Genomic DNA, 288358 nt, shown 5'->3' with positions numbered 1-288358 from the left:
CTTATCTGTTTAGGTTATTCATTGACTTAGAACTGATTTGAAAATGAGACAGGTGTTCATAGAAAGCAGGCATACAGTTATATAAAAAAGGAAAGTTCACAGAAAGCAGATGGTGTTAATAAAGGTGAAGAAACTGAATAGGACCCCATCCACCTTCTTTGCCTTCTCATGCAGAATGAGAGCAAAAATAAAGCCTAATATATTGCTACGGAGAAACTATGGTTACTGCTACAGGATCTCTAATCAGGAGCCAGACTATAAGGGGGGCAAGTGGTTTAAACCCTGCATAAAGGACCCTTTGTCTTTCTCTGAAATAGAAAAATGGGGAGAGGGAGGAAAACCAAGTAGATGATAACTTTGTTAGGGGTGCAGGACCTCCATGAAATATTGCTATTTATATAGGAAATGGTTCCTCCTTAGGAACCTCTGGGTCAGTGGTTCTCAACCTGTGGGTCCCCAGGTGTTTTGGCCTACAATGCCCAGAAATCTCAGCCCAGTTTACCAGCTGTTAGGCTTTCTGGGAGTTGAAGGTCAAAACATCTGGGGACCCACAGGTTAAGAAGCACTACTCTAGGTCCTTCAGCACGACTTTATGGTCATCTTCCACCAGAAGTTGGCCATAGAAGTGCACTGGATGACCAAGGTTGCATCTACACTGTAGAATTAATGCAGTTTGATACCATCTTAACTGCCATGGCTTAATGCTATGAAACCATGGAAGATCGAGGTTATTGTAGCATCAGTTCTCTTTGGCAGAAAAGACTAAAGATCCTGTAAAACTACAATTGTCATGATTCCATAGCATCAAGCCAAGGCAGTTAAAGTGGTGTCAAGCTGCATTAATACTGTAGTGTAGGTGCATCCCTCAAAATTCCTAAAGAGAACATCTTAATCAAATCCACGACTAACCAAATTTACAAAAATCAAACCTGCATGTTTGGAGATTCAACTGTAACATGTAGTGAATTCGACATCAGCTTGAACAGGTTTAAAATTGCATTATACAAATACATAGAAGGCTTTTAGTGGCTACTAGTCTTACTGACTGTCTATTGTCTCCTTTACATGTTTAATAAGGGACTATGAATAGTAAGGTGATGTTGTGCTCTCATTTTGTTTGTGGGTTTCCTGTAGGCATCTAATTGCCTTCTTTGGGAGCAAAATGCAGGCCTGGACGGGCTCTATACTCCTAGAGTGTAACCTCACTAATTTGACCATGTAAAATGTAAGAAATTAAAAAGCCAAAAAGAGGAGACTGAAATGTGCCTGGTCTTGCAATAGTGATATGACTAGGACACTAGCCAGCAGTGCATTACCCTTACAAAAGGTAATGTCTGGACAGGTTAATGTCTGCACTCTATGTGGGGCTGCCTTTGAAGACTGTTCAGAAGCTTCAATTAGTCCAACGGGAGGCAGCCAGGTTGTTAACCGGAGCGGTGTACAGGGAGCACACTACTCCTCTGTTACGTCAGCTCCACTGGCTGCCGATTAGCTACCGAGCATGATTCAAAGTGCTGGCTTTAGCCTATAAAGCTCTAAACGGTTCCGGCCCAGCTTACTTGTACGAACATGTCTCCCGCTATGACCTACCATGTAATTTAAGATCTTCAGGGGAGGCCCTGCTGTCGTTCCTGCCAGCCTCACTAGTGCGGCTGGCAGGAACGAGAGACAGGGCCTTCTCAGTGATGGCTCCTCAGCTGTGGAACTCCCTCCCTAGTGGCATCTGACAGGCTTCATCCCTTTTGAATTTTAGAAAGAAAGTGAAGACCTGGCTATGTGAGCAAGCATTCAAAGAATAAGTTTTGTTGGCTTCGACTCGGTCTGGACTAAGTTTTATGTACAAGGTTTTTGTGGATGAATGGCTCAAGTATTTTGTATTGTTTTAAATCTGTATTTTAATTGCTTATGTTTTTATTCTTTTGTATTGGCATCAATTTCTGTCCGTTTTGTAAGCCGCCCTGAGTCCCTTCGGGTGAGAAGGGCGGGATAGAAATGATAGAAATAATAAATAAATAGATACATTTTCTCCTTAAAGGTTCCACAAAATGCACTCCAACATTTCACGGATGGAAACCAGAATACTTGTGCCCAAACAACAACAGAGAGCGGTCAAGGTGACCAGAGTAATCAGCAAGGAAAACCTCTCAAGTTAGTAGAGACTGCAGCTGTTTGTTTCTGTCTGAGCCAATTGCAAAGGCCATGATTCTGCCCATTTCCCATGGCTGATTTAGGGCCCTTCAACACAGGACCGAATCCCAGGAGGAACTGGGATATTTAACCCAGTTCCTCCTGGAATTCAGGCCCCATACCTCCCCCAAACCCTGGGCTTTTAACAGGGGTGGGGTGGCTACATCCAGCCAGCCCCCAGCTCCCCATTTAAAGGGCCTGGGAGTCAATCACCAAAGAGCCCACACCTGGAAAGATCTGGACCTTACACATTTACAAATCGAAACAGCAGCCTCTTAAACTTTAGGAGAGATTAATAAAGATTTGCTGGTTTAGAGCATTTTTTTTTCAATGTAAAACATACTCCATCATCTGTAATTGTCTGGGGTGGGAGGGGGCAGGGGCTGATGTGATAGACAAGGGCAACTGCATGCTGGTTGTTTCCCTTATCAGTCAATCAGAAGAAGAAAGGCAATAATGTGGCCTTCTGCAAAGCTCATGTGGCTTTCTGCAAAGCTGGTCTCTGTAGTTATGTTACAGAAAAGCAATGAAACCTTATTGGTAAATAGGAAATATCTTCATCTCAACACCAGCATGAGTGCTCCAATGCACACTGGGCACTTTTTATGTGCATTAGGCACTTGCGATGTGCACTGGTGTTCCCGTTGTGCTCTGGCACTTCCTAGCCAGTCTCTGGGTGGGACTAGAGAGCATCCTAATGAACATATAAAGCCCATTGCACATTGATTCATGATGCATCAGCCATTCTATTCAATTGTGCAACAGACACCTATCTATTCTAACATCATGACAGCTCCTGGGTGAATACAGCCATTGCAAAGCTACTCAGTTCAATTTTGCATACAAGGCCAGCCCACATTTTTAATTTTAGAAACATAATATTCCACTGAGAACAGTAAACAGGCGTTGGAGGTATCCAAACCTGTTGGACAGTTCCACTTATAAATATGTGGGTGCTTCTGCTTGTTCAGTGTTGTTATTCCTATTTTATTGTTTGCTTTATGAGGCCCAAAAATTGCTGAAGATTACTGCAGGTAATGTAGCTATCCTGTATCAGATAACCAGACAACGAACATTTCTAGACATGTTTAAATATCAGCTGAGTTGGCTGTAGTGCACTTACTGTAAAAGGGTTCCTCACGGTTCTGTGTTCCTCCTTCACCCCCTCCCCACACACACACACACACACTACTCCTCCCACCCACCAGTTAGTTTTAATCTGGCCTTGAAAAGTAGGTATTATATACGACAGGAATTAAATTGGAATCTATTTCTCTATTTCCCAACAACATTAAATTAGCCTTTGAAAATTCAGGTTTTATTATCCAAATTAATTTTTCAAATATTCTCAGGTGAGAAGCCGATGGACTTAGAAGGAGGAGATGTTATTAGCAGTATTTAAGTACTGGGTTGGATTAAAGTTTGCTATATTGAAGCAAACTTTGAAATCAGTTTAATTTGCATTAATCCCTCTAAGGCTCACTGATTTTAATGAATCTGCTCTAGGTATGATGGCAGGTAGATCTAGTTCATCACCTTTAAACTCACAAACAAGATTTAAGAGTGAGGTTTGAAAGCATGATGTCCATGTCGTATATAAATTCTTATTCATATTACTTTTTTGGTCAATTTTTTCAGCTTTATGGTGTTATAGTTGTAATTTAAAGACTCTTTGCTGTTTCCTCTCTTAGTGGGCATTTCTTAGCCTGGATGTCTGTTTCCGCATTTCTGTTTCTTATGTAGATTTGACTACAGATAGCACACATAATTACAGATCCCTTCATTCTCATCAGAATCTCTACTGGTTTGGGAAAAACAGATAATTATTAGCTTTCACAGGTACTGAAGTTAGTTCTATATATGGATGGGGCAATCTTGGGTCTCCTAACATTCTTTGCATGTTGCTTTTCCTTTGCTATTCTCCCTCTAAGCATCACAATGACCCTGACAACTCAACGTTATATTCTTCCTTGATATGGCACTAAACTGCAGTAGCAGGGCAGGGCACATTTCGAATGAGACATACCATCTGTCTTCTTTTCTCACAGTATTTTGAATGTCTACATGAAGTCACTGGGGCTGCCTTTCACACAAACCAGCATTCTGTCAGCAGGAGTGCGGAGAAAGGTCACTCTCTGAAGACTGCTGATCTCAAAGTCCTTACGTGGGATGCAGCACATGGCAAAGCCCCACAATTAGGGAGAGAAAAATCATGAACATCAGACATTTGAAATGTTTCATGAGTCATTTGTTTGGGATTAATCCAGTGCTATAGTGGTAAATTTTGTGTTATAGGCATTCACCGTGATAATACTCAGTGCCGCACCTGACTTCCAGGAGAATCAAGATCCAAGAACTTGTGCTGATCTCTGTCAACAAAACCAGTTCTGCTGCACTGGCAGGTCTTTTGTCAATCTAATGATATTTAATAGCCAATACAAAAACAAGTCACTGCTACCATACATTACAAAGGAGAGCTAACTATAGCATTCCCTTACTGGGAAAATATATAATCTCCTCCTAAACTTCTAACTAATTCACAACTAAATCCAGCTGCTTCTTGTCACCGGCTCCTGCACATTGACAAATATGTACTATGTAATTCAAGGGAACAATCTGATCATTCTACTAGCAATACACACAGATAAAATTATTCTGCCATCACTTGCATTTCTTTTTCAAAGGTTTCTGCTTTTGTATGTAATAACATGAAAGTTTAAAGCCAATGGGAGATGATAACTATATACATCAGGACATAATTCTTGGTAAAGGCAAATTCTTGATTTTTCAACCTGGCTCCACTGGAATAGTGGACTATATAGAATCATAGAATAGTAGAGTTGGAAGAGACCTCATGGGCCATCCAGTCCAACCCCCTGCCAAGAAGCAGGAAAATCGCATTCAAAGCACCCCCGACAGGTAGCCATCCAGCCTCTGCTTAAAAGCCTCCAAAGAAGGGCACTCCAGGGCAGAGAGTTCCACTGCTGAATAGCTCTCACAATGTTCAGGTGGAATCTCCTTTCCTGTAGTTTGAAGCCATTGTTCTGTGTCCTAATCTCCAGGGCAACAAAAAACAGGCTTGCTCTCTCTTCCCTGTGACTTCCCCTCACATATTTATACATGTCTATCATGTCTCCTCTCATATTATTCTTTGGCCTGAGGGAGGCTGCGTTCTCAGTATCTATTACTGCACAGCAGGAGAAACTTGAATCTTATTTTCATCAGGTGTTGATATCAGCAATCTGTACCTGCCTGGCCTGTGAACAAGATAAGTTTGGTGGGCTGAAAAAGGCCTATGAGAAACTACCCTGGCAGATGAAAGTTATTTTGAAAGATCATAGGATCTCATTACATTACGCAAAAAGTTCCATCCTAGGATGCAGCAGAGACACAGTCAGGATGGAACCCATCACATGACGCAGGGCTACTTCCAGTGGGGCTCCTTCCTGGATGCATCTCGGTAGCATGTTGAGATGCCACCCTGAGAATATGAGGAGTCATCCGTTTTCTCATTGCCTAAACTGGAGATAGCGCAGGACCAAGCCAGGGACAGACAGGAAACTGCGTGTGATAGTGGGGTGCTGACTGGTGGTTTGCCCCACTGCCCCACGGATTTGCCTCACTGCCCAGCCGATCCTCGTTATCCCCCGGCTTAAGGACTTCAATGTGATGAAGTCCTTACAGAGGAAGGCAGAATCCTTGAACAAGAAATCCATGTGACTACATAATAACTAGTATATGTGCATAAAATACGATCAGGCATTAGATTGCTCCTTTGAATCAGACAGTATTTGCCAATGTGTATTTCTAATACCGTAGGACTCAAAGGAGCTGGTGACAACAAGCAGTTGAGCCAGGTAGACAAAATTGCTTCAGAAGGAAAGGTAATGACTAAGTCCAATGATCTCATTCCCTACCTCCACCTCTCTGCAACAAAGCTTTTATAAGATAGATACTTTGTTTCCTGTCAGGTGGCATAAGAGCAGAAGAGAACATAAATTGCTTTCTGTCCACCCACTCATTCATTTTTAAAAATGTGTTTTTAATCGTTTTAAAATATATCTTTAATGCTGTTTTAATCTTTGGACTTTTTTCATGTTCCAATTTTATGGGAGTTTCTCTCCCTCACCCCAATATTAATGTAAGATGCAAGCGCTTTCATTTCTTCTGAAAGATGAGTTAAAAATCTAACAAACTTTTTGATATACATTGTGATTAGATGCAAAAAATGCTCCATATTCACTATGTACACCAGGACACAATGACAGAAAGTCTATTTTAAAATTAGTTATAAGAGCCAGTGTGGTATAGTGGTTTGTGTACTGGACTATTACTCTGGAGACCAGGGTTCAAGTCCTTGCTTGGCCATGGAAACCCACTGGGTGACCTTGGACAAGTTGCAGTCTCTCAGTCCCAGACGAGGGCAAAGGCAAACCCCTTCTCAACAAATCTTGTCATGGAAACAGTGATTGGGCTGCCATAAACTGAAGGAAGGCACACAGAAAACATTTTTCTCATTATGGTAATTTCAAGGCTAAAGACATTTAGGAGTGGTTTTTATTGCCTTTTTTGCACAGTACTTACAAGAGTTAGGTAAAGTACCATTGCTGTTATCTCTGCAACATTCACTGCCAACCCCACGCACTCGCCCAGCTACTACTGTTTCTGCCCAGTAGCGATTTGGCACATTTAGTCTGATTTCTCAGCAAAAACCTATCTGACTTGGGAAATCCTACCAGTAGCAATGCTATCATTTGCATAGTTTCCTCTTTATCTGGGCATGCAACCCCACTTCCATGGAAAGTTAGTGCCAAATATTTCCACCACCTCCTTTGTCCTCAGTGTACTTCAGTTATTGCAAACCAAGTTCACACAGTGCAAAAGTAGTGTATGATTTCTTGCAGAGGGGAGTAGAGGGACAGAATTTTGCCCTTCCCAAAATCTTCAGGCAAAAACAAACTGCTGCACCCCCTTGTGGCTTGTATGATTTTTGCCATCTTGACTGTTCTCTGATGTTGCTTGCCCATGCATGTCTGTGTAATATTGGTGTGTGGAAGCCCAGTGACTAATTGCTATCTATTACATTTATCAGAGAAGTAGACATGGACATACGTTTAAATGCTATCTTCTAACACTCTAATAAACCAGAACTAATGAGTTTGAGTACTTGCATATGAATGGTGCTTATGAAGCTCTGTGAAAGAGGAGATTATTTGCCTGCAGAAGGCCCCCAGATTCAACCACCAGTGTGCCATGTCCAAGTATGGTTTAGAAAGGCTTTTTTGTGAAACCTTGAAGAGTCGCTGCATCAGATGGAGAAGACATGTGGCTTTCTCAGTGTTTTGGCCTATTGTTTTCCCTAGTTCCACCTAGTTCAGTTAGTCTAAGGGTAACAAACAGAGGACTGTCATCAGCAAAGGGGCAAATGATCGCAGTCCCTTGGAATAAATAGGCAAGCTCAGTTCCGTCTAATGCTACACAGAAATACACTTGCCCTACATTTTTGTGAGTAAATGTCCCTTTCAGGCTGGCTCTAATGCACCTTTCAATCACCTATGTGATAGTTACTGTCTGAGAAGGTGATGCCTCATGCCTTTGTTGCCACGCACATTCCAGAAATGGAAGGCAAAGCTGTCATTTCACAACATGTAACACAGTCTCATTACCTGCCCACCCTCACAAAGGAAAGCTCAGCTCTCATCCCACACACCTACATCTCCTTTATTCACTTCCCAGTTTAATTTAAAGAAACACACCTTGGAGCCAAGCACACCTAATTATACTTGTGTGCTACCCATCCTCTGAGACAAGCTAATTATGATTATAAATATATGGTAGGCGGGGAAACAGGAGAGAATGAAACCTGACACATTAAATCAGGACTAAGTGTTACAGCTAACCAAAAATACCTGCAATTGAGATAGAAATGATTAAATAAAATGTCATGGGTCATATAATCAAGGGAAATATTTTCAAGGAGATTAAGATAGAAACACTTCCTTCTGCCCTCGAAGTATCCATCCACACCACCCACATAAGACATTCACTCTGTGTTGCAGTTCTGTTGTATCTTTTCTTTTTAAATCTACAATGACTATTTGTTGTTATACATAACAAATAAATATACATAATAAAAAACTCTGCAGTTCTTTTGTTTTGTTTCTGAAAATCTGCAAAGGCTATGCAAATTCACAATGAGCCCTTGGGAAGTGAGGGTTAATCTTCCCAGAGACCAGAATGAAGTAAACCTCTGATCGTGGAAACAGTGGCCCCTCAAGGCACTTGTCTATTTCCTATGCTATTCCACAGTTCAAACTACAGTTTCTTCTACGGGACAGCACTGAGAGAGATTGTCTGGAGATTAGTGATGATTAGTGTAACTAGTATGGTTATGACACCCAACTCTATGCAGTTTGACTTGATTAACAGCCATGGCTCAATGCTATGGAATCCTGGGATTTGTAGTTTGGGGAGGTACTAGCAGGCTTTGGCTGAGAAGCCTAAAGATTTTATAAAACCCCAACCCCCATGATTCCAGAACATTGAACCATGGCAGTTAAATATGTGTCAAATTGCATTAATTCTACAATGTAGATGCACACAGTCTTTTCCTTCCATCTAAGAGCCCTTCCACACAGCCATATAGCCTGAATATCTAGGCAGAAAATCCCGTAATATTTGCTTTGAACTGGATTATCTGAGTCCACACTGCCATGTATTCCAGTTCAAAGTGGGATTTTATTCAACTGTGTGGAAGGGGCCTTGGAATGATGTTTAGGATCTAAACTGAAGTCTAGCAGCAGCAAAGGACTAGCTGAGATCAAACATCAGAAACATCAGAAACATCCAAATGCAAGATACTCCACTTAGGCAGAAAAAATGAAATGCAAAGATACAGAATGGGGGATGCCTGGCTCAACAGCAGTGCATGTGAAAAACATCTTAGAGTTCTCATGGACAACAAGGTAAACATGAGCCAGCAATGTGATGCAGCTGCAAAAAAGAAGACAAAAAAAGCCAATGGGATTTTGGCCTGCATCAACAGAAGTCTAATGTCTAGATCCAGGGAATATATGTTCCCCCTCTAGTCCACCTTGGTCAGATCACACCTGGAATACTGTGTCCACTTCTGGGCACTGCAACTGAAGGGAGATGTTGACAAGCTGGAATGTGTCCAGAGGAGGGCAACTGAAATGATCAAGGGTCTGGAGAACGAGCCCTATGAGGAGCGGCTTAAAGAGCTGGGCATGTTTAGCCTGCAGAAGAGAAGGCTGACAGGAGACATGATAAGGGCCATATATAAATATGTGAGGGGAAGTCATAGGGAGGAGGGAGCAAGTTTGTTTTCTGGTGCCCTGGAGACTAGGATGTAGAACAATGGCTTCAAAGGACAGGAAAGGAGATTCCACCTGAACATTAGGAAGAACTTCTTCACTGTGAGAGCTGTTTGGCAGTGGGACTCTCTCTCTGCCCCTGGAGTATGGAGGAGGCTCCTTCTTTGGAGGCTTTTAAGCAGAGGCTGAATGGCCATCTGTTGGGGGTGCTTTGAATGCAATTTCCTGCTTCTTGGCAGGGGGTTGGATTAGATGGCCTATGAGGTCTCTTCCAACTCTATGATTCTATGATTCTGCGGTACAAAAAGCTGCAGCCAAAATGTAAAGTGGGCCTGGTTACAAACATCATACAATCCTCCTAGTCCAACAACTCTACCAGATTTTTTTTCTAGTCACAATTCATAGTGCTGGTTATGGTCTATAAATCTCTCAATAGCTTTGGTGTGATAGATCCCACATTTAATATGAAAGTCAACTGAAAGTCTACACTGAAGAATTTCTATGTAGTTTTGTGAACATTTATTGAGTTTGGAATTCTCTCACGTCAAGTGTTGGGATGCACACTTCTCATGATCAATTATGATGCTACCAAATTTCTTATCCCTTGCCCAGAGATGTAATTACCAATGCTTCAGAATGCTCACCTCAAATACAGTGAATGCAGCCCCAAAAGTTCTTCTTTTTTTCGGCTTCTTTAGAGGAAGAAGCCCATGGTCCACCCTTCCCTATCACTCATTGACTTCTTTGTTTCACAGATTTATAGGGTACTAGCTGTGCCCGGCCACGCATTGCTGTGGCATTGTCTGGTGGTGTTGGTGAGAAATTGTTGAGGTAGTGGTGGTATTGAATGTCTGTTGTATGGTTGTCTTTATGTTTAGTATGCACACTGAAGTGGATTATATGGCAGTGTGGAGTCAAGATAATCCAGTTCAAAGCAGATAATCTAAGATTATAAATGGGTTATATAGCTGTGTAGAAGGGCCTTGAGTCTACACTGCCATATAATCCAGTTAAAATCTGATAATCTGTGGAAGAGGCCTAAGTGAGGCTTAACTGTGCCTGTCCCCTGGGCTGAGGAGGTTGCTAGGAGACCAAGTGGGCAGAGCTTAGCCTTCAAACTGGCAGCAATTGGATAAAAACTATTATTCCTCTCCCTGTAATTAGGACTTTATTTTTTCTTTTCTTTTTGTTGTATCAACCTAGAGCCGTGAATGATGGGTTGTGTTGTCAAATTTTGAGGTTGGGGGGCCTGTAGTTTTGTTGTTTTGTCCGCTGCTGTGATGCCATCACTCTTTTATATATATAGATGAAGCAACTAGGGTGGAGCAATGCTAGACCAAAAAAAAACCCCACACAGTCATTATTGCTGATATGGATCATAACATTTCACAATTGAGGGAAAGCTAAAAATGAGGCCAAGAATGACCAAGCAGTCATGGCTTCATCATATGGAATGATTGCCTGAAGCAATTTAAATGGAATGGATTCAGGACACTGATTTGGAATCAATAATCTCCAGTCTTTGAAATAAATCTTCAACGTGTAACCTTTCTTCCTGCTATGGAAGTGGCTGAAGCAGTGCGAGGGACAATGTTTTTTCCTGACTTCAATACAGATATACGGAACGTAGGGGACATATAGTTTCCCCAGTTTCACTGATATATGTCAGACAGTGTCAGGAACAGAAAAGGTTGTAAGCTGGCTCAGAATTGCATTCAGATCATATCCAGTTTTTTTTTTTACAAACTAGTGAGCAGGCAGGTCAGTATTGCAAAATGGATGGTCACTCTCTGACTTGGACTTTTGGTCCCTGTCACTGCAGCAGACAGCCATGAAGCTTTGGAGGACTCCTGGTCATTTTTGAATGCCTTTGCTGACATCAGCAAAAAGTGAATCCCCCATTCCTTTCCATGGTCATATGGGCAGAAAGGTCTCTGGCAATGGACAGGAATTTTCCAGATCTCCATGGATGGCTTCTGTGGTGACAGGAATGATGTGGGCATGATCCGTCCACTTTTCCCTGCACCTCTGAGTCAGGGAAAAGTGGATAGAAGCGCCTGGCTGTGTGGACAGCAGACCAGTTTGAATCAGAACTGGTCCAGTTGTCCACACTATTCCAGAATACTATTTTGCTGAAACACCAGAACACCCTCAAGCTTCTCCTAACATGAGGTTAAACTGGGTCAACTGGTTTTGCCTCATGTTACTGACTGGATGTCCTGGGATGTCATCTTGATGTCCAGTATCGACTTCTGTTAAAATTAGGGTTTCCATTATAGACAAGCGTTTTATCTTCTCTTGGGAGTTTTGGTTTGTTGAAGAACCAGCCCTCTTTCTCAGAGGTCCTATCTACACTGCTATATAATCTGGAGGCTCATATAATGCAGAATGAATCACACTGAACTGCATTATATGTGTCTACACTGCCACTTAATCCAGTTCAATGCATTTAATCTGCATTCTGAAACTGGTTTATATGACAATGTAGATGGGGTAAAGATGGCTAAAGAACTTGTAAAACTACAACTCCCATGATTCCATAAGCATTGAGACATGGCAGTTAAAACAGTGTCGAAATGCCCTTAATTCTGCAGTGTGTGCAGAACAGAACACATTCTGCACTTACAGAGCTAAAGGCTACTTTGTGATTAGTACACTATTCTTTAAATATGAAGAGTTTGATGAGAATCAGCCTTCACTGACATGTTTTTATAGTAAACTGCTTGGAGATTTTATGATATAGGGAGGTAATGATAAACATCAATTATGCATACACACACAGGCATACATGGTATCATTCAGTTCTTGTGAGCTGAAACTGACATCACTTTCCATGATGCATGCATCTAGTAGGAGTTGTAGTCCAGCATATCTTGATGGCCTAACATTATGAGATGTTACACATATGTGCAGTCACACACAAACCGTAAGAGAGACAGGGAGAGAGAGATTGAGACAGAAAGATGTTTTTCTTTTCCTTGGGAACTTTTTTGAGACATTTCTGCCATCCTTTAGAAGCTATTTGTTTTCATCTGAGTTGTATAATATCCTGACAGCCTAGTGCAGACATACCTTTCATTTCCTTCTCTAAACAGCATAGCCTTTTAAATTTACAATGGGAAATGAAATACTCTTTTATCTGCTTTAAAGAGGAATGCATCATGGAGAGATAATGTCTATAACCTTGCAAATGATATGGATGGGATTTATAGGACAAGGCATTCTACTCAACCACACCCCAATGTTGGCAGTATCTATTCCATCTGATAATTGGAAATGTCTTTCTGCTCAGCTACTCCTACAAATGCATCTTCTTTGGCAGTGAGTTGCGCTCTCACATCTGCTCCCCGGTGTTACCCATAGGTCAGAAACATTCAGTGCTTCTAGGAAAGAGCATGAATCCAGATGGATTCTGAGCAAAACATTTGGGAGAACAGTAAAATTTTCATTCTAGCAGCTGATGTTATTAATCATAGTTTCAATTTTGTCTTTCATTTTGAAAGACATTATAAACTTTTACAATAAGGCTAAATATAAACAGTTAAAAGTCTCTGGTAACTAGCAGTTAAAAGTTCTTGTTTACGAGAATAATAGACAATCCGATCTACCTTTTCTATAAGTCTTTGGGAGAATTCACATTGATTTTACTTGAACCAGACCCATTTGAGTAGCAAGATGCTTCAGATTTATATTCCATCTTAAGCATTTTGGGAGAGGCAATGGACAAAATTTGCTCCATGTGTAGTACTACTAGAGTGGCAAGACAGTCTTGCTTCATCTATATATATATAAATGTAGGGGGACACGGAAAGAGCCTCCCCGAAGATTGAATGAATTCAGTCGGGCGTCCCCTGGGCAACGTTTCTTGTAAGTGGCCGATCTTTCCAAACCCAAAAGCATTGGATGAATGGATGAATACCAAAGGTCTTTATCAAGACCATTGCTAAAGATTATGTCTATTAATATAGAAGGTTTGTCACTTGCTAAGGAAGAACTATTAGCCAAAATGTCTGAGGACATTTCGTGTGACATCCTATGTATACAGGAAACACACAGAGACATCACAATGAGAAGACCAAAAATTCTTGGAATGCAACTGGCAGTGGTACGACCTCACAGACAATATGGCAGTGCCATTTTTGTACGATCTGGTGTAGCAATCTCTGCAACTTCCCTCACAGAAGTGAACAACATTGAAATCTTATCTGTGGAACTTGATAGTTGCACCGTATCATCACTCTATAAACCACCTGGGGCTTATTTCTATTTTACACCCCCAACCAGCTGCCACAATCATGAAGCCCATTTTGTTGTGGGAGATTTCAATAGCCATAGCTGTGTCTGGGGCTATGACGAAGTTGATAGAAATGGCGAAGCAGTTCTAACGTGGGCCGACAACAGTAGAATGAGCCTCCTTCATGACAGTAAATTACCACCATCATTTCATAGCGGCTGATGGAAGCGTGGTTATAACCCTGATCTGATTTTTGTAAAGGAAAGCATAAGCCACCAATGCACCAAAAGGGTATTAAACCCAATACCTAACACACAACACAGACCAATATGCTGCGTAGCATATGCAGCTGTAAGACCGAAAAGTGTCCCATTCCGCAGAAGATATAACTTCAATAAAGCTAACTGGACAAAGTTTACAGAGACCTTGGAAGCTGCTATTTCTGATATAGAACCTTCTATAGAAAATTAAGACCTATTTAGCCTTATTGACCTGTTCATAGAAGCTGTGAAAAGATCCTCAAGGCTCTCAATCCCTAGAGGCTGTCGCACAAGCTACCTACCAGGCCTAAACGAAGAATCACTAAATCAGCTACAAGAATATCTCAGATTATTTCAAGAGAACCCATACAGTGATGGGACTATAGCAGCAGGCCAAAAACTATCTACAGCCTTAGCTAATGCTAAGAAAGGCCGTTGGATAGAGCTGCTTGAGAACCTGGACATGTCCAAGAGTAGCCAAAAAGCCTGGCAATTGCTGAGACGCCTGGATAGTGACCCTCTGGTCAACCCTGGACACGCGAACGTGACACCAGATCAGATAGCTCACCAGCTAATTCAGAATGGGAAAACCAACCGCAGCAGAATAAAGATGAAAATCAACAGGGTGCCAGAACTTGAAACCCACCAGTTGTCTTCTCCTCTAAACCTGAAAGAACTCAGAGAAGCCATCAAGCGATGTAAGACTGGTAAAGCACCTGGCCTAGATGACCTGATAATGGAGCAAATCAAACACTTGGGCCCCAAAGCTGAAAACTGGCTTTTGAAATTCTACAATCAATGCCTGGCACACAAACAGATTCCCAGAGCATGGAGGAAAACTAAGATAATTGCCATCATAAAACCTGGTAAAGATGCCTCCAATGCCAGGAACTATCGACCAATCTCCCTCTTATGTCATCTATATAAAGTCTATGAGAGGATGCTATTAAATCGACTAGGACCTGTTATCGAACCCAAGCTTATTGCACAACAAGCAGGTTTCAGACCAGGGGAAAACTGTACAGGTCAAATTCTTCATCTGACTGAACATATCGAGGAAGGCTATGAGAAAGGCTGCATTACGGGAACAGTTTTTGTGGACCTTACAGCAGCCTATGACACGGTGCAACATAGAAAAATGCTGCATAAAGTCTACAAAGAGAACCACCTGAAGCCTAACCCTGCCAAGACACAAGTGTGTGCTTTCCACCTACGTAACCGCGAAGCCAACAGGAAACTGAAAGTTACTTGGGAAGGCCAAGAGCTCGAACACTGTTTCCATCCTAAATACCTTGGTGTCACCTTAGATCGAACACTAACATATAGGAAACACTGCATGAACACCAAACACAAAGTAGCTGCACGCAATAACATCCTGCGGAAACTGACTGGCAGCGCATGGGGTGCAGACCCACAAGTAGTAAGAACATCAGCCCTGGCCTTGTCTTTCTCAACTGCTGAGTACGCCTGTCCTGTTTGGCACAAGTCTGCCCATGCAAAGCAGGTGGACATAGCACAACGAAACATGCAGAATCATCACAGGATGCCTTAAACCTACACCCGTTGATAAACTCCACAAGTTAGCTGGCATTGCCCCTCCTGACGTGCGATGGGAAGTTGCTGCTAATGGTGAGAGAAAAAAGGTCGAACATTGTGAAAGCCACCCACTGCATGGCTATCACCCTCCTCCCACCAGACTCAAATCAAGGAAGGGCTTCATGAGAACCACCACTCCTCTTGATGTTCCTCCAGCAGCAGCAAGGGTGTCTCTCTGGGCAGCTAAACCTGGCAATTCTAACTGGATGGCCCCCCATGAGGGTCTTCCTCCAGGGGCAAACCAAGAATGGGCAACTTGGAAGTCCCTGAACAGACTCAGAAGTGGAGTGGGCAGATCAAAAGACAACTTGGCAAGGTGGCACTACCTGGAGGAATCCTCCACCTTGTGTGACTGTGGAGCTGAACAAACAACTCCGCATATGTATGCTTGCCCACAATGCCCTGCCTCATGTACGGAGGAGGAGTTACGGACAATGCGGTTGTTGTTGCCCGCTTTTGGTCCAAAACTATTTAGTTGCTTGTGATTTCTTTTTTTTCTTTTTCTTTTTTTAATTTTTTTTAAATTTTATTTTTATTTCCATTATTTGAAATGTACAATGCTTTTGACACGAAATAAATAAATATAAATGTAATGTTCGTTTTACTATGGAGTAAACAACAAAACCACTGAACCAAATCACACCAAATTTGGCCACAAAAGACATAGTCATCCAAAATATGTCTTTCAAACAAAAAAACCTAGAAAAATAGTCTAAATTACAGAGGACAAGGAAGAGCCTTTCTCCCACTAACTGCCAGTTAGAAAGGTAGTCTCTGCTGCCTCCCCCCCCCCCGCTGCCTTTAGATCCCGCCCCCTTCATATCCTAGCAACTCCCTCAGCCAAAATAGCGCCCAGGGCACAGATTATCTGATTTGAACTGGATTATATGGCAGTGTAGAACTCAAGGTCCTTCCACACAGCTATATTACCCATTTATAATCTTACATTATCTGCTTTGAACTGGATTATCTTGAGTCTACACTGCCATATAATCCACTTCAGTGTGGATTTTATACAGCTGTGTAGAAGGGGCCTCAGATAATCAACTTCTAAGCAGATAATATAAGATTATAAATATAATATGAAATAATTACTGTGGTATAATAATACAGAACAATATAATATCTAAAACCAGGACAGTAAATAAAAAGTAGCACTCTGAAAGCAGGGAAATTGGGAATTCCAGAAAGGAAACAATCAGGGCCAGCTAACACTTCCCAACAAAGTATTCCCCCAGGCATGAAGCAACCAGGCTTTGAAGCTGCAAGGCCATTAAATGCTAATCAAGGTGCCTAATTGCAGCATTCATACCTGCCACACCGAGACTATTAATTGCTATTCAAACTGGCCAACCAAGGATTCTGCAGGGTAGAAAGTGGTCAGGCTTGCAAGCTGCAAGGCTATTCAGTGCTTTTAAACATGTCCAAGCAAGATTTCCCGTACATGAAAAATCCCCAGGCTTTGAAGCCACGAGGCTACTCCGTCCCATTCAGCCTGGCCTAGCAAGGATGCCATATGTAGAAAGCAGCCAGGATTTTAAACTGCAAGACTATTCAGTGCAATTCAATCTTGCCGAACAATGATTCCCCTACAAAGGAAGTAGCCAGGTTTCAAAGTGGCTCTTTGATTGAGGGTGCTACTCCAGCTACTCCAGAAAACGGCCAAGCTTTGAGGCCACAAGGCTATTCACTGCTATTCCACCTGGCCAACAAATGATAAGTCACATAAGTCACAGCAACGCATGGCCGGGCAAAGCTAGTCATAAATAAAGGGAGTGGGATATTTTAGATGACTACTGAGATGTAATATCTGCATACTTTTCTAATGGTACAAATTCCTCCTCTTCTCCTGTTCTGTTTCCTCCTCCTGTATCTTGTTTTCATTACAGATCTAGTTTACTACAATTAAAAAGACATTATTAAAAATCCCCCAGTGGCACAATGGGTTAAACCCTTGTGCCATCAGGACTGCTGACTTGAAGGTTGGATTGCTGATCTAAAGATTGCTGGTTCTCCTGCACTTCTACAAAACTTAAATTATTTGGATTCATTATTCATTTACATACTTTTGCAGCAGGTGCCTTTTTTTGAATAAAACATACACGTTCCAATTTATGGAAGCAAATATTTGATTAATTGTCTAGTTTCTGTTTGTGTTCGGCTGAATACTTTACATGCACGTTTTGAGATGGTAAATACAATTCTTAAGCCTAACTTGAAGAATGACTATGCTATCACCTGCACTTTATTTTTCAGTCTCTTGCAGTTTGTAGTAACATGTTTTCTTCTCAATTTAGAAAGGGCCAAGACTGACCTGTAATCAGTATTCTGAATTCCAAGACTTTTTCCCTTGTTAAAGTTTACTTTCATTTCAAGCATTTCATTTTCTTAAAGTCCTGGAAACAAAGAACATTCTAACCAAAACAGTAGCAAAGCAATGTTCTATGATGCTCTGTATCTATTATTACCAATTTGTGAAGTTTATGTCACTGTTAGGTTGTTCTTATTTTAAAGTACTACTAATTCATTGGAGAAATCACCCTATTCACTGGCATTGCATAGTGTTTTAGGGATTAATATATTAATATCTAAATTTTAGATTATTTCTTTAATTAGGATTCTTTTGGCCAAATCCATGTTTCTATCAAAATAAATGGTTACAATCAGTTTATATACCATGATTGATACCCTGTTTCCCTGAAAATAAGACATTCCCTGAAAATAAGACCTAGTAGAGGTTTTGCTGAATTGCTAAATTAAGACCTCTGCCAAAAGTAAGACCTAGCAAAGTTTTTGTTTGCAAGCATGCCCGCCGAACAGAACACCAGAGCGTCCAGGATTGGTAAACATACGTACCATAGATTGTTGTACATGGAAATAATGGTAGTAACAAGAAATTCTTGATAGGATTCACGGTTTGTCTGGTCATGCTGGTTTGTGATGACAACTACTGACAGTATATAATAATTGTTCATTTTTTAAAATTCAACAATAAATGTGAATTCTTCTTCATGGAAAAATAAGACATCCCCTGAAAATAAGACCTAGCGCATCTTTGGGAGCAAAAATTAATATAAGACACTGTCTTATTTTTGGGGAAACACGGTATGTCAAGTTGAGACCATCAAATTGAGCCATGGCCCAGTTTGTTATAGGCTTACCTGCCCCATTGCTAATTACATAATGTGTCCATTCAAGAATTAGTTTGTAAACATGCAACACAATGGCATGTGGATGAATGGGTTATGGCCAAATCCCTCCACCTTCTAATGGTATGCCAGCCTTTCCCCTTCCCATTCATTTACACTAAACCCATCTCAGGGCAACGGCTTCCACAGCAGATTATCTTATTTATAGACTAGTTTTCTCAATACTTCTAAGACTGGGGTATGATGGGGTTCAAGCAGATCATGTTGCTTTCCCCCTTACAGTGAATTAACCTTTTCAGCTGTTGCTATGTGGAGCGAATCTGAAGCCAGAAAAGGTGTATTGAGGAGGCCTAAGTCCATGTCATGAAAAGGTTTTTCCGATCTTGTCCAGTTTTCAGGGCAAGGGGAACAAATCTCAGGTCCAGAGCACTGCCTAGAATATTTTACACATACCATACATTGTTTACTGTATGTTTTTGACTCCCTTTTGCTACAGGTTTCTTTAGAAAAGCTGCTGTTGGCTATTTGCTGTTCTAAGCAGAGCTTGGAAAACTTTTCATTTGGTTGGACTGCAACATCTCTGTATAAAGAATACAAGGAAAGTAGAGTTAGAAAATTTTGAGCTTTCTCCCCATTCAGCTCAGAACTTAGAAACCTTAATTTCCTACCAGATAACTATTTTTTCATTAAATAGATTTGGTGTTTAAATTTTTGAATAACAATTCCTAAGCAGCTCCAATGTGGCTAGAGCTAAATGAAGTATGCTTGTAATGATATCATCTGGGGCTGTTTCTAGCTCTTAGATTTTGACCCTGAAATCTCAAGGCCTGGGATGTTCCCAACTTAGCAACCCTAAGGTATCATACTTAAAATTTAAATGGAATGAAATGTGAGTGTAAATGCATCATTGCATATTAACTGCATTGTTAAACATTCCACCAGGAAATAAAAATGAGCATAATCAAGGTCCTGAGAAAACACAGTATCTGTTACTCTGCTATGATTTGAGAGGTGATAGGGTCTTTCTTCCATGGCTATAGGTTTGACATGGGGACTGGAAATCATGGGTGGCCATTGTCTTGATTTCATGCAGGCTTTGGCCTAAATTCAAAGCTGCCTCCCCCCTCCCCCAAGTGATATGTTCCTTTTTTAGCATCTGATTTTCTGGGGAGGATGGAGAGGGGTGGGAAGAAAGAAGCAAAAAGCCATGCCCCCTTATTTTGGGGGGTTGTTTGGTTTTGGCCCTGTCTATCACCAGCTACAACTTTATTGACTGCCATCAGATATCCTTGAGTCTACTGCCAACCACCCAACAGATACCACCGAGATAATGTCATTCCTTTCACCTTTGTATGAGCCTAATGAGGAGGGCAAAATTCACTCTCTCTTGGTTGTTGTGAGTTTCCCGGGCTGTATGGCCATGTTACAGAAGCTTCTGGAACATGACCATACAGCCCGGAAAACTCACAACAACCCAGTGATTCCGGCCATGAAAGCCTTTGACATCACTCTCTTTTCTCCTCTCTTTTTGAGTTAACTGAGGCTGGATTTACATTGCCATGTAATCCTGTTTCAGAATGCAGATTAACTGCATTGGACTGGATTATATGGCAGTGAAGATGCAGCCTGAATGAAAACTACTTTTATCCTTTGGACTTGGTTTGTATTAAGTGAGCTAACCTTGGGATAAAGGAGGAAATTAGGAGAAGGAGAGAAAGGTTGGGACATTTTAAAAGCATCTGAAACAGTGGGATGAGAGAGGATTCATTGGGACTATCTTTGCCAAATTGGGACAGTCAAGGGATGTTGAATTGAACTCCCATCTGCACCTAGGCCTCAAAAGGCTGGCAGATAAATTGGGCAGAACCCCTAGTTCTGTGGTAGAGGACTTATTTTAGAAGCAGATGATTAAAATCCAAATTCATGGTATCTCCATGAGAAAGGTTTGATTGATGATAGCATTGTCTGTCTGAAATGCAGAAAACATGACCATACTATTGGGAGATTATCTCTTATGAAATGCCCTAACATTGTGCCCAAGCAATGTTTCATTTGTACACAAAACACTTTTGGGCAAGCCAGGCTCACTGCATTATCTGCAAGTACGGTATATAGGCTTGCCAAATCGAGAGAATCCCAGGTCTAGGGATTTCACATCCAAATCCTGTAATCTAGGAATAGGGCCTGGTGATGTGATAAGGGTTCATAATGTCATTGAGCATGATACATTAAACGTCAATAATAGTTACTCAGAACAGATCATTCAAATAAAGAACACAAATCTATGAAATGACACAAAAGAGTGGAAAAGCAAGGTCAGAAGAATCTACAGCAGCTAAACAAGCAGGCTATAGAAATGGGAGAAATGTAACCACATACTGTGTATACATTTTTTTTAAAAAAACAACAACAAGATAGTGCCCTTGCCCTGAAATTCTTTTTCTTTTCAGAGAAATGAGACCCAGGACCTTAGATCTGACAATCCTATCAGTATATGCAGAAATGCAAGGAATTGCAAATGGTCACCTGAAATAGCAACACTGATGAGAGATAATTGTTGTTGACTTCAAAGGAGATGTTATGGTGCAACAGGAATTCAATGGATAACATCTTGGGTAACAATCCAGCAAAGGTGTAAGCGAGGCTTACAGCAAAGGTGTAAGCCTCATTGGGAATATCTGTCTGTTCTCCTGCTAAAGGTCCAAGTTGTCTTTTAAGAAAAGAGGACAGTTATCTTGGGATTTAAACCACAGTTAGGGCTAGGGAAACAGGAAGACTTATAAACTATAATATGCAGGTAAGTATTTTCTTCTCACTTGTGATGAAGATGTCAAGGATATGAATAGGTTATGGAGTAGGTGTTAGATGGAATCTGTCTTGGGTAATAGCATATACTGGAGTAAGTCTTGTGAGTCACTGTAATATGATGTCTTCAGGAAAGTTCAGTCATATTTTTTCTTTTAGTGCTTAACAGGGATAGGAATCCTCAGCCTTCCAGATTATAGTTGGTCTATACTCCCCTTCTTCTTAATCAGTGCCAGCAATAAAGCTAATATTAGTACTAGCCAATGTTTTAATAGCTTCCAGGGCTGAAACTGCAAGAGGAACAAACTCCAGACAAAAAACAGGAACACGTTGTTGGCCTAGCCTTAGTATGACATTTTCTTACATTATTTTAATCTCTTAAGGAAAGCACGGAACACATTTTCAAATAATTCCACATATGATGGGAGTTGAAGTTTAATTGCACGAGAAGAGAAGTTCAACTCCAAGAAGTAAAATTGAAACAAACAAATATGATACATTTTATTTTGAAAAATAGGCAAGAGAGGAGTTATAGATTGCAAATGGCTGTATGTGTCTTTTCCATTAACGGTAGCATTAAGGGCATGATGCAGTTTGTCACGTTAGCCAGACTGGAGGCTTGGAGGATCAGGCTCAAAGGCCTGAATTTCACTCCTACCAGCCGAGAAATTTGAATTGCTTAGTTATGGATAGAGCAGAAGGGACTGTGCAGGTACTGACAGGCCCCATCACATTATAGCCACTGGTTTCAGTTTTAATACTGAGTTAAGCAACTTTCTTAAACACCCAGAAGTCGAGGACTTTATCACACCAACTTGCTATCCAACTAGATACATACCATGTTGATCACCTTTGTTATTCCACTTCTCTTCATTACTGCAGTGGCCCTGATTCACCATTCTGTGGCCCCACAATTGTATATCCAACACCCTCACATCCCTGTCTTCCTACACTTCTGCAGTTTATGTTGTTGTTGTTGTTGTTGTTGTTGTAATTGCACAATTCTAGCATTTGAAAACCCTGAGTGTATGAATTGTTTTTAAAAACTTTCTGAGAGAGTGTCTTGTAAAAATAAAACTTTAAAAGGTGATTTAAATTATAAGAGGTAGCACTGAGGAACTTCAAAAACCTTATTTTGAAGACCCACAATTTAATTGAAATTGTAATAAACTTTAAATAAATATAAGCATAGGTCTGGGAACTTTAAAGATTTTTTAAATCTTTTGGAGAGATAAGCTAAGGATCATGGTGGCCAGCAGCATGGGAAAGGGGAAGTAATTCCTTCCATGAACTTCGAATGAACTTTAACAATGAATGAGCAAATCAGTGAATCAAGGGCTGAGAAGTGCTGCTGAGTGAAATAGTGGCACTTTGTGGTCAAGAGGAATAATTGCACAGAAAAATATTTAACTGAAGATTATCAATTTGACCGCTGCTAAAATAGCAAGTAGAGGCAAATCCCCCCCCCCCCAAACAAATCCACAGGGGCAGAAGAATCCCTGTTAACTAACCCTTTAAGGAAATTGATTCAAATCAAATGATTATAGAATAGTTTAGTCGGATAAAAGCTGAGACGAGGCTGGAAATATGCCCAATAGGGCCCGATTTGTAGGAGAAATTAAGAAGCAAAATTCAGTAAGTTTTAAAATATGAGTTTAGGGATATTAAGTAGAAGTCAAACAAAATAACCATAGAGGTGAAATGCATTAATGCAAAAATAATGGCTTTGAAAGAGAAAACTCAGAAGTTAGAACAGTCCACAGAAAAGCTAACTATGAATCGTGAACAAGAGCTGGATGCTATTGTATTGTTAGATTTTAAGAAGAGGGAAAAGAATGTCTTAGATTACAATTGCTACAAGAAAATGCAAGATGAAAACCCACATATTGTTTCATGGAGCTATTACAAAATACTGTGATATTCAAAGATGAATCAGACTGGATTGCCCTTCGTCTCCTCTCCCTTTTATATTAACTTTAGAGGTCCTGAATAGGTCTATAAGAAATGAGGGGAAAATAAAGGCAATAAAGATGGAAGGACAAGTATACAAATGACGGGCATGTGCTGATTTTTTAAATGGAAAACCCAGTAGATAGTCCATACTCCAGGAAATAATGCCTGACTGCTAACTGGAGGAAAGGATATTAGAGGCAAAGATAAAGTACTTTGGCCACATCATGAGAAGACAGGAAAGCTTGGAAAAGATCATAATAATAATAATAATAATAATTTTATTTTTGTACCCCGCCACCATCTCCCCAGAGGGACAGGGGGCGGCTTACAGATATAAAACCAACATACAATAATATCAAATACAAAAACACACAAATAAATTTAAAAGGCATTAAAAATCACAATCATTATAAAACACTTCAGAAACACAGCAATAAAAACATAAAATGAGCTGGGTAAAGTGCACTGAGTGGAACTTGTAAACAAGAAGGAAGTTAAGGTGCTACAAGGTCATGAGAAGAGCCTTAGACTGGGGTGAACTCTGAGGCTATGTCAAGGAGTTAACCAAGAGGTACAACTGGTCAGAAGAACCCGCTAGTACCAGGGTTTAGTACACAGTGGGCGGTACTTCTTCAAAGGCCTGTTTGAAGAGCCAGGTTTTCAGGCTCTTCCTGAACACTTCCAAGGTGGCAGCTTGCCTAATTTCCCTGGGGAGCGCGTTCCAGAGCCGGGGGGCCGCCACGGAGAAGGCCCTCTCCCTCGTCCCCACCAACCGCACTTGTGACGGAGGTGGAAGCGAGAGGAGGGCCTCCCCCAATGAACGAAGAGATCGTGCAGGTTCGTAGGGGGAGATGCGGTCAGAAAGGTAAGTGGGTCCCAAATCGTTCAGGGCTTTGTAGGTCAGCACCTGCACCTTGAATTTGGTCCGGAAGGTGAACGGCAGCCAGTGGAGCTCCTTGAACAGGGGAGTAGACCGCTCCCTGTAATTCGCTCCTGTTAGGAACCTGGCTGCCGCCTGCTGAACTAGTTGGAGTTTCCAGGCCGTCTTCAAAGGCAGCCCCACGTAGAGTGCGTTGCAATAATCCAATCTAGAGGTAACTAAGGCATGGACCACCGTAGCCAGATCAGACTTCACGAGGTATGGTCGCAGCTGGCGCACGAGTTTTAGTTGTGCAAAGGCCCTCCTGGCCACCGCCGACACCTGAGCCTCAAGTGTCAGTGATGAGTCCAGGAGGACCCCCAAGCTGCGGACCTGCGCCTTCAGGTGGAGTGCAACCCCGTCAAGCACAGGTTGCCACCCAATACCCCGATCAGACATGCGACTGACCTGGAGGACCTCTGTCTTATCAGGATTAAGTTTCAGCTTGTTCGCCCTCTTCCAGCCCATCACAGCTGCCAAGCACTGGTCCAGAATCCGAGATCATGATGCTGGGCAGAACATTGGATAACTGAATATGTTGAATAATAAGAAGGGATTCAGGAAAAGCCGATTAAACATCCCATTCTCTCACGACCCTATCTGCTGCCAAACTGCCATCTATGTCTATGCCAGGCATCCTCAGAGATTATGAGATCTGTTTGAAAACAGACAAGTGGGATGTTTATTTTTATCTCACCAATGATATCCAGGATGGGACAACTCTTATCTGTCTCAGGCGACTGTGAATGTTCCACTTGGCCACCTTGATTGCCATTGAATGCCCTTGCACCTTCAAGGCCTGCCTACTTCCTGCTTCGGAGAGGAATCCTTTGTTGGGAGATGTTAGCTGGCCCTCAGTACATCATGTCTGGAATTCCCTGATTGCTCAGTGCTGTTCTTTAGTTAACTGTCCTGATTTCACAGATTTTTTTTAATACTGGGAGCCACATTTTGTTCATTCCAGGCAGGCAGAAACCATCCAGGCTTTGAAGCTACAAGGCTATTCAGTGCCAATTCCAACATTCACACTTGCCTAAAGCAGACACCCTGGTCATTCCACAGATATGTAAACCCCACTTCCTTTTGTTACAACACATTTCACAACCTCTGAGGATGCCTGCCATACATGCAGGCAAAACATCAGGAGAGAATACATTTGGAACATGACCAGGCCGACCACAGAACTCAGAGCAACTCAATACAAAGAGAAACAAAAATAATAAAATAAATACAAAAAAACAAAATAATATAATACAATTTAAAAAACATAAATAAAAATAATATAATCAAATCATAAAATATAATACATACAAATAAAATAAAATAATAAAAACACAAATAATAATGAAAGAATTAAAATAAAATAAATACAAATAATACAATAAAAATAATAAAAACACTAAAAATAATTAAAAACACTAAAAATTAATACAATAAAATACTATAATCACAGAAAATAACTAAAAATAATACAAGAAAATAATAAAATATAATAAATAAAAAAGATAAGTTACAATAAATTAATTAAAAAATACAAATAACATCAAATAAAAATTCCACAACAATTTTTAACCAATACCACCACCACTTTGCCACAGCAACGCGTGGCTGGGCACAGCTAGTAGATGTATAAAATAGTTGCTGAAAATAGAATTGGAGGGAGAGCAGTAAATGACTGTATAGGGAAGCTATAATATACAACTTTAGCAGTGGGAGAGGATGTGGTTTAAAAGTTTGAACTTTTGAAGAAGAGTAGAAGATTTAAAGAAGTAGCATTATGTAATCTGTAGAAGTTAAAGGAAGTAGGAGAACAGAACACTTAACTGTATATGCTCATGTATAGAAATTTGAGTCCGAAAATCAACCATCAAAACCTGAGCAGAAAGTCCAGCAGGCCATCTCCCTCCTGCCCCCTGAGGAAAGTGCTTATGTTGTGGGGGGGGGGGGGGGTGTCTGGAGTTCAACCTGGGTGCAATCGTGTTTAAGAAACCTGATTGCGCTTGAGCTAAAGTGCTGTCTGGAACCGCCCTAAAAGAAGCACTGACTCTGTACTTCCCAGCCCTTGACTTATCCATGAGTCATATCAAAATTCACAATGTTGGACCTATTTCCATACCTACCTTTGACTCATACCTTCCATACCTACCTTTGACTCATACTTTGCTTTTTATTATTTTTATTTAGTTTAGCTCTGTTTTATGTTTTCATAGTCTGGTTTGTTTGTATGTGTGTTAGTATAATCTTTCTATGTAATTAAAAATTTGGATAACAACCCCCCCCCCCCCATAAAGATAATTTAGTGGGGGAAAGGGACAGTGCATTTCTCCAATAAGCATCAATCTGTTTAAAGAGGAGCTTTAGTTCTTACAATAACTGCAAAAGAAGGTTGACCCTTTGTCCAATATTTTCAGCTGTTTATGGCTAGGAGGTTCAGTTGTAATCAAGGATATTGTATTTTGTATTCTCCTTCTATGTAGCTTGAGCCCTAGTCAATATTTTATCTTTCTCTCTTTTTCTTAGACATGCAGATGTTGTGCCATATCTTTATCTAGTTAGATATCCATCTATCTATCCCTTATAAAACAGGCAGTAATACTTTAATAACAATTAACCTCTGAGCCATAGATATTAATGCTGTAGTAGCTTCCATGGCTGAAAATACAAGGACAACAAATTCTAGACACACCTTTCATTATCTGCTAGGTAATCCTTTTTCTTATCAGTATTCTAGTCTGGTAAAGGACATCTGTACCATACTTTGCAATCTGTACCTTACACAGCTTCAGGTGTGTAACTACAGGGCACAAAATAAGGGCATTGTTCCCTCCAGATAGGAAATCTGTCCCCCCTCCGTACCAAATATGTTCATTCAATCCCCACATTTCTATCATTACAGTTCTTAAAACCTCAGCTTGGCATCTAAAAATACAGTTTAGTGATACAAAGAAAAGTGCCAGTCAAAATTACCAAGGGAACACAAACACAGAAAATGCAAGTGTTCAGTGTCAATGTTCAGTGTCTCTCTATAATGTTAGAGATTTGGGGCCTGAAGAAAAATTTCATTGAGAGAGAAAATTCTTCTTTGGGTGGGGCAATGCCTTCATTTTGCTTTCTCCCTGGCAAGCCGATTATGCTTTCTCCCCTTTTTTTCTGATGTACTTTTCAAAATTGCTTTTAATTCATTGGTGGTTTTAATATGCTCTTCATGTTTGGATTGAAATCTTATAACTTAACTTTGCTTTTAGCTGTATTTGATTTTTATTCATGCTCTGAGCTACCTTGAGTCTCCGTCCTGGGAGGAAGGTGTGATATTAAATATTAAATGAACGAATGAGTGCTGAATTCTTCACGCCTTGATTGCTTCTTGCAGAACTGTATTTTGAAAGTCACACAAATGAAAGTCTTTTACGCTATGTTGTCTGATCTCCCAGTTTTACTCTGAAACACCTAGGAGAGAATGAAAAACCCATGAGATGAGCCACAACAAAGGCATAAACCTAAATTGGTGCTTCTGGTAAGGCAGGGAGCTTGCCAGGTGCCTTTTGCCCTACCTGTGCCCTTTACATAGCACTCCCCTATTCCTAGAGGGGTAGACGTGGGGTGGGGAAGTGGCACAATGAAAAATAATCTTTCTCCATCTTCAGTTACTTCAGACCCAGGTTTTAATACTGGAATTCCTTGTTGGCTGACTTTCTATGCAGCCTTCACAAGTCGTGTTCTCAACTGGTTTACAGACTGAAATTCAGTTGGTCTGGTCTTCTTGCTACCTTTAACAAAACAGTATCTGAGGTTGTGCTATTGAAGGCTTTCATGGCCGGAATTACTGGGTTGTTGTGCATTTTCCAGGCTGTATGGCCATGTTTCAGAAGCATTCTCTCCTGACGTTTCGCCCACATTTCGGCCAGTGTGAATGTTATAATTAATCACCTTGATTAGCATTAATGACCTTGCCAGCTTCATGGCCTGGCTTCTTCCTGCCTGGGGGAATCTTTTGTTCAGGTAGTTTTCCTTTTAAAGTTGTGATGAGATAGAAGGGTGAAAAAACATTTTGAAAGACAAATTGCAAAATGATTTTGAGGTTTTTCTTTTTAAAAAAAATCAATCCATGTTCTCTGGGGGTGCATCAACAATGAAGAGTTAATGTAGTTTGACATCACTTTAACTGCCTTTGCTCTGTGCTATGGAATCATGAGTGCAGATGCCTCACTGAACTACAACTTCCATGATTCCATAGCATTGGTTCATGAAAACAAAAATGGTGTCAAACTGCATTAATTTTTCGGTGGAGATGCACCCTAAATAATGTAATTGCCACAGGTATGGCCATTGATTTGCAGAGAAGGTTAAAGGTTTTGCAAAACCACAACTCCCATGATTTCATAGCATTGAACTATGGCATTTAAAGTGGTTTCAAACTGCATTATATCTACTATGTAGATTTACCTTCAGGGTTTTTTTTGTAAAACTGAAGGGAAGCAGAAAAACAGGATCTCATGGAAATATGTGGTTTAAAACCACTCAGTCTCCTTTAAGGTAAGGGGCTTTTGGCAGGGCTGGGGATCTCTTGGCTTTCAGATATTGTTGTTCCTCCTGATTAAGAACAAAAAGTAATACTGACCTTGTGATGAATATAAGATGAATGTATTGCCAGCTCTTAAGTTTCCACATGTGAGTGTGAGTGTGAGGTTGATGGGGAGGAAGAAAGTGGGACTGCTGAAGATAGAAGAGGGGTGATTCTCTACTCTTAAAGAGACGGTCACCTGTGATTTATTTTTCGTGTCAGAAGCGAACCAAGGGTACAAGTTGTAATGTTTTTGCAAATACAAAGTTTAAAAAGCTTGGCATTATACTAAATGTTCTTTGACCAGTACTTGGAGTGCCTCTGGTGTTGCTGGAAGAAGGTCCTCCATTGTGCATGTGGCAGGGCTCAGACTGCATTGTAATAGGTAATCTGTGGTTTACTCTTTTCCACACTCCACTTTGTAGCCCCATTTCTTAAGGTTGGCACTGCATCTTGTAGTGCCAGAGCGCAGTCTGTTCAGTGCCTTCCAAGTTGCCCAGTCTTTAGTGTGCCCAGGAGGGAGTCTCTCATCCAGCGTCAGCCACTGATTGAGATTCCAAGTTTTAGCCTGCCACTTTTGGACTCTCACTTACTGAAGTGTTCCTGCGAGAATCTCTGTAGATCTTAGAAAACTATTTCTTGATTTAACTTGTTGGCGTGCTGGCTAATTCCTAAACAGGGAGTGGGCCAGAGATGTCAATGCCTTGGTCCTTTCATTGCTGGCTGCTACTTCCCGGTGGATGTCATGTGGTGCAATGCCGGCTAAACAGTGCAATTTCTCTAGTGGTGTGGGGCGTAGACATCCTGTAATAATGCGGCATGTCTCATTAAGAGCCACATCCACTGTTTTAACATGGTGAGATGTATTCCCACTGTGTCTGATTGTGATCCCCAGGTTGTACCAGTCAGCTTTCGTATGATGTTATTTCTGGCTCCCACTTTTTGCTTGATAGTACAGCAGTGCGCGGTCCAGGGTAACTTACAAGTATTTTGGTGTGCTGCAGTGCTCCAGTGGGATTCCTTCCCAGGTAATTCTCAGAGCTCAAGATTCTTGTCTGTTGTTAAGGTGAAAAGCACATGTCTGCATTTTAGATGGATTAGAGATCAACTGGTTTTCCCTGTAATAGGCAGTAAGAGCACTTAAAGCTTCAGAGAACTTCTGTTCAACCATTTCAAAGCTCCCTGCTTGGGCGGTGATGGCATGATCGTCAGCATAGATGAAACTCTCTGTCCCTTCTGGCAATGGCTGGTCATTTGTGTAAATGTTAAACATTGATGGAGCAAGCACGCTCCCCTAAGGCAGGCTGTTCTTCTGTTTTTGCCATCTGCTTCTCTAGCCCTGGAATTCAACAAAATAGCTCCTGTTTCCTAGCAGATTTCCTATGAAGCGAGTGAGTGGTAGTCCTTTGTGACATTATACATTTTTCTCAGGAGAAACAGTGTCATAAGCTTCTGACAGGTCTATGAAGACAGCTCCTGTCTGGTGCCTTTCAAACCCATCTTCTATGTGCTGAGTCAGGTTCAACTCTTGTGATGTGCAGGTTTTGCCTTTCCTGAAGCCAGCTTGCTGTGGAATCATACATGAGTCTATTTTTTCCATAAAAAGATAAAGGTAAAGGTTTCCCCTGACGTTAAGTCCAGTCGTGTCCGGCTCTCGGGGTTGGTGCTCATCTCCATTTCTAAGTCGAAGAGCCGGCGTTGTCCGTAGACACCACCAAGGTCATGTGGCCAGCATGACTGCATGGAGCGCCGTTACCTTCCCGCCAGAGCGGTACCTATTGATCTACTCACATTTGCATGTTTTCGAACTGCTAGGTTGGCAGAAGCTGGGGCTAACAGTGGGCACTCATTCCACTCCCGGATTCAAATCTGTGACCTTTTGGTCCGCAGGTTCAGCAGCTCAGCACTTTAACACACTGTGCCACCGGAGGCCCCATTTTTTTCCCATAATTCTATGCGAAATAAGCATTTCCAGAACTTGTAAAGCTGGCACAACAGGGAGGTTGGTCTATAGTTTTTTGGTCATTACGGTATTTGCCTGGTTTCAAGATGGCTATGACTCTTGTTTTCCTCCAGATTTTGGGAATCTGGCAGGATGCAATGCTTTTGGGCCAAAGTTCTTAATTTGTTCAATCCGTAAATCATCCAGGCCAGCTGCTTTGCCATTTTTACATTTATTGAGGGCCATGTTCAATTCAGTAGATGTAAAAAGTTCATGAAGGTTGTTGTTCTCATTATCTGGTTGTCTGACTATTGGTTTCTTTTCTACTTTGGTGAAGAGGTTGGGTTTTCAATTAATCAGAAGTTGATGCGCTATCTGATCTGCCTTTATGTTGGCACGGGCATTCGTTTGTGAGGGATAATTGCTCAACCATCTTAACAGCCTCCATGCCTTCTGACTGCTCCTGCCCATGTCAACTTCTGTTATCAGCTTTATCTGCTGTTCTTCCTTGGCTTCAGAGATGAGGACAGAATGCTCTGTGCTGTCTGGAGAGTTTGCTCACTAAATGGGTCTTCATCGTGGAGCCTATAATAGTCTTCCAGCAAGGCAGCTGTATCAGGAGTAATGCCCTGGAGGTGGTGTGTTCTGCAGCCTCTTGGTATAGAAGCCTATGAGCAGGTTTTTACTATTTTGTTAAAGCGTTCGTATTCCTCAGGGATTGGGGCAACCGATATGATCTTGTCATCTAACATGCCTGAGAATTTAGACCAATCTGCCTTTCTGAAGCTGAATCTTCATTTAAATCAAACTTCCTGAGGCCTTATAGTTGGGAACGATTGGCATATTATTGGCCGGTGCTGTGTGTTTGATATTAGTGGTCTCGTTGATTTAGTGCATTGCTGCACAATGCTGTCACTCACTAATAGGAGGTCTGGGTTATATCCTCGGTGCCATCTCCCACCATTGTAGGATCGTGGGAGCTTGCTATCATGAATAGGTGATAGTTTCTGCAATTCAGCCCAGAAAAGGACATCCCCTCCATGTTTATCCTCCTGAGCATAGCCCCATACATGTCTATGGCTGTTAAAGTCTCCAGTTATTACAGTCCTTTGGTGCCTATCAGAATTCTCAGGAGAGAGAAAAATGAAACTCTTCATTTGGGGGCTTGTACACAGAGGTAATTGTGATGTTATTAAGCCCTGCTGTTATAACCTCTATATTGTCTTCTTCAGTGTTATGGGCACTGCTGACTTGGAGGTCTAGTTTTACAAAGACAGAGCTTCCATACTGCGCATGTGTTCTTTCCACCACTAAGATCATTCCTAGAACTTCTGGTCGTTTCTGTTTGTTGGGTTATCTAAGCAATCATGCATGCATTTTCAATGTGGGATGGTTTATGTAGTTAGTTATGTCTGTTGCTTAGTAACCTGAACAGAGCTGCATTCCAGAGTTGATGACACCATTAAGGGGGTTTTGCATATGAAATGGGAAATGGGTGTATCCTTTCTGGGGACACACAGGAAGTGATGTACAGATGCCTCTTCCTGTCTCTTCCTCTTTGCTCCTGACCATGCCATGCTGATGTTCCTGTCTGTTAAGAGATATGTAGTTTCCTGATCTGTTTTTCTTTGGAACTAAGATGTTTTTGCCTGTATGACCATCATCATACAAGATTGTGAGTAAACATATTTTTGCTATTTTATTTGATGTCTCTGATGCTTATTTTATGCGCATGACTTTTTAAAGGGAAAGGGAGGCTGGATATTTTGTCTTATTGTTTAATTTCTTTTTACCTCTGCTCACATAAACCCCTAGTCTTCTGCGTTTTTACTGCTCTGCACGAATGTTTAACCATATTGGAATCATAATCTTAACAGGTTATGAAAATATATTCCTATTACTGTTGTTTATCCCTGTGTGTTTCTTGGATGCACAGCTCGTCACATTTTTTATCTCAGCATAGTTCATAAAGCAGCTGTTCTTTGGCAGCTGACATGCCTTCGATGTTGATTGAGAATATAGTTGGTCCTAAAAAGGTCCATTGGTTTGCTTGGTTGGTTGGTTGCATGTTGCAAGTAGCTTCTGGTTGTGAGAGTCAGCCATCTACAAAGATGTTGCCCAGGGGACGCCCGGATGTGTCACGATCCTGCGGGGAGGCTTTTCTCATGTCCCCTTCTCAATGTGATGAGGTAGTAAGATTAATAGATAGGATCAGTGGGAATCTTGATGCCTCATTTATGCCTATTTTGTAGCAGTAACTTTATTGAGTGAGGTGGCTCAAGACCTTTTGCTGCTAAAGGCAAAGAAGAAGATGGACTCTCTAACCATTCCATGCACACAGAGCCGGCCCTAGGTATTTTTCAAGTGTAGGCGAACAGAATTTTGGCGCCCCCCCCAAACCAATTACTAAAGAATAAAAGCGTTGGATAAGCGAAAATGTTGGATAATAAGGAGGGATTAAGGTAAAGCCTATTAAACATCAAATTACATTATGATTTTACAAATTAAGCACCAAAACATCATGTTTTACAACAAATCAATAGAAAAAGCAGTTCAATACATGGTAATGTTATGTAGGAATGACTATATTTGCGAATTTAGCACTAAACATTGAACAGGGATATAGAGCAGTGTGGACTTAGATAACCCAGATAGCCCTCAGTATTTAAAAAAATCTCTAAAATCAGGACAATAAATAAACAACAACACTCTGAAAACAGAAGAAATCCAGACAGTAAACAATCAGGGACAGCTAACACCTCCCAAAAAAAGATTCTTCCAGGCAAGAAGAAGCCAGGCCTTGAAGCCACAGGGCCATTAAATGCTAATCAAGGTGATTAATTACAACATTCACACCTGCTTCAAAGAAGACTTCTTTCTCCCACCCTGGACTTTCTACAGATATATAAACCCCACATACCTAGCTTCCAAGTTCCCACAGACCTCACAATCTCTGAAGGTCCCAAAGGTGGGCTCACGTGGTGTGAAGGCGGGCCCGCGCTGGCCGGAAGGCCCAGCACGGGCAGTGGGAGGCCCAGCACGGCCGCCAGGAGACCTGAAGGAGAAGGAGGCGGAGAGTGGCGCCCTCCTCCCAGGACGATGGTGCCCCCGGGTCGATGGCGCCACAGGCAAATGCCTAGTTCGCCTTATGGTTGGACCGCCTCTGCATGCACAGAACCTGGTTGAACTGACAAGTGCATCTTCAGTGTTGGCAAAAGGACTGGGTCCTTCATAATGCTGCAGCACATTTGTATAGGAGATGAGGAACAGCTATGTGGCACATCCAGCTCTGTTCTCTAAGCTAATTGGAGAAACTTCATCACTGCCCTCAGCATTTGGCACCTGAATCAGTTGTTTTATTTGACCTAATGATGCTGGCCCTTTGGAAGTATCAAGGTTATATTTCGCATTTCACAATGATGACACTTTGAATAAATGTTGTAGATCCATTCTATGAGATGCTGAGATCTGCAGTTTATTTAATATCCCAAGTCATTGTATTTCCAGTTTTTAGGAATTGTTATGAAAGCTCAGCAATGAGAAAGCTTTTTTATCATGTCAGAAGCGAATTGAGAATATACTGTAAGTTGCTTCTGGTGTGAGAGGATCAGCCTGGATGCCTGGATATGTTACCATCCTGTGGGAGGCTTCTCTCATGTCCCCTCATGGGAAGCTATAGCTGACAGGCGGGAGCTCACCCCATCTCGCAGATTCGAACCACCGACCTTCAGATCAGCAGTTCAGCTGGCACAAGGGTGTTGGAGAAAGGGTCTATAGGTATGGTGGACTGCTAAAGAAATAAATGAATCCTAAAGCAAATTATGCCTGAAATCTTCCTAGAAGCGACAAAGTCTAAACTGGGAGGAGATGGCTCACTAAAAAAGATAGTAATACTTTGTACAGGAGAAGGCAGTACGAAAAGAGGATAAATGCATTCCTCAGTCTGCAAGACCCAAACAGTGCAGTTGATGATAGGGGACTTGGAAGATCTCTGATTTATGGGATAACTATAAGTTGAAGTTGACTAGATGACAGTTAACAATAATTTATAATTCTTTGAAGAGATCCAGCATGATGTAATTGTTTAAGTGCTGGGCTAGGATTCTGGGAGATCAGAGTCCAAATCTCCACTCATTCATGGAAATCCACTAATCTTAGGCAAATATTTTCAAGCGGATCATTTGAAGGCACATAGAAACAAAAGTTTACAATTCTCAGCCAGATCACTTGAGTGCTTCACCAAACTGCAAACCCCAGAATTCCAAAGGATGGAACTATGGACCTTATCACATTAAGGTCGGGAGTCACAACGCATCATGGCAAATCCATGGGGTCCTGGAAAGGGGCACGGGGAACCTGCCATCCCAAACCCCACACCATCTGATTTACAGCTGGCCCCATCCCATGGAGAGAAAACCTCCGCTGCCCAGCTTCCCCCCATTGTTGCAAAGGCAACATGAGAAGCATCCTGTGTTGCCACCATGGCAGCGTACGCTGCTTGCTCTTCCCTCCTGCCATGGAGCCCAGCTGGAAGTAGATGCACGTCATGTAATGGGATCCATGGCAAAAGGGGAGAGCAAGCAGCGTACGGTGGGCAAATTGGCCCATATGATGAGGTTGTATGGCAGTTAAAATGAACTGAAAGTGCTAGAACAGTGTGGTGTAAAAGAAACCGCAACACTGGTAACTTTGCCCTCCAGCTTTCCACTAACTGTATGTAGTTGCACCTGTGAGAGTGTGAGTTGATTGTTCTGTAGCCCACAACAACTGTGACTGGGGTGTCAGGGGTGTCAGGTGGCTAGGATTCTGAGGCAGCTTGAGATCTATTATACAGGGAGAAAATAAAATAAAAAGGAAGTGGTTTTCAGAATTAATGTTTATAGTTCTTTAAAAATAAGAGCCAACCAGGGCAGAGCTCAGTGCTTTAAGTGTGTATAAAACTCTGTAAATCCTACCAGAAGAAGTGAAAAAGATATGTTTACGACTAGAGGCAGAAGCCTGCAGCTTGAACCATCAGCAAACACACAGGGTATTAATCATTGTTGTGTTTTTGTACCGGTGCATATGGCTAAATTATTTTGCTCATCCACATAATGGATGGGCAAAATAACGTAGCCAAAGCACTTTAGTGAGGTCCACAGCTCCAAATGAAGTCCATGCTATTACTCTTAGTGAAAGGCCCAGTGAAGAAAATAAATGTGTGGAAATAAATACACTTTCCTCCTGATCCCTAATCTTCTTAATCTGATTGCCTATTGACTAGTGTACTTCTTGTACCAGCTAATATAGCAATTCCAGTTCATTAAATTTCAACTAACTGCCCATTTGTCCTTCAGGAAAAGCTTATTACAGTACCGTTTTTCCTACAGAAAAATAGGTTTGGCAGTGGATCAGTGAGGTTTGTTTACAAAAAAAATTACCAAATATTAAGAAATAGTCAAGTTTTGAAGTCTAAACGATTCCATTTTTAGTTTTGCCATGGATTTATAGAATTACCTTAAACACAAACTCTTCCAGTGCCTGCTTTCCTAGCAAAAAAGATAATATCCTACTTTTAATTACTTGTGACTTTAACAGATGGAACATGGGCTGTGGGCAGACCGTTATTGTTGAGAAATTGTAGAAGTAGTTTTCCATTGTGAGGTTTCCAGCATCAATCCTATTTATGTGAAAGAAAATGGAGAATTGCTTCAGGATGGAGAATCAAGTCATCTTGAAGCTCAGAACTATAGAAGTTTTTTAAATAAAAAATCTCAATTTATTTTGTACCTTTATGGGTAAAAGCCTTTGTAATACAGTAGAGTCTCACTTATCCAACATTTGCTTATCCAACGTTCTGGATTATCCAATGCAGTCTGCCTCCTGCTCAGATCCACAGCTGTTTCTGTAGGCAGCAAGGACTGAAATTTTTACAGATTTAATTTCCGACAATGTTGTTACTGTAAATTCATTTAATGCAATTCTATCTTTATTTGTAGTCAATTTGTTAGTAGCCAATGTTTTTGTAGCCAGTGTGGTGCTAAATGCGTAAATACTACATAACGTTACCCTGCATTGAACGGCTTTTTCTCTCGATTTGTTGTAAAAACATAATATTTTGGTTCTTAATTTGTAAAATCATAATGTAATTTGATGTTTAATAGGCTTTTCCTTAATCCCTCCTTATTATCCAACATTTTCACTTATCCAAAGTTCTGCCAGCCCGTTTATGTTGGTAAGAGAGATTACTGTACTCTCTTTCCCACAGAAACACAAGACACATAAAAAGTGCTTTCCTGAGGCTGAACCTCAGATAGGAAAAACACACACATATACACACAATACCTATTTCAAGATATATTTTACACATTTTAAAACATAATGTTACTAACTTTGGAACATATTCCTGACCTTGCAGGATTTTCAATTGTCGTGGGCCCCTCTGCTTGACCAGGACAGGTAGAAAGCTGCTCTTTGGAGAACCACTGGGGTGCAGTGATGTTGAGTGATTTCAGCTATCACAACAACTGCAGGTTTGAAGCCCAATGTGTCCAGCTCCCAAAGGATCAAATGAGACACAGACTGGATGAAGGCAAAGATCAGAGGTTTAATCTCCTTTGGCCAAAGAGAGGATGCCTGTAGAACAGTGGTTCTCAACCTGCAGTCCCCAGATGTTTTGGCCTTCAACTCCCAGAAATCCTAACAGCTGGTGAACTGGCTGGGATTTCTGGAAGCCGTAGGCAAAAAACATTTGGGGACTCCAGGTTGAGAACCACTGCTGTAGAGTCTGTGCTCAAAAAACTGACATACTGCAACTGTGAACATACAGGTTTATTTATAGCACTTTGACAAGTATTCAAAATATTAAAGCTTTTCTGCGCTGGTCACTGATTGGTCCAGGTTGGTTAGGATCTGCTCCCTGATAGGTGGATGACAGCTGTCCATCGTTGGGTCTGAGAATGGTGGGAAATTCAATAAACTCTCATAAGCTCATTTGAAGTCTAGCGGCCATTCCTGGTTTAATCAGAGAAGAGGTGAATGTGGAAAGAAATGTGACTGTGTTGGAGATAATGGGATGTGATGGCTGTGTTCCTGCCTGACTGGAATGGGGCAATGGCTTTTGGCTGACTCTACAATGGGTGTGAAGGCTGTTGGCATAGCCTTGATGGTTATCCCAGGGAGGTGGTCTGACTTAGTAACTGGGATGGGAAAACGTTCCCAGAAATAATCGTGAGATAAAATCTGGAAAAGCCCTGTGGCTTTTCCTAAGCCCATTAGGTGTCTGGCAAAGCATTGTGAAGGAATTCGGTTTTCCCTTAGACTGAATATCCTTGAGGTGTGGGGTGGGGAGATGTATGTGGTGTTTGGGCAACTTTATGGTGAGTTTAATGGAAAGTCAACTGAAATTAGGGGAAAGGTTATTGCAGACTTCTTTGCTGGATCCGCAGGTTTCGGAGTACATTCTCAGGGCCCTGGTTTTCAACAACAGGGATTTGAACATTGGATTATAACTCTGAAGACCAGGGTTCAAACCCCCACTAAGCCATGGAAACCCACTGGGTGGCCTTACGCAAGTCACACTCTTTCAATTTATGAAGAAGGCAAAGATCTTGCCAATACCATAATAGTGTCATTGTTAAGTCAGAAATAAATGGATGGCACACAACAGCAAATGGAAACTGGACCATTCCAAAATCAAAGCAGGGCAGAGAGAGATCAGTTTTAAATAATCTGGCTCTAGTCTGAGGTGCTTGGCTATGCCAGCCTTAAAACAAGCACAACAAATCCCTCCCATTGTTGCCAGGAGAGTGGATTAATTAAAAAAAAAACAAAGTCCATCTAGAGTGATTGGAAAAACCAGTTTCTGGTTTTTCCCCCTGTCTTTTGTGATTGGGGGCGGGGTGTGTGGGGAAAATCAAACTGCACTTCCCAGGGCAGTTTAAATTAATTTAGTATTTCCCAAAATGAAATACACCATACATGTTTTATCTGTTTTAACTCAGCCAGCACTAAAAGACATTACTCTTCCCAGACAGCAGATTCAACAGAAATTAAGTGAGGAAAAGGGGAATGCTAGCAATAAAAGAAAATTATTCTAGTGTTTAGCAAGTTTAATATTCCTAAACATTGCTAAATGACTATAACTTCTGGCCTGCAAAATTGAAGGCCATAATCACTTTTGTAAATACACACACACACACACACACACACGCTAGTTTTATAGGAATTTAACATTCTAAAGCCAAAAATGAGCCCAGATTTGCCTCATTAGGTAAAGTTTTCCCACAACTTGCTTTGATGTTTTAATAATGTAAAATGTGAGTGAATGAAATTAGTAATGACATTCATGAAATAACCGTACGTGGTACAACATTTTTATTGTGTTTTTTTTCCAAATTCAGCACTCAAAGATACATTAAAACAGCTACAATACTGGAAATAATTCATCGAAGGCCTGTGATTAGAAAGGACTGAACGGAAAACAGTTTCTGAAATGTGACTTGAGTTTAACTGTGATATACAACCACGAGAGAGGAAGAACACAGGGAAGCAGGAACCGTGGGAAATCCAGGGTTTTCACAAAACACTTTGGCTGCAAAGCCATGAATATGCAGGTAAACTCAAAACAGAAAGAGCGAGAAGAGCCAGGGATTAAATGGTAGTCGGTTGGACTGGTCATTTCCAACCTTTTCTCAGACTCATATCCCTGCTCCCGCCAGTTCTCTGCATTCTTACATAACAATGCATCCCATTGAACACAGTGGGATTTTCTTCCAAATAGGTGGATATCATGCTAGTCTGAATGTTATTTCTCATCATGCACAGTATGATCCCCTATATTCATATAGGAGACCTTCCTGAACCTACTGTGGAAACAGGAAGCCATTAATAATAGTGAACCCCATTGAAATTAATTACTTTTGCTGGAAATTTCCACAGAGTCATCGTGGAGATCCGAGAAAATTCCTGTTTTTCATGAATTTGCCAGCATGGCCCTATGGTCACATTAGGTGAAAACATACCACAGAATTGCCCAGAGGACCTTGATAATTCTTGTAAAGACTTATTTTGACAAATGTAGGTAGATACTGATCCCATGATACCTATCCGGCACCTTTAAAAAGCTTACAAGACCGGAATAACTTCAAAATGGAGAGATAGGCTGTTTGTCTCACACAGTCATGGGCACCAGTAGTATCATACTGATAGTCTCATAAACATTCAATATTCATTCAGTCAGTCAATGATTCATTATTAAAATACTTATAAATCACCTTTCAGCTATAAAGGCCAAAACAATTTCAATAAAAGCTGAGCATAAAAGCAGTGCCTGGCATATTCTTTTGTTCAACATATGCACATTGTTGTTCATGGATTGTATATGCACAAAATAATCTATCAATAAAACAAGGCCAGAAATGCATTGCCTAGAGCAATCCAGTATTAAAAGGAAATGTCAAGCCGGGTAGTATTTTAGGAAGGTATTTATTTCAATACTTACGTTTTCCTATCAGGAATCATGTTTGTATGTTCTTCAGTTCTGAACAGATAAGATTCTCGAGCTCTGATGATTACCTGGGAAGGAATTCCACTGAAGCATTGCAGCACGCCAAAATACTTGGGATTTACCCTGGACCGTGCTCTGACCTACAAGAAGCGCTGCTTGACTATCAAGCAAAAAGCGGGTGCTAGAAACAATATCATACAAAAGCTGGCATAACCTGGGAATCACAACCAGAAACAGTGAAGACATCTGCCCTTGCGCATTGCTACTCTGCTGCTGAGTAAGCATGCCCAGTGTGGAACACATCTCACCATGTTAAAACAGTGGATGTGGCTCTTAATGAGACATGCTGCATTTGCACAAGATGTCTACGCCTCACACCACTGGAGAAATTATACTGTTTAGCCAGTATTGCACCTCCTGACATCTGCCAGGAAGTGGCAGTCCAAAATGAAAGGACCAAGGCAGTGACATCTCCGGCCCATCCTGTTTGGATATCAGCCAGCATGCCAACACCTTAAATCAAGAAATAGCTTTCTAAGATCTACAGAGATACTTGCAGGAACACCTAAGGGAGCTAAAGTTCAAAAGTGGCAGGCTAAAACCCGGACCCTCAATCCATGGCTGATACCAGATGAGAGACTCCACCCTGGGCACATAGAAGACTGGGTGACATGGAAGGCACTGAGCAGACTGGGCTCTTGTACCACGAGATGCAGAGCCAGTCTTCAGAAATGGGGTTACAAAGTGGAGTCTGTGACATGTGAATATGGAGAAGAGCAAACCACAGACCACTTATTTCAATGTGGTCTGAGCCCTGCCACATGCTCAGTGGAGGACCTTTTTGCAGTGACACTAGAGGCACTCCAAGTGGCCAGATTCTGATCAAAGGACATTTAGTATAATGCCAAGTTTTTAGCTTTGGGTTTCTAAATACACTACAATTGTACCCTTGTTTCCACTTCTGATACAATTAATAAAATAAATATCATGTTTGTATTTCTTCAAGGAGTGAAGCAGTGTGTATCTTGGCATCAGCTTCCTAAATGGATGAGCAGAACACATATTACATTTGTTAAGGATCTATATTTTGAAGCCACTACATGCTGGATGGATCAGTAAAAATACCCTGATTTATGAAAGAATGAAACCATTCTTGGGTAAAAACATTACATTGTTGCAGAAGTGATCTTATTGTTGTTAAATTATCGGGCTCAATTCTTAACTTCTGAAATTGTAGGTCTTTGCCCAATTAAACATTATATCAGATATTATAAATAACCTCCTTGTCAATCTGTTATCTACAGAATGAACTGGAAGAGGCTAAAGTCAAGACATTTAGGTACTAATGCCTGGTCACAATGTGCTATGAACGCACCATGATTCCACTTTAATTGTAATGGCAACATCCTATGGAATCCTGTGCTTGGGAATTTAGGGAGGCACATTGGAAATTATCAGTCAGATAACATCTCCAATGCTTTCCTAACCACAAAGTCCAGGATTCCGCAGGATGTTGCTACGACAATTAACCTGGAATCATAGTGTTGTCATTGTACTGTGTGAACAGGTCCTTAGTAACATCTTTATTGCTATTAGAAAACATAGCTATGGAGCTTCAAGTGATAGGTGTCCTGCAGGACTGAAGATCTATCCATGGAATTTGGGGGCCACGCCACCACTGCTACTTTGAGAACCTGTATTGAGAATAACAGGTGGCATTTAATTACTGTAACATATTATGTGTGAGAGACATAAATATTAGATTTTATTTTTTGCTTTGCTATAAAGATGATGGTGCGACAGACAATTTATTCCACTTCCGTTCAGGCTAATATAGTTAATGACCTGTCGAGATGGCAGTAATAAACCCCTAGCTCAGAAGGGTAACAATAATTCACTCTCACATGCTTATTTGTTTCTCTCAAACCCTGATGCCTGCATTTTGCTGTCTGCAATGACTGTGTTGTTCATGTCAAAATTCACAGAATTTCCAACTGGCGAAAAGGGGCTGAAGCAAGGTTTTCTTTCTCTTTAATTTTTAATTAGTCTTTTATTACTTATGCAGAAACCTCTGTGTATTCTTAATCTCCTTATCTAAAAAAGAATGAGGCAGTGCTTGGAAGGAATTTGGGTTTACAGCTTGTTATTGTTTCTGTGAACTACCTCCCTTGTGATTTTTCCTATGTAATGAACTTGTGTAGTGATAGTACAAATAACTACTTTGGTCAATAATTAATGAAGAGTGTGTGATTAATTCTGAAGTCTGGCTCCTCTTGCTGCAGAGCTGGACAGGTATGATCCCATTTCCCCCATGCTCCAGCCTCATTAGGCTCCGGGCGAAAAATCACAGCACATGCTAAGAATACATAAGCTCCTAACTAAATTGCATGTAAAACATAACTCTGGAATAATCCCTCACTGATCCCTAGCCATATATTCCTCCCAAAGAAATCCACCTTACTTTGTTTATAAGCTTGAGTTTACACTTTCCTCAGAAGCTTGAGAAAGTTAATCATTTGGACTACAAATCTCATGATCATAACCAGAAAACCCAGAGGCCATAACGTCTGAGACTGGATCTGCATGGCCCTATAATCTAGTTTCAGAATGTGGATTAACTGCTGCAATTTGGATTATAGGGCTAATTTATTTATCATATCAGAAGCGAACCACAGGTACAGTTGTAATTTATTTAAAACACAAAGTTAAAAACTTGGTATTATACTAAATGTCCTTTGACCAGTATCTAGCCACCTGGAGTGCCTCTGGTGTTGCTATTAGAAGATCCTCCATTGTACATGTGGCAGGGCTCAGGCTGCATTGTAATAGGTGGTCTGTCGTTTGCTGTTCTCCACACTCGCATGTCATGAACTCCACTTTGTGGCCCCATTTCTTAAGGTTGGCTCTGCATCTTGTAGTGCCAGAACTCAGTGCCTTCCAAATCACCCAGTCTTCTGTGTGCCTAGGAGGCAGACTTATAGGGCTGTGTAGACTGATATAATCCGTTAATCCACATTCTGAAACTGGATTATAGAATCGTGTAGATTCCCTTGGGAACCCAATGCAGCAATAAAGAACAACCTAATAGAGAGGAGATGAAGTTCCAGGATCAAAACCAAGATGATAGCTTTTACCAATACTTGCTTGCTCCATAGCCACACCCAAAAGGAGAATCAAAAATTTATGCATCTATTCTGGAAGTTTTCATGTGATCCAGAAGATATTTTTAAGTGAATGGATCCGAGCTTTTAAGACCAAGCTATTGCCAATCATAGAACTTGTTGCACCCCAAGGCAGCGCGAGCACTCGAAAACCAGACCGGAGCCAATATAACACACAAGCCGTTTATTGAAGCAATATATATATATATATCTTTGTGCATTTAAGGTGGAAAGTCAGAGTAAGAAATAGTCCATAATATATAGTCTATTGCAATTCAGAAAGAGTTTATCAATGTCCAATTTGTAATCCACAAGTGAAGCTCGATAGCTTCCTTTAAAAATCAAAGTTTGTCCATGAAGCAACAGCAGAAACAAAGCACTGCAAATCCGCTTGAAAGGTCCCGTAGCAAAGTCAAGGAAGCAAGGTAAACAAAGCAGAGTCAATCTCTATTCAGGAACAAGGAAGTGGCAGTAACAAGGCAAGGTCTACTCAGGAGTCTCTCAGCGTGACTCTCCTGAAACTGGAAACTTGGCACGGATTTAGAAGACAAGGCAAGGAGCTGGAAACTGGAACCTCTTCCGAGGAAAGGCAAAGTTGACACCGCAATCAGAATAGAGTGAGGAGTACTTTTAACAGAATCCCAAGTCTGCAAGAATTAGGGAGTGCAGGACCCACAAAGTTCTCATGGGAAATTTAATCATTATCCAATTTGAGAGCGAGTCTTTGATGACTTCTCACCCCTTGTTTCTTGCTTCTATCTTTTGTAACAAAATCTCTCAGATTAAAAGTTCCATTTTCCCCCACGTCTGTACCATCTGGTACGGGTGACACTGGAGAGACTTTGGAATGTTCATCAATTAGCGGATCCTGTAATATCACAGTATCTAGCACCTCCAAGGCCATGGGGCCTGGAACTGAAGCAGGAATGCCCTCGAAATCCATCGCCTCATTTGTTTCTAACTCTAACTCTCAATGAAACCTGGGCCATGATGGCTGAGCCACAACAGAACTACACCTGTTTAGTGTGAAAAGGCCCTTGGTGTGGTCAAGGGACTCTTGCTCAAACCAGACTATTTCTTACATTGTTATTTCAATATGGCTGACAGTGGCAATAAAGGTTGTCACTGCAACTGTTAATTTCTAGCTCCAGGGTTTTCTTGGAGTTGGGAGGCTGGAGTGAGTGAGCCCTACAATAGGACTATACTTATAAACTGAGTAGTTGGTTAATTTAATTGCCAGAGGCCTTTCTATAAGTAAGGGAAGGTTTCATGGAATGCATTGCTATGCTGCTGACATTTCCATTATCTTTTACTTTGTAACTGGTACAAAGTTACACACATCTGATGAAAGAGGGCATCTATGCCCCCCCGCCATATATTGAAAGTGTGTGTATGGGTGGGTAGATGCATAGAATAAGTGTAGTTTCTGCCATGAGTCAACATCATAGAATCATGTAGCTTTACAAGATCGTCAGCCATAGGACAGAGCCATGGCAGTTAAAAAGTAGTGTTAAAATGCATTAATTCTATGGTGTAGATGCACCCTCTGTCTCCACACAGGCGGTGGAAAATCGAAGGAACCCTGCCCATGCATGGTTAAAATTGTGTACACGATGCATTTTAAGAAGGGAAATTGTTTCAGTTAGTTGCTTTTGGAATACCTTGATTGCTTTTGCAAACTCTCGTGACAATTTTTGTGTTGGGAAGGGGTCACATTAGCAGCAAAGAGCATGGTTACTGTCCATGAGGCTAGAACACCTCCATGCATTCTTTCATTGTTGGGTGCGTGTAGAGAGGATTGTTATCTGAACCCAAATATGAACTTTCAGTTATGAATTCTCATGTCCAAAAACAATAGACAGGCCCTAAGGGACTGTGCAGTGTTTGTATTTTTCACTGCCAATTAATCTTACAGTTCTTCTTTCACAGGTGCTGGTTTTCTCTCCCTGCCTTTCTCTCCTTCCTCCTCCCCCTCCTCCTTCTTCCTCATGAATCCTTTAAAAAGGTGTAAACACACTTCCTCAGGCCCTTACAGTTTTGTATCTGATAATGGATAGCCTGTAGTTGCTTCTTTTGTATTCTTATTCCTATGTCTAATTAGAATAAAAACAATAGTGTGTTTGGCACATGACCTCTAGTGGCCAAAACAGGGCAGTGCATAAAAAGTAGTTTCACTTTCAGATGCGGATTGACATCTGAGGTTTGTTTTTATTTTTCTTGGAAGACGCCTGTGTGCATGAATTTTTTTTAATGTGTGGAGGTCGGTGCACAGCCAATCAACACAGTCTTCACAGAGTGAAGTCCCAACCAGTGGCATGGTTAACACAATGACGACGGTGGCTTCTCAATCTGTTGAAGCCTTCTCCCACCTTCACAGCCCTTGTAATATGTACCATGTAATCCTCCGCCTGATCCGTCAGTTCCCCCAAGGCTCATACTGCATTAGACCCGGGTCTTTCAGGAAGACCTGGGTATAATGCAGTATCAAATTAATTTGGGACAAAGCAGGGTTTTCCTGCTTTGTCCTGAATTAATTGGGTTTTACCTGGAGACGTCGTTTGAGGAGGTAGACTTTAGGGTTTGTCTACAGAAATTTTTTAAAAAACCTAAATTCACCTTAAAATTAGTACTGGTTGTCTACATAATTCATGGTGAGTTCTGATAAGTATTCTCTGGTTTCTACCCATTTTGCTTCACTGTAAGCTTTGGTGGGAAGATAACAGTGCTCCATGCGGTCATGCTGGCCACATGACCTTGGAAGTGTCTACAGACAACACCTGCTCTTTGGCTTAGAAATTAAGGTCAGCACCAACACCTAGAGTTGGACACGAGTAGACTTAATGTCAGGGGAAAACCTTTACCTACCTTAAACAGTGAATGAATATTCCAAAGGTTGCAGGAAAACCTAATTATCCCTTGGACTTTGAGGCCATCTGGACAGCTGGATCTGGCACCTTTCAGTCCAGTCTACTGTCCCATTTGACACTACATTATATTGGGGGAAGATAATGACTCATTGCTATGCTGTTGCCATCACTCTTTGTTAGCCTTGGAGATTCCTACAAGCACCAACATTTGCTGATGCCAGAATGGGGTGCTCGTGTAACCAGCAAGGAGGGCTTCACTCTCTTCCCTCTTGCAGGTCTTATGAGCACCCCCTTCTGACATCAACAGATGTGACAGAAAATGTCCAGGTGCTCACAGGAAGTTCTGTGGCCAAAAAAGAGTTGCAATGGTGGCACAGGGACAAGAGGATGGGACTGCCCAGGATTGGTGGACTTGTGCTACCAAGTTCTTCCTCTCAGTCTCAAAAGTGCTACAAGATCACTTTGCACACTGATATTTCAAACTAACGTGGTTATCTCTTTGATTTCAGTTTAGGTATTTGGATTCCACAAATAAAGAAGGGCTTTTATCCAACAGCTTTTGTTGATAAAAATTGTATTCAGCTTTCCTATCCATTGCAATTCAGCCACTTCTTATTTAGCTACCTATTGAGAATATTGACTCTGAATGGAAATATTTCTGTTATTTGAGACAATGATACCAAGAATTCATGTAGTGGTGCTCAATAAATGTCATCTCAGTAATCTTACAACAATCCTATAAGACAGTCACAAAGAAAAGTGGCTGTTTATATTGTAAACTACTCTTTGCTTACAATATTGTTTAATGGTGTCTTTTCAACAGGAATGTGGGTGCAACTTACAAGTAAAGCTCATATTTTTTAGCCTTGACTTCAAATACTAGCTGAACACAGTGTCCTCATAAAAACATTTTGTAATTTAAACCCTGAAGCTATCTGACTTAGCATGTCATGACTGAGTTATCCCATTCACATAGCTTGACCTGAAAACCTTGCCTGCCCCCAAATAAGATCAGTGGCAGATAACTAATGACTCATAGGATTATGCTGGATGAGATCAAAAGTTTATCCTGTCCTGTCTCAGTCCCCATCAGTCAAATGTTCCTGGAACGCTCGAAAGTAACTTGTGATAGAGATGGTTATAATCTCTTCTTTTTCATTAGTAGCTGATTCTCATAAGAATATATTTGATCACAAACATTCAATTTTAGCTGTAATAACAAATTGCTGCTGATATACAAAACTTTGTTTGAAACAGTGCTTACCAAATAAGTCCTGGCCAAAATAGCCAATGCTGAGAGATTCTGGGAATTGTAGTTGAACAAAATCTGGGAACCTACAGGCTGGCAAATATTGGTCTAAAGCACTGGTCTGTTGACAACCATCACAACATCTTATGACAGTTCATTGGTTGCATGTTGCATAAAGAGCAATCAATGGGCGATTTCAACCAACTGCCGTTAACTTGATAGACTTTTTATTGTCAGTTGCTTGAAATATATTAAATCATAGGAAATACTGTCCACGTGTATCGCCGTAATTTTCTAAATATAATAATAATATACTTTATTTATATTCCGCTCTATCACCTCGAGGGGAACCAGAGAGGATTACAGGTACATATATGGCAAAAATTCAATGCTGTTACACAATTGACAAAAACAGAATAGTACATAAACAGAAGCAGACCTCCCTCTTTTTATCATCTCTGGCATCTAGAAGCTGTGCTTGACTCAACCATGGGGAGATGCTGTTCTTTCATTCTTCCACAGCGAATAGCTTTGTTGTTCATAGATGCCTTCCTGATCGAACTGCCAGCATATTTTTCAAGGTTGCCTTTTACCTCTTCACTAAAGCGGTACCTATTTATCTACTAACATTGTTGTTTTCAAACTGCTAAGTAGGCAGAAGCTAGGCTGACTGCAGGAGCTCACCCCGCCTGCGGACTTCTGGTCGGCAAGATCTTCTGAAGCTGGCGGTTAAGCCGCTGAGCTAGTTGCAGCCCTTTTATTTATCACAGGAAAGTCATGCATTCATTTTCAAACATTTATGAATATACTAGGCATATTAGTCACAAAGTCATAGAATTGGAAGGGGCCTCACAGACTCTCTCGTCCAATTCCATGCTTCATGCATTGCGGATGATTTTAGCAGATAATGCTTTAACCTGCTCATTTAACATCTATATCCCCAGATTTTATAAATGTCATATATGAAGCCGAATAGGATGGTTCGATGTCCTGGACTTTCTGCTTTTAATGTTTTGAATTTTTGGTTTTAATGTTAATGTTATTTTATTTATTTCATTTATTTATTTATTTTTTAAAAACCCTCTTATTTTAATGTTTTAATGTTTTACACTTCTGGTCTGTGACTGTAATCATAAAATTTATTCATTTATGCGACATGCAGGCTTTCCAGTTAAAACATCCCCACTAGGTAGGTATCCAGCTTTTTTTTCCAAAACATCCAAAGAGACCCCGCCACCTCTCTATGAAATTGATTCCATTGCTTTTATTGTCAGAAAGTTCATTTTAATGTTCATTCAAAATCTACTGTCCTTTAATTTCAAATCCTTAGACCTGATCCTGCCCTTTGAGGCAACAGAGAGCAAGACTACCTCCTCTTCTCTGTGGCAGACCTTGAGGTATTTAAAGAGTGTGATCATGTCACTGCTCAGTCTTCTCTTGACCAGGCTGAACATGTCCGGTGTCTCTCACCTTTCCTCATAAGTTTTGTTCACTATACTTATAATCCTCATTGCTATTTTCTGAAACGGCTCCAGCATGTCTACATCCTTCTTAAAATAAGTACAGTAGAGTACAGTTCTGGTGAAGCAAGATGGTAAAATGGAGGCCTCCCTTTCCTGGTTCTAAACTGTCTTATAGGTAAAACTGGGTATATTACTATGCCTTGAAATCCATATTACTCTCGAGAAAATAATGTTAATTTGATTGCTGAGCAGAACTGAAAGATAATTGCAAATGAGAAGCTTTATGTGTTCCAACTCTTTATAATTATAACCCAATTCATCCAGGTGGGCCTGCTGCTTCTGAGAAGAATTAAACATAATTAACTAAACCTGCAGTACAAATTTCATAGACTGGAATTTGCTATTCTTCTTTAGAGATCCCTTCCAGGTGTTTCCTCAAACAGCAGGGATGCATTTCGCATTGATAGGAATAAAGCTCTTTTTCAGTTGTTCTTTCAACAATTGTAGCAGTAGTAGCTGTATTATTAATGGTATTCATTTATATCCCCCAAATATTGGATCTCAAGGCAGCTTAGAGCTACATGTTTGGGACTGATTCATATTTACAGCCCTTACATATTCCCCATAAAATATACATCTTAAAATATATTTCTATTTAATATACATGTTAAATACACAGAACAGAGATTAAACACAGGACACGAATTTAAAATTCATGCTTAAAACTGGCTGGGGAGGCCTGCCAGAAGAGATGGGTTTTTAGATGTTTTTTAAATTTTGACAACTCGTTTAGCTGCGGGAGCTCTTCTGGCAGGTCATCCCACAGTCGTGGGGACACACTCCTCTTGTCAGTGTTGAGTCGGAGACCATCTATTAAGGTAACCATTGCAGTCTCTGTATCCTGCTCTGAAGCCAGTTTGAAATGGGTTAAGGAAGTGTGTGTCATCCAAGACTGTCTGGAGTTGGAGGGCAATTGCCTCCTCAACTGTCAAAGGGAAATCCAGCCACTATATGTGTGAAACATGGACCATCTGCAAATGTCACTCTCAACTTCTGGAAAGATTCCATCAGAGTTGCCTTCAAAAAATCCTGCAATTTATTGGGAAAACAGGTGAGCAAACATCAGTATTTTGGAAGAAGAAAAGACTGCCAGCATGATGATTCTTCACCAGGGACATTTTCACCTGTTCACGAAGAGAGAGGGAACTATCCTACTCCTTCTAAAGAGAGAACTCTAGAGTCTAGGATCAGTCACTCTCTTGTGTCCCAACCAAATGGGCTTTGCCTCATTGAACTTGAACAAGCTTATCTCAAGCCTTTTTCGTTGCTCTGTCCAAACTATAGACTTCTTCGCCCCAAATATGTGTGCCTATTGCCTGTCGTCAAACAAAAGTCTACCATGTTAATCTATTCTTTTTATTATCTATCTATCAATTCATATCCCACCATCCCCTTAAAGCTGGTGCTGTTCTTGTGGATGTGGTGGGGTGCGTGGAGCTTTGAAGACTGGGTTCTAACCCCAAACATGATTGAATCAAAAGCCGATTAAAACAAATGATAACATCCTGATCACACTTCAAACCTATTTATAAGGTACTGGAAACAGGATAGCAATGATATAACCAGCTCTCTCCTGGGGCCCATCTATATGAATTCTGCAGAGTTGTTCATATACTCTGCTCCCAAACCATGGAAGCGGTTGAAGTGGAGTTCTGTCTGTCCAGTTGAGCTGAACCCAGTTTGGCTCCATAGTATGATCACCTTTACCTTTTCCATGTTTTGTCACTGCAGCCATGGAGCTCTGGAGATATCCTGGTCATCAGTGGGGAGCTTTGTAAATAAGGCAGCAGTCCATCCCAAAAGGTACAAATATCCTTCAAAAGGAAAACTGCTTCCATTGTCCAGATGTGAGGTCTAGACATCCCCCTTTCCCCAGATCACACATACAGTATCTGTACAAATATGTGTGATCTGGGGAGGGGGGGGATGACATTCTGATTACTACACTATGCTGGCTTACTCCTGCACTCAAACCATGCTGTCTTAAAAAGGTAAAGTTTTCCCCTTGACATTAAGTCTAGTTGTGTCTGATTCTGGGGGGTGGTGCTCATATCATCATCATCATCATCATCATCATCATCATTTAATTACTTATTAATCGCCCTCCATCCACGATGTAGATGCCTCCAAGGTCATGTGGCTGGCATGACTGCATGGAGTGCTGTTACTTTCCTTTCAGAGCAGTACCTATTGATCTACCCACATTTGCATGTTTTCAAACTGCTAGGTTGGCAGAAGCTGGGGCTAACACCAGCAGCTCACCCTACTCCCTGGATTCAAACCTCTGACCTTTCAGTCAGCAAGTTCAACAGCTCAGCGGTTTAATCCACTGCACCACCGGGGGCTCCCAATGCTGTCTTACATACTGAATAAATAAAAAGAGAAGTAATTCTGACTGCAATGTTTTCCTCAGTTTTCCTGTAAAGTAGTAGCAGTTACATACATGAGTAGATTGATTTTGGCAGCAATGTTGAATTTTCAAACATACCTAGGGACAGACAAGAATATATAAAGGTGGAACATCCCTTATCCAGAATTCCAAAATCCAAAATACTCCAGTAGCATCCTCATGGGTACCACCTTGGCCTTCAGATGGTTCCGTGGACAAAACTTTGTTTTGTGCACATTAATATATATATTGTGTATAAATTATCTTTAGGCAATATGTATAAGGTGTATATGAAGCATAACTGCATTTCATGTTTGGACTTGAGGCCCCTTTTCAAGATATCTTATTATGTGCATATGTGCAAATGTAGGCTTTCCCAAATCCAAAACACTTCTGGTCCCATGCATTTTGGATAAGGGATACTCAACCTGTAATGCCTCCTGCAATCATGGATTCAGCTATAACCTCAGGGCCTCAGTATAGCATCCTTTGTTCAATTTTAACAACCTTTGTTCCCCCTCATAGGCTTCTATCATTGTCAGCGTTATGATGAGTAAGGGAACCGCTGAAGAAACATGCCCACTGCTAAGCCCGAAGGGGAAAGGCCAAGGTACACATTTCTCTCTGATTCAAGCACGGCTGGAGCAAGAGAACAAGGAGATGTTGGCAGCTGTGGAAAAGGCCCACGCGTCCTGCCCTGCCCCTATGCTTGCTGCTGAATGGAGGGTCATTGGAGACGTCAAGTACAAACATGGCCAAAGTGATTTGCTCAAGGTCAGCCGGGGAGTGCATGTCACATTCATGCATCAGACTGCAATGCCCGGAGGCTCCTGTTTTACTACATCAATTCTGCTTAGTATCTTAAGAGCCAGGCCTTCTCTTTTCCCATTCGTGCTGTCAGTTATGGATTTAGTGAGCAGTTTCAGACATCCTATCACATTGAATGAAAGAAGGGAGAGGGAGAAAAAGGCAGGAGGGAGTCAGACTGACTTTATCAAAGAACTCTGCTCTCAATATAATTATTAGTATCCCTGGGCTTGGAAAAGTATATGTTTTGACTATTGTCAGGAGAAAAAAAATCATTTCCCCCGAACTTTGTTAAAACCCGTGGAGATTTGATGCAATAATGTTAGGAAATCCAACTTTTTCTCCGTATGGTCATGATTTTCATGATGGCTGCTGGTTACTATATGTAAGCATTTGTGTCATTGGTACAAATTGCCCACCCGATAAGGTGCTCATATATTTGCTTGGCAGGTTTTGAAACAGATGTCGCCAAGTGTACAGCAAAATGAAGTATGTTTGTCACTTTGAAGCCAGATGGAGGTTGCCATAGCAACAATCTTGTACTGCACTCCTGCTCTTTAGGAATCTCTATGGAATCATGAAGTCCAAGTTAGCTCAGGTGATGCCGAGAGGAAAGCTAAGAGCTCACGTCCCCACTCTTTATAAAGCCTTTGGACGAAATCAGTCTTGCTGTCGAAAATATTAGCAAGCATTTTGCACTTGCCTTTGGGACACTGACATGTCTTGCATGCAGGAAGCGACTAGCAAATTTAGTATAATCCGTTCCTTCAGGTGCATCTGATTGAGTGGCTACATCCCAAAATCTCATGCAAAAATTATTTCTTCTTTATATTTATCACATGTTATCATTGTTGTTGTTTCTTCATATTTTATTTTAGGATTGTACGAGTTGAGTTTTCTTCATCAGCAATGCTTGGGACCATATGTGTTTGGGATGTTGGGTTTTGGAATAACTGCATTTGCATATATGTACATAATGTGGTATCGTGGACCCAAGTCTAGACAGGACATTCATTCATGTTTCACACAGAGCCTGAAGGTAATTTTATAGAATAGAATAGAATCATAGAATCATAGAGTTGGAAGAGACCTCATGGGCCCTCCAGTCCAACCCCCTGCCAAGAAGCAGGAAATCGCATTCAAAGCACCCCCAACAGATGGCCATCCAGGCTCTGCTTAAATCCTCCAAAGAAGGAGCCTCCACCACAGTCCAGGGCAGAGAGTTCCACTGCCTAACAGCTCTCACAGTGAGAAAGTTCTTCCTAATATTCAGGTGAAATCTCCTTTCCTGTAGCCATTGTTCCACGTCCTAGTCTCCAGAGCAGCAGAAAACAAGCTTGCTCCCTCCTTCCTGTGACTTCCCCTCACATATTTGTACATGGCCCTCATCACGTCTCCTCTCAGCCTTCTCTTCTGCAGGCTAAACATGCCCAGCTCTTTAAGCTGCCAAACCATTTTTGTGTGATTAGAAATTTGGGAGGATACCAGTCTGACTTCTCTGGGAAGGGAGTCCCAGAACCTGGAAACAGCCACTAAGGAGGCCTGCGCCTGTATTCTCACTAGATGTATCTATGAAGTTGGTGGGATAGAGAGAAGGGCGTCCCCAGTACATATCAAAACATGGGCACCTTCATAAGGTAGAATATGATCCTTCAAGTAATCTGGACCTGAGCCATGAAAGATTTTATAGGTCAAAACCAGCATTTTGAATTGTACACAGAATTGGACCAGCAGCCAATAGGCTTGATGCAACATGGGAATAATGTATTCAGTTAGCAATCTTGCGTCAGCCTGTTGGACCCATTTAAGTTTCTGCACACTTTTCAAAAGCAGCCCTATGTAGAGTACATTACAGTACTCCAGTTGGGATGTAACAAGGTGTGTGTGACCATGACGAGATCTGACATCTCAAAGAATGATGGAAGCTGGCACACAAGCTTTAACTGTGCAAATATACTCCTCACCACTGCTGAAATCCAAGCTTCCAGACTCACAGTGGAATCCAGAAGACTTGTTCTTCAGTGAAAGTATGACCCCATTCATCACCAGCAGAATCCCAATTCCCTGATCTGCCTTTTGACTGACTAGGATAGATCACATCCATCTGAGCTGGACTAAGTTTCAATTTGTTCACTCTCATCCAGTCCATTACTGATGACAGATACTGGTTTAGGAGCAAAACAGCTTCCTTGGCTTGTGATGGAAAGGAGTAATACAGCTGGGTGTCATCCACATATTTATTGCACAGAACCGTAAAACCCTGGACAACTTCCCCCAGAGGTTTCATGCATGAGTGGAGGCAGATCCTACAAAACTTTGCGGAGACATTGCTTAGCATGAGTGGCACTAAAATACGGTGCTTTCAGGAAAATGTGAAACTCATGGGTGAAGTGTCCAACCCTGTGGTCCTGAACAATGTTCATGAACAAGTCTCTACAGAATAAAAAGCAATCAGATAGGAGTGAAGCTGGCCCAAAGCTGCATGTTATGTCTATTCAAGCCAGATCAGTTCCTGCTTGTCCTTATTACTTCCACCAGTCTTCTCCTCTGACCTCAGTTGTCCTAAAGAGATACAGAAGATGTCCTTTCATTGGCTAAAAGCCCTTGCCCTTGTCAGGTTGGGAGAAGATCATTGCAAAGTGTGCTCTAGGGTAGAAAATCAGTGCCTGATATGTTAGCAGACAGTAAAATGTAAGGGTCATGGAAAGTCACAGATCTGTCAGTTTTGGTTAAATCAGTGAAGAAATTGTGTGTATGCATGTCCAGGATATACAGAATGAAGCATGAATGTATCAGAAAGGGAGCACAAGGAGAAGAGGATTTCCTGTAATCTAAGAAACATCCTTAGAAAACTTGTAGCCTTCTGGCCTTCTAAGCGATTTCGTATTTGCAAAATTTCAGCTGCCTATGGATAAACCCTTGATTTTAAGCTGTGTGCTTGACAGGAGAAGAAAGGATGACCCCACTCAAGCCTAGCCAAGACAGCGATCCCTGTTGAGAAATTTTGCTATGGGGGGTGGAGTATGTGGTGAAGCAGGTATATGTGCAGATACAATTCCCGTTATTTTTGGAAGTGTGTTTGTGTGAATATTTGCATACCTGTATTTTCTCACTTCCATCTAACAGCAAATACCAACTGCTTCACTTTGCTTAATAGGAAGTTCAATGCCCTGTTGAGGCATATGTATAAAATGTGGACATACACATATACATGCAATGGGACTGGGGAAACGTAGAGTGCCATGCCATTTGGGTGAATCTACACTGTAGAATTAATGCAGTTCAATGCCACTTTAACTGCCACTTTAATGAAGCCCAATGCTCTGAAATCTTGGAAGTTGTCGTTTTACAAGGTCAGGCTCCCAAATATTTTTTCTTCAAGACACAAGTAGCAAGATTGGGAAATAGTACAGCAGTGGGGTGGACAGGTTGATCCCTGATCCAATTTGCTCTCTGACCCCAATGCTGTTTTAAAGAAAATAGAAAAAGAGATATGATTATGGATTTCCTACATTTCTAATATGCTTGAAAGTTCTGAATGGGATATTTCCACTTTTTGTTTTCTTTTAGACTTAGACGTTATTTGGTGAGGGTGCAAATAACATATTGTCGCTATGTCATATTCAACCATCAGTCTTACTTTGATAAATTGGCCCGAAACCTGTTAATGATATGTAAGTGTGACGTCGCGAGTGGCGCCGTCTATATGTCAAACTATAAGTTGCAAGATTTGAATTGTTGTATCATGCCTGATTTTGCCCTTACCCTGTAAATGTAGTTGGATTGGTTATTTATATCTGTCAATCAATGTTGTTTGCACCTGTTATTTGCTCCCTCAGCAAAATTGTTTGGCTCCACCTCTTCCTGGAGTAGGACTGTGTTTCCTCCTTTTCATTCCACCAGCAAGCTCTCTATCGGATGGACGTGAGAGAGAGTCTTGGCACTAAAAGCCCTTTAAAAGTTACCTCTCAGCACGAATTCTGAGGTTCTTACCCTTGGGACTCACACTTCATGTTCAGGGCCAACCTGAACAACGTTGAGGAGTCTCAAGCGCCTTCACATCAGTCCTTTGGCAACAGAGGAAGACTCTGTCTTCAGATATAGGTCATTGGACTGAGGCTGAGTTTGCTCCGGCATTCACAGCCAGAGAAAGAGGGATCTGGAAAAGCCCCACGGACTTAAACAATCAAAGACTGTAATGTATATTTTCTTTTACCCCCTTTGTGGACAATAAACCCAGTTTTTGAGTTATCTACAGTGTTTTGGTCCTTGGGAGTTCCAGTTTCCCTAAAGGAGGGCAAGAAGCAATCCCCTGGGGAAAAATGTCACGTCCATGCCTCTTTCACTAAGAGTTATAGCCCCAGGCGTGACGGCACAGTAAGTATGGGTTACATGCAAAGATGTCTCCTCTTGGACAGGTGCTATTCTGTGGTCCTTCGCACAACATCCCAAACTCACTACCCCTTGCAGATATCAAGCCGCAGAAAAGACTGCTTAATAGGGGAGAAAAGAGAAAACAGGAGGAAACTTGGAGGAAAGAGATAGGAGGACACCCTTTGCAAGTGCATGCCCATTTCTTTCCCTCATCATACCAAGTTGAGCCAATTCACCAAGTATGAATTGCCTCTGTACACTCTCCCATTCCCACATGATTTCAGTTGTAATGGGGTGTGTGTGAGTGGGGCACAAAGGGTTAAAAGACTAAATCCAAAAGGAAGACCTATGCAGGTGAGATGGCAGTAGTGGATATTAGGCATGTGTGATTGATTTAAAAGAGTTTCAAAAGTCATTACAAAATTAGGGGCCTCTGGTGTTTCATTTCTAAAGTGTTTCTAAAGTATAGTTAGTGAAAATTTTGTTACTATAATGAAAGGAACAAAATTTTGTAACATTTTCGTTACAGTAATTGCGCAGAATTACTATAATTGGGGAAACCTCCGGGTCTCCTTTCTCCCTCATTTTTTCAGCTATTGGAATGCTACAATGGTAGAACATATTTACCACTGTTCGCCCATTAAGTTTCAGAACATTTCACTTATCCATTGATTTTTGGGGAATTTTACAAAGTTTTATAAACAATATTTTTCAAAATAAAATCTACAAGAGCTATCTCCTTGAATTTTCTATACAATGACACTAGATAACAAGGGATCATTCCCCCTAGCTTTCAGAAATATTCATACATCTACTGATTTTAGGGAATAAGTTTTAACAAAAACATTTTTTTAACGATACAACAGCTATCTCATTGAATGTCTCTCATATTAACCAATAATACTTACATTTAGGGATTTCTTCCCAGCTCAGCACAGAGATTTACTTACTAGAAGTATCAGCCAGTCCTCCTCTTTGCAGATTCAACAATGTATTGGAACTCTGGCTGGCTGCTGCTATGGGGGACAAATCTTTCACCTATCCTGATTGGGGATTTCTGATGCTGAACAGAATTTTGGGAAATCTAGTTTAGGGCAGGGCCCTGTTGCATTCTCTGTATAGGGCTCCTCATCTTCCCAAACTACATTTCCCAGAATTCTATGCTTTCTAAGTCTCTTTCCCAGTAAACTCTGCTTTCTTCCTGCTGCTTCCCTCTCCTAATGGTGAGATGCCATTAATTTAAAGAGGAAAGGCAGCCTTTTTGGCTTTGCTTTGCTTCCTTGCACTGAAAATGAAATTGACTTTGGGAGGCTTCCGAGATTTACAAAATGCAATTAAAAAGTATTGGGTAAGTTTCAGTTCTTAAGTTTTTGTCACAGGTTAACCCTGCACATTGGATATTGCCTCATATGTATGAATTTAACAAATCTCAACTTGTTTAACAAATCTCAGCTAACGAGGACTAACGAAAAAAATGCACACCCCTAGTGGACATGTAGCTATGTGGGAAAAGTATTGTTCTCCACATATTTATTTTATTATCTTAGCAATCAGATTTGCTATGAGGCACTCTGCCAAAAGGTTCATGATCATTGAAACAGGATTCAAAGACTTCATCTACAGCCTTCTCTGCCATTTCTTTGCTAACTTTTCTAACACCCAAGATGGAGCAAACAGCTCTGTTTCACACTTCACATCCTTTGGTTGTTTTTCACCCCCCTTTTTGTGGGATGGATCTGTGTCAGATCTCCTCACTTTGTCCCTTGCCCTTTTCCTTTGGGCAGACATTCTTGTCTTCCTTTTAAACCCACTAAACTCACTCTTGAATATATGTTTCTAGCTTGTTTTGCATGTCTGCTGTACACTGATGTGTTTGCTGCTACATCTAAAAGGAAACTGGTTTTAGTTTTATTAACAGTTCCGTTATTTTACATTTACATTGTGTAATGTTTTGTATTTCCAACTTAAATCTATAAAACTTAGATTTAAGCCAGTGCTTCAGGTGACTGGCAATTTTCATCTAAGCAATAAAAATGGATTTATTTTAGGCACATGCCACAATACTGCTATTAGATGGGGTGCCACTGTTTGTTTGTCATCCTAGTGCCTTATTCCCTGCAATCAAAAGAGCAAAACAACTGAAAAGCAATCTGAATAACAGCAGGAAAACAGGTGAAGGGAAAACAGGTGGAACATTAGAGCTGTTCCCAAAAAGATGCTCACAACTTTACTGCCACCAGCAAAACATGCCCATGGTGAAAGTAACCATTTATGGCACAAAAAAACCCAAGGCGGGAAATGAACCACAACAGGATGTAGTACTTTTAAACTCTCAAAGCAGGATGCTGTCGGAAAGAACAGCTGTATATGCTGGGATAATAGCCTGGGTGATTTGGAAGGAGGTGTGAATTGTAGACAACAGAGAACACAGATCTGAATATAAATAACCCCTTGGATTGCAATAGTTTGTGCCTCTAAATTCACCCAGACAGGTCTGTCTTGTGCCTCTGAACGTAGTCTTTTGCCCTCAGATACAGTGAAAGCTACTCATTGTTACTGTTCAGTGGCCACTCTGGTTGGCTTCTGAACATGGGATGGGAAATGTGGTATCATTTTGTGTTTTGCCTTATGAAACAAAAATGTGTGGAGCCAACAATGTGTTTACTATTGCGTGCATGCATATAAATGAGAAAGACGGACTGACAGAGACGGACAAAACTCAAACCTACTGAAATATACAAATGGTTAGGTAGGAAGATCACTCAACAGTACATTTCCATGACAAGCAAACAGTGAAAAGAACACAGGTCATTGCAAGGCTCATTGCAAAAGAACACATTAAACATGTATTGGGTTAGTGATCTTTGATGTGAGAATTACAGGCCGTTAAAACAGTATGTCCCTTATATTCAAAATGACTTTGGGATTTCAACTATGCTCTTGTATCAGAGAGGAAATCCTGAATTGCAGCCTTCAACAAAATAACCATGTCACTAAGTTTAACCTCTGACCACAACTAATCATATTGTAAACTAAAAGTTCTTTGTTTAGAAATGGAAGAGTGACCAATAAATATTATTTCACCACTAAAGGCTAAACTGTAATTACGCAAGTTTAGCTTATTGCATATTTGTTTTCCAATAAACCTAATAAAGCATCCAGCTGTGTTTCATTTTATGAAACTATACATTCCAAAGAAGTTGAAGAGAATGAAATATTGCACTTGAACACAAGAGGGCAGGCCTGATTCTGATTTCATCATAATATTTAAATATGCTTGTTACACTATTATAATATTAATATACTGTTATACCTGAACATATCAGACAACAATGGATCTGTGGTTGGATGGATCCAATGGAACATCTGAATGCTGTGTTTAGGAGCTCTACCTAATGCTACCTCAAATACTTGGTAAAGAAGCTTTTGTCTTTATGTAATCATCTGCAAAGAAAAAAAGGAAAAATGCTATGTATTATGGCTCTAGTTGTCAATTAATGGTAATATAAGCGTAACATTGCATTTTACAGACTAAGCATCATCTGATGGTAGTAACAAAGAAGGCAAAGTTCACAGGCACCAGAGTTCATGAGAAGCTAAAAGTACCCTATAATACTCATGAATATGTCTAGAAATTTTAGTCAAAAAAGCAACCCACAAAACCTGGATCTGCTTATCCACAGGTCAATGTAATTATTGTATCTTAACTCTTACTTTAAAAAGGAACAATCGCCTTCTCTGAGTAAAGTGGCAAAAGGCAAGAACTTGACATCCTGGAAGAACAAAAAAGATGTGCCAACCATCTACACTCTCTCTGTCATGATGCCACTTCTACCTTTTTTAAAAAAAAAATTCTGGGCACAGAAATAGTGGTGGTGGCCAAGGCAGTATGGGTGCATTTCCTTCTTTGCATAATGACGCTCAACTTATCCTTGGGTCATATCAAAATCCATAATTTTGTCCCCCAAACTTGTCCTTGACTCATACATGATGTCAACTTATAAAGAAGTATGTACAAGTGCCCATTTCCTGGCAATTCACACATCCCTTTTCTTCAGTGTAGGCCAGTGGTTTTCCAACTTTCTAGCTGAAGACAACACTCTTCACATTAACTTGCCCATGATAGTAGTCATGCATGTTGCAGAGATTACTCTGGAATATATTCTGGAGCAGCCATGGGCAGTGTTCAGCCTCAAAAATTCCACTTCTGTTTTCTTACTAGACTCTGAGGTCCACCAAATTGAGTCAGGTAGAAGATGATGGTATCACTGTAAGATATGTACACTGTACATAGGAATTTGTTCACTTTTTTCAAATTATAGTCCCATCCCCACCCATCCCAATAGTCTGAGGGACCGTGAACTGGCCCTTTGCTTAAAAATCTTTCCCCATTAGTTATGATGGTTAGGAGTGGTATGAATTGGCCTAAACGTCTGGAGAGCACAATTGCACTATGAGAAAGTCTCAAGTAGTCTCATTTAGAAGTAGAGGGTTTTATGGGGGGGGGGGGGGGGTTGCTTCTGTCATTGAGTCAGTAACCCTTGCTGATCTGCAGCTTGTCACCCAGTGGTCTACTAGTAGATCTTGAATTCTTGATTTACTTTTTTACCTATCCCTGTCCTGCTGGAACACATATTCATTTCACACAGGCAGTGTCCAAACAGGTAAGAGGTCTTAACATTATTCTGTATTAATTTGACATGCATATGCACTGCAGCAGAACATTGGCAACATTCTGGATAATGTCAAGCAAAATGTGCCCCCCATCTCTTGTCCTCTGTGTGAGGAACTCCTGAACTGCTTCCAAAGACATCTGGGATTGTTTAGAATGCAGTTTGGAAGCAATTGATCTAGAGATATCATCACAAATGTTAGACACTATCAGCTCTTACTGCGCAGATGTCTCAATATGGGAGCATTCCATTTACTCATATCTTGTGTTCATCCATGAGTAAACCTGAAACAATACCAAATAGCAGTCTTTCCCATCTTGGCAGCACAAGGGTGTATTGGAGTAGAGCTTCTGTCATTTATAAACAGAGTGGCCATATCAGCTAAAAATGATAAGGCTAACACTGTTAGAAGGAACCAGGATTTAAAAGGATGTAATACAAAATATTTTGTACCTACTACATTAACTTGCATTTTACAGATTGCCTCACTGAAGTATCTACACATGTGGTAGATTATGATCCCTTGGTTTCCTGTTCTTACTGGATTACATTGTGGGCGCTTCTAGACTTCACTTAAATGCACACCAAAGTGGGTTTAATAAACCCGCTTTGGCATATGTTTAAGTACACACACCTCTCCCCAAAACCCACACTTTCCCTGAGAGGTGTCTTGATGCCCTCCTGGTACCTTCCAGAAGGATACCCAGACACCCAGAAGCCTCCAAAATATGCCCTTAGAAATTAAAACAACTTACAGTACCTGGCTGCTATTAAAGTACTGCTGGAGTCCTCCTTGCCCCCTCCCCTACTGGTGCATCATTTCTATGCAGCAGGAGGACTCCAGCACTTTAATGGTGGCCAGGTAAGTAGTTTTACAGTAGAGTCTCACTTATCCAACGTAAACAGGCCGGCAGAACATTGGATAAGTGAATATGTTGGATAATAAGAAGAGATTAAGGAAAAGCCTATTAAACATCAAATTAGGTTATGATTTTACAAATTAAACACCAAAACATTATGTTATACAACAAATTTGACAGAAAAAGTAGTTTAATTCGTAGTAATGCTACGTAGTAATTACTGTATTTATGAATTTAGCACCAAAATATCACGATGTATTGAAAACATTGACTACAAAAATAGCTTGGATTATCCAGAACATTGGATAAGTGAGACTCTACTGTAATTTCTAAGCGCTTGTTTTGGGAGGTTTGAGGAGGGGGGTGGGTGCCCTCTGGATTTTCCGGGTTCATGGAGATTAAAAAAACCTAAGACAGCTGTGTGGATTGGGCCCGAGGCTCGCATGATGCAGTGCTCAGGCCCAATCCACACTGGGCCCACACTTGGAAAGACCTGGATCTTATCAAAGATCTTGGTTTTACCAGGTATCTAATAAATTTGGGACAAAGCAGTATTTTCCTGCTGGACGCCTCTGGTAAAATCGAGACAGTCTCGGGTTAAAGACCTGTCAGGATGGGCCCTCAGTTTCAAGTAGAATAACTAACAGCTTAGAGAGCTGTATTTGCTAAGAAGTATGTCCCATACTTTCAGTAGCATTTACTTCCTCTGTACTCAAATGAATGGATAATATTAATACCCATATAAATGTGATTGGGATCTAGAAAAAAAACAACAAAAATCCACTAAAATCTCTCCAGCCATTAAAAGATGGACTAAACAGGGAGTAATTAATAGTGCTTTTGGAAAAAATTCATCTTTTACTAGGGTCTTTACATTATAAATGCATAGTTAGGAGAAGCATTTTGAGTACTGTAAGTAGTTCAAAATTAACAGTGCAGAATTTCCTATAAAATGTCATTCCTGAGTAATATCTGGCCTTCATTTACAGTACTTGGCTTGCACTTGTTTCCTTTCTTTCCAAGTTCTCAATCATGTCTTAATCCTTTGACATGTGATTTGTATTCAGTTAATCATATGGCAATCTCAATTCTAATTTGTTCTGCATACTGTTTATACAGGAATGCAAAATTATTTTCACATGCTTGCTCCCATTTCATCATTATGCTATGGAGCTGCTAACTGTAGATTAAATTATATTGAATAATGTACAACTTCTAAGATGCCCATTGCCTAGAAATCTTATCCAACCTGCCCATAGTGGATGTGTTGGACTATATCATCATTCGGCCAGCACTGGCTTAGTAGGAAGGGCACTGCAGTCCAACACATTATCTTGGACAGGGGTACTAAACAGCTTGTCATTGCTGGCCATGTTTATTTTTGTTGATTGTTATCTTAATTTTCCACTTCTATTTATTCATCCCAGATACCGTATTTGTGTGCTCCAAAAGTCAGAACATGGAAACTAATTCTTCATATATATATATATTTTCTTCTCTTCATAGCGATGCTTGCTCTCACCCAGAGGAAAGATTCTGTTGGCGCCAGTGTGGGCTTTCCTTCTAATATACCAATTTATTTTTATCTTCCAGATGCTGCAAGGCATGTGGCACATTCAGGGCCACATGGACACAGACAATGGATAGATAAAACAGGATAATGTTTCAAATTAAGATTAATGGACTGATGTATTATCTTAGGAGCCATTTTAGTTTGGGGGGGGGACACAGAGCAGAATCCTGTTGTGTCTTATGTATGTTCCTCTACTTATAGCACTTTTGTATGTCAATGTGTAGTTTCCCACATGGAGATTTATGCTAAACAATTCTGATGCAGGATCCTGACATATATGTACAGGGATATTAAAGAACCAGTGAGTCATGGGCTATCAGTCCATGCAATACTTCCTAGAAAGAAAGAAACCTTTGTAGTCAATGGGGCCAAATAAATATTGCACCAGTGCCTGAACATTTGGGGAGGGAGGTTCCACTGGTCCACTACATCAGATTGCTTGAGACATACTCTTATAGAGAAGTTAAATTGTATAGAGGAACATTGTGAAGATAAAATGGCAGGACTTGGTGTAATGGGTATGGCCACTCTATCAAGGAGATGGGAGCATAACTAGGCATACTTTGAATCAAAATGCAGACATTATAAACAATCATTCTTTTTCCTATAGTATACACAGAGTATATCAATTTGCAGAGATGTGCATCCAGCTGTAGGTTTTCACAGGCTTCCATATAATCCAGTTTCAGAATGCAGATTCACTGCACTCAACTGTATTACAGGGCAGTGTAGACTCATATAATCCATTTCAATGCACGTAATCTACATTCTGAAACTGGATTATATGGCAGTGTAGATCCAGCCAGAGAGGCTGGATTTACACTGCCGTATATCCCAGGATCTGATCCCAGATTATTTTCTTATCCCAGACTTTATGGCAGTGTAGACTCATATAATCCAAAACAGATAATCTGGGATCAGATCCTGGGATGTACAGCAGTGTAGATCCAGCTACCGAAGACTCTTCCTGGCTGGTCATTACCTTCTTAGGGCAAATCTAGACAGGGAAGAAAAAGAGGACTTACCTCAAATCCACTGCCGGCTGCTCCCACAATATTCACTGCTGAGTATCACATCTTTTGTTGCTTTACTCCAACTTTCCTCCATTTTTGGCTAAGTCGGGGGACACTCTGGAGCAGACACTGGATCGGGTCTAAATGGACATCACACCATAACCTTTTCCTGCACCAAACAGCACAGAGGAAGAGGTTGTCGTTGCCAATGTTCTCTGGCTTCATGTGAACACCTGGACATTGTGATCTGTGATGTCAGAACAGTGAGTGAAGAAGGCAACACAGAGGACAAGGTGATGGTCCAGCTGGGCCAATGTGGTCTCAACCCAGCATCTGGCTCAGGCTTTGGCAGCCAATGTAGACTCACCCATAGAGACCATTTGTTGTTATTGTTACCTGACTCTTTTCACAGCTAAAGGCGGGGTACAATGTGGTTAAAGCATAAAGATAAAATATAATACTATTAAAATGCATATATTGAAGTAAAGAGAACAAAGATTGACACCAATATTAATAAAATGTAAAGTTAAAATTCACAATTTAAAATTTACTGTGTACGGAAGGACACCTTTAAAAGCTTCAATAAAGTGTACAAATTGGCATCTTGGGAAAGCTGTTCTAACAGATGCAGTCAAGATAATTGTGAAGACTTTCTTGTTTCTTTTTTTAAATGCATCAGAATGCCACTGGTAGCATTTCCTTTCATTCATAGTGTGTGTATGTGTGTGTGTGTGTGTGGACTTGTCAGAAGGGCTTTATCTCCTCCTGCTTGCACATTCCTTGGTTGAAATCCCCAAAACATCCTGTACAGAGCCTAAAGCCTATTCCTCTGAGCAATGAAAAACAAAACCCTTGCTGCCTTTGTCTAGCAATTATAGTTTGGATTGACACTTGTTTACTTGACATTTTAGTGTTATGTATGTGACTGATGACAGTGTAACAGATTGTTTCATTACTGTAAAGGTCCTAGAACCATCATTATGATTCCAGGTTTATCTGCAGTATTAATGGAAAGAGTCCTGTAGTACATACCCTGTTTCCCCTAAAATAAGACATCCCCAGAAAATAAGACCTAGTAGAAGTTTTGCTGAATTGCTAAATATAAGGCCTCCCCCAAAAGTAAGACCTAGCAAAGTTTTTGTTTGGATGCATGCCCACCGAACACCAGAGCATGCAGGATCGGTAAATGTACGTACCATAAAGTGTTGTACATGGAAATAGTGGTAGTAACAAGAAATTCTTGATAGGATTCACAGTTTGTCTGGTTATGCTAGTTTGTAATGACAACCACTGTACAGTATATAATAAATGTTCATTTTTTTTGTTCAACAATAAATGTGAATTCTTCTTCATGGAGAAATAAGACATCCCCTGAAAATAAGACCTAGTGCATCTTTGGGAGCAAAAATTAATATAAGACACTATCTTATTTTTGGGGAAACACGGTATATCCTGGGAGTATTGCATTTCTTCAGTGTAGTAATCACCACTTTCCCATGCATATCAGAGACATATATTTATCATAATTATATCAAGGTTTTTTTACATATTATTTTTTAAAATTACATATACTTCAAAGTAACTACTAAAAAAAAGATTGTAAAAGGGGAAATATATGGTTTCCCCTAATTTTCAAACATAGTGCTGTGGACAACAGTTCAAGTAGATATTTTTAAGTGCATGCAGTCATCAGGATGGTTCTCATAGCCATTTTCTCTGCAAGGAGAATCTAAAAATGCAGACAGATCTGTTGATTCATGTCAACAAATCAGTTTTAGCAATTTTCCTATCCATCAGGAACAAGTATTTTGCAAAAACAATGGCTCTTAATTGCCCAAAATATGCCTGACACAGCAAGCAACAAGATATTCATGTGGAGATACCCCCACCCTATACCACTTTGAGAATAGCAAGCAAATTAATAGGGAAACCTTGGATGTGGGGTGACAGATAATATAATTAATACTGGTAATCCAAAAGCCCCACATTTTAACCCTGGTTTGGCTACAACACTGACTAAACAAAGATGGGTGCATTTGCAACAGCAAGAGTGTGATGTCTGCAAAATTCAGAGGTGGAGGACCAAACTCCACACTTAACAGTTCCTGAAATCATCTTAGGTCTACACTGCTGTATAATGCAGATTCAGAATACAGCTTAACTGTATTTTACTGGGAGTGTAGAGTCATATACTCCAGTTTAATGCAGTTAAACTGCATTCTGAATCTGCATTATATGGCAATATCCAAAAGGATATTGTTCCACTAACCGGACAGACTCCAAAAGAGGGCCTAGACAGAGAAGGGTTGTCAATTTTATGTGGGGAGGGGTTTTTGAAGGAGTAGAACCATTTCCTTCAGTTTTCCTGTTATTCCCCCCACCCATGTCACTGTCATTGAAGCAACCCTTGTTTATGACATGAGAAGTGGGGAGGGGAGAATAACCAGCGAAAACAGGGGAGATGGTTTTCCTCTTTAACCCCCCCTCCCTAAAATGGATTATCCTTCTCTTTTTAGGTCCCCATTTGGAGTCCGCCCGGATAATGGAACAGTACCATAAAGAATATGCTGTGTTGTTTAAATTCTGTAAATAAAGTTTTGTTTTGATACGTTTTTGGTCCCTGGAATCACTATCATTCTGAAAACTTGGTTTCAGGCAAATTCTCTGTGGTTGCAGCATTAGAGAGGAAAGCTGTTAGGGATAAAAGTGGCATAAACCTTACAAGAACTTTAGACTCCTCCCACAGTTGGCAGAAAGAAATTTTTACTGTGGGGAACCGGGGAATATCCTCACACTGAGTGTTGTAGTGAACACCATGGAAATCTTCATATTTGATGGGTTATTAGAGTAAAAGTCCCACACATTTGGCCACAGGGGTAGAATTGCCCGCAAGGAATCCCCACATTTGGAGAAGGTAGCAATTGAACATATGTTAGAAACCCACAGAAGGTATGTTGAAATGCCTTTTAGTGCCAATAGTCATACTGAATGAAGGTGTAAGCTAACATAATTTTCCAAACTCTGTCCAAGCCTACTGGGTTCATTGGAACTTAAGAAGCTGGCTGCGGTTCAGACCATGTCTTCATTCAGTCAACATGTTTTAGACAGAAGTATTTCCCAGTCCTACCTGAAGTTGTTGCGAATTGAACATGGAACAGTCTCAAAATAAATCCAGTGCTTTGTGACACTGTGTTGTGTAAACCCTTCTGGCCACAAAATGTGCTCATTGGTCGTATGTGCCATGCACTTATGTGCTTGGCTGCTTTAGCACATACCAAGCTACCTAATACGTTTGCATGACATCAATGCTTTCAGATAACAAAATAGCCAAGATAAGCACAAGTGCAATTAATGTGGGCCTGTACTTTAAAAGAGGCTATATCCTAGACAGAGTTTGCCTCATTGTCTGCTTCTCAAAGTCAAAATTCATTGAATAATTTTTCACTCAAAATTCTTGAAAATGAAATCATTTCAAGTGCATAGGAGATTGTTCCCGTCTACCCAACTTCACCCTCTTTCTCTCTTCCTTCCTTCTCCTCCCCACTTTTTTTTCTAAGTTATTTTTTCTTCCAGAGCTGTCTGAGGACAGCTGCACTGGAGCTCTTCAAAATTATGTACTAATTCAGTCTCTTTTCATCACTGACAATTCTGATGTGAATCATCTTTCAAGTAAAGAAAATGTCACTTCAGGTATTGAGTGTTGGCCTCAAAGCTTGGAAATGTTATTCTGAGGCTGTGTTGGCCACGCTGCCTGTTGGGAAATGCAATCCAAAAACAGTAGTGCTTCTGAGGTCTTGGTGGCCTGGACTTTATTGGAATGACTAAGACAAGCCCTTCTGAGAAAGTCCTAATGCTCTCCACCTCCCCAAGAAATTGCCTGGTCTGGTCTTTGTGGCTTCAGAGCGGGGAAGAAGGAGTGGTTGCACAGATCAGGAGAAGGTACCTCTTTAATGGAATTGCTAGGGTATAAATTATAGAGAATATTGGGATGTAAATTAAAGAAAATATTACCTGTGTAGAGGTGATGCATAGAATACAGGAAAGACTATTCAGGTTGATGTCAAAACATCTTCATAATTGGTTACATTCTCCAAATAAAAGTATTGTAATCTATATTGCTTCTGTGCCTTCAAGTCATTTCTGACTTATGGTGAACCCATCACTGGATTTCCCTAGCAGAATTTGTTCAGAAGGACTTGCCCAAGGTCACCCAGTGAGCTTCCACTCAAACCATTATACCACACTGGTTTTCTTAACCTGTATACAAAATATTATTTTTTTTAAAATACCTCACCCAATACTTTTAATCTCATTATAATGCATTCTTATCTGGAATTTAGAATTGGATTTTAGTTCACTGTACTGGAAACATGAAAAATTTCTGAAGGATAGTTTTCCTAATAAGGTATCACAAGAGTTTATTTAGTTCTTTCATTGAATGTTAAGCACACCAAGTCATTTTAATTGATTATTATTTCCTTTGCATATAATCCTTTCTGGGAATCACTTTTTGAAAGAATTTTCCAGGAACTTGTTTTTCAAAAAAGATAGTCTAAATCCAAGCAAAGTACTTTCCCATTTTTGAAAAGAAACATGTGTAAAAGGTAAGCAGAATCTGGAAATGTATTGTCAAAGGCTTTCATGGCTAGAATCACTGGGGTATTGTGTGGTTTCTGGGTGATATGGCTGCGTTCTAGCAGCATTTTTCTCCTGACATTTCGCCTGTATCTGTGGCTGTCATCTTCAGAGCAGATCCTCTGAAGATGCCAGCCACAGATGCAGCCAAAACATCAGGAGCAAAGAAGTGATACACAAATACTTTAAATAAATATCTTCTTTTTTATTTTTTAACCAAAAGCCACAGAGGCTGACATCTGATAACCAAAAGACCATTGGATCACCCCTAATGTTCACATAGGGTAGGTGGCGGATTACAACCATTTAGTGATGGAGAAATTGCATTCTTATAGGCTGATACACATTTTTTATGTAAATAATATATATTCTTGTCATTGTAAAAGGGCAGGATTAAGAGGAAACACATTATTAAATATGGTATAAACTGGTTCAAATCACAAGATAGTAGTTTAAGTCTCTTCAAAGCTATTTGATCATGGATAAGCATCATCCACAACAGAAGTGACTGCTGTTTGGGGGCAGTGAATCCACACTGAGTTTAAAGGACCTCTGGGTTTCTGGGATCCTTCCAGAGAGCTTTGTTTTACAGGGGCTACTCTAGGTTTTATGGGAGCTATTCAAGGTGCTGAAGCCAGGATCCAGTACCTAGGATAGCTCTCATAAAACTCAGAGTAGAAACCTTTGCAAATTTTGGGCAGAACTCTATACCAGAGTTCCTCAAACTGTGCTCCTTCAGATGTTTTGGTCTTCAGCTCCCACAATTCCTAACAGCTGGTAAACTGGCTGGGATTTCCAGGAGCTGAAGTCCAAAACACCTGGAGGATCACAGTTTGAGAAACACTGTTCTATACTATCATTTGAACTGAGTTGCAAACAACTAAAGCTGTTTGCTGTGTCCCCATTGCACACAATAAAACTTCTGTGGTCAGTATTAGTATATGAAAAATCTTGTGTACATAGGGCCAGTGTAGCAGGTTCAAGATCTCCACTCAGCCATGGAACTCTTGGCTGAACTTCCCCAAATAACTCTTGCAGATCTACTAAAGACACCCTCCCCCCGCCCACCAGAATCCTTTTGTGTTCACAAAACTGGGCATCTCAGAAGCATCTGGTTAGCTGCTGTGAAAAATGGATGCAGAACTACAAGGCTTTTATGTCGTCTGAATCAGTGGGGCTCTTCTTCTGTGTTTTTATGCTGGTTGAACATCCTTTATCCTGAAGTACACCATAATCTGAAATTATCCACATAGATGGCTGGCATAATGACACTTTTGCTTTCCAATGGTTTAGTATACATACTGTTTACACAAAATGATTAAAAATAATGTGTGTAACATTACCTTCAGGCTAAGTGACACTCTAAAGTATCTATGCAGCATAACTGAATTTTGTGTGAGATGTGTCTTTTATTTCCAAGATATCTCATTATATACACATAAGCAGATTTAAGTATTCCAAAATAAGGGTAGGAGAAAAAATTCAAAACACTTCTAGCCCTAAGTATTTCAGATAAGGGATACTTAATCAGTATTCTTTTCAGTGGAAGGTTATTTCAGATATATCACTGTATAATAGGATTATATCATCAGAACAACTGTTATCCCTTGGGTGGATTTATATTTGGAAACTCTGAAGGGGATTCTATGCTTTACATGGTTCTTCATGGCACTGTTTATTACCTTGAAGACAGTCCATCAATAGCAATTCACCACCTCTTCAGATGAATCAGTGAGCCGCAGAGAGATCAAGGCAGTTCTCAGTATCTGGTTTTGTTTTTTATTTGGTATAGATTGGGAAAGGAGAAAAGGGCAGAGGGCAAACTGTGAATACGTGAAAGTGACACCTTGAAAAAGCAGGAGCAGAAGCCGTCATTCCCAAGATTAGGCATATGTCTAAATGTAACCCTGATAAGAAACACTGCTGCGCATTGACTTAAAAAGGGCAACAACAAGCAGTAAATATAAAGATGTATTTAGTACTGACTGAAAGAAGGCCATAAGCATTCCTCCATTGACTCTTTTTTTTCTAAGTTTTTCTAAGTCCCGTGGTTACCGAGGGATGCCTGGCAAGCTTTGCTATTTGTGAATGTTTTGAGTCAGGAATCAGGAACGAGAAATCTTGCAAGGTAAAAGGCAAATGACAGAGACTTTCAATTTGTGCAGAAGAGACACTTGTAATAATAATAATAATAATAATAATAATAATAATAATAATAATAATAATAACAACAACAAAACTTTATTTATACCCCGCCACCATCTCCCCAACGGGGACTCAGGGTGGCTTACATGGGGCCATGCCCAGAACAATACAATATAACAAAATATAAAACAACACATCATAACACAATTAAACAATACAATAGATAATAATATACATAATACAGCACTTGTACAGAATGGATGCTCAAAGGGTACAAGTGTAAAATCACAATCACATTTTTATACACAAGAATTCTCATGCATTCACATTGCTTCATTTTGAAACTCCCTCCCTTCTCCTGATTGGCCAGCATGGAGAAGCTGGCCGGCATCCCCCAGGCTCCTGATTGGTCAGGAGGTGGGTCTAAGTCTATGCGCACCCTGATTGAAGGGAGTGGTGGTGACTTAGCTGGAGATGTGTGTCCGTGCATGGGGGCTGGGGGACAGGGCTGTGGAGTATGGGCTGCTGCAGGTCTTTGGAGGCTCTAGGGAGTTAGTGGGGATGGAGGCCATTTCCAGTTCATCTGGCCTTCTCTTTTTGGAAAACTATAATTCCCATGGAGGTTGAATTATATTTTTTATTAGTGGTGGGTTTGGGGGTCCTCAATAACATCAGTTTATTAATGCAATTACGCTTTTAGCTGAAAATTAAAATGTTGGATGGCTATATCCAATATTTCACAATGTTGGATATAGCTGTCCTATGTTAATCTAGTTGGAAAGAAGCCCTGATTCAGTTCATTTCCAATCTTAAGGGAGAGAGAATAATTCCAGGTGAATGGAAGCCTGGGCTCTTGAGGATCTCACTCATCAGCCGAAGTCAACTTAACAGCAAATAAAAATCATGCTATTGTCGAAGGTGTTCATGGCCAGAATCACTGGGTTGCTGTGGGTCTTTCAGGCTGTATGGCCACCTTCCAGAAGTTTTCTCTCCTGATGTTTTGCCCACATCTATGGCAGGCATCATCAGAGGTTGTGCTGTATATTGGAAACTAGGCATGGGAGATTTATATATGTATGGAAGGTCCAGGGTGGGAGAAAGAACTCTTGTCTGTTGGAGGCAAGTGTGAATGTTGCAGTTAATCACCTTGGTTAGCATCTGATGGCCTTGTAGCTTCAAGGCCTGGCTTCTTCCTGCCTGGGAAAATCCTTTGTTGGGAGGTGTTAGCTGGCCCTGATTGTTTCATGTCTGAAATTCCCCTGTTTTCTGAGTATTGTTCTTTATTTACTGTTCTGATTTTAGAGTTTTTTAAAGACTGGTAGCCAGATTTTGTTCCTTTTCATGGTTTCCTCCTTTCTGTTGAAATTGTTCCCATGCTTGTGGGAACACAAGCTTCTCCGTGTAGCTTCAATGGCTTCTCCGTGTAGTCTGACATGATGGTTGTGAGAGTGGTCCAGCATTTCTGTGTTCTCAAATAATATGCTGTGTCCAGGTTGGTTCATCAAGTACTTTGCTATGGCTAACTTCTCTGGTTGAGTTAGCCTCTGAGGATGCCGGCCATAGATGTGGGCAAAACGTCAGGAGAGAATGCTTCTGAAACATGGCCATATAGCCCGGAAAATTCACAGCAGGCAAGCCATCTTTCTTATTGTTCCCATTGTCAAGTTTCCTACCTACCCTGAATCAAAAAAATAATGTATTTTATTTCTTAGATTTTTACTTACCTTTTTTTGTGTCAGGAGCAACTTGAGAAACTGCAAGTCGCTTCTGGTGTGAGAGAATTGGCCATCTGCAAGGACATTGCCCAGGGGACGCCCGGATGTTTTTACCATCTATGTGAAAGGCTTCTCTCATGTCCCCGCATGGAGCTGGAGCTGGTAGAGGGAGCTCATTCGCGCTCTCCCCAGGTTGGATTTGAACCGGCAACTTTCAGGTCAGCAACCCAACCTTATTAACTAATAAATCAGCATGCTTGACCAAGGGAAATAAACTAAATATTGCATTTCAGCATTGGGAGTGATTTGTTAATTTCCTCACATCAACAACCGTGTAATGTCTGTGAGGCATATCTGGAAGCCTCTTACTCCCTGATAAAATGATGCAGGTGACTTCTATTTGTCTTCACACTTTCTGGACACTATGCAAGCTGAACCCCCACAATGTTATTCAAAAGCTTGGAGTTATTCACATTTCCTCCTGTGGTGGCTTGGGAGAACGATGCCAGAAAGCACCTTTACAACTGACACAACTACAATATCTACTGTTATGTTCAGTGGAGAGAGAAAGGATGGCACACATTTTAAAAAAGAAGCTTGCAGTTATTGTTATGCAATTTCAGCTTTTAATGACCATTGAATTAATGTCCACATGGGACTGCTGAGTTGCTTCCAGTTTTTGAAAAATGAAATACATTGGTCCACTGTTAGAGTTGATGCCCAATAGTAAGCAAATACGACTGACTCCTAAATATCTGGGGGACCAGGAGCCCCCACACCTGCAAAGGCCCCAATGTCCAGGGTGGAATCTGCCTCTGATCTTTCTATCTTGAGTTTTTCAGTTACTGACAACATTCTAAACAGTTTCAGAACTCAAAAGAGCGTTTCCATGGCACCCTGTTCAAAGATCACCGCTGCCGGTCTGTTGTTTAGGTGCATCTCAGACGGATCGCAAGCCAGGTTCAGCTCTTGCAGCTCAAAGAGCCCAAACCATATTCCGGTCTCTGCTTTAGAGATCACCAGCCATATTTGAGTCTTGTGTTTCAGGTCAGAAACTCATTTGAAAGAGCTGGAGAAACCATTATTTGCTGATATCTATCACCTGGTTGAATCCCATCCAGCACAGGTCCGGTCCCTATTCCCTTGCGACTGGGCAAGATCATAAATCAATTTCTTTGCCCTCATCCAGCCTGTTCCTGCCAACAGAAGAATTAATCTTGTTGTGTCTTACAGCAGGCTACCCATTTCTCTGGGTCAAGTAGGACATGGGGCCCTTTGTCATAGAAAAAAGTTTTTTTCAAACCAGGAGAAGGTTTTACCTATGTATCACAATGTTTCCGAAACAGAAGGGGGATTCCTGTGTGAGAGAACGTGCATGTGCATAACTCCATAAAAAGTAAGTGCAAGTTGCCTTGTTTCATTATCTGCAGATTTCTCAGCATGGAGAAGTAGATGGAGATTGGGCTTGGCGTCCATAGGTATTTTGCCTTAGCAGGCAAAATGAATTTTGGCGCCCCCCCCCCAATGCCACGGGAGGTGTGGCCGCACGCTGTGGGAGGTGTGGCCAGACCTGGCCCCGCCTCCCATGCCACGCACCCTGGCCCCGCCTCCCGCATTGCGCAGCCACGCCTCCTGGCTGGGCCTTCCCCTGTGGCCTGGATGGACCTTCCCGCTGCGGCCTGGCTGAGCCAGGCCGTGGCGGGAAGGCCCATCCAGGTTGGCTGGGCCAGGCTGCGCAGTGTGGGAGGCGGGGGCAGACTTGGCCCCGCCTCCCACGCTGCGCGCCCTGGCCCCGCTTCCTGTGCTGCACGGGAGGCGGGGCCAGGGTGCGTGGGCCACGGCAGGAAGGCTCAGCCAACCTAGATGGGCCTTCTCCTTCAGGCCTGGATGGCTGGGCCAGGGCGTGCAGCACGGGAGGCGAGGCCAGACATGGCCCCTCCTCCCACACCGCACGCCCTGGCCCCGCCTCCCATGCCACATGCCCTAGCCCCGCCTCCCATGCCACGCGCCCTGACCCCACCATCCCCGATGGCACCACAGGCAAATGCTTCCCTCGACTGGCGGTTGGACTGCCTCTAGCTAAAGATTAAAGACTGGCTCTGACTTTTGGCCCAATGCTACTGGCCCTTTTGGCCCAATGCTACTGGCCACACAGTGCTTACTGTTTTAAATGGGGTATAATATTGGTTTTTAAGTGTGTTTTTACGATCGTTTGTTTTACTATATTTTGTATTATATGGGGCATTAATCTTGCCATTATGTAAGACCGCTCTGGGTCCCCCTGGGGGAGAAGAGCGGTATATAAATTAAATAAATAAATAAATAAATAAATAAATTACTTTCCAGGTGCAACCCGGCTTATCAAATTGGCTTACCTCTGTTTGCGTGGCTTTGTCCTTGCAGTGATTGGCTAGGTCCTGTGCCTTTCTGCAATGGGAGTGGAGGAATGGAGTGTGTGGCATCCCATGCCTGGCTCCGGCACTGGCAAGATCAGGAAGTCTGTTTCGTGAGACTACTCCTGAAGGTGAGCCCATGAAGAGGCAGTGCCTGGAATTCCTGGTTGAAGATTGGTTCCTCCCAAAGGAAAATGCCATCGCACAGGACCTGATGTCTTTAGTTAGCATTCTGCTATCTTTAGTTTTAGTTTTCATGTATTTTGCCTTGTGGAACCTTTTCCACAAGGCAAGACCAAAAAATGCTTTGCTCATTTTTTTTCTGGGTTGCAGTTCTAAATGCACTGTCTGGTTTCATTATTCTCATCCCACCTTTTTGGAATATGCATTCTGTACTAGTAAATGAAGAGATTGAGTTCCCCATTGAGTTTTGTTTGCCTACTCTTCCCTCTGAGCAAACTCTTGGTTTTACCATCTATGTGGGGATTTTTGCCTCAGGATCCAGCTGACCAGTTCCTTTTTCATTCTCAGTGAGAAATTTCAAATTGGGCCCAATGGAGGCCATCCTATCATTATGGTCACTCCAATACATGACACAGAAACCTGTCCCTATTGTGGATCATCTATATCTCTTGATCAACTGCCATCCAAAGAACATTTTTAATGTTTAAAGGGGTGTAAATATTTTAAATTGTAGTTGTTTTTATTGTATGGTTTCAAAAAATTACATCGAGCTGTTTCTGTTTTCACTTTGTGTTTAAAATATGTTTGAATGTAGAATGAATTGTTTGTAACTCAATAAACTAAAAAATAATTGTGACTTCGTTTGTTTTTGTTTTTTTTCAAATGAGTGTAAGAGAGATAACTAAGAGTCCTAAACAATGGTCAAGCACTTATGCTTTAGACCACTCTTTGCAAGGAACTAATATTATTTATTTATTCTATTATCTTTTCTAATAAAGTTGGCTTTTGGTTCTATTGCCAATGCAAAGAGAATGAGGGAAAGGGGGCAACCTTGTTTTGTCCCACTTTTGATCTTAATTGTTTTTCATCCAAACCCATTCATAAGTATTTCTACCTGGTTGTCTTTGTATAATTCCCTAATTACTTCACAAAATTTTCTACCTAAGTTAAAGTCTTCACAAACTTGGGACAAGTAGTGGTGGTTTACCATATTGAAAGCTTTGTAAACACCCAATTTTATTATCATCGGTTTCTCTTTTTCTCTTTTTTTTAAATAATTTTTTTATTAGAATTTCAGATAAAATTAACAGCTGAGTAGTGGAAACAGAGAGGGGAGGTAAGAAGGGGTGTGTGTGCGTGGATAAATGGAAAAAGAGAAAAGAGAGAGTCCAACCAGAAGAACCCGCAGAAAACAACCGATCACAAAAAAACACACATACACAAATAGACCAAATAGTGCAAATAATAATAATAAAAAATAAAAATAATAAAAATAAAAATTGACTTCCATCTCTTACACAGATATTTTGTATCCTCTTACAATTGATCTATTTCTAATAATTGTTTATCTAAATTAGCATCATTATTTGTTTTTCTCTTAAGTACTTCTTTATCAAACCCCAATCCGTTTGCCTTTTTGGTATGCCATTATTATTTTTTAGTAAATACGTCAGCTTGTCCATATTCATAATTTCCAACACTTTGTTTAACCAACTGCTTAGCTCAGGAGTTTCTTTCTTTTTCCAATCTTTGGCATATATTATTCTGGCCGCCGTGGTGAGGTAATTAAACAAAGTTTCTTTATTTTTATCTTTTTCTATATTGAGCATACCCAATAGAAAATACTTTGGGTCCAGCTCTACCTTAATTTGCAACATCTCTTGTATTTTTTGATGGATTTCCTTCCAATATTTCTTCGCCTTTTTGCATGTCCACCAACAGTGGAAAAATGTCCCCACCTGGTCACCGCATTTCCAACATTTGTTTGAAGTTTTTTTTATAATAGTTTGATAATTTTTGAGGGGTCAAATACCAGCGATAGAACATTTTAATCCAATTTTCTTTCAATTCTATGGCATAAGTTGTTTTTAGTCTGGAGTTCCAGGCCTTTTCCCATTCTTCTAAATAAATTTTTCCCCTAAATTTTTAGCCCATTTAGTCATGTTTTCTTTTATTGCTACTTCATCCGTCTCCCATTCTATTAGTTTTGTATAAATTATGGATATTTGTTTTTTTCCCAATTTCATTACCTTATCCCAGAAACTATCTCTCTCTTCAAATCCTAGAATTTTGTCTTTATTATAATATTCTTTCAATTGCATGTATTGGAACCATCCAACATTAGGGAATTTGCGATTTATTTCTTCCTGACTTTGTAGACTATGTTTTCCATTTTCTTTCACTAAGATATCTTTGTATCTGGGCCATATTTCTCCACCTGTTTCTCTTCTCTGACATGCTTCTAATGGGGAGATCCATCTAGGTGTTTTCCAATAAAATTTCTTCCTATATTTGTCCCAGATTTTTATGAGTGAGGATCGGATAAAATGGTTGCCAATTTTTTTTCCGTTGTTTTTTTTTCATACCATAAGTATGCATGCCATCCTGCCCGTAGATCTATACCTTCCAGTGTTATGATTTTAGTGTTCTCCAATGTAGCCCAATCCTTCACCCATATAAGGCCACATGTATCATGATATATTTGGAGATCTGGTAGCCCTAGTCCTCCTCTTTTTTTTTTCATCTATCATGTAACTTCTTTTTATTCTAGGTTTCTTGCCCATCCATATGAATCTGCTAATATCTTTATTCCAATTTTTAAATTTTTGTGAGTTTCTAACAATAGGAATGTTCTGAAATAAAAATAACATCTTGGGCAGAATAGACATTTTTATTACTGAAATTCTTCCTAATAATGATAAATTTAAATACTTCAATTTTTCTAAGTCCTTTTTTATATCTCTCCATATAGGGTCATAATTATTCTCTAATAATTGAAAGTTTCTGGCCGTTAACATTATACCTAAATATTTTATTTTTTTCCTGATCTGTATCCCTGAGATTTCTGTTAGTTCTTCTTGCCTTTTTTTGTCATATTTTTTGGCAAGATCATGGTCTTATCTATATTTAAATTTAAACCCGAAACTTCTCCAAATTCTCTTATTTTAAATAGCCAATTTTGAATTGTCTTAATTGGATCTTCAATTATACAAATGAGATCATCTGCATAGGCCCTGACTTTATAATTATATTTTTTAATTTTGGCACCTTTTAATTTGGGGTCTTCTCTGATGTTATTTAATAGAATTTCCAATGAGAAGATGAAGAGCAAAGGGGACAATGGGCAACCTTGTCTGGTTCCTTTACATATTCTAAAACTTTTCGATTCTAATGAGTTTATTTTTATTTTTGCCTCTTGTTTGTCGTAAATTTGATTAATTGCGTTTGTAAATTTGTACCCCATATCTAATTCTTGTATTAATAATTTGAAGAAATCCCAATTTAAATTATCAAATGCTTTTTCCATGTCAATAGTAAGTAAAGCCAATTCCTCTTTTCTTGTAAATTCATAATATTCAATTATATTTATAATTTCTCTCACATTGTCCTTCATTTGTCTCTTTGGTAGAAAGCCCGTCTGCTCCTCTTTTATCCACTCTTTCAGAAAACCTTTCAGTCTCTCCGCTAATATATTCGTGAAGATTTTGTAGTCTGAGTTTAATAAAGATATTGGTCTATAATTTTTTACACTTTTGAGATCTTGACCTTCTTTTGGGATCGTAGTTATTAATGCGTATTTCCACGAATCTGGGATTTTTTGGTTTTCTAAAATACCATTCATATTTTTTTTGAGATACGGAGTTATTTCTTCCGCAAAGACCTTATAATAGATGCCACTTAATCCGTCCGGTCCCGGGGCCTTATTCCCATCTATCTTGTTTATTGCTGCTTTAATTTCCTTCTCTGTTATTTCTTTATTTAAAAGCTCCCTTTGTGTCTCTGATATTTTTGCCAGTTTTTGCTTACTGATAAATTGGGATATTTTTTCTTTGTCTATTTGGTCTTTCGAGTACAGCTTGCTGTAAAAATTTTTAAATTGAGTCAGTATGCTCTGTTCCGTCATATAGCTGACTCCTCCTATGGTGATTTCAGTAATAACATGTGCTTGTTTTTTCTTCCTAATTTTCCAGGCTAGCCATTTGCCTGGCTTATTGGCATTTTGAAACTGTTGCTGTTTAATAAACCTTAATTTTTTCTCTGTCTCTTCCAGTTCTATATAACTTTTTTGTTTCCTCAAAATTTCCAAATCTTGTTTAACTTTGATGTTGTTTGGCTCTGATTTTAATTTATTTTCCTTTATTTTGATTGCCTCCTCTATATTGTTGATAACTCTGTTTTTCATTTTATTTTTTTGGGCATTTTGTTGAATAAAGTGGCCTCGCATGACCGCCTTACTTGCGTCCCAAATCGTTTGGATTGATATTTCTTCCGTATTGTTCAGATCAAAATATTCCTTCAAAAATTTTTTATTCTTTTTGATATCTTCCTCTGATTTTATTAGATTTCCGTTTAATCTCCAATTTGGGTTTCTAATTGTTTTATTTATCGTAAATTCTGATGGACAATGGTCCGAGATGTACCTAGGAGTAATTTTTATTTTGGATACTTTCAAAATCAATGAAGGGGTCATCCAGGCCATGTCTATTCTAGACCATGAATTATGTCTATTCGAGAAGTATGTAAAATCCTTCTCTCCTTCGTGGTGCGCCCTCCAGGCATCCTTAAGTTCCCAGTCTTGCAGTGCCTTAATAAAATTTCTTGGGAGTTTGCCTAGTTGCGTATCCTTGTTCTTTTTGCTTAAATTCCCTTTTTTGTCCCATTCTGGATTTAACACCCCATTGAAATCACCCAAGATCATCAATTCATCGAATTCATGCTCTATTATTTTGTCTTTTAATTTTCCTAAGAAGGCTGTTTTTGACCCATTAGGCGCATAGATGTTGCAGATTAATGTTGTCTGGTTGCCCACTTTAATTTTTGCTCCTACCATCCTTCCATCATCATCTTTAAATGCTAGTTCTGGATTTAATTTTTGATTTATATATAAGACCACCCCCCCTTTTTTCCGGAGCGGATGATATAAATTCTTTTCCTAGGTTTGTCTGACTTAAATATGCGGTGTGTCTATGGCAGATATGGGTTTCCTGGAGTGCTATTAAATCAAATCTCGATTTTTTTAAATGTTTGAATAGACTATTTCTTTTATTAGATGAATTCAGACCATTAACGTTATTTGAGTGACATTTTATTTCCATAATTTAGTGCTGGGTGGTTTCTTCTTCTTCTTCTTCTTCTGCTTCTTCTTCTTGAGGCAAATTAGGTTTGATGTTTGTGGGGTCGTTGCATAGAGGGTATTGTCTGGTGAGGTGATTCTGGGTTTTTTTCTTAATCTCTCCGAGTTTGAGTCCGGTGGGGTTGGTCCATTTTCTTTCTTCATTAGACTCTTATAGAATTCCTTAGCCTTCTCTTCTGAAGTTATCCAAACTCTTTCCTGATTATACGTTGCCATCAGACCTTCTTTCCATTCCCATCTAAATCTGATATGTCGTTTTTTTAATTCTTCTGTGAGGAATAGATACTTCTTGTTTTTTTGCATTGTGCTAGGCGGGTGTTCTTTCAGTATCGTTACTTTCTGTCCTTTATAGCAGATAGTGTTTTTGTTACTGGTTCTTAGCACTTCTCTTGTTTTCCTCCTTTCAAACTGTACGACTATGTCTCTCGCCACCTTGTTTTTTCTTGAGTAATTTGTGGTTACTCTATACACTTTCTCAATACTATCCTCCATTACTTCATCCTGTATCTGTAGTAGGTCTGCTAAAATTTGGGTCGTTATTTGCTTCAGATTTTCTCTTGGCTCTTCCACGATGTTTCTTACTCTTACTTGGAATTCTAGTTCTTTCCTCTCCAGTTTTTCTTGTCTTTCCTCCAGTTTGTTATTCTTTACTTCTAATCTTTCCAATTTGGCTTGAAACTTGTCTTGTTTCTTTTCCAATTTTTGTTTATCTTCTTTTACTTCTTTCATTTCTTTTTGTAGATCTTTTATTTCTCTCTTCACTTCTATGAATTCTTCTGATAATTCTTTCCTCATATCTATCATCTGTTCTTGGAGGGTTCTTTGATTTTCCAAAATTTTTTGAAGTTCCTTCATCACGTCTTTTAGATTTACCTCCTCAGAGAGGGACCCCTTTCTTCCGGTCATTTTTTTCCGTCTGTCTTGAGTTTCTGCATTGACATCTTCTTTATTTTATTCTGGTGTGAGGATTAAATGTAGTACTTGGGCTTCTTCACCCGGTCGATTAGAGAACTCTAATTGTTTCTGAGTTTCTGAGTTCCTATTTGTCTATCTACTTGCTTAATTTAATCTTCTTATTTTATTGAGGGGGTATATTCTCCTTTTGTGATGACTCATGGGCCTTGTAGTCCTGCTCATGACATTGTGATGCCTGATGAAGAAGAAAACTTGGGTTTTTTACCTTCCCAGTCAGAACTGGAATCTTCCCAGCCAGGTTCTTCCCAGCCAGATCTGGGAACCTTGCACCTGCAAGAGAGTTGTGTTCCAGAAGTATGTCAAACAAACCCTGAGCCTACATCTCCTGTGTTTTCTCGCCATGAGTTTTGTAAACAACAGAGAGGTTTGGAAGCGGCCTCGCGCAGGAGTGCTAGAATAGCTGCTAAGAATTTAGCCAATTAAGCCTGCTTTCCGTGAGAATCTTTAAGGAGTCAAACATCTGGTCTCAGAGATTAGCTTTGTTTCTGGTTCCCAGAGAACTGCTCTCGGCGGGAAAGTTAGACTCTATATAGGTGTTTTAACCGCGAAGTAACTTCGCGGAGTCAATTCGTCAGCCTCCGGAGCGAGTTGTGTCTGGACAGCGCGCTCCGTTCCAAGCCTCGTTCCTGTTCAAGCCTTGTCCTTGTTCTCAAGCCTTCGCTCCTGCTTCCCAGCCTTGTTTACCTTCGGACCTTGCCTCGCCTTCCAGGACTAAACCTTGCCTTGTTTCACGGATTTTACCAAGTAATTCCACGGACCTTGTTCTTGTTCCTCGTTACCTTGTGTCACGATTCAAGCCTTGTTTTCAAGTATCAAGTTAATTCCTAGCCTTGCTCAAGTTCATGGACTAAAGGACCTCGTCATCTCCCCTCACCTTGCCTGGCAAGGTGAGTGTTTCGGTTACTGGATTACAACTTTGGCCCTTAATATTGCATATTGGACATTGGTTCTTGGACTAATTTTGACCTTTCCTGAAAGGTCTGCTTCTGGACTAACTTTTACATTTGTTTTTACCAACTTTATATACTCCTTCAATAAAGATAGTAGATAGATTCTGGCCTCTGTGTATGGTTATTGGTGCCTTGCAGCCTGGGTCCTGACAGTTTGACTCCGCCACCATAAGCACCAATTAACCAAGGCCAGAATGTCTACCGGAGCCGCGCCGGGTGGACAGCCACTTAGCTACACCATCAGCAAGGACGAAGTGGACCGCATCCGTGACAGACTCAACGCGCAGGATGGAGAAATAAAAGGGTTGAGAGAGCGCGGAATCCGCCTCCCGGCCATGGCGTTGCCAACCAAGTTTTCTGGAGAAGCCTCCAAGGTCCAAGTTTTCCGCCGCCAGTGCCAGGCTTACCTAGAGGCCCGTGCCGCCGAGTTTCCCCAAGAAGACATCAAGGTGGCGTGGGTTTACAGTCTTCTAGACGGGCCAGCGGCCAACTGGGCGACGGCACTGTTCGACCAAGCCTCTCCACACCTAAGATCAGCGCAACACTTCTTGGACCACCTTAAGGAGACCTGGGGAATTGAGGACAATTTGGAGGCAGCCGGTCACAAACTCCGCCGCCTCTTTCAAGGAGACAGACCCATGTCTCAGTACATAGCCGAGTTCCGAGTGCTGGCCCACAACACCGGCTGGAACGATGTAGCCCTCAGAGGACAATTTCGGGAGGGTCTCAACATTGAAATGCTGGAGGAAATCTCCAAGGTGGATCCTCCCCACACTCTTGAAGCACTCATTGATCAATGTTTACGGGCTGAAGTCATGATTGCCAACAGGAAACAGTGGGTACGAGGCCAGAGCGGTAGAGCTGGGGCAAAACCCCTCGCTCCCGCCAGCGTTCAGCCGCGTCCAGTGTGGAGACCCCCACCACCATCCCCATACCCCAGAGGGAGCGAGGAGGTGCCGATGCAGTTGGGCAATGTGCGTCCCAGATTAGATGCCGCCGAGAAGGCCCGCCGCCAACGCCTAAACCTCTGTTGGTATTGCGGGAATGGGGGCCACTTCGCCAGAGAGTGCCCAGCCAAAGGGAAGCCCGCCGCCCGTCTTGCGGCGGCGTCCTCCACGGAGACGAAGGCGTCTGAGGCGGCTGGCACACAGCCGGCGGGGGAAGCCAACGACCAGGCGTAGAGAGGCTCGCCAACCCGGTCAAAAAACCCATTCAAGAGCCGCCAACCGGGGTCCTGTTCCTTCTAGTGGTCACCTTATGGTCAGCAAAAAAGGGACCCGTCATGATCCACGCCATGATAGACTCAGGAGCCACCAACAATTTCATTGATAGAGAGTATGCCGACTCTCTGGGATTACAATATCATGACTTCAAGAATGCCCGTGTGGTGCAAGCCATCGATGGCCGCCCTCTCAAGACGGGCCCCGTAAGCCAGTGGTCGGAACCCACCAGGATGTGGATAAGGGAACATATGGAAGAGATTTCCTTCTTTGTTACTGAGGTTCCCCATTTCCCTGTGATTTTGGGGATTCCATGGCTGACACTTCACGACCCAAGCATCTCCTGGTCCAACAGAGAACTGCAGTTTGCTTCAAAGTACTGCCAAAACCATTGCCTCGTAGCCAAGGTCTGCCATGCCACAGACACCGAGCCCATTATCACCTTGCCAAAGAAGTACTCCGAGTATTGGGATGTATTCAATGAAAAAGAAGCCGAAAAATTACCCCCACATAGACCTTATGACTGTGCCATTGACTTGGTGGAGGGGGCCCCGATCCCGCGAGGGCATCTCTACTCCCTGACTGAACCGGAGCAAGAAGCTCTCAGGGAATTCATAGAGACAAACCTTCGCAAGGGATTCATCAGGCCCTCTCAATCCCCAGCCGCCTCCCCAGTGATGTTTGTGAAGAAGAAGTCAGGGGAATTACGCTTGGTGGTGGACTACAGAGCATTGAACAATATCACTAAGCGGAACAGCTATCCCCTGCCCTTAATCTCGGATCTACTAGACCGACTTCGAGGAGCCAAGGTCTACACCAAGCTGGACCTACGGGGGGCTTATAACCTAGTTCGCATCAGAGAAGGGGACGAGTGGAAGACCGCCTTCCAGACTAAATTCGGATTATTCGAGTCCCGAGTTATGAATTATGGATTATGTGGAGCTCCCGCAACGTTCCAGCATTTTGTCAATGACATCTTTCAGGATTATCTAGATCGGTTCTTGATCATCTACCTGGACGATTTTTTGGTGTTTTCTAGATCACAATCAGAACATGAGAACCACGTTAAAATGGTGTTACAACGATTGCGGGATCATGGGCTTTATGCCAAGCTGGAAAAATGCGCTTTTGATCTACAAGAGGTAGATTTCCTGGGGTACCGCATCTCGCCTCTAGGGCTCTCCATGGACCCGGCAAAAGTTTCAGCAGTATTGGAATGGCGGGCGCCAACCAACAAGAAAGAGGTGCAGCGATTCTTGGGGTTCGCGAACTATTACCGCAAGTTCATTCCAGATTTTGCCCGCTGGTCTGACCCAATCACCAGCTGCATCCGTGGGAAACAGCCCTTCCGCTGGACTGATCAAGCAGAGAAAGGGTTCCAGCAACTAAAGAAATTATTCACGTCCCAGCCAATCCTTCAGCATCCAGATCCTGAAACCCTTTTTGTTGTGCAAGCGGACGCCTCTGATGTAGCAATTGGAGCTGTACTCCTACAACCGGTGGGAGATCACCTTCATCCTTGTGCCTTTTATTCTCGTCAACTAACCGCACCAGAGAGAAACTATACCATTTGGGAAAAAGAACTATTAGCCATAAAGGCAGCTTTTGAAACTTGGAGACATTGGCTAGAAGGGGCCAAATTTCCCATTGAAGTCCATACTGATCATCGGAATCTAGAACATCTAAGAACTGCCCGCAAGCTAAATCAGAGGCAACAACGTTGGGCTTTATTCTTTGAACGTTTTAACTTCCAGATTCATTATGTAACCCCAGCCCAAACCAAGCAAGCAGACGCCCTGTCACGTAAACCGGAATACGCTGCAGGACGCAAGGAGACCTTTGAATCCCAACTACTACAACCCGAGAACTTTGCCACGCTCACAGTGGGGAACACCAAATCCACTCTCATTGATTCAACTCCCTCTACTCCAGGGCCCCTCTGTGCTCAAGAAATCAGGGCTAGTCAGCAAGCAGATGCCTGGGCGCAGGACCAACTTCGTCAAGGACTGCATTTTCCCTTTTCGCTTAAGGATGGACTGCTTTGCTATAGAAATCATGTTTATATCCCACCAGGACCGGGCAGGGAAAAAGCACTTCGTCTGTGTCATGACTGCAAGCCAGCAGGGCATTTCGGACTATTTAAAACCATGCATTTGATCCTAAGAGATTTCTGGTGGCCCAAGATCCGTAAGGATGTGGAAAAATATGTCAACACCTGCCCAGTATGCCAGCGCTCCAAGACAAGAAGGGAGAAGCCCTCAGGGCTTTTACACCCCCTTCCTACCCCATCTCGCCCATGGGAAATAATTTCTGCGGATTTTATCACTGACTTACCACCTTCCTGTGAATTTACCACGATCCTAGTGGTGGTGGACCTTTTCACCAAGTTAACCCATTTCATTCCCTGTGAAGGCCTTCCCACGGCCAAAGAGACTGCAGATCTATTCCTCCAACATGTTTTCAGATTACATGGATTGCCCAAGAGTTTGATCACAGACCGTGGATCCCAATTCACCTCTCGTTTCTGGAAGGCACTACAAAAACTATTGGGCATAGACTCTCGTTTATCTTCCGCTCATCATCCCCAAACAGATGGGCAAACGGAGCGCACTAATGCCACTTTGGAACAGTACCTTCGCTGTTATGTAAACTACCAACAGGACAATTGGGCTTCTCTGTTACCACTGTCGGAGTTTGCCTACAACAATGGAGTCCAGGCTTCTACAAAAGAAACGCCGTTCTTTGCAAACTACGGTTTCCATCCACGTTTCTTTCCCCCTGTCATTGAAACTTCAGAAGTTCCCGCAGCAGAGGATTGGCTGCAGGAACTCACAGCGGTGCAACAACTTTTGCTCCAGCAACTGGACCAAGCCAAGGAGGACTATAAACGTCACGCGGACAAACATCGCCAGCCGGGCCCCGAAATCAAGGTAGGAGATCGGGTTTTTCTGTCCACTCGCTTTCTGCCCTCCCATCGCCCTTGCCGGAAGTTAGATGCCCGTTTCATTGGCCCCTATCCAGTGGTGGCGCAATTAAACCCCGTGACTTTCAAACTCCAACTTCCGCGTTCAATGCGCATTCACCCAGTGTTTCACCGCTCCCTGCTCCTTCCGGCGGATGGTGTGCGGCCAGATGTAAACCGGCCGGCCCCCGTCCCTGTTTTGGTGGATGGGGAGGACGAGTTCGAGGTTCAGGACATTTTGGATTCTCGCTTTCACCGCCGCCGCCTGCAATATCTCATTGACTGGGTGGGTTTTGGCCCTGAGGAACGCTCTTGGGAAGACGCCTCCACAGTCCATGCTCCTGATCTAACCCGTCGCTTTCATCAGACCTATCCCGCCAAGCCACGACCTCGCGCCTCGGGGAGAGAGTCCCGGTTTGGGAGGGGGCTTGAGGAGGGGGATAGTGTGATGACTCATGGGCCTTGTAGTCCTGCTCATGACATTGTGATGCCTGATGAAGAAGAAAACTTGGGTTTTTTACCTTCCCAGTCAGAACTGGAATCTTCCCAGCCAGGTTCTTCCCAGCCAGATCTGGGAACCTTGCACCTGCAAGAGAGTTGTGTTCCAGAAGTATGTCAAACAAACCCTGAGCCTACATCTCCTGTGTTTTCTCGCCATGAGTTTTGTAAACAACAGAGAGGTTTGGAAGCGGCCTCGCGCAGGAGTGCTAGAATAGCTGCTAAGAATTTAGCCAATTAAGCCTGCTTTCCGTGAGAATCTTTAAGGAGTCAAACATCTGGTCTCAGAGATTAGCTTTGTTTCTGGTTCCCAGAGAACTGCTCTCGGCGGGAAAGTTAGACTCTATATAGGTGTTTTAACCGCGAAGTAACTTCGCGGAGTCAATTCGTCAGCCTCCGGAGCGAGTTGTGTCTGGACAGCGCGCTCCGTTCCAAGCCTCGTTCCTGTTCAAGCCTTGTCCTTGTTCTCAAGCCTTCGCTCCTGCTTCCCAGCCTTGTTTACCTTCGGACCTTGCCTCGCCTTCCAGGACTAAACCTTGCCTTGTTTCACGGATTTTACCAAGTAATTCCACGGACCTTGTTCTTGTTCCTCGTTACCTTGTGTCACGATTCAAGCCTTGTTTTCAAGTATCAAGTTAATTCCTAGCCTTGCTCAAGTTCATGGACTAAAGGACCTCGTCATCTCCCCTCACCTTGCCTGGCAAGGTGAGTGTTTCGGTTACTGGATTACAACTTTGGCCCTTAATATTGCATATTGGACATTGGTTCTTGGACTAATTTTGACCTTTCCTGAAAGGTCTGCTTCTGGACTAACTTTTACATTTGTTTTTACCAACTTTATATACTCCTTCAATAAAGATAGTAGATAGATTCTGGCCTCTGTGTATGGTTATTGGTGCCTTGCAGCCTGGGTCCTGACACCTTTTTGGATGCTTATATCTTTCCACAATCAAATAACTTTATTTCTTGATTATTGTTGAGTGTAATATGAAGTTCCTGTGTTAAATAATTAATTAGAATAAATGCTTATAAGTATATGTACATTTCCTTTCCCCCCCCTTTTTAACTTGCCCCCGCCCAGTAATGATCTATTCAGTTTCTAACAATCTCGTAATCAATTTCCCCACTAAAGTCTATAGAAGGTATATTTTAAACCACTGATTAACTACTTAATTAATTGGACATATATTCTCTTATTCCAGATCACTTAAGTGCTATTACTAATATTGCAGATCTAATATATATATATATACTAGCTGTGCCCGGCCACGCGTTGCTGTGGCAAAGTCTGGTGGTATGGGAAATAAAGTATTGAGGAATTGGTGGTAGTTAAGGTAAAGAGTAAACGTTTTCCCCTGACATTAAGTCCAGTCGTGTCCGACTTTGGGGGTTAGTGGTTATCTCTATTTGTAAGCTTGAAGAGCTGGCGTTGTCCGTAGACTCCTCCAAGGTCATGTGGTATGACTGCATGGAGTACCGTAACCTTTCCGCTGGAGTGGTACCTATTCATCTACTCTCATTTGAATGTTTTTGAACTTTAGGGTTGGGAGAAGTTGGGGCTAACAGTGGGGGCTCTGTCTGTTCCTCGAATTCAAACCTGCAACCTTTCGGTCCAGAAGTTTAGCAGCTCAGCGCTTTAACACGCTGCACCATCGGGGGTATTATTTTCGTAAGGTTGTGAATATACAATATTTTTGATTGTTTTTGTCTGTTGGAGGGAAGTATGAATGCTGCAATTAGGAAAAATGATTAGCATGTAATGACCTTGTAGCTTTAAAGCCTGGCTGTTTCCTCCCTGAGTGAATTTTTTGTTGGGAGGTGTTAGCTGGCCGTGATTGTTTCCTCTCTGGAATTTCCTTGTTTTCAGAGTGGTGTTGTGTGTGATATTTTATGTGCTTCTACTGTCTGTGACCCTCAGAAAACAGAGGATTTCCCAGACTTTGGCGATGGGAATACTTTGTTGGGAGGTGTTAGCTGGCCCTGATTGTTTCCTGTCTGGAATTCCCGTTTTCAGAGTGGTGTTGTTTATTTAGTGTTGTGATTGTAGAGATTATATTGTTGTGTATTACTGCACCACAGTAATTATTTCATCTTACAGTAGAATCTCAGTTATCCAACATTTGGTAATGCAATGTTCTGGATTATCCAATGTAGTCTGCGTTTTAGTAGTCAATTTTTGTGTATTCAGTGTTTTAAATTGTGATACTTTTTCTGTCAAATTTGTTGTATAACATGATGTTTTGGTGGTTAATTTGTATAATGATTCCCTAATTTGATGTTTAATTGGGATTTCCTGAATCCGTTCTTATTATCCAACATATTCAGTTATGCAATGTTGTGCTGGGATGTTTATGTTGGATAAGTGAGATTCTACTGTATATTTATAATTTTGCAAGGAAGGCGTTTGCGCCATCCCCCGGGCCCTGGAAAAGGGTAAATAAGAGAAGAGGAGAAGGCGCTCTGTACGTGCTCAGGGGCCAGGCGGGAGGCGTGGCGGGGTGAGGTCTGCCCTTCCCCTTTGCCCCTCAATCCCGGCCCTTCCCCTCCTACCGGAGGTGGCGCCGGTGTGGTGGTGGGTTGTAGGCCAGGCAAGAGCGGGCTCCAGTGGAGGCGCAGGCCTGGGGCGTCGCGGCTTCCTCCCCGCCTCCGCGCTTCCCGATGCCGGCCTCCATGTTCTTCCCGCGGAGGACAGGAGGAGGCCTGAGCAGCGGCGAGGAGGAGGAGGGGAACCGGGCCAGGAAGGCGGGCAACGTGGTGCTCGTCCGCCGCTGCAGGCCCGAGAGGAAGAGAAAGGGGTGGGAAAGGCTGCCCCTCCACACAGAGGGAGAGAGGCAGGACTCGCTTTCCCAGAAGTGCCTGGCGCGGCAATGACAGTGTTGGCGCCAAAAACCAGGAAGGTCCCGAGGGAGGGACCTTTTTGTTTTCCAGGCGAGAGGTGAGGGCAGGGAAGGGTCGGCTTAGGCCCTCCGGGTGTTTTGGAGTAGAACTCCCGATTCGAGGATGGGGAGCTCAGCCTCGTGAGGCGGAGATGTGCCTTCTCCTGCAGAGTCCCTGGCTTCGGCGGTGGAGGAGGTGCAAGAGAGGGAGGGAGGGGAACGGTTCTGTGTGTGTGCGCGCGCGCGGAAAGAGTTGGGAGGACTGTGTTTATGCGCGTGCGCAGATTGCCTGTTGTGTTTTTTTGGTGTTGTGATTGTGTTTTTTGTTTGATTATGTTGTATCTTACTGGAGGCGGGGATGATGGATTGCGTTGCCAATTTTAGAGTTTGGGGGAGCTGTAGATTTGTTGTTTTGTCCATCGCCGTGATGCCATCACTCTTTTATATATATATATATATATATATATATATATATATATATATATATATAAACTGCTTTCCCCCCTTATCTTGTATCAATCCAAATGAAATTTACATGCATTTGACTTGCTTAGCATTAATTCTCTTCATTGCCTTTCCCTGAATTATTTCTGAATTATCCCTTCCACACCTTCTGGTTTCTCTTTTTCTCTTGTAGTGTGATTTATTACATTAAGTATATTCCTGATTGGTCCACCTATTTTTTTCATAAAACCATATTTCTTTCAGTCTATTAGCTAACATTTTTGTGAAAATGTTATAATCTATGTTGCATAATGTGATTTGTCTCTATGTGTTGGGGTTGGTCTCCTCTTTATTGGGTTTTTTAATTGTACTTATTTCTGACCTTTTCCATATCTCTGGGATAGTTCAATTCATCAATATCTCATTAAGTAATATTCCTTAATTATTCCTCATTAAGGAATTTCAGATTGGAATATTTCATAGAAATTAGAGGTAAAGCTATCTGGACCAGGGAAATAATTTGGTTTGAGATTCCTGATAACCTCTTCATTAATTGTGATATTTTTATTCAATAATGATTGCGTCTGTGGATCTAATTTCTTGTTATTATTCCCTCTGTTCTTACAATATCCTTATTTGTATATAGTTTTTCATAGTAGCTTGCCGTTATTTTTTAAAATCTTCCTCCTTAATTTTTAATTGCCCATTTTCGTCCTCTAATTTTGATATCCTATTGCTTCCTTTATTTTTTTAAGTAATTTGCCAGTCTCTTTATGTTATTTATAAAATTAATCTGAATGTTGTTCTTGACAAACATGTATTTTTGTTACTTCAATCTTCTCTAAGTTATTAGCTTTTTATTCTTCATTTTTTTATTTAATTCTGATGGGTTTGTCATTCTGAATTCTCTTTTTAGGTTGTACTAATATGATAAGAAGTGAGGAAATATTAGATCAGTGCTTTCTCTTGAAGTTGAAAACACAGCTTGAAAGCCAGGCATTGTGTTTTCTGACCACTCAAGATAAGTAATTGTAGCAGTCTGATTATATCATAATACAATGATCCACAACCTGTGTCCCTCCAGATACTCGGGATTCCAACTCCCAGAAGCCCTAGCCAACTTGTTCAATGGCAGGAATTCTGGGAGCTGAAGTTCAAAACATGTGGAGGGCAACAGGTTGTCCACCATTATCATAATGAATTGATGCTGTCATTTGCATAGTCATTTGCAAAGGAAAAAATATCAGTGTGATGTATCTTCAAAAGACAAATTGATATCAATTTGTTTAATAGAGCTGAACATAATAAATTAAATGTCAGAAATAGTCTTAACTGGGCTTTATCTTCATTTTGGCCACTGGCCTGAAACTATTGCTGGTTTTGATTATGACTTGTGCGTCACTAAAACCACAAGATACAATATGTACAGCTCTCTCTTCCTCTTCTCTCTGCTTTCATCCACATTTGCCACTGATGTCCTGAAATTTCCTTTGTTTTAAAGCACTGAGGAGATGCTGACATATGTCCAAAAACTTCAAGTAGGGCCAATAAGTTGTAATATTTGATTATTTAGAAATAGTTTGTGACTGAAATGTCTACTCTGCAAACTGTGCAAGAAATAGCTAGGATTAGGAATTAGCCTCTTGCATAAGAAATCATTTTAGCAGGAGCCTTCAAGAGAGAAACTGATAATATCTAATTGGAACCAGCTGCCATTCTTTTCCATCTGAATTCTTGATAATAGCATTCCAGAAAGATGTTGTATGGAACAAAATAATGTTGATCTGGATATTAGCTACCCCCTGGACTGTTCTGCATTGCAATATACAGGGTCCTGAAAAATTACTGCATTAATATCTCTGCTATTTTGAGATATTTCATTATCTGATTTAGATTTACTGACTTAAAAAGTCAGACTTTGAACTGCAACAATAACAATTGGAAAAAATCAATAGACGCATCCTCCAATAACTTAAAAAATATGGACAAATTTGACTATAAATGTTCATTTTGCCAGGAGATTAGTGATGAGAAGATATTCTTTTTTACATGGCTCTTGTAAAAAGGACTTTGATTTTACAATTTCATTTATATATTATATGACAAGTAACATTTCCTACTAGAAGATGGTTACAGTGAACTTACAACATGATATATAAATGTTGCTTTTATTGAAACAGATTTTGCACCTAACTTAAAATAAATCAATAGGCTACCTGAAGGTGCATGCACACACATATACAACTGATTCTAAGTCAGTCATGTTTATAAGTAAATTTCATGTTTAAGTTGATTCACAATTGTGGGTTTTGATACAATCTGAGGAAAACTTTAGAGTTATTTCAAAGAGATGGGAAAGTACCAATGCTGCCACAGGCTTGGCAATCACTGTCATTCCATCCAATCATTCAAAAAGGTCAGAAGCAGCACCATGGTGGAGAGGACAGAGGAGGTCCATGCTTCTTGTATGTTCTCCCAGATTGGATTAAGTTCTCTTCTTTCACCACTCAGAGAAGGGGATAGTTCCTTTTTTTAATCAAAGTTAAGGGACAATACTCACATAGACCCATGAATAAGTTGACCCCTTTTTTTGGAGTTGATTTTTTGACTAAATATCTAAAATTATACATGAGTATATAGGGTAAATGTGAAAAGGAAAGGAGGGAGTGATGTTAAGCACAAGGAAGATATTCTAAGATCTCTCTGTGGTGACTGCAAATGTCTCCATAATGTTTAACATTCACAGTTTTGTGCACATAAAAAGAAGAGAAAAAGAAATGATAAATAAATTATGTACACTGTAAATTAGGTACATTGATATTAATGACATCCAGATAACTACATTGTTTTAAAAAAAAGGAGAAGGAAAACTAGGAAAATACAATTCTAAAGCAAATGTGCATTACTGTACATGTTTAACAGCACTTTGCAATAAGGCAAAAATAGTGTCATAATCCCAGGATTTGAGAGTTTTGAAGCCACTGTGCAAGCTGCCTTTCTAGTTTTACACTGAACTTTGATTCATTCGTTAATGCAATCATCTGTCCTCATATTTTCCAGATAGCCCAAATGCTATCCTCTGATTTTTTAAAAAATTAATTAAATTACCCTTTCTTTGTTCTCAGTCACATTATATTTTAGAGTTATATTTGTAATCAAGAAAGAACGGGCATTTCCTCAGTATTCCAGGTGAATTACCATAAAAGAATATAGGAAAGACATTAGAAACAGGAGGAAGACAGACTGGAATGGATTAAGACATTTTGCTACCTAATCTGACAAATCATGTCAAAGAGCCTATAAGCCAGAGTCAAGTAATTTATTTTGAAAGCAAAAATAATTTCCTTTAAAAAACAAACAGACACCTAGATTCCATCTCTTTTGCTTTCCGGCAGTAAAAAAAATACCTTAATAAGAAAGTAAGTAAAGAATGTAATGATTTATAAGCAGCTTATGACTTAAATTCTGGTGCCAGAGGCAGCTATTTGACCACCTAATGACAGAACCAACTGTAGTGATTTCAGCTAAGAGGGACAAAAAAGCTCTTTCGGAAAAGTGCCTGTTTTTGAGAGAGGTGCTCAAAAACTAAAACAGGGCCTTACAAATGAAACAAATAGGAATGGATAGTGATTCTGTATAAATAGACTAGTTCCTAGTAACTCACTGCTTATAAAATGTTCATGGAAGGGCATATATGCATATGATATGCTTGTGTGATTAACCAGATTTCAGTCAGTGTATGTAACATAGGGCAAATATGGGCAAAGACCAAAATACCCTAAAGACACTAGATCCAGAGTGATCTTTGAAGCTAAAAAAAAGTCAGCTCTGGTTAATATTGGGATGCCAGAAAATGCCAGATGCTGTAGGCTATATTTCAGAGGAAGGACATGGCAATCCACCTCTGAGTACTCCTTGCCTAAGAAAATCCTATCAAATTCACGGGGTCACCTAAGTCAACAAACAAGCTAAAGACACGCACGCACATGCACACACAGCAGGATGGGCAAAGCGCAGTCTGCCAGATGTTGTTAAACTACAATTTCCAGCAGTCCAAACCAGCTAGGCCAATAGTGAGGAATGTTAGGTGTTGCTGCACTTTTACTTGATGTGTACTTTTGCCCTAATACTACTTTTTTTAAAAGACAGTGTTTTGCACCTAATTTCAGCGATGGCTCTTTAAGTTCTCAGCAAAAACATCACTTATCTCTCAGACCTAATACCTATCCAGCTCAATGTTATAGGAAAAAGAAATACAATTTGGGTGGGAGGAAGGTGGGAAAGGTCTGTGTTGTGGGTCAGTGGGTACCCTAGTCAGCATTTCAAGCTAGTTATTTCAGTTGTTACAGAAATAATAACCAACTTTGCTGGAACATATTTGCCCCTGGGATGTTCTAATTATATTCAAAATATGTCCTTACCCATTGATACTAGACATATTTTATTTATCCTGGTGATTTCTTGATTTAATGTTCCGTAGAATTTTTTTTTATCTAACACATATTGTGTTATGACATAACCAGAAGCTGCTGCTTTTTTTAAAAAAAAAAAGGAAAAGAAAAAGAAACAGCTGCAACAGATGGCTTTAATACTGTTCTGGATTTTGAAGACCCTGGGCTAAATCCAGTGTAATATTAGCAAAGGGAAGTAGTGTGCTATAGAAGAGCCATTCTTCTGATCTGTCTGGACAAAACTGCTTCCCTGCTGCCTTATGCATCTTTTTTCTGTTCATGCTTCTGCTACCAAATGTGGTTGCTGGAAAGTAACTGTTGGATTCCTCCCTTGTGCTCAGTATATTAAAAAAAAAACCCTGAATATCTGCATTACAATATTATTGTGGCATTGATACCACCTCAACTGCTATGGCTTCAGGTTATGGAACCAAAGAGAGTCTCAATTCTGTGGTTCAAGGCAATATATTAGATAATTCTAAGCACCACTTGTAGGAAGCAAAGTGGCATTCTTGTACACTGACTTGTGTGGATCCCTCCCAAATCAAACAATTGTTGCTTACTAACATTTGTAGGTGATTATTCTAAATACTGTGTGACCTATCTGCTCAAAGAGAAAAGTCAGCGCTTGTCACTTGTGAAGACACGTGTTGCCATTATGAATAACAAATTTGGTAGAAACATTCAAGCTCTCTAGACCAACAATGCTGATGAGTACATGTCATACTGCACCCAAATATGCATGAACGAGCAGGTAATTATAAGTAGGAACATAATTCCCTACACATCTGACAAAAATACAGTTGTGGAGTGAAACAATAAGTCATTAAAGGAAATAGTGAGATATATCCTGCAGTACTTTTAAATTAACCAACCAATACTGTGGAAATCAACCACTATTGGCTGTGGTGTTACATAATCTGTAGGCTACATGACAATAGAATAAGCCCAACCCAAAACTCAATTTGTCCATGGGAGATAGCCAAGTATGGAACATATCAGAGCATTGGGATCCATGAGTTATGCTCATCTACCAAAGGAGAAAAGTTCAAAACTAGATGACAGCTCTGAAGAAAGCATTACAGTAGAGTATGAGCCCAGAGGCAAAGAATGCAGAACTCTGAATCCAAAAACAGGAAGAATTACCATGAAAAATGTTGTGTACTTTGATGAGACACAGGGAACAAATGTAAACCATACACCATCTCAATACAGAAAAGCTAACAGTATTTTTGGTCTAATTACAGAGATGAAGTCAACGGCGCTCCATGCAGTCATGCCGGCCACATGACCTTGGAGGTGTCTACAGACAACGCCGGCTCTTCGGCTTAGAAATGGAGATGAGCACCAACCCCCAGAGTCAGACATGACTGGACTTAACGTCAGGGGAAAACCTTTACATTTACCCTTACAGAAAGAAAAAGGGATGTAGAGCTATAGGAGGAGGTTCAGAGCTGGAAATCACTGCACAAACAGACTTCAGATGCTCATCCCAGCTAAATAATAATAATAATAATAATAATAATAATAATAATAATAATAATAATAATAATTTATTCTTGTACCCCGCCCCATCTCCCCGAAGGGACTCGGGGCGGCTCACATGGGGTCTTGCCCAACATCACAATATAAAATCAAAACAAAAACACAAATTTACAACAATAAATCAACAATATCGGTAAAACAATCAAAAGGACAATCTTACAAGATAAAATGTTAAAACAGGTATATCAAACACAAGTCTGGGCCGAAAGGTGAATGTGTCAAATAAAGGAATATCATCTCAATACCTGTTCTACCTCACAAAAACAGTGACACCATATGAACCTGTAGCCTGGAAATACATTTAAATATTTCCTGCAGCAGAATATGTTAAGTAAAGAAAAGATGAATAAGACGAAATACAGGTCCTTCATAAAAATCAAACCTGGACAATCACAGGGCTATCAATAGGCAAGATGACTGAACGGTCCAAATGGGTCATCAAAGTCAAATAAGATGGAGAAGGGAGATCCAGCAATCCAAAGCCAGATTTATAGCAAAGGCTGATTCACAGAAATATAGCAAGAGCTATAATCAGACCTTTGCCCTTGTAGTAAGAGATGCCACAATAAAGATAGGAAGATGGAAGGTATCTCTATCTCAAGGACAAAAGTTTAATAAGCTCTTGGAACACCCACATCTCAAAGAGGCTAACCAGTGGCCATAGCTATGAAAATAGTCTACCTCAAGAAAGATAAACATAGTGAACTATCTCATAACAATAAACAATACAGACCTACTGTAGGAAAACTACTATACCTAGCCATCACCATGAGACCAGATATTGCCTTAGCAGTTGGAATTCTTTGTAAAAAAATCAATTCTCAGAGTAAAAAGGATTGGACTGGAGTGAAAAGAGTAGGAAGAGATTTAAAGTTAAAGATACAAACCAACAGCCATCCAAGATTAAAATGGTTTTTACAGATGCAAACACTACTAGAGAGCCTTCAGCTGGCAAATCTCCTGGGGGGAATGTGTTCTTCTATAAAAGTGGAACAATAAACTGGTTCAACAAGAAAAAATGTGTAGCATTTTGCTAAAGAAGGTGTATCAGCTGTCAAAGGAATATATGTGACCATGCCAATTGCTAGAGGAACTTGGAATCACTGGATCATGCATATCTCACACAGACTGGAAAGGAGATAATTCACACACCATGAAAGCTGATATGAAGTATCACCTGCAGCGAGATCTGAAAGACAAGGAACTTATTGAGATAAAACAATGCATTACGAAAGGAGATTTTGCTGGTTGCAGTAATCTCTCTGGAATCCTTAAAAGTTTTTTTGCCTCTGATGTAAAGCGATGGATTATAAACTAGTGTTTATAAGTTGTCATGGTCTTCTACTTTGTGAAACTTGGGCTGACCACAAGCTTCTGTTGTCTCTGGGACTGATGGTATATGAATACTGCTAAATGCAGCTGCTAAGGATGCCTGTTTGGATTGCCAGGCCTAAGATTACCAGACAATAACCAGGCCTCTAATCACTGTAGCTCTAATGAAGAAAGAAAAAGGGGGCCTAGCAAGAAAGCTCTGAACAGGCAAATGGAACAGACCAACTAAGACTGGCCTCTAGGGGGTTTTATGCTCCACCCCAAAACTAATACAAATGGAGGTGTCTACACTATTGGGAAAACCTAAACAGAGGGAACTGAAGCAAAGGAGAGGAAAAGGCAGAGCCAAGACTTCACAAGTGCAAAGACCTTGTATAATTACAATTCTTATGACTCCATAGCATTAAGTCATGAAAGCTAAAATGGTTTCAAACTGTATTAATTCTACAGTGTTGAAGCACCCTGAGTAAATTTTATCCAGGCAATTGTTTTGGATTATTAGCCCCAAGCAATATGGCTAATTATGAATTATCGTGGGGACTATATTCCAAAATATGAAGAGTGCACCATGTTGGAGAAGGCTGGAATACATTTTATAAGAGAGGCATATTCATGTGGTTGCACTCCATCTACTTTAAAAAAAGAGCAGCCATTTGATAATGTTTCAAAGAAGTGCTGTCTTCCTTAATTAAATAAAAACAAATTGCCTAAAAGCAGGTAAGTACCTTTCTTTTTAATGAAATAAATGTGATTTTGATCTTTAAGTACTTGTAAGCTCATCAGGATCACATGCATAAATTAAAGTCAACAAGTTGATATAAAGTAGGAAATGTGAACAGTTCACTTAGGTGAAGTTTTTTGACATTTAAACTTTATTTTATTTTGCAACCAATGGCGTGTGCTTTCGAAAGTATAGATAATTATATCTAGGCATGTTGCTAAATGAAAATCTGTCTAGATTAATGAAAATTTAAACTGGTAGATTCAGAGACGAATATAAATATGGAGTGAAATAGTTTTAGTATGATCTCTTACAACAGCTAAACAAACATGAAAAAACCCACTAGGGTCAGGTTGGGAAAGAAGAGAGGATGAAAGCAGCTGCAAAACCAGAAGCCTTTGTAAATCTTATTGTAATCAAAAAGGGACAAAGGGAATGGCTACAGTTGGAGGATATGTGATAGCTGGTGTGTGAGTCAAAAATAATGTGTTGAATTAAAAAAATATGAGCCTATAAACCCCCACCTACCCAAGAGGAGCCTGTGTACTTTAGCCATTAATTTTCACATGAGATGTTGTGTGCTTTCAACTGAATTGCAATCAAGGTTGACAGGCAAGAGGTTTCTTGACAGAATTTCTTGAGAGAGGATTTGCCTTTGCCTTCTTCTGGGTAGAAGCAGTGTGGTTTCCTCAAGGTTGTCCAGTAGGTTTCCATAACTAAATGTGGTGTGTGGCCAAGACATTTATAATCTAATTCCCAGCTTTTGTTGCTTCATACATTGCCACACCACAGCACTCCCTCCATGGACCAATATATGCACCAACCTGGATGTAAAAAAAAAATGAAATATCTATTATGTCCTAAGTTCAGATATCTCCTAGAGAGAGGAAACAAAACACTAAAAATTTAAATGTATGGCTAAAGATTACAAGATGTCAAAGTCCAAACAGCTAAAGTAGAAGTCAAAATAATAAGCACAATTCTAACGCATCTCTAGCTACAAAATTTCCAATCAAGTATATTTCTGGAATTTCTTTGTGCTTCTTCCTCTTTGCCAGCTCTGCTCCCCCGATTCCTTGGATGATATAAAGTTCTTATCTTTTAAATCCACAAATTAGATTAAAGGTTCAGTGCCAACGAAATGCAGATTTTAATCCTTTGTGCTGCTCATGAGTGGCAGGATTCTGATGTCAGATTAATAGGCCCCTTGTATACTGCCACATAAAATCCAGATTATCTGCCTTGAACTGGATTATGTAGCAGCGTAGACTCATATAATCCAGTCCAAAGTGGATAATGTGGATTATCTGCCTTGATAATCTGGATTATATGACAGTGTAGAAAGGGCCTAAGATTATTACTCTGGAAACTCTTTTCTATGACAGAGAAAATGCTCAGTTACTGTATTTTGTTAAATATATCTGTCCAGTTAAATTTACTTATTTTAGTTTCTCCTCCTTTATGATTAAGCTTTGGGAGCACCTGCAACTTGCTTAAAGTAATATCCCAAAATTTATCTTGTTGACGCAAAGTCTCCAAATATCAATAATCTGTATGGGGAAGAGAAGTGTCCAACTTTATATAAAAGAACTTAAACTACACCTTTTGTTATAGCAACTGATGTGTTATGGAATCCTGGGACTGATAATTCGAGAAGTGGCATTTAGGAATTTCATAAGAGACTTCTAGTGTTTCAGCATGAAATAGTCCTACAATTCCATAGAACGGATACCTGGCAGCTAAACTAGGATAACAATGTTCTAATTCTCTGTGTGAAGGAGCCCCTTGTTTGAAAATCTAATCACTATACAACACTGTCCTGGTGATCTTATAGAGAAGTACAGTAGAGCTCCGGTTATCTTACTTCTGGTTATCCGATGTACCATATAGGAACACAGTGTTTGCTATCTGTGTGAGCAACCTCATAGGGAAGCTTTGTCATATTTTATTATTAGAAAAGTAAGTTAATTACAAGTGGAACTACTGGATATGCTGTCCGGGGTATTTGAGAATTGTAGTCCAAAAAAGAACTCTTCTGACATTTGGAGGATGATGAGAAAAACAACTAAAGTCTTACTCATTCTTGCTCTATGCATGTTAATTAAGGCCAAATAATAGCACACCCAAATAGAGCTTTTCTCTTACTGATTAAGGAGATCAGGGCTCCCTCTTACTGTCAGCATGCTCCCAATCTGAACGGATTGTCTTTAGCAAACTAAGGACATTATCTCAAGCACAGCAGGTAATATCACACATGCAGGCAGATGGGGCTTCCAGATATGTATAGAGACAACCAGAAAAAAAACCTACATGTTGGCTTACCATTATAATTATATAAATATATGTGGAATGGGTTTGTAAAATTCTCTCTTAACAGAGGTGATTTTGCCAAGTGCTCAGTAGCTCAGGAACTCACATTCGGGTCCACAGAACCCAGAAGGCTTCCAAAAAGTTTCCAACAGCAGCAGAAAAGAGGTTCTGTGTCCACACCAGAATGAACCGCTACATACTAAGGCAAACATGGGTTGCTGCACAACTACTTTAAAAATAAACTGAGATCTCACATTACATTGCTATATAGTCCACTTTAACTACCATGACAACATTCTTTGTAATTCTGGGCTTTATAGTTTAGTGATGTTCAAGAGCTCTCTGGCTGAAAATGTTAAATGCCATTCCCCAAATACACCAAATTCTAGGATTTCATATGATGTTGTCTTGGTTGTTGAAGGGAATAACAGCACTATAACAATATAGTGTGATAGCGCTCTAAGTGGGTGTACCATACAGCAAAACACATCCCAAGGCTCCAGGGCATGCCGCCTTTCTTCAATTCCCAGACTTTCAGAACCTGGAAAAATACATTTTCCAAGCTCTGGAACCTACATTGTGAAGAAAAGGTTTGGACAAGGCTTAGGTACCAGCTTCAAGAAGAAAATTGTCCTCACCATGTTCCTTCATTGACAAGGCTGCATCCAGATATTTGCTGCAATTTTTTTTTATCTTAAGTACAGAGGTGTGCTGGTGAGAGAAGACAATGCCATCTTTCATTTCTAATTCTCTTGTGCTTCTTCCATTTTTTTTCCCTTGACATACACACATGCACAAAGACACTAAGGAATGAAAAATTGAGTAGCAACACTAAATATGGAGGCTTTGACCTCTTTAAATAATTCTATGAAAACTCTATTCAAGCATTCCTTTATTTGACATTAATCACCATACCAGGAACATGCCTTTTGTCTGATAGTGCTCAAAAAGCATCATCTGGAAGCAGGGCCATAGCCAGAAAAAAATTTCGGGAGAGGTTTTGAAAATTTTGGGGGGGGGGGTTTAACCCCTAGCACACACCCCTCCCCGCTACAAACCTGTCAATATCTGCTTGAAATAGTGCCTGGAGGGACTCTTAATGTTTTGTGTCTCATAGACTTAGCATGGGGATTTGGTTAACCAGTTAAAATTCATGAGTAAACCAGGTTTTTTTTATAACCTGAAAAATTTCGGGGGGGGGGGGGTTGAACCCCTATCCCCCCCCCTCGCTACAGGCCTGTCTGGAAGGTACCCAAACACTCCTTCTCCTTGCTATCTTTCCTTTGTATATGTGGTTTACCAGACACAATTTTCTTTTCCTTACTCATAAGCACACTATTACTCACAAGAGGAATTATCATGACTAGGGGAAATGCCAGCTGGGCAAAGCTGCAACAGAGCAACTGCCATTAACATAATAGTGAATAACAGGCAAGCTAGAAGAGGCAACAGCAATTTGTCTTTGCCTGAGTCTGGTGGAAAGGGCAAGACTCTGGCCTCTTAACTGCAAGCAAATTTTTGAGCTTAAGGTGCTTCCAGACAGCGTCAAAATGCAATTTTAAAAACTGGGGCAAAAAAAATCCTGAGATCTGACAGCAAGTCCACACACAAATCTGTCAGTCTCTGGATATGGTCCCCCGTCATCCTCATGCCTTCCTTTGAAGCAGATCAAGATGGAGAGGGGACGAGGAACATCCAGCAGAAAACTATATATATATATATATATATATATATATATATATACACACACACACACACACACACTATATATATATATATATATATATATATATATATATATATATGAGAGATTCGTTGGACCTCATATGCACACATGCAGAGATCCCAATGTACACAAAAGCAGGTTTCTTACCTCTCTTTTCACCCAACTGTTAATTCTAGTTCTGTTTAATAAAAAAATGCTTGCAGAGAGTCCTAATTGCTTTCCAATTGTGCTTCCCTTTAGCTACCTGTGTGTCCGTGGCTCCATTTTTGACAGCCCAATCAGCTATTTTGGGCTTTTAAAACACATGAGCTGGAGCAATCCGCACAGACGATAGGAAGGAAGTAATGTGTTTTCCATGACTGCAGGGATATACAGTCATGCGAAGGTTTGCCTTTTTTGGGCAGAATTGGATTTTAAGCACATCTTTTAAACACATGCTTTTCAGCTGTTAACCCATTCTGCCTGCACTTTCTACAAACATTTTTAGCCACACCCACCTGATTTTATCCCGGTTACTTCCAGGTTTTACTGCACATGTAGAAGGTCCCTTAGTTTGCATCATTTGTAGTAGGACAAAGGGGGAAAGTGGAAGGAGAAGTCAGAAACTAGTACATTTTCAAAGCAACTGAGAAAGTGAGATGACAGAGGATTTATCAAAACTGTCCCCATCAAATCAGGAGTGTATAGATCATTGTTGGAGCTGGAGTGTATATTATTGTCTGAATGCAGGGTGATGGAAGGCAGGAGAAACAGGGTCCAATTGGTGGTCAACATTTGGAATAATTGTTTCTTTAGATTGCAGCATGCAGAATACCCCAGTTAGCATGGCTACTGGGCATTCTGGAGTTGTAGTCCCCAAACGGAATTAGTCTAAACTCCGCATATGACTCACTGGTTGTAAAAATGCCCTAGAGAGAAACATGCTTAGCCCCGTGGAAGATACTGAATGGCTGCACGAATAAAGGAAGCAAAGTTGTTCTTGCTCCCATCACAAATGCATGGCCCCATTAACAAATGATTCCTTAAAAGGCTGTCTCCTGCAGAGATGCTCTGGTTCTTATCGCTCAGGATGGCTGCTTCTTTGGAGATAACTGTATTTATAGCTCATCTGGCAAGGGAACTCTTGACAGTCTAATTGCTAAATACATAGTTTGGGTAATCCAATAAAGCAGTAAGCCTCCGTGCCGGCCTTTGTCTCGCCTCACTCCCTGACTGGAACACACAGAGACCATCCAGCAAGGTAAGCGCAAAATGAATAATGCTTTCGTGTTCAGCAGCCATTCTTTTTGTCACCCTGCGGTGCTGTTTCAGGGAGACCCCAAAGAGTCCTAAAGGAATATTGAGGAATTTCTATCTTGTGTTATATGCAAGGAACATCAGTATATACCACGGAGTTTAAAGAGAACCCACACCACACCAGGGAATCAAGAGCTGGTGTTCTCTTTCATCAGAGGTTATCTTTGCATGCTTTTATGTTGTTCAAATGTGAAGAGAGTTCAATGTCTTAGTATCCTTTGTTGCACAAGGGAAGAGAATATAAGGTGACATTGCTATTATTTGCCTTGAAGACATTTCTGACTTATGCAGACCCTAAGGCAAATCTATCATGGGCTTTTATGGGACTGTGACTTGTCCAAAGCTACCCAGTGGGTTTTCAGGGCTGAGCAGAGAGCCAAACTCTGGTTGCTAGATTCTCCTTCTTTGGTGGTCTTTAAGTAGAGGCTAGATGGCCATCAAGAGTGCTCTGATAGTGTTTTTCTGAGGTTGGACTGGTCTCTTCTAGTTTGATGAATTAATGCTCAAACCACTACTGCATGTAGAAAAGTACAATCCTATGCCAATCTACCTCACAATAAGTTCAGTCAGACAGCAGGTAGATTTGCTATTCCAATTATTTAACATGATTTGTCTTGAAATGCATCCTCTTTTTCATTTATCACAAAGAGAGAGAGACTGCCTATCATTTGGGGTTCCTTAATATAACTGTAAGATGTCCTTTGGGTGTAGATCTGGAAAAAAAAATTTTTTTATTTTCAAAAGACACCCCTCCCAATTGCTTGTTAAAAGGACTGAGAATTATCTTCTTTGAGGCTGCAATTTTGCATAATAAAGTGGAACACCTGCAAATAAGAAATGTTCCTTGTTTAAATTAACTCTGTGTTTTTCTAGGAGAGTATGTCAGAATCCTTAACTTTGGGAAATTTCAGCAATACTCCTGTGTGTGCCTGACAACTTAGGGAGTTTATCGCATTTGTCATGGTTTTTTCCCCCCTCACTCTAAGTAAATAATTACAAAGAAGTCTTTTGCTATATGTGGAGATGGAATAATATCATTTTGGGGAAATGATTTTAGGAATTTATATGTTCCTTTGGCCACTGAGTATTTGGAAACAGGGACATTAAAAGACAGCAGAACCTATATAGCCTTTTCTTGTTGTTTTTCTGAGGCCTTAGATGATCCTGGCTATATATTTAGAAGTAGTGAAGACTGTGCTAAAGGGGGGGATGATGAGCCCAGTAATCTGTGTGAGACTACATAAACATCATGTGAAGTAGCATTAACAGCTGCCAAACACCCATTATAAAGCATTCATCACACCAAATTGCCTTTTAAAGTGATCTCAAGAGAGTGCTGTGTTTTGCTTGCAAAGCGTGCATACACAAGGGAGTTAGAGTGATTGTATATGAATTTTTATAGATTGTCTAAATTAATATGGGCAATTGCTTTCTTTTACTGTTTAGTTTGTATTACAGCCCAAAGGCTTTTTTTTTTTTTAATCAGGAGCGACTTGAGAAAGTACAAGTTACTTCTGGTATGAGAGAATTGGCCATCTGCCCAGGGGACGCCCAGGGGACGCCCAGATGTTTTTTGATGTTTTTACCAACTTTGTGGGAGGCTTCTCTCATATCCCCACATGGAGCTGGAGCTGATAGAGGGAACTCATCCGCACTCTCCCCAGGTTGGATTCGAACCAGCAACCTTCAGGACAGCAACCCAACCTGAAGTCAGCAGTCCTGCCGGCACAAGGGTTTAACCAACTATGCCACTGGGGGCTCCTGCAGCCCAAAGGCTGAAGATCCGTTAATGGGAAAACATGTGTTATTTTAGTTTGAGGAGCCAACATGCAACCTGTTTCCAAACCTATGTTCAGTATAGTGGATCAAAATAGAAGTACCATATGTATTCATTCTACTTCATGTATAAGTCGAGGGAAAATTTTGGGGCCAAAATTATGAATTTTGATATGACTCATTGATAAGTCAAGAGAGGACCCCAGGACCATCTCAGGGGCCCAGTTAACCTTGCCACCATTGCCATTTTCTCACCCAGGCATTCAAAAAGATTAGAAGCTATGCTACAGCAGATAAATAAAAATTTCATTTTTATAGCCATGATGCTCAGAGGGTCATAAAAATGCTTGGAGCTTTTCTTTCATTTACCTTTTGCAGATATTTTGCTTTTTTCTTACATACTTATTATAACTTCTGCTTTTATACAGGGCAAATAATTATTAGCGGAATGGTTCTTTTTTAAAAGTCTGGCCCTATATTGAGCTGTACTATAAATCTCATCCACAGACCAATAGTATTGTTTTCCAGACAGTGATGATTAGCTGAGTGAAACCTGGCTGAGCCAGTTTCATGGTTCATAAGTTTTAGAAACTGAGTATGAATGAAGAGTATGGTTTCCCCTTTATAATACAAATATGATAACTGGGATTTATTTATAGGCTGCCTCTTCTCTTATCATACCCAGAACGGCAAGGTCCGGGCAGCTGCATATTTGGAATATCTTATGATATTCCAAAAATGTAGCACTTCATGTTACATTTTTATAAGTGTTATTGCAGAAAACATGTAAGATATGGAAGCAAAATCTGCGCACACAGAGGTTGAGAATATCTGATTGAAGCATGGCTATATTTTGACTTCCACACTTCCTGCATTTTCTGCAGAAAATACCACTGCAGGGCTAGAGCGACCAACTAAGGACAGCAGCGAAAGTAGATCAGGTTTTTACCCTGGTGAACTTAATGGTCTTATTCAGCCTCATGGATGGAGGTGGGAGAATGTTAGATGCCCAAGAATATTGCTTCTTAGGGGAAACTCAAAACTAAACATCTCTCTCCTCACCAAACTTTCCATGATGTGCAACTGATTTTACTGACTTGGTACATGAAAGACTGAGAAGTTAATATATGTTGAGTTTCTTCTCCAAAACGCTTGGCACCAGAAGTATTTTGTACTTTTTTTTAGATTTTAGAAGATCTGTACTGTATTTGAATATACATATATAATGAGATATTGGAGATGTTTGGTGTATACCTTATTCACATAGCCTAAAAGTAATTTTATACAATAGTATTAATAATTTGTACATGAAGCTAAGTTTGGATACATAGGACTATTAGAAACAAATGTGTCTCACAGCACCCATATTGGACAATTTTGAATTTTGGAGTATTTTGGATTTCAGAATTCGGAATAAGAGATAATCAGCCTGTAATAGAGTATAATTTGGGTCTGGCTTTCCAGAAGTACAGCTCTTAAAAACAAATTTCAATTCCAGAGTGAACACTGGCTCATAGCAGTAGATTTTAACTTATATTTTGACTTTATTTTTGAGCGCTTTTGAGTGAAGAGCCCACCAGCCATGTATCTTGTTTTCAAACAGTGCTGCCCTTTAATATTGCCCCCCATTTTATAGGTTTTCGTGTTTTAACACAATCAGTTCCTTGTCCTCCACCGCCCGTCTCTATTTTACTCATGGATTTTACTCCAAGTTTTGCACTAATCACCCTCTGTACATAGCAATTGATGTCTTTGTTTTAATAATTGAGATGTTATGTTGTTTTTATAACTATATTATTATACTTTGTTTTAAATGTATGGATTGTTTTTCTTATGTAAGCCACCCCGAGTCCCTTTGGGGAGATGGAGGCGGGGTACAAGAATAAAGCTATTTTTACTATTATTTCAATTTTATTTCACGTTATGATCTGTGTTACCCAGAGCAGCATATGCCATACATTAAAATATTTTAGCTGACAACAAATACATTGGAATGTTAGAGTGACACCAAGAATCCCGGGGTTTTCAGCTATATAGTAGAGTCTCACTTATCCAACATTCGCTTAGCCAACGTTCTGGATTATCCAACGCAGTTTGCCTTTTATAGTCAATGTTCTCAATACAGTGTGATGTTTTGGTGCTAAATTCGTAAATACAGTAATTACTACATAACGTTACCGTGTACTGAACTTTTTTTCCTGTCAATTTGTTGTAAAACATGTTGTCTTGTTGCTTAATTTGTAAAATTATAGCATAATTTGATGTTTAATAGGCTTTTCCTTAGTCCCTCCTTATTATCCAACATTTTCACTTATCCAACGTTCTACCGGCCCGTTTATGTTGGATAAGTAAGACTCCACTGTACTCCAACTTTCCAAAGTCAGGGGATACCTCAGAATTTCCTGATAACTCTGAGTCCTATTCACCTGATCTACTGTTTAGCAAGCCTTGCAAGTGCTGATTTACTATCAGTAAATGTTAATTTTTATACATTATATACCCATATACCCAGAATCATATAAAAATATCTCAGTCAGAAAGGGGTAGTGAGTGGGAAATGTTTAAGAACCCTTGATTTAGACCAGGACTTCTTATACTTCTCCACTTGTGACCTTTTCTGCCTGGGCAAAATTTACATGACCCCAAGTATATAGGGATATAAAATAGGTTTAAAAACCAAACATTTACTTACAATAAATCAGCATTTGCAAGACTTGCTAAATAGGCTGCTTTTTATTTTTTTGGAGAATGGCTGATGTATTTTCTGCAGAGTCCCCTGTAAACACCGCATGTTTTAGCTAACAGATTTGTGTAAATGGATGGCTTTCAAAAGCCTTTTACTGTTGTCAATTTTTGTGACCTCAATATTGAGCTAAGATGACCCCATTTGGGATTGGGATTCACAGTTTAAGAAGAAGTGATCCAGGCAATGGTCTCGGATTCAGAACATAAAGTCTGAATCCAGCCCCTTCCATACAGGTGCATAAAATCCATGTTGAACTGAATTATAGGGCAGTGTGGACTCAGATAACCCAGTTAAAAGCAGATATTGTGGATTTTCTGCCTTAGTATTTTGTGTTATATGGCTGTGTGGAAGGGCCCTCAGAGGCTGCTCTGATAAATTTAAACCAGGCTAAACTGTCCAGCATAGAGCTGCTGTCAGTCTACAAAGGTTTATGCTACAAACTCCTGTCTCTCAATCTCAAATGTGCAATGATATCCATTTGCAGCCTGCTGGTTAATGCTTCCTCAGAGTGTGTTGGGGTCTCTCTCTAAGGAATTTTTAAATCAGAGGCTGGATGGCCAACTTTTGGGCTTGTTTGATTGTGTTTTCCTTCATGGAAGATTGGAGTCAGACTGGATGGCCCTTGGAGCCCCTTCTAACTCTATTATCTTAGGGTTCTATACAATTCCAAGGAATAACTGACAATTTTTTCACTTCCTCATCCTGTCTCGCAGGTCTCCTTTCAGGACCTGCTGCTAAAATCCACACCACTGGGGAGAAAAGAGCCCAGCATTTGCTATTTTTGATGAAAGTGGGAAGTTTCAAATATTTGTGTTGTTTATAGTTTGCTCTGCATGTGGTAAAGCAGCTGGGAAAACTGTGCTTGTTTCAAGGCTATGATAAACCATTTTTCTTTCTTGTAAAGCCATTATCTCAAAGCAGTAATCACTGACTTGAAGTCTTGCAGAGTCAATTTGAATCAACAAGTCCTGAGTCTGAGTCACAAAAGAATGCATTTTGAATGCGTCCATCTAGCCAACTGTCTTCATGCTGAGAGAGGAGCATCCAAGCCAGAGAAACACATATGTGCTGAACCTTTACCCTTCCTGGCTTATCAAATAGGGCAGAGGAGGCCTGGCGAAGGGGTGGCCAAGGCCTCCTTACAGCAAGGCAGAGTTCCAACTTGCCCCAAGGAGACAGTTGGGAGGCCTTTGTGGAAAAAGCCATCCTGAAATCCTTCTGTAATGGATCATTATTGGCCAGCATCCAACCTACCATTTTTGGGCAAAGTATTGGAACATATGGTGGCCTGCCAGCTCCTGGGGCATCTAGATGAAATTAATTATCTAGATCCCTTTAGCTGTCTATGGCTATGGGACAGAGACAACTTTGATCACCTTGGTGGATGACCTACACAGAAAACAGGATAGGGTGTGCGTGCGTGTGTGTGTTTGTGTCCTTTTTGGTTCTGCTGGAATTCTCGCCGGTTTTAGATATCATTGACCACAGTATCCTTCTGGGTTGCTTTGCTGGGATGGGACTTGGGGACAGTGTTTTACAGTGCCTCTGTTCCTGGAGGGCCAAACACAAAAAGTGATGTTGGGCAACTCCCTGATTGTTGGTCTGTGAGGTCCCTCATGGTTTTGCTTTGTCCTCCATGCTGTTAAGTACATACATGAAACTACTGGAAGAGGTCACCTCGAGTGTTATGCCATCTTTCCTAGTTTGGCAGATAGAAAGTTTACAATATGGTCTTTAAACCTGACAAAGATTGAGAGATGGGGCTATTTTCCAAGTCTTCCTCATATAAAGAATAAAACTTTATTTGTAGACCACCCTATCTCCCCAAAGGCACTCAGGGCAGTTTCCAACATGTAGGGCAAACATTCAATGCCCAAAAAGAAAGACATATAGACAAATTACATCAGAACAAACCACATCGAGCAATTTCAAAACAACCTAATTAAACTTACAGTAGAGTCTCACTTATCCAACATAAACAGGCCAGCAGAATGTTGGATAAGCAAAAATGTTGGATAATAAGGAGGGAAAAGCTTATTAAACACCAAATTACGTTATGATTTTACAAATTAAGCACCAAAACATCACGTTTTACAACAAATCGACAGAAAAAGCAGTTCAAGGCACAGTAACATTATGTAGTAATTATTGTATTTACAAATTTAGCACCAAAACATCGCAATGCATTGAAAACATTTGACTATAAAAACATTGGCTACTAACAAATTGACTACAAATAAAGATAGAATTCAATAAAATGAACTTGCAATAACAACATTGTTGGAAGTTAAATCTGTAAAAAGTTCAGTCCTTGCTGTCTAGAGAAACAGCTGTGGATCTGGGCAGGAGACAGACTGCGTTGGATAATCCAGAACATTGGATAAGCGAGGGTTGGATAAGTGAGACTCTACTGTACTAGCAGACAAAATAATCAACAATGAAAAACTTAAATGACCCATACAAACATTCCTTGCACCAGTGCCTAGTTCTATGTCTTGTGTGATTTCAAGTCATTTCTGACTTATGGCAACCGTGTCTTTTCTTGCCAAGATTTGTTCACAATGGTTGCATTTGCCAGCCTCTGTGGTTGAGGGAGACTGACTTGCCCAAAGTCACTAAGTGGGTTTCCATGGATGAAATGTTATAGTCCAATGCTCAAACCACTACATCATGCTGGCTGTACATATATATTCCTGGACAAATTTTGGAGAATAAGTGAATTTGGTAAGATACAATTCAGAAAAAGTAACCTGGTGGCACTGAGTGTTGAACTTGCTGACCCAAAGGTCGGCAGTTCGAATCCGGGGAGCGGAGTGAGCTCCCGCTGTTAGCCCCAGCTTCTGCCAACTTAGCAGTTCAAAAGCATGCAAATGTGAGTAGATCAAGAGGTACCGCTCAGCAGGAAAGTAACGGTGCTCCATGCAGTCATGCCGGCCACATGACCTTGGAGGCGTCTATGGACAACGCCACTTCTTCGGCTTAGAAATGAAGATGAGCACCAACCCCCAGAGTCAGACATGACTAGACTTAATGTCAAGGGGAAACCTTTGCCTTTACCTAATTTCTCAAAGCTCTGCTCCTGAAGTTCTGTTTCTTCACTGACAATTAGAGTTATTTAAGGGTAAAGAGAGGATTGTCAATTCAGTTTCTAGATTCAGGAGGCACTCCCTATTATTTTCTATGTCATGTTTTAAAAAATTACTTAGGCCTTTACATGTAATTCCTAATATGAAATGAAGGTCAAATATACTGTAATTCCCAATCAACTCGTCTAATGCCATGTTCTATATCAAAAGTTGTATCTATACAAGTACTTTTTGTGTGTTTGTGTAATGACTGTTGACACCATATAGGTTAGAGTTGGATGAATTTAACCTTAAGATTAACTTCTACCCAATAGCTACAGAAGCATTTGAAGGGAAGGGAGTTATAAGCAAAAAAGATGAGAAAAGGTCAGGTAGCCTCTTTTCCTCTCATATCACATCTAATTTGACCTTTTACCATGTCCCAGGTAACAAGATTCCTTAGCACTTTATCACATGAACCCAATTCCTCTGCAATTACACTGATAATGGACACACACCAGACTGAGTACCACTGATATCACATCTCTCTTTCAATTGTGCAACTGCACTGATTCAACAATTCAGCACTTCTGCATATCCTTGAAACCATGCTGTTTGATATTTTTATTTTATTTAGGACAGAAGCCGCAGTGGCGCAACGGGTTAAACCCTTGTGCCGGCTGAACTACTGACCTGAAGGTTGGGTGGTTGACCTGAAGGTTGCCAGCTTGAATCTGCGAGATGAGGTGAGCTCCCGTCTGTCAGTTCTAGCTTGTGGGGACATGAGAAAAGCCTCTCAGTAGGATGGTAACGCATCCAGGTGTCCCCTGGACAACGTCTCTGTAGACAGCCAATTCTCTCACACCAGAAGTGACTTACCTCAAGTCACTTCTGACATGATTTTTTTTTTAATTTAGGGGTAATTTTGCAATTCTAGCTTTGAAAAACAAAACAAGTAAATATAACTATAAAATATAAAATAACAGAAAACTGACAGCTTAGGAATAGTAAAGAGGAGCAGGGAGATACCTGCTCTTGACATCACTTTATTGCCTACATGGTGGCACTGCAGCAGAACGGACCCTTCAGACCAAGGTAATGTGATGGGAATGTTGAAGGATTATGAACTATTGAGGACTCATACAATAATCACAGGAAGAAGGCAGATTAACATCAGGATACAGATAACTTCATTTGAGAGCAGCAATGCCAGTTTGTCTGCTTTGTGTGATAAAGTCCTTTCTTTCTTACTGATGGTCTTACTTTCAAGACATTACGTCTAAACATGTGGAAGAGTCCCTGAAGGAGCACTGTAGTTTTGGGGGTTGCAAAAAAAAAAGCCACCCTTCTAACCCAAGTAATGAAACGTATAGGCCATTGTGTCCCATCTCCCACCTGAAATTTTCCTTTTATCCCCACATTAACACTAAAAATGTCTACACCTGGAACCCTTTGAATGCTAACAATATTTCTAAATGCTCAACTAAAGCTTTTAGTTACTGCAGTTCTAGAAATTTGAGGACTGAAGGAAACTTTCATTGCAGAGTGTGTGTGTGTTTGGGGGCAATGCCATAATCCCCTCCTACCATGTATCTATATCCCTGGAATGCCCCCTGAAATCCTCAAGAGCAGGTGCCAGTCAACGGAGACAGCACTGAACTAGGCGGGTCAGTGGCTTAACTCTGAATCTTATCACCTTTGATCGCCCTTTCTTTGCACAGTAGGTCAAATTTACAGCAGCCAGGGGAGGGAGAGGAAGCAGGGAACACCATAATCCTCTTGTTTGTGACTGTAACTAGGTGAAAAGGTACAAGATGAAAGTGGGGATGGGTGCGGATGTGTGAGTAATTGCATAAGTAAATATATAAATGTGAAATGTTTTCCTTGTACAAACAGCAATTGCCCAAGATTGGATGGCATTACTTAGAAGGAATAAAGACTTCAAAACAAAGACAGAAAGAATTAAAAGACAAACATAAGCTTGAAAATAGGTTGATATACTAATTAGATAAAACCACACCCAGGGATGCAAGGAATAAACGGCGTTGTGTGAGGACTGGGGGAGAAAGGTGTATGGAGAAGCTTTCTTTCCCGTAGGATAGTGTTAGATGCCAGCTGCAGTGAGCCTCAAAGAATGAGTCTCTTGGTGCTTTGTCTCCTTATATGGTAAAATGATACACAGGGGTTTTTCACTAGGCTGTGAAGGCAGACGCCTGTTTCCACACAACAGAGACGGCTGAATAGAAATCCAAAGAGCTGTTTGCAGAGTGTGGAGGATTCCCCGGCTAGCTGTGCATCTCCTCCCTGCCTGCAGCTTATTGGGTTGCCCATTTATTCATGGATGTGACTCCCCAAACCAACTCCAGAGGGTCCCTTTAACTACCTACCTGTAAGTAAAAATCCCTTTTTATCCCCAAGACTCAACAATAAACCTTTGGAGATTTTACTGTAGCTAACAAAGGATGGGATGTTAGGATAGGATGCCAAATAGAACAATGTCTGTTTAGGATAAAGCAAATCTATCATTGAATGAGAAATACACCAAAATTGAACAATAAAAAGAAATAGTGTAGAAATAATTATTTTTGTCTTTGGAGAAAAATATTCTATTTCTGAATGGCACTGTGAGCAAGAGACACAGCATTGTGTCAATTCACACTGAGACAATTTTTGCTTCTAAATGCCATGTTGGAAAAGTCCTCGGGAAGATCATGAATAAATGAGAGCTCAGCTCTTGGCTTCTTTGTGCCTCTGTCAATACTTCCTGCTTCCTAAAAACAACAAAGGACCTTGTCATATTTTTTTACACTACAGTAGAAGAAAGACAAAAAGCAAAGATAGTGTTGCCCATTTCCTATGGTAGTTGTGAGCATGTGCACACACTCCCCTTTCAAAGAGCTAAAAGAAACATGTATCTCCAATTACATTTTTATTTGAAGATATTTACCCAAATATACCTATTGTTTGTCATGCTTCTTCTCTATAGTTAAGATAGAGAATATATACAGCTGATAAAATAATATGTCAGTCAACACCAGTTTTCATGTCTCATTACATTTACTTATTATATAGTTATTTCTCGATATGTATGACACTGCTTTCTAGCTAAAATGATATCCAAGGTGACTTTACATGCCTTACTATGCTTGCTGGTGACATTATCCTTTCCCGTTTTACAACATAATACATTTGTCTTTCATTCACAGTGTCGTTTTAATACTTCCTAGAGGTTGTTAACTCAAATGTATTAATTATTCCAGGCTGAATAGTTACCATAGCAACCATCTACTACAATTACACTAGGTCCATGCATGAAATTGGATCCATTTTAGCTATATTCTGGAGAAGTGGGAGCAGGGCCGGCCCTAGGTAATTTTCAAGTGTAAGCGAACAGAATTTTGGCACGCGCCACCCCCACCCCCACCCAAACCAATCACTGAAAAATAAAAGCGTTGGATAAGCAAAAATGTTGGATAATAAGGAGGGATTAAGGAAAAGCCTATTAAACATCAAATTACATTATGTTTTTACAAATTAAACACCAAAACATCATGTTTTACAACAAAACAACAGAAAAAGCAGTTCAATACATGGTAATGTTATGTAGAAATTACTATATTTACGAATTTAGCACCAAAACATTGCAATGTATTGAAAACATTGACTACAAAAACATTGGCTATTAACAAATTGACTGCAAATAAAGATAGAATTGCATAAAATAAACTTGCAGTAACAACATTGTCAGAAGTTAAATCCGTAAAAACTTCAGTCCTTGCCATAGACCCAACTTAAGAAAGGTCAGAGCATTCTTGGGGATCTACCACATTCGGCATATCTTTATGGCAGATGGTACAGGGTGACAAAGACAAGGACAAACAGACTGAAGCTTTTATCCTGGAGCTGTGGTTATGTTGGACTGTGGTTTCTTATTGGTGTGGCATTGGGGGCTCTGTGGTGGGGGTGTGCAGGGATGGGTGTGTTGTTTTGTGGTATGTGCAGGGGAAGGCTTGTAATTTCGTTGTGAAATAGCACAATGACAAATAAAGCTATTCTATTCCAACTCTACGATTCTATTCCTGTTTTCCTCATCACCAGACATCATGACTGGAGCTGATAGGAGTTGTGCGACAGCAGGCATGGGCAAACTTGGGCTCTCCAGGTGTATTGGGCTTCAACTCCCACCATTCCTAACAGCCTGAGGCCCTTTCCTTTTCCCCCTCAGCTGCTTAAGTGACTGAGGGGGAAAAGGAAAAGGCCTCTGGCTGTTAGGAATGGTGGGAGTTGAAGCCCAATACACCTGGAGGGCCCAGGTTTGCCCATGCCTGCACGACAGCCACATCTGGTAGGCTGTGGCCCTCAGTGGGAAACCTTGGCCTTGTCTGACGGAGAGACAAGGAAACCTGAGGGTTAAGCAAGGGGAGGGGGGAGCCACTCACCTCGAACATGAGCGAGACCAGGACACAGAGCACCAGGCAGAAGCCGATGTCGGCGTGGCTGTGGATGAGGAACTCCTGGCTGAAGCACGAGTGGCTCTTGGCCTGCCACCGGAATGCCACAGCAGGCAATGGGTTAAGCAGCAGTGGGCGGGGCTTCAGGCCACACAGCCAGCCAATCAGGTGCCTGCTGCTGTGCCTGTGCAGAGTGGCCCAGGCTTGAGGTGCAGTCTAAGCCGCTGAAGAAGTTGCCCCAGGGCGGCCGGAGAGAAGTTGGCGGCACCGAGCTGCTGTCTACCGGCTGGCCAACTTCTCCCCGGTCGCTCTGGGGCAACTTCTCCAGCGGCTCAGACCGCGCCTCAAGCCTGGGCCACTTTGTGCAGTGCGGCAGTGGGCGCCTGATTGGCCCAGGAGACAGCCCTGCAGCGCTGCATGGCAGGAGAAGGCCATGCCTGGGCAGAGGTGCCTCAACAGTTACTGAAGGTGCCATCCCCTAGGGGGGCGCCGTTGAGGCACCTCCGCCCAGGCATGCCCTTCCTATGGCTGCGGCCTGGCTATGGCCAATGCGGAGGCAGGCCAGGCCGCGGCCATGGAGGCAGGAGGTGCCCCTAGAGGATGGCACCTTAAGCAACTGCCTAATTTGCCTTGCGGTTAAACCGCCCCTGAGTGGGAGGTATAAGAAATAAGAGTCTACTACTAATCCAGCATGGTGTAGTAGTTTGAGTGTTGGGCTGTGACTCAAGAGACCAGGGTTCAATTCCCTGCTCAACCGTGGAGACCCACTGGGTGACCTTGGGTAAGTCACAAACTCCCAGCCCCAGAAAACCCTTTATAGATTCTTCCTAGGGTCAGCATCAATTGAAAACTACTTGAAGGCACCACCACCACAACAACTAGCTTTAAAAAGAAACATGTTGGAGTTTCAGTGAAGCTTATTCTTAAATCACAAAATGTGGGATTGAGACCATAGAGTCCTTTTTCATTTACACAGGAAGGTCTAATTCTATTCTCATGTATCTCAGTGAGATAAAGTCACAATTAAATTATCTTGGTGATATATTTGGTGCAGCAGTGGTCCTCCAGCCCTTCATGTATGTTAGACTATGAAGTCCATCATTCTCATACAAAATAACACAGGATGAGGAAATCCAGTGTGTAACCTTAAATTAGACACTGGTTTCTTCTGTCAATTAGCTAGTATTTATTACACTCACACACACACAATGATCAAAATATATATTTTCGGGGTGGTGTGGAAAAAACATTTGTTTTAACATTTAAGACATTTACACAAAATCTGGGGAATGTCTTGAATCTAGACTGAGGAGTTTAGAACCTATGAATAAGAAGCCCAAGTCAGGTCTTATATTCTTGATTCATTTATGTTTTTAAAGTTCACATTGAAGGTCTAATGCAGTGGTTCTCAACCTGTGGGTCCCCAGATGTTTTGGCCTTCAACTACCAGAAATCCTAACAGCTGGTAAACTGGCTGGGATTTCTGGGAGTTGTAGGCCAAAACACCTGGAGAACCACTGGTCTAAGGAGCAAAAATGTTAAGATAACCCACCATTTAAGACCACCTGCTGACACCCTACAATATAGAAATATCAATGTCTTGTTCATCTCATGAAACTATACCTTGAGCCTAGCTGCTTTGCAAGGCATATAAGTCTAAAAATTTCAATTAAAAAATTGACCCCCCCCCCCACAAAAATAGGTCAAAATGGCACCAGGTTAGTATGTGATAAAGTCCTTAGTCCCATCCTGGGATAACGTAGAGCAGTGATTGTCAACTGTGGGTCCCCAGGTGTTTTGGCCTACAACTCCCAGAAATCCCTGCCAGTTTATCAGCTGTTAGGATTCCTAGGAGTTGAAGGCCAAAACATCAGTGGCTGAGAACCACTGACCTAGGAGAAGCACTGAGAGCCTCTACACTCTCTGCCCTGGTAATGATTCTGGACTTTTTGAATGTCTTAATGGGGCAATAGTGGCTGCAGCAGTGACTTTTTGGTGCTTCCCATCAAAGGTGTATTGAGAGAATATAGGGGGCTGTTGCTTCTTTCATCTCAACTTTTGCCACTTTACTCAGAGAAGGATATTTTTTTCTTTAAAAAAAAGAGTTCATACAATGCCTTAATTGCTATCACACACAAAAGGAACCACCCTCTGTTCTAAGTAGAGAGATGAAAGGCCCATTTTAATGCCTATGTAGGAAAATGATGGTGATGGCACCATGGATTGTGCTGACACTTTTTCCGCTCTTTGTAGAATGACACTTGATTTATCCACAAGTCATATCAAAACCCATAATTTTGGCCTGAAAAATCTCCTGACTTGTACATTGTATATACATTCTGAAAATGTTGGAGGTCAAGTTGCCCAACATGCCCAGGCATGCACTCCAAGGCCAGGCAAATCTTTACTGCATGGTTATCAGACTTCTCCTCTAGTAGACAGGACACAACTAGCATTTTAAAATTCCTTTTTGTTCCTCATGTGAGCTGGATATCTTTCCTCACTCTTTGTTTAGTGAAGCAAGTTTTCAAAGAAGGAAGGAAGAGGACCTGCCCATTCTTTAGCTTATTTGGGAAGCTTCTCTGACCAATTGGGTTCTGTCTATTTCTCTAGTGTTTGCTACTCTCCCATTTCAAAAAAAGTATGCAAACTAACACTTGAAATCAACTTGACTTTATTTTAATCTGACCTTAACAAAGTGTTCATTTAAACCTATATGAGTTTATCTATTTTGCGCTTTGTCAGGGCCCTTCCACACAGCCATATAACCCAGAATATCAAGGCAGAAAAACCCGCAATATCTGCTCTGAACTAGATTATCTGAGTCCACACGGCCATATGTTCCAGTTCAAAGCAGAAAGTGTCAGATTTTATTCAACTGTGTGGAAGGGGCCCTAAGTAAAAGAATAACATTTCCAGTCAACTACCTCAGGATGCTTCCAGATAAGAACTCCTTGTGGAAAAGATTAGCAAGAATTATATTGCTCTTCCAGTTTTCCTAGAGTTTTCCCATTTGATGGGTCAACAAGTTAGAAGACATTGACCAGAACATTATTTTACAAAATGTAATGCATTACTATGTAATTGTTTTAAAGAAACAAATTATATTAGTCTACACATATGTTTTAGAAATAAGAAGTAAATGTTGTTACACTAAAAAAGTAACAATGTTACCACTTCTGTATCTGAAAAAATAATGTTACCCCCTTGTTAGTTTTGTGTTATTTTCTTTAGATTGCATCACTTCCAGCTTCAAATTACATTAAAGTACTATATATTACTTCTACCTTTACTTTAAATATTACACTACAGTATTTTCCTTCCAACTTTACTTTAGATTACTTCACATTACTTCTAATTTTGCTTTAGATTACTGTAGGTGGCCCTCACGGTATAAAAAAACTTGCTGCAGTTGAAGTGAAGTGGTGGTTCAATAAAAGCCTGGTCAGGATATATCTTTTTCTGGTCCAAAAAAGCTGAAGGAAGCAGTGTGAAACCGCAGGGAAGTTACAAATCTGACCCTGAAACAGAAGTATGCAAATCTCTCTACTCCACTCTATGTATCAACTACAAAACATTCAAATGAATATATACTCTTCCTAGTGATGGACATTTTGAAGTAATCAGGCATTGATCAAGTCTCATTTTTCATTGATGCTTGCCATGAATGTGCCTTTCACATTCACTGGGGTTAGGGACACCGGACTTCTGCAAAAGTGAAAAACCACAAATAAAAGCAAGCTATCTTTTGACCTGAGAAAACACCTCTCTAGAAATGTATAGGTCCTCCAATATAAATTTGGAAAACTTCTATCAGAAGTGTTGTGTCGGAAATTGAGCACAGAATCAGACTGAAAAACCTAGAGTTTCCCACAGAGTTCTTTGCTCTAGGAATCCTTTGATCCTTCAGCGGTCAATTTCCATAAAGTCATATTGGGGGACCTTGTGATTCCTAGGGAGAACATTAAAAGTCAAATCTGCAAATGTGGAGGGCCAACTGTACAGCTATTGGCTGTAAAATTCTAGCACAATACAGGTTGGTCACCAAATGCGGCACACTACAACAGATTGAACTTTCACTTCCTATAATTCTACCTTTCTCACTCTCGAGGGGGCCTCAGTACTCTGAGGTACCAGATCCTGTTTGATCTTGGAAGCTAAGCAGGGTCAGCCCTGGTTAGTACTTGGCTAGAATGCCTCCTATGAATCCCAGGTGCTATGGGCTATATTTCAGAGGAAGGATCTGGAAAAACTGCCACTAAGTATTTCTTGCCTAAGAAAACCCTTTGAAATGCATGGTGTTGCTCCAAATTGATAGATGATTTAAAGAAGCATGCATGCACACACACCAAGAGCAAGACAGAAAGGAAATTTTCTACCAAATCTGAGTCTTGAGATTCCCTAATAAATAAATAAACTCTAATTCAATTTGCTTATTCAGATTTTTTTCCCCCAAACCCTGGATGAAAATCCAAGTCTCCCTTTAGGTAGTTTTATTCTTTCAATAATGTCCTCTCTATTCTAAAATTTGGGAGGATGTGAAGAATTTGTCAATCAATGACCTTCACAGCTAAGAGGGGATTTGAACCTTGGCTTTCATGAGTCAAATCCAACATTCTAGGTTCTTCTACAATAGTGTTTCTCAACCTGGAGGTTGGGACCCCTTGGGGGGGGGGTCGTGAGGGGGTGTAAGGGAAGTATTTTCTGTTGATCATGAGGGTTCTGTGTGGAAGGTTTGGCCCAATTCTATAGTTGGTGGGGTTCAAGGGCCTCTTTGATTGTAGATGAACTATAAATTCCAGCAACTACAACTCCCAATTGCCACGGTCTATTTTCCCCAAACTCCACCAGTGTTCTGATTTGGGCATATTGAGTATTTGTGCCAAGTTTGGTCCACAGTGCTCTCTGGATATAGGTGAACTACCGCTTCAAAACTCCAGGTCAATGCCCACCAAACCCTTCCAGTATTTTCTGTTGGTCATAGGAGTTTTGTGTGCCGAGTTGGGTTCAGTTCTGGTGGAGTTAAAAATGCTCTTTGATTGTAGGTGAACTATAAATCCCAGCAACCACAACTCCCAAATGACAAACTCAATCCCTCCCAATCCCACCAGGATTCAAATATGAGGGTATTGAGCATTTGTGCCAAATTTGGTCCAGTGAATAAAAATACATCCTGTATATCAGATGTTTACATTACAATTCATAACAGTAGCAAAATTGCAGCTATGAAGTAGCAACGAAAATAATTTTATGGTTGGGGGTCACCACAACATGAGGAATTGTATTAAGGGGTTGTGACATTGGGAAGGTTGAGAAACACCATTCTACAGTCTAGAACTGATGCAGTTTGATGCAGTTTGATGCAGTTTGATGTAGCTGTAGTTCTATGTAGCACAACCGGTGGGAAAAGGTTAAAGACCTTTTAAACTACAACTCTCATCATTCCATAGCATTGAGCCATGGGAGTTAAATTGGTGTCAAAGTGCATTAATTCTGTGTCATTATATGGTTAATACACACATTTTGAAAGCCAGTATGTATTCTGGACTTTACTTCGTATCCCTGCCTGTTGAGGTGGCTGATGAGCGTGATGATGATTGCAAAATGCCAGAAAGTGAAGACTCTATTTCGCCTTTTCCAATTTCTATGTCCCCTTTTGACAATGATAGGGCAGATGAATTCTGCTGTCCTCTTTCTTGTTGTGCTACTATCGGATCAGAGTGCACTGGGAAATACATCTAGTGAATCTGAGCTCCCCACAACTTTTGGATCTGATTAAAAGCAGAAGCGTTATGTTCTATGTAATGCCTAAAATGAGTAGAAATTAGATACTGATATTAGTCGAGACAGATCTTAGAAGGAAAAGAGTAACTGAAAAAGACCCACAGGTCTGTGTGGTGAAGAGGCTTTTCAAAATAATAATAATAATAATAATAATAATAATAATAATAATAATAATAATAATAATAATAATTTTGTTTTTGTACCCCACTTCCATCTCCCGGGGGGACTCGGGTGGCTTACATGGGGCTAAAGCCCAGACAAATACAAAACAAACATAGAACGACATCAAATAACAAAAAACCACGCGCAAATGAAAATTAAAAATAACATAAAATAAAATCACAAACATTAGTGATTCCCATGATTCCCCCTCATGTGAGTCTTTCTAGCTGCAAGCAGGATTCTGTACCTAGAGGTGAGTCTGACTGGCAGGAAAATATATTTTATCCAATGTGTCATTTAGTTCTTATGAGATTTGTCTTGCTTAGAGTTTCCAAGCTCTGGGTGCAGATAATAGATAAAACTGTACAATGGCACTTCAACAAAGCACAACCTCCTCATCTTATTAACACTAGCATATATATCACAGTTCCATTTTATTGTTTAGGAGTGTGATTCAGTAAATGGGGGAAGAAAAGTATATGCTAACAGCCATACCTGTTCTTGAGATGTTTCAGGTAACATCATTTTAACCTGTGGCTCTCCCTTTTCTCAATGACAGGCTGGCGAAATCCTAGACATCAAAATGACAGAACGCTTTGACTGCCATTACTGCAAGGAGACTCTGTTTGGCAAGAAGTACATCCTGAGGGAGGACAACCCCTACTGCATCAAGTGCTATGAGAGCCTGTACTCCAACACCTGTGAGGAATGTAAAAAGCCAATTGGCTGTGATTGTAAGGTACCTGGGATGTGCCTTTCACTGAGCTAATTCTTCATTCAGATGTCCGACACTGCACATATGTTCCCTAAAAAGTCACCTGGGGAACAACTCAACCCTGTGTCATGTTTCAGATTCAAAAATGCAGTACAACTGCATGTCCATGGGGCATATATTCCTGAATTTACTATAGAAACAGAAAACTATGGACAACCCTACTGAACTGTAATGACTTTCATTGGAAATTATCACAAAATTCTTTCTCTTAAGAGGTTGCATTCCAGGCGGTTGTAAATACGATGAGCCTGTGGTGTTTTGAAAGTCCTTTTGGCTGCAAGAAATTGTGGGATGGTATCTGTGTATCTCACAAAATTGCCCAAGAGGTTCTAGAATATTCCTAAGGTGGTATCTTATCTAGGAATTTGCTGGATTATTTAGCTCTTCCAGCAGATTTATATCATACAATCACTTGGAGGACATAGAAAAATAAAGGAGAGGACATTTTTTTTTCAGATTTGGCTATGTAGAACCACAGGTACTGGTCCTATGAGTATAGGGGTTGTACTGCATACTTCAAACTTGTTTTACACTGAGATAATCTTGTTGGTGAAAGTATTCTTTTTTCTGCTTCCTGCTTTCTTTCTTTCTGGATTTCCCTTTTATTCTGTGTTTGTTTGTTTTTTAAAAAACCCTCTGAACATCTAGACTTTTCAGTAAGGTCTGGATATTTGCAGGTGTGGGAGGTGTGTGGACTGCCCTCAAGATCACCATCCACGATCCCAGGAGCAGTCCACACAACAATCCCATCTCTGCCGACTCAAGAAGCCCATGGAGGAGGAATGGTGGGTGCCATCCTACCCTCCCTCTCTCACCTTTTAGCCTTAAAAATATTGAAAATAGGCTCATTACCAAGCCTAGCAGGTTCCCTTTGCTCTATTGTCATTCTAAAAGATGGCACTGAGCTTTGGAGAGCGGAGGGGAACATCCCCCCTTGAAAGCTCCATGTATCATTTAGAGCAGTGGTTCTCAACCTGTGAGTCCCCAGATGTTTTGGCCTTCAATTCCCAGAAATCCTAACAGCTGGTAAACTGGCCGGGATTTCTGGGAGTTATAGGCCAAAACACCTGGGGACTCACAGGTTGAGAACCACTAGTTTAGAGGTACCACGAAGCAAAGGGAACCAGTTGACTATACCCCTACCACCAATTGTGAACCGGCACAGGTGGGAATATGGTCACCCTCTCACCAAAAGACCCCCTGTTTGGGCAGCAAATATGCAGGGAACTTGATATTTCAATTCTGGTTCACTGCACATTTTCTGCAGTGTGGAAGCACACTTAGAAGGGTTTTTTTTTTTTTGTTTCTTAACTGAACCCCAAGGTGCTTTATGTCAACTGGCCTTCAAAGCTACTACACCCACAATAACACCCCCCCCCCCCCCAAGTTTAGGAATTGGTTTGGAAGGGTAAGATGGAGCAAGAAAAATAATTCTAACGAAAGGGTGAATTCTTTCAGCTCCCAGTTCAATTTTGGTTTGACTCCTTTAAAACAAAAACAACAAAAATCTCAGGCAATCTGCAACAGATTTCTCATAAGTTATGTGGAGATGTCCAATAACTAATCCATGAAATACTGTGGTACCTTGTAGATGATTTCATTTGATTCTGGAAACAGAATAGCACTTAGCTAGGAGTCAACATATTGTTCATAAGATAAATTCCAAAGCCCATATTGTGACATTACTCTTCTTAAGGCAAATAGAAAAGCCTAATCTGTGCAAGTTTTGAAAGAAGACAGCTGTGTTTGTCAAAGCTTGCAAGATAATTTTGTGTATTACAAAAATAAGGACCTTACAATAAATACTGGCAGAAGCTTCTGCCTATCTGTACACCTCCCTGATGTTTTGCACTACACAGAAGCAAATCCAAAGAAAACTAAAATAGAACCAGAAACAAACCAGTACTGTGCAACGATTCCCGGAGCTAGCGGGTAAAAAGGAGGTAGCAATTTCTCTCCAAAGTTTACTTTTTGACACTCAAGAATCTCAGAGCTTGGCACAACTTCAACAAAATCTCAGAACAAGAAATTAATCAGATGAACTTTTCAACTCGGATGGATAGATTTGGGGAGTGTAATGTTATCTGATCTCTCTGTGTTTTTAAACAAGGCTTTCTACAAGGGCAGATGAAGTATGGGATAGCGTTTTTATATGCCAGAAATTGTTGTGAAGGATTAAGAAAATATTCCTGTACGAAGAACGGCACATGCATGCTTGCTTGCAGACTGACTCACACAGCACATACTCGAGAAAGCTGATAACAATAAGGGAAGAATATAAAGCATATATGCTCCAATATACTATTATCTTTGTAATGACACATTTATTAAAATATAGTGATGCTCATGCATTTGTCAATAAATATCCACTCTTCTGCATATGTATGTCATAAGGGGGGAAAAATTATGCCTTATGGGACTACATGTATGCCATGCACAAAGAATGGGTAATGACTCTCTGATGGATTCTGCCCATCCATTTTGCATGGGTTTTGTGGATCTTGCCTCCAAATTTAGAAGCAAAACATCTCCTGTATTTTACCTTAAAAGAAAAGTGCATGGGAATTGTGCGTCACGTTTGCAAAGAAATACATACCTCTTTAAAAGAATTTTAAAAGAGGAGTCCCGGTGGCGAAGTGCATTAAAGCACTGAGCTGGAGACCGAAAGGTCCCAGGTTCAAACCCCAGGAGCGGCGTGAGCGGCCGCTGTTAGCTCTAGCTCCTGCCAACCTAGCAGTTCGAAAACATGCCAATGTGAGTAGATCAATAGGTACCACTCCGGCGAGAAGGTAACGGCGCCCCATGCAGTCATGCCGGCTACATGACCTTGGAGGTGTCTACGGACAACTCCGGCTCTTAGGCTTAGAAATGGAGATGAGCACCAACCCCCAGAGTCAGACATGACTGGACTTAACGTCAAGGGAAAACCTTTACCTTTAACCTTAAAAGAATTTATGTTTTAAATCAAGGTATATACTTGCTACTCACAGTATTAAAAAGCAGAAGTGGAGTTGTACTTCTAGCAATGCAACACAGTAGTTTTCAATGGCATGTTGTGTATATATGTGTGTGTTCCAACCTCTAGTCAGTTGCTGTGGGTGTTAAATTGGTTCCAATGTGTTACCTGCCATAGCTGTCCACCCTGGTCTATGTGAATTTGTAGCATGGCCAACGTATTTTAGATCTATCATCACATTTTAAGATCTCTTTCCAAATCCACCAATGCTCACTGTCAATGAGATTGGATCTACACTGCCATATAATCTAGTTTCTGATTCCTGATTAGCTGCCTTAAACATGATTATATGAGTTCATACTGCCATATCCAGTTCAAAGCAGACAATCTGGATTCGGAAGCTGGGTTATATGTCATTGTTGATGGGGCCTAAGTCCCATGGAAGTCAAAGATCCTATGCAAGGACCCAAAAACAGTGCACTTTTTTCTACATTTTGTTTAGCAGCAGTTGACTAAAAGGCCAATGTACCAAAAACACAGAAATATGAAGAAATGGAGTTGGCATGGAGCACTAGTTCTTAGTTTATGTTTTTAAAACAAGGCTCTACTATTTGGATTGGGAGTTCTATAAATAACAAAAAAAATCATAGGAAGAGAAATTGAGAAGGAAGGATAATACAGAACACAGTAAATAATAAGGATTGTGGCCATTTGTGAAAACTAAGTTCTATAAAAGCAAATGTTTATCATGCCATTTAAAAGTGAACAAGATTAAACTAAGAATTTTTGTCTTTTTGTTCTTGAATGAGCCAGTATTTCTGTTGATAAATTTAGGTATACGAAGCTGTAGTAATCATTTGTTCTTCAGGAAGCAGGTTTGGACACTTTGTGGTCCTCCAATTGTTGAACTGCAGCTCCATCACCCCTCACCATTTGGCTACGGTGACCTAGGCTGATGGGATATACAGTACAATCTCGCTATCCATGTGAGAGATATTCTCAAACTTTATGTGGATACGCAAAACCGGATAAAAGAAAAACCATTTAACATGAAGAATTTCTGACGCACGAATGCCATAGGGTTGCATTGAAGCACCCAAAATGTTGTTGGATGTAGATAAATAAAACAATGTGCACTGGTCCCGTGCATACAGAGGTTGTGCAGTACAACTTTCCAATATCTGGAAGACCATAAATTCCAGAACTAGAAGACCTGCACCAACCACAAAATTTTAAGAAGGGGTTCTGACAAATAGTAGGAAAAGAAGAAGACCACTTTCCAGATGTACAGACTCAGTCAAGGAAGCCACAGGTGGCCTGAGGCCCCAGCTACACTGTCATATAACCCAGTTTCTGAATGCAGATTAATTGCAATGAACTGGATGGTATGACAGTGTAGATCTAACTTGAGTTTGCAGGACTTCAGCTGGGCTATTGATGACTGAGTGACTTGGAGGTCTCTCATCCATAAGGTCACCATAATTCAAGTCAACTTTTATTTCAGCTAACAACAAATACACCTAAATTTACATCTAAACTTGTAAATTAGCACATGCTGTTTCCTTGCATGCTGTTTTTGGAACAGTGTCAAGACGGGACTGTAATACTGTACACTGTGTATTCAAAAAAGTAAGAAGAATGATAGAATCATGGCCCTGCTCCATGCATTCACTAAGTTTTATGTTGTCTTTTTTTCTTTTGGCTTGACTTGACAAACTGGAGACTGAACTGGATTTTATTTGAATATGGCCTCTACTATCTTTTCTGTTCAGATTGCTCACTCCTTCTGCATTCTTTCATAATTCTCTTAACACTCTGGCCAATTTGCTAAGAACATTCTGTGCTTTGGGTTTTCTGCAGGATCTATCCTACAAGGACCGACATTGGCACGAAACCTGTTTCCACTGCTTTCAGTGTAAGAACTCTTTGGTGGACAAACCATTTGCTGCAAAAGAAGAGCAACTTCTCTGTACCGAATGTTACTCAAATGAATATTCCTCCAAGTGTAGCGAGTGCAAGAAGACCATCATGCCAGGTTAGAACTTGTCTGCTTTAGGAATGGGCTTTTGGTAAAACATTGAGATTTGAGGAGTTACAGTCTCCAAAAAAGTAACTTTTCCAAGCTCTGGCTTTAAATCACCTAATCTAAGATCTCCTAAAACCAGCTCTTTTGTTTTAAACTTGCATTTGATCCTGCTACTATATATGAAACATATTTGCCTATGGTTTCCCTAAACATCTCTTCACATTCTAATAGGGAACATATCCAAAGTACTACCTTGTCCCTCATGGCTCTGTTTGTAACACGCAATAGTACCAAGTAGCTAGTACTTTTAGCTTAGAGAAGAGACGACTGAGAAGTGACCTGATAACCAATTTTTAATATCTGAAATGATGTTATGTGGAAGATGAAGCTAGTTTTTTGTTTTGTTTATGTTTTTTTGCTGCTGCTTTGGACATTAGAACATGAACCAACGAATCCACATTACAAGAAAGGAGGTTCCACCTAAACACTGGAAAGGATTTAAGAGCAGCTTGGCAATGGAATGGGCTGCTTCAGAGAGTGCTGGGGTCTCCTTCTTTGGAGGTCTTTAAACAGGGCTGGATGGGCATCTTTCAGGAGTGTTTTAGCTGTGTATTCCTGCAGAGTTTGTCTAAATAGCCCTTGTGGCCTCCTCCCACTCTGTGGATTCTCTGATTCCATTGTGGGTAAATTCCTTTGTACTTCATCCTCTCTCCTATCACAATCTTCTTTCTTTTCTGATGATGCCATCACTTAACCAAAAAGCATCTATTAAATGGTGTACCAATACATAGGAATCTCGTTGATTCAAAAGTTGGAATAGACAATTGCAGGAATAGACAGAATACATTTCTCCAGATGTTTTTCACTTCAGTTACCCTTATGACTTGTTAGCATAAATGTTGGTGATGAATGGAGTTGCCAGAGTGAAAACTAGAGAGAGTTCCTATACCTTTAACAGCTATGTTGAAGAGGTATTTAGCAGGTGTTGCTTCTCATACAACTAGAAACACCTGCTGAAATTTCTTCAATTTATACAACCATTCTATACATTACGCATCTCCAATTTTCAATGTGACAACTCTATTGCTAAGGAATTCTGCAAGGTTGTAGCAACTCCTGGAAGACCACAATTCGCCTATATGTTGACAGATGGATTTTGACCATGCTCTTACTCGCATATGGTACAGATTCAACCAAATGTATCCAGCCTATTCCAGTCCTTTATTTATGCCTTCTTTCTCACCAATCCTTGGACTCAAGGCAGTTTGATTCAGGTTGAGCATATCTTACCCAGAATTCTGAAATCGAAATAATCAAATATCCAAAACTGTCCACATTGGTGGCCTTCGCTTTAAGATGATTTTGTGCATTTTGTTTCATGAACGAAACTATTTTAAAATATTGTATTAATTTCCCTTAAGGTTATTGTATGAGGAATAGTTTCCATCTCCAGAATATTTTTATGTCTACATATGCAAAAACAGATATGCCAAAATTAAAAATGAAATTCCAAAACCCAAAACATTTTTGGTCCAAAGCATTTTGGAAAAGGGATACTTTACCATACAGTCAGGTCTTCTGTATCCACAGGTACTATATTCACAATTTCAACCATCATTGGCTTGGAGATATTTATTTTAAAAATCCAAAAATCAAAACTTGATTTTGCTATTCTGTATAATGAGATTGCCCATCCACAGATTTTGGTACCCATGAGGTTCCTGGAACCAAACCCTAGCAGATACCAATGGTCCACTGCATTATTATTTCTATCTTCAATGGGGAACAATTCAGAGAAAAGCCTCTCCTGAAGAACTTAATGCTCAGACAGATCACTCTGAAACTTATTACCTGCTAGTTTGCTTTGTTTTAATGCTTATCTTCTTCATATGTCTTGGAAACGTTTAAAATTTGGGGCAGAGCAGATATTGAAATGCACACAACTGATCCACTTTTGAAAGTAGAATGTAAGAAGTGATCTCCTGAACTCTGAAAGCTTGATTATTATTTTTTTGGTACCACTGCTTCGTTTTCAGGCTTACTCTCTCAAAAGCTAGCAGCTGTTCAACTTTCCAAGTCATGGATTCAAAGTCCAATTAAATCTGCTTTGATCTTTTTGTTGAACAGAATGAATTCACTTAGAGCTATATTTATACTAGGTGAACTGGAGAAACCCCCCCCCCCCAAAAAAAAGTTTGCAACTCTTACAAGTCAGGAAGTCAGTGTGTAATCAGTGATGATCATTGGTAATTAAAAAAACATTTTTGAATTGCTTCTCATGTCACTTATCCTCAAGTTAATTTTTATGCTTGATGAGCCATGACATTAAAATTGGAGAGGTTCTGGTTACAAGGTAGGAAAGTATAAACCACAATTATGCAACTATATTCAAAGCAGATGGTCAGAATCCATCTTGTTGTTGCGGGGGAGACAGGAACCTCTCTGACCTTTCCCATATCTCGCTTCATATGAAAGAAAATGCCCTATATTTTGCATGTCCTATGCTACTGCACATTTGGAGAAAACACAGGAGGCTTTTCTTCTTTTCTGTCCTACATAAACCTTCTCCTTGCTATCATACTTTATTTTACTGCCCTTGGTTTTATTTATTTTATTATCCTATTGACCCAGATCAAGCCTAACTTTCCCAGCATGTATTTAAATATTTTGAAGGTGTTATATGTCCCCTTTATAACTTCAAGAGTACATGGGATAGGAGCTTATGCTAACTGAAAAGGCTGATGACATATTTGTTTTTTCTCAGGTCATAGAGCAGAGCTTCTAATACTTCTCCACTCAGGGCCCTTTTTGGCCCAAGAAATATTTACATGACCCTGGGTGTATAGGTACATAAAATGGGTATAAAATGTAACATTTGCTGATAACAACCAGGGTTTGCAAGGCTTGCCAAACAGGCTGATTTTTCTTTTTATGAAATACAGCTGAAGCACCTTATGCAAAGTCCACTGGAAACACTGCCCAGCAGATTCATGCAAATGTCTAAAACAGCCACTAGATGTTCAGATTTTTTGAGACCCCAACATTGAGTTAAGGAGACCCCATTTGGAAACTGGACCCACAGTTTAAAAAGCAGTGTCCTACAGCCTCATCACACTAGAGCATGAATCCACTTTAAATCTGATTTCTGCCTCCTGCAGAATTCTGGGGTTTGCAGTTTGGTGAGGCCCAGGATCTCTGTCTGGCTGAGCTGTTTAAAGCCCCCTCCCTAAAGTGGATTTGAAATGGATCCAAGCTCTAGTGTGATGAGGTCCCTTGAGTGTGTTCACATTATGCAATAATAGCATTTGATCTCATTTTAAGTGCAATGATGTCATCCTATGGGATTCTGGGATTTTTAGTTTGAGTGGTCCTTAGAATACACTAGCAGTGCTAAATAAAAAGTATACAATTGTATAGGTGGGAGAAAGTAAATAGGGAGAAGGATTCTCCACTCTTAAAATACTATAACCCAGTTTCATCTGCTAATCTAAATGGTAACAGATTAAGGACAGATAAAAAAAAAATAGTAAGACCCTGTAACCATGGAACCTAATACCCATGGTTTCATTTATGCTCACCAGGAAAAATACGCTCTCTAAAAAGTTGCTAGGACCATCAGATGATTAGATGGAATGCATTCTCCGGAAGTTACTATAAAGTTGTGTTGGAAAATCTTAGAGGCTATCTCTCTGGACAATGGCCTTCCGACCCAGAAGGAGTGTGTTCCCAAACAATGTGTTCAGTGGCCATGCTGACTGGGATACTCTGGGAGCTCCAATGGATGGATGGATGGATGGATGGATGGAAGGAAGGAAGGAAGGAAGGAAGGAAGGAAGGAAGGAAGGAAGGAAGGAAGGAAAGAAAGAAGGAAGGACTTCGTCCAAATTCTAGCCAAGCCCAGATTCTGCCTATTGTGTGCCCCCCCCCCCCCCAGTATTTCCTGGAAAGCTAACTGGGAAAGAAAGACAGATTGCTATTTCCCCTTTTATGGTACTTAACATGAAGGTAGAACCAGAATTTCACATTGTTGTCACCCTTGTAGGTACACGCAAGATGGAATATAAAGGAAATAGCTGGCATGAGACCTGCTTCATCTGCCATCGGTGCCAACAGCCCATTGGGACAAAGAGTTTCATCCCCAAAGACAATCAAAATTTCTGTGTCCCCTGCTACGAAAAGCAGTTTGCTATGCAATGTGTCCAGTGCAAGAAGGTATGATTTGTTTTTTCCATGCAATCATCTCATGATGCAAATATGGGAAACTGTGATAAGGCATAAGCATCACCATGTCTATTCCCATTTTGATATTAAACCAAAATAGTCCACTTTAGTTTGGAACAAAAATTGAAAACTAACTCTAGATCTACTTTGGGCCATTAGTTCTGAAGTTTAAATTTACAGTACCAAGCTGCCATTTATCTATGGTACAAGATAATTTACATTTCAGCTGTTTAGAGGGTCATTTGTTTTCAAAAGTTGTGTTAAGATTATTAGAAAGATAATATAAGCTTGCAAACAAGATATAATAAAAAGCAGGCTGTGGGCCACATATAGCCCCTCTCTGGATGCATTGATGCACCTCCCTTCCTGCCTCTGCCCCCGCAAAAAATAATAAACTTATGCTCCTAGAAATCTTCAAGAATGGTGCTTTTGGATTAAAACTTGGCCAATTAGTACCTGGCCAACAAAAAAAACCCCTCCACTTCAAGGTTTTAGTCTTAATGCAATCTTATAAGATATTTCTTATAAGAAGGGGGTGAAGAGCAGAGGCGGTTCAACCACCAGGCCAACTAGACAGTTGCCTGTGGCGCCATCTTGTTGGGGGCGCCATCGAGGCAACTCCTGTCTCCTGCAGCCTGCCTCCGCAAGGTATTGAACTGCTTTTTCTGTTGATTTGTTGTAAAACATGATGTTTTAGTGCTTAATTTGTAAAATCTTACAAATGTGATGTTTAATAGGCTTTTCCTTAATCCCTCCTTATCAAACATTTTCGCTTATGCAACGCTTTTATTTTTCAGTGATTGTTTTTTTTTGGGGGGGGGGGGGCGCCAAAATTCTGTTCGCCTACACTTGAAAAATACCTAGGGCCGGCTCTGGGGAAGAGTGGATATGGAGTGTGCACAGTACATAAACAGCAAACTAATTTGTCTATTTCTTTTAAAACACAACAGCCAATCACTACAGGAGGAATTACTTACCGGGAGCAACCATGGCACAAGGAGTGCTTTGTATGTACTGGGTGTAAAAAACAGTTGTCTGGACAACGTTTTACTTCCCGGGATGAGTTTGCCTATTGCTTGAACTGCTTTTGCAGCCTCTATGCTAAGAAGTGTGCTGGATGCACTAATCCAATAAGTGGTAAGTATCTTCTTATCATCTTCTTTGAAAGGAGAAAGAATCATCAACATCACAAAAAATTACAGTAAAGCTGTTCGCCATAGAGAGCAGAATGTACAAAAACTATTATAACTGGATTTGGCAATGTTTAGGATTGTGAAAGAAGGAACTTGAGCTGGATCACTTAACAGTTAAGTCATAAAGTCATAATAGTCTCAGTATATAGAACAATGCAACAATACAGAAGAAAAGTGTAACAATGTTTTTAAAATGACAAAAACCCTCCATTTTTATTACTTAAAAATCCCCAAGGTGCATTAAATTTGGGTTGACTTCAAAGAACCAGATAAAATAAAGTAACTACAGGTGCTGTTCTACAAATGCTGATGCAAGATTTTGCAAAAACCTGACTACAAGGATAATAACTTTTGAGTTAGTTTTACTTTTCTTCAAGAATGTTCTGCTGTAGCAAAGGTTACCAATTAGAAAGAGGTTAAATAAACTTATAAGGCCACCACTAGTCAAAATGACAGTACATTGTTTAATGCAGACACTTCATTCTGAAAGGCTGAGGAAAACATTAGGCAAACAAAAAGGTGGATATGTTTAGCCATCAAAATATTACATTTTATGAATGTCATCTTTTTCATTTATAAAATTATTTTTTACTCCGTTTTTGTCATTCTTGGAATGATGATGATGATGGTGATGATGATGATGATGATGATGATGATGATGATGTGCCAAATGTATGAGGAACTCTTCAAAAGTTACACAAGACCAAATAAGGTTAAAAGATTAGGTACTGTTAGCAGACTGTGTCTCAAATTCTGTTGGAAACCTCCATGATCAGGCATGTTTTTATTAGAATTACTTAATATAATGTGAAGCAGTGACTTTTTGATCTTATGTATACACATACACCAAAAACTTGTAACACAATAATTCCCAAACTTTGATCTGGAGTCCAGGATCCCAAATATAGAATTATTATCCATGGATACTCTGTGGATGTCTAATTGAGAAACAACAGCTAGAATCCTATATTGCATTTACAGATATGTAAGCACTACAGTTATGATGCTACTCATTGATCCTGAGCTAACCTAAATGCAACCCTATCAGGAAGTGGCTGCTGTAATGGATGTGGATCAGTTCCCCATCACTTGAAAAACAGCTGACTGCCTTTAGCACACCAACCAAGTGACCAATATCTGGTGTGACAGGCAGAAACCTTGTTGCAGTTCGCCCTTACTGGAGTTCTTTCAAATGTGTGGAATTGTAAATGGCAGGAAGCTATTTCCCAAATGACAGTGGAAACAGACCACTGTTGACTGCAGTGGCTGCTGCCTAGTAAGTGAAAAATTGAAGACCTTCACAGCCCCTACATAGCCTCTAAACTAGAGATTATATAAGGATCATAAATAACATATTTTAGAATCACGAGTATTACACAGTTCTAACTGCAATATCGCAATTCTCACACCTTTATAATCACACAATTTTCACATCAACCAAAAATGATGTGAGCCATTGGCCAACATGATTTCCCATGGAGATGTATCATGGTTTCTTCTAATGACCTACTTTGCTTTTTTCAGGACTTGGGGGTACCAAATATATCTCCTTTGAGGAACGCCAATGGCACAACGATTGCTTCAACTGTAAGAAGTGCTCCCTGTCATTAGTGGGACGTGGTTTTCTTACTGAAAGAGATGATATCCTGTGCCCGGAGTGCGGGAAAGATATTTAGAAGTAATTTTTAATAGCTGTTCTTATAAATGCATATATTTTCCAAAATGAGTAATAACATTTATGGGTTGTGATTTGATGTGAAAAATGTGGTGTTTCATTGTTACATTAACTCATATATATACTCATCAGTTAATTTCTTTCCTAGATGGTAGCAATGCATTAGAGAAGGAAAGGGCATAAAGGGAGGGAAGGTGATTTTGACATGAATTCATAGACAGTAAATTTAATACAGGAATCATTTACGAGTTGTTCAGACATTATTTCTTTTTAGCAGATGGATGCAGTGTAAAACTAATATACTTTTCAAAATGGGGCTTACCATGACTCCTGTTTTGATAAAGAAACCTGATTATTTCATGGCAGATGTGAAGGGGATTATATGTAGGAAATACATAGAATGTTTTGTGTCTCATGCCTTAAAATAAGGGATTAAGGCTGCTGTTCTGTGCATTGTTACATTGGAATAACTCCCACTGAACTCTGTGGGATTGTCTCTAAATAAACATTCACAGGATCAGATTGCATGAAATTTAAATGGAACACATTATTCCACAATATTGCAATATCATTGCACAAAGTATGTTTTCAGTTTCTGGTACTTGTTTGGAAATGCCACTGCGCCGCGTATTTTATCAAGAGAATTTTATTTCTAATCAGCCTACTGTATTTTGGTGAAAGTTGATGTTTTAAAATTTACTTCTAATAAATATTAGCATTTAGAGAAAGATTGTGTTTAACTTTTTTGTTTAACATGCAGAATTCATAAAAATAGCAGGGAATATCCCCAGCTGTCTCATTTAAAAAAGTGGAGGACATTTTCCAGTTTCCTATAGCAGGCATCATTGAGATCATGACAAAAAAGCACTTTTAGAAGCTAACAGCTAAGTGGTTGACTATTCCTTGTATAAACACAAAATTGCCTCATTTCCTCAAATATTAGGCAACAATGCACAGCATGCACAGTGCTACATTCCAGCTCCAAATAGTTGACACAATATCTTTGATGCTAACAAAAAATGGCAGCAACATCTTGTTCAATGTACTTGCACAATAAATATATACCCAAGCACTAGTCAGAACATCAGACAGGAAATCTTCACACTTATCCTGCTACACATTGGCACTCCTAAGGTTGGTATCTTTTTTTCTCCCTAGCTGAAATAAAGTTGTGCTTCTTTGCTTTTCTTCTCCTATTTAGAATACAGTATAGTTATTTTCAGAATGTCACTTGAATTAGGCAAATAGCTGTCCACTTTGTGTCTTTGAGTCATCTGTAAACTTAATGATGACTCCATAGGGAATTCTTAACACAAAGACTACTCAGAGGAAGTTTTGCCATTCCCTTCGCCTGAAACATAGCCTATATCAGGCATGGGCAAACTTCGGCCCTCTGGGTATTTTGGACTTCAATTCCCACATTTCTTAACAGCCAAAATACCCCAGAAGGCTGAGGTTTACCCATGTCTGGCCTATATCATCCAGTATTCATTGACAGTCTCTCGTCCAAGTACTCATCAGGGTGGAACATCCTTAGTTTCCAAGATCAGATTGGATTTGGTGCCGTTAGGATATTGAGGAACCTAATAATCAGTATGTACACTAGAATTTGGGTTGGACAACTGGGTCCAGAGAACTCCTCAACCAGTTCTACCAACTTAAGGTGTCTTTGGACTCCAGTGTCTCAAAACAATAGAATATTGGTCTAAATCCAATTTTAGTCCCATCTCAAGTAAATGTATTAAAATCAGTGGGTCTCCAGCCATGCAACAAAACTAGCCCTGAGAATTAAACTCCAAATGAATGTGAAACACTTGTTTATATTTTCAAAGTTGAAGCACCACTGATTTACAATGTATCCATGTCTATTTAGAAGTAAGCATCCCTGATTTCAGTAGGACTTACGTCTAGATATGTTTGTGGGAAACTAAAAATCTAAAGTGCCACATTAACTTGCCATAAAACTGGTCTGCTCTTCTTAATAGAATAGAATAGGTCACTTTATTGTCATTGTACATTGTACAACAAAATTAAATGTTTTCACCAGCATACATTACAAATCCATCCCTCCACATTTCCACCCCTCCGCACAGCCCCCAAAGCCATAGCGTTTCCAAATGATCAGGTAATCAATTTTTTGAGATGGGAATTAAAAATATATTGACTTTTCAACTGTATTAGCAAATAGATTATTCTAAAACTGGAGCCTCCGATGGCCTAGGGGATAAAAGCCTTGTGACTTGAAGGTTGGGTTGCTGACCTGAAGGCTGCCAGGTTCAAATCCCACCTGGGGAGAGCGCGGATGAGCTCCCTATCAGCTCCAGCTCCATGCGGGGACATGAGAGAAGCCTCCCACAAGGATGGTAAAACATCAAAAACATCCGGGCGTCCCCTGGGCAACATCCTTGCAGACGGCCAATTCTCTCACTCCAGAAGCAACTCAGGTTGCTCCTGACACGAATTTTTTTTTCTAAAACTAAGAATTTGTTTCCTACACTGACTCTGCTACAGATCTTTAAATATTTCGTATCACTATATGGAAGTTTCACTGAGAGTTCAGGTGCATAAATTACAGAGGACTCTTGGTATCCATTGCTGTTTGGTCCCAGGAACCCCTGGAGTTAACAAAATCTATGAATGCTCAAGTTCCATTATATAAACTGGCAAAATTAAGATTTGGTTCTTGAATTTAAAAAATCAAGCTGTGTATGGTGGAATTTGTGGGTGCAGAATCCATGGATATGGAGCACTGACCTTTTTTTCCAGCAATACTATGAAGCCGTTGCGGTTGTAACATGTGACATCCACTAGTTACATTCCTTCCACCGAATATCAAAGATGCCGTCCTGCCCCTCAACCAGTGCTTGTCATCAGTAATAGACAGGATGAGAGCTAATACGTTGAAATTAAATCCAGACAAAACAGAGGTGCCCCTGATCAGTCGGAGGAGGATCAGGATGTAGGGTTACAGCCTATGTGGGATGCGGTCATACTCCCCCTATGACACAGGTTCACAGTCGGGGGGTGATCCTGGACTCTTCACTGACTCTGGAACTACAGGTGTTGGCCAACTGCGCCCATACGTTGAGACGCCGGATCTGGCCATGGTAGTCCATACCTTAGTCACATCCCGTTTGGACTACTGAAATGCTCTTTACGTGGGGCTGCCTTTGAAGATAGTTCGGAAGCTACAAATAGTCCAAAAATCGGCAGCCTGGTTACTAACTGGAGAGCTGTACAGGGAGAGAACCATTCCCATGTTACGGTAGTTCCACTGGCTGCTCGTCTGCTTCTGGACTAAATGCAAAGTGCTGGCCATTACCTATAAAGCCTTAAACAGTTCGGGTCCAGACTATTTGAAAAACCGCATCTCCATATACAAACCAGCTCGAGCACTGCGGTCAACAAGGGAGGCCCTCCTCTCAGTACTGCCTCTGACTCAAGCATGGTTGGTGGGGATGACAGTGGGAGCCTTCTCTATGGTCAACCCCCTCCTCTCGAACTCCCTCCCTAAAGAAATAAAAACGGCCCCACCCTCCTCTCCTTTAAAAAGCTTTTCAGAACTCATTTATGCATCTTAGCATTTGGAGAGGAAGAAGACTAGTACACCTTTATATTTATCCTCACCTAGATGTTAGACACTTACTTCAGCCTGTGGAAATTATGTGTGATATTATGTTTATTTAAGTTCAATTATGTATTATTTTTATTTAGTTTTATACATTTATTTTGAGATTGTTTTATCCAGTTTTGATTTATCATTTTGTTTTCGGCATTGAATGTTTGCCATTTTGTTACTTTTGTTAGTCTGGGAGATAGGGTGGGATACAAATAAAATATTATTATTATTATTATTATTATCTTCATTATTTATTCAGAGCTGTTTCTACAAACAGTAGGGTTTTTTTTTACTTTCTTTGAGGTAGCAAGGTATAATTTACACAATTTTAAGAGGCTGATATAGGCAGAAGTAATGGAGAATTTTGACTGTTTTCCTATTTAGAAATATGATTGGGTGCTTTGTAAGAGTTCAAAGTGATGTGCCAATAGTGAGAGATATCAGCTACATCTCCATTCTGAATGTTTTTTCTGGATGGTATGTGAACATATTGTTTGGGTCCAGCTACTCCTCTGTTCCACTACAAATCTCAAGAACAGGGCCACAAGCACCAGTCTAATTTGTGTACAGAATGGCGTAGTGATGTGACAATGACTCTGGAGATGAAGGTTCAAATTCCTGTTCAGCTTTGGAAACTCACTTGGTGATCTTGGGCAAGTCAGACGACTCAGCCTCACAGGAAGGTAAAGGCAGGCCCACTCCCTGAACAAATTTTGTCAAGAAAACCATATGATAGATTTAACATAGGGTTACCAAAAGTCAGAAATGATTTTACTGTTTTTCTTTTCAAATAGTTGTTTACAGTGAGGTTTCTGAGACAATGCAGTTCTCCTCATTTCAAAGGGGAAGCAGATTACTCTTTCCAGTGTATTACATATTTCATCTTTCTTCTGAGAGATACAAACGAAGAATTCATTTTAAACATGATGGGTTCAGAGACTTGCTTACTGGAAAAAATCCTAATGCTAATACAGCAGGAGGTATTTGGTCAAACCAAATTTTACCCTTCTGTATGAATCTCATAATCAAGAATGCTGTTTAAAGGATTATATAGAAAAACCATTTTACAATTTTTAGAGATTACTGTATTATGATATTCACTTATAAAGAGTGCTTGAAAACTCCCAACTGTTGAAACTGGTGTCTGTGTGCCATAATTCCATACTTCATTTATTAAATGCACGCCCTATCTATCAAAAATGGAACTCAAATGAGTTAACACTAAATACAAATTCAAGCATTTGAAACAAATGTAAAGCACAAGACAGCAGTTCCCTTCAACCAAAGCTCAGCTGTAATTTCAAAAGAACGACTATATAAAAGTCCTTTCCTGATAGGATAACAATAAGGAGAGCAGTCTAGTCTACCTTAAAAGGATGATGGGCCGGGCTGTGGTGCAGCTGGTTTGTAGCCAGCTACAATAAATCACTACTGACCGAGAGGTCATGAGAGATCGAAGCCCGGGCCGGATTGAGCTCCCAACCATTTAATAGTCTAGCTCACTGTTGACCTAAGCAGCTCGAAAGACAGTTGCATTAAACGAGTAGAAAATGTAGGTACCGCTTTAAGTGGGGAGGCTAATTTAACTAATTTACGACACCATAAAAACTTCCAGCAGCATGCAGAAAGGAATGAGGAAGTACTCCAAGTACAGTGTCACAAGTGGATGATGAAGCGGCAGCTCCCCCTGTGGCCGGAATTGAGCATACCCTCATGAAGCCGGAAGCTGGAAAATGTTAAATTGCCTCTGTGTCTGTCTATATGTCATAAGTCTAATGGCACTGAATGTTTGCCATGTATGTGCTTTGTGATCCACCCTGAGTCCCCTTCGGGGTCAGAACGGCGGAATATAAAAACTGTAAGTAAGTAAATAAATAAATGATCTAAAACCTGAGACTAAACTAGCAAAGAAAACCCTGTCTCTCCTCCTCACTAAAAGTGCCCCTGAGAGCAGTGGGGCAGAAAGATGCCCCCTGAAGATCTTAAAACCCTTGGGATGTTCATGAGAGAAAATAATTTGAATAAGCTGCATTTCAAATAATTCAGGCTTAAAGTTTTTATTGGATCTTACAAGTCAAAAGTAGCACTTTGCATTGTGTCTAGAACTACCCTGTTTCTCCTAAAATAAGACATCCCCAGAAAATAAGACCCAGTAGAAGTTTTACTGAATTGCTAAATATAAGGCCTCCCCCAAAAGTAAGACCTAGCAAAGGTTTTGTTTGGAAGCATGCCCGCCGAACAGAACACCAGAGCATGCAGGATCGGTAAATGTACGTACCATAAAGTGTTATACATGGAAATAATGGTAGTAACAAGAAATTATTGATAGGATTCACAGTTTGTCTGGTTATGCTGGTTTGTGATGACAACTACTGTACAGTATATAATAAATGTTCATTTTTATTTTTTTTTGCTCAACAATACATGTGAATTCTTCTTTATGGAAAAATAAGACATCTCCTGAAAATAAGACCTACAGCATCTTTGGGAGCAAAATTTAGTATGTCTTATTTTCGGGGAAACACGGTAGATAAGTAATCAGTGAATCTATCATAACACAGAAGTTGAATATTCTCTATAAATAGCTTGACTGAACTATCATGCTGTAGCTTTCCTGATCAATGAAACCCTCAGAAAATACATTACAAAAGTCTGAGAGTGAACTAAAGCAGGGGCATTTGTGGCCAGATTAGACTTGTCTAAAAAGTGGCAAGGTTGGACTTCTACTTTTACGTTTCCAAGTTCAATCCTGGCCACCACCGACATCTGGACATCCAGGTTGAAAGGTGATTCCAGAAACATACCTGAGCTCCAAACCTGGATTGCAAGCATTTATAGAAAGGACGCAAGGCTACATAACCAATCTCCCTCTGCAGATAAAACTGAAGCATTTAATACACCCACACAACAAGAATTCACTTTTAATTCTGTTTATTGAAACCAGATATGGCTAATAAAGACAACTTTTCAGATACAAAACACACAAAATTAAAATGTGCTGTACTAAAGTACAAAACCTGCACAAGTAGAGGCAAACACTGCAAACACACCATACTTACATTTTATGATCTAATGGAATTTGTACACAAACAGTGCATGTCTACTCAGAAGCAAGTCCCCATTAACTTTGGTGGCACTTACTCGAAGGCAGACAAGTGTGGCCTCTATTTCTCATTAGTTTACTTTAGAAACAGGTCCAAAGTATATACTTACTTGTCTTACTGAAATCCCTGAAGCAATGTATTCAATACTGGCTGTACTACACACTGTTTTCCAGTAAGGTGGACAATTTTTACTCCAACTGCATTTCATTCTACAATAGTTGCATATTAACAATTCTAATTTTTTAAAAAGTTTTAAAACTTTTGAATTAATGCTGAGATGCTGCCAGTATCTTCAGGGCATCTCGGTAAATAAAACTTCCTTTGTGCATAGGATTAATTTTATTTTGTGCCTGGGAGTGCGAGTCAAATATTTATACTCAAAGTGAATGGGTTTCACATAATTCAAAGGAGAATCCATATGGTTCCAAACAAACTTGCCGCATTTATTCACAGATTTTTAAAAAGCAAGATGTTTCTTTGCAAACTTACAATTCTTTTTAATAGTGAAGTAAATTTAACACCTTCTTTTCAAACTGCCCAAACAAGTATGAGTTTTCTTCCTAAATTTTAGCAGGCATTTAGTAAGCAGGCAAGTATCGTTTTCCACAAATGTACAAGTATTTCATCAAAAATAGTTATGCAAGTGTACAAAAGTACAATATTTGTTTCTGCACAACCTTTCTCTTAAATGCTCTCTATACACAACCTATCAGTTTGCACCCAACTCTGTTATCGCCAAAGACAACAGAAATCTATTTATCTTCAATTATAACAAAAACTTCAATTTGAAGCAAAGACACCACACAGTTCAGCCATCCACCTCCTGCGACATTTATAGGTATAATAACAGTCTCAAAGCAAGACTGGAAAAGTCTAGATGTCTTTGAACTACTTGGTATTTGCGCTCAAAAATTTGAATATTTTTCTAACCCTGCTGACAAACTATTTTGTGCAAAGTCTACTTAATTACCATGGAAAATCCAGTTGAATGAGAAAGGACAAACTTCCATTGCAGTTAAGATACATTTGTACAGGGATTTGTATTTACTGAACAAATCAGTACTCTAAAGTTGAACATGGATAGTTATGAACTCACATGGATTCTCTTGATCAGGTCATGCAAGGGCTGAACTACAGTACACTTGAAAACCCCAAAGGTACGGTGGAAGACCACTTTCATTCCACCAAAACCAACCACTAAAAGGGCAAGACAGTAACTCGAAGTGCAATAGAAGTGCTCCTTTTGTGATGGGTTAAAATATGGTGTCTGAATCAAACTGTGGGATCACTAACATTATGGAGAATCCACTACAATCTGCAATGTTGTTCAATTCATCCGTCCTGAAATGAAGACTGAACATTATTTACATTTCCATCACCTTGTGCATTCATGGCCATGTTACATGCTGGATCTTCTTCTTTGAGTCAGAGGGCTTTAGGCCGTTCTGAGGACGGAAATTAAACAAAGTTAGACTGGCAACACTAAAACATTAAAAATAGCAAAGCAAGTATAGTTTGTATTGCCATCTAGTGGCAGAAGTAAAAAAAATATGGTCCTAAAGACACAAGAAAGGAGCAAAAGAGAAAATTAATCTCCTAAGGTTCAGAAATGTTCTTGTAAAAGTTGACCTAGATTGAAAGATGTAATTGTGCAACCTTCCAGATGTTGTCGGAACTACAACTTGCAGTCTGGAGGGCTGCATGTTTCCTTGGGTAGACCCACTGACGTGCGTGTAGACTTGGCATCTATTAAATATGTTACTTTAGTTGAGACTAGGAAGTGTATTGGAAATACTGGCTTGGGTCTTGGGTTTGGTGAAGATAATTTGCAGAAGGAATGTTTTCCAAGTCATTGACAGCTGGGTTAAAGGAATACAGGAGAGTAACCAGAATGTGGAGAACTACAGGTAAGTGAACGGTGTAATACAGGTTGTTTCAAAATGATGGACTGAATTTCAAAAGCAGGCTATTTCACAATGGCAACATGTTTTAAGTATACAAAAAGTTATAAACGGTTTAATGAGTAATTAAATTATCAGGTTTTACTAACCATTTTGAGCCAGAAACAAATCTTTAAAAAAATAGCTCCACATATGAAGAATATCTCATTAGGCCTTATGATGTACAGTTGCCATCTGTGCATGACTAAGCTTAGGGGCTGTTTGTGCACCGGGAGAGGCATCTAGTGGTACTCCTTTGAAACTCAGTTCCCCCCCTTTCAAGTGGTAAGAGTTTCATTCCTAGGCAGTCCGTGGTTGCAGAGATATAGCAACTTCAAATTGGATCCACCTTTTTGAAACACTCTATATATTCATGTTTACTACTTTGCATTCCAAAATCTATTCCTGATCGAACTTAACTTCCTGAAGACTTTATTAAAATGTAAATCAAGTGTTCCTTATGTTCCTAAAGAAACTCTGACAGTTCAAATCCAAAGCTCATTAACTTGTTTACACTCATTCTAACAATAATACAATAGTGTCAACCTAATAGTTGTACTAATGTTGAACAATCATTTTATATGATTTGCTATGCAGAGTTAGAGATACTCAATTACAGTTATAAATCTCACATGTATACTACTAAGAGTTGTATTTGGTTAAAAAAGAACAGGTCCAGATCACCAAATGTATACTTACAGATGCATCTATTTCTTCTTTTGGAGCAGCTCTCTTTAATTTCACAACAGTAGTCCCTATTACAGGCAGCGAAGGTGGGGACTTTTGACTAGAAGCCATATTGTTATTTATTCTAATATTGTTCTGTTTTGATTCATTAATGCTGGTGCCTATTTTAAAGTCTGATGAATCAGTGGAAACAGATGCACACGCCAAAGAATCTGAAGAAACAGAGAGTCTCCTGCAAGGTGCACTTGCACTTCCAGCTGTAAGTTTTAGACCATCAACAGTCCCGTTTTCTGTCTTCCTCACTTTTATACTCGTACTTGTTGAGCTACCATCAAATACTATCAGAGGGCGTTTCCTCAAATTTTCTACAGCAGCAAAACTGAACAAAAAAAAACAGTAAAGTAACACCCTTAGTAACAGATTACAGATGTAAACAAAATCAGAAAGAAAATCTCCACCTATCTCTCAACATTTCTTGAAAGTAAGCCCAATTTTTGGAATGTTTTCCTACGTTATTGTACTGGCATCACAAGATACTGAAATTAATAAGAAATCTGTCTTGGGGAAGATGGCATTCTTCTAATATCCTCAGAGATCAAAGTGAAATATAAAACTTATGAAAATATTATTCTAAACATATTCATACTAGTCACAGCCAAACTTTACTAAATTCTAGTTTTAAGCAAAATGTTCTGATCTATTTTGTCAGCCAGAGAATGAATCCATTCTAATGTAACATACATGATTTTCAGCAATAGGCAATACTGATACTGCCTCAGATTCCTAAAAGCTAGTTCTTTTACTTCAGTAGCAGGGCTGTCCTATTTATATTTGTGCATTAGGTAATCTATACAAAGGGGTTTTTCAGGAGATAACCAAGGTCAACTGAGCCTTTTCGAGTCTACAATGACCATGTAACGCAGTATCAAACTTCATTATATGGCAGATGTAGATGCCCTTCTGTTTATTGCTTTGAATTAGCTCCTCCTGCTTTGGAATACTCCAAACATTTTAATGATTTCATTTGGCTACTCAGCAGTAATTACATACTCAGCTCTGTAGTCCATTAGTATACAAATCCCCATCCCATTCCCCATTGAATTATGTCTCTCTCTGATTTTGTGGAGTCAACCTAGAAGAGGCTTCCTAATTAAGTACTTAGTTGACTATAATAGTGGAATCCAGCCATTACTTTAGCAACTGGTTTAAACTTTATATTATTTTGATTATACATTATTTTGATTTTTTAAATGAAAATTGGTATAAAATGTTAATTAAAATGTTAATCACTGTCACATATATATCTCTGGGTGCAACATTACTGCATCCAATAAAATAAAAATCAATTCACTTACCCAATAGGAAGGAACAGTTCTCAATCATTATGATTCCCTAATGAAATAAGATTGTAGCTGAGAGATTAAAAAAACTGGTCTATAATTTGGAGAGTCTCATTCATTTTAGAAATGCTGTGCTAAATGGACACAGCAATGCCCTATGTGTACATGTTTCTGAAGGAGTTCAGAATCTAAGAGCAATAAGCAATTACCTTTTCATGTCATGTTTCGTCACCTGTTGTCCTCTTTGTTTCTCCATTCTTTTCCCCCATCTGGTTTTTGGTAATTCCCGCTGAGGCAATGGTATAACATGTTGAACATAGAGATCAGTAAGGCTATCTTTACTGACTTTCAACTCATTCTCCACAGGCACATTCCTCTGTTGAAAAGAAATACAAAAATGTAGTTATGACAAGAAACATAACTATGCACTTCAAAGCAATATTACTCAAAATGGTCCTCTGGCTATTAGCTTCCAGGGGGAAAAACACTTACAGTCAATGGACACAAATATGGTGTTGGTCTCTAATACACAGAAAAAAATAACTGTAGGTTTTTCCAAAGTAAATAGCTCAAGCATCAGCTGTTTTAAAGAACTGTTATCATAGAATCATAGAATAGTAGAGTTGGAAGAGACCACATGGGCCATCTAGTCCAACCCCCTGCTAAGAAGCAGGAAATCGCATTCAAAGCACCCCCGACAGATGGCCATCCAGCCTCTGCTTAAAAGCCTCCAAGGAAGGAGCCTCCACCACGGCCCCGGGGAGAGAGTTCCACTGTCGAACAGCTCTCACAGTGAGGAAGTTCTTCCTGATATTCAGGTGGAATCTCCTTTCCTGTAGTTTGAAGCCATTGTTCCGTGTCCTAGTCTGCAGGGCAGCAGAAAACAAGCTTGCTCCTTCCCTATGACTTCCCCTCACATATTTGTACATGGCTATCATGTATCAACTGATCTCATGCTGTTCATCTTCATTTGTTCTTATTGCTCTGCAAATTCTTCTTTTTACTTGTAGTGGAACTAATATGAAGCTATTGCTGGAATTCAACCCCACACTGCCCAAGTCTGCAGTCCTCAATGAGGAACAGTCATAGATGGAGAATAGATGGAGTTATAGAGTAGCTAGGACCCAGTTCTTTATTATTAAGAAATGTAGTTCTTATTTTATTGTAAATAAACCTTTTTGTGATCTTACGGACTGAACTCTGCATGTTTGCATTCTTTACAAACACATGGCACTTCACGCTCTGCTTGCTGTGAGCTGAATGCTTAACTATAAGTATCTTCTTTTTGTATTTGGATGCTCTGCTGTATTTTGGGAGCTTTCACTAACTAACAGAAAATTCTATATCACCTATATCAGTTTCTTCTTAGAAAGATATATTCAGGGGGGGGGGGGGGGGGTTGCCATTCCCCTTCTGAGATGCTCAGGGCATCTGACTTTAAGATACATGAAAAGCTAACAGCTTTCTGGCATGTTTGTAATTTCCCAGATGAGGGCACCTTCATACATGGTAACAAGAATTATGTTATAGTTATGTTGAAAAGGTTTGTCAACAAGCATCCACCAAGCATCTCCATTCCTTAATATTATGTCAGCAAATGTAAACTATTAATACATAAATAAATACACATTAAAATAAATTCACAAAGGCATGCTAGGCATTTCAGTAAAACCTAATGCCTTTTGTAAGGTAGGAAGCAAAAGGTATCCTGAAGGGTTTTTGGCAGTGGTTCTCAACCTGTGGGTCCCCAGGTGTTTTGGCCTACAACTCCCAGAAATCCCAGCCAGTTTACCAGCTCTTAGGATTTCTAGGAGTTGAAGGACAATACATCCGGGGACCCACTATATTGCATTAACCAGAGCTGATAGGACCTGGTGCCTTCTGAGTATGTGCTACTTTTTATAATAATGATGATAATGAGGGTACTAATAATAAAACTGAGCAACCTGTTAGGATTTTCATAGAAATAATGGCACCTGAGCCAGAGGAACAGGTCAGGCTACCTTGCAGCATGCCAAGTGGGAACCAGAAGTATACCCCCCCCCCCCCCCCGGCTGAGGAAACTCTACTTTCAGCTTCTCTACGGTCGATTTCAGAAGCCCCTCGCGCCGTTCTGGCCACGTCCCCTTTCCGCCGGAGCGGCACGCGCGCTCTTACCTGCTCGAGCGTTAGCAGCAAGAACTCCTGCGAGAGGAGCTCCGGGTGCAGGAGCAGCAGGTCCGAGCCCCCGCGCGCGTCGCCCTCTCCGCCACAGCACCCTCGGCTCCCGAGCGCCGCCATCTTGCCGAACGCGACCCGGATTGGCTACTCAGGCATTCCGTCTCCTTCGCGTCGTCTTTCCGGTTACCCGTCATTCCCATCGAAAGGCAATGGGGTGGGCTGTCGCAGGCTTCACAGAGATAAGAAGTGTAGATACGCCTCTCGTAGTGCAGATCGGGAAATTCAGGGTTTATTCCTACGACTTTTAACGTCTCATATTTTTTCTGATGTTCTATAATCACTGGGTTACTGAGAGTTTTCCGGGCTGTATGGCCATGTTCCAGAAGCACTCTCTCCTGACGTTTCGCCTGCATCTATGGCAGGCATCCTCAGAGATTATGAGGCCTGTTGGAAACTAGGCAAGTGAGGTTTATATATCTGTGGAATGTTCAGGGTGGGAGAAAACTCGTATGTTGGAGGCAAGTGTGAATGTTGCAAGTGGCCTCCTTGATTAGTGTTGAATAGCCTTGTAGCTTCAAAGCTTGGCTGCTTCCTGCATGAGGGAATCCTTTGTTAGGTGTTAGCTGGCTCTGATTGTTACCTATAGTTATTTGTAAATTGAGATTACCCTGCAATCACAGATGCGGTTGGCGAGGACGAGAGACAGGGCTTTTTCGGTGGTGGCTCTGTGGCTGTGGAACTCCTTGTCAAGGGAGATTAGGGAAGCCCCCTCACTCATGTCTTCTAGGAAGCAGCTGAAGACCTGGCTGTGGGACCAAGCATTTGGCCCATCCTAAGATATGAGTTGATATGACCTGATGGATTCTATGAATTAATAAGTCAAACACAAACTGGCTCTGACTTTGGCTCGAAATTTCCCCTGTTGTAAGGATCATATGCTTTTAATTGTTTTAATTTGATTTGGATACTGGCTTTTATTTGTGTTTTATGTTTGTTTTTTTCTACATATTGTATTATATGTGGCACTTAATTCTGCCATTGTGTAAGACCGCTCTGGGTTTTCCTGCGGGAGAAGAGCGGTATATAAATTAATTAATTAAATAATACCTCTCGAGATGTAACTTGGTGCTGTCCATGTTTGTTGACTAGCATTTGCCATACGATGTAATGCTATTCAGTATTTTATCGAAAAGTGGCAATTGTTGCTGGTATTCCTTGGCAGTCTCCCATGTACTAACCAGGGCTGGTCCTGCTTAGTTTTCAAGACCCTGCTGCTCTTTGGGTATTTAGGCCAATAAAAGCAAAAAAAAAAATAAATAACTTGGTTTACATCCCTTATGTTTGGTTAACAATATGGAGAACTAGAGGAGTAAAAAAATGTTTGTTTTACTAATATGGATGCTTTCTTCTGTTCTTACTCATGTTTTCTTTTTGATCCCATGACCTGGCCAAACCCACCCACCCCCCCCCAAAAAAAAAACCCAACCAAATAATGTTTTTAAATGACCTGAAGTTGTAGCTCCACATAGAATCAGGAAGTTCACAATGACAGCCCTGAGTATTAAAAATATATTCTGTGACTGTATGGAACATCTAAAGCAGGCATAGGCAAACTTTGGCCCTCCAGGTGTTTTGGACTTCAACTCCCACAATTCCTAACAGCCCCGGGCCATTTACTTTTCCCCCTCACCCACTTAAGCTGATTCAAGTTGACATGATTATTGGAATATAGTGTATTTTAAAAGAACAATTTCTGTTTCTGTGTGTGTGTGTGTTAAATAAGGGAAAGACTAAAAAAGAACCTAAAATATGCCTAGTAAATTTTACAGAGTATTTGCTATTTTAGTAAATCAAGGCTGACAATACACTTGAGGGCTGTCATTGCGAACATCGTGCTTCTGTGTGGCCCTACAACGTCAGGTCATGTTTTTATTTTTTTAAAAGATTTCTTAGGGGAGCCTTTGTCTCTGAGTTGCTCTCTTCATTGCTATATTTGCTTTTCATTTGTTTGTCCTGTTTTCCTATGTTATGTAATCCATACCACCACATTACATCTAGACTGTCAAATTCATACAATTTGGCACCACTTTAACTCAATGCTCTGGGATCCTGGGATGTCTGGCTTGTCATGGCACCAGCACTCGTTGGCAGAGAAAGCTAAAGACGTTGTAAAACTACAACTCCAAGGATTCCATAATAGTAAGCCATGGCCAAAGTGGCCCTTCCACACAGCCATATAACCCAGAAAATTCCACAATATCTGCCTTGAATTGGGACATCTGAGTCCACACTGCCATATATTCCAGTTCAAAGTAGATAATGTGGGGTTTTATTCAGCTGTGTAGAAGGGGTTTTATGTCACCCACTATTAGTCACCAGATATAATAGTAATTTATATTATAATTAGAGGTCTAATCTATTCTGTCCTTCTGAGTTCCTAGCACAGTCTTGGGTTACTATTTGCTGCACCAACACAAAGAAAATAATTAACTTAGAAAGTTGCTTTCCTGGTTAGAAATGCTTGGCTCTGCCTCCACATCTTTTCTAAACCAGTTCAACCAGTAGGTAAAGTCAGCTAAATCAGATCAACACAAGATGTTTCCTATTTCCTGTTTCCTATAAATAAATATTGTAACTGTCACAGGGTGTTAGTAGTATTTCCTACTCCCCCCTCATTTTCACATAAACTTGATTTCATATAGCCATGGATTTCCATCACAGAAAATTAAACCAAAAAAATTATACAGTTAACAGTGCAAACCTATGCACACATTCCTGCTCAGAAATCAGAGAGGAATTTATTCCTAGGTAAATATTGGTGAGGTTTGGGGGGAATTCACCTTGATTTATAGCCGTCGTAAGTACTGGGATTTATAGTTCACCTGCAATGAAAGAGCACTCTGGACTGCACCAACAATGGCCCTGGACCTAACTTAGCACACAGAATCCCTACGACCAACTGAACATACTGAAGGGATTTGATGGGACTGTAAGAGTTGTAATTCATCTACAGCTGGAGCATACTGAACCCCACTGATGATGCAGTGGTTCTTAACCTGGGGTCCACAGATGTTTTTGGCCTTCAACTCCCAGAAATCCTAACAGCTGGTAAACTGGCTGGGATTTCTGGGAGTTGTAGGCCAAAAACATCTGGGGAGCCCAGGTTAAGAACTACTGATCTAGTGCACATTTACCCAAAGATGACAAACTTTAAGTACTGATAGAGTTTCAGGGGGGTTAATCTGGCATGATGTGAGTTGTAGTACTCCCACAACCTTATGCATTTTGTAAAATAAGAAAATGATTTCCAATAACCCAGGCAACGCCGGATACCCAAGCTAGTAAGAAATATACTCAAAGAGTGCAGAATGCAATCCCATCTTAAGGCATTCTAGTGGCCAATTGCATAGTTGGTTCTTTTCTTTCTGAAAAAAGGAAGATCTATTTGTGTGTGATTCTCAAATTTGGACCTTCCAGGTGTTTTGGACTTCAATTCCCCCAATTCCTAACAGCCTGATCTATGTGAATGCATTTGGCACCGCTTTGACTGCCAGGGCGCAATGCTATAGGATCATGGGAGTTGTGGTTTGTTGAGGCACCAGCGCTCTTGGTCAGAGAAGGTTCAAAGGCCTTGTGAAAACCACAACTCCCATGATTTCCATAGCATTGAGCCAGGGCAGCGCCAAACTGCATCAGTTCTTCGGAGAGAGGGATCTAGGCTTCTCCGCCGGAGAGCCCTTAGGTGGCCACAGTACTACCAGCCCCAGAATCCCGCAGTCGCCATAGCAACGGCAGCAGGCACGATAGCGCTCTAAGAGTGGGAGGAGCCTCCCGCCTGCCTTGTGACCGGAAGGCCCCGGGAGCCGCCCCCGGAGGAAGACGCTCAGCCGAGGCTCGCAGGCAGGCAGGCAACGCCGGGGCCTCGCGTGAGGAAGGGGAGGAGAGCAGGCCCGGGCCCTGGCAGGCAGGGTAAGCCTTCACATACGGGCGGACGGGCGGGCATGCTGGCTCCAGCCCGGTCTGCTCTTGGAGGGAGGCCGGCTGGCTCTTCGTTGAGGGGTTGGTCCGCAAAGCCATGCCTCTGGCGCTCTTCCTCTGGAAGAGGGTCTCTCGCTTGGGAGGGAGGGCGGCCGTGGTGCAGGCTGAAACTCACCCACATTGCAGGATTAGTGCAGTTTGACACCGCTTTAATTGCCATGGCAAAGGGCCCTATGAAACTGGGGGAGGGCCCATCCACACAGCCATATCACCCAGAATATCAAGGCAGAAAATCCACAATATTTGTTTTGAACTGGCTTACCTGAGATGACTGCACTTAACGTCAGGGGAAACCTTTACCTTTTACCTGAGTCCACACTGTCATATATCCCAGTTCAAAGCAGAAAATGTGGGATTTTATTCAGCTGTGTGGGTGGGGCCTGGGTTATCTGAGTCCACACTGCCCTATAATCCAGTTCATTGTGGATTTTATACCGCTGTGTAGAAGAGGCTGAGTTGTCATTTTGTGAGGCACCAGCTCTTTTTGGCAGAGAGCGCTCAAAGACCTTGCCCAACTGCAACACCCAAAACATCCAGCCATGGCAGTTAAGAATAGTGTCCTGCTGCATTAACTACTCACATTTTGCTGCCTCAATTTGTAGCTCTGCTTCTGGGCATATTTGACCTGCTGATTTCAAAAATGGATTATAGGGCAGTGTGGACTCAGATAACCCAGGCCACTCCCACACAACTGAATAAAATCCCACATTTTCTGTTTTGAATTGGAATATATGGCAGTGTGGACTCAACCCAGTTCAAAGCAGATATTGTGGGATTGTATGCCTTGATATTCTGAGTTATATGTCTGTGTGGAAGGGCCCTAAGAATTATTTGTTGTTGGGCTGTGTAGGTGCCCTCCAAGTCTTGTCTCTCAGGATGAAGAGCCTACAGTGTGAGACTTCCGCTTTAAAAGGCCAATGCGATCCAGACTGCACCAATAGGAGTGTAGTGTCTACATTAGTAATTCCCAAACTGTAGCCCTCCAGGTGTTTTGGACTTCAACTCCCAGAAGCCTCAAGTGTCTTAGGCCCCTTCCAAACAGCTGAATAAATCCCACATTTTCTGCTTTGAACTGGAATATATGACAGTGTGGACTCATATAATCCAATTCAAAGCAGATAATCTGAAGTATCTGCTTTTATCATTTGGATTATATGGCAGTATAGATCCAACCTGAGAGCCAAAGTTCAAAATACTGTACTTGGAACAGCAGATCTTGGGAGGTAATACTTCAGTTGATCCTCTGTACCCACGGATTCTGTATCCACAGATCCTATCATCCACACCTTAAAAATATTTTTTAAATAAAAAATCAAGCAATATTCAGTTGTACATGTTTGGCAGGACCTATGTTTTTCCCCAGTTGTTTTACTTATAAAATGTCATACACCTTGCAGGCACTGTATAGCAAACGAGAACAGTAATAAGTGACCAAGAAACTTATCAGAGTTCTAAGTGCCTGCTGAGATGCCAGCTTTCAGTGGAGAAAAACCTGCTATATTGATTGGAAAAGCTGGAATGGATTAGAAAATGCCACAATCTTTGTTTGTTTTGAAAATCCAAGAGAAGTGGCATAGCCCATGCACAGATTCTGTCTTCAATTTTGGGAAGAGAGAAAGCAGTGCTATTCTTTTGAAAATGTTGACAGTAGACCTGTATGGAAAATCATGGCATTCATAACAATCTCTGTTTCTTCCTTCTAACAGATAGTAAATAGCAATGTCCTGAATCAATGATGTGTTAAACTGTGCTTTCGTTAAGTGAACAACATTTAATGCTTTTGGAAATCATGACATAATTTCTAACTTAAGGAAGGTGTAGTAGCTTTATTCTGTTTAACTGGAATTCTTGCAGGAAGAAGAGACGTGTTGAATTTCACAATTGCAGATTAATCACTTTGTCGTTAGTGTGTGTATGTGGTAACATTTACTTGTTCTGCTTTTTTTTTAAAAAAAAAAAAACCTCTTGTCTTTGTTACGTTTTCAAGATCCAATTAATCAACTCTCAATATACGAATTAGTAACACTAAGAGTATTTCTGTATTTTGCACATGATCCAAGAAGTTAAACATTAACAGCAGTTCTGGCAACAACCTGTAAAGTAGTAGATTCCAAGTGGACTAACACTAAAATAAACTAAAAGAAAGCCTTGTGGGTAGAATAAGACCTTTCTTGCCTATTTTTTTAGTCCCACTGATGTATCAACAATAAAGTTTTGGTTCTTCAACTATTTGGGCATAAATTCTATTGAGATAATTGGAGTTTTTGACGCTCATACCTTTAGGGACAGTTCATGCAATTTCATTTACCCTCATCTGACAAAATGCTATCTCTAGTAATTTTCTATGACTTGCATGCAATTCTGTGGTGCATTCATGCTGGTAGTTATCACTGGAAGAACTAGCAAATTCCTTGAAAGGATTCCTTTCTAAGAATCTTTTAGATCCTACAATGTGACTTCATCAGAAAATCACTCATTTCAATAGGGTTCTTTATTTTTCACAGTTTTCTGTTTTCATAATATGTTCAAGAATGTATCTGATCATACTATATTTAGTTTGGGTGAAACTAAAGAGTTTATTGAGAGAGTAATCTGTGTGCTTATTTAAAATATGAATAACGACATAGATTTGATTATTGCAGTAAAAGAAATGTTTTAAAATTCCTTGATTAATCTATACCAAGCATGGGCAAACTGACTGTTAGGAATTGTGGGAGTTGAAGTCCAAAACACCTGGAGGGCCAAAATTTTCCCATGCCTTATCTATACGGATTGAATCATATAATTTAGAACCTTCAAAGCCCATTAATGCAAATTTCAATGGAAATATATCACCTGAATATTTCCATCCAAGTAAGAGTTGGTCCCTTAAAATGTTTTAAATGATTGCAGTGGGTGATTGCATCTTATGCTGTAATGTTTTGAAGTTGCTAAAGAAAACAGTACAAATCACCCAAGTTGTGTGATGATTAAATCAGTATTCTTGCCGAATTGAGACTGCAGTCCTGAATTTATTATGGAGTAAGCCTTATTGAACACAATGGGAATTACTTCTGAGAAAGCATATGTAGGATTGAGCTTGTAAAATGTGTTAAATATTTCTGACATATGGTTACTGTGGATATATGCCAGGTGGAGATTGCCAATTATTTATCATGTTAGAAAATCAAAATTGGAACTGAGTTGAATCAGGGCCACAGGATGCTTTTATGAAGCCCACAGCAAAGGAGTGAAGATGGCAGTTTTTCAACTCTACGGCATACTGTCTGTAAAAGCTTCTGTTTATATTATTCATGTTTCGTATAAAGCAGAAGTTCTAGTCAACATCACTGTGTAAATAGGGATGTGATGCAGTTCTGTTGAAATGACATGTTTGGGTCTTGTGGCAGTTGATGCCAGATTACATGTCATATTGAAACACTCCTGGGTCATTTTAGGGCTGCACCTAAATGCTTGGACAGAAAGGCAAGGCTTTATTAGTTGAACTGGGAACTTCATTGGTTGACTAACAATCAAAAGAATGCTGTCTGACCGTGGAACTCCATTCTTACTATTACCATTAATCTATGTAGTGTCATCACTGTACATGGCACTTTGCCTTTGAGATTACAATCTAATTATGACATAGCACAAAAGGAAATGGAAGTGGCAGTGTGGGAAGTGATTAAATCCAGCAGATACTACCTCTTATTTCTTTCTGAAAGCATGGCACAGATAGTTGGAGGAATGGAGGGTCATAGAAACATAGAGTTGGAAGAGACCACAAGGGCCATCCAGTCCAACCCCTTGCTAGGCAGGCGAAGCATAATCAAGGTGTTTGCTTCTGGGCCAAGGCATGGTGGCACTATGCCTGTCTCTTCTTCTCCCCCTCCCCACCAGTGGCATTTTTGTGATTTAGGATGCATCTATAATGTAAAATTAATGTAGTTTGACACCACTTCAGCTGTCATGGTTCAGTCTTATGGCATTATAGGAGTGGTAGTTTGGTAAGGTACCGTCACTTTTTGGCAGGAAACTGTCATCTTGTAAAGATGACAGCTCCCATTATTCCAATAGCATTGAGCCATGGCAGTCAAACTGCATTAATTTTATAGTGTAGATGCACCCTCAGTCAAAGTTCCCATACTTTGAAACTCCACATTCATGTGAAACTGTTTGAACATTCCTTAAAGTGATGTTGTTTTCACATGTGTTCCTCAGACAGTACTTGTTTTTTTTGTCTCCCTTTATTTGTATAATGGCTGTTTGTTCATTCTTAATTTTTTAATGTACTGTCTAATTGCTTAATCTGTTGCCTTACTGTTTTTGTATTGTATTTTATTCACAGCTTTTGGGGAATTATAGATGATCTAAGAAACTTTTAACTCTCCCACCCAATTTATTATCTGTTTGGCCTGAATGTGACTAAAGATACTGCCTCTCCTGTTTGCTTGACAGGGCATCTGGAAAGCGCAATGAGTGTCAAGGCCTTCAAGCTTGTCCCTGTAGTCGACCGGGAAATGCTGATGGGCGACAAAGCTCGGATCAATATCGAATGCATTGAGTGCTGTGGAAGGAACCTCTACATTGGCACCAATGATGGGTCTATCTGGCACTTCCTCTTGGAGGAAAAAAATTCACCAGCAGAGATAGCAACATTTTCTGTCACCAAGCAGCTGTATAAAAATTTAGGCTTCCGGAAGGCTGTTGGAGAGTTGAAAGCAGCTTCAGCTCTTAATCGCCTCCTTGTGCTTTGCGATAATACTATAACATTGATGAACATGATGAACCTGGAACCCATCCCTACCGGAGCCCGCATCAAGGGAGCTGTGACATTCACCTTAAATGAAAACCCTGTGAGTGGAGACCCGTTCTGTGTTGAAGTTTGTATCCTTTCCGTCAAACGGAGGACCATTCAGCTGTTCTTGGTTTATGAAGACAGAGTCCAGATTGTGAAGGAGGTTTCCACTCAGGAGCAGCCCTACGCTGTGGCCGTAGATGGCCACTATTTATGCCTTGCCCTGACCACTCAGTACATTATATTAAATTACAGCACTGGAGTCTCCCAGGATCTGTTTCCTTATTCTGTCGAAGAGAGGCGGCCAATTGTGAAAAGAATAGGCAGACAAGAGTTCCTATTGGCTGGACCTGGAGGACTAGGTAGGATTGCTGTGAACGTTGCATCCCATTTGAAACACTTTCGTCTTCTTTGTATTTCAGCCTTTCTTCCAGGTCTAACAAAACGTGCTGGTAAAATGTGAACACGTTATTTTGCCTAATTTCTGATTTTTCTATAAAACCTTAAGAGTGTACTAGCTCAAACAATATAATATGAACAAAGCTGTTTTGAAGTATTGAAAATAACAACACTGTTAAAACAGTTGAAACCACTAAGTGAAAAGGGTAAATCGTTATGTACTCTCAGTTCCATGATATTCTGTTTTAACATAACAGACTAGGATTTCACAGCAGGAAAGCATACATAATGCAGAATAGGTAAATAAGAATGCTAATGGTAACTTTAAAAACAAGTGCACAGAATGGTGTTCATTGTAATTTTAAGGTAAGGAAAATATTGCTTAATACCTGTGATGCTCTGATACAATGTTAGATGACTTAGTTTATGCTTTCATTTATTCTCTGTTTCCATACATGTACCAGATCCCATTTTATCATGGAAGCTAAGGAATAGTACTTAACTGGGAGACAAGCAATGAATGCCATGCACTGTAAACTATATTTCAAAGAAAGGAACTGGCAAAACGACCTCTGAATAGTTTTTGCCTAAGGAAGCATTCTGAAATGCATGGGGTTGCCATAAATTGACAAGTGACTTAAAGGCACATACGCATAGAGCAAATGTACCTTTCATGATGATTTACAACAACAATAACGACATTACAGTAGAGTCTCACTTATCCAACATAAATGGGCCAGCAGAACGTTGGATAAGCGAAAATGATGGATAATAAGGAAGGATTAAGGAAAAGCCTATTAAACGTCAAATTACGTTATGATTTTACAAATTAAGCACCAAAACATCATGTTTTACAACAAGTCTGCCACTTGTTTGGGAGTGTGGCTGCACTTGTGTTGTTGGACGTGTTGGCCTGCTGCGCATTGCTGCCTAGAAAAACAGCTGTGGAACCGGGCAGGAGGCAGACTGCATTGGATAATATAGAACATTGGATAAGCAAGACTGTACTGTATTCAAATAAAATCAGTGAAAGAGCAGCAGTTAAATGATGCAAACATTGTTTGCCTCACAAAGCCAAACCCTGTACAACAAAAAATACTAATTTCTCACATAGTAATTAAACCTAGAGTATAACTTTAAAAATTAGTGCTGTTCAGAGCCTGATTCTTTGTAGCATTACATGTGTTCAGGTTTACTGAAAGAAATGCTATGCCTAACTCTCCATGAGAACAGGTAATGATTGATACTCCAAGTTTGCTAAATTTTGATTTTAATGTTGCATGGGAGATATAATATGCTGCTATATAGCAAAGCTGACATATTCCAGGCAGAGTGTAAATCATGAAGATAATTGTGTCAGTGTTTCTCTGCTGTAAGAAGACATACTTGAATTAAATAAAGCTGGGCAAGAACAGGGTCTAACCGCTAAATCTTCACTCCATTTTCCAACATGTGCAATCTCCATTTACAATTTGCAGTGGAAAATGAAAAGTGCTTTTTAAGATAAAACTAGAAGGAGGGTATCTTGTTTAGTGAAGAACTGTTAATAATTAAAAGCAGGCCTAAATCATATTTGTCCTGCTCTGTTGGTTTTTTTTTATTACTTTCTGGAATTCCTTTCACATGTTATAGAAAAAAAGTTTGTCTTTGTAAAACTTCTAGTGTTAATAATTTGTAAGAATTATTGGGAGAAAAAACTGTATGCTTGTACTCACTGGATGTTTCAAACATAAAATGTGTAAAAGATACTCAGTTTTCTCTGAATATGAAAAAGTGCCACATTGTGTAAATCGGCATGTTATCAAGGTGAAAGCCCAGGGAAACCCCCACCCTGAGTCTGGAAGATATGAGTACTGTATTTTCTGGCGTGTAAGACTACCCCTTAATTGGGGGAGAAACTAACACAGTCTGTTCCTCACTGGTTCTTCCGGTGCCATCACCACCACTGCCAGCAGCCATGGCGCAGCCGGACCCAAGTGACAAAAGCCAGGCAAGGGAGGCAGCACCGTGCAGCCTGGCCTCATGGCAAGCCTCTAGCCTGGCTCCCGCCACCCTCCGAGCCTGGCAAGTGGCAAAAGCTGGGCGAGGGAGGCAGCACCACGTGGCCTTAGCCTCTCGGCAAGCCTCTCGCCCGGCTCCTACTGCCCGCAGAGCCTGGTAAGGAGTCGAGGGAGTCGGCTCCTCCACCTACGCTCCGCCTCCTATCCCAGGACCAGGCCGCAGGCAAGGGAAAGCCTGTGAGCACCTGCTGCTCTTCTTGTCTACCCGACATATAAGACGGCCCCCGACTTTTGTGAAGATTTTCATGGGTTAAAAAGTCGTCTTATACACTGGAAAATATGGTAGATGTGACTTTAAGGTCTCTTATTCATAGAGTTGCCATAAATCAGTCAACTTCCAGCCAACAATAAAAAAGGAGTCTTCATTTTAAGGATGTCTAGTATCCTATCAGGCTCTTGTTTCATAAAAGGAAAGTCTGTAAAGAGCTCTTAATCATGATAGTTTAGTTGATCTTATTTGACATATGTTCTCTTGAATCTTGCATCTACATAAACATGGTAATATTATATGTGTGTGATGCTTTCAAGGTCAGAATATAAATCATGTTGAAACTTCATGAGAATAGAAGAGTGGAAGAGGTTAAAGTTGGGAGGTAGTAAAAGTACTGAAGTAGAGTTTGCATGATCAGCTGTTACTGTCATTGTTCCTACACTAAACAGTGTGTTGGAGTGGATGACACCAAAGATCCTGACTAACTCTGTCTTTTAAAGTAAAATTTTAAACTGATTTCCTTTTTACCAATAAGAATAAAGTGCAAGTGAAATACAGAGTATTTGGTTGATATTTTTAACGTTATTGATAGATCTATAGCGTTCCCCTAGCATTTGGTAGTGGGAGGCAGTTCATAGAGTCATAGAATAGTAGAGTTGGAAGAGACCTCATGGGCCATCCAGTCCAACCCCCTGCCAAGAAGCAGGAAATCGCATTCAAAGCACCCCCGACAGATAGCCATCCAGCCTCTGCTTAAAAGCCTCCAAAGAAGGAGCCTCCACCACAGTCCGGGGGAGAGAGTTCCACTGCCGAAGAGCTCTCACAGTGAGGAAGTTCTTCCTGATGTTCAGGTGGAATCTCCTTTCCTGTAGTTTGAAGCCATTGTTCCGCGTCCTAGTCTGCAGGGCAGCAGAAAACAAGCCTGGGAGAATAGCAAGTTGTTGATTTATTATTGTATTTTTTAATCCCAGGGAATGGTCTTTCTAGGATGTTCATTCATATAGTGCAAAATGCAGTCAGTCAGCTAGTTATATGATGCATTTGTCTCTTATCTTCTATTTCTAATTTTTAAAGGTATGTTTGCCACTGTTGATGGCATTTCCCAGCGTGCTCCTGTCCATTGGTCTGAAAATGTGATCGGTGCTTCCCTCTGCTTTCCTTATGTGGTTGCTTTGGATGAAGAGTTCATTACAGTACACAGTATGTTGGACCAACAGCAAAAACAGACACTGCCCTTTAAGGATGGCCATATCCTACAAGACTTCGAAGGTACTGTTGGGTTACTGTATTTCATTGATTCTAAGATGCACTTTTCTCCCATATAACTTATAAGCATCTTGAAAAACAGGGTGCGTCTTCGAATTGTGGGTGCTTTATATATAAAAACCATTTTTCTGTTAGTGATACTGAAATTAGTGTGTGTCTTAGAATCAATGGTGTCTTAGAATTAAATACAGTCATTTGTATAGCTTTGTTTATTCGTGACAACTTTTATCTTGTTTAGATTACATATGTGTGTGTGCGTACACACAGCATATATTGTATGTGTGTTCTATTAACTATCTGCTTTGGAGAAAATTTAAATGTTTTTCAAGTATAGAAGCTGTTAAGAATTCACGGTCAGTCAAATTAAGTTTTGTATTACTCCAATAGCCATGCTACTTTGACCTGTGTGCATTAGACAGGCATATCTCTTTGGACTGAGTGTTTTATTGGATAGATTCAATAGTACTGTTGGTACTCTGAGCTGAAGGAAACCCTGACTCTGTGCATATAATAAATTATGTAAGGTGCACGTTTATAGTGCATGAAATGCTTAAGTAAATGTATGTGGTTCATATAATTTGACAGACATAAAATATGCCTGGCAGCAATGAGTAAGAGTTAAAGTCTTTTATCTTTTAAGAGCTCATTTACCCCAATTCCTGCTAGATGATCACACTACACTTGAAAGCACTGCTATCCCATTTTAAATCCTATGGCTGCCTCCTGTGGGATTCTGGGATTTGTAGTTTAGTGAGGCCCAGGAGTTCTCTGTCTTAGAATTTTAAAGGTTACTCCCAAAACTGCAAATCCCAGGATCCAGCAGGAGGCAGCCATGGGATTTAAAGTGGGATAGCAGCACTTTAATGGTGTAGTGAGACAGTCTCCCAGGGATGCTTTCATGAGCATGGTTTTAATCAAAAACAGGGTTCAGGGCCTCCCATATCCCCAACTAGAAATGCAGATGGAAGTTATTTCCACACAAAAATTTCAAAGTTACTTCCTTTTATTCCCTCCTCTTTTTCTTTCCTTTTCTTTCAGCTTGCAGCCTGCAGAAAACACCACTGAAATTGGGTCTGGGGTGCTTTCATAGTTTCCCTCTCTGGTCTAAACCATAGGGATGGAATTATTATTAGCTTCTCAAGGTTCGACGAACCTGTATTATACTGGAAAACTTCCCTTTTAGTACTATTATTTTACTATTCGTTGGACATACCCTTACACTTTCCAGATTCTTTCCTTAGGAGTCAAATCCAAATTGTCTTTATTTTAAACACTTAATATACATTATGGGATCCTATTTGCAGATATTGGGTAGCATCCTGCTAGTGGTGTAAACCCCTGTGGGCTATAAAAAGTCCTTGATGGACTGCTTTGATAAACAGAAGGAATTACCTGGATTCAGTGTCAGTTTTCTGCCACAAGACTCATTCTGCTAGGTCAGAATCAGATCTTCTTTGAGTGAAAGAGGCCTTCTGCTAGCAAAAGAGAACTTTTAGATGTCATTGTTGCCATAGCCAACAAATCCATCATAGGTTTAGAAGGAAGCAGTATGTGTTGCAGAAAATTGTTGGAATTCTTTCAAATTTTAGAACTCTTTGAGCACTTTGTGAAAGTGGCGCTTTAAATTGACTGTTCTATGGAAATGCAGCTAATAAAATTGTAAAGATAAGTGGAAAACATCAGCAAATCTGAACTTTCGTTTCCTCAAACTGGAAGGGAAAATATGTTTGTGGAAGCATCATTCATTTACAGTATTTATATTCTGCCCTTCTCACCCTGAAGGGGACTCAGGGCGGATCACATTATACATACATAGGGCAAACATTCAATGCCCATAAACACATCAAACAGAGACCGAGACAGACGCAGAGGTACTTGTGTATGTGGACAGTTTATAGAGACTTGCTAGCTCTTGGATTTTTATATTTTAATTTATTATTTGCATTTATATAATTCAAGAAGCTTTTGGTAAAATTAATGGTTATCTAACTACAGTAGAGTCTCATTTATCCAAGCTAAACGGGCCGGCAGAAGCTTGGATAAGCGAATATCTTGGATAATAAGGAGGGATTAAGGAAAAGCCTATTAAACATCAAATTAGGTTATGATTTTACAAATTAAGTGCCAAAACATCATGTTATACAACAAATTAGACAGAAAAAGTAGTTCAATACACAGTAATGTTATGTTGTAATTACTGTATTTACGAATTTAGCACCAAAATATCACGATATATTGAAAACATTGACTACAAAAATGGCTTGGATTATCCAGAAGCTTGGATAAGCGAGGCTTGGATAAGTGAGACTCTACTGTATGTTCACAACAAATTTCACTAATATAGAAAATATAGATATAGTAGAGTCCCGCTTATCCGACTTCCAAACGAGGCTTGGAAGGGGCCCCATTGCTGTTCCTCACGATCCCCCTCCTCTCCTCCCTCAGAAGAAGAAGAGGAGGAGGAGGGAGGAGGAGGAGGAGGAGGAGGAGGAGGAAGAGGACAAGCAAGGCTTGGAAGGTGCCCCGCTTCTGTTCCTCGCAATCCCCCTCCTCTTCTCCCTCAGAAGAAGAGGGGGGAGGGGTAGGAGGGAGGAGGAGGAGAAGGACAAGCAAGGCCAAGGCTTGGAAGGTGCCCCGCCACTGTTCCTCGCAAGAAGACGAGGAAGAGGAGGAGGCTCTTCCCCAGCAACAGGGGAAGAGGCTCCTCCTTATGCCACTCTCCCTATTATCTGACAGTTTCGATTATCCGACAATCTGCCTGCCAGTTTAAGTCAGATAATCAAGACTCTATATATTGTTTGCATTCAGCTGTGACAACATGTGACACTCAGCAATCTTGAGGACCCAGAACATCGGACCTCATCTAGGGTACTCTGTCCTGAGGAGGGTGTTCAAAATGGAAGCCAAGTTCTCTGTGGAAAGGCTTAGGGAGCTGTGTGTGTTTAGCTTGGAGAGGTTTGAGGGATAATAGTGATATTCCAATCAAAGATGTGTCTTATAGAAGATGGAGCAGGCTTGCTGTTTTGTTTCTCCCAGAGACTAGGACACAAACCAATTGCAAAGGAAAAGCATTCAACCTTAACATTTATTATAAGAGCTGCTGAGCAGTGGAACTCTCCTTCTTTGGGGTATTTAAATTCAGGCTAGATGGGCATATTTCAGGAATGCTTTAGCTGTATATTCCCATTTACCTTTACCTTTGAATAGTTACCTCTTACAGGCCTTTCCAACTCTTTGCTTTTATGTTGGGATAGTATTGTTGTAATTTTAACCGAAGTTCTAAAGTGGAAGAGCTGCGTTATTTAAAGGATATTTATCTGTTCCAGTGATCTGCTTCAACTGTGGCTCCTACTCCCACATTTGACTAATTTAACTTGAGATTTCCAGTGAACACCTTTATAGTTTTGCCCACCATCTCCAGCCTGGCATTCTCTGGATGCGTAGTGATAGGTGAACCAGGTTGTTCTATGTCATATAGTAAAAGGATTTTGCAATATTTGTGTATAATATAATAGTTTGTGTATAATAGAAGCTGTTGGGTTATATTGGATTTGAAAGAATGTATTTCCCCTTTTAAAAAGTGTTCGGTATATGTATCTCATTGACTTATTCTGTCAGCTTATTTTGAAAATGTTATTTGATAAGGTATCAAATGAAAATAGGACATTCTGTTTTCTTCTTTCCAGGCAAAGTAATTGTAGCAACCACCAAAGGGGTGTTCATCTTGGTGCCACTACCTCTGGAAAAACAGATTCAGGATCTTTTGGCCAGTCAGAGAGTTGAAGAAGCGCTAGTATTAGCAAAGGGAGCCCGAAGAAATATTCCAAAAGAAAAATTCCAGGTCTGTACTAGTGTTTAAAATATATCTGACTATGTGAAGATGGCTGAGTAGCAATCAAGCTGTGAAGATGATGTTTTATACGAGGGCTGTCCAGAAAGTAGGTTACGTTTTGGATTTTAAAAAGGACGAAGTATAGGATAAATCATTTACCATATGCAGCTGAAAGACACATTCCAATGCTACAATCTCATGTAATTCCCATTGAAATTTAGGCACGTTTCATATAGATAAATGAGTTTGAAAAGTACTGCTCCAGTAAATTCCCCGCTTGTGTCAGCTCTTCCCCCTTCTCCCTTTCTGCAGCGTAGCCAAAACGTTGTTGGAAACGGAGGAGAGAGGCGGCAAATTTACTGGGGCAGACCTTTTCAAACTCATTTATCTATATAAAACGTGCCTTGATTTCAGTGGGGATTACTTGAGATTGTAGTATTGAAATGTGCCTTTCAGCTGAATATGGTAAATTATTTATCCTATACTTTGTCCTTTTTAAAATCCAAAACGTAACCTACTTTCTGGATAGCCTTTGTATTAATATATCTGATCATATATTACCGCCAGAGGAGTACTCTGTTCTTAACTACTGCTTGAAAGTCTGGAGAGCTGAATTAGATGGTTAAGACAGTATCTAAAAAATTCTGGGTGAAATGAGCAGCTGTAATGTATTTTAATTCTCCATTGGAGAAATGGTAGAATGACCCTCATATCTTCTGTAATGTTGATCTAAATGTTGAAATCAGTTCAATTGACTTAATATGGTCTTGCTGCCAGATAGACCTCTGGTAATGTTGCAAATTTAGGAGCTGGTGACAACCACGTATATAGAATATTTTTATGTTAAAGCATGTTTTGACAGTGTAACCAAAGGTGATAGGTGCCATTTGGCAATTCCTCCTCTCCACTGTCCCCTCTAAATCTGTACTGTTGCCTTGCTTTTTTTGCTAAAGAGACTTCCAAGGTGGTTTATGTAGGATCAGTAATAAAAACACAGTTTATGTCTGGAGAATGTAAAAACAACAACTTAAAAAGAAAAGGATGTGGAGAGAGAAGCTAAGAAGCAAGCTCTGATGACAGTTCTTAAAGCTAAAAATTTCTGAAAACAGGCAAATTGAATGAAGAGAGTTGAGGGAAGGCAGAACTCAGTGGAGCTGATTTCCGAAGTAGCTCTGAAGTTGGCAGTCAATTATAGATTAATAATAAATGTAATATGCTTCTGGTGTAGCTACATAGGCTGTGATGATAATATATAGCCTCCATTCAAAATTAATTACTGAGAAATGGAAGAAATTTGCAAAGGTTTGTGGATAAAGCAGTGCAATATGTTGGGACTTTTGGATACTTATAAAACAGAAAATTCAGTTGTGCTGTATTAATACATTGTATATGTCTTTTATCATATTTCTTCCTAGTTTTATCCTGGCATAAAATTAATATGTGTGCATGTATGTTTCTTATCCTCTTTTTTACATGCATTGCAGGCATTTGTATAGAAACTACTGAGTTTGTGATGTCTTTGGGATTACAGCTTAGAGATAATTTTTTTTAGATTTCTTCCTATGCTGCACTTTTCATCCTTGCTTAATCTACTAAATCATGGCTGAGATTGATGACTTGCAATATGGCTTGCTTTTCAGTTGCACAATTGCCTGTTGGTCTTTTCCAACTGCCTGTTTATGCATATTGTGTAAGATCATGCAAAAATGTGCAAAGATGAAATTTGGCAGCCCAGTTCTGCATTATTATTATTATTATTATTATTATTATTATTATTATTATTATTATAAATAATATAATATTAACTTTATTTTTGTACCCCGCCTCCATCTCCCTGAGGGGACTCTGAGCGGCTTACATGGGGATTAGCCCGATCTACATCATAGCATCATAAAAGTAATCAAATTAAAACATATACATCATTACATAAAAACAGGATAATCAAAATCAGTTTAAAACAACGTAAAATTATAAAAGCATAAAAACAATCTTAACCAATTGTCAGTGAGTATATGAAAGGAACAAACCTAGGCATAAATGGGTGGACTGGCGCATTTCAGTGGGACACAAATAGTGCATTGGCAAATAGTTTGCCCATATTGATTGTATTTGTTTTGGTTTTATCTCTTTTTAGGCTATGTACAAGCGAATCTTGCAGCAAGCAGGATTTATACAGTTTGCACAGCTTCAGTTCCTCGAAGCAAAAGAACTCTTCAGGTAGCCTTTCATTTGGTATGAGAAATACTCCAAGTGTTAATTGTGTATTAATTTTCAAAGATCTCAAGTTCTGAGATATTTTGATATGATCGGGATGAAATACTTAAAGGATACTTTCAGGCAGTGGACAGAAACTAAATTAGAATCACACTTCTTGGTACGGTTGAACAAATCAACTCCTTTCGTTGGGTACTTTAATTCTAGTGTACTGAGATGTGTGTAAATGCGGTGAATCTACCATTTCCGCCCAGGAATCTATCTTGTTGCTCTTTTGATGTGACTAATTTCACAGACCTGACTTAGAATCAGCTTAATACTTACAGTGTTTTTGGCAAGCATTTAGAGGGGGAAGTAGTCCCCCCCCCCAGGGTGTTCTGTGCTGGCCTATATGTAATATTGGCACATAACATTTTTTTAGTATTGTGTACGTGTTCAATATTTTATACACCTCTGGAAGTGATGGTTTTAAGCTTGGTTGCCAAATTCACAAATGAAATAGCAGCAAAAGAATATTTCAGCAAAAGGATTGTTTAGTCAACAATCTGGTATACTGAGGTAAGTAATCATGAGCTTGGAGCATCATCCCTAAGATATACATGTGAAATGTGTGTATACATATGTGTAGAGCACAAAGTGCATGGGATGGGGTGAGCAGCTATTGTAGATTTGGGTGCCATTTTTCTGCCTTTGTGGGCTTCACAGACTGTAAAATATCCCAAGTGGTGGTGATGTTACTGTTTAATTATCTTAAATAGTTGCACAAATCTCAATATCCTCTGGATGTGTGCGCACACATTATGTGGTGCGTGCCCACGTGTGCTTTTTCTCTTTGCTTCATCTAGTTTGAAACTGTAATTGCAGAAGCGGCCAGCTCGATGTCCGGGAGCTGATCTCCCTCTACCCCTTCCTGTTGCCTACTTCCTCTTCATTCATGCGATCCCACCCTCCCCTCCATGAATATGCTGACTTAAACCAGCTGACGCAAGGGGACCAAGAGAAGATGGTCAAGTGCAAGCAGTTTCTCATGAGTTACTTGAGCGAGGTGCGTAGCACTGAAGTTGCTAATGGCTACAAGGAAGATGTTGACACAGCTTTACTGAAGCTCTATGCGGAATCTAATCATGAAAGCCTTCTAGATCTGCTGGTCTCAGAAAATTCCTGCCTTCTCACAGATAGCGCTGCGTGGCTGGAGAAGCACAAAAAGTAAGCTTATTGCCCCTGGAGCATACAGTATAATGTCTGTAGAGTGCTAGATATTTCTTCTATCCAGTCTTTGACATGTTGAACCCAGGGCCCATGTGCCTTTAAAACAATATTAAGATTTAGGTCTTTACTTATCTATAGAAATTGTGCCCATTGAAAAACATTTCTACAAACAGAAACATTATAATAGCACTTAGCATATTCTGCTGTGTTTTTCAAAAGTAAGCATCTCTTCATAACTTTTGTATTTTTGTTTACTATATATCTTTATAGTTTTCAAAAAGACACAATTTTAAAGGTTTTTTTTCCTTTAAAAAAGCCATTGAGGAAGAATGGTTAGCTATTGCTTAAGTGCTATGTACTAATATGCTTATTTTGTAACTGTAGTAGTTTAGTACACTTTCAATTTAGCTTAGGTTTAGAAGAGCTGGCAGTGTCAGTCGTTCCCACTACAAATCCCTCCTTCTGGAACTGAGAAACAAGAAGAAGGATGCCGAACTATATTACAGTTCTCTTCTTCGTTCTCTTTAATGACTGAGCCCTATGAGTATTTATTTATTTACAGTTTTACCCCCATACAGTTTTACCCCCATGGGATTAACAGCAAACCCTACTGATTCAAGGATGTCCAGCAGAAGCGTACCATCATTAAGTCTTCAAGTTCAACTCTTTGGTCACCTTCCCATGGAAGTATACCATAGAATTGCTTGGAGGACCTATAAAATGCCTAGAGGGGGCATTTTCTCAGACGTTGATAAATGAAACAATGATTTGTAGTCCTATGAACCGGGGGGGGGGGGGGGGGCGGTCTACTGTATTTAATTTGTAACTTAACCTTTTCTCAATGTGAGACCTCAGTCACCCTTCAGTACAGGTGAAAACAAATAAGAGGCAAAACAATGTAAGATACAAAATCTATGAAACAATTAAACAATCATTTTTAAAAAACCTAATAATTTAAAATAATTTGAATTCATTTAAAACATGATGGTGAGATAAAACACATCACACTTGATTTAAAAATATCCTTCTACAGTAAAATGATAGAATCAACCAGATTATTTTAACCTGCTATCAAAAATAAAGCAGTTTACCATATCTTGAGCACTCTTAGGCAGATTCCTGGGATTAGTGGGATAGTAGTTAGGTATTTAACTGGGAATTGGGAGACAGAAGCCACAGAGTTCTTCGGGTGACTGTAGGTCAGTCACTCTCTCAGCCTGACCTCCCTCTTTAGATTGCAGTGAAAATAAAGAGGGAAGAGAAGAGTCATATATACTGTCTTTGTCTTGCCTTGAGCTGATTGGAGGAAATACAACTAAAAATATATGAAATTGTGTAAGATGCTAAAACCTTTGTGTCCAGACCATAGTCTTCCCATCTTACATTCAATCTAGAACGGATGGTTTTGAGTCTTCCTGTTGTTTTCCTGTTAGTTGTCAGAACAAGAACGCAACTAATATGTTTGTTGGTTTGTTTGTTGATTTGGCAGTATTTTGTTTCTGTTTTCATAGGATAAAGGGGCAAATTTGGCCCTTGCCAGACAATGACTTCTGTTGGATAGTTTTAAAACAGGACTATCAAGGCATTAGTTTAGAATCCTTAATTATTGGGTTCTGATTTTATCTCGTATCATTTTGCAGAAAGCAGAAATGGGATCTGCGCATATAAAATAGAAATAATATAAAACTGTCATGTGGAAAATTGGAGCATATATAGAGACTACCAATCATGTTAGTTGTGCACATTGTTTTGCAAATGCTAAGTAGTGTTTCTAGTCATTTCCCTTTTAATTTGTTCTTTTTTTTAACAGATTTTTTGCACTTGGGCTCCTGTATCACTCAAACAGTCAAGATGCTGCTGCACTACAGGTTAGGGTGCCACCATGTGTCCAAGAAGTCAAAACAACTTGTAAATGCTTCCTAGTGAACAAAAGCTAGTTTAGGCCACTGGAAATTACCAAATGTGTATGGATTTTAAACTAGTAAATCTGTTGTTGTCAGTGTCCAGGTAGATAGCTAAGCTGATGGAAAAAGGGTGGAATTCTGGACTTCAGTCATCTTTAAAATACCTTAGTTTCCTCAGTGTATCTGTACAGTAGAGATCCTTATCCCATCCTGAGTCCATTCTTCTTGATTTAGTTGCTCACTGTCATTTGTGTCTAGATATACTGTTATTGAGGTTGCTTCTTTGTAACTGTAAAAATGCCTCATATAGTAGGAGAAAGTGATTATTTAAAACCCCCAATAGCTTACCTATTAGTTCTGTAAGAGGCCTTCGTGTCCAGATCTTTAGCTGATACCTGTAGCAATTAGCTCAATATTAACAAGTGCTTATATGTTTATTATTCATCCTGGTAGCATTGAACTCATGAGCCAGAACAACAGATGCTGATCTTTTTAAGAAGTGATCAGAATATTGCCTATTACTGTATATACTCGAGTATAAGCTGACCCGAATATAAGCCGAGGCATCTAATTTTACCATAAAAAAACTGGGAAAACATTGACTCCAGTATAAGCCGAGATACCAATAAAATTACATTAATTGAGGCATCAGTAATTTAAATGTTTTTGAATCTTTACATCAAACTGTAATTTAAGATATGACTGTTCAACTCTGATTAAATCATTATTTTCATCTTCTTCAATGTAAATGTGCTTATGTATCCTTTTAATAATAATAGAGTGAAATAATAAATGTAATAATAATAATAAATGCAGTAAAAATAAATGTAATAATAAATAGAGTGAAATAATAAATGTAATAATAAATGCAGTAAAATAAATGTAAAAGTAACAACAATAATAGAGTAAAATAATAAATGTAATAATAATAATTAATAGAGTAAAATAATAAATGTAACAATATTAATAATAATAGAGAAAAATAATAAATATACCATATATACTTGAGTATAAGCCCACCAGGACCCTCACCCGAGTATAAGCCGAGGAGGTTTTTTTCAGTCCTAAAATAGGGCTGGAAAACTAGACTTATACTCGAGTATATACATCCAAATGGGGAATCCCATTTGAGGTTATCTCTCTTTCAAGTATTATGTCCCTTAGAGCCGTCTCTTAAGTGCTCTTTAACAAATGTCGCTTTTTTTGGATTCTGCATACCAACTTTACATTGTTTTGGTAATTCCATAAAGTGGTGGCCTCAAGGAAAATAAAGTATATAAATTGTCATGAAACTAAACCTGATTGGTTTTATATTTCTTCTGCCCTTCAGTTATGGGTAAAAATCGTTAATGGAGACATTCAAGACTCCACACGCACAGACCTTTACGATTATATTGTAGACTTCCTTACCTCCTGCTCAGACCATGAATTGGTGTGGAAGTATGCAGAATGGGTCCTGCAGAGAAGCGAGGAGGTTAGTTACTGAATTCTTTCAGGAAATGATTTTTGAGATTGCTGTTGCTTGGATACCTTATTTAGAGTCTTTAGTCCTTTACATCCTGTTCTTTTTTCTGTTTCTCAAACCTTTAAGTCTAATCATACACAATTCCAGCATTTTGCTCTTCCTTCTAGAAATGCATGAAATAACAAATATGAAATAGTGCTAGTCAGATGGTAGGAAATCATGTGGAAGGACGGCTATTAAAATTACTTCAAGCTTGCATCTTTTTTTCAAGGTATATTTCTAGGAAATTTCATGTTCCCAGCACTCAGCACTAGTATTCTGTACATGGAAAAATGTAGCATCTCTATCCAAAGCAGTCTAGCATTTGCCTAATTTTGAAATTAAGTTATTTGAATATCACAGAAATCCATTAGAGGAAGGGTGGAGTAAACATTTACCCTCTGGATGTTTTGGAGTTGGGGCTTCTGGGATGTTTATTGTACATCTTGGTTCGTCCAAAATCCAAATGGTTGACGGGCCAGATATTTTTCAGAAACAATTTTTCAGAATTGTTTGTCATGCATTCAATGAAAGTGATTATCTGTGCCATATTATAAGAGAAAAAGGTTATACATCATTTTTTTTATTTAGGCAATATTTTTAATGAGAGTGATAGTGACTTCACTGTTCCTCCCAGATTGCATTATTATTTGTTACGGTCTTCTAAGCTTAATTGCTTAATTGAAAGGTGTGCTCTCTTTTTGTTTGTTTTTTGGAGGGGTTTTTTTGGTCACATAGTGGCTACTGCATTATGCTTTCAGTAACTGGGTAGAACTATAAAGGATTAGATGCATTTTGGTCATCTTGAATATTTTAAGGAGCATGGGATTATGTAACTTGGATCAGAAATGTGTGCAATTTCCTGAATGTGTCATGATTTTCTAAATGCATCTTGCTTTAGGTTGGAGTGTACATTTTCACAAAAAGGCCTCTGGAAGAAGAACCAAATAACAGTTTCAATCCTGATGATGTCATCAGCTGCCTTAACAAATACCCCATATCACTAGTAAAATATTTAGAATTTTTGGTTCTAGAAAGAAGAATAAAAGTAAGTTGGGTTTATGGTGAGTCCTTGTAACATTAAAAAGTGTGATTTTGTTGTTTTTCTTGCAGTATTTGGATCCCTGAACTTTTGAATAGATTAGATAATTCACTAGTAACTTTTGGCCTTTAGCACTTCTTCCATTCCAGTTACCCAGGAAAGGGATAAAGTAGTACTGGAAGTTAATTGTGGCACAAAGGACTACTATTTTTATTTTTAAAATAGAATTAACCTCTTCAGTATTTGCTATTCGAAGATCAATTAGCTGAAGGGAAAATTGTTAAAAGTAGTGTTCTGTTGGAAGTGCTGCAGTTACACCCTACACTAAATTGTGAATTAAATTGTATAGCTGCTTCCAGTCGACTTGAGATTGGAAAGCCTTCCTACTTAATTACTGATTTTTGCCAGTCCTGAATGAAAGGCGATCCTTGGACAACTTTTGGGATCAGGATGCAATGTTACCTATTTGCTTTATATCTTTCCTATCTGATGCAGAACTTGGAAAAGTTACTTGTGCACTAAAATGCCATGCCATTAATTGGGCAGCTAATGATCAAACACCCTAACTTTTCCAAGCTCTGATCTGATCAGGTTCCTTGCAAATGTACCAATCTCATGATTTGGCATACAGCATCAGGAATGTTTCCTGTTAGTCCAGTAAACAATTGGGGACTAATTCTAGGGGTGTGAAGGTCCCTACTCTAATCTCACTTATAACAGAAAGCATATGTTCCCAGGAATTGCTACTCCTATCCGACAGATTATGGAATTGTACTTTGAAAGAAATAGTATTTCCAAAAATAGAAAAATGTACATCACTTGAGTGCTTTAAAAGTACATATTTACAGTATTGTGAAATATAATATTTTTTTACATATGTGCTCTTGAAATTTCATTATCTTTGCAGCACATGAATATTGCTGCATTGGAAGAATTTCTAATTTCTGATCTTGCTAAAGTCCTTTCAAATACTTCCGGTGCTTATGTCTATATCTGTCTTTCATATTAACCTTTTGTTGTAATTTGGATTTGCTTAACTAGCAATAAGAATTGGCTATGGAACATTATGGAGAACATTTTAGAATTGACTGAATGTCTCTTATATTAATAGAAAGAGAAGTTCCATACCCATCTAGCTGTGCTTTACCTGGATGAGGTGCTACATCTAAAATCATTGGGTGCAGAGAGATACGAGGAATTGACCAAAACACAGGCAAAACTACGCAATCTTCTGCGGAAATCTGACCTTTATAGAGTTCATTTTATTTTAGGTAAGAGAACTAAAATTATATTTAGAGCAGGTGATGGGAGAGCCTTTATTCCTCTTTTTGCAGGCCATAAATATTCAGTGTTCATCAGTTAGAGAAGGATTGAATGTTTATTGTACAAGCTGGCAGTGTACAATAAGCAAGAGTGCACAGGATGATTGGAAGACACATTATCATTGGGATAATGAGAGTGTAGCAGGGTAAATAAATTAAACAATGACTTACTACTGCATCTAGTAACCCATAAAAGAAGACTTGGGACCACTGTTCCCACTGATAATGGTTGGATTTACCAACCTTGTCCAGTCTAGTTGGTAGGTATCCCAAGAACATTTAGTTTCCCCATCTCATTCTAACCTGTAGCATGTTGCAGGTCAGTGTGACCATTAGAAGAGATCCATTGTAGGATATTATGTGAGCAATCTCCCTGGTCTATAAATCCTTCTACATTTTTGAATGAGGAATATTGCATGAATTGGGCATCCTATTTGTATGCAACTTGATTACATTACATGTTCTTGGTGGGCACATGGAGCTGTGTTCAAATGGTACGTGATATTAATCCAGTATTGTGTAAAAGTTGTCAAGGCCTTCTTGTAACCAAGGCATTTGTCCTCTTAACATCATTCTTAATCCTGTATTAAAGAGAACAAATAAAATTGATTGCCAATGATAAGAAAAATATTGGACGGAATCCAAATTGAAGGCACATAGCCCCTGGAGTACTTTTTTAAAATACAGCTTCATAGCCAAGCTGACTGTAAGATTCTGGGATTGTAGTCTGGAAAAGTAGCTTTTTGTAGCTCTGAAGTTACCAAATCCATTCACGTGAGGAAATTACCTTAAGTTCATGTACATAAGTATAATAATGAATCCAGAATTCTAAGTGTAAGTGATATGAGTTTGGGAAACCTTTGCCTTCATTTACCTTTGGGTTACTTTTTTGAGTTCAGGCTTTTAAAGACCTAGTTGCTATATGGAAAATATATCCTTCTCTTGCATTGATAAGGACTCTGGTTACATACTACTTTTGCAGATAAAATCAGTGGAACAGATCTTCATATGGAGTGTGCAATATTATATGGAAAACTGGAAGAGCACGACAAAGCTTTACATATCTTGGTCCATGAGCTGAAGGACTTTGCTACTGCTGAGGAATACTGCGCCTGGAATTCTGAGAGCAAAGACCTTCCTTACAGGCGGAAACTTTTTCATATGCTGCTCTCGGCACATCTGAATTCCAGCACATTAGATCATGAACTGGTCATGGCTGCTGTGGATCTTCTAAATAATCATGCAGCTGAGTTTGATGCTGTGTGTGTTTTGCAGCTTATTCCCGACAGCTGGTCAGTGCAGCTCCTTTCTTCTTTTTTGACCGGTGCAATGAGGGAAAGCATTCACGCACAAAGGATGGCTCAGATTGCAGTGGGTTTAGCAAAAGCTGAGAATCTGGCCTATAAGCATGAAAAGGTGAGTGTACTGCTCTGACATGGTGTAAACATACTGAAATCTTAGGATAACATTTGGATTCTTGATGGAAAGAGCACAACCTGGTGATAGCATACTGAAGGATGGTTTCTATCCTGGTTTCCTGTATTGAATACAAAACATGGCAAATATCCCTCCGAAGGAAATACTTGGTAGATTAAGGGCTTGTTTCCTTTAATTCGGTTTTAAAACTTCCATTACAAGTATTACCTCCTCAGTGAAGAATTCTACTCTTGCCATTGAGAACTTGCTGAATCTCATGGAAAATTTAGGTCTAGCTGGTTCAGGTCAGCATCATGACCTTTTCCAAGCTTTTCTGTCTTCTTATGATGTGGCCAAAATACTTCATCTTTGCCTCTAATATCCTTCCCTCCAGTGAGCAGCCGTGAGCATCCTGGAGGATGGACTGGTTGGATCTTCTTGCTGTCCAAGGCACTCTCAGAATTTTCCTCCCACACCACAGTTCAAAAGCATCTATCTTCCTTCGCTCAGCCTTCCTTATGGCTGCACTACTCACAGTATTGTCACTCAACCCAATGAAATACTGCAGCACTCTGATCAAGCCACAGAAATGAAAGTGTGGTGCTCCCCTTAAAAGAAGTGATTTAAAAAGCATGATGGTTAAGTACCATAATGCTGATTTAAAAAAAAAAAGCATGTAATGATTGCACTCCATGTTTTGGCTAAGAATAATCTGCATAAAACCTGTGGTGATTATTAGGCAAAATATGGTATCTTTCTCTTCACATTGCCCTTTGCTACAACTCTTTAAAAGTGAATGAATGTGAGATGCTGAGCCTCCCATCAGGCACTTCATATAGGCAAGTCTGCAGTTATAAAGGTACGAAGACTGGCAAGTGGTACAACATTCAGGCATAGTATAGAATGGGGATGCACAGAAGACAATCTGCAACCACCATCATTGCATGTTGGTGGGTGATGTCTTTGTTCTCAATGAGTTTGGGGGGGGGGTTCTGGAGGGTGAGTGGAAATGGAGTCTAGAAAGTGGAACTATAGTACATCTCCTCAGTAAAGATTCTTTGCTAATGTCTGGAGGCCCACATTTTCCCCATTTATAATGTAATCAGAAATAGTACTATTTGTCTTGCGCCCCCACCCCCCCCCCCCCCCCGCCAAAAAAATCTTGGTGTTGTTGATTCTTGGGTGGAATTCAGTGCTCTTGTGTACATCCAAGTAAAATTGCCTTATTGGAAGCAATAGGCAAGAATAGTAACATGAGCTTCAAAAATAGCAGATCCTTAGTTAACCCTGTACCAATTTTCATTTTGTCTCATTTCTCTTAATTGTAGGTAAAACTTAAAGAAAGCCCGACTGTTCTCTCGGACAAAAAGCTCTGCCAGGTGTGTCAGAGCCCCTTTGGTGAGCCTGCTTTTGTCAGGTATCCAAATGGTGGCATGGCCCACACACACTGTGCTGCCAGCAGGCTAGTGAATTCGAACACAAACCACCATTTATCCAGCCCCAACAAACGGACATGAAGCACATTAGAGGTGGTGCTTCTGAGCAACATTGAAGAGAATCTTCGTCATGAAGAGCAAATACGTCCAAAAAAGAAGAGGTGGATGGGATGTCTTCAGCCAATGTGAAACACAGCCGCCTCACTGCTGGTCTTTTGTGAATGTAGACAGCACAAGAAGTAACAGATGTTTATATAATGAACAAAATGCTTCCTTACAGTAAGGGTGTGTGTGAGGGAGGGGGAGAGGGGGAGGAAACTTTTTAAAAAATTGAAACTTGCACTGAATTTGGTGGTCAACTGGCCTTGGAAGGAAAGAGGCTGGTGAGGAAATGATGCCTTTCTCCCCCAAAGAGCTGATAATTCTGTCTCTTGAATAAGTGGCACAAAGCAGCACTTTCTTGGGAGGTGAGAAAAGCTGCATTTACGTTCCCAACTAGGTCTAAATTTGGCCTCGTGGAACAGCATCATGAACTTGTTCTGTGCTTTTCATACTGTTAAACATTGGATGCACTTTTGAGCCTTTGCTCTCTTTTTTTCTGCCCTGTACATCCATCTGTTACAGAGCCTGTTGAAGCACTAACTTCTGGGGAGTTCCTGCCCTCACTGGGACTGAGAAAGGGGCAAGATGATGGGGACACCATGGCATGAAGTCTGGGTTTCTGACACTACTAATCACATTGAAGCCACTGGTGTTGTCCCAGGGAACCATATACCATTTGTGGGTGGGAAGGGGCAAAGGAAGAGGCTTAAATAAATATGAATTATTTATTATTATACAGATGTTCTGTACATACCGTCGAATGAAATGGTTTTTATACCTTGACGTTCTCTGGAGCGGACACGCATAATCAGTAATTACAGGTGTAGCTTTTTCAAGGGTCTATACCTGTCATCTCAAAGAGCCATCTTTCCCTGCAAGTAAAGATACCTGTGCCTCTGATCTGCTTTGCAGGAGTGAATTCACATAAAGGGAAAAGGGTGCTTTACAGCCATCAGTAATTGCATCCTGAAGGTGCTGAATAAGCTTGATAACACTTAATAAACGCTCTATGAATTCTGAAGTAGTGTGCTTTTTCATTTGTAATGTAGTCTGACTTTACTAAGGTTACATATTGTTAATACTCATGAATAGGTCTAGAAATTTTAGTTAAAAAATCAGCTGTAAAAACCTAGATGACTTTATGATGGGTCAACGAGATTTTTACTTCAATTCTTATCAAAAAAGGAACAACCCTCTTCTTTGAGTGGTGGAAGGGAGAGAATTTAGTCTGTCTTGGAAGAATGTAACTGACTCCATTTACTTTTTCCATTTCAGCACCACTTCAAAACTTGTTTAAAAGTCTTGGTGGCTGGTGTTTTCTTGTTTCTGCAGAATGATCCTTGACATTCACAGATCATATTAATATCCATAACTTTAGCCTCAAAGCCTGTCCTCAATTTATACATGAGGTCAACGTATATGAAAGTATATACAGTCCATTTGTCTACTGTTTGTGCTTTGCCAGATCACTTAATTTATGCAAAGTACAAAGATAATGCTTTGGATACATTCAAGAATCAGAGCATCAAGTTTGGATTATATCCTTAAGACAAAAACTAGAGAAAACTTTTTTTAAAAGCCCAAAACGTCTTCTGAACCATATAGCCTATCATGATGTTAAAAATCCAAGAGTTCACACAAGCCAGGAATAAATCAACATACTGTAATATTAATAACTGTCTTCTTGCTGGTGGGTCTGGATAGAGCATTTCTATGACTGAAATTCCTCCATGTAAAATGTTTTTGGTATGAAAAATCTCAAGTGGAGAGGTGAAGCTCTCTGGATCTTTTAAATTCAATACAGAAGAGCAATGTCACTGGAGGCTGAAGTAATATAATCTAGATATAAATATGTCATCTGAGCACTAGGCCTTAAGGCTGCCACCCAAGGCACACACAGGCTCTATCTACACTGACAATTTAATGCAGTTTGAAGCTAGCATCAAACTGGTGGCTAGACAACAAACTCCGATGAAAGAGTGTGAAAGAAAGCCCTTAAAGCACATCAGTGCCCTGTGTAATCATCGGACTGGTTTCAGGATTTCCTATGTAATCATCTGCACAGTGAAACCATTTTCTTCAGTATCAATTGGAATTGGTCAATATAGATGGGATTTTAGAAGGTTAAAGAAATCCATATTACACTTAATGGGCAAAGGTTTTGCTGTAAAATTGGATGCAAACGTGTATGCAGAACAGTTTTGAGATGAATTCGGTTTTTAAAAAATGGACACAAATTTACCCTAAATATTCATTATAGTTACTAGTTAACTAAACCTTACCCTTTTGCCACATACACATGTACACACACACTTTTAAACACACTATTTCCCTTATGTATACTCCACCTATTAATGATATTGCAGCAAAACCAGCAGTGAGCTTCATTGTCTCGTCACCCATCGTTAGGGACCTTTGTCTAGTCTTCCCCAACACACACACCAGTTACATTTAAGAACTGCACCGTAACTGATGCTACTGCTACGAACTATATTTGGGGTTTAACATATTTAAAGGTCAGGATTGAGAACATGCAAGTCAAAACCTTTTTCTCTGCCCAGCTGTTTTCCTTCAGAAGGGATGATGCCATTGAGGCTAGCAGCAGTTTACCTCCTGTGTCAAATGAGTACAGCAGCAGAACACTTTCCCTTAAGACCAGGTATGGGTAAAACCAGGCCCAGATGCAGCCCCTTGGGCTCTTTTCTCAGGCCCTTCTCTCTCTCTCTCTCTCTCTCTCAGCCCTACCAGCTATGTGACCAGATAAATACATAAGAGGAAGAAATTGAAAAGGTAAATATGGCAATAAAAATTGACAAACATATACTATTCTGTAGAAAAACAGAACAGATATCCAAACAAGTGTCAAACAGATATTTTAATTTCTTATAGAAATGATATGGTATGCATTATCAACAGTCTGGTTTGGATGTGTACAGTTAAAATTATTTTCTGAAAGCTAACATTTATCACCTGGTTGAAGGGCAATATTTTATTTGGTTATATTTTTTATTGGTTATTTTATTTATTTTCATATTGCAAAATATAGCATGTGCCATGCAAAACATTTGTTTCCTGTGGAATGCCTGAAAAGAATGTCACCTAGCATGAGTAATCCAGCATACGTGAGTTGCAAATAGAGCATCTAATGGAAACGAAAATAAGAGAGGTCATGGTAGTTATTGCCATTGATTTCAGTAGTCTTCTTCTAAAAGGCTTCATTGGTTGGAGAATCATCTTTGTGTGCAATGATGAACTGTAACTTAGTGCTGAAGAAGTTACTTAACAAATCTTATACTGCTAATTTACTAGTAGGCAACTGCTGCTGTTATTGGAGGGCCAGTTCCCCTTTTGTTCGGGAAGTAAGTGGCTCGCATACTCACACTCCCCACATGTGAGGGATTTGCAGTGGGAAAGGCAGAAACAAGTCTGTTGTAATCCCCCCTTTGCAAAAAAAAAAAAAAAGTTCAATCGCATGGTAGTGGGATGTGACAATGACAGCCAGCCATTTCCTGAGTGACTGAAACAGATGCTCATTGAACACAGTAGCTTCTGACTGGCAAGTAAAAATAGGAGGACTTTAATGGTCCCAACATAAGTTGGCCCTTCATATCTAAAGGTTCTGCATCCATAGACCCAACTAACCATAATTCAAAAAAAACAAACAAACCCCAACCCCCCCCCCCCCCTAAAAAACAACCAAAAAGCAACCCTTGATTTTGCTGTGTGCCGATCACTATGCGGATGAGTAGGCATACCCTGCTGTAGCATTTTGCCATTTTAGAGAATACTGGGCTCTTTCTGGCACTCATTTGAACAGTTTGCCATTTTATATAATGGGCCCAATTTTACTATGCCATTGTATATAATGGTATTTGAACTACTATGGATTTTGATATTTATGAGGAGTCGTGGAACCAAACCCCAGCAGAAATCAAGGGCCCACTGTATCCCCTAAATGAGAGAAGTAGGTATTATTAATACAAAGTAGTCATACATACATAATTATTGATTACACATTCCTAATTACCCAAAGCGATTCCCCTGTCACCATTGTCACCATCATTAACAGTATATGTAATAAATTAATACTTTGGTCATTCTCGTGCTGAAACTGTAATAGCAGGTGCAATGTTAGTACTGTTACACAGATGTCAGGTGGGCTTTATTTAGTACAATAAAACAACAAAAAATGGTGCAATAAAAGCAGTGGCTGTTGAATAAATAACTCCTGATTTCAAACACTTTTTGTCTTCTTCCTGGCTATGAACTCATTCTGGTGCATTTCTAAACAGCAGACTGGTTCTCGCTGCAGACATATATTGTGCTTGGTCTTACTCTCCTCTTTGTCCGGCCAGGCACTTTGGGAAAGAGTTTAAATGTTTTTGGCAGAAAATCCAGACAGGCCTCGCGGAACTTCTTGATCCTCCAACAGTAGATGACAGGATTGAACACTGACTTGAGGTAACTGAGCCACAACACACAGGTGCTAGTGATGTAGAAAGAAGGGCCGTAGTAGAACTGTCTGCTGAACACAGACATTAGGCTGAAGACTGTGTGCGGCAACCAGCAGAGGGAGAAGCCAACAAAAAGGATGAGAATGGTAGTGAAGGCTCGGGTTTTGAAGCTCATGTCCACATTCATCTGGTGAGCCTTTGGGAGTACCACAAGGCCCAGCTTGCTCACCTGACTCAAGCAGACATTCTCAGTGTGATTGTGGATCCGAACGGTATTCCGCCGGACAGTATTCAAAATGCAAAGGTAAGAATATAACATGATGCTGAAAGGGACAAAGAAAATGGTCACAAGCAACATCACGGCATAAGCTCTGTCTGCAGGAAGTTCAGTGTACCCCAAGACACACTGGGGAGCCCGGCTTGGGACTTCTACAAATGTCCACCCAACCACTGAAGGGAAAGATACACAGAAAGAAAAGGCCCAAGAAATTGCAATCATGACTTTGGCACGGTGGGGGTTCAGCTTGTCTTGATGCTGGACAATGATCAGGAATCGGTCCACGCTAATGATCAAGAGTATAGCTACACCTTCCAAGACAAAGAACCAGTAGAGCATACCTGATATTCGGCAAAAGTGCGCCCCGAAGTTCCAGTTCACTGTAATGATGGTGACTGCAGTAAAAGGCATGCAGAACAAAGACAGCATGATATCAGAGAAAGCCAGAGTAGCTAAAAGCAGGTTGATAGCTGAACGCATAGCTGGTTTTTGGTAGACAATCAAGCAGACAATGGCATTGCCTAAGAATCCGACAGCAATCATTAATAGCATTATTATGGCCAGGAGTATCCGTAGTGGAGTTGGCAGGTCTCTGTAATTGGAGCCTGGAAGTTGGAGACTTGTATTCAGGGCAACAAAAATCCCTGGAGGAGTCTCGTTGCATGCCATCATAGTGCAAAACACTGGTATCTGAGAAGCAGAGCCCACACAGTCTTCCTGCTATGTCTTTGGTTGGTTCCATTTTCCCATTGTATGAGTCAGGCTTTAAAGAGATATTAATCTTTCACAAAGAGTCCATCCAAAGATCCTTTCCTCAACAGTCATTGACAAAATAAGATAATAGAGATTGTGGTGAACAGGGTGTTCTTCCAGTTCCTTAGCAGTCATGTAGGTGGAGTGTTCAGGGACTCCCCAATCTACAAAACTGGAGACAAAAATATGTTGATAGGAATTATGGATTCTTAGCAATAAAAGCTTGCAAAAAAAAAGTGAGTTCAATGTGTCTTTAGGCCTAAATTCAATTGCTATATGTAGTTTATCAGCAGGATTCAGGATCTAAACATGATACAGAACTATAGGTTTTTTTGTGGAAATAGATCAGGGCTTCATAGAACTATTGCTTTCAAGCTATTTTGTATCTTATTAACTAAAGGCGCGCACACACACGTGTGTGTGTGTGTGTGTGTGTGATTCCCCTGCCCCAGAAATATTATCTGGTTAATACACATCATCAACTACTCTTTACAAAGCCACGATTCTGAAATGTAAGTGACCCCAAACAGAGCTGCTCTTTCCTACTGCATCATATTCTTATCAGAACAGCTGTTCTCTGTAATACATGCAAGGTCTATGCCCCTATGCAATGGCCCACTAGGAAGGTAACTGAGTGAAGAAAGTCACAGCAGCTTCCTATGAACTACTAGAGAACAGTCCCTCTGTGCATTAATCTTCCAAGCAAAGTTTCAGTTTGGTGCACTGAACTGTATGGTGAAGATGAAGGATCTTAATAATTTATCCAAGAGCCATGCATTTCAACGTAGTGCGTTTCCCTCCCTTATCTCCCGTTGCCATTCTTTCAGTTTCCAGAGTCAGCTCTCCAGAAAGGAGACTTGGGTCAGCAAGTTCAGCAGCTCGGCAGTTTAACCCGCTGCACCACTGAGGGCTCTGGACACATTACTATATAGGCACGTTATATTTTAAAATACACCCATTTAAGATTGTTTGTTATGTGAATATAGAATCTTATAGAATGCCCAGATGTTGCCAGATCATATCATTCCTACTTTCTTTCTATATGTGAGCTGAGAAAGCAATGAATAATGGATGTGCTCTGCATTCAACTCAGTCCAATGAGCAGAACTTTATCTGTGCCAATGTACCTTGCTGCAACTCAAATAAAAAGGCTGATTCCATTATTCAATTGGAAACAAGAACAAAACAGAGGGAACACAAACAAATGGGCAAAAGGCTTTGGAACATCAGCCCATTGTTGCAGAATTATCACCTCCCTGTCTTTCAGCAAAAACAAGATGTTCTTTACACACAATGTTCTCTCTCAGAGACAACTGACAAGTTTCTGTTTCCCATGGGAGTTTGCAGGTTTTCTTGTCATTCTGCCATGGCCTCATTTCATATCATTATTCCAGATTCCTTGCCTTCTCCAGTATTGTTCTTATGATCTTAAGGATATAAGGGGACAATGAATCGAATAGACACTGCAATGTGACACAAGATACATTGAGTTGCTGTGAGTTTTCTGGGCTGTATGGCCATGTTCCAGAAGCATTCTCTCCTGAGGTTTCTCCCACATCTATGGCAAGCATCCTCAGAGATTGTGAGATCTGATCTCACAACTTCTGAGGATGCCTGTCATAGATATGGGCAAAATGTAAGGAGAGAATGCTTCTGGAACATGGCCATGCTTCTGGAACAGCCTGGAAAGCTCGCAGAAACCCAGTGATTCTGGCCATGAAAGCCTTTGACAACACACAGGATACATTGCTTTTGCATTGATGCTGCACTCTGCTTATTTTGTCATGGTTCAGATGCATTCATTTAAGCTCATCCACAAACAGTAAGCAGTGTCAAAAGCAACTGGTTCTTACCCTGCAATCCACTGCAGATTGGACAATGTCCAAAGTGCAACAGTTCATTGACTCCTCACAACAGTGGAATGCCTCACTGGCTGCCTCATCACACTAGAGCATGAATCCACTTGAAATCCAGTTTCTGCCTCCTGCAGAATTCTGGGGTTTGTAGTTTGGTGTGGCCCAGGACCTGTCTGGCTGAGCTGTTTAAAACCCCCTCCCTAAAGTGGATTTAAAGTGGATCCAAGCTCTAGTGTGATGAGGGCCTTTGTAAGTAAAGTACGAGCCTCCATATGTGCCTTCAAACTGTTTGCCTGCAACACCATGATGCCATACGTTTCAGGGAAAGGAATGCTCAGAGATGGTTTGCCATTGTGTTCCTCTGAAATACAGCCTACAACATCTGGTGTTTATTTCCTGGTGGTCCTCCTTCCAAGTACTAATCCGGTATGACCCAGCTTAATGGTAGAGTTCAGACACACACAAACAAGTAGAGAAAAAACAGAACTTGCTGAGCAACTTTAGCAAGTAATTGCCTAAATGCTCATGTATGATTCTAGACATTTGAATAAAAAAGATCAATCCAACAACCTGTGATGACTTATCCACTGGTCAATGTGAATGCTGTAACTTAACTCTTATCAAAAAAGCAAGCAAGCAAGCATCCCCTTCTCTGAGCAAAGTGGTGAAAGGCAAAAGCATAGTCCATGCCTTTAAAAAGCACCAAACTTTTCTAATTTCTCTGTCATGGTGCCACTGGTGGTGGCCGGGGTAGCTGGTCTCCTGAGACAATATTGATGCTCTTCCAACTCCTTGGAATGACCCACATATAATCCATGTGTCATATCAAAATAAATAATTTGGTTCCATACACGTGTCTTCCACTTATACACGAGGCTGACTTATGCATGAGTACAGTAATGTTTTCAAGTCCTCAGTAGTCACTTATGCCTATTGTTGCAATTTTGATATAGTAACTCACTCATTTCCCATTTCTTGAAAGCAACTGAAATAATTCCTTTATCTTATTTTATTTAAAAATCTGAAGGCTACAGGTCACTGGCCTGAAATTGAAATCACTCTGGCTTCCTGACCACTGTCAATGCCTCAATACCTACAAGAGAGACTAAAACATCAGCACAAGGCTCAACATGAGGCAACACTACAACCCCATCATAAGGTGCCATTCAGCGAGGTAACATCAGCTCCAAATTTTAGAACAGTCCCACTGCAAAAGGCATTATCTCCCATTAAGACCTTATCTATACTGCCATATAATGTAATTTAATTGTGCAGACCCACAAGTAATAAGAATATCAGCCCTGGCCTTGTCTTTCTCAATTGCTGAGTACGCCTGTCCTGTCTGGCAAAAGTCTGCCCATGCAAAGCAGGTGGACATAGCACTAAACGAAACATGCAGAATAATCACAGGATGCCTTAAACCTATACTTGTTGATAAACTCTACAAGTTAGCTGGCATTGCCCCTCCTAACATGCGACGGGAAGTTGCTGCTAACTGTGAGAGAAATAAGGTCGAACATTGTGAAAGCCACCCACTGCATGACTATCAGCCTCCTCCCTGTAGACTCAAATCAAGGAAGGGCTTCATGAGAACCACCACTCCTCTTGATGTTCCTCCAGCAGCAGCAAGGGTGTCCCTCTGGGCAGCTAAACCAGATAATTCCAACTGGATGGCCCCCCCATGAGGGTCTTTCTCCTGGGGCAAACCAAGAATGGGCAACTTGGAAGTCCCTGAACAGACTCAGAAGTGGAGTGGGCAGATCTAAAGACAACTTGGCGAGGTGGCACTACCTGGAGGAATCCTCTACCTTGTGTGACTGTGGAGCAGAACAAACAACTCCGCATATGTATGCTTGCCCACAATGTCCTACCTCATGTACAGAGGAGGAGTTGCTTAAAGCTACGGACAATGCGGTTGCTGTTGCCCACTTTTGGTCTAAAACTATTTAGTTGCTTGTGATTTCCTCTTTTTTTATCATTTTTAAAATGCATTTGTTATGCAATGCTTTTGACACGAAATAAATATATTTAACTGCATTGAACTACATTATAAGGGAGTGTTGTAGATCAGTCCCCAGAGGCTGATGGTTTAACTGATGATTCAGGGAGGATTGTGAGCTTTTCTGTGGCACAAAGTGATGGGCCCTCAAGTCTGGGAAATGATGGTTCTCTCTGTGAGAAAGCCAGCCTGGAAAGTGCAGAGCCTCAAGGGCATTCAGAGGAATCAGAATTAGCAATACCAGATAAGAAATCGAGAGAAAAGCTGAGTGATAAGGAGGGTTCAGGGGAACCCACCTGTAGTTACGGGGATAAATAAGGGCCTTCATTTACAAATCAGAGCTGAAAAGAGATTGTGTCGTTCAGAGAGATTACATGGGAAAGTTGTGAAAGAAATTTACCGGAAACGGATTGCTTTCATGGATGTCTATTAAACAACAAGTTGTTTACCTTAAGGTCAGTTCAGGCAATGCTGCGTTAGAGTGAGAAGCTAAGCCTGTTCCAGGTTGAAGTCAACTTTAATTTTGAATTTAATATATCTTGGAAGTTTTCTATGTTCCTGTTCATGTACTTCTGTTCAAGTCTTACTAATTATATCATCCTGATTGTGGACTTATGCTGTATCTGTGATCCCTGGCTGTTCTTGGACTTTGTCACCTTTGGAACTTTATGAGACATTTGGATTATTGTTTGGTTCTCACCTGTGGTTAAACCTTTTTGGATTATATATTTTCCTTTCTTATTCCTGATCTTTATATGCTTTTTATATGTTTTTTACAATATACTATTTGCTTATATTCCTGGATTCTTGTATGGTGCATTGGTCATAGGTGTTTTCAGGCCTGGAGTGCAACAGTGTCCACACTGCATTATATAATAGTGTAGATAGCGACTACGTTAGGTGTAATGATACGCTTGTCATTGGGGAAAGGATCTAATTGCAGTCCTCTAGATATGTGTAACTAGTTACTTCCAACTGTGAGTTTATGTCTGCATGTGCCTGCTTATGAACATGCATCTAAGCATTCTTTACATGAAGTGCTTTTTAAAAAGAGTATTTATCTGTGACAAAATATTTCAGGGGGAAAGACACTAAAAACCACTCTTTACTACCCATCATCACTTTAATACAAAGTCGAGATGGACTTTCTTATAGTACAGCCCTTTAAAAATGGACTTGACAAAGATGAATGGGCAATATTTAAATGAGCCACTTAACCTGACAGTTCTAAATGCTTCTTGCTGTTGAACCAAAGCATGCGCTTTGTTAAATATTAGACAAAAGGAGTGTTCTCAAGTTAAACCTTGTGATAAGGGCCATCTGTGATCAATGAAACATCTCAGCAAGGTAGCACTTTGTGAATGGCTGGAGAAGTGGCTATGGCTGGAGAAGTGGCGGCGGGGGTGGGTGGGGGGGGGGGTGGTAGACCAAGTTCCTAATGCCAGCCTTTCAAAACCAGGCTCCATTAGTAAGTTGAGTCAGATCTCCTGCGGCAAGGAAGCTGCATTGATATTCTTCCCCACATCTCCATGGCAATCCTTCCCTGGAAAAGGACAGAAAGGATGACCAGTCAGCCATAGCAGAGCACTTGATGAACCAACCTGGACACAGCATATTATTTGAGAACACAAAAATGATGGACCACTGTAACAACCATATGGTTTAAGAACTTTTTACCAACAGTTATGGGCAACATAGAAACAAATGACTTTAGGAGAAGACTAATTCTATGATAAAGCTTGCCTGGATTGGATTGAATGAAAAGGCATAGAGATGGATTCCTGAAATGAATGTGGAACTAGATTATGGAGCTGTTTCATCAAAGGCTACCCATAATACAGGAGCTTGTTCACAATATGTAGTACAACATATATATATTATGTTGTATATTGCAAGTAGAGCCCTCATGTTGTGGGAAGCCTCCCAATAAAAAAAATCCATGTTTTCTTCTTGGTTTGGAGTTCTGATTCAGAAAATGGCATTGGATAGACCGCATCAGCTCCAATTTCTTAGATATGGTTATCATGAGTGAGCAGTAAATGGTAGATGGCATATGTTCTGTATCTCTGTGCATCAGCTGCGACCGTACCTCGTGAAGTCTGACCTGGCCACAGTGGTCCATGCCTTGGTTACCTCTAGATTGGATTACTGCAATGCGCTCTATGTGGGGCTGTCCCTGAAGACAGCCCAGAAACTACAATTGGTCCAATGCTCGGCAGTCAGGCTACTAACTGGAGCAAGCTATAGGGAGCAGTCAACCTCCCTGTTTAAGGTGCTCCATTGGCTGCTGTTTATTTTCCGGGCCCAATTCAAGGTACAGGTCATCACCTACAAAGCCCTAAATGGTTTGGGACCCACCTAACTTTGTGACCGCATTTCTCCCTATGAACCTGCGTAATCTCTTCGATCTTCAGGGGAGGCCCTCCTCTCGCTTCCGCCCCTGTCTCAAGCATGGCTTGTGAGGACGAGAGAGAGGGCCTTCTCCGTGGTGGCCCCTCAGTTGTGGAACCCACTCCCCACGGAGATTAGGAAAGAACCCACCCTCTTAGTCTTTAGGAAAAGCTTACAAACCATGCTTTTCCAGCAGACCTCCAGAGAGTGAACACTTTCCTCATGTCAGGTTCTCGTCTAAGTGACCATTACATATTTGATGCACTTTATCTTATCCCAACAGTTAAAAACAATCTTAACATCTACCTCATCCCAAGTCTCCTATCAACTTGCAGCACTTTGGATTCCCATTTCATTCTCTTGTTTACATAATACACTCCGCACACTTTGGTCCAGTTTGTTTTTACAATTTTTGCTTTGGTTTTTAGATTATGTCAAGTTGATATTACTGTTTTTAATGTTTAATGTGTTTAACTGTATTTTTGTGATCTGTTTTTTATTGTTTCAAGGACTGTAATTTATCTGGGCCTGGCCCCATGTAAGCCGCCCAGAGTCCCCTGGGGAGATAGAGGCGGGGTATGAAAATAAATAATAATAATAATTTTATTTTTATACCCCGTCCCATCTCCCCAATGGGAGCGGCTAACATGGGGCCAAGCCCAGGCAACAAGCAATATAAAACTCAACAATAAAAACAAATAATAAACAAATAAAATAACATATACCAATAAACAATAAGCACACTTTGATAAAAACCTGGGTTGGCTCCTAAAAGGGCTAGTGGGCCAGAAAAGTGCAAATAGTTTTGTACAGTACAGATTAGGAAAGAGGTAAGTACCAGGGACTATTATCCCATTAAGGTGCTGGAGTTGTTGTTTTTGTTGTTGTTGTTATCTCAAAAACTACAGCTGAGGGGGGAAAGGGTGCCATTTTTTGAATCAGCAGGTCAAATTTAACCGAAAACAGGGGTAACGTTTGAGGCACCAAAATGTGTGTCGTACTATCAATGGCATAAAATCAATGCATTTCTCTTGGAAAGCCCAAGTATCCTGTGATTTACTAAGCAAATATTGGGCTAAAATCCCACATCCTCTCCAGCTGTTGAAGACTAGCACAAATCAATAGGTCTTCCTGAATACGCTTCTTCCCAGAGATACTTAAGTTGCATCTGCACTGAATAATTAATGTAATTTGACACCACTTTAACTGCCGCGGCTCAATTTGATAGTGGTAGTTTTGTCTACAACTCCCAGGATCCTTTAGCACCGTGCTGTGGCTGTTAAAGTGGTGTCAAAACTGCATGGATTATACAATGTAGATCAGGCCTGGGCCAACTTGGGCCCTCCAGGGGTTTTGGACTCCAACTCCCACCATTCCTAACAGCCTCAGGCCCTTTCCTTTTCCCCCTCAGCCGCTTAAGCTGAGGGGGAAAAGGAAGGGGCCTGAGGCTGTTAAGAATGGTGGGAGTTGGAGTCCAAAAGCCCTGGAGGGCCCAAGTTGGCCCAGGCCTGGAGTAGATGCACCCAGTCTGCCAGATAGGCTGGACCTGAGCCATATCAAAAAGGTTCACAGCCAGAACTATCAGCTTGTCTTTTGGGACCCAAAGTAAACTAAACCACTATTCCTTGGAGCAGGGTTGGCTTTTCCCCAACTGGCACAATCCTAAATGTGGGGGGAATAAGTTCCTAACAAGAAGAATCTGCAAGAAGAATCCTTTCTGCCCTTTCCTCCCACCCCAATTGAGAAGCGTGGCTCCGTTATGTAATCCGATGCCAGCTTCCTTTCGGGCGGGACCCCTGCCGCAGCCTCCCTTGGCTTTGGGGAGAAATCGGTGCAAAACACACACACACACACAGCCTGGATGCGGATGGCAAATGCCTGCCAGGAGAGTAAGCGACACCTGCGGCTGTTCAGCAATCTCGCTTTGCAACGGCCCTATGAACCCTTCTGCTGGGCGTGCGCCTTATCTGAGACACGGGGCGGCAGGTCTAGGAGAAGCGTGGGCAGCAATCCCCACTTACCTGGCTTCAGCGCCCTTCTCTGGAGCCGCGCTCCTTCCTCCTGGGCGCAGCCTTCCCTTCCTTCCTTCCTTCCTTCCTTCCTTCTCAGCCGCAAGGCAGGGACTAAAGGGAAACAGCGCCACCTGCAAGCGCTCCGCAGACATCACAGGAAAGCTCAGGCACGAGTCTTTCAATAGACTATGGGCCCTTCCACACAGCCATATAACCCAGAATAAAAGGTAAAGGTTTCCCCTGACGTTAAGTCCAGTCATGTCTGACTCTGGGGATTGGTGCTCATCTCTATTTCTAAGCCGAAGAGCCGGCGTTGTCCGTAGACACCTCCAAGGTCATGTGGCCGGCATGACTGCATGGACCGCCGTTACCTTCCCGCCGGAGCTGTACCTATTGATCTACTCACATTGGCATGTTTTTGAACTACTAGGCTGGCAGAAGCTGGAGCTAACAGCGGGTGCTCACTCCGCTCCCGGGGTTTGAACCTGGGACCTTTCAGTCTCCAGCTCTGTGCTTTAACGCACTTCACCACCAGGGCTCCACATAACCCAGAATATCAAGGCAGAAAATTCCACAATATCTGCTTTGAACTGGGTTATCTGAATCCACACTGCCATATATTCCATTTCAAGGAAGATATTGTGGGAGATTTCCTGCCTTGATATTCTGGGTTATATGGCTGTGTGGAAGGGCCTGCACATTACAGAGTCGGAGGAGACCCCAAGAGCCCTCCAGTCCAACCCCATTCTGCCAGGCAGGAACATACAATCAAAGCACTCCCAGCAGATGGCCATCCGGCCTCTGTTTAAAAGCCTCCAAGGAAGGAGGCAAAGATGAAGTACTTTGGCCACATAATGAGAAGACAGGAAAGCTTGGAGAAGATAATGATGTTGGGGAAAATGGAAGGAAAGGGGAAGAAGGGCCAGCCAAAGGCAAGGTGGATAGACAGTATCCTTGACGGGACTGGCTTGACCTTGAAGGAGCTGGGGTGGCCATGGCCAACAGGGAGCTCTGGGGTGGGCTGGTCCAGGAGGTCACAACTGAACAAATAAACAACAAAAGGAAGGAGACTCCATCATGCTTGGATGCAAGGGGTTCCACTGCGATACAGCTGTTACCATCATGACCATAGACAGAAAAACATTTCCCGGGGTGGGGGTGGGGTGGGGGGACTTTTTAAAAGCAAATCATGAAGAGTAGTTCCATAATGCAACATAATTTAGAAATCAGCCTCCATCAATAAAAACTTCAGTGGACACTCATGCGGATTTAGTTTATCAGTTAAAATTTGTGAGTAAACCAGTTTGTTTTTTTTTTAAAACCTGAAAAATTTTGCAGGGGTGGTGGTGTTGAACCCCTAACCCCCCTCCCTCAGCTACAGCCCTGGTTACCATCAATACCTAATGTGTTGTCGAAGGCTTTCATGGCCAGAAACACTGGGTTGCTATGAGTTTTCCGGGCTGTATAGCCATGATCCAGAAGCATTCTCTTCCGACGTTTCGCCCACATCTATGTGAGGTTTGTTGGAAATTAGGCAAGTGGGGTTTATATATCTGTGGAATGTCCAGGATGGAAGAAAGAACTCTTGTCTGCTTAAGGCAAGTGTAAATGGAGCAATTTGTCCCCTTGATTAGCACTGAATTCATTTTGTTAGTTTTGGCCAAGCTCACTAATCAGTTAAGGAACCTCATTCCTTGAGCAGGAGGAAAGTGGGGAAAAGCAGAGGGGATCATCTTACTTTGTTCCCCTCCGCCAAGGTCCACCTTTTGGGATGGCCAGCCCACACCCTTTCCCCCGTTTACCCTTCTTTTTCACTTTGGAGTCTGGTAATATCAGACTCTTGAAAACACAGTCTGGGCTCGGTTTCCATGTGCTGTGAAAATGGAGTCCGACTGAGTCCCACCAGAAGTGCCCTTAACACACTGGTTCTCGGCCTGTGGGTCCCCAGGTGGTTTGGCCTTCAACTCCCAGAAATCCTAACAGCTGATAAACTGGCTGGAATTTCTGGGAGTTGTAGGCCAAAACACCTGGGGACCCACAGGTTGGGAACCACTGCTAATGTCATGTGATGGCCTCTCTGTGGGACTTTGTTTCCAAAGCACATGGAAACAGAGCCCAGGCTGTGTGGGGTGAAGTTGAAGGTCATTTTGGATTCTGATCCTGTTCTCTGGGGTATCAATTAGACAGCTCCCTGGTTCCCATTCAACTCCTAGGGCACCCTGGGATTTCAAGTTTAGTGAGGTGCTGGAGGTGTCCTTTCCAAACTGTCTGAAGTGAGGCATTGGTAATTATTTTTCCCCATTTGTGTTCATTGACAAAACTGCTCCAGATTCTGTGGTGTAGCTCCCAAGCAGAACATTTGTGATTGTATTGCTGAATCTGTTTTAATGAGGTTATATATATGATATATTGATATGTTTCTAGAATTCATATGGATAAATGGAACCATGGATAATAGTGAATCCTATTGAAACAAAGGACCTTGGGCCCAAAAATGCTAGAGTCACACTGGAGGAATTAAAAGATGTCTAAAAAGGATATAAAAAGGGGGCGAGTTACAGGGAGAGATCTACTCCCCTGTTTAAGGAGCTCCACTGGCTGCCGTTCATTTTCCGATCCCAATTCAAGGTGCAGACCATCATTTATAAAGCCCTAAACGGTTTGGGACCCACCTACCTTCATGACCGTATCTCCTACCATAAACCTGCCCGATCTCTTCGATCATCAGGGGAGGCCCTCCTGTCGCCACTGCCTATATCCCAGACCCGCCTTGTGGGAACTAGGGAGAGGTCCTTTTCTGCTGTGGCCCCCCGATTATGGAACTCACTGCCCATTGAAATCAGGCAAGCCCCCACTCTTTTAGCCTTTAGGAAAGATTTAAAAACATGGCTCTTCCAGTGTGCTTTCGGAGAGTAACTGTTATACACTTCTTTTGTTACTCTCCCCAACATCTATCCTCTAGACTGTTTTTCTATCTTATGTCCCTGTTCCCCGTGGTTTTTATTCTTATCTTTTTCTCACCCCAAGTTTTAACTGAGTGTTCATGCGGCCCGCCCTGTTATATTGCTTTTTTGATTTTGTGTTGTACTGTACATGATTATTTATTGTATTGTTTAATTGTATTATGATATGTTGTTTTTATATTTTGCTATATTGTATTGTCCTGGGCATGGCCCCATGTAAGCCGCCCCGAGTCCCCGTCATGTTAGACAACAAATTTGGCAGAAAAATAGTTCAATATGCAGTAATGCTATGTAGTAATTACTGTATTTATGAATTTAGCACCAAAATATCACGATATATTGAAAACATTGACTACAAAAATGCGTTGGATAATCCAGAACGTTGGATGAGTGTTGGATAAGTGAGACTCTACTGTATTACATAACGTTATCATGTATTGACCTTTTTCTGTCCATTTGTTATAAAACATGTTTTGTTGCTTAATTTGTAAAATCATAACATAATTTGGTGTTTAATAGGCTTTTCCTTAATCCCTCCTTATTATCCAACATTTTTTCTTATCCAACATTCTGCCAGCCCGTTTATGTTGGATAAGTGAAACTCTACTGTATTTGTTGTTGGAGACAGCAGACTTCTCAAGCGTCCTCTATTTGATATTTGTCTTGTTTTATAATGTGTTGCTTTATTTCCTGAAGTGTCTTTTTTTTTGTTTGCCGTTTCTTAGCTCTATATACTTAAAGCAGTGGGCGGGGCTGCAGATCATGTGACTGGTTCAGCGCCATTTAGAATGTTCTGTTTTTAAAAGGACAGTTAGAAATGACAGTTGAGGCTTGAGTCTTTTAGAGTGCAGAAGCCAGTGTTAGGAGTTGGAAGACGTTGAGGCTTGAGTCTGTTTGAGTGCAGAAGCCAGTGTTAGACATTAGAAGACGTTGATGCTTGAGTTCTTTGGAAGTAACCTGTTATTAAAGAGAGCTGTACAAAGCAATATAGTTTTGAAGAGACTGTTAAAGGTTATAAGTTAAAGATACAAACTGAAATGTTTTAAAGTTTAACCTGACAAGAAATGTACCTATATATTTAAATAAATGTGAGTAAAACAAACATGTTATTTTAAGAAGTCTACTTGAATCTTTATCTGATGAGCGCGTTAAATAGAAACAAGATATTTATGTACCCAGTGATCTTCCATTACTCAATAAACTAAAGGAACACCCCTTATTACTCTGTTCCTCAATAGGTTATGATCCTAACAGGTCATGATCCATTAATCCCAACATTTGTCAGATGTTGATAAATAAAACTATGGATATCAGTCTCATAGTCATACTTCAATAATAAAGAATAGGTACTTGAGTGTGCAATAATTATGTGTAACCATCAAGGATTAACAAAGGAGACCCAAAGAGCAGATTTAACTACTAAGCAATTTTGAAATCGGTATGCAAAGAACAATTACATCTCTCTTCTTTATATTATTATTTTCATAAAAATAGAATTCTAATTATTAACCATTGTAATGAAAAGCAAGTTTGAAAACTATCTCCTTTGGGGGAATAAAGAATGGTCTACATGAGGAAAAAATGTCTAACCAGGATCCAAGGAAGGAGGGTAGTAGCAGGATTAAAATGTCTATAACCTAACATTCCTGGAGCCCCCAATGGTGTAGTGGGTTAAACACTTGTGCCGACAGTACTGATGATTTGAAGGTTGAGTTGCTGACCTGAAGGTTGCAAGTTCGAATCCAACTCGGGGAGAGCACGGATGAGCTCCCTTTATCAGCTCCAGCTCCATGTAGAGACTCGGGCTGTGGCGCAGGCTGGAGAGCAGCTGCAATGAATCACTGCAATGAATCACTCTGACCAGGAGGTCATGAGTTCGAGGCCCGTTTGGAGCCTATGTTTGTCTGTCTTTGTTCTATGTTAAAAGGCATTGAATGTTTGCCTATATGTGTAATGTGATCCGCCCTGAGTCCCCTTCAGGGTGAGAAGGGCGGAATATAAATGCTGTAAATAAATAAATAAATAAATAAATAGAGACATGAGAGAAGCCTCCTACAAGGATGCTAAAAACCAAAAAACACCCGGGCATCCCCTGGGCAACGTCCTTGCAGACGGCCAATTCTCACACCAAAAGAAACTTGGTTTTTCAAGTCCCTCCTGACATGAAAAAAAACCTAACATTCCTTACATATAACCTTTTGTGTTATCAAAAGGATTCCATGGCTGGAATTGTGAGTTTTTCGGGCTGTATGGCCATGTTCCAGTAGCATTCTCTCCTGATGTTTCACCTGCATCTGTGGCAAGCATCCTCAGAGGTTTGTTCAGAATTCTGTTGGAAATGAGGCAAGTGGAGTGTATCTGTATCTGTGCAAGGTCCAGGGTGGGAGAAAGAACCCTTGTCTCTTTGAAGCAAGTGTGAATGTTGCAATTAGCAAGCTTGATTAGCATTGGGTAGCCTTGCAGTTGCAAAGTCAATCAGTGAAAGTATTTGTTGGCAGTTGTTGCCTGGAGGCATCCTTTGTTTGGGAGGCGTTAGCTGGCACTTGATTGTTTGTTGTCTGGAATTCCTGTTTCTGAGTGGTGTTCTTTATTTACTGTCCTGATTCTGGTGTTTCAGAATCAAGTCAATAAATAAAGAACACCACTCAGAAACAGCCAACAAATACCCTCACTGATTGACGTTGCAACTGCAAGGCTACTCAATGCTAATCAAGCTTGTTAATTGCAACATTCATACATGCTTCAAACAGACAATAGTTCTTTGTCCCACAGATGCAGGCAAAATGTCAGGAGAGAATGCTACTGGAACATGGTCATACAGCCTGAAAAACCTACAACCCATTTAACCTTTTGTTGACTGTAAAGCAATATTTTGCCGAAAGAGGTAGAGAGCCATATTAAATTAGCTTCAAAATGCCTATGATTTTAAACATTTCTTCAAACTGTACTCATTCAATCACAACACTCCTAACTACTGCAGTACCCAATACAGCGGTTGAAATTTGAGTTCTGGTGCAAAATTAAAGCATTTTTTTCATTTTCTAAATGCCGCCCATGCATCCTGGCTGTTTTGGATAGCCTATAAAAAAATATTAATACATCTGAAAATCAGTTTCTATAGCCTCTTTCTCCTGGACCATCTTAGGACTGCTCCAACTGGAAGGGATGTTTAAAGATTCAGATTTTGTTGGAGGAGTTACATTTTCCTTGAAGACACAAGTTAGCAATTTGTGTGCACTGCCAGGCTAAGAAGTGGATTTGTTTTTAAAGCTAGCTCACAAACCGTTTTCATTCTTTGGAACATCTGATTTCACCATAGTGACAAATGCCTTAGAATGATACATCCTGGTTGAATGACTATAATGCACTCTAAATAGGACTTTGAAAGGTGTTCAAAATTTTCAAAAGATCTAGATCTGCCACCAGATTGTTGAGGAGGGTCGGATATAGGGATCACACACACAACTCCCTGGTTGCAACAGTTCCGCTGCCTGCTAGTCTGTCTCTGGGCACAATCTAAAATGGGAGCTATAACACATTGTATTTTTGAGTTTGAGGCAACTTGAAAGACCTAATTTTCCCTTATGAGTTTGCTCAAGCTCTGAGATCTTCAAGGAAGGCATTTATTTCTGTTCCATCATCTTCACAGGCACATTTGATGAGAATGCAGGAGAAAAGCAGCAACAGTGATAGGACAGTCAACCAGGGGAAGAAGTAATGAGGGTTTTAGAGAGCTCTGGATGATCAAATAGTTCAAGCGTTAATCTGTGGTCTAACTGTATATTGACTTCTACTAGCTGATTCAGTTTTTACAAGGGTGTATGGCTGTTCTTGTTAAATTTGGATTGTCTGGTCACTCTCACTTTAGTGAACCCACTGGGCCACATAGAGATCATCTTGAGATCCAAGTACCTGATCTAGAGACGGATCTTTAGAGGGAAATGGGAGTGACAGCAGGCCAAGAGTTTACAACTGCAAGACCAACTTGGGGAGAGGATCGGGCAATGCTCTACTGCTGCTATTCATTGTTTCAAAGTAGTTTTAAAATTATTTTAATTATATTTTTAGTCTAATATTATTTCAATTTTTGTTTTTCATAACTATATGTCCTTTTTATTATATTTTTCTGTCTCTTGTCAGCCATCAAGACTTCCAGTCTGGGGAAAAAACGGTATCAGTAAGGCAACGGATGGATGATTTGGCTGCTAACTATAAACACGCTTCCAAAGGGGTGACTATACATATCTAACTGTAAAGTGATTCTTCCTGCAACTATTTCATAATAGTAAGGACCTGAGAATTATATCTGTGTACAGCTGAACAGAAGTGCTTGCAAGAGGGTTAGCCTGTTTCAGCAACTTTTACTCCAAAGATACCATTGTTTATAGGAAAACTAATCAGTGTACCCTGGTCATTTTACTTTTAAACATAAGAGGTAAAGATAAAGTGATGAAGTATTACCACAAAAAAACCATAATTACATACAGATTTCACTCGGTCATTTTACAGCTCACTGTACTACTAGCCTCACTGGGAATTAGATATTAATTTAAGTCTTTCTCAAGACACCCAACCCCTATAATAATTGCTAGCATTGGTAATTAAGATAGTCATAATAGATTAATTTTATGTTAATTGAATAACTTCATATCTGAATAAGTCTGAAGAAAAAAATGTAATAGATAACCCACACACACAAATTTTATCTAATACTGAAATATCTCTTAAAGAGGTCACTGAATCAAAATTTTTAGAATGGTATCTGTGTGAACCCCGCCCCCAGTTCAATGCTTAATCAATTAGGGAATATTTCAATTGAATTTTTCCAAACTAAATGACCCTTACTAAACCAAAAATTGAATCAATGGGGAAAAAATTCTGTAAAACAGCCTGGGTTCTAAATAAAATGAAGTCCATTATACAAATACTTTCAAAGTATGGGGCTGGGCTGTGGTGCAGGCTGGTTAGCAGCCAGCTGCAAGAAATCACTATGACCAAGAAGTCATGAGTTCGAGCCAGCCAGTGTCAGAGTGAGCACCCGACAATTAAAATAAAAAATAGCCCCTGCTCATTGTTGACCTAAGCAACCCGAAAGATAGTTGCACCTATCAAGTAGTAAATTTATGTACCACTATGTGGGGAGGCTAATTTTAACTAAATTTACGACACCATAAAACTGCCACCAGCGTGGGGAAAGGAATGAGGAAGCTGGCTTCATTGTGGATGATGAAGCAGCTGTTTCTCCTGTGGCCATAATCGAGCATCCCCTCAGGAAGCTGGAAAAGGTTAAATTGCCTCTGTATCTCTCTCTGTGTGTGTCGTATGTCTAATGGCATTGAATGTTTGCCTTGTATGTGTATAATGTGATCCGCCCTGAGTCCTCTTCGGGGTGAGAAGGACAGAATACAAACAAACAAACAAATAAATAAATAAAGTACAGGTGTATTAAAAGTTTGCTACAACTAGATCTCATTACCTTATATGCTTAATCTTTTGAGTTGTCTTTTTATTAGCAGGTGGAAAGAGCTCCATCTTGTGGAAAAAGAGGTATTAACAGCCAGCAATAATGCAGATTTAAAAGATATTTAGAAGTTTCAAAATCATTCCTGAGTCTGGAATTAAAATATTTATAAAGTTGTACAGTACTTTGGAAAAGTACAATACAATTATTCTACTACATAAAAATACCAAGGCTTAAATCCAAGTGCAGGTTCCCACCCAGAAAAGTGAATCAATAGGAATTCGATAAAATATTGATTTACCATTTAGTAATGGATTCAATATGTCCACTGCCATTGGGAATAGCAACTGGATCAGGCCAAATGTATTACAATGGTTCTCCCATTTCATGAAGAATAGTACAAATGTACCAATGAAAGGCTATTATCCCACTGTGTCCCGAGGTGTAAATCAGTTTCTTGGTACAGTATTTGAACACGATAGAACACAAATTGGCTTCATTATTTAGAAGTGGGTTACATAAGACTTTTAACTAGGAATAGACTATTTTTCCCCAAGGCCTGCTCTTTCATACTGAATGCTCAATAATGTTATAGCTTCTGCAAGATTATGTAATAAGGAATAGAAGAGCTACTAACAGCTACCTTTCTGTCGTGACTTGAGTAAATTTTGAGAGTCCACTTGGTGGGAAAGAACTTTGCTGTCAGCTAATTTGTTACCCAGAAGATTAAGCAGGCATAGTGCATCCCAGCTATTCCACAGATTGAGGATTAATGCTTTGTTCAAAGAAGACAAATACAAGAAAGGTGAAATACACTTTAGTTACAAATATATACACATGGAGAGAGATATAATATTTTATAACAGCAGCAATATTTGCCCCTTGATTTTCAGATTCAGCGCTTTTTCCATGTGAACCTTCTGCGGGCTCCCTCCTGGCCTGGCTTTTTTCTTTCTCTCACACGTGGATCAGATGTCAGGAGACCAGCTGCACAGGGAAGAAGGAGGGTTTTGTGCAGTTTGGTTAAAACATTTCAAAGCTACTCAGAACAGAACAGTTTGGGGCTGAAAAAGGGAAACCGTGCAAGTTGAAGACCACAGGAATTAGTGAAGCATCAGAAAAATTTTATTCAGGGTTTAACCTTTGTTATGTAAAATTTGCAAAGGTCTCTTCTGTTGTCTTTTGAGAAGGAAAAGACAGAAGCCGAATGAAACACATTAAAATTTTCCCCTATGTTCATTAACATATTGAAGTCATTGCTTCCAGGATGTCAGTAGGAAGAGGCTATACAAGTAGGTGTTTTCCGTAACTTCATCTCTAAGTAATAGCTTAAAATGGTTACTTTGCTCGCATGCTTTATACTTTTGTAGTGCAGATGATGATACACAGGAATTTGGTTTTTGTTCTAGTTCCCTGAAAAGTGTTGTTTCTCTGAGTTTCATTCACAAAGCAAAGCTTACAATTTCCCAGTACCAGGTTGGAAGAATAGCCTTTGCATTCTACATATGTACCATTAGTCATCCACATTTGCTGGGGCTAGAGGCACAGGACTCCAATGAAAGTGGAAGGGGAAACACAAACTGAAAATGACTACTTTTTTACCTGAGAAAACATCTCTTTAGGAATTTCTAGAACCTCCAGCGTAACTCTATGATCAACCTCTGGAGGAAGTTGACTGCAGAATTCCACTGGAGGACTGAGGGATTCCTAGAGAACATATTAAATCAAATCGACAAATATCACAACAGATAATGTGACTGTATTTTACACTATTGCAATTTTTATAAAATAAAAGAAGATAATTTTCCATGGCACACCTTTTAATACAAAACATAGTAAAGGTAAAGGTTTTCCCCTGATATTAAGTCTAGTCATGTCCGACTCTGGGGGTTGATGCTCATCTCCATTTTTAAGACAAAGAGTCGGCATTGTCCATAGACACCTCTATGACTGTATGGAGCGCCACTGCCTTCCCACTGGAGCAGTACCTATTGATCTACTCACATTTACATGTTTTCTAACTGCTAGGTTACAAAAGCTGGGACTAACAGCGGGAGCTCACCCCACTCCCCGGATTTGAACCACTGACCTTTTGGTCAGCAAGTTCAGCAGCTCAGTTAATCCGCTGCACCACCAGGGTCTCATAATACCATAACATAATTTTGCATTAAAATGAGGTAAAGTGTGTAGCTAACATCAAAACATTCTTCTACTTTATGCTTATACCTTGCCTCATGTTTTCCACCTCTTTTTCTGTGACAAAACTGCACAAGGCTCTTGCAGAAGCTAAACGGATTGCGCCGGCCTGCGCTGCCCTTCCTCCTCCAGAAACTGAGCAGACCATGTCATGTTTCTCCAGTCGATCAAGAAACTGGAATGGGAACATCAACTGTTCTCTGAAAAACATGATAATCATATGAACATACCCAAGACAGTTAAAAGTACACAGAAGTGTGCTAGTAGTCAACATTTAGCACTTCTGGAAGCCACACCAGCTTCCCTAATAGAACCCAGAAGTGAATGAAACCTGGTTTATTTTGGTGAAACAAAGATACAGACGTGTTTGTGTCTGTGTCACATTTTAAATAAGAAAACTTGATCCAGGGGCTTCCAAGAATGACTATGCCCCTCTCTTTCCCCATCAATGTACTATCCACCTTACAGGAGGACAGTCAAAAATCAACCCACATTCCTACTTGTTAGAAACCAAAGGTAACAGCAAAATACACTAGATCAGGCAATCTTTCCATGCAGAGGTAATTTGCTAAGAAGATTTTGTAACAAAATGTTCTTGGTTTTGGTGATCTTGTCAACTGGCAAATAGATCAGTTACTAAAATATAATTTGAAAGTCACAGGAAGGCCTTTATCACATAGGTAAGGGTCCTGCTCAAATGGCCCTTCACTCTCTCTGTTAGACAAAATGTGTTGAAGGGTGAACAGAGAGGTCTGAGATCAGTCGGTGAGGAATTCCACAGAATGACGGTGAGACACTCTGAGCTTGTACAGAAATGGCACCTATCCAATCTCACATTAATACTGAGAATGAATTTGCATAAATTTCCCTTTCATGCAGTAAATGCGAAATTTCAGATTGATGGAAAAATCCATGTTTGTGAGAAAACAAATGTGACTGGTCTGCATAAGGGCTTCAGAAGAGCACAGAAGTCTGGCTTGTGACCTTTGAAAAAGACTGAGACCTAGCAGTCTTCATACATGGTTTCAAAGCAATTTTTAAAGAGAGATGGAAGCAAATTATTTACCAAAAAAGAGTCATTCTTCAGCAACAGTATAGTTCAGCCTACTCCAGTCTGGTACATGACAGGAAAGATAGGAGCTGTAGCTCAACAAATCTAGGGATGCACCAGGTTGGGCAAGACTGAGCATCAGAGGTTCTGGACTCTGTTAGTATTGTTGTTTGGTTATAAAATAGTAAAGCAAGATGCCCCGTATGATATTTAACTGTGACAACTTAAATTATTTTTCTTTTCTTTTTTTAAAAAAAAGTAAGTTGTCACAGTTAAAAAGTACTAAAAAATTACCACAGCATTGATTCTAGCTACACATAAACTCAATTAAATAATTATTTGAGTTTGAAAATAGAAATATATCCTTGCACAGTGTACTCACCTGTCCTGCAACACTGGAAAGTAAAGTACATAATCATCTCCATTTATTGTGATTTTCCCACTTCCACTGTCATAAATAGTCACAGTTGCTGTTGCCGTCTTTCTTTGGCCTTGGAAAACACATAATTGCAGGTGTATTTTTATAATTAATGTTTCAAACTTACAAAACAAGTTAATGACAAGAAAATCTCATCAAGGATAAAATATGCAGAGCTTCCCTCATAAAGAACATTTTATTCCATCACCATCACTCAGGATTCTTTCCTGGTCAACTACAGGGCCATCGTGACTGAAAACGCTAAGGCCAAGGTTGAGACTGCTCCTCTCTCTCAAGAAGCAATTCTTGATTTGAGGACTACGAAAAGATAAAGCCTATTTTAACTACCATAAGGTCCAAGTACTGGCTGAGATTCCTGGATGGGGAAGACTCAAGTTGATCCTTTCCTATGATAAAGACTTCCCACATTTTTTTCATAATGGAAAAGATGAAAGAGATGGTTTTTCAGCCAAGAGACAAGAGTTCTTGGTACTGACCACCGAGTGGGTTCTCATACTCCTCACTTAGCCATGGTTGCTAAAATGTTGCCAAGGAAACCCTAAGTGGCATGTCTGAGCCTTGATATTAGCATTATAACAAGCAAAGAGACTAACTTCTTTATATAACAAAAGGTTTCAATATAATCTCTTCCTGTCCCTGCAAGCAGCAGTCATAAAAAATTCTGAGCAGATTTGAATAAATTATCAAAAAGGGATAAATAATAAGAACAAAACATGGCTCATCTTAAGAAAAATAGTACAAGAGAAGTTACATTTTTTTCATATAAGCACCATTGCTATTAATATCCCCCTTTTCCTCCAGCAGAGGGAAGCATACTCTGAGAATTCAACATAGGAGCCAGCTTCATAAAGGAAGAAAACTTGTTTCTGATAGAAGATGACGAGGTTTTCTCAGCCTAGACTCAGAAATATGACTAGCAGGTAATCCTTCTCTAAGGGCAATCCTATTGAAGAAAGAGATCTACACTACAGTTTAAATATCCACTAACATTAAAAGACAAACTATTTACACAGTACTTCCAGTAAAGTGGCATGTATGGCATTCTCAATAAGCAAAACCTTAAGGTAAAGGTAAATATTTTCCCCTGACATTAAATCTAGTCGTGTCTGACACTGGGGGTTGGTGCTCATCTCCATTTCTAAGCCAAAAAGCTGGCGTTGTCCATAGATGCCTCCAAGGTCATGTGGCCAGAATGACTGCATGGAGCGCCGTTACCTTATTGCCAGAGCAGTGCCTATTGATTTACTCACATCTGCATGCTTTCAAACTACAGTACTAGATTGGCAGAAGCTGAGGCTAACAGCAGGAGCTCACCTCCACTCCCCAGATTCAAACCACCAACCTTTAGGTCAGCAAGTTCAGCTGCTCAGCTCTTTAACCGGGCGCTCCAAGTAAAACCTTAAAGCAATATAATTTCTCCCACCTTCTTTTTAATTTTTTAAAAAAGAATATTACCATAAGTGCTTTCAAATAATATTAAAATGACGGATAAAAAAAACTAGTTATAAAGAAGTGGCAATGATGCTGGTGAACTCAAACTTTTAAGACTCTGGTGTAAATGAGAAGAGACAACAATTAATGAAAAAACCCATATTTGTATTGACACTGTAATAGTGCATGCATTTAGGGCTTCAGTTGTTCATTTGTCTTGGAGTTAAGCACAGTAGGGGTTACACCTGCATGAGCACTTTACTTGTGAGTAGACATGCCTATCTTATAGCACTGTATCAATACTCTCAATATTCCATTTACTGCATGCTGCTGAACCTGACAGCCCAATTGTAGAAAACATTGCTTGTACTAAAAATACATTAAAGTGAATTATAAAATGGAAAAGATTGTTACTTTGTTAGTTACATTAAACTTCATCATGTCTATCACAACTTTTGTCAATAAAGTGAGACATCATTGCAAGCTATTCTGATCACTAAATAAATTTAGTAACCTAGAAAAGTAAACAATACTTCTATTCACTCTTGTTAAAACAATGCCTTCAAACCAACCCAATCAACTTAAACTGTCTGATAAGATTGTAATTATCTTTGACCAGTTTCAGACTGAACAGAGGGAAAAAAGATGATATAACAAGAAGAAATTCTTATATTCATTTGAGGCAATGAAATACTAAAAACTACAAAACATTATGGGAACACTTTCTAGCCTCATGAACCATTTATAGAATTTAATATATGTATAAGAAACACAACATGGTAAAACCTCATAATATTAAATGTTCAAAGAAATATTTTCAGAATCTGATAGACTCATGCCAATTTACATTATTTCATTTTGATTTAATAGATGTTCATCTCTCCTTGGGCCAATTACAAAGTTTCAGGGTGGCACAAAATAAACTGTAGTCTACTCTTTAGCGCTCTTGTTTATTCAGAAATAAACTCTATTGGCTATAATGACTTAGGTCTTTTGATGTGTTCCCCCTACCTGACCCCAAGTGAATATATCTGAAGAATTGACTGCCACTATAGCCATCTGTTTTTAACATATAAAACAAGAATGATGGCATGGATCATAGTGCATTGCTTATGCAAGTACTGATACAATATCCCTTTTATGCCATGCCAAGACAAATAATACAGTTGATTTCTCAGGTCTTTAAGCACTTCCCACTCCCAGGTAAGGGAAAGTAAAAATAAAAGAAGTTACCTTCTGCAGTGCTAAAGGCCACTCCTCGCTCATCATACTTCAGGGGTTCAATTGCCTGCTTCTTGGATTGTACAGGTAATTGCTTGCGAAATTTTAGCACATATGCCTCTTCAATGCCACTGCATGGCAATGCTACTAATCTCTCAAGCAGCTGAATACATCGTGAATACTGTAGACAATAAAAAATCATTAAGGGGTTGGGGTGCAAGTGTAATTGCATTTGTCAACTACTTCTATTTTTACACGCTTGATCTTTTTGATTCTGTTCTTATTGATAACTTTTGACAGGATGACACTTCGGCATTTGCATGCTGCTTTCAAAACAACATGCAGATGTATCTTTCTCTGTGTGAATAAAGATACCTAATCCCCTTTCCCCCTAGCAACAAATGAATCCACAATTCAAAAATATAACCAACCCTTTTGTAAGACAGGATTACCACATTAGGATGAAGTTCATCTTAATTTTCAAAGAAATATTTAGCAGGCCTCAAACAGCATCCAATTCTTTTGATGAAAGTGGAAAGAAGTAAAGCTTCCCAACTCATTTCAAAGAAGCTGATGTACTGCATTTAAATGGAAATAATTTTATTTTCCTAAACTCCACTTGTTAGGTGATTATATTTCATAATACATACAGGAAATGTGTATGTACGCTATTGGCTGCTCAAGCAGGAGTTACTTTAATGTTTATGATATTCTTTAAAAGCCAAACAATCAAGCTTTTTAAAAATTCAAGAGATACTTGACTTAAAGGGCAACCTCTTGAAATAAATTATCCTTTGCTACTCTATGCTTCTCTCCCTACATCAGGAACATGTGATTAGAAAGTAAAATGCCTCACTGATAATACATGGTCTTGTTACCAATGCTTATTTGAAGGCCTGGCGACCTCCTGTAAACAAAAAATTAAAGGAATGGTTATAGATACAAAACCTTTTCATACAGTAGTAAATGTTTCTGTGTGGCTGGAAAGAAGTGGAAAAGCAGACTTATTGTGGTATAAAGTCCCAATATACCACACTCACATATCAATAAAGAAGAGAACAAAGAAGATGGAGGAGAATAAAGTGGCCACAGAGGAAAGGAAACAAAGATGAAAGCTTAGAAAAAAATATTATTATCTTAATCACTGCCTTTTGGCTAAATGCTTAAATATGATCTGTGGTCATTCATGACTTTCCAGATGACGGAAGTCACAGAAAAAAAGTATGATGAGCCATGCCTGCTTTCTCCACTTCCTTGCCCTCTGCCAACCAGCAGGGGAAAAGTTAAACAGGAAATCCTACTAAACACAAACAAACTCCTCATTATCTGATAATCACAATCGGGACTCCAGATAAAGCAGAGGATTCCCCAGACTTCAAGGATATCACCTCAACACATCAACAGCAGGGACAAACAATATTGCAGCCGGCAATTGTTATCTCCTATGTTACCATGCGACTTAGACATTTTACAATCCTTCATGCAATACTACTGTATATAATATTGCATATTTGTTTAGTGACACTGGCCTATGCCTTACGGGCACCATCTCGGGAAATTTTTTGGTTCCTTTTTTTGTTTTGTTTTTTTTGCTATGGTGTGCATTATTTAGTGTGGTTTAAGAAACTGAATTTTGTGAAGGAATGTATCTTGTTCTTCCAGATCTATGTATTGATATTTAATACAGCTATAAAGGTAACTGGGTATGTGCTGCTGTACAAGGAAAATAAGCTGTCAAAAGTTCACAGACTTCTAAATCGTGCTAGTAGCCCATCAGGAATGGCCCTGATTTCTCGAGAGCTGCTTTTTTGTGGCAGCCATGATAGCTTGTCAATGATTCCCAGGTAAAGGAAAAGAGACAATGGCATTTGGCCATCAATCATTCCCAGAGAAAGAGGGGGGGGGGGGAAGAGACCTGGAGCTCAGGAGGGAGGACAACTAAGTAGCAGAAAGAACACATGGATCAGAGAAGGATTACATGGTTACCAAGGTGAGACAGGTCAGACACAGCAGACAAATTATTGGATACAATGTTTTTTATGCTACTGGAAAGTTAAATGCTTGATTGCTCTGCATAGGTTAAAATCCCATGCCGGGAACATGCTGAGGAAAAGGGATCACCTTGATTACTTTTCTTCTCTACACAGAAAAGGGAGAATATCTGGAGGAGGACACTGTTAATGTCCATTCAGAGTCCACTCTCCACAGCCTGCAGTGGCAGAACCCTAAAACAGTTTTACCAGTGAATTCTATTAAAGGTCTAATGTATCCCAAGTTTTTGGTAAACAAGTTCCCCAACTACTTCTTAAATAATGTGACAGAACAAACAAGGATATTCTTTAATGCATGCCCTTTCTCAGTGTATACCAATGTAAAACTGAGAATGCGAATAAGCCCTGGCTCTAAGCAGAATATAATTTTTTCAGAATCCTTAAAAACAAGAAGTAGCTGTTCCGTTAGGATACAGGGTTCATTAAATAAAGGAGATTAATTACTCACATCTTGATCTGACAGTTTTTCCACTAACATTTCTTCCAATTCCTCTTTAATCAGCCATCTGCTGCCAATCAGGTCGCTGTTTAAAATATCACATATATTCTCTTTTCAACTAATCATGCAATTAGAGTTAGATTGCAAAGGGCCACACATACAGTCATACTTCATTTAGAAATATACTTTTCTTTTTAGTTTGGAAAAGTGCAGATTTCACCTAGACATATTCAAGTAACAAAGACCTCTAATTTCAACATAATAATTTACTACGCTAATTAATAAGAAGACTGACACTATTTATAGTCTATAGGTCAAAGATTAGTTCAAATTTAAAGCCTGATTTTCTACAGGCCTGAACACATGGGAAAAATATTTGGACTGCAATAAAATTTGAAATAAGGTTTGAAGATAAAATATTTAAAAAATGAAGACTGTAACATGAACCAATACTCACACTTTCCTTTTCCTCTTAAATCTAATGGCAATTTTAGTGTCTGAATCATGCAAAAAGAAAAGGAGTTGCAGTCTGGGATTTATCTTATATAGTGTATCTATGCACTGTATTCCAGTGGTTCCCATCCTTTGGGCCTCCAGTGTTTTGGACTTCAACTCCCAGAAATCCCAGCCAGTTTACCAGCTGTTAGGAACTGTGGGAGCTGAAGTCCAAAGGAGGTCCAAAGGTTGAGAACCACTGCTCTATTCCAAGGCAGACAAGCCAGACACTGGCATAGGCTCCAAAGGCAAGAGTGGTGAGACAAAAAGCTGAACAGCTTGGGGGGGACGGGACATAATCAAATCTCCTTTCACCTGTTTAACAGATTATATATCTGTGGAGTTGTGAATGCATAATGGGGTTCATTATGTTTACTAGTGCATATCGTTGTATTTTTCCTAATTGTACTCTAGGCTTTTTACTTGCTTTCTGTTCCTTCTCACACTTCTGAGGTTCTGTTTTTTTATTTTCCATTCAGTCTTTTTCCTACATCCTGCCCCTACATCTATTTTTCAAAAATATTCCCTTCCATCTTGCTAGCTTTTTCCGTCCTCTTCCATTTTCTCCCTCCATGACTTATACTTGCTGGAAATCTTTCCTTTTATGTGATAGTTTATATTCTAAGCTCTATTCAAGGTGTTCTTTTTGGTGTCATTTGAACATTATTCTTGGGTTGCTCCTGTATTCCTAGCTTTAAATTCTTTCTGATTTCATTCTCTTTCTCCAATTTACCTCTCATCCATCCATTTTCTAACTATCCCTTCTTTCCTCAATCAATATCTATTTCCAGGAAGGGCCTGCCATTTGATATTAGCCAGGTTGTTCTTTTAAAGGTCTAAAAAGTCCCAATCCAGTTTATCTGGCACTTTGTGGCTCTGACATTATCTTTTGGGAGATTCAAATAAGATATGCATCAAATCATCTCTTAGTTTCACTAAACATTTGAAAGCTGGTTAATGCCCAATCACCCTTTCAACACTTTACCTGCTCTTCATTCTTAACTTATTGTCTACTGTTCCTGAACTATATCCATTATCTAAGCTTTCTCTACTTTTTGACTCACTTCCCCTTCTCCTTATCCTTTCCCCGTCTCCACTCTTCAACTGCTTTCCTACAGCTCTGTAACATTTTGGGCTTTCAAGTCTTTTTCCTTCTTTCTTTGTCAATCTGCCCACTTAATTACCACAAACTTTTTGAGAACACTGGAATCTTTTAAAATGTTTCTGTGCCTCTTTTCTCTCTGAACATATAATCTATATGAGGGGGCAAGGAACCTTTAGCTTACAAGTTTCTCTTGCTATTATCTCTCCTTAATGACAAGAGATGAGAGGGCAATTAAAATTTTAATATCTTGTGTATAATAGAAATGAGCTGAGTTTGGGAGACAGAAACCCTGCTGAATGCAATCTAAGCTGAGCTTTGCAAGAAAAGAAGCCATTGCACTGGCACTAACTCCCAAACAGACATGTGGAGAACTAAATTGTGCTTTATATATGCTTGGTGAGAATTTCATCTTGTCTGAATTCTCTATGTTGCCCCACCGACTGCATTATAGGCTGGATACTCTTTTATCAAATATGTTAAGTAAAGCATATCCAAAGAATATTCTTTTAGCTTCTTTTTTTTTAAAAAAAGAAACAAAACAAACGCCTTGCTCAATTATTTTTTTATCAAAGTAATTAACTGGATAAAAGTACTGACATAGCTGTTTAATTCAGGTTAATCATGACTGTCACTGATTTTAATGGGATAACTAAGTCACCTGCTATTAACTTAGGTGGGATCTACCCCAATGCTTTTAAGACAACATATTAAGAACTCACTTGAATATCATATTAGGAACTACTATTTCATAGCATACCTTGAAGAATTTGCATTAAAATCCATTACATAGAATCATATAATTGGAAGAGACTACATGGGCCCAACCCCCTGCCATGCATCATCTCCACTAAACTTTTAATCTTTAGTCTAATCTCAGATATACAACTTACAATTGCGTCTTGTTGTCAGGAGTTGATCCTTGAGCAAGCAGTTGATCTTGCTGTTCTTGAATATGTAGCACCTTGCCATAGATGTCCTACAATACATAGGAAAATATAGATAGGTGAGCTCTAGCTATAATCGTCTAAAGAAAACAAGGAGATGTATCCAACTTCAACCATGCTCCCCCATCAATTCAATCCTTACGATTTCAAAGGACAAAGGGCAACTGCATGTGCACATAAATGGTGAGTGTACTTGTACATGTGATTATTGCTCAAATTATAAATACTTGATGAGCTATTAGTATTATATATCTCATCTCACTGTCTAAAAAGAGAACTCCTGACAACAGGCCAAATTGTGTTCAATCCATGTTTACAAGCAGAATGAGTTTTTGAAAAACCCATTGGGGAACCATATTAGTAAAAAAAAAGTTTCCCCTTCCTGACTGGTAACAGGGCAGAGCTGGTTAACAGTATTTCTGGTCTATCAGTGGATCTGTGGCTGCAAGACACGTTTACCTGTATTTTCTCCCCTATCCTCTGCTATACAAAAACGAATAAAATGCTCTCAGAGCTACATGCACACCAAAAAGGGAACATTACATGTTGTTTTGTCATTATCCTTGCAAGATCTTTCAGTCTTCAGATGGCAATAATATGAAACAATGCTACCTGGGTAGAAGAAAAGGAAGATGCTGCTTCACTTACTGTCACCTGGACTTATTGTAGGGCCAGAAAGCTAAAATACCCAATAATGGTTCTAAATGGATGGAGAGTTGCTTGTTTCCCAACTACAGCTATGTGGTGAAATAAATGTTATCAACACTGGGATTTATTTATCTTTCACAGTTGGTTCAGACTGAAGACCTGGGATGTCGTGAGCTTCCAAGTATATTTAGAGGAACTTTACTGAAGATTCTTTGTGAAACTTCAATGGTCTTAACTATGCCTGCATTTTCCAGTTCTCTGCATAAAAGAATTGCAAAAAGCTTTAAAAAATTTGCACCAGATGTTACAAACATGTTAAGTTTGTGTGCATTTGGCTGGGTTTAATGGGGACCAAAACCTTACAGCACAGCTGTGTAACCATTTCATGTTGGTGACATACTTTTCAGACATGTGTCATTCCCAGAAACAGTAATTCAGTTTTACTAGCAAATGGATATTAAACCAACCCCTTATAAGAGATAGGGACACATGAATAAATTACAATAATGAAATGTATGGGGATACAACATATCTCATTAAACCCTTTCATTTATATTTTAAAAATATGATTTATTGCTTATTTCACATATACACAGAGGTTTCTTGTTATGTTTGTATGACACACCTACACACTGCAGCTGACACATTAATGTGTCATGACACAGAGTTTGGAAAGCTCGGCTTTACAGGTAAGATAGTTCATTGCACTTCATATAATGGGGCTTTTGATGTAATCTTTTTCTAAAAAATTGTCAACCTATTATCATTGTTCTCAAATAAAATCGGTGTGAAAATATCTGAAAAGCTTTTATTTACTGACAGGTTAAATTTAAAATGAGGTGTTTTTATTAACTTCTTCAATTTGTATCTCACTTCAGCTATTTTCCCCCATGTATTTTGATTATTTCTAGATTGTACTATGCTTTTAAGCATAGATGCAACTTATTTACAGGATAGCAGATCAATGGAGAGGATAATGAGACACCCTATCTTCCAAAAGTATAACAAAAGTAAAAGAATCTGAGAAACATTATCACATGGCAAATATTCATATCTGAAGCATTTGAGACACAAATATAATCACTATGCAGTTAATTTTATAAAATACTGGTTAGTCACATATGTAGCTATAAACAGAAGGGCTTCATCCTTGACCTTGTCAATTAACAAGATGGACAGACAATGCTACAATGCTGCTGAATGTTAAGTAAAGAGCAGCACTCCTGATACTGAATTTCTGAAACACATCTTGGAAGAACAGATTACATAACTATCAGTAATTCATTTTAGACAACAGCTTTATACCACCAGCTCTACAAAAGTAAGGGGTGCAACGAGTAAAAGAAAAACAGGCGAGGGTTAAGGTGATTCTTTAAATTGAAAAGTGCAATCCCCCCAAATTTATTTGGTTTTTGTATTTTAATAGTCAAAACTAAGTTGATAAACATAAATCCTAACTTTAGATAAATTTGACTAATACAGCTGGATATATAGTGCATGCTATGTTTGGGGTTTTAATATTTCAAACGGTGCTGAAACATGAGAAAATGGGTGGACATCATTTTAAATTCTTCTAGCACACACACCTGAAATGAACATTTCTTCATATGTACTTGAATCACACAAACTGAAGACATGGTGTTTTACTGTTTTAACTGAGTATGATATCGGTTTTTAGGTGTGTTTTACGATTGTTGGTTTTTACTACATTTTGTATTATAGGTGGCATTTAATTTTGCCATTGTGTAAGACCACTCTGGGTCCCCCTGGGGGAGAAGAGCGGCATACAAAATAAATAAATAAAATAAACCCTTACAACTCAAAATGACACAAACTCAACACTTCTGTTTCAATTAAAACTGTTTTTAAAAACAGACGAGACAAATGAAAATAGAATTATACAGAACACTGGTGGCAATGGAAGCTATAACACATAAGAAGCACATGAAATGGAAAACGTGGCAAGGCTTCCTATAACATCAGTGTTCTTTATAATCCAATTTTAATTTTCTTCTGTTTTTAATTTTTTTTAATTGAAATGATCTAGATTATGTAAGGAAATGTAACATCACAGTAATTTATTACTGCTTAGGCCACCAGGCATTCACATTTATTTATACACATAATAAAAATGAAAAATGTGTGTATGTGGAGGGGGTGTCCACTTCCACAGACAGCCTCCCGCCTCCACAGAGCTATAGTTCCCACTGAGCAAGAGTCACCAATGGCCTTCCCTCCACTGACATGCAGGCTATAGTGAGTGCCATGAACATGGAGCCCAAACCCTGCCAGCGTCCTCCAAAAACACCATCCTGCCCCCCCACCCAAGTAAAGGCTTTCATGCCGGGACAATTTCATATTAGATGTTATTTTTCCTCCAGAATGGCCATCCCAGGGGTCCTTAATTTGCATGACCCCACCTACTGCCTCTATCTTAACCCTTAACCCTTTCCTACCTTTTCCTATGGCACACAGTTCACAGACGAATTGATCGGCAACTGAACCAGAGGTTTGGGGAGAATTCACCATGATTTACAAGAGTTGTACTTGACCTACACCCGGAGAGCATTGTTAACACAACCAACAATGGATCTGGACCTAACTTGCCACAGAAAATGGGACTTGCAGTATCTTTACTGATACTGTGACCCCCACCAACAATGGACTGGGACCAAACTCAGCACAGAGAAGCCCCATGACCAACTGAACATACTGCAGGGGTTAGTGAGAATGGTCCTTGATTTTGGGAGTTATAGTTAACCTAAATCCAGAAAGCCCTAAACCCAGCTGACGACGAATGTGGACTAAACTTGGCACACAGACCCAACATGGCCAACTATGAATACTGGCAGGGTTTGAGGGTGCAATTGAACATTACAGATTACTTGCAAAAGTGGCAGATCTCACTTGCAATGAATAAGAGAAATAAACCCAGGAAAGGGAATCCTGAGAAGAGTCATGCCATTTCTTTGTCAAATGTTCCTATATTGTGCTAGACATTATAAAATGGAGTGTGTTCATAATGCAGTGAAATTAATCTGAAACTATTCTCTCTTTGCTTTTTAAGTGACAGTTTTGTAAAGTATCTCTCTGATTTCTGTAAGAAATGCATTCTAAAACAGTATACACATTCTTCATATTTCCTTAGTAAAATATTACGAGAGAACCTGTTTAATGAAATCTTTTCTCATTTTTAATTAAGACATTTCCAAATACCCTGACATTACTTAAAGAAACTTACCCAAGATTCTTCAATAATTATACTAGTGTTTGTCAAAAAGATTTGATATAGAGAACAGCTTAATCAAGTGGCAAACGACATTATTCTTTCAAAAGGCTCGAACTCAGGGAAATCTTACATACCTTTTTTCAAAGGCAAGCTATAGCTAAAAGACTAAAGTTGTGCTCCTTTGTAATTTTTTAAAAACATTTCTTCATTATGATGGAATGCATCGAAACATCTTGCCCTTGGGTTGCTCTGCTTCAGCCAAAACAAATGCAAATAGCTTGTCAGATGACAGCTGCTTGATAAGGCTCCTCTACAAGACCTGCATGCTTTACTTTTTTCCGTGAAACTTGGGATGAAAGGCAGAAGGCAGGAAGAGAATTAATGTAGCATACAGTCTAAAGGCAATGCTACAACCGTGATTAAGTAGAAAAGCTAAAAGGCACAGATTTTCCACAGCCTCTCTGCATGCAACCCATCCGTGTAACAAGTTGACAGGCCTAGCGCGTCAGCTCCATCATCCTCTCCGACAGCTAAAACGCAGCGCTGCATCCCTTTTCAGAGAAAATTTGCGTCTGCACCATGAAGCGTTGTACATTATTTCTTAGCACTGCAGGGGGCTCAAGTCCATATGGAACCTTCACAAATATTACCACAGATCAAACCAGCGGCGTTTCAAGGCAGATTTGACATACCTATTTAAATGAACAGTAGGGGTCCTCAGGCTGCCTCAGGCTGTGCAGGAGAAAACCTCTCTGGAAAGCCTCTGCTGCAGCTCCATTACTCAGCAAAGACACACTCTACATTTATCATTCATTTCATTTCTGCCAGGGCAAGAAGCTCATTTGCCCAAGGTCAACCAAAAGAAAAAATAATAATTCCTCTCTTCTCCTTCGAAAGAAATAAATGTACCTGACATGTGAGAATTCTGTCCTTTGGGTGTGTCGAGTACAAGCACATGAGATAATTCTAAAAAACCCCTCTAAAGCCAGCATTTAGAAGAAGTTTCTAAATGCAATCGGAACCCAGTAGATAGCAAAGGAAACCAAATCTAATCGTATCACCACTTCAAAGTTATCACTGTATAAAGAAGTATGTTCTGGTTTCTGTAAATGACCATGGCCAGTCTCCCAGAAAGTCAATGAACCGATGTCTACAGCTGTATAATATATTGTTCAAATACTATGAATGTTTTGCTATTGCAAGTACATGCAGCAGTTCTGTAGTATAGTTACCAAGGAGGTAATGGTAAAGATCTATCTTGCTGGATTAGCCAGAGTTCTATCCAATCCAGAAATGCTTTTTCAAGATGATTAACCAGAATACATCTTCTGAAAATGTAGGTAACTTGGTGCTTTTCAGATGTACCCAATAAAAATTCTCATCTGGATGTAAACCAGAAGTCAGAGATAATACTTTACAACATTTGGAGAGTGTCCTATTGTTTAGGCAGCCCGAGGAAAGGCAAGGGTATTGAGTTACATACTAATGCAATAATCAAGTGTGGTGTTATTTCAGGACTTCTACTAAGTTATACTACAACTGGGTAGGAAGAAGTCTTATGATAGGCACCATATTTTCCCCCTATTAGTACAACACCAGAGAGAATTAAGGCAGTTACCTCCATGCCTTTGCTGCATGAAGATGAAGCTACATACAGCCTCGAAGTAAGGGGTTTAGGGCTAATTTGACCACCCTACAACAACTCAAGAATTTACTGATATCTGGACAAACTGTATTATCAGTGACTACAAATGCCATTAGTAAACAGGTCTGAATCTGACTTCAAGACCCTAAACTGACAGATTTACATTTATAAGGAATGTCTAAAGAGAAATATATTCAAATAATTCTCATTGCTTATAGCCCTATGCCAGCATTAAAGCATCTGTGAAACTGATTTTAGCATTAGAAGCTCTGTAGAATTGTTTTAACAGTTTTTTCTGCCTAGACCTGTGTAATTTTGTGTTCTATTTTATCCTACCGTCTTGAATTTTCACTGTTTCCTCTTCTATCTTCTTTCTTAGTTTTCTCCTAAGAGTCCTTTCAAATAGGCTCATATTTTAAACAGAAAATGTGAACTTTGATAGAACCCATACCAATTCACACATTTCTAAAAGTTACAGTCATGTCCAACCAGACATGCATCTGACCAGAAAACATACCCAAACTTCTGCTGTTATGGTTTTATTTAAATTAAACATGTAAAGCTGCATTAAATATCATAAATGTAAGTACTTACACAAGCAGTCTAAAGAACCTTCTGCAATTTTACATTCCTCAAAAATATTTGATATTGTAAATTGAATTAGGAAGGGGTTTAAGTGAAATATGATTTCATATTTTAGTAAAATTTAGACTGCAGTATTTACTTATTATATGAACAAACGAAAACTTATACGGGAAACTTATTCTTTAATTTCCCATAATAAATTTAATTCTCTCTAAAACTTTAAATTTCCCTCAAAATGTTGAGTTAAAAAAATATGAAAGTAATTTTATTTTGCTCCATTAGAATAAAAATCAGATTACTTACGTGCAGTAAAGAATAATATGCTTGCTTGCCAGTGTAAAAAAGAAAATGAAATGGACGACCATCTTCACCCCACTGTATTGCTAAAAAAATAAAAATAAGTAAACAAAAAATAATAAGTCATTACAGGAAAAAAAAACTATACCCTGTATCACTGCTTTTGAAAGCATAGGACATAGTTAAAAAGTAGTAAAAAAAAGCCTAAATCAGAGAAGTGAAAGAAATAGCTAATGAGAAACATTCCTTTGAAGCAGCTGATGCAGCAGATAAAAAGGAATGGGGGATTTAGGTGGGAAGGGTGCTATATAGTGCCACTGAGGTTGGGCAAGATTACTGTCAAAGAGCTTACCTAATAGCTCCAGAGCAGGCATTTGGCCCTCCAGGTGTTTTGGACTTCAACACTGGGTAATCAACCTGTTCTGGATGAGGCTGCTCTTCTTCCTCTAAGGGAGAAGTGCACAGCTTTGGAGTGCTCCTAGACACATTTCTGTTACTGGGCAGCTTGGAGTGCCTGGGTAGCTTGGTTGGCCCACAAGCTACAACTATTCCTGGACAATGACAAGCTGGCTACTGTTGTTTCTGCGCAGTCATTACCGTCCAAAGACTGAACCGGTGCCTGGCTGCTGTGTCGGATGAGGAAGAACAAATTGAAGTTGAATCCAGACAAGACAGAGGTACTCCTGGGTCAGTCGCAAGGCCGAACAGGGTATAGGGTTACAGCCTGTGCTGGATGGAGTCGCACTCCATCTAAAGGTGCAGGTTCGCAGTTTGGGAGTCCTCCTGGACTCATTGCTGAGTCTGGAACCCCAGGTTTCGGCAGTGGCCAGGGGGGCCTTCGCACAACTCAAACTTGTGCGCCAACTGCGCCCGTACCTTGGGAAACGTGACTTGGTCACAGTGGTCCATGCTCTTGTAACATCTCGTTTGGACTACTGCAATGTGCTCTACGTGGGGTTGCCTTTTAAGAATGTTGGGAAGCTGGGACTAGTCCAACGTTCTGCAGCCAGGTTACTAACTGGAGCGCCATTCAGGGAGCATACAACTCCTCTGTTGAAGCAGTTCCACTGGATGCTTGTTAGCTTCTGGGCACAATTCAAAGTGCTGCCTTTGGCCTACAAAACCTTAAACGGCTCTGGTCCAACTTACCTCTCAGAACGTATCTCCCCCTACGGGCCGTCCCGCAGATTAAGATCTTCAAGTGAGGCCCTGATCTCGGTCCCGCCACCGTCAAAGGTGCGGTTGGTGGGGACAAGAGACAGGGCTTTTTCGGTAGTGGCTCCGCAGCTGTGGAACTCCTTGCCAAGAGAGATTAGGGAAGCCCCCTCACTCATGTCTTTTAGGAAGCAGCTGAAGACATGGCTGTGGGACCAAACTTTTGGCCCATCCTAAGATATGAGTTGATATGACCTGATGGATTCCGTGAATTAATATTAAGTCAAACACGGACTGGCTTACTGATTTATGGTGAGCCCATGAATTTGATAGGGTATTCTTAGGCAAGAAATATTCATAGGTGATCTTCCTCAGAAATATAACTACAGCACCTGATATATTTTGGCACTCGTCCATCAAAGTACAGGCAGTCCCCAAGTTACAAACAAGATAGGTTCTGTAGCTTTGTTCTTAAGTTATATTTGTTTGTAAGTTGGAACAGGCACATTTTAAGTGTATCTCCAGCTGTGTGTGTGTATAAACACATACATACATACATACACACGCAAGCTTTGGATAGCTTAGAGAAGGGTTAACACCCCTGTGGTGTTTGTTTTGCTGTTTGTGCCCCTATTCAGAAGATTTCACCTAACTTAACTTCCAAGATCAGACAGTGCCTTTAAGCTATTAGGCCCCTAGAATCTAGCTTAGACTCCAAACATTATATCTAGAAAACCAGATAAGCAGATCATATTCAGCTTTGTTATAAGGGCAATGTGTGGCCAAGGGGTTTCAGGGAGACCCCAGACCCTCTGCAGTTGCTCATCCCTGTTAAATTAATTAAAAATAGGTTTTGAAACTGAAATATCCCAAAGTAGTATGTGACATGGCAGTCAAGTGGAGAAAAATCAAAATGGATGAGAAAATGTCTGAGTGCACATCTCATAGTTCTTTGAGATATTTTGTGTGTAAGTTTATAGATAAAGAAAGACACTTTAATATATTCTATATCTTTACTTACCTCTTTGCTTTGGAAAAATCTCATCAGGATGCTGTTTAAAAATAATAGAATTGCTATTATTATTATTATTATCATCATCATCATCATCATCATCATCATAGTATACAACATAATTATATAGATACAATATCTATATATATAAAAGAGTGATGGAATTCGAGCACCGAGCAAAACAACAAAAGTAAAGGGCCCCCAACCTCGACATTTGACAACACATCCCATCATCCACGCCTTAAGGTTGAAACAACACAAACTCACTTCACGCAGCTCCACATGGAGAGAACCCACAACGCCCCATTGGGAGCCATGCCCGGGAGGGAGGAAAAGAGAAAACATAATGGCAGCTGCAAGAGAAAAGGCAGGCAATGGGAAAAAGCTGTCCCCTGGGTCCTAGCGCCCGCCCATCATCAGAAATATTTCTCTCCATATACTCTCCCTTCTACAATATCCAACCCATTTTAACACTCAATATTTTAAATATATGCTATCAACCATGACAATCAACACAATCTGACTCCTAATATTTTAACAAGCTTAAAATCACAACACCAAATAAAAAACAACACTCTTAAAACACAGGAATGCCAGACACTAAACAATCACGGCCAGCTAACACCTCCCACCATCTGCCATGCAGGACACAATCCAAGCACTCCCAACAGATGGCCACCCAGCCTCTCAATAATAATAATAATAATAATAATAATAATAATAATAATAATAATAATAATAACAACAACAACAACATCATACAATCCTAACGTTTCTAATATACCGATGATAACGTACTCTATACCCATTCAGAAAACCTACAACATCTCTTGCACAACTGCAATATCCCTATAACGTACTCTATACACATTCACAACACCTACAACATCTCTTATACAACTAATATACCGATGATAACGTACTCTATACCCATTCACAACACCTACAACATCTGTTATACAACTCTAATATACCGATGATAACATACTCTATACCCATTCACAACACCTACAACATCTCTTATACAACTCTAATATACCGATGATAACGTACTCTATCCCCATTCAAAACACCAACATCTCTTATACAACTCTAATATACCGATGATAACGTACTCTATACCCATTCACAACACCTACAACATCTCTTATACAACTCTAATATACCGATGATAACGTACTCTATACCCATTCACAACACCGACAACATCTCTTAGACACCATTCATACTTACCTCCAACAGACAAAAACACCTAATAATCACAAATATTGTATATTCACAACCTTTAGGAAATAATATCCCCTAATGACGCAGCGTCTTCAACCGCTAACCTACTCAACTTCTCCAATGAAACGTCGCACGTTTGAATTCGAAAAACGGAGTCAACCCCCACTATTACCCCACCTTCTCCCAACCCAACAGTTCCAAAACATCCAAATATCACTACATCCAATATCATCCAAATAAACAACCAAATATCAGTACTCTTCTGACACAAAACTAACAGTGCTCCATACAGTCATACCATCCACATGACCTCCAAGGACTCTACAAACAATGCCACCTCTTCGACTTACAAATACATATGATCACCAACCCACACACTCACACACGACTGGACTTAATATCAGGAAAAAACCTTTACCCTTTACCTTAACTACCTCCAATTCCTCAATACTTTATTTCCCATACCACCAGACTTTGCCACAGCAACGCGTGTCCGGGCACAGCTAGTTATTATATATTATTACTATAATATATTAGATGATCTTCAGCAAAGTATTATGTTCTTACCTTCATTACAGGTCTGGCTCTTTTCTCAAGCAGACCAGAAGGAAAAAGATAAGCAATAGCTTTCTGTAAACCAAGAAAAAGAAGACTTTGTTTTGAAAATGACAATGGTACCATTTAGCATCTTCTAAAACTCTGATTTCAGGAAATATGTTTTACAATGACGGTTAAGCTTCAGGTCACTAGTACATAACCCACAAAGAACCCACAACCACAAGGAACACCAAAATAAGCTAAGTTGTGCTTGGTGCCGAGAAGACAATACCATACATACTTAGTAGTAAGAAGCAAGGCTTCTGGGCACATATTTAGAAATTCATATTCACTCCCAGGGTGAAGAGCACAGTCCTTTCATAGGAAAACAACTCCTGATTTTTCCTAAGTTTTCTCCACTTCAAGAGCATAACATGGAAGGTCAAAATTATCTTTGCTCAGTATAGTCAACAACTGGAAGTGATAAATTCTTGTTAATCTCCTGTACATCATACAGAGTTTTACCAGCAGATTACTATCTAACCTCTCTTAGCTGTATAATCCTATATGCTACTTAGAACAAATATTACTGATGTGTTCTGAGCCAAGACATTTATGAGATGGGGCAAACTGACAGTCTCCCCCCCCCCCCCCCACCAAGTGGAAATGTCCTTCAGGTATGCATTAAGCTCTTTGGATTCTAGCCAATGTTATTATAATTGAACAAAACCTTGCCATTTCCAAGAGAACACAAGTCTCCTGTGCAATGGGTCAGCCTTGTCAACATCTTTAGGAATCCAGGCAATTTCCTGTACAAAAAACAGGAACTGATGTCTTCAAAAGAGCAATTTCTCTGCAACTCTGGAAAACTGAACATCAAAGGTCTTTCCCCAATAATATCTTTACTCTCTTCTGCATCGTCCTTTGTGTTTAAAGGGGGGAAAGATAAACCATATTTCCCCGAAACACATTTGGATTTCAATGAGTCTCTCTTATGAAGTGAACGAAACTGAGACTAGAGTTGCGTTGGCGTAAATCTCGTAGCAAATCCAATCGAGCATGGTGTAGGGCTCATTTAAAAGTCTATTCCGCAACAATGCACAAAGATGATTTGTGACCTCCAACATTGCATCTGCAAAGAACCACCCAAAAGAGCTGTTTCATGTGGTCAGAGGACTTTTAGACACTGCTCCCTGACCAATTGGCAGCTCATTGTAATGAGCTCATTAGGTTCTTTGCAAATAAAGTCACTCAGATCCTCACTGACTTAGTGTTGAAGAGTCTCCGTGGATGTTACTGAAGCACCTGATTGTCCTTGTGTAATAGATTCTTTTCAACTTGTGCTGTCTAAGGATGTGGACAAAATCTTGGGAGAGATGAAGGCGACCACCTGTTCTATGGACCCTTGCCCATTCTGGCTACTTAAATCGGCCCCAGGGGGAGGGGGGGGAGCCAGCAGATTGGGTGAAGGTGCTGGTCAATGCCTCCTTGACACAAGGCATTATGCTTTCTAGTTTCAAGGAGGCTGTAGGAAGACCTCTATTAAAGAAACCAGTGCTGGATCCCACTCAAATGGATAATTATCAGCCAAATCTTGGGCAAGGTTCTAGAGAAGGTGTTTGCCTCCCAGTTCCAAAGTTTCCTGAGGAAACTGATTATCTGGATCTATTTCAATCTGGTTTCAGGCCCGGTCTTGGAACTAAGGCAGCATGGGTCACCTTGGTAGGTGATCTACGAAGGTAACTAAATAGGGGGAGTTCTCCTAAACCTCCCAGCAGCATTCCTCTCAGATGGTATTCTTCTGGGCCGGCCCACTGGGATGGGGCTTGGAGGCATTGTTTTACAGTGGCTCCAGTCCTTTCTGGAAGGCCGGTCTCAGATGGTGGCACTGAAGAGCTATATTTTTAAACAGTAGAGTCTCACTTATCCAAGACTCGCTTATCCAAGGTTCTGGATTATCCAATGCATTTTTGTAGTCAATGCTTTCAATATGTCGCAATAAATTCGTAAATACAGTAATTACAACATAACATTACTGCGTATTGAACTACTTTTTCTGTCAAATTTGTTGTATAATATGATGTCTTGGTGCTTAATTTGTAAAATCATAACCTAATTTGATGTTTAATAGGCTTTTCCTTAATCCCTCCTTATTATCCAAGATATTCGCTTATCCATGGTTCTGCTGGTCCGTTTAACTTGGATAAATGGGACTCTACTGTATTTTTATACAGATTTAAATTGTTCAGTACAATCAGTGATGCCTGACTGATTGATTTATAATCTTTTAGCTAAAGTTGCTTTCTCTGTTTTAATTGTATGTGTAAATGTTTTTATTTTTACAGCATTGAATGTTTGCCATGTTTTTGTGTTATATTTGGATGACACCCTGAGTCCCTTCAGCAAGAAAGGATTATTATTATTATTATTATTATTATTATTATTATTATTATTATTATTATTATTATTATTAAATAGTTCCAATTCTTTGTGGCTCTAGACACCTGGAAGGACAAATAATCTGTTTCTTTTGGCTAAGGCTAATGTCACATAAATATAGGGTGTTTGAAAAAGAACTCCCTAGTTTTAAGTTAAAACACATTAGAACTAGGGAGTTCTTTTTCAAACAGCCTGTAGTTTGAGTGTTCCCAACAGAGATCTGACTAGATAAGACAAAGCAGCTCATGACAGAAGTAAATTTCAAGTAAATGTGGCTTGGTTTTGACATTTTTCAAAATGAGGAAAAGTCTCCAACACAACACATTTACATGATCATTTACTAAACATCTTAATTACTTTTAAATTTATTTAATACTAAGTGTTTATGTCTTCAAGTTGCCTTGACTTATGGTGACCCCACAAAATTCATAAGCATTTCATAGGCAAAAATACAGCCTACAGCTTTTGGATTTCTATAGTACAATGTAATACTAGTGCTACACAAAATTCATTATGATCTTGAACTTTAAATTGCTATGTCAAAAAATACTAGTAGAAGCAAAACATTTTCCACAAGGAAAAGAAATAAAGTTCCAGTATACAGTCAATGTTTTCCTCTCTGAAAAATTGTATTGCATTGCTAGTTACATTAACTCAAGGCTATTACACACTGATAATATTTTCTGTAGACACAGATTGGTTTGTCAATGCTATCAACCTTATTAATATGCATGGAGTGCATAAAGACTTCACCTATTACTTTATTAATACTCTATTGGCATTCAAAATAGAAATTCTGAGAATTCAGCAGCAAACAAAAAGGATTAACTTGATTTTATGGAATGGTATTTTGATTCTCTTAGTGACTTGATGAATTCCCATTTGTTAGTCAATGGGGATATTGTACATACACAGAGTAGGTGAACATCCATTTGTGAACAAATGAGGATTAATTATAATGACAATAGAATAATGTACTGTGAGCGAATGGATATTAAACACAATATAAAAACATATCAAAAGAATATATTAAGGAATACTGGGACCAACTGTTTATACTTATTAAGTAGTTGCTTCTACAGTAGGCTCTCCTTGATGATTCAAAGAATAATCTCACAGCTGTGAGAGGAAAAAATTCTAACTAGAATAAATCCATAATTAAAACAGAATAAACTATTGTCTGTGTACATGTTAAAGAGGTAGAAAACAAGACTAAAGGAACAAGGGACACAAACTATTCAGTATATTGTCCAAGCCATTTTTCTGGTAGTACTCTCATACTGCTAAATAGTAAGGGATCTACTGAATAACCTGCTGAAAGACTAGGCTGTAATCAAATAATTAAGTATGCAAATTGAACAAAGCATTTGTTAGTTAAACAGACTAACAATAATAGACCTTCTTATTGATAGATGTGTCTTTTAAGTCATACAGTAGAGTCTCACTTATCCAAGACTCGCTTATCCAAGGTTCTGGATTATCCAATGCATTTTTGTAGTCAATGTTTTCAATATATCGTATTATTTTGGTGCTAAATTCGTAAATACAGTAATTACAACATAACATTACTGCGTATTGAACTACTTTTTCTGTCAAATTTGTTGTATAACATGATGTTTTGGTGCTTAATTTGTAAAATCATAACCTAATTTGATGTTTAATAGGCTTTTCTTTAATCCCTCCTTATTATCCAAGATATTTGCTTATCCAAATGCTGACAGCCTGTTTAGCTTGGATAAGTGAGACTCTACTGTACTTTGAAAAATGGAACATTAACATCTTGTTCATTTTGGTTAGTTGCATGATAAAATCCACAATTGGTATTTAAATCCAGCTTACTGATTTGCTGGTGTTTAAAACATCTGATGTCCAATAACTATGTATAGGGTGCCAAGGGATTATTACAATGTCAGCACCAGAGCTTATCCTATTGGCAGCAACTATTCTCCATGTGTTAATATTTTGAAGATGCTAAAACTTCCATCACAACCTATTTTTACAAGAACATTTTTGTAGAAGCATTTACTTACATTTCTGTTTTTTCCTTTCATACATGAAGATTTTTATAGTGAGTACAAAGAATTCCTATGTAGGCCAGGCACTATCCTAATTCAAGGATGGTTAGTTTCAGCAAGCTTACTGAATCAGTAGCTTTCACACTTTTTATGAACATTTTAAAAGGCTGCAACCTTGACTATGAAACCTCTGTTTTATTGTCTCCTCAAACACAGAACTGTTCTAGTGCAAGCCTGAAGCTTATCTATAACTTATCGTTAACCAATATAATGGGCACATTTAAGTGTCTTGAGATTCTTAAAGAGTAATCTTTTGTGCAAATCTTAAGAGGCTTGTATTTCAAAAGCATCATACACATACTTTCAAAAGAACTGCTTGTTGAAAGAAAGAATATTTGAGTAGTATGACAGGGGGCAGGAGGGAAAGAATGGGTTCAGATGGAGAATACAGACTGATCAAATTCTCAAATCTATTTCCCTCCCCCTCTCAAGACATGTATGTATACTTGACCGTACATAAAAAATAGAGGCATGGGGATAGTCCTTCTTTTTCTGCCCCCCCCCCCCCCAATATTAACGCTTTCTACAAGAACTGTCTACAATGGATACCTGCCCCTAGCTTTGCATTTCAAGGTGAGCATCCCCTGACTGAATTCTTCTTTGCAAGCCCTCATCAACTACCTTACCTACAAAATATGATGGCATCTGATGCCTTCATCTATTTTGAGCATGCCTGTCCGTTCTTCTCCCCCTGCATAAATAGCGTAGATATGGAAAGTAAGTCTAGTGCTCCAGAGTTCAATCCACGGCAAACTGGCACAGAATTCCTAATACTGCACGAAACTAAACATCTTAGTAGTGCGTAGGATGAAGTTAGGACAATTAAAGTGGTATCGGTGCCACAATTGTGTAGTTTCAGGATCTGTGGAGGACTAGAGCTCTCTTGGTCAGACAACTGGAGCCATGGCAATTGAAATGGAACCAAAGTGCGAAAACTATTTAGGGTTAAACTAACCAACATCCCCATTCCCCTTAAGTATCAGCTACTGCAATTTGATTTGATGTTCTGGCAACAAATAAGTACTAGTTCTTGAAAAATGGCATTTATCATTATCATTGCAGTTTCTTTAAAAGGTGTGTTTTATTGTTACGCATTGGACAAGAACTTGCACTTAGAATGCCAATATCAATGTGACCTACACAGATTCTCAGCCCTCACACATTAATCGATTTACAATCAACACTCTGAATGTATGGTTTCTGCATCCACAGATTCCACCATCCACAGCTTGAAAATATATTTTAAAATTACAAAAATGAAACCTTGATTTTGCCACTTCATATAATGGACACCATTTAACTATGCCACTGTATATAATGGGAGTGGAGCACACACAGATTTTGATATGGGTGGGGGTCCTTGGACCAAGGTCCCACTGTACTTACAACTCACTGTTCTTGTTCTTTATCATACTTTGAATAAGGAAGTCGTTTTGAATTAGATCCAGAGACAAGTAAACAAGATACTGAGAGTGCATTCAATGACAACAAAACTCTAAGTAGGCCATGGTACTGTTTGGTTTACCTTTTCATGTTCCTGTTTAGAACCAAGGCAAATTGTTTACTCCATATATTGCAAGTTGAAAAAAACTCCACAAAATAAAAGGATTACATTCTCAACCCAGGGAAAACCACTAGGTCAGGACTGCAATCTCTATTAATTAGGTATCCCAGCTGGGCAGCGGGTATGCAGCTGTTAACTTGATCAATGACTTACCTAAATGTCATCTCTACTGATTCGCTTATAAATTACCAGCAAGTGAGACTAATGTACAGGTGCTAATTTATTTAAACTGTTCTCTACAGTTCTTCATAGCTTTATAAACTGCATCTGGCACCTAATGTTAGCTGTCAGTTGTACTTAGACATGCCTGTCCTAACGACTCTGTTCATTAGAAATGAGCACAAATTATGAAATATTGTGAAAAATGATACATCAAATGGAATGGGCAAAGCGAATCAATTAGAGAAACTTCATACTGCATATTCACACATAGGAGAATAAAACATCCTGATTTCAGAGCACGGTCTGTAATACCAATTAAAAAGCAATTGGTAGACTTCTGCAGAGTTATATATCAATTTGCTGGGCTTTCCCCCCCTTAAGACACACAGTTGTAATTTACAGCTTTACTTTCTTATTTCTTTTAAAAGAATTAAGAGCACTTGTAAATCACTACTCTGGGCAAAAATGTTCTGTGAAAACAATCACAACACTCTCAACACATTTCTTTGTATGACTGCTTTCAAAATATACCCACCCAAAATGACAGTTAAGAAAAGAACCCTAGGATGTCTATTTTGGAAATGCACTACACCTGCTGATTAACAGTTGACGACAGGAGATGCATAAGTACTCATCAGAAGGAATTATTGCCATCCCATAAGCAAAGCCTTATAATACTGGTGCCACTGCTAAGCAGCTTTTATATTTTTGTAACAGAAATTTAATTATGCATAACAGAGACACTGTTATACAGTGTAAGTATTTACAACACCTGATGTTATATGAACAAATTGAACAAGCATTATAAGTACTATGCCTCGCTAAGCAAAATGTTGCTCTTTGTTGTCGTCGTCATATTTTCAAATTGAGCTGGTCTTACATGTTACATCTGCAGTAAGGAGAAAATGAGATTTTCAGGATATGCCTAATTTTCTTGAAGGGAAGGGGAAACAAGGAAGAAAGATTACAACCAGGCCTAGGCCTATCTGCTTGTCCATAAATTATATAACTAATCTTAATTGCTTTTTTTGCTAGCCATAGCATTAAGATTTGCTCCTGTGCCTTAGACTGCTCCATGATGCTTCTAAAGGTATTTTAATCTGATCCTGGTCTTTTGTCACCAGAGGCATCTAACTGAACTGGAGGGGAGGGGGGGGGGCTGATACAACAATCTAACTAGAGTGGCAGAAAGTGTTCCTAAGCTGTGAAACAAATAACTATTGGACAAGGACACCATGTCTTTCAGGAAAAAGAGTGGCAAGGAGTTTTGAACTCTCCCCCATGTCTGCGCTTTCTTAGGCAAAGTTAAAAGCAAATCTCATTAATTACATTATTTTCAAATGGTGGGTTTGACATGTCAATTCTGTTCAGACCTTCTTTTTGAATACCCCATCTCCACCCACAAATAATATAATGTATATATTGGGGTGGCAAAGCCTGTGTTCTAACAGAGACAGATATTATTATGGAAGCACACAAGAAGAAATGAAAAATGGTACATTTTTTCAACATTCACACACTAAATAAAATGAAGCTTTCCAAACGGTTTTAAGAGGAAAGCAGAACCTGGGTGAAGGAAAAGGAAATACTGTCATAAAAGAATAAAGGAAAGAAAGATGAAGGGACTTAGCTAACACAAATTCTAATGAAAGTAAATCAAAAACATTCTACTGAAATATAACATCAATATTAGTTGACAGCATGTCTTTTGTTTCAGTAGCCTTGGCATTCTGAGAATCTATGCTAATGAGACTGCTAAAATATCCTTTATATATATTGAGCAGCCTGGCAACTGTTCGCATTTCCACACCCACACCATAAATATGAATTACTGTCCCAGCCCACCACACGTCAAAGCTTTCTCATCTCATCTATGGCATATTCTACCCTTCCTACCAGGTCACTCTCCTTTCTGCAGAAATGTAGAGCTGGGAGGCTTGTTTTGTTACCCTGTATCATTGATCGTAAATTTATTTCACAATGTGAATTAAACAATTATTCCAACAGTTAAATATAAAAAGTAAAACTGTAATTTTTGAAGTTCAGTATTAAAACTGTAACTGCCTCAGTCACAAGTCATAGCCAATATGAAGAGTTAAGCCTTGTGGAGATGTTTGATGGCCACGACTGCGGGTGCCTACCTGACATGAACTAGAAGAAAATTCTAGAGCATTGTACAATAAATACCTCCTGGCTGTTGTAAAATATGCCACCTAGGATGAGATGTGAGGATGGAAGGGTTCTTACAACATATTCTGAAGTGAGAGTCACAAGCACAGAATTAGTAAATTCTGTGACGCAGCGGGGCCGGGCTGTGGCGCAGCGGGGCCGGGCTGTGTCGCAGCGGGGCCGGGCTGTGGCGCAGCTGTTGAGCAGCTGCCTTAAATCACTCTGACCATGAGGTCATGAGTTCGAGGCCAGCCCGTGGCAGGGTGAGCACCCGTCAATTAAAAATAAAAAATAGCCCCTGCTCGTTGCTGACCTAGCAACCCGAAAGATAGTTGCATCTATCAAGTAGGAGATAAGGTACCACTAAAGTGGGGAGGCAAGATTAACTAATTTACGACCTGGAATGAGGAAGTGCCGTCAGTGTGGATGATGAAGCAGCCGCTCCCCCCTGTGGCCAGAATCGAACATCCCCTCAGAAGAACGTTAACTTGCCTCTGTGTGTGTCTCTCAGTCTCTGTTTGATGTGTTATGGGCATTGAATGTTTGCCCTTTGTGTGTTACAATGTGATCCGCCCTGAGTCCCCTTCGGGGTGAGAAGGGCGGAATATAAATACTGTAAATAAAATAAATAAATTAGCTCTAATAAAGTTAATGAACATAAGCAACTGTGCATGTGATTTAAGCCTGAATAACTGGCTGCTTATCATAAGAGTCTGAATGCTGACATTTACCCTGTAGTGTGTGAATACAGTAGAACTGCCATGGAAACAGTGCAATTCCACATAACCATGGGTTCATGCTGAGGTACACAGCATGGAGGGCAGATCATGAAGAACACCAATAAATAAATTGCAAAAATGAATTGCACGACAAAATTTCTCTTTTTGTGTCAGTGTCATGAGAGCTGTCGGTTGTATTTTACAGAACCAAATATCTGGTATCAAACAAGAGACATGGGCATTTTTAGAAGAGAGAAAAAAAGGAGGGGGGATGCCAGGAAGAAAAATAAAAAGCATAGTTTTTAAAAGTTAAGACAAGGAAACTAAAATCGCTAGATAAGAAAGCAAATCACATATACTGTTTTGATCAGTAGTAATCTGGTTGCTTCTAAGTATTCTGAAGGTGAATATGAGAGTAATTGCCCTGTCCCATTACACAGTGTTCAAGAAGCATTCTGCCTTTGCTCATTGATGTTACATTACCCTGTCATGTGAAATTCCATATTACCAGTGGAAATAAAAAGGGGAATGAGGAGGAAAAGAGATTACAAGGAAAAATAAGTGCTAATCCAAATGGCTTTTATTTCAAAACTCATATACTGTTGAGGAACAAAGAATCTAATTCAAGGAAGATTAGGAAAAAGACTTGGATACCAAAGTATAATGAAGTCACAAATCAACTTAGCACAGAAGGACATTTCTAGTCATTGTTTACTAAGATATAAATAATTGGGGATCTTAGACCAAAAGAAGTGTAAAAGAGTTGTAGCCTAAGTGTTGGTCCTAAAGCGTAGCAAAAGGTCACTTGTGATACTAGCTGTTATAGTATCATACATGAAACCCCAGTGAAAGTATACCCAGCAGGTTGAATTATGAGTAAATGCTTCCAAATGCTATATAAACCTTGATAGTGGTTCTTACGACCCCAGATCAAGGGGATTATCCATTAGTAGTTTTAAAAAGAACCTGCTGTGCTTTAGCAAGGTATAGTATAGAGTTCTACACCGTGATGTCTGACCTCGCACAGTAGTAGGGGCAGAATCTCTATTCAGAGCCACAGTTGCAATGTTTTCTATGTATAGTAGTATTCTCTTGTATGCTGACAGTTCGATTAAAATTCACAGAGAGCTGAGGGGCTCATGCTGAAGCAAAGAGCTTTCAATTCTGAAACCCTGCAGTAAATTACTTCTCCAACTGAGCAACCGTACTTACATCAATATCCTCTTGGGTAAAAGTTTCTGGATCTTCTCCCATCATGTTGGCTAAATGTCTCTTTCCTATGTTGAACTCTTCAATCTGTTTTTTGATAAAAGCTTCTGTGTATTTTTCAGGTCCTGAAGCAGCAACATTTTTCTTCTGCACTGCTGTAGTTGAACAGATTAGCCTAAATGTCTAGGGAGAAAAAAATACAGAGCATCTTTTAAACAAATTGCAATATGAAAATGAAAGTATGAATACTGTCTGAACAACAGGATGCAGTCACCATGCTGAAGGTAAGCAGATCTCGACTTTGCACTGCACTGAAGCCATATGCTGCTTTGACATCCATGATAGAGGTAAGGTAGGATTGACATACAGGAAGCCCCCAAGTTACAAAGTTCGAACTAGATAGGTTCTGTAGGTTTGTTCTTAAGTTGTTTGTAAGTCAGAACAGATACATTTTTAAGTGTAACTCCAGCCAAATACACACACACACACACACACACACACACACACACACACACACACACACACACAGCTTTGGACAGCATAAGGAAGGGTTAACACCCCTGTGGTGTTTGTTTTTCTCTCTGTGTCCCTGTTCAGAAGATTTCACTGCACTTTCTGTCCCTGGATTTTGAAAAATTAGGCTTATTGTGGAAACAAGGATTGGCAATAAAACTTTAGTGAAAACCCCTTTTTCCCGTGACAACTCTTTCAGGTGTGAATTTCCTTTCCAAGGGGGTAGATTTTGCTCACTTCCTGTTGCCCCCCCCCCATTCTTAACTATAAGCTGTTTGTAAGGCTGATGTTTGTAACTCAGGTACTAGCTGTACAGTGAAAACAATTCACCTAGCCCCACACAGAGCAAAGTTTGACCCATAAATAGCAAGAGAAGTATAGTTTCCAACATGAGCAAGTGGCTAATGTAGCAATTCTGGACATAAAACAGGGAAAGCTCAGATTCATGCATGGTATCACAAAATGTCACAAAAGCTTTCATGTTAACAAGCCAGTTTTCAGGAGGCTGGACGTTGCAAAAATAGGAGGAAGAAGAAACAAGATGCTGAAGCCATAATGTCTGTCTAAAAGAGGATACTACAGGCAGGCTTTCATTTGTCTCTGCTAGGTACTACATGTTTCAAGCTATATCTAGAATTCTGGGACAAAGAAGAAACAGCTGACCTACATTTTGAAGAATCTAAAATGTACCAGTTATTCAAATATCTCCCTGGCTCTAAGTGACGCACACAGATTTCTTATTAGGCATCAAGTAAACCTTAAGGGACACATGCCCGATCTTTACATTAACAAGGCAAGAGCTTAATTTCAGATGGTACTGTATTCTAAGGCGCCTTCTACACTGCCATACAATCCAGGTTATCAAAGCAGATAATCCACATTATCTGCTTTGAACTGGATTATATGAGCCTATACTGCCATATAATCCAGTTCAAAGGATTTTATATGGCAGTGTAGAAAGGGCCTATGTTTTAAAAGTTAATTGGCAAAAGACTAATATTATCTGAACTGGTATACTATTATCTAGAAGTTGGTAGATGAGTAATCACCTAAATAATAGTTATGTCCTATGTAGAAGAACTAACCTACTGCACCTGCGCATGGTTTGGTAACTGCTCAGTGGCAGATAGGAAGACACTCCAAAGGGTCACCACTTCTGCACAGAGAATCACTGGTTGCTCTCTCCCCTCTTTGGAAGAACTTTATAGATCCCGCAGCTTTAAGAAAGCTCAGAGCATTCTTGGGGATCCATCTCACCAGGAATATTCTTTTTTTTTAATTAAAAAAAATATTATCTGGCAGATGGTACAGGGTGACAAAGGCATGGACAAACAGACCGAAAGACAGCTTTTATCCTAGAGCTGTAACTATTCTAAACTCCATGGCTTCACATTGATGTGGCATTAGGGGCTGTGCGGTAGTGGTGGCAACGTGGAGGGATGTGTATTGAGGAAATAATTTAATTTAGTTGTACAATGTACAATGACAATAAAGGCATTCTATTTTATTAAATAACCAGGTTGTAGATCCCACTCTTAAAAGGTTGAATTGCTCCACTGAAAAAAGCCTTGGAAAATGGATCTTTTCTCCTAGATAGTCTTGGTCTAGTTACATCTTAATCAAAATTAATAATCTGCTCAACCCTTTCTTCAATAAATCAGAGATGGGGAACCATATTGATGCTGGTGTGTGCAGAGTGCCCAGTACTAATATGTTAGGCTGAATGTCACCTGGGGATGCATGTTGTCTGCTCCCTTGAAATCTTCAGCCCCTTCCTCTTATATCTATTCCAATTTTCTTCGTTTGGAGAGAAATTGACTGAGAGGGTACTTGAAGAAGCACCCATCATTTGTTTTAGCATGTTGCTTGCAGCACCAATTTGGGAGTGGGGACGGGAGGAGGAGAAATGCTAAGTGGCAAAATCTCCCTGCTGGTGTGCAAGGGATAGATAACCCTTCAGGAAAAAAAGTGTCTGATACCCTTTACTGGTTAAATAGAAAACCTCCAGAATGGAGGGCTCACCATTTCTATATCAATCTAACTCAGAGAGTTGTTTTGAAAATAAATTGCACCGTAAGCTTTGAGGTAATATGAAATATATTTTTATACAATATAGCCTACTCAGAACTCCTTTGATTCAAACACACACACTAAATGCTACCAAATAAAACTCTAGGTCATGTGATTATATATATGAAAGATTATTCATCTTTCCAAAAGCAGAATTTTATAAGCAAAAACACTACAGAGACATGCTGCAATAGGACTAGTGATTGAATACCTGGCCTTTAAAATGAATTATCATACAAGAATACTATTTTTATTAGTAAACCTGATGTTTGGAAATATTCAACAGTTTCTGTTTGGCCAGTTGTCTACTTGTAAACATAAGGATGCAACTCATTTATACAAGGGTTTCTTAAAACTTTCTCAACTCATGGTTCCTCCACCCCCCCCCCCCCAAATATTTATGTGACCATAGATATATAGGTATATAAAATAGGTGTACAATCAAACTTTTAAAAAGTATCAGATGTTTAAATCTGTGGATACAGGGGGCCAACTGTACCACAGCAATAAAAATTAGTGCATGTCTAAGTGACAAGTACATAAAAAACAAACCTCTTAAGGAAAATACAGCACACCCTCAGTATCCACTGGGGTTTAATTTCAGGACCCTCTGTGGATACCAAAACCTGTGAATGCTCAAGTTCCATTAGACAAAGGTATGATAAAATTGTGTCCCTTATATAAAATTGCTTGTTTTCTATATATATAAACGTCCAAGCTGTGGGTGGTTGAATCCAGAGATATGGAGGGCTCATTCTATTCCAAGCCAAGCTCTGCAGGAAGATTAAAGTGCAGTCTTTAAAATAACAGCAACAACACAAATCAGATTTCTTTCAAGTAAAGGGGTGCAGTTGGGGTTGGCAGAGGTTTCTGTCTCCTTCACCCTTATGTATCTCCCCACCTTTCTTTGACCAACACTACCCTTCTACTCCTTGGACAGCAGCCCCACCTACCCTGAATGTTGGGGGTCAGTGACCCCCATCATTTACTTATGGGACCTCATTGGGGTCCCAACACACAGTTAAAGAAGATTTGATTTATATCAACTAAAATAATTAGTGTTTCCAACTGAAGATGAAAAACAAATAAAAAACAAGTTTATAGGTTTGGTGGCAGAAGAAGGCTATCAACAGAGTGCACTTTATATCAATTCGACAAACATATGCTGCAATAAATAGATTCGTCTATTTTTCAAGATTTCAATCCTTTTTCTTTCCCAAGATTTTCAGGATGTCAAATTACCCAACAACATCAAATCTAACACATATTTACTTTTGCTGAGGACAAATAAGAGTTCTCATAAGTGTTAGCTAGATATTTCTACAGAATATATTAAGAATGCACCTCTTATGCTCATTTACTTTGAACAATTCGATTAAACCCACTATGAATGATTTACACAGGTGCAGCCTTGGAAATATTCTGGTAGAATACTATATTAGCAAATGCAGACCATTTCTTAATAGCTCTGATTAGGATTCCAAACTTTTTCGCATTTCGTTCTAATGTCTAATGTATTGACTTAGGCATCCCATTGAAATTTCTGATTTCAGGAGTTGACAGTTTTGGCTGAACAATTTACTCTTTCCCTCTTCAAACCACAGCCCAATTGTCATCAATGCCTACAAGCAAACACAATTCCTGTTCAAAACAATGATTCAAGAGACAGTTATCTTTTGGCTTTTATGGAAGACTATAAGATACGGCTAGACAGATTTGTTTCTCTTTTACCAAGATAATCAGTGGGTAAGACAACTGTAATTTCAATCAAGCACTCTGCCAAAGGAACAGAAGAATCACTGGCAAAGCAGTAATGGCTAAAGCTTGGCAAAAAGCCATCTTTATGCACTACTTTATTTGTCCTATGCTTGTATTAACAAAGCTTCTCAGCAGTCTAATTATTCCATAAACAGATTACTGGAGTTGTCTCCCTGGAAAGAAACAAGTTACAAGAGAAAAGTAGGGGGAAAAAAACCCTTGAAGTTGGGGGTGCCATATTTTAGGTCTGTTCAGCATGGTAATTTTTAAGTTGCAGTTTGACAAACATTCTTAGTTTTGTATCATATAGCACAGGTCTATATAGTTGGCATCCTGTTAGTTAATCCTGATTAGACTAGAACTATTCAGTCAATTGTTGAACGGTGAGTTAAGATATAGGTAAATCTCACTGATCAAGTAGGTCTGTCTACTCTACTTAGGACTAACAAGAGGATTTAAGCCTATGTGTTTACATAAAAATGAGTCCCAGTGATTTCAATGGTAATTATTCCTAGAAAACTATGGGACTGCCAATGTAAGATTTGATAAAATAAAAATATTTTTCCTAACCAACTTGGCTTCTGGCAAAAGTTAGAAGGATGCCATTTTTGCTAGCAAACACATCTGGCAAAAGTTAGAGATGATATTTTGCCTGCCAAGTGTTATATTTAAGCCAAGGAAAACAATTTTACAAATAGTCTAATAGCAAAGAATTACGCCAACTTCTAAGAATTTTATACACTGACTGTGTCTATGCTGAAGATTGTGTTAAAAGGAACCCTCTGCTACTGGTATTCTCAGAAACTACTGCTAGACAAATTGTGAAGAAATACAAACACATCCTCAAAGTGTTTTTACAGCAAGACCATTTTTATTATGCCAACTATGAAAGATATGAACCTGAAGATAGTTATAGAAACAAGTGCAATGATGAGAATGGAAGTAGAAAAAGACAAGAAGTGAGCGCTCATCAGTTCTGCTTGCTTCGCAAGAATAGTATATGGTAGCTGAAAAGCACAATTTCTCTGCTTTTTCTTGCCTGGGAGATTATTTAAATATTTTCCCCATTATATGATCACTTGGTTACTTTGTAATATTATTATTCATTCCTACGGTAGTTTGAAGTTCCAGAGACAAGGCTGAAGTTTCATGAACAAAAGGAAACTGATCTTGCTGCAAAGGAGAAGATTTTCCACTTGGGTGACCATTCCTTCACTCATGTTTTGGACAAATGAAGCTAAAAAAGTTTGATTTATGTAAGCCTTCTCCCTACTGTCCCCCAAGGATGCTGAACTATAGGTTCTGTTATTCCAATGCAGTGTCATGTTGACTGGGAGTTACAGTATCGTACACATCTGGATGGCATCAGGGTCAAGATGGTTGGTCTAAACAATTGCTTTTCTACCTTTATGTGTGTTCCCCACCACTTAGAAAACTTTCAGGCTCTAGTCCTGTCTGCTGAAGATACATGTATGAACAAACACCACTGTTTTGTTATACCTGACTTGAGATAATTTATCAAAAGCATAGTAACAGATAATTCAAGCCAAAACATTGGGTTGCTGACCTAAAGGTTGCCGGTTCGAATTCAATCTGGGGAGAGCGCGGATGAGCTCCCTCTACTAGCTCCAGCTCCATGCGGGGACATGAGAGAAGCCTAACACAAGGATGGTAAAACATCAAAACATCTGGGCGTCCCCTGGGCAACGTCCTTGCAGATGGCCAATTCTCTCACACCAGAAGTGACTTGCAGTTTCTCAAGCTACTTTTGACATGAAACCCCCACCCCACCATAATTGAATTTGCAGTTCTTCCAGATTTCAGTAGGGAAAAAATCTCAATGAAACTACAATTATATACAGTTAACTAGAAATCAAGCAACTGCCAAAAAATTAACTAAAATTGCCTACTGGATTCACAAAGCTATGTAATTTGTGTTGGTACCAACATTTTATTTTCCCTTTCCCTGATTTTGCACCCAGGCAGGGGACTGCTTTCTGAACCTCAATGAGAGCTGCCTGGTCCCCTATTGCTCCAACATCCACTGTTGTACAGATGGAGTTTCTAAACATAAGTGTAGATAATTATACTGGGATATTCTATTATACTGTTTGCCAAAGCCATTTTACCTTCCACTCCCTCTGCCTTTTCCAAATATTCTGGAATGTCCTATAATCCTTGGTTCAAATGTTCAGATGAATAGGCTGCCGTTGCGAAATTGAGGAATTCTGCAGAAATGGCCTTCTCCTTGTTTCCACTTCTGCAAATGAAATCTGGATCCAACGTATTGATCTATCTTTCCAAGCATTCGCAATCAGTCCAATAGTCATCAACACTTTGGAGCCCACAATTCACCTTTAATCCGAACAAGCACTTGGGAAGCCACTTCCTGCCCTCCCCCTGCAATTTTATAATGGTTGTATTGCTGTTGTGATTCACCATGGATCACATAATTGGACAGAGCTCGCCAGCTGAAGACCAGTGAATATCATGTTAGCTGAGTGTATGTATATCTGTGTCTCTATTGTGACTTCTTGATTTGTATAGTAAATGCTCAATTCTTAGCTAATACCACATATAACTAGGGCTACAAACGTTACAAACAAGGAAGAAATAAAATCCAGCTGGAAACTTCAAAAAATTTGAAACAGAAATCACGAACCTGAAGGCCTACAACTGTTAATCCTAACTAGGGAAGATCTACCTAATCAAAGAGAACTTGGTAGGGCAAAATAAGTTTCAATCAGTCAATGGGCTGAATTCAAAATCTGATTTCAGTATCTCAAATACCAGGAGGGAAAATGTAAAGTTCATATTTGAAAATGATTAGACATTACGAAATATCACCATGTTCCTGATGGTGGCTGAAGCAGTAGTGGAGTACAGCCATCATTTATTTATTTATTTCCATCATTTCTATTCCGCCCTTCTCACCTGAAGGGACTCAGGGCGGCTTACAAAACTGGCAGAATTTGATGCCAATACACAACAATACAAAAGAATAAAAACATAAGCAGTTAAATACAGATTTAAAACAATACAATACATGCCATGTTCTGTCCCACTTTGCTAATAACATGATGGCAAATATAACAGCTCAGCTACAACATGGATGCATAATGAGAGTTCACCATAAGAATGCTATTTTTAATGATACTGTATACAATTTTTCAAAGACGAATCTTCCTTCTTACAGCATTAGAGATACGTTTTGGCATATAACTTTTATGGAGGTACATTTTAATGTGTGTATTTGTAATGTTTTTGCTGTGTTCATGTATTTGAATTGTTTTGTAACCTGCGTTGAGCCATGAGGAGCAGATAAGAAATAAATTATTATTATTATTATTATCATCATCATCATTATAAAAAGGAGGGGGAGGGGAGAGAATGTCAATTCACCTTTAAGGATAATTTTTTTTTATTCTAGCAGGAGATTTCTTGGCTATAAACCCACTTCTTCAGATACAATACAGAGTGTTATAGCATACATATCTGAAATGCTTGAAAATAAAAGTGTTCTCTGCTTTGCCCCTCCTCTAAATGTTGGAATACAGTTGTCTCACTTATCCGAGCTAAACGGGCCAGCAGAAGCTTGGATAAGCGAATATCTTGGATAATAAGGAGGGATTACGGAAAAGCCTATGAAATGTCACCCAGCCTGGCGAGAGGGAGCGGGTGAACGGGGAGGGCCTTTGCAGCCCTCCTCCTTCACCCGCCTGTCCGTGCCTCAGCTCCTTTTCCATGCAGGGGCCGGCAGCACCAGTGCCAAGCTGGCAAAGGAGCAAGAGAGCGAGCCCGCCCTCTGTCCCTCGCTCACTCACCCGGCTGGGTTCCAGCAGCACCAGGATCTGGCGGAGTGAGTGGGGGGGGGGGAGGAATTTGGCTTGGATAGCACGGACGCTCGGATGAGCGGGGGTCGATTAGCGGGGCTTTACTGTATATATATGTGTGGGAGGGGAGATCTTGGAGATGTGGGTCTAAAAATGGCATTCATTTGTTTCATGCACACCTTTTACACACAGCATGAAAGTAACTTTATACATAATACAGGAAATTCTCAGTTCACTGGTACTCACAACAAATACAACTCTGAAGCAACCAGTTAAAAAAATACCGTATTTTCAAAGCTATTTCTATTATACAGTAAACCTAAGTTACCTTAGATTTCTCTTTATTTGCTTTGAATTACTGTATTTCAGTATTAATATCAATACTGAGTTTTTGGTATAACACGGTATGGGATATAGCATTAGTTAGGCCTATTTTGAATAGTAATTCTCAGGCACTTTCCACACAGCTGAATAAAATACCACATTTTCTGATTTTCTGTGGCAATATGGACTCGGATAACCCAGTTCAAAGCAGATATTGTGGATTTTCTGCCTCGATATTCTAGGTTATATGGCTGTGTTGAAGGGCCCTTTGGCAACCAGAAACTACACTGATCCGGAATCTTCCAGTCCTCATAGCTCAATAAAGAATCTACTGTATTGTCAAGGGCTTTGCTGTTTCCAGGCTGTAAGGCCATGTTCCAAGAAGCATTCTCTCCTTTCTGCCCACATCTATGGAAGGCATCTCAGAGGGTGTGAGGTCTGTTGCAAACTAGGCAAGTGAGGTTTATTTATCTGTGGAAGGTCCAGGATGGGAGAAAGAACTCTTGTCTGTTGGAGGCAAGTGTGAATGTTGTCATTAATCACCTTGATTAGCATTGAAAAACTTTGCAGCCTTACGGCCTGGCTGATTCCAGCCTGGGGGAATCCTTTTTTGGGAGATGTTAGCTAGCCCTGATTGTTTCCTGTATGGAATTCCCCTGTTTTCAGAGTGTTGTTCTTTATTTACTGTCCTGATTTTAGAGTTTTTTTAAATACCGAGAACCAGATGTAATTCATTTTCATGGTTTCCTCCTTTCTGTTGAAACTGTCCACCTGCTTATGGATTTCAATGGCTTCCATATGTAATCTGACATTGCTGTTGTTAGAGTGGTCCAGCATTTCTGTGTTCTCAAATTTTCGATAAAGCGCTCGTATTTCTCAGGGACTGGAGAGACCAATATGATCTTGTCATCTAGCATGTCTGAAATTTTAGGCCAATCTGCCTAAAATCCTTGTTTAAATCGAACTTCCTAAGGCCTTACAGTTGGGAACAATTGGCATACTATCAGCCAATGCTGTGTGTTTGGTATTGGTGGTCCCGGTGATTTACTGCATTGCTGCACAATGCTGTCACTCACAAATAGGAGGCCTGGGTTATATCCTTGATGCCATCTCCCACTATTGTAGGCAGGTGGGAGTCTACTATCATGAATAGGGAAGCGATAGTTTATGCAATTCAACCCAGGAGAGGACAGCCTCTCCATTTTTATCCTCCTGAGCATAGCCCCATACATGGCTATGGCTGTTAAAGTCACCGATTAATACGTTCTCAAATAATATGCTGTGTTCAGGTTGGTACACCAAGTGCTCTGCTATGCTGACTTCTCTGGTTGAGTTAGTCTGCTAATCCAAAAATCTACTATATTTTTAATCATTTTGAGCATGAAACAAAATGTGTGGTCATTGTAGCCATCAGACAGCAAAGATGTCAGCCACCCATGTGGAGAAATTGAGACAGTGAGACATTGTGGATTTTGGATAAGGAGGGCTCAATTTGTAATGCTAAATGAGAGTAATTTTGATTCCCTCCCCCTGGAGAATTCCCTGCAGGGATTGGCAGATGCTGAGGAGAGCAGAGTCAGCATTTGGACTAGGAGTTGTTGTGGGCCTTCGGATCCTTTCCGACCTATGGCGGCCCTTAAACGAATTCATTGCAGGGTTTTCTGGGGCTGAGAATCTGTGGTTCTCTCAAGGTCACCCAGAGGGCTTCGATGGCCAAGCAGGGATTCAAACCCATGCCTCCAGAGTGGGAGTCCTACGAACGAAATACCACCTGAGGAGCGAGGATGCAGCTAGGAACTGACGTCACTACAGTGACGTCACTATTTGCTATTAAACGGCCTTCTGAGGCCTCCACTCCCTTCCCGTAAAGCGCAATCTCACCTTGGATCCCACGAAGGGCTTCCCCCTCCTCCCTGAGGCGCTCCAGCGGCAGCAACCCGACAGTGCGCGCCCAACCGCCGCCGTTGCCATGCTTGGAGAAAAAAAAAAAGAAAGAAAGGGGGGGGGGGACGAAAAGCACCACGCACGCGCCCTCACACACAAAGCCCTCCTGCCGTATTTCGCAACTGTCGCACGCCTCCACGCACGCGCATGACGCAAAAATAAAATAATCACCAAACCCGCAGTCAACTTTGATTGGCTGCCACAACTCGGGGGAGGCGGGGACGCGCAAAACGTCACGTGATTTTCATCGGGTTGACATCCGTCGCTGTTTAATAAGAAGTTCCCGCGCTCTTTCAATCAAGAGGGGAGGGGCTTCCTACTGCAGGGTTTTATTCCACGCATGCCTCTTTAATCCACCAGTGGCTTTCAGTCCGGAGGAAGAGGAGGTTTAATTAGAAATGCAAACGTCTGTGGACTCTCTTCCGTGATCTGTTGTGGAGTTGTGCACAAATTACACCACTTTTAACTGCCATGGCTTAATCCCGTTGTAGTTTGGTTTTTTTCCGTGTCAGGAGCCACTTGAGAAACTGCAAGTCGCTCCTGGTGTGAGAGAATTGGCCGTCTGCAAGGATGTTGCCCAGGGGAACGCCCAGATGTTTTTAATGTTTTTACCATCCTTGTGGGATGCTTCCCTCATGTCCCTGTATGGAGCTGGAGCTGACAGAGGGAGCTCATCCGTGTTCTCCTCGGGTTGGATTCGAACCGGCTTCCTTCAGGTTACCAACCTAACTTTCATGTCAGCAGTCCTGCTGGCATAAGCCTTTAACCCATTGTAGTTTGGCGAGAAGCTAACACTGGCAGAGAAGGCTAAAACTACAATCCTCATTATTCCATAGCATCAGTCCATGGCAGTTAAAGTGGCCTCAAGCTACATTCATTCTAGGTTGCTGTGAGTTTTCTGGACTGTATGGCCATGCTCCAAAAGCATTCTCTCCTGACGTTTTGCCCACATTTATGGCAGGCATCCTCAGAGGATGAAACGTCAGGAGAGAATGCTTCTGGAACATAGCCATACAGCCCAGAAAACTCACAGCAACCCACTGATTCCAGCTTTTGACAATACATTCATTGTGTGGCCGAAGATTTTCATGGCCAGAATCACAGAAGCATTATTTCCTGACATTTTGCCCACATTTTGCAAGGCATCCTCAGAGGTTGAGGTCTGCTGTAAACTAGGCAAGTGAGGTTTATATATCTGTTTAAGGTCCAGCCCAAAATCTGGCTACCAGTATTAAAAAAAAAACTCTAAAAGCAGGACAGTAAATAAAGAACACCACTCAGAAAACAGGAATTCCAGACATGAAACAATCAGGGCTAGCTAACACCATTGAACAAAGGATTCCCCCAGGCAGGAAGAAGCCAGACTTCAACACTGCAAAGCCATTGAGTGTAAATCAAGGTGGCCAATTGCAGCATTCACACTTGTCCCGAGCAGACAAGAGTTCTTTCTCCCACCTTGGACCTTCCACAGATATATAAACCTCACTTGCCTAGTTTTCCAACAGACCTCACACACTCTGAGGATGCCTGCCATAGATGTGGGCAAATTGTCAGGAGAGAATGCTTCTGGGACATGGCCATACAGCCCAGAAAACTCACAGCAACCCAATACTACATTCATTCACCTTGTAAACTAGGCACCCTACATTATTTATTTACAGCATTTATATTCTGCCCTTCTTACCCCGAAGGGGACTCAGGGCGGATCACATTGCACACATAAAGGCAAACATTCAATGCCATAACATAGAACAGAGACAGAGACAAGACGCAGGCATGGGCTGGCCTCGAACTCATGACCTCTTGGTCAGAGTGATTTGTTGCAGCTAGCTTGCTATCCAGCCTGCGCCACAGCCTGGGAAAGTGACACAAGCACAGAAGGAATTTTAATAGATGTACCTCAAAAGTTAGGTAAAGCAATCCTAATTCTTGCATATTTGGTACAGGCTGGAATTGAAACCTGATCAGAATCTAAAAACAACAATGTGTTGCATGAAGAAGGCAAGAAAGAAACGCCAGCAGCCCTATTCACAATTAACAACCAATAACTTGTGCAAAGACCTTCCAATCTCAAAGGGAGCAAAACAAAATCCACCAGTCTTAATGATACAGGCCTCTAACGTGTCTTATCTGTTTCCCAAAATAAAATGCAAAAGAATAGGTGAAATTAGGCAAAGTATTTTTAGTAAAACCAGAGGTTTTCAGGCACTAAAGCACACAGCAGAGATATCCAGCGTCTTCACATTCCCCTACAATGGCTCAGGAAGAGAGAAAAACTGCCACCACCTTTTTGTAGCTTCAGTCAGTTCTCTGGTCTGAAAATTCTGCAGTTGCCATAATGTAAGGAACAGAAGCGGCACGAGCATCCCTTTTGTATATACACAACTGATGGGCATGGGCTGTGCTTTAGCTCGGCCAGACTCTCTCCTATATGTGACAACATAACTTCAAAATTCTGCCAAGTGGGACTTGGTTATCATTTCAGGGACTTTTCAGAGGGAGAAAAGCACTTAAGTTGACTATTATAAACATTATCATTTTCAGCCCACAGACAGCCCACAGTGTATATGTGAAAATGCAATAAAACTAAAAATAAACGGATACTATCACAGATGGGACCTATAGTTCATCATATCTAGCAAGGTGGAACCATAGCAACATGAATTAAATACTTTGTTATTAAAATTACTTCATGGGGAGTGTTTTGTTAAACAAGACAACACTCTATATTTAACAAGATTTCATAACCTTGAGCCATGGCAGTTAAAGTGGTGTCAAACTGCATTAATTTTCCAGTGTGCATGCATCTTGAGTTCTAATTTTATAGGACACAAGAAAAACTCATCTCTTTATAGGGCAATTATACACTGACCCAATGCAGCCACATTAAGGTGGTTTTGTCCTGCATTACCACGAATTGGGCCCATCCGGCCAAAGTGGTCCGTATAGATGTGCCACTCAGCATTATTTATGTGGTTGATACCTTCCTCAGTGTAATTAATTCAATTCTTTCCTCTCTTCTTTATAACTATCCTGTATTATGAATTTATGATGATAAATGGAAGCTCTTACGTGTGCCTATGATCCAGAGTCACCACAGAACAATACCATGCCACTCAGGTTTGCAGAACAAAAATACAGGAACTTTACTGATTCCAAGAGATCAAAAAACAGTAGTACAGTAGAGTCTCACTTATCCAAGCTAAACGGGCCAGCAGAACCTTGCATAAGCGAATATCTTGGACAATAAGGAAGGATTAAGGAAAAGCCTATTAAACATCAAATTAGGTTATGATTTTACAAATTAAGCACCAAAACATCATGTTATACAACAAATTTGACAGAAAAAGCAGTTCAGTACGCAGTAATGTTATGTTGTAATTACTGTATTTACGATTTTAGCACCAAAATATCACGATATATTGAAAACATTGACTACAAAAATGGCTTGGATAATCCAGAGGCTTGGATAAGTGAGGCTTGGATAAGTGAGACTCTACTGTATTTACAATGGTCCCTCTGATCACTTATAGAAGTCTACAGTCATAAACAGTCCTTTCTCAGTCCACAAATATGTTTCAGAGAAGAATACAGTCCTGGTTCTTCTCCCTCCTTTCTCAGCAGCAAAACAGGCCTCAAAATAGCAAGGCCTCTCTCTGAGTACACTGCTCTCTTCACTAGCAGTATATCGTCAGCACTGAAAAACTTGTCCAAACTGGTTCTGCAGCAGCAGAACAGAAACAGTATCAAATTAATCCCCAGATCTTTGCAGGCTCAGCCAATTGGCTTCATGCACTTCATTTTTCAGTTAACACACAATGACATCCTGTATGTTTGAATCTCTAATTAAATAGAATTTTGAGGATTAAGTTCAGTCGTTTCTCCTGGTGTCATGTCTTCACTGGATTAAATCTATATTTTCTACAGAACTACTGTGGAGGATGGTGGGATTTCAGTAGGTCTGAACTGGAAAATAGATTGTGCTATAACCACCTTTGCAAATGTTACCTGACACGATTCTCAAATATAAGGAACAAAAGTTATGAGACAGGTAACCAGGATTCTCTAAGCAGGAGCCTCCTTAAGACCCCTTCTAGTTTTATGCAACCAGACATATCCTGTGATTTAGAAGGGGTTAGAGCTGCATACCAAAGAGGTAGCTGAGCAAGAGACAAGCTGTGGATAATGCCTTAGATTTTTGATCAGCCCTCCTAAGATTTTTTAAAATTTTATTCAAAAGTTTATTCAGGCAGTAGCAAGGGAGAAGTGCCCATCTCACTTTAAAGACAAGTTTCAGACAAAATGGAAATGTATGTTTCAGGAGAAGCTGAGAAGCTTGTGGGTTTTCACCTCAGGCTTTAATAACCCTTGAATACGATAAAACCAAATCCACCATTAAGCAATGTATCTGGAATGTGGAGTTGCAAAAGTATTAAAGCAGTTCCACTGGCTGCCTATAAGTGCAGGTTACCACCTGCCAGCAGCAAAGAACTGGTGGGATCATTTGGGCCACACAGTTGTGCCTCTGTTTGTAGTCTGTCTGTGCAATTTTCTTACAGCAGCTGAGGAGATGATCAATGGTTTCGTCAGCTTCCTTGCACAGTCTGCATTTTGGGTCATCAGCTGATTTTTCAATCTTGGCCTTAATTGCATTTGTTCTGATGGCTTGCTCCTGGGCTGCAAGGATCAGGCCTTCTGTCTCCTTCTTCAGGGTCCCATTCGTGAGCCAGAGCCAGGTCTTCTCCTTGTCAGCTTTTACTTCAATTTTGTCAAGGAACTTTCCATGCAATGTTTTGTTGTGCCAGCTGTCAGCTCTAGTTTGTAGTGTGGCTTTCTTGTACTGGTTTTTTGTCTGCTGTGCTTTGAGGAGTTTCTGATTTTTGACTTCAATCAAAGCAGGTTCTTCACTTTGCTTTACATATTCTGCCAGGGCATGTTCTTCTTCTTTGACTGCTTGTTTTACTTGTAAGAGTCCTCTGCCCCCTGATCTTCTAGGCAGATTATTATTATTATCTGGGAGAAATGGGCAGGTGTCCAGAAATTAAAAAAATAACATGATGTTTTCTATTCCAGGAAGGTACTTATCCAAGCTAGACATTCCCAATTTCAGGAAATCCTTCACCCTGGCCAGATTTAATGTTCTGCCATCAACACTTCTGCAGGGTAAGTTTGCAGGCATCCCCTCCTATGATCAAGTATGCCTGTTGTGCTTTCACAAGAATTTTCACTGTTTACCTCTATTTCAGCCCTTTTTTTAGTTAGAGGGGATTGACATTGTATGTATAGTTCTGTGGGGGTCAGTCTAGATAACCTCTTTCCCTTTAAAGCCTCCCTCCTCCTGCCCCTTTAAGAATCTTCCCAAAGGTGGAGCTTCAGGCAAAACCCTTCTTGTTTATTGAAAAAACAGCCATTTAAATAAATACATATAGTTATTCAAATAAATAAATAAATAAATAAATAAATAAATTATAAATGGGAAGGTGAAGAGAGAGGAAGGCCAGGAAGGTTCAGAAACTAGCATGTCCAGATGGAGTTACAGACGAAGTACAGATTGGAATAATTTCAAGTCACAAACAGAGTTAAAGTTAGTTCAAGCCAAACATGACTCCAAAGACAGTCACTAACAAGAGAAAAAATAGCAGAGAAGTTAAGTAATTCAGAGCCTCTCTCTAAAGGATTTTAACTCCCTTCCGATGACTGTGCCAGTTAGACCCAGGAGAAGAAAGGGGCTAAAGCTCTTTTCAGTTATTAAATCTTGTTGACTATCTGTTCCCTTCCAAACAATTAGATAGCATGGGGGCAGAACAATGCCCATGCGGTTTGGATGAAGTAGAAACTGCCAGGCATGTAACATGGGAGTGGTTCTCTCCCTGTACGGCACTCCAGTTAGTAACCTGTCTGCCCATCTCTGAACCAGTTGTAGCTTCCGAACTATCTTCAAAGGCAGCCCCACGTAGAGAGCACTGCAGCAGTCCAAAGGGAAAGTAACTAAGGCATGGCTAGGTTTTGTTATTCCTTCTCCTCAGTGATTCCAAAACAGACCTTAAACTTAACAGTTTCTAAGTAGTGTCTTCTGGAAAAGCTATCAGATAATCAGAATGGAAAACACAAAGTGATCCAGGGCATCTGCACAGAAGTACTTCCCGGATGCACATGGCATTCTTTGGATCCTAAACAAAGCATTGCTCAAAATTAGTTTCACCCTGAGGCTGATCATATTTTTGTTTTATTTAGTTTCCAATGTAGATATTGAAGGATTTGTAAGCTAAAGACCTTGGAATTCACTTCCATGCTTTCTACATTCCTTAGCAATGCAAGGGTGAGATGAACAGGAACAGATGTCTGGGATAAATACAAAGAGAAAACATGTTTTATTCTAACCAGTTGAAGTGTAGACAGTGGAAGTGAATAGGAATTATTCTTTATGGGCTAATTTTTCGTGGAAACTTGTAATTTTTATAAGCAGACATTTTGCTCAACAATAGTATATGACTGGACAATTGCTTCAATATATCTTTAGAGATATTTCTTGGATAATTCAAAATCTACCTTGACCCACATTGTATATATAGCAGAGCACATAAAACCTACACTTTCTGTTTTTTGTATTATCTTTCCTACATTTCTTCCCAAATGTTCTCTACTACTGAATATTTTCTGATGTTGAACTTCTGCTCTATTAATCATACTTTTTTTTAAAAGGATGTTACACAGTTTTACAGAATGTTTTCCACATAGTTTATTCTGAAATATTACACACATATCATTGCCTAGACTGATGACATGGTTATTATTTGAGTTTGCATTGGCAAAGAGATGGCTTACTCTATGGAACTATAAAGCACCTGATTGCTTTCTGAAGCACCTCTTTAAATAAGAGTCATTCCAACAAAATGCCTTTAACAAATTCCTTTAATCTTCAAATACAACATTTAATCATCTTCAAGGGCTGATGCTACAGGCTCTAAAAGAGCAAAAATAGCCATCATAATACTGATACATCTCTTGAGTTTTTAAATTGATGTTTTTCTGTTGTCTTCTTTTTATTAACCACCCATAATTAAAATAGATTTGTGCACCGTCTTTTTTTGATTTGGAACAAGATGCGAAGCTGTATATTTCAGGACCCTGATGTCCTTACTGATGATGTAATCCTGTTCCTGTATCTACAGCACTCTGGTTTGGTTGGTACATTTTCTGTAACCCCTTAATTTACATAGTTATCCTTTCATCTGTGATGTTGAGACTGTGAATGCCATTATTTATGTTCAATCAGACCTCCATATCCATAGATTTTGTATCCACAGATTCAACCATCAATAACCTTAAAATATCTGCTCCCACAATTTCTTTTCAAAAAGCACACCTTGATTTTGCTATTTTATATAAGGGGCACCATTTTATCATGCCACTGTATATATAATGGGACTTGAACATTCATGCATTTTGGTATCTATGGGCACCCAGGCAGAAAACTCCAAGGTCACTGCCATGCTCTGACCTTTTGTCCCTTCCAGGAAGTGGGTTTTAATTTTAACTGTAAGATCACCTGTGTGAGAGATATATATAGAAGAAACACGTCTGCAAATACTCACAGACCATTTTAACAATATGTCAATATTACTGCACCTCAGCATAGCAAGATGGCTAATGATAATTTAGGTGAAAGTACATATAAGTATTCACATACATTATTCGCATATGTCAATAATATGAGAAGGGTTTTCCTGAAAACAAAGTCACCTTGACGTGGGTTTGCCCAAGGGGCATATGTGGCCACATAAGATGAATGTGTGTGCTGCATGTGGCACTAATGAGGCCAATGTCGATAGGCCCTTAGTACCAACTTTAAAGGAGCTCTCCAAAGTGCTGAGTTGATTATGTGGTTCCATGCTTTGAGGAGCTTATTGAACTGAAACCCAGATTATGACCAGATGAATTTGGAACTGCATTATATAGTCAATGTAGACCAGGGGTCCCCAAACTTTTTAAGTGGAGGGCCGATTCACAGACTGTTAGGGGGCCAGACTAGGATGGAATAGTCCAAAATTAAGATTGTTGTTGTTGTGTGCCTTCAAGTCATTCCAGAATTAGGTCAACCCTAAGTCTAAAGTTTAGGACAGAGGCCAGGTCAACCACCTTGGAAGCCCATGGGCCTTAGTTTGGGGACCCCTGATCTAGATGATCATAAGACCATAGGTAAGGAAAGGGGCCCCCAAAGGTCATCTAGATAATCTCATAAAACCATAGGTAAGGAAAAGGACCCTCAAAGGCCATCTAGATGGTCTCATAGGACCATAGGTAAGGAAAGTGACCTCTAAAAGCCATCTAGATGGTTTCATAAGGCCATAGCTAAGCAAAGAGACCTTCAAAGACCATCTAGACAATCTCATAAGACCATAGGTAAGCAAAAAGACCTCCAAAGACCAGGTAGACTTAAGTCAACCCTAAGTCTAAGGTTTAGGGCAGGGGCCAGGTCAATGACCTTGGAGGGCCGCATCCGGCCCCCGGGCCTTAGTTTGGGGACCCCTGATGTAGACTCATATAATGCAGCTCAAGGCAGTTAAACTGCTTTATGAGTCTATACTGACTGAATGATATAGTAGTGTAGATGGGGCCTAGGTTTAGTGGCATGAGAACCACCTATTTCTCCCAGTTAAATGTGATCACAGAATCTTCCTGTAACATACCATTGTATTTTCTTACAACTCATTGATCGCTGAGCATGATGTGTGGATCAACCCAGATCTGAGAGGATAATCCAGCCATGGAGAGCTTCAAATTGAAAATAAAAACAAAATGAACTTTTAAAGTTTTGGAAATGTGTAGTATAAAAATATATGAGTGAGATGAAATGCAACCTATTGGACTGAAATAAAAAGGCAAGAGAGAGTACATTCCAAGTCTTTGATTCCTCTTTAAGGCCTGGGTACATGACACTGCTACAAGGCAAATTAAATTGTAATTTAAATAAATGTTCTCAAACCATTAGAAAAAGTACATATTCATCCCTGGATTATGTGATATATTAATAAACCACCTAAAGAACAGCCAAAGACTTTTCTCAAGCTGCTGCTTCTGTTTTACAGAAACATACAGGAAGGCAGAATAGTATCTTCCTGTTCTACAAGTTGTTTGCCAAACCAATATATGACATTTTGATTTAGGGAAAAAGACTTTCACCCACAAATAAAAGCAGTAGATAGAGAGTCTTCATGAGCAATGTAACAGAAGAACATCTGGAATGCTGACTGAGTGGATTATTCACACTGTTTTGTTGATTTTTGTTTCCTGACTGGTGGCCAGATGGTACATGGTTTGGTCCTACCAGGGGACCTGCCCACATCCCTTGCCTTGCTATTGTTATCAACATTGAAGCTGAAAGGGAGCCTCAGCTGTTCTAAGAATCCCAAGGGCAACTTCTCTTGTCTGCTTACACAACTTCCTCCTGGGGATTATGGATAAGTTTTTATTGACATTCATTCTTTTCTGGTCATCCTATGTTTGTGCTGGTTGCAAAACACCCCTTTTTTGAACAGTGGAACTGATTAGCAGCTGATGACATTCATGACATGTCTTCTCCTTGGGGTGTTTTGTGAAATAACTTCCTCCTGTAGAAACTCTTCACTGGTTGGAGAAATAGATTCATAGCAAAATGTAACAAGAAGCATTGGGAACCTATGCCTCCAATTGGTAAAGAGTATCTATTATGGAAATACAAGGTATTTCACTAAAGAGGAATCAAGATGCTAAACTCTTCCACATTTGCTGCTCTCTTTAAGTTTTTCAATTACCATGAGGGGTGCACTTCTACTGGTATAAACTCTGTGTTTAAATTAATGCAGTTTAGGTTTTTGAGCGATGAATCACACTTAGACGTTTAGAGAGAATTAACCTATAATTCTTTAAAGGTAAATTGAATAAAAAGCTTCTATTTCTCCTTGACTCCGTTATCGTAGGGCACACTGACATAAATTATGATTTTGTAACCAGTCATTCACTTTTCTGCAAGGTGGAAATCACAGAGCTTCTTTAATTATGGTTAAGTTCATTATGCTTTCTAATGAATATTATCCAGTTTACTGAAGAAAAGTAAAAAAAAAATCTGTATGAGTTAGTTTATTTATCAGTGCTAATCTGTAAGCAATAAGCATGTAAGCTATCTGGAATGTGAATCCTGGCAGGACTGGAAATAGTGCTAGAAGTTCTAGGGAAGACCCATGGGGAATCATTCACAATGGTTTAGCCTTCTCTGCCAAACTACAACTTCCATGATTTCATAGCATTGAGCCATAGCAGTTAAAGTGATGTCAACGTGCATTAATCCTACAGTGTAGATGCCCCCCAAAGCATCCTGGAACCTGAGATGATAACACAGGTCCTTTTCATCTAGTCCAGTCGTTCTCTACCTGTGGGTACCCAGGCTTTCAACTCCCAGAAATCCTAACAGCTGGTAACTGGCTAGATTTCTGGGAGTTGTAGACCTAAACCCCTGGGGACCCACAGGTTGAGAAACACTGATCTAGTCTCTGACTTTGGGCTCACCATGGGAAACATTGACAAGAAGTATGCCAGTTTAAGTCCTGGATGATTTATATACAGTGCTCCTTCATTAGTCTTGCTAGTCTATGACAGATTGACTTTTTTGTTGTTTTGAAAAAAAGGTCAAAACTGCTGTGATTTCAGACAGATACTCCTTTCAGATAAGAATGCCTTGGAACCCTTGCAACATAAGCTGTATTTACAGGCATAAAAGCAGACCACAAATGGCAGTAACAAACATGCTGGTGCTGCATTAAATCATTTAAAAAGAAGACCCTATAGGGGTGTAACAGGTGAATATGTTTGACAAAGACACCAAAAATATCTTTAATGTAATGAAAAGCACAGCTTTCATCCTATTCACACTTACCTGCCAGCAGGGGTGGTTCAACCGCAAGGCAAATTAGGCAGTTTCTTAAGGTGCCATCCTCTAGGGGGCGCCGTTGAGGCACCTGCCTCTGTGGCCGCAGCCTAGCTTCCCTCTGCGGTGGCCGCAGCCAGGCTGCAGCGGCAGGAAGGCCATGCCTGGGCGCAGGTGCCTCAATGGTGCCCCCTAGAGGATGGTGCCTTCAGCAACCGTTGAAGCACCTCCGCCCAGGCGTGGCCTTGTCCTGCCACGTGGCGCTGCCAGGCTGTCTCCTGGGCCCGGTCTGGCAGGCGAGGGGTTAAGCGGCAGTGGGCGGGGCTTCAGGCAACACGGCCAACCAACCAGGCGCTCGCTGCCACACCTGCTCAGAGTGGCCCAGGCTTGAGGCGCGGTCTGAGCCGCTGGAGAAGTTGCCCCACCAACTTCTCCCCAGCCGCCCTGGGGCAACTTCTCCAGCAGCTCAGACCGCACCTCAAGCCTAGGCCAGCTTTATTTGTCATTGTGCTATTGCATGACGAAATTACATGCCTTCCCCTGCACATACCACAAAACAACACACCCATCCCTCCACACCCCCACCACAGAGCCCCTAATGCCACACCAATGCAAAACCACAGAGTCCAACATAACCACAGCTCCAGGATAAAAGCTTCAGTCTGTTTGTCCTTGTCTTTGTCACCCTGTACCATCTGCCAGATGGCAATATTTTTTTTAAAGATATGCCGAATGAGGTGGATCGCCAAGAATGCTCTGACCTTTCTTAAGTTGGGTTTATGGCAAGGACTGAAGTTTTTACGGATTTAACTTCTGACAATGTTATTACTGCAAGTTTATTTTATGTAATTCTATCTTTATTTGCAGTCAATTTGTTAATAGCCAATGTTTTTGTAGTCAATGTTTTCAATACATTGCAATGTTTGGTGCTAAATTCGTAAATATAGTAATTCCTACATAACATTACCATGTATTGAACTGCTTTTTCTGTCGTTTTGTTGTAAAACATGATGTTTTGGTGCTTAATTTGTAAAATCATAATGTAATTTGATGTTTAATAGGCTTTTCCTTAATCCCTCCTTATTATCCAACATTTTTGCTTATCCAACGCTTTTATTTTTCAGTGAATGGTTATTTTGGGGGGGGGGGAGGTGCCAAAATTCTGTTTGCTTACACTTGAAAATTGCCTAGGGCTGGCCCTGCCTGGCAGTAAGTCCCATGGAACTTAATGGGGTTTTCTTCTGAGTTGATGTACACAGGACTGCACTCATGGTTTTTATGTTCAACTCAAAATAGTCTCAGTTAAGACCAAATATCACATTAAGCTCCAGATACAATGCTACATTCAAGTCTTTACTTCCTCATTCCACAGCTGTTTCCCAACATTTACCTTTGAATATATGCTTGTGAGTATTAGGCTGGAAAGTGGGGGGATTTTTCCATTCATAAACATGAAATATTTCACATGCTTTTGCGATCCTTTTCAGAGCACTATTTTAAAGATTAAATGTCTTGATTTCCCCCCTCTTCATTCTTCTTGCATTCATTTCATTTTATAGTTTCCTTTTCTATTTGCCCAAAAATGAAATGGAGAAATAATGTTAAAAAACAGTTCTCTCATTTCACCAGGTAATGTTACCTGGAGAATGGGATACATATTTTCAAAACAATCAGAACTCTGCATCCAGATAAAACCAACACAGACTTTTATTTTGTGATGTTTTATGTTCATCTCCTTTCAGGTACTATTCCTGTTGTGATTCTTTCTTCCATTATGCCAAGGTTTCTAATTTTTCCTTGTTGCTTGTTTCAGTATGTCTTTGTTACATTTTGATATATGTAAGTGCACAGCTATTACAAGAGAGATTCGAAAACTGAAGCATTGTTTCCATATTTAAATCAGCTAGTCCCACATTATTCAGACAACATTCCATTTTTCATTTCTAGTACATATTAATCAACCGTCTTTGCTTCTTTTTTATTAAGAGTAAAAACTAAAGAGAATTTTGCAAAATCTAAACAATGTAAAAACCGTGTAATCCAAGATGAGCTGTTAAATCAGTGTACTGCAGATACAGAAAGTACTTCAGACATGCAACAAACTTCACTTTGATGGACAGAAGACCATTGAGCATTATTTGAGTGGGATGGACACAGAACATATTCAAGTTGACACTTACACATGGCAAACATATCAAAGGGGGTGGGATTGAAAAGATTTATTCAGAATAGGTTTGCCACTACCTTCTTGTCAAGAGAGTGTGATTTGCCCAATGGCTTAGCAGGGATTTGAACCCTGGTCTCCAATACTAATCGAGCAATCAACCCACTATACCACACTTGCTGCACACCTCTCAGGCTCATTCTCAGTCTGGCATCCATGGTGACCTTTATGGCCAGTACTAGATCAACGTATAAGCTTAACAGCTTTCTCAAATAAGAGCACATCCCAATTACATCTTCTGAAAGCTCTATTTTGGTATAGTTTATGACCTGGACAGATTCGAGAACTGAGCCAAACTAGCAGAATTCATTTCAACACTGAAATAATAGTGTCACTCTATTATGGTTTGGTCAAACCTTACCTGGAATACTGCATCCAGCAGTATTAAAAAAGGACATTGACAATTTAGAACATATCCAGGGAAGATGATCAATGGCCTGCAAACCAAGGTTGATCCTTATGAGGAACAACTTAAGAGCTGGATATGTTCAGCTTGGAGAACAGGAAACTAGGAGGTGGCATAGAAGCTAGAAATATTTGAAGGGATGTTATGCGGAAGATGGAACCAGCTTGTTTTCTGTCATTCCAGAGACTAGAATGTGAACCAATGGATTCAAATTACCAGAAAAGATTCCAATGAAACATGAGTACAGTAGAGTCTCACTTATCCAACACTTACTTATCCAACATTCTGGATTATCCAACGCATTTTTGTAGTCAATGTTTTCAATATATCATGATATTTTGGTGCTAAATTCATAAATACAGTAATTACTACATAGCATTACTGCATATTGAACTACTTTTTCTGCCAAATTTGTTGTCTAACATGATGTTTTGGTGCTTCATTTGTAAAATCATAACCTCATTTGATGTTTAATAGGCTTTTCCTTAATGCCTCCTTATTATCCAACATATTCGCTTATCCAACATTCTGCCGGCCCGTTTATGTTGGATAAGTGAGACTCTACTGTAATAACTTTTTTTAACCATAAGAATTGTTTGCTAGTGGAATAGATAGTTTTGGTCAGTGGTGGATTCTCCATGTTTGGAGGTCTTTAAACAGAGTTGTATATTCCTACATGGTAGGAGGTTGGACAAGATGTTCAATTGATCAAATGCCCATGGATTTGCTGTAGTTGGGACTAACAACTGGCCCTCTGTCCCCCAGCCACTATGGCCCATGTACATACTGGCTACAAATTACAGTACAAAAAAAAACAACACAACTTTTCTAAGCTCTGCTGAGAGCTAGCATAGTATAGTGATTTGAATGTTGGGCTGGGACACTGGGAGCTTAGGGTTCAAATTCCCACTTGACCACGGAAACTTTTGGTGATCTTGGGCATGTCACACACTCTCAGCCTCAAAGGAAGGAAAAGGCAAAAACTCCTCAAAAATTCTATAGAGAAAACTCCATAATATATTTGCCTTAGGGCAGAGGTCTCAAACTTGTGGCCCTCCAGATGTTTGGGCCTCCAACTCCCAGAAGCTCTAGCCAGCTTGTCCAATGGCCAGGAATTCTGGGAGCTGAAGACCAAAGCTGAAGTCAAAGTTTAACACTGCTGCCTTAGGATCACTGTAAGTTAGAAATTACAGAAAGGCACACAACAACAACAACAACAACAACAACAACAACAACAAGCAGCTTTGCAAAATGCTAGTGAGTTCTTTGCTTTAGGTAGGCAGTAACACAGTTTAGTCCAGTCCAGGTCACAATCTAACTATAATTGCTGCAATTGACACTTTCATATTCACTGGGTTCAGAAAATACAGACCTTTCATATCAATATGGTGAATGATCAGATACCTGCTGCAGATAAATATTTGGGGTAGTTTTTGTCTAGTAGGAACATGCACTCAACTTTTCTTCTTTCGGCTTCCAGTAACTTCCTGCTTACTGTTAGGCAAGGAGTGATAATATCTGCTATGACAGCCTTAGCTTTATAAAGGCCTCACTTCCAGTTTGGTACATGGGGGAACTACAGAACTGTACTTGGGCAAAGTTAATCATCCAAATACGTGGATATTAATAGTTCTTTTTACTATGCAGCCAGAAATTATGGAACAGATCATACTCTGGATAAAGGGAAAAAGTCAGGTATTAAGATGGTTCCAGTCTGTTGCTAGGAACAAATTGGTTTTTCATTGCTATTAAGTGCAATAATCCTTATTAAGATAAGCTTTTAGACCCTTCTCTTTCCAAGTTGCTTCCAGGTGTATCATAGATTGTGACCTCTTTGATGATGAGGCATATAGGCTTCTCTTCCACACAAAGGTTAGCTGAAATGGAATGAATAAATATTAATACATGCTATATTGGTAGCTATGATTATGACAGGAGAAAACTTAAATTTGCATTCTTCTGCTTACTGCGAGCACTTCCTTAAGAGTTGATGATCTGATTGCTACAATAGTTGTGTGATGCAATGATATGAGATGAAATTACGATCACATATGGTACTGATTTCTTGAAAAGATTTGCATGCAATCTCAGCACAATCTTCAACCCCACACTAGCTGGAAATTTACAATGCATTTGAAAAGCCATCAGTAGCAGAGTGATTTGGCACAAGCTGTTCTTGCAGCACAAGTGTATCCATGTTCAGCGAACTGGTTATGCTAGAATATTCCATTCTGTCTCCTCCCAAACTGTCCATGTCTATGGACATCTTCGTTGTCATTGTGCCATTTTAATTTCATTCCCAAACTTCTTTAACAAATTTTTCTCCCCCAAAATGTGTTTCTTTCATATGGTTACAAACTTGGGCAGCCTTCCAAGGCTGCATTTACACCATGGAATTAATACAGTTTGACACCACATTACCTATGATGGATCAATGATATGGAATCCTGGGATTTGTAGTTTTATAAGGTCTTTAGCCTTTTCTGCTATAGAGTGCTGGTGCCTAACCAAAGTGTTGTCGACCGCGCTTTAGGGGATCGGGCCCTTAAGGAGAGTCCCGATCCGGTCCTGAGAGAACGGACCTTGGCGGAGCCGATAGGAAAATATGAGCCGCAATACAACCTGAAGCCGAAATGAAGAAGGTCCGCCAAAGTTGAAGGAAAATCCGCCAAGGAGTCTTTATTGAGCGATTCAGCTGAAAAGGACTCTAGTAGTGATCATTCAGTCTACTAGGGTACCATATAACCAAAATAAAGCCATATTTATACAATGTTTCAGTCTGACAGCCCCTTGAATTTCCCGCCCCGCTCCCCCGCCCATCTGATCACGGATAGGCTAGAGGGTTGAACGAGGCGGGCTTTCGTTTCCCGCCTTGCTCTGCTGGCCCAATAGGGAGCTGCTTTTTGTCCCCACTCGAGCCAATCAGGGAGGAGAAGGCGGGAGTTATTGAAACAATGAAGTGACTGAGCAGGAAAGATCGGATTAACTCCTGCCCGGCCGAATTCTAAAGGGATTAATGACAGCAATCAAGGGTTCCTGTCACGTACACAGATTTCAGATATGCCTTGGGGTGTCAGAGGTGGAAGTAAGGATGGGTGGCGATGGGCCCAGCAGGGCGCCTTCCTGAGGTGTCCTGGATTTCCTTTTGGAGGAGATATGACAATGTTTGCCTTGAGGGCGAATCACCTTTAGGTCAAAATACTCCGAATTCGGCGACTCAAGCCCTATATTGTCCATGCAATCTGAATCTGATTAGGTTAAGCGGCAGCGGATTAACCTTTTGTTTTTGGGAAGGTAAACCTGGGTCATAGAAAATGGGGCAGGTCCTGGGGTTCAAGTTGAGTTCGAAATATTCCCTATCTGATTTCATGACTTGGCAATTATATGAAATAAAATGAAAAATAAAATAAAGTTGGAATATAGACCCAGCTGGGAAAAATGCATATTTTCCGGGGATCCCAAAGAGTACAAATACATATAGGCAGATAGATAGATTTCAAGGAAGTAAGGGAGAATCCATAGAGGTGGGTTACATTGCATGAAGGGGAATCATGAATGATATAAACAATTTGAAAACATTTGATAAGAACGAAGTTCACAACATCTGGGGAACCCAATATGGAAATTCATAAAAGTGGAGTTTTAGCAGCATGATCTCACAATTCATGAAGTTAGCCCAACGATTAGAAATTCATACAACAGTGATTCATGAGGGTGTCCAGGTACATAGAATATGAAAATTCACGGATACATGAGGAAAAGAGTTCATCTGTGGTGGAAGGAATTCATAGAGATGGCATGGGGAAGGGGCACATGTGGGTTGCAGTCTTTGGAAGTATAAGATTTCATAAGTCCAGGGATAGGTCTGGGGAAGAGTGTTCTTCTCCTTCATAAAATTATGAAGGTATGAATGAAACGTGGAGGGCGCCCGTCCAGGCACCCTCCTGGCAGGCTGTAGAGAGGGCGAAGGTCCTTGGAGAACTATGTCTCCCCAGCGGGAGAGCGATCCCCCCATCCCCAGTTCACAGAAAGGGACCAGGGATCTCCTAAAACCATCCCGCGGGTCGCGGAGAGAGGAAAGTCCGGGATAAGGCTGGAAGAGAGCAGTCTGGCTTGAAAGGAGCAGTCGGTTCCGTTTGACAGTCAGCTGATGAGGTGCCGAGAACTGGACCGATTTTGGTTCCGCTGGTGGTCCTTGAGTCAGGAGCCTTAGAAAGGATTAGGACTAAAAGAAGAGCGTGCTAGGGGTAATTTTGATAAAGATATGAGCCAATTTGTATCGTCCGCTGTATTAACCTATGGCGGGGAAGCCTCCGCCAGGGTTTAAAGATCAGATGGGTTAGTGAGAGAGAGAGAGAGAAATTGCATGCAAAGGAAGGAGTCAGAGAAAGACACAAAATAACCAGATAGAGAGTGTTACTGTTAAAATAAATGCTACTTTTATTGGGGGATTTGTTACATAGTTCAGGGAAGGGGAAAGTGAAGGAAAAAAGATCTTTTAATAATAGTCTGCTGCGGCCCCGCTCTGTTCCTTTTGGTGATGGATCTGCGGAACTCTCCGCTGCGGGTTCAAATTAATTTGAAAGCCGGGGTCTCGGTCATCAAAAGTACAAATCCCATGATTCCATAGCATCGAACAGTTAAAGTGCTGTCAAACTGTATTTATTCTGCTGTGTAGATGCACTCCCATGTTTCCTGGAAGCTACCTCTTCTGCCTGAACGGTGCTATTTGTGCAGCAAAAGTATACACTTTCATGGAATGAATCTCTGTTATTAAATAACAGATATATCATTGAATACTAAAGTTATGACTGCCCATGCCATCATTTCCCCCATTTCTATGTATTGTTGTACAAGCTGAACAGTGAAGAAAGCTGATAGGAAGAAAATCAATTCATTTGAATTGTTGTGGTGGAAAAGAATCATATGGGTACCCTAGGCTGGTAAAAAGACACATTAATGGGTACTAGAGCAAATCAAGACTGAATTCTCAATAGAAGCCAAGATGACTAAACTCAGGATATTGTACTTTGGAAATATTATAAGAAGACATGTCTCATTAGAAGAAATAATGGAAAAGGGGGAATTCAATTTACAGATAGAGAGATTCAATTAAGGAAGCCATTGAGGTCCTTGTTCCAAAATCAGCCTGAAAGGGAGTATGAAATCATATCCTGTTCCTTCCCAATTAGAGCATGAGACTAGTACAAAGAAAATGGGACAAAATTTAAAAAAGGATCCAAAATTTATGCCAAGGTCTCCACCTGAACTGTGTTGAGTCTCAGCTGAAATCAATCCCTTCTAATGTTTTCATATCCTGGTTGGAACATGCACTGATTCTTCTTTTTTTTCATTTTGTATATGTCAATGGAAATATTCTTCATTGCAGTAAACATCTTTTTCTTCCAAATCTTCACTGTGTTTCATTTGAGAATATTATGCTATTGAACAATCAGAAGATAGTCAATTTTACATTTCTGAAAAAGGTTAAAGAAGTCAATCCAGGAAGTGCCTAGATACAATCAGTTGGGAATACATTGAGGCCACCAATGAAGTCGTGCTCTGACAAAACATATATCTGCAGTGGACACAGTTTGGTTGTGCTACATTCCCTAGTAAGGTATTGCATGATGAAAAATTGTCCTAAATACCAGTTGTGTCCTAACCATAAACATACATATTAATTGCAAGTCTCTACAAATGACATGTTTTTTTAAAAAAATAGAGGAGGGAGGAGTAGTGCCATATTTGTCTGTCTTTTTAAATAGAGATTTAAAACATAGCAGGCATTCTTTAGAAGAGCAAGAGCCTGAATGTGAGTCTACCACAGTGACTGAAGTACTTACGCAAACACACACACACATACACCATCTGGCCAAAATCCTTACCATATTATTCTGGAACTGGGAGGAATGACATTTTTTGGATGAGGGCTGTGCTATTGGTCTGGACTTCATGCCTACCTGGACTGTACAATATTGCAACTGGGCTCCCATCAAAAGAGCTTGAAAACTCTTCCAAGGGCTTGGAAAGATCAGCCTCCTTTGACTGGGTGATCCAGATCATTTTTACAGTTATGGCTTTAAAGTATGTTAAAGTATTTATTCATGGATTTTTATATGTGTTCTTCTATATGATGTGATATATGATACACATGACCATACAATGGTGTGCATGTGTATACACACACACACATATACACTCACACATACACACACCATTATATGGTCTTTCAAAGGCAGTGTTTTGAGTAAATTTTAGTTAAAATTAATTGTATGGTTTCATACGTGTTGTGTTTTTATTATTACTCCTGACCTCTATCTACAGGGAGAGACCGGTGAAAAATAACAACAACAATGACAACAACGTTTGTTGTTAATTGTTTTATATTACATCTCCCAGAAAAAACAAGCCAGGTGGCCAATGGCCATATCAGTTGGGGATCCTGGTGATGTTGTCCAAAACATAACTTTTCAAAGGTGTCCTTACCAATAATCTCTATTAAATTATGATTCTTATATTTGAGAAATTCTGTTGTCTTCACTGGGGTGGTTTATGATTGAGCTCATCTTATGTGATAGCAAAAGGGGGGATAAGGGGGAGACATCTTCTCAAAATGTCATTAAAAGATGTGGTCCCACTCAAAAACAATGTTTTGAGGGTAACTTTTGGAAAGATTTTTTTAGAGAGACTACTGCTCAAACACCATTGCAAAGTTAATATGTACTATGAATGCCTGTTAACTGATTCTGAATATTAGTGTCAAAGGAGGTAACTTGCAAATGTCATTTGCTTTATCTGACTTAACAAGGCGACCCTTTTCTTGTCTTTCATTTTAAGCTCCTGGTGGCACTTCTCTCCATTTGAAATTAGAGCAAACACAAAAGCACAGCAGTAATCTTAATTTCCAAGCCTTGTTGAAACTCTAAACACACATCTCTGACAGATACAGCAGAGATTAATGAGCCATGACCAGGAGTTTGATTTTTCTGTCAAGTGCTCCCATCCGTTTTTAATAAACAGAGGAACAACATAAACTCCAGAACTTGTTATTTCTGTTTAAGCAAAGCCGGGTCCTTTACAGCCATACCTTATGATGACAACGATGGCACCCTGATCTTGGAAATTACTTATAGCTGCTATGGTACATTGACATGGCTACATCACTCTGTTGAAAGGGAACAGAGCAGTCCCCTCTTGCTACACAATGCCAGGTTCATTCTTCTTCACCCAATAGCATTAACCTGATGCAAGTACCTGATGTTCAAATAGGAACCCTTATGTGTTAATAAAGCAATTTTCATGTGCAGGTGTTTGTCTATTATCTCCAAAGTAGTTGGTATAAATATAATACTGTATATCCTTACACATCCCAAATCTGGATAGGAATTTAGGCACAATTCCAACCTCTCAACGAAGTTGGGCAAACATTATATCAAGGGGGGAAAGACAGGCTATTAATGCCAATGGTGATGACGATAGTAGTACATATAGGGATTTTTCCTTTTACCATGTTAGCTCCTCTTCTTATGTGCAAAGTCATGTCCCTGTCCAATATAGTTGAGACTATATTGAAAAAGACTATGCTGTGCCCTTAGCAAAAGCTGTGGACTTATAGCAGAAACACAACCTTTTCCTATTCTGCTAAAGTACATTATGGTATCATCACTACATCTTTTGAGTCTGATGGAAATGCCCCAAACTGGACAGTATTCACTTGATTTTCTTTTAAATTGGACCTCTGTGTGCATTTCGTCCTTCCAAATACAAGGGACTGTGAACAGTCAAGCCTAAGCGGTTTATTGCAACATCATGCAATTCTTTATTCTTCCTTGTAGTTTCTTGCATTACACTTATTCCATAAAAATGCAGCACAAACACATTTGAGCTAATCTGAAATTAATGTTCAAGTGATTTTATACAACTGAAACATGCCGCATTTGCTTCTCATTCGCTTTTCCTTTTTCCTCCGCTTTCTCAAAAGATGAAAGAAACTGAAAACAAAACAGAAGATTATCGCAGGGTTTCTGGCACCCCAGGGATTTGCAAGAAAATACCAAGATGCCATAAATCTAACTGACCACTGAATGTCACTGTTTCTCCATTCTTGCAGAGGTAGGAGGGAATTTACCTGGTAGTGTAAAACAGGGTTCTTAAGGTAGAAAGTTTGGGGAAGCTATGGGCACAAAGAAAGAGACAGAGGAGACAGACAGAGAGGGAGGACGATTTTGCTCGTTTTAGTGGACCCCCCCCCCCCACCAAAAATGCATTTCAGGAGCCTGTACTCAAAAATAGTGAATGTGCTAAGCCCAGCATTCCTTTGAGTAGTGTCCATTGGAACATATGCAAAGGAAGTCCTTGCTTTCCCATTGTGAGATGTTTCTGCACCCCAGTTCCCTTGAACAAAACACTCCCAGTGTGATAGATAACTGTTACCAATGCAGGCCAGTTTAGTCAAGCACAGTTGTTGGACTTTTTACTCTTTGATGCTACATGCCAGTGATGAGGAAGATGCATGTGCACTGTGAAATTAATACAGTTTGGCCCTACTTTAACCATGCCATGGCTCAATGCTATGGAATCATGGGAACTATAGTTTTGCAAGGTATCTCTAGCTTTCTCTGCCAAAGAGTTCTGGTGCTTCACCAAACTACATATCCTGGGATTCAATAGCAAAGTGTTATCTGAGGCCCTTTCTACACTGCCATGTCATCCATATTATCAAAGCAGATTTGAACTGGATTATATGAGTCTACACTGCCATATAATCCAGTCCAAAGCAGATAATCTGAGTTTTATGTGGCAGTGTAGAAGAATTAATGCAGTTTGACACTACTTTAACTGCCATTGCTCAAATGGCAGTTAAAGTGGTGTCAAACTACAGTGATTCTATAGTATATATGCCCTCACTCTCAGATAATACTTTTCTATCTGAGCCTTGCTATAATTTCCATGATAGCTGTGTGTGCACGATAGGATGGGGGAATTTATCCAGCCTTGAATGGGAAGTTCGGAGCCATTAACTTTACAAAAGACCTGCCCTTGGTGGAGATGAAAACTGTTAGAACTAGTTTGTTTACTCTGAGATAAGATATAGCTCCCTGGTGCCATGAAGAGTACGAGAATATTGAACGGAATGTCTGACTTTTCTTGAAGATGTTGTCAAGCCAAACACTATGCTAACGCCTACACTGTTCTGTAGCATAATGTAGGCCAGCAACTACTTGGTCCACTACAGAGGGGATAAGACCAAAAATACAGCAACCACGTATGAATCAGGTCACTCAGAGCCAGCAGGCTTTTGTTCTACATTCCTTAATCATGGCTGTGCAACCCAACGAAAAGTGCAACTATTTGCATGATCCAACTGTCTCTCTCTCCATCTCCTACTGCCTCCAGCTTTACCAAACATAGTCTTTTCCAATGAGCCACATCCTCTCATGTTACGTCCAAAGTGCAACAGCCTCTGTTTAGTTGTCCTTGCTTCTAGGGCAGTGGTTCCCAACCTGTGGGCCATAGGCCACTGGTGGGCCACGAGACTTAAAATAAGATGGTTGAGATTTCAACTCTGATTGCAAATTGCAATTTTTTATTCATTTTTATTCAAAAACAAGGTTTGCTTTGTTCAACAGCAATTACCGGGACATTCTAGTTACTGTATTTTGGATCAGCTTAGCTATTATGCTGGGGTATGTCAATCCTACAAAGATGAAATTGTGCCTATAAATCCTTTTGACTGTTCTACACAAATTTTCTTTACTTTTTTTCAGTCTTCCTCAGCCCGTTTCCCCCCAGATACATTGGACTACAATATCCACCATCCTCACCTTGTTGCAGGCTGCCTATGATGATGGATGCTGTAATCCATCACATCAGGTGGGCACTGGGTTAGGAAATGTTCAAAGTATGAGGGTGGGAAAGATGATTTAGTTCTTTCATCAGTTCCTTTTCTCTTCCTCCTTGAAAAATCAGAGTGGGGTCCAAATATTCTCCTCAATGTTTCTTTGACAGTAAACCTTTTGTCTGAGTGATCCTTTCATGATGGCAAGGCTTGTGGATTTACACACACAGACATATGCATTCGCATTTCACTGTTATCCAAAGTTTTCCTGCAGACTCCTTTTTACCATGCTCTGTATAGTCTCATCCAAAGCAGTAAAGACAGCTTTCCGCTAAGAAGTAGCAGAGTGGTAATACATGTAACTTCTCTAGCAGGATTATCCCTTTGGTATTATGGAAGATTTGGTGGGCCGGGAACATTCTCTACCTGTTCTAAGATTTGTAACTGTAGGTTGAATGGATTACCTCCGGCTTGATTTGTCTGCCGTTCCTCTTAGCTCTGTTGACATGATTTATGTAAATCATAAAGTGAACGTGGAGACCTCAATTGAGTTCTCACTTGATTTCGTGTAATGTGAAAGGAGGGGAGCCCGCTTGTGTGGCGGGTGTAGGCGTATGGTGTCGGCAGGCATTTTCGCTGCTTCTCAGTTGAATGTGCTTTTCTACCCAACTGGTGCAGCTCTGCCTCGCCCCCAACATGTGTTTTGTTTTTCTTCCCATCCTACGTTCCCCCTTTCGTCTTGCCCTTACTGTCAGTGAACTTGTCAGCAACTCTCCTCCTCGCAGCAGGAGGGAAAGGAAGAGAGGTAGGGAAGAAGGACAGCTACATTTGCTGCCATTTCCAGCACAATGCTTTGGCTAATGAACAAAGAGGGCTAACAAACAGAAGCCGGCTTTCTCCCTTGGCAAAGGCTGAATGCCTTCTCCCTGGGCCATGTGCTGCTTCTGATCTCTGCTAGAACAAGGGTGACTAGTCAGTTCCTGGGATGGATGGATTCTGGCTGTCAGCCCCATTTACTCTGCCACAATTAGTCTCTCCCCTCCCCCACCCCCACCTCTGTTCTCTTTGGTGGCTATTGAGGAGAGAGGCTTGTACATCCTGCGCTTTGTTGTATCGATTATTAAAAGTGATGAGTTGTTCCAGATATTCCTAAGCATCTTTGCTTTTCTGGATGCAACATGTTCAAGGCCTTCCACCCAAATGAATTATTCGAGAAAGCTAGGTGTGCTTTTGCACCAAGCATCAAACTGGTTCCAACCCGATGCTCCATAACATGCTAATCATTTAGCAATGTTAACCTTTGGACCTCCTATTGTCCATGGATCACCCGGTGGCACAGTGGATTAAACCACTGAGCTGCTGAACTTGCTGACTGAAAGGTTGGCAGTTTGAATCTGGGTAGTGGAGTGAGCTTCCACTGTTAGCCCCAGCTTCTGCTAACCTAGCAGTTTGAAAACATGCAAATGTGAGTAGATCAATAGGTACTGCTCTAGCGGGAAGGTAACGGCGCTCCATGCAGTCATGCTGGCCACATGATGTAAGAGGCACTGGCTCTTTGGCTTAGAAATGGAAATAAGCACGAACCCTCAGAGTCAGACACGACTAGACTTAATGTCAGGGGAAAATCTTTACCTTTACTTTTGATTGTCCATGTTAACCCCCTATTGTCCATGCCAAGCCAAAAAAATTAAACTCTTCACCCCCTCCCCAGTTCTTGCCCTTCACATTTTTAATGAAAGAGATTTTAGTTGGGTTGCTGTGAGTTTTCTAGGCTGTATGGCCATGTTTAAGAAGCATTCTTTCCTGACGTTTCACTTGCATCCATGGCAGGCATTCTCTGAGGTTGTGAGGTATGCTGGAAAGCATTCAAGTGGCGTTTATATATCTGTTGGATGTTCAGGGTGGGAGAAAGAACCTTTGTCTGTTTGAGGCAGGTGTGAATGTTGGAACTGATCACCTTGATTAGCATTAAATGGCCTTTCAGCTTCAAGGTCTGGCTGAAAGCTGAAAGGCTTGTTTATTCGTTCAGTCACTTCCGACTCTTCATGATCTCATGGACCATGCTAGAGCTCCCTGTCGGCCATCGCCACCCCCAGCTCCTTCAAGGTCTGGTCAAGCCAGTCACTTCAAGGATACCATCCATCCATCTTGCCCTGGTCGGCCCCTCTTCCTTTCTCCTTCCATTTTCCCCAGCATCAGTATCTTCTCCAAGCTTTCCCCGTCTTCTCGCTATGTGGCCAAAGTACTTGATCTTTGTCTCTAATATCCTTCCCTCCAGTGAGCAGTTGGGCAAAAAGGCTATTCAATGTTAATCAATGCTAATCAAGGTGGCCAATTACAACACTCACACTTTCCTCAAAACTCACAGCAACTCCGTGATTCTGGCCATGAAAGCCTTCAACAACATATTTTAGTTCTTTCTCTGTAGACCCAGAATCTCTAAATTTCCATTTAGAGCCTCATCTTTGCAACAGGACTACAAAACCTGAGATCCTAACATAACAATTAATCTAATTCAATTTTCTAGTGCAACATTTTGCAGCACCCACATCATTCTAATATATCCAGCTAAATTCCTAATATGCAATATTTTGCATATTTACTCAGGAAAGTGTTGGTTGGGCTCAACTGAACTTATTCCCAGGTATGTGTGTAATAGGGTGCAGTTTGTGAACTTTCAATAATTTTAAGTGAAAATGCTTTTCCTGAAAGACTCGCCTCCAGTAATTAATCAGTTAATTGAGGGAACACTTTTCTTTAGCAATAATGACTATATGTACTTCAGAGAAGCTTACTAGCATTCTAAGATTTAATATTTAATGTGGGTTTAAAAGATAATAATAAGGAGCAGGTATGTGAATCTGCATAGCTCATACAAATTTGATTTGTACAATTTGTCATTTTTATTCCCAACTTTTAACCATTTCGTTCTTTAGAAAAAATCTCTCCTTTCTGTTTAATTATGAAGCAAATTTATGTACGGTGTTTCAATTATGGAAAGCCTCCAGACCCACTTATCTTTTTTGTGATGCCTCCTTTACTACTGTTTTAGAAGGCTACAGATCAGTGATAATTTGGCTAAGATTCGTGAGAATTAGGATGTGTTAGATTTGGAATTTTTACATACCTATATTACCGTAACTGCTAGTTTGCATATTTGCAGACTTCCTCTTCCATTCTCTTCCTGTGCCATGTAATCTGCCACATTTTTCTTCTTTCTCTAGCTTTCATCAGACATGTATTTAACTGCGCAAACAGATTAATAAGTTAAAGATACTTTAAATATTTGATAATTTTCTTCTTCTGCTAGACCCTGTGTGAGAACATGAGGTTGGTTGTTGTTCAGCTTCTGCCCTGCTAATTTCATTACTCTGCTTCTGAGGTAAAGTCAGGTTCTCTTGCTTTTACCTACATATAAGTGTATCCCTGGGGACATGAGAGAAGCCTCCCACAGGATGGTAATCAAGATGTAATCAAGACCTTCTTCAGAGCTCAAGACCTCTTTTGAAGACCAAAAAGATGGTTCCTTGGGTAACTTGTACCTAAGTTATTTAGGTCTTTACAAGTTAACAATAAACAGACACTTCAAATACAGCTCAGTATATCACAGTTTGGATATGTCCATGACCTAGCAGCACTTTATTCAGTATCCTGCTAGGCTCATTCAGCACTTTCTAAGGCCCTTTCTACACTGCCATATAATCTAGATTATCAAAGCAGATAATTCACATTATCTGCTTTAAACTGGATTATATGAGTCTATACTCATATAATATAATCCAGTTCAAAGCAGATAGTCTGGATTTAATTTTTTTGGTATAGGAGCTTTTAGAGCTTTTAGAGACCAAAGTGGATCACAAATACAATTTCTAACTACATAGCTTTCCTTTCAGAGAGGGCAACTCTGTGTAGAATGTGTAAATCTTCTGAATGCCAGAACCAGAAGCTATCCATCATATAGCATATCTTTTAAGAAGGATTCAGCCTCAGTGTATTTGGCATCATCACTGAATTCAGATTACAGCTTTTTCATTGAAATACCTAGCAAATTTCTTTATGTCTGCTTCTAATGACCTTGGGCCCTTCCACACAGCCATATAACCCAGAATATCAAGGCAGAAAATCCCACAGTATTTGCTTTGAACTGGGATATCTGAGTCCACAATGCCATATATTTCAGTTCAAAGCAGAAATTGTGGGATTTTATTCAGCTGTGTGGAAGACGCCCTTGTTAAATAGCACTAGGGATAAGAAGGTACTCCAGAGTATAGCTATTCTGCATGTTGGTATATAGTGAGTCACTCAGTGCTGTTCCTTGGAGCCACTCCTATAAAAAAAAAAAGAGGAACCCCTATAATGCAATGCTGCCAGCACCAAAACACAGAACTAGTCCAAAACATACTATTGTCAACAGTATCAAAAGCTGGTGAAAGACAAAACAGGAACTGCAAGGTTCACACTCCCTTGACTCCTCTTATGAGGAAGATGATCCATCAGAGTGGCCAAGGTCAGTTTTGTTCTGAACCAAGACTGAAATGAGTAAAGATCAACAGCTGTGGTCGAATTCTTTATTGTTTGAGCAGACACAAGTGTCCTGCAGCAGAAGCACTTGCTAGCAAGAGAATAAAGATGATGACCACATTTCTTTTGCTTTGACTAGTAGGATTCACTTCTAAGTGGTGACTGCATGGATTAAATCCTGGATATTTTGTATTCAAATTATATGCATTATCACTGAGGTATGGTTCTACCCTGGAAATGAGACAAATTAACTCTTTACATGCTAATAGCTTGTACTCAGTATGACTAGATCAATTGTTCTCAGCCTTGGGTCCTTATTTGCTATTCAAACTCAACTCCCAGAACTACAGCCAGTATGCCCATTATCCACAATTTCTGGGGGTCTAGCAGCCTCTGTGGACTCAAGGTTGATAATCACTGGGTAGATGGTCTCCAAACTTCCTTCCAGCTCTATCATTCTGTGACATTGCTGTGTTAGATAATGTCATTCTCAGATTTGGAAAGGGAATATTCTTCTTCCAAATTGGTAACTGTAGAAATATAAGACGTTGTTTGTCTAACTTGCACTTTCTTGAAGGGTGCAATTCACTTCGTCCAAGTAGCATAGTGGCGCTCTGTTGATTTTTGTAGAATCTGAGCAAATACCTTGAAAGGAGCTATTTTAAATAACTAAATAAGCAAGCTGCGTTTTTTTGGTAGACAAAAGAAACCGCAATAATTCTAAGTACCTATAGGAAAAGGTATAAACAGGCCTTTCAAAGAGAAGTCTGCATAACACATTCACCCAGAGCCTATGCTTTGTAATCTTCATACTGGGATTTTTAGTTGTTTTTAATGGACTGGTATGGTTTCCACTGTTGACCAGTCATTGCTGGTCCTTGCTCTGTGCCCAGTTTTCAGGCAGGTGGCCCACAGGCATATTGAGCAAGGGTATGTGTGTTTGGATGTGGTGGGGGTGGGGGGAGAGGAGGGAAAATAGATTCATGAAGCCACAATGCAGCAGGCCACAGGGAGATGTGGAATGAGTCCTTCAACATTTCATAGATAAAATTGAGATATGTATAACCATGCAAATTCAAAGTATGCTCAAGAGTGCAAAACATATTCGTAGGTGGGAGGAAGAGGCAAACAGGTTAAGAGTCTGAAGTATTTTGTTTTAGTCTGAGCCTACTGAGAAAGGTAAGAATCCATCCTCTCTTCTCTCTCACCTGCTGAATTTGTACTTTGAAATCAGGGTGCTTCTACGCTGCACAAAATGCAGAATGAAGCAACATTAAAAATACCGCATTTTGTGGCCACATGTAGATGCCCTGTGCTATTTCAGCAGCAGGGGGCAATTCATACTGCTTAGTTGTGCTGACACTGAGTCAGCAAGGCCGGGCATGATCACAGCTTGACAAATCTCCCTCCCCCCCCCCCCCCCCCGCATGCAAAATACCTTCAAATCCTCCTTACCATTGCAGGAGACTGCTCTGTTCTAGATCGCACTCAGTGATGGCATGATGGAGCTTTGGAGAGGGCAGCCATCTACAATATTAAGGGGGCTTTCCAGATATTGGGGGGGGGTAGAGGGGAGGGATAACAGAGAGGTACTGCCATCTCATCTCCTTGGGCTGCCTCAGCCTGGGGAGCATGGGGTGGCTGTGGCTGTGGGGACACCACCTGGGATCGTGGATGGCAAGCCCAGATGGTAGCCTCTACTGCCTTAACACCCACAAAGATTTGGATCTTCAAAAGATTTACCCTGGGTTAATCTGCATTAGTCTACATGCATCATTTGGATGCCTCACACTAATGCAACACCTACATTGCATGATCTGGGACTGGCAGTGTAGATAGGGCCTCAGTTTGAAGCAACTGAAGTAGGCTGAAGATAAAGAGAGCAGAATGGGAGTCTTTTGCATGCTTTTGCTTGCTGTGAGTAATTTTCCTTCGCACAAGGAGACATCTAGATTGGGGGGGGGGGGGGCAGAAGTGATTTTTCTTCTCCCCCCCCCCCCCCCCCCGGCCTCCTGGTGCATAATTTCTACGTGCCAGTAGGACTGCTGGAGCATCTCACATCTTGGTCCAGTATGTTTTTTAAAAAATTAAGGCTAGTTTGGGGGGACTTTATGGAAGGGATTGGGTACCATCTTGCACCTTTGGCCTCCAAGAGCCCAAAAGCATGAGAAGGTTGTAGAGATTGAAAAAAAAAGATAGTCCTCACAGGCCTGGGCCTTTCTGGAAAATCAGGCTCTAATGGGGTATTTAATTAATTTGGAATAACCGTGGTTATTCCAAATTAATTTGCTTTTACCAGAGGCATCGTTTGGATGCCTCTGGTAATAGCCCGACAGGCCCCGCATTTTGGGGCCTGTTTGGAAGGCCTCCAAGAAAAAACTGTTGCAGCTTTTTTTTCTATTTTGTCTTCCCTTCCTCGTCAATAGCTGTTGCCTCCATGACTATACTCTGCTTGACCACAGCTGTCTTTGTTTACGTTCACAAAATTTTGGAGGGTATATCACTCAACTTCCATCTAAGAAGAAACAAAATAGCACTAAATCTGTATTGTGAGAATGACCATACATTGTTATTCGATTTAGGCAGGACCAAGACAAATTTTTAAGACAGAGGTGGGCAAGCCCTCCAGTTGGACTGCCATTTCCATCAGCTGTAGATGAGTCCTGTTGGGAGTTGCACTCCAACAAACATTAGAAAACCACAAGCTCCTTGGTCATGTTTGTTAAGTGTAGCTTATACTCAGAAATGAGTATCACACATTTCAATGGAACATTGTTTTTCACCATCATCTGTATAATAGTTTCTTGGAATTGTTGCATATGTTCAACCATTAGCTCCCCTTGCCCTTTATTTTCATTTCAGGTCAGCTACTTTTGTGAGAAAAGGCTATAAAATGTGAGTTTAATTGACATCCATGGTTTGAGGAGACCTTAAGTCGTGCGCTTACCAGCTACAGCTATGCCTTTCATTTATGAAATATATCCGATCAGTCTCCACACATTTGGCTACCGTTGCTTTTTTAGGTTGTGTGAGAAAAGTTGGACTCTTGTGTTAGTCCAGCTTGTCTACCATTAAAGTTTCCCCCCTCTCTTCCTCCTCTTTTTTTGCAGGTGTATGAATTACAGCCCAAGGCAAGAAAAACCTCCATGCTTTCCCTAAAGAACTTGTGGAGCTTCTGAAGGCCAGATGGTTCCAATTTGAGGCCTATCCTCAGTGATGTAGCTGTATTGAGTTTCTTCCCTGAAACCAACAAAACCTGCACTCGCATTTTGCTTGGATTAAAATATTTGTCCCTTTTTTTGCAGGGCAAAGAGGGACTCCTGAAGCCACTGAAGGAAGGAAATCATTACAGAGATCTACAAAAGTAGGTCATGTGCTACAGCTGCTCATAGTTTGAGAGGAAGAAACATGGGACCTCAAACATGGAACATGACTCCTTCAGAATGCTTGAGAGCAACCCAAGAAAAACATCCTCAGAGGCTTATTTAATAAACATTATCTATAATAGCCTCAATGTGTGCTCAGGTTTCTTTAGGAGTTTGCACCTATATCCCAGAGCTAACATGATTCTGGGATGGAATACAAAATAATTTATCAAGAAGGATTTAATAGTTTGTGTTCAAGCTAATGCGACCCTTTAAGAGCTGTCATTTTGTAAACAATCAAGGTCCGTGGTTCTCCTTTACAGGAATATCTTTGAAGTGGGCTTTGTAAACAGCCAGCGATTATCGACCAAACTATGGTATGTACACTGCGTTGGAGGGGGTGGGATGTTGTTTTTTCTTTATTTGGTCCTGGTAACTGAGTTTACAAGGACCACATATGAGCCTGCATAAATACACACCACACAAATGGCAGAGGCATATATGTATATGGACTTCATTAACAATCATACAGCAGTTGTTATCTTAAAAACACTTCTGTTTTCACAGCTTGCAAAATGCCTGAAGTGAATCATTAAATTAGCTGAGCATTTTAATAAGATCCAAAGTGTCACTTGTTGGTTCTTTTCCCCCTGATAATGAATTAATGTTTTGTGAGATTTGTGAAATTGGAACCTATTGTCTTTTGAAAGTGTGAAAATGAAATGAGAAGAATCCAGTCCAAACTGTCTTCATTTCAAAATCCCGGACTCCCTTTTTCCAGAGGCATACAGTCCTGCAGTTGTAAAAACAAGGAGTGGAGTGTCCCAGCCCATCCATTTTCCACACACTTCTCTCTGCATGTACTCAGAATAAGAAATAAAAACTATTGCATGGGCCAGTCATACAGTTGAAGGGACCAGAAGGGCCACCTAGTCCAACCTCTGCCATGCAGGAACACACCATCAAAGCACTGTTGACAAATGGCCATCTAGCCTCTGCTTTAAAAAATTGCCAGAGAGGGAGACCCAACCACACTCTGAGGCAGCATATGCCTCTGCTGAACAGCTCTTACCATCAGGAAGTTCTTCCTAATGTTTAGGTGGAATATTTTTTCCTGTAGTTTGAATCCATTGCTCCATGATCTAGTCTCTAGAGCAGGAGAAAAAAAGCCTGCTCCATCTTCAATATGATCAAACATTCAAATTCAACCCTATTAAGACTTTTCAGATATGTTGCCACTCTGCATTTATGTATAGGACTGACAAGGAGTCCTGGAGACATTCACTCTGATCTGGAGATGTGTGTATATTCAATCATGCATATGCATTTTTGTGTCCTTTGCATATTACATCTCTTTTCATTTCAATGAGAGAAGCACCCTCAGAGTAGCATACCTATGAATATTTTTTCATCACTAAGCTGATATGGGAGGAATAGAAGAGAATCCTGTGGTGTACGTTGGGTCTCTTGCATCTGGATCGTATTGTTGGACCAAGGCAAAGAAAGAATTGATATAAAGATGCCCTCAACTTTGGGTGGTACTTTCAGGATTGTAGGGCATCTGTGACACTTCAGTCCAACCTAGATGATCATTAGGGAGCATCTAGCTATACTGATAGCCAATAGAAGAAGGAAGGAATTTTCAGTCTTTCTCTACCATGATCCACAAGAGAAGTTCAAGCCTGCAGAATAGATTCCTGTCTTAATAATCTATGGTGACAAAAGGCAGATTATATATTCAGAAAATCATATGCTGACTCCATCACATCCCTTCTACATTTTAAAATACTATCTGTATATTTTAATAGAATCCTGACCCTACCCAAACATAAAAGCCCAACTATAATGAAAAAACAATGTGATAATACCCCAGTGAGATAGTGCAGCAGTATCCCTAAGGCAGAGTTTGTAAACCAGGTTCAGAGAATAAAATAACACCGAATAACTAAAGAAGAATACAAAATACACAGCCGGGTTTATCTGAATTGCTGGATGAGGAAAGCTAACATTCAGATAAACAGATGGTCAGATAAACAGATATATTTACATTGATGAGATGGGGTGTGTGTGTGTTTGTGTTACTTCTGGCCATAAAGCAAATATAGATAATTGTATCTGGCACACTTATGTGATGTTCAAATGGGATTTTTCCATGCTGCATATTCAGGCTTCAGTGCAAAATGTGGAAAAAGAAAGGATGTGTTTAGTGTATAGTTTTGCTCAATTGACCACTGGGTTACCTCTGTGATTTATGGTATTTTTAAGATTCACCTGGGAATAGGAAAATTGCCATGCAACTTATAAGAACTGGTTACTGATATTGTGAAGATCTATATTCCTTGGTTTGGAGTATGAATCATTGTAGCTTATAATGCTTAGTTACAAACAGAGTGCAGTCATCCCTCCACATTTGCTGGGGTTAGCGGAAGAGGACCCGTGTGAAAATGAAAAACTATGAATAAATAAATTGCTATTTTTTTACCCAAGGGAAAACTGCTCCATGAATTTCTAGGTCTTCCAGTATGACTATATTGTCAACTTCCATTGGAAGCTGGGCATAGAATTCATTTCAAGGTCAACTTGCTCCAATCATTCTAGAGGACCTAGAGATTCCTAGAAAGGTGTTGTCTCTTTAAATCTCTAGGTCCTCCAGCATGACTGGAGCAAGTTGACCTTAAAGTCCCACTAAAGAACCTAGAGATTCCAAGAAAGAACATTTTAAATCAAATACAGTACATAAAAGCCAAAATTACAAATGTGTAAGGATGACTGTACATTTTAGCCTAAAACTGTCTTCTGATCTGGAAGAACAACTGACATTCTGTGATACAACAGTAATCTTTGATCTGGTCAAATCTTGGAAAGCTACTTTCCAAAAGTAATTACTGTTAGAATTTTTTTAAAAAATACCAGACTCAAGTTGCAGCCCCATGATACAAAATATATCTATTTTGTGATCACACTCATATTATAACTGTAAAAGTAATTAAAATAGTTACAGTTACACTATGTGAGGAGTAAATGTATCCATCATTCCACTACAATCTCCACCACAGTTGAGTACAGGTGAAACAAATTCTCCATGGGGAATACAACAATGTTCCTTCTCATGGTGCCATTACTCCATGTGCCCACACTATGCAGAGTAACATGACTAACTCAGGTAAGTGATTTTTGGTGTCAGAAAACTCCCTTACAAATTCCTTATTAATTTCATTTATTGATGCATTTTTAATGCTGGGTAGCAGGATAAATGTTTCTCCAATTTTCAGTCTCAATATCAGAATAACTTGATGAGTTTGAGGCATTACTATGCTCCTTGGTTTGAGGAGGCAAGGAGATATATGCTGATCCAGTTCAGATCATAAAATATTTTGAGCCAGCCCTGGAAATAACTGAAAATGAATTAGTAGTTATTAATCCAAACTGGAGAATTTTCTCACACAGAAACTGTGATGGTGAAGCTACATGTGACAAACACATGTTCTCAATCTGTTTCAAACTTTAAAAGGGGTGAAAAACAGGCCCACAACACTATAAAGTGAAAGGTTGGCAAAGGAAAGGACTAATTAACCTTTTTCACTCCAACCCTTTTTCTGGTCACAATTGTCTCCCCAGCTGCTTTTTTCCTTCTGGAAAAAAATGCTATTTGTATGCTTTTGCCACTGCTGTTAAGCATGAAATAGAGAGTGAGAAAAATGCCATTTTAAAACAAAGAGTGGAATCTGGCTGAGGCAGTTTACCTTTCACTACAGCAATGGGATATTATTGTTCAATACTGTGTTTTAATGATTTATTTATTTCTAAGTAAACCAGGGAGTGAGGAGGTAGTAATCCTTTCTCCCTTAAGTCTCTCTCTCTCTCCTCTTGCTTTCCCCTCAGCTGGAGTTTCACCCAATATCTGGTGTAAGAGACTAATTTAATCTACTGTTTTACAAAGCTTCTTGAATAGTTAAAATGATGTCAAAGAATGAATGTTATATCAGTCTTTTTTGGAACAATTCAAAGGGCTATGTAAACCATAATAAAAGAGGATTGACCCTTTTAGTCCTCCCTTTCAAGATAAATATGTTCATAAGATACAAAAACAGACCAAAGGAATAATAATAATTTAATTTGATGTGTTGAGATCTTTTTTTATTTTGGGGCATATGGTTTTCATTTTGAAATGGCGGCAAAGTAAAGACCTTTAGGTGCAGACAGCTACTGCAAATTGAGAGAACCTAACCAGGTCAATAATGTTATGTTTTTACACCATTTGAAGGTCTGATCCACCCTATGAGCCAATACAAACCCCTCTTATGCCCTCCTGTTTCATTTACAGTGGCTGATTCCATGTCATTCTTTCTCCCTGGTACGTATTTCATTGATTTTAATAGGAACTGGCTCAGACTCTATTGTAGCACAAGGAACATGTCAGATTATTCATATTTGTCTGACAAAATGCTAGCAAGCAGTAAAAGATGCCATGCCGAGCTGTAAACATGACTGACATGCCTGTTGAGATACGATTCAAGACTTGTGATGTACTGCAAGTCATCTTACAGCATGGAGGTCATGGAGGAGGACATGCAATCACTTGATAGCAGGAGTCTGTAAGTATTTTTGAAAAAGAGCTTGAAGAACACAAATGTGCCTCCCTTAAACAACTATACTCTCTCTACCAGATATCAAGGAATTACAACTCCACGGACTTCCCAATTGCCATGCTGGATTAGACATTCTGAAACCTGTACTCCCCAAAAGTAACATTTTCAAACCCTGGTGTCTGCTGTGAAGTTACTGAGATAGGGGAGCCACTATGGGCTCATTTGCACTGTTATATAATGCGGTAGAAATGGTGTGTTAACCTGGGGCATCCAAATGAAGCACCCAGGCTAATGTGGAGTGACCCGGAGTAATTGGTTTAATGTGATTTATATCTGTTTTTTTTTTCATGTCAGGAGCAACTGGAGTTAAATCTGGGTTAAAAAAATACCCGCAAAGATCTAGATCTTCTTCGAAGATCCTGATATTTCCAGGTATCGGGTCTGTGCAGACAGACACCTGGGATCAGCACCTGTAATCCCAGGTGTCTGTCTCCACAGATATTCCACACTCCCTGGGCTCAGGCAGTCCAGGGAGGTGGGGTGACAGTACCAACCTATCCTCCTTGCACCCCATTTTGCCCCCAAAACAAAGATGCAGCCTCCTTACTGTTCCTGAAATCTTCCCTGTTGCTCTACTCCGCTCAGTGATGATGCGACAGCTTTGGAGGGGGAAGCCCTTTAAGAACATTTTTCATAACTACAGTAGAGTCTCGCTTATCCAACCTTCGCTCATCCAATGTTCTGTATTATCCAACACAGTCTGCCTCCCGTCCGGATCCACAGCCGTTTCTCTAGGCAGCAACGAGTAGTGGACCAACATGCGCAACAACAACAAAAGTGCAGCCATGCTCCCAAACAAGGGGCAGACTTGTTGTAAAACATGATGTTTTGGTGCTTTATTTGTAAAATCATAATGTAATTTGAAGTTTAATAGGCTTTTCCTTAATCCCTCCTTATTATCCAACATTTTTGCTTATCCAATGTTCTGCTGGCCTGTTAATGTCGGATAAAGAAGACTCTACGGTAGTTTAATTCTATTTTAATAGTTACTTTTTGTATGTTTTTCTTGTATTGCTTGCTTGGGTCCCAAATTTGAAGAGAAAGTGGAATAATAATAATAATAATAATAATAATAATAATAATAATAATAATAATAATGGCAGTATCAAAGGTGTTGGGGGGGGGGGGAGTTCAGTACTTGGATAGCTCCTTCAAAGTCTGCTAAAAACCCAGAGCAGATTCATTATCCCATTAATACAAAATCCACCAGACTCCACTGTATATAATTTATAAATAAATGTCTTTATACCTATAACTGTTTGTGTATTTTAAGGAAATTTCAGAGGTTGCTGTCTGAAATAAATAAAACTTTTAGCCTTGATAACTGCAGTGAGCATTCTGAAAACCTCACCCCTGCTTAAGGCTTGGGCTTTTTTAAATCTTATATTACGTGCTGGTATCTGTGGAAGAATTGTTTAGTTAGGCTATTTCTGTTTATGTCAAAGATCCACTTTAGCAAATTTTAATAGGTAACAGTTGCATCTGAAGACATCTGGTGCATCTGCTGCTGGATCCCACTGCCCAAAAAAGGAGCAGATTCCACTGAAGTGTTCCTTTCTATGCTGGTTGTGGGAGAGCATTTCAGTGTGTCATCACAGCAATGCTATGAGTGAAGTTGATTATGCATGGAGAGATAGTGAGGGCGGAGAGAGAGAGGGAGAGAGATTAGTTTAGATGATCAAGTTAATTTCATGACTATGCACAGAGCTTGGAAGAGCAAATAACTTTGAACCACAGCTCCAAAACTGGAAGATCCAGCAGCTGTAGCCAAAAAGCAATTTTGGTTGAGATGAGCAGAGATTGCAATGTAATGAGACCTCACGGAGGTTTGCTGCTCAGGAAGTTGTCAAGATGGGTCTTGCCCCTTAATGTCCCCTTAGCAGGTCTAGCAGGCACACTAAGATAGATTTGGTGTGCCTCAAAGCTATTGAGTACACATAGTCTGAATGGGGTATACTTCAGATTCTTGGTGGAAGTATGGCAACCTTGGAAGGAATTACATCGGATCCCTCTGCATATTTTGCTTTTCTCTTGTCCTGTGTCTTATCTCTGTTAACTTTTGGTAAGTGGTCTCTAAGGCTCTTCATAAACTCTTCATAAATCTACTCTTGGTTTTAATATGAGGGAGTTATCCAAGCTGGGGAAAATGGAAGGAAAAAGGAAAAGAGGCTCACCAATGTCAAGATGGATGGATGGTATCCTTGAAGTGACTGGCTTGACCTTGAAAAAGCTGGGGGTGGTGACGGCCGACAGGGAGCTCTGGCGTGGGCTGGTGCATGAGGTCACAAAAAGTTGGAAGCGACTCAATGAATAAACAACAACATCCGGGCTACAAAAAGGTTTAAAGGAGAGATCTAAAGCACTGAACTCTAAGCGCCAAAAATGTTCAGGACCTTGGATATTGTTGTCCTATGCTCCCTTCAGCAAGTGTCCCAGGAATCAGGTGGTTAGAATACAAGAGTTGTCCAATATTTAATTGAATCCAGAGTATCCAGCAGGATGAAGGGATAAATAATATCCATCAGCCAGTCCAGGAGTCATTCAGGATGCTAGTAGCCCAGATAAACAGAGCCCACAAGAAGTAAAACAGGATTGTAAATTGCCACCAGTCCAAAGTCAGGAAAACAGGAATATTGAAGAGTACTGATAGACATGTAGTAGGAGGGTTGAAAGAAACATAGTGGCTAGGTAGTGGTTGGAAGATTTAGAGGCAGGCAGGCAACATGTGCCTAATTAGATCAGTGTCTCCTGCTTACGAAGCCTTTGATAAAATTAATTGCACATACAAGTTAGCAAATAAATCATGCAACTTTATAGCAAAGACTTGAGAACCAGGATGGGCAACTCTAGTCAGAGTAGAACTCAATTTCTGTACCCACATTTCATCGTACTAGCACATTCCAATTGATTTGGAAATGATCAAAACCGCTACCAACTTTGCTTTTGGACACTTTCTACTATTTTTCTATTTGGGATTGTAGGTATGTGTGTGGGGGGTGTAGGTGGCAAATAAGGCTACAATGTCGCATTCTGCTAATTTTTGTGGTTGCTTGAGTAATTTTCACACTATTTCCATGCCAACCCCAATGATGGATCAGGTTTGGATATTTATTTATCTATCATGTCAGAAGCGAACCAAGGGTACAGTTGTAATGCACTTAAGAACACAAAGTTAAAAGGTTCGAGTGTGATGGAGTAACTGGGAGAGGGATGAAGAACACCCCTATGATGCCTATTTCTCCCACTTATTTCTCCCAGCTATTTCTCTAGCACCTCTATTGTACAATTGCACAAAGGATAAGATTCAGTGGAATACTGAACCCAGTACAGACTCTTCCATTTCTGCACTGTAACATTCTACTGGAAAATTTCACATAAACGATTGTGGATTTCTGCTCTGACTGATCCACCCTATATAACTTGCTACGCAACTTCCCCTGTGTCCAATCTTGTTCACTTTACTTTGTGCACCAGTGATATTTTCTATTGTTGCAAGATTTCACCAATGGATACTTCCTTCCAGATTTAAGGCATTATTGTGCTTGCATATGGGCATTTCACCTTTGCTTGGAAATGTCAGTTGCAGATAGGGTCAAATGATGAGAGGATTTTGGCTGGATTGTACCCAAAGTTTTTAAGTCCATCAGAAAACAAGACAAAATAATCTCCGCATCAACAACCTTTCTTCTCTCAATTCAGTCCCTTCTTTAGCCTCAGGAAATATTTCTCTCTTGATACTGAATTACTATTTCTAAAGAGGTGTGATCTTTAATGCTACAGGGAAGTTCTTTAATATCCTGTGATTTATAGGCCAGTATTTAGCTCTAGAGAGTGGGTGGTACTGAATGACGGGAAGCAGTTTCCTCTGAGGCACATAATCCGCAGGGTAGTTTTCATTCCTTTTGTAGGATAAGTTTCAAGGAATTTGATGGCACCTCCAATCTAACATCTAGCTCAAATTCTTAAGTAAACGTTCCTTGTCTACATAGAAAGAATAATTTTGAATGGGAAAAACTTAAACAAAACTGCAAAAAATAAAATAAAGTAATTTTTAAATATATGCATACTGCACTATTATAAATGTTTATAAAAATCATTTCTTGAGCCAGATCAGAAGCACACATTTTACATTGAAGGAATGTAAAATGTGGAAAACTTCATGCTTTACCAACTTCTGTTTGTGTGTGAGCTGCCAGAACATCACAGGCTAGAGACGAAGTACAGGAAAAGATGTGTTCAGAAGTGGGGAAATGAGGCAGCCGAGATATTTCCTTTTCATCCCCTAGTATGCATGAGCCTCCTCTTTCCTCCTCCTGTTTCCTAGACTGCTGTGATCTTGTATGCCATCTGCAACCACTTTGAGCTGTTCTTACATGACTGTATTTCTTAAGATACAAGCCACACCTGAACTGTTGAAGCTGAGCTGTGAATATAATAGTGAAAAAGCTTAATAGTTTCAAATAATGCATGGGCAGTCTTCAGAGCGGTCCATACCAGAAAAATAATTTACCTGCAATTTGAAGTATTTTGCTCCAGAACTGCTCCAAATTTACTCTCTGAGCACTACACCTACTTGTAATATACCAGTCTGAAACACAGCTTTTTTGCTTCTCTGCTGACACATGGTTGAGCAACTTCAACTTTGCCAATGCAGCTCTACCAAGGATTTGCTTGGCCAGAAAGACAGCAGCAATGTTTGGCTGGGAAGGCAGCGAAGATGGCCCCAATGAGAAATAAAACTTTCATTTTTTTATTAAATGGAAGATTGTTGATTTACACCCTTACCATTCGTCTCATAGCTGGACTTGACTTCAGAGTGGGTTGTGTATTAGAGTTGCTGTGTATTAAACCTGGTGGCGCAGTGGGTTAAACCTTTGTGCCAGCAGGACTGCTGACTTGAAGGTTGGGTTGCTGACCTGAAGGTTGCCATTTCGAATCTAACCCGGGGAAAGTGCGGATGAGCTCCTGCTATCAGCTCCAGCTCCATGCAGGAACATGAAAGAAGTCTCCCACAAGGATGGTAAAAACATCAAAACATCCGGATGTCCCCTGGGCAATGTCCTTGCAGATGGCCAATTCTCTCACACCAGAAGCAACTTGCAGTTTCTCAAGTCACTCCTGACACTAATAATAATAATAATAATAATAATAATAATAATAATAATAATAATAAATGAAATGTTAATGTTAACCCCCAGTAGCTGTTTCATTTTGTTTAATACCAATTCTTTCCTTTAAATATATTTATATTGTCTTGTAGTATATGAAGAGAATGTGTATGCATTAGAGAGTTGGTATTCCAGGAGAATAGAAAGAGAGAGACAGAGAAGAGGGAGCTTAAGAGGAGAGCTATGAACTGCTGCAAACTCTGCAACTGTCACACTAAACCTACTTGTCATTGACAGATGTCAACTGTTTTTTCCTATAGGAAACTGACTTTTCATAGGAAAAAAGGGTCTTTATCTGGCCTGACTTGCTTTGCATGGAGATCTTACTATATGAGCACAACCATCCACAGAGAAACAGCGTGGGACCTGTATCTAACACCTCAGTTCTCGGTGCAAATGGCAGGTTTTGTTTAATGACCTTGAACAAGATTCCTTGCATATTCCCAGAGACTTTTACCATAATACTTCAGAGCAAGAGATCTGAGAGCTGTGTCTGACAGTGGTAAAAGAAGTTATATTTGGTTTTTTTTAAACTGAACCTTGAGGAGTAGGTTTTTAAATATAAAAGAGAGAGCGAGAGAGAAAAGAAGGATTTTCTTTACTGCAGCCCTAAAATTGTGTGTAAGAGTGTTCAGAAAATTTCAAATTTTCACCCACATCAAACTTTCATCCATATCATTGTCTCCTATCAAACAAAGACAGAGAGCCAGTATTTCCCATCAGATGAGCAAAATGCAGTAAAGAGATGTCACCTCTCTGCCAAAGTCCACAGGAGTTTAGTCACAACAGAAGCAGAGAAAAGAACCAACTGTAGCATTGAAAAATGTTATTAATTTTGGTTTTTGCAAAGCAATTTCACTGACATGTGATAGGAAGGGGGAAAGGAATGGTATTTCCCCTTTTAGCTTTCTCTTTTCTGAGCCTGAAACATTTTATACTTTCATGAGTCCGTCTTCTAAGAGTGTGGAAAATCAAAAAGAGATGGACAGTGAGATAGTGCAGTTAAAAAGATGCACCGACTTTATAAGAAAGTGTTTCTCTGTCTAAGGTTGCCTTTTACCATCACAATGACAATAATGCCTGCTCATATCCCTGGTTTTGTGGAAGTGGTTGGCTTTCTATTCATTCTCAAGATGATATCTTAAAGAGAAGGAGGCAGGATTTGCCTTCTTTCCACAAACAAAATAATATTGCAAAACAATGCATATTTCATATTGCTTTAGCATTTGAAATGTGGTCACATATAAATAGCTGCATAGATTATTTGGAGCAAAACTCTCTCTGGAAAAAAAGATGTAATTAATTGGTGCAATACACAAAAGACTTTTTTTGGTAACCAGTACAGTTTTAATTACAAGTAATTGTTCTCAAAACCCTGCTGTTCACAAGTTCTCCATTCTAGACAGTGATTATGCATCAAGACGCTAATCTATCACTTTCATTCTTTTAGTCTTCAGGGGTATGTTCATCAAAGTCCTGTGTGTAATCCAGACAAGAAACCAAGCATATCCAAACCTCCCTTTCTTTTAAAAAATCTGTCTGTTTTCAAGCATTGAAAAACTCTTATATAAACCAGATACGTTTTGTTTTAAGTGACGCCAATATAGTTGATTTCTTTGTTCTTGGTATGTGTGTCTCTCTGTGTGTATACACACACCAGTTTTGACTGTGGGAAGGAACATGGTTCTTTGAATGTAACGTGTTCTATTATGCTGAAAACAGCATGGGCTTGCAACATAATGCTCAGCTCATGTCCAATTCTCCATAGAGTTCTTTTACAATTGCATTTTCAGGTTTTTCATGTAACTAAAACTATCAAATGTACTTGACTGAAAGTCCTTGACCTAGGATGGAATTTGTCCTTCCTTAGTAGCTGTGTGTTCTACATAAGACAAAAAATCCACATGGTATTCTCTTCTCACAAATTATTCCAGGGTTTAATAGCACTCCATGCAATCATGCCGACCACATGACCTTGGAAGTGTCTATGTACAATGCTGGTTCTTTGGCTTAGAAATGGAGATGAGCACCAACCTCCAGAGTTGGACATGAATAGACTTAATAACAGATAAAAATCTTTATTTTATCTATAACCTATTCAGAAGCTCCCCTACAGAAACTTCACTGAAACAAACAGGAGGAGATGTTCATCTTCATCTTAGAACTTTATTGCACAAGCCAGACAAATTGGCATTGCAGCAGAACCCATCACATGATGCTGGTTGCTTCCTTCTGCCAGTCTGCCTCCTCTTTGTAATTATCTTGTTCATCACCATTAATGGGTGAAACCGGGAAAGCTGTGGGATTGAGAGCTTTTGATGGATAAATCTCACAAGCTTCCCATCAGCTACCTTAGTGTAATAGGTCCATTCTGCTTTTGTGCCAGCATCCTGGCAGCAAAGTGATGTCACTGGGTGGTTATTTCATTCTTTCCCTTCTCCCCCCCCCCTGCAATTCCAAAGTTATCTTTATTTTACTGTCTATTTAACAGTTATACCTGCCCTTTTCTTGTTCTTCAAAGCTGGATTTGCAAAATTTCTTCAAAATAAAAATAAAGAAATTATGGAACAGCGGTAGCGCAGAAGTTAGGCAGGGTTACAAAAGTATGCGGAAGTATTTTCATGGAACCACCAATTGTCAATTCTGCGATTAAAGAGAGATGTGATATCAAAAATCCTCAACCCAGTATGTATCCATGAGAAATGATAGCATGACTGCATTGAAATAGTGGGTTAGTGCAATATGGTCCTCAATGTGTTTGATGGATCTGAATTGCCCACTCAAATGTACCTGCTGAGTCAAATTTGTCTTCTGCTTAATGGTACCCAAACTCCCCTAGAATCAACTGGTGTTACCACATGGTTACTCATAAGTAGTCTTGGCAAGTAACCCTTGCTTGTAGCAGGAATCAAGTTTATCAGCACAATAACCTTTCTAAGTGTCCTTTTTCAATGGTGAATGTAACACTGCAAAGAAAAATTGGTTAAACTAGCACCTGCAGTTTTCCTTGGCAGCTCCAAGTTTAGAAAGATTCAGCAACGATCAGAGTAAATACTGAAATGGGCTTGCTTTTAGCCTTCATAATGTACTTTGATAGTGTTCACTTTCAGCGGTGTGAAAGGAGATGAAAAATAAGACCATTGCACTCCTAAATAAGATTTTTTACCCACTGCCCCATGAAACTTTCTTTCTGTTCCCAAATGTTTAGCATTGCAGAAAGTAAGATGCTGAATACAATTTACACCTAGAACTCATATATTTGCTGTTCTATCCACCACTTTGCCTGCTCCCTTTTTTTGATGCCTAATCTCTATTTCTAAAGGCTCAAATAAAGTTTCAATGCAATGCTAGAAAGTTGAGTAATGAAGGAAAATCTCATTGGGGGGAGTAATGCCCTCATTTCCAGTCCCCTGCAGCTGCAATGCCGGTGGCTTTGGAAATGCCCCTTGGCCATTTTAGATGGCCCTGTAGCTTTCTTCAACTTTGGTACAGCTGTCTTAAACTTCATGTTTCCACTGAGACTGGGTAGACTTACTTCAAGCTGAAAGCATTTTAGCACTGATCAACCTGCATTTCCTTCTCTTTGTGTCCCTATCTTACCTCCTTCATTCGTCATGTTTTGCTTGTTAGGTATGCTGTCTTCCATGCACTCACCTTGATACTTAGAAATGAAGAGCTTGAAAACATAGTGTGCTTCCTGATAATTTTTGCAGCTCAATTGCAGATTAATTAATATAATTGTACTGGAGCTGAGCTGCTGAAATAGTTGAAATGCAAAGCTCTTGGGAACAGAGTCTGTGACCTTTCTTTATAGTGATGGGAGAATCTAATTTGTTGGCTTTCTAAATTTTCTTGTCTCCCAATTGTAAGTCTAAATTCAAATTAGTTTCCCAACACCACCTTGCCCCCAAACATAATTTATAGGCATGTTTGTATGCATTTTACCTAATATACGTATTTTTGTACATATTTTCTTAAAATGTGCTCCCTTTTGTAAGTGTTTTACTCTAATATAATGCATGATTACACACCATATTCTTCTATCTATCTATCTATCTATCTATCTATCTATCTATCTATCTATCTATCTATATGTATTTGTGTATATATATATATATATATATATATATATATATATATATATATATATATGGAAAGAGAGAGAGAGTGAAATTTTCCTTAAGGTAGGTATTGTATGCACATTTTGAAGCTCTAAACTTTCATAGGGAAGATTTGGGTGTACAGATATCAATTGGTTTGCTTATATGTTTGGCAGCTTCAAATGTAATAACTTCATCCAAAACTCTATAGGCAACCCTCTTGAACAGGGCCAATGTGGAGTAGTGGCTTCAGCATTGGTCTACAACTTGGGAGTTTGAATACCCGCCTGACCACGAAATCCATTGGGTGACCTTGGGCTCAGCCTCAATGGAAGGCAATGGAAAACCTCTTCCAAACAAATCTTGCAAAAGTAATGGCACTTTAGCGATGCCATAGATTGGAAATTACTTGAAGGTATACAACAACAAAATTGAAGATGAAAGAGTCAGAAGGACAAAAAATGTTAGTTGAGTCAGTGTTCCCTTTGTTACTACACACATCTTTCAAGCTTCCACATGCTCTTTAGGCTTTGCAGTCAGGGGCAAGGCAAGCTCTCAGTAGGCTGAAGAATTTGCAGCAAGCTCTGTTTTTAATAGTTAATCTCTCTTCTCCCCATTATGTATTCTTGAGCAGTGCCAGTCATTGTTATCTTCACATCCTACTATAATCCAAAATTTATGATGGTTAGTTTTTTATGCAGATTTCTTGAGCAATCCTACCATCAATTATGCATGGGTGTAAATCTTGTTGCCTTCAGTGGAACCTCTGCCTGAGAAACAAGGGAGAGAAGTGCTGACTTGGATTTCAGTTCATCACCCACATATAGGCTATGACACGAAGCCTGGAAAGGAAGCTGTCATATCACTAAAACAGAAAGTTAAAATGTAATAGTAGTATACCTGTCAATAACGTCCATCGCTCGTTTATTTTCTTCTGTGTCCATTTCAGACAACCATTATTTATTAATGGCATAGTGGGTTAAACCACTGAGCTGCTGAACTTGCTGGCCGAAAGGTTGTCGGTTCAAATCCAGGGAGCGTGGTGAGCTCTCACTGTTAGCCCCAGCTTCTGCCAACCTAGCAGTTCGAAAACATGCAGAAGGTTACAGCGCTATGTGCAGTCATGCTGGCCACATGACCTTGGAGGTGTTTTTGGACAACGCTGGCTCTTTGGCTTAGAAATGGAGATAAACACCAACACCCAGAGTTGGACACGACTAGACTTAATGTCAGGGGGAAACCTTTACCTTACCTTTATTTGTTTATTTGTTTTGTACATGCCTTTTTTCAAAAAAAGGGAGTCAAAGTGGCTTACAAATTTTTAAAATCAATGAACAGCTAAAATCTAATTCTATAAAAGTTAAACAAAATTAAACAAATAATTTCAACTTCAAAAGCACATAGTTAAAACAATTTAGAATACAGTATGATCCCCATAGTCATATGGAATATGATCCTGGACTTTGAGTGGATATGTGAAACTGTGGATAATAGGGAAGCGTATAATTTTAATGTGGCAAATAACAGAAGAGGGTATAGCTTGGCATAGGAAGCCATAAGTGAATGAGTGAAATTATGGATGATAAGTAAAGGAAAAGGTTTTCCCCTTTACATGGGGGGTGGTGCTCATCTCCATTTCTAAGCCAAAGAGCGGGCATTGTCTGTAGATGCCTCCAAGGTCATGTGGCCA

General features: G+C 40.0%; 5 protein-coding genes and 2 long non-coding RNA genes across 13 annotated transcripts; 4 read left to right on the top strand and 3 right to left on the bottom strand.

Moving 5' to 3' along the window:
• The first annotated feature begins 73360 nt into the window (after positions 1–73360).
• On the top strand, positions 73361–76624 carry LOC134297551 (uncharacterized). Its single transcript, XR_010004340.1, has 2 exons — positions 73361–74807; positions 75815–76624. It is a non-coding gene; the product is annotated as an uncharacterized LOC134297551 (long non-coding RNA).
• Positions 76625–104235: 27611 nt separating this feature from the next.
• Positions 104236–135985, top strand: fhl2 (four and a half LIM domains 2). 7 transcript variants are annotated; one of them, XM_062975405.1, is made up of 7 exons: positions 104236–104371; positions 112657–112760; positions 122971–123150; positions 128003–128177; positions 132211–132380; positions 133340–133526; positions 135107–135985. In XM_062975405.1, the coding sequence occupies exons 3-7, from the start codon at positions 122995–122997 to the stop codon at positions 135256–135258; spliced, it is 840 nt and encodes a 279-aa protein (XP_062831475.1). In that variant the 5' UTR covers positions 104236–104371; positions 112657–112760; positions 122971–122994; the 3' UTR covers positions 135259–135985. The 7 variants fall into 7 exon arrangements, with proteins under 7 accessions (XP_062831475.1, XP_062831474.1, XP_008105279.1 ...); XM_062975404.1 differs by having other exon boundaries at positions 112652–112760; XM_008107072.3 differs by lacking the exon at positions 112657–112760 and having other exon boundaries at positions 104237–104371.
• A 5805-nt stretch (positions 135986–141790) lies between these two features.
• c3h2orf49 (chromosome 3 C2orf49 homolog) lies at positions 141791–148295 on the bottom strand. The gene is made up of 4 exons (XM_003218768.4): positions 148105–148295; positions 146157–146323; positions 144620–144986; positions 141791–143425 (listed from the first exon to the last, which is right to left on the bottom strand). The coding sequence occupies exons 1-4, from the start codon at positions 148225–148227 to the stop codon at positions 143369–143371; spliced, it is 714 nt and encodes a 237-aa protein (XP_003218816.1). The 5' UTR covers positions 148228–148295; the 3' UTR covers positions 141791–143368.
• Positions 148296–151830: 3535 nt separating this feature from the next.
• tgfbrap1 (transforming growth factor beta receptor associated protein 1) lies at positions 151831–177860 on the top strand. Its single transcript, XM_003218769.4, has 12 exons — positions 151831–152076; positions 156583–157284; positions 160667–160861; positions 164545–164699; positions 166825–166907; positions 167769–168110; positions 169924–169981; positions 171348–171491; positions 172423–172569; positions 173675–173834; positions 174868–175301; positions 176630–177860. The coding sequence occupies exons 2-12, from the start codon at positions 156600–156602 to the stop codon at positions 176816–176818; spliced, it is 2592 nt and encodes an 863-aa protein (XP_003218817.2). The 5' UTR covers positions 151831–152076; positions 156583–156599; the 3' UTR covers positions 176819–177860.
• A 1836-nt stretch (positions 177861–179696) lies between these two features.
• Positions 179697–190710, bottom strand: gpr45 (G protein-coupled receptor 45). Its single transcript, XM_062975402.1, has 2 exons — positions 190591–190710; positions 179697–182495 (listed from the first exon to the last, which is right to left on the bottom strand). Exon 2 carries the CDS (start codon positions 182240–182242, stop codon positions 181124–181126), a length of 1119 nt encoding a protein of 372 aa, XP_062831472.1. The 5' UTR covers positions 182243–182495; positions 190591–190710; the 3' UTR covers positions 179697–181123.
• A 9096-nt stretch (positions 190711–199806) lies between these two features.
• Positions 199807–241614, bottom strand: mrps9 (mitochondrial ribosomal protein S9). Its single transcript, XM_003224283.4, has 11 exons — positions 241429–241614; positions 231053–231232; positions 220743–220805; positions 218958–218988; positions 216788–216867; positions 210324–210409; positions 207843–207918; positions 205356–205524; positions 202635–202743; positions 201232–201401; positions 199807–199992 (listed from the first exon to the last, which is right to left on the bottom strand). The coding sequence occupies exons 1-11, from the start codon at positions 241516–241518 to the stop codon at positions 199901–199903; spliced, it is 1146 nt and encodes a 381-aa protein (XP_003224331.1). The 5' UTR covers positions 241519–241614; the 3' UTR covers positions 199807–199900.
• LOC134297549 (uncharacterized) lies at positions 239143–272992 on the top strand. Its single transcript, XR_010004339.1, has 3 exons — positions 239143–239249; positions 246565–246654; positions 272692–272992. It is a non-coding gene; the product is annotated as an uncharacterized LOC134297549 (long non-coding RNA).
• The last annotated feature ends 15366 nt before the right edge of the window (positions 272993–288358 follow it).

Source organism: Anolis carolinensis, chromosome 3 (assembly GCF_035594765.1).
Source record: "Anolis carolinensis isolate JA03-04 chromosome 3, rAnoCar3.1.pri, whole genome shotgun sequence".
NCBI classification, from domain to species: domain Eukaryota; kingdom Metazoa; phylum Chordata; class Lepidosauria; order Squamata; family Dactyloidae; genus Anolis; species Anolis carolinensis.
This window is presented reverse-complemented; position numbering and strand designations above follow the sequence as displayed.

Bases quoted from the DNA above. Each gene is read 5' to 3' on its own strand.
- fhl2 (XM_062975405.1), top strand. From the start codon at position 122,995: ATGACAGAACGCTTTGACTGCCATTACTGCAAGGAGACTCTGTTTGGC. The intron at 128,178-132,210 runs GTTAGAACTTGT...TCACCCTTGTAG, and splicing joins CAAGAAGACCATCATGCCAG to GTACACGCAAGATGGAATAT. The intron at 132,381-133,339 runs GTATGATTTGTT...AAAACACAACAG, and splicing joins AATGTGTCCAGTGCAAGAAG to CCAATCACTACAGGAGGAAT.
- gpr45 (XM_062975402.1), bottom strand. From the start codon at position 182,242: ATGATGGCATGCAACGAGACTCCTCCAGGGATTTTTGTTGCCCTGAAT.
- c3h2orf49 (XM_003218768.4), bottom strand. From the start codon at position 148,227: ATGGCGGCGCTCGGGAGCCGAGGGTGCTGTGGCGGAGAGGGCGACGCG. The intron at 144,987-146,156 runs GTAATTGCTTAT...TTTTTTGTTCAG, and splicing joins ACGAAACATGACATGAAAAG to TTTTGCTGCTGTAGAAAATT. The intron at 143,426-144,619 runs GTAAGTATACAT...TTCCGTCCTCAG, and splicing joins AAGAAGAAATAGATGCATCT to AACGGCCTAAAGCCCTCTGA.
- mrps9 (XM_003224283.4), bottom strand. From the start codon at position 241,518: ATGGCAACGGCGGCGGTTGGGCGCGCACTGTCGGGTTGCTGCCGCTGG. The intron at 207,919-210,323 runs GTAAGTTGTATA...TATTTTAAACAG, and splicing joins CCTGACAACAAGACGCAATT to CGACCTGATTGGCAGCAGAT. The intron at 202,744-205,355 runs GTAACTTCTTTT...GTGTTTTCCAAG, and splicing joins GGCCTTTAGCACTGCAGAAG to GCCAAAGAAAGACGGCAACA.
- tgfbrap1 (XM_003218769.4), top strand. From the start codon at position 156,600: ATGAGTGTCAAGGCCTTCAAGCTTGTCCCTGTAGTCGACCGGGAAATG. The intron at 172,570-173,674 runs GTAAGTTGGGTT...TTATATTAATAG, and splicing joins TTCTAGAAAGAAGAATAAAA to AAAGAGAAGTTCCATACCCA. The intron at 173,835-174,867 runs GTAAGAGAACTA...CTACTTTTGCAG, and splicing joins TAGAGTTCATTTTATTTTAG to ATAAAATCAGTGGAACAGAT.